Raw genomic sequence first — 288,358 nt, forward strand, 5'->3', positions numbered from 1 at the left:
ATTTGTAATAGTACAGCATCAGAGAAAGGTAAAGAAGGAAGTGACTTTTTCTCAATTCTTCGACATAAGAGACAGTCACTGGAGCATAAGAGTGAGGAGAGTGGTTTTGGGAAAAGGCGGCCACTTTGGCTTTTGGACATGTACTGGCCACTCAACACCACGTGCGAGGGATGTGTGGGACAGAAGCTACACCACAACGATCCATCCAAGGGGGATGAGGTACTGGTCAAAATGGAGAAGGGTGAAGCCTCCACGTCAGCAGCCAAGGTTGGTGCTTCAGACTCGGCTGCTGAAGACCAAGGTTGACAAAGCGAAGCCTGACACCACCATGGAGTGAACCCCCGCCCCCAGGCTCCTGCGAATTGTATTTGGAAATGTTGTCTCAGCATTGCTGATGAAATACATTATTTTCCTCCTTTTAATATGTGTAGTAAGTTTATATCCAACTCTAGCTATGAGGTAAGGAATTAAAATGCAAATAGTTAAATATTTATATACAAATATCAAGGCTATGAGCAAGAACAGCAGTGCTGAAGTTTGAAACCCTGGGGGAGCCCGTATTTGCTTAAGCAGCAGTGTGGTCAAACAAGGGTGAAGGTTACCAAACTCCACCATTAAGGGAGGTTCTTCTTCTGCTGCCCACCAGGCAAATCTTCTAAGATGGAGTTCAGTCGAAAAGAAAAAAATCTTTTATTTAATGGCAAATTTTTGCCTAAAATATCTGGGTAACAAAAGTGAGAGGAAAGAAAAAGTTGGAATATGACACCAAAAATAGCTATTTAAATATTTGTCATTACAACTACTACATAGTTCAAGAACTAAAAATAACACAAGAACAAAAAAGTTGTTCACAGTGCTATTATCAACAAGGTCTTAGGAAATAACAGCAAGTGCCTGCCTCAAAGCCTGTTCCCTAAGAAAAATCACTGTCACCCTCTGCCAGCTCAGTTCAAGGTTGCACCAGGAACCTCTTCTCCCACCCCAAAGTATCACAAACTAGGTGGCTTAGCTGGTCTCAGGTCTCTGTCTAGCATCAGGCATCTTACAGAGTCTATGCCTCCAGGCCTCTGCTCACAGGCCTGCATTGGTCACCACTGGCAGGCCTGCAGATGACCGTTGACATGCCCCCAACAGGGGGAGGGGAAAGAGCCAACTGACATTTTGCTTCCCAGCCCACGTTCAAGAGTTCTCTCCCAGAATCCTATGTGCAGCCAAGCCAGATGGAGTGTCCAGCTTCCCAACCAACAAGGGCCAGTGTCAGCCACATTTGCCTTTGCCTGTCTTCCAGCCGTCATGTTTAACAAGAGGGCAAAGTCTCCAGTCACGCAAGCACAGATCAAACCATGCCCCTATTTCCGGAGGATGTGTGTCCCCCTTCCTTCCCCAATACAGCCAGTCCCTGAGAACAGGAAAACACATGGTCCTCAAGGGGTATAGGTTATTAAGTCAAATAACAACTTATTCTGGGTCCCTTGGCTCAGCAGATACCAGCTATTTACAACGTGCTTCACTTCCTGTCTGTAGAGGATCATCCACTTCCGGCCTCATCAGCTCCTTGGGGTTGTCAGAATATTTGGATCCCACAGCTTACCTTCATGGTGGGGCCTGTCTTTTCCTACAAGCTCTTAATCTCATGTGCAAATGTGTGCCCTATAATGGTATAGGGAGTTTCCACTGTTACAAGCTAGTGAAAAACTCACATTAGGTTTCTGGGATCTTTTTAAATGAAAAACAACTGTTGGATAGCTAGCAGGGAGGTGCTAGAGAGAACAGGTAAAGAAGAATGTAAGAGAGCAGTAATTGCCCAAGATTCCCTCCTCAGGCCTTTATTTCATAAAACATATTGGGGGGGTCACTTCTTCATGCACTTGTCCTGCCTCAGCTCCTGCTGATCCCACTGAGGGTCAGGGGTGTGCTGCTGGGCTCCCTCCAGCTCAACCCAGCTCCAAAGCTACCCACTTCCTTCCATGTCCAGCACAGATTCCTGGCTACATGATTCCATGTGATAAGGCACAGGTTCCTCCACTCCTTCTGCAAAGAGTCATTACTAAATCACATTTAGTAAATCAGTGAGACTTCAATGCCCGAATGAGTAAAGAAATTCTGAACACCACCCTGGCTGGTGTGGCTCAGTGGATTGAGCGTCGGCCTGCAAACCAAGTGTCGCTGGTTCGATTCCCAGTCAGGGCACATGACTCAGTTGCATGTCAGGTCCCCAGTTGGGGGCGCGAGTGAGAGGCAACCACACAGTGATGTTTCTCTTCCTCTCTTTCTCCTTTCCCCTCTCTCTAAAAAAATAAACAAGTAAGTTATTAAGAAAAAAGAAATTCTGAACAGATTTAATAATCGAACTAAATGACCACAGATAAACACTGGTGGTTTAGTAACTTGATAGGAAGCATAGTGCCAACCATGCATAGGGCAATAGCACAGAGTCCCCAGTGGAGCACTGGCATGGGGAGCAGCCCAGCATGTTTTGTAGTGGGAGAAAGCAGGGAAATGCAGAATTCCTATTTCCCTGTCTGTTTTCTAGGAGGGCTTTTTCTGGAGAAGGCACCCACTTTGGCTAAGGGATATGTATAGGCCTGGCAGTGACACATGCAAGGAAAACATGGCACAGAAGCTACGTGACAAGGATTTGTCTGATGGGGATGAGATTCTCAATAAGGATAATGGGTAAATCAGTGGGGACAATTTAGAATTCTTATCTAAACTGGTTAGGAGGGTTCCAGGCAGAGTGAATGCGCCTTCAGTTTCTTAGTTTGCTGATGCTGTTCTCTCTGTGCCTGGCCAAGTTACCTCCCAAAGTTTCTTACTGAGAATGAAAAACAAGTGTTTTTCTCTGTGTTGATCAGTGAGTCAGCAAATACTTGCTGTGTTTATAGCACAGCCTTGGAGTGGGGATCAGTGAAGTGTTGGCAACCCAGGAGGTGAGGAGAGACAAATGGGATAGTCCTGGAGACTCGTTTTCTGTCCCCTTTCAGTAGCTCAGCAGGTACCAGGGAGCAATGGAAAAGTAGAACCCCCTTTCTAAGGAGACCATTTCATTCATCAAGCAGCTTCCATGTTGGTGTTCCCTGCCTCACCTTTCCAGTGAACGTGATGCATTCTAGGCAGGCTCCCTCTCGACGGAGCTCTAGCCTTGTGGCACACGGTCCAACTAAGTCTGGCCTAATCCCCTTCTCTGAAAGTTTTGGGACTGAGTAAACTCTGTTATTGTTCTGCTTGCAAGTTTCCCCCCAACAGCAAAACCCTACTTTATATTTGTACATTTGTCCTCTTTACATGATGGAGGGTCAAGGAATTTTGTACCCATGAAAATCTATGGGTTGATGGCCTGGCAAATATTATAGTAAAAGGGAAGACTTGGAGGCTGGGGTCAAAACCCCTACCATTACAAGGGCACTGTGCATTTAATGTACCAGCTCAGAGGGTCTCAAGTCTGTCTCATTGAACCCCTGTACCAGTGTATTCATTATCTGCTGCTGTGTAACAGATCACATGAAAATAGTGGCTTAAAACAATAAACATTCCTTATGACTTCTGTGAGTGAAGAATTTAGGCGTGGCATTGGCAGTTCTGGCTCTGGGTTTCTCATGAGGTTCTCAAGAGGGTGGCCAAGGCTGCAGTCATCTGAAGGCTTGGGTACGGCTGGAGGGTCCATTCCAAGGTGGCTCTCTTGCATGGCTATAAAGGCGGCGCCAATTGTCAGAGGGAGGCCTCAGTTCTTCCCTGTGTATGTGCATTTGTACATGTATGTGTATATATATATATATATGGATATGTATATATATATATTTGCTTGTATATGTATAGACTGAAAGGATACACAAAAACTGGTGATGTTAGGGTTTGGGTTAAGGAATTGGATGGCTGTTGGATGGGAATAGTAGTGATTTCTGTCCTCTTTACACTTTTCTTCTTTTGCTTTTGATTGTGGTAAAATACAGATACCATAAAATTTACCATATTAACCATTTTTTTTTTTGGTATAGTTTCGTGGTATTAAGTACATTCACATTATTGTGCAACCGTCATCAATATCAAGCTCCAGAATGCTTTTTATCTTGCAAAAATGAAACTCTACCCATTCCTGCTCCCCAGCCCCTGGCAACTATCACCTTATTTTCCAGTCCCGTGAATGTGACCACTCTGGTACCTTGTACAATTGGAATTGTACAGTATTGGCCTTTTTCTCTTTGACTTCTTTCACATGGCATGGTGTCCTCAAGGTTCATCCACATTGCAGCCTGTGGGGGCGCTGTATGTACCACATTTTGTTTGTCCAGTCCTCCCTCATGGAGGCCTTTGCTTCACCTTTTTGTTATTGTGGAGAATATTGCTATGAATATGGGGTGCAAATATCTCTTTGAGATCCTTTCATGTTTATATTGTCAAAATATATGAATGTGTTATTTGAAGAAATAACAAATTTAAAATCCAAAGGATAAAATGCAAGAAAAAAAATACAACTAAAGGAGTTCATTACCATCAAACCAAAGAACAATAATGCGTGACCCATGGACATGGACAATGGTGTGGGGATTGCGGGAGGGAGGAGTGTGTGCTGGGGGGAGATGGGCAAAGCGGAAGAAATTGGGACAACTGTAATACCATATTCAATAAAATATAATAAAAAGAGAAACTTAAAACATCCTCTTCTGTATTTGGTAACCATAAAAAATAATAGGCACCAAACTAAGCTTATCATCTTCCTTCCCCAACCCAGCTCTTCTGGGCTTTCTCTTCTCGAAATGGTATTGCATTCTCCTGATCGGTTAGTATCAGACAGAGCTGGGGCTAAGGTGAGGCAAGCAAGCTGCCTAGGGTGCAAAATTTAAGGAGGCACTAAATCTCAGTGTCGGCCTTGGTCTTGAAAGCCCATGTCTAATCCATCACCAGCTCCAGTCCCATCTCCCTCCATGGAATCTCTCTTAGCCGATCCTCTGTGCACAGTGGGTGTATGGCAGGTCAGGCTGATACAAGGAGCAAGGAAATAGCTCCTTTCTAGTCTCACTGTAGCTACTTTAGTAGAGGCCCAGTCATTTGACACCTGTTTGCTGTTATTTATGTTATAATTGTATTTATATAACTCTGAGATCTAGAGAATAAAGACCAAACATCTTGGCATTTCTTTTTAGTGTGATGTGGATCTAGCCTTTCTGCCTCACTGACACAACCATTCCCACCCCAACTCAATTTAGCTTATTACTCATTGCAAAGGCCATGCCCTTCCATGTCTTAGCGCCTTAGTTCATGTTCTTTCTTCATACCAGAATGAACCTTCTCTATCTGGAAAAGCCAGATCATGGCCCATTTCCTAAGTTCACCTACTCTGTTGATCCTATTGCATGCTGCGTTTTATTTAGTTAGTGTGTCCACATAGCTACTTCCCATCTCCCCCATATGGCTGTTGGCACAATGTCCAGTTGCCTTTGTGGCCTCCAAAAGTGCGTATTAAACCATGCACAAAACGGGGTATAGGCAGCTTTCCTTACTTTCTGTTCTTCCCACTGTACTACTGTCATCCACCTCTTCCTCGTCATCCTTGACTTTTGACTCTCACAGTGAAACAAAATATGCAACTGGACTTTTGACAAAAACTGAGCATTTGTTAGAAGACTTATTTCAGTGATGGCAGGAACTATAGTCTCTCTTATTCACAGCTTTATTCTCATTGTTTGGCATACAGTGGGTGCTCAATAAGTATCAAAAGAGTTCCTAGCAATTATAATTGTTTCATGCCAGTGTTGTGTGACATATTATTATAAGAAGTTTGTAGAAGGATTTATATCACTTTCAAGTTTTTTTTAAAATCTATTTAAAATATCTGCGTCAACACCATAGTCTAGTATGAAGAGTATTTGCCAGTTTTACTGCTCTTCAGTGGATTTTTATTAATAGCCCAAAACAGCCATATACCAAGTTGGGGTTGGACCATATGGTGCTGGGAGACAAAAGTAAAGTGAGCACTTGGTCTCAGCCTTCCCAGCATGTCCTCAGGAGATTTCATCTCTTACAACTTTTGCATTTTCTGGTAAGACAACAGAAGAGAGGGAGACGTTTTTACATTTAGTAACATTTATTTATGCATTCAGTATCAAGTACATAAGTGCAAATATCCAGAGTCCATAATTAAGTTCATTAGGAACTACAGAGAAATACAAATTGTAATAAAGTTAACATGCTGGTACTTTTTAGTGACCATACATGTAAATCAGCCCATCAGTCCCACACAACAAAAGTACAGTTTGTTTTCAATTTATTCATTTATTTAATTATTTTAAGTTATACAAAACTGATTACCATAAGTATACAGGCGACTCTTTATTTCTACACTATGTGTATTGGAAAAACACTAAAACATCAGTCTACAATTCTACATATTGTTATTAAAGATTAATCCAACCAGCAACCCAAGAACATAAAAGCGATTTCCACTACTGGCGTCAATGCGCTCTGCAGGAAAGGCCTGGCCACAGGGAACATTAGAAGCGACAAAGCGTTGCAGAGAGGAGAAGGAGACCACAGAAGGAGAGATAACTTGGGTTCTCACCATCATGCACTTTTTTTTAGCAACAGCAAGTTAAAAACCACATCTAAGAAAGTTTTCTCTATACTTTAGTGCTTGACACAAGTGACTCAATACCCTACGAGGACAGGAACAGCCTAAAAACAGCTGTTATTAAAGTTTGTCCCTAAGATTATGGTACTGGGGGAGGGAGGGGATAATCGATTTGCCATGACATGTAAGAACAGAACTGTTACCACTCCAGACATTCCTGTTCACGTCCAGTCCCGGTAGATCAGCTTACTCAGCGTGCCTTTTAGCGCCTGGGATTTTAGCCTGAATCCTAAAAAGACAGTATCAAAAGGTAATAAATCACAAGTATTATTAATGAAATTATTTATGGTATTACTATGTGTTTTTGCTAATTATATTAAGTGATCAAATTGCTTAATATTTCAAAAAATATAATTTTATGCATGAGTGTCCATAAACACATTTCTTCTTTTATTTTTGAATTGATTTGTTTAAATTTTATTTTTCAATTACAGCCGACATCAATATTGTATTAGTTTCGGGTGTACAGCATAGTGGTTAGACAATCATATACTTTACAAAGTATTCTCCCCACCCCAGGATTTCCAATCTCTACCCAGCACTGTATGTAGTTATTACAATATTACTGACTATATTCCCTGTGCTGTGCTTTACATCCCTGTGACTGTTCTGTAGCTACCAATCTGCACTTCTTAGTCTCTTCATCCTTTTCACCCAGCCTCCCAACCCCTCCCCCCTGTGACCACCATCAGTCTGTCCTATGTATCTATGATTATCAATTGCCAGAGGGGAGGGGTTTTGGGGGACTGCGTGAAAAAGCAGAAGGGACTAAGACATACCGACTGGTAGTAACAGAACAGTCACAGGGATGTTAAGTACAGCCTAGGGAACACAGTCATTAATATCATAACAACTATGTACAATACCAGGTAAGTAGCTGAAACAGTATCAGCAGGATCACTTTGTAAAGTATATGATTGTCTAACCACTTGCAGTACACCTGAAACTAATACAAAATAGTACAGAATGTAAACTGTAATTGAAAAATAAAACTAAAAAAAAATGTGACTTGGTTGCATAAAACAAAATAAAAAACAAAACAAAAAAAACCTCACTTATGATGATGCCTGAAACAAACCGGGGAAAGTTTTGTTTAATTGAGAATCTTAAAATTTATATTTATTTTCTGAAATAATATCACTGGGGAGAGCATGTGTATGACTCAAGTAAGTGAATCAATGATCATAAATCAACCTATCATTTTGTTATCCTTTTATTACCCCTACCTCATCCACTTACATGCCTGCTTAAAAGTCTCTCCTTTTTATAAATTGCAGTATACAACTTACTTTGCCACGACAGCATTTATGTGAGTCCTCACAAGTCCCAGATATTGGTCAATCTGTGCCTGGAACAAGGAAGAAATCATGAACACATCCGAAGTTCATGAGAAAAAATGTAACGTGAATGTTTGACATCACATAGAACTTACCTGGTGCTTCACATACACTACAGGTAGAGTAAACATTGAAACCACAGCTGGGATAAAAAACAAATGAGTATTAAGATTCTGAGAGTTACCAGTATCAATAAGCTTATAGGTATATGTTTATACAGTCATGTGATATTATTATAGCATTTATAATAGCCAGCATTCTAGATAAATGGTGACAGGGCAGTTCCAAGGGAAAACAAGGGGTGCTGAGCCCTTTACAGACATTAAGTCATTATCCCTCGAATGAAGGTACACTGTGCCCTCCCAAGGTGAAAATGGATTTCTGTCATAATGGCCATTGTAAATACATATATATTAGAATTAAAAAAAAAAAAAAAAAAGCCCTAACAGTTGTGGTTAAAGAAAAAACTCCAGCCTAAGGAATCCATTATGAATGTGTACTCTATATTATACTCCGCATGCAGGGAGATGTGGCATTTGTTCCCAGGACTATCAACACAAGCTAAGCACTCACAGCCTGGGAAGGCTATGCTCAGGGAGTGTGCGAGGGAGGACGTAACACTCTCGGCCGTCCTGTCCTTACCCATGAGAAGCAGGGTCAGGCCATTGAAGAGAGCGCCAACGTAAGTCAGGAGCCACATCAGCACTGCAAACTGAAAAATGAAATGACTGTCACAACTTCTCAAACCGTGACAGATAAGAATCTCATTTCATTGACTTCTTTTTAGATTAGAATTTGGGGCAAAATACATCATGATTTCAACAGGAAATATAAGAGTATTTAAACATTGTTGCAGAAATACTAAAAGAGGATCCTGTCTTTCCTTTTCTCAGAACCCTTTGAATCTCTTTGTTATAAGATCCAAGGCTTCAATGAAATAATAATCTAGGGCAGGGGTCAGCAACTACTGCCAATCTACCGCCCTTAGCCTGCTTTTGTGTGGATCCATGAGTGAAAAATGGATTTTATATATTTAAATGGTCTAATAAAATCAAAAGAGAATAACATTTTGTGATATGTGAAAATAATATGAAATTCAATTTCATGCATTCACAAAATTTTAATGGCACACAGCACAGCCATTCCTTTACATATTGTCTTTGGCTGCTTTCCTGCTACAATGGCAACAGAGATTGTGTGGCCCAGAAAGCTTAAACTATTTACTATATGGCTCTTTACAAGGAAGGGGTGCTGACCCCAGCTCTAGCCCAAAGTATTTACATTAGAACTACAAACAGAAATGTCACCTTAGGAGCCCTGCGGTAAGTAATCATCTTCCCCCTGGTATCTCTCGACAGTCATTACTTGGTAAGAGTCCAGGGAAGCATCTCAAGGGTCAAGGCCACATCACTCCCTTTTCTACCTGCCCTTCATCAAACAGTTACTGGGCAGTCCGTGGTACAAGATTCCTGCCCAGTGCATACAAAGTGCTCTGGGAGCACAGGGAAGTCACAACAGTCTGGCCAGGTCCTGCCCAATCATGACTGACAGTGATTTTACATATAAGCCACAGGGTGGTCAGGTGGTCAAACAGTTCATCCAAAGAAATGAGGTGAGCTCGATGACTGCACCAGGAATAACGCTCAGGTGCTAAGGGCCTCTGCCTCGGGGGCTCAGCCTCACAGCCCATACTGTGTAAGACCACTTGGCCACCTTACTATTAGGAGACTCTAGAGTTTCTTTCACTGGGAAAGCCCATGTGTTTCACATTCCTCTAGATTTTCCTCTAGAATCACATTCACTATATTTTTGTTTTTTAGTTAATCTTAAGAAACCAGCAGAGGAATTGAAAATGGCAAGGAGAAGTTGACTGGTATGTTATTAAAAGGACAGAACTAGAAGCTGTGTAACTTGGGTTGGATCCCGGCTCTGCCAGTGACTCACTGGGCAAACTCGGGCAAATGACAGCCTTTCTGATCCACAGTTCCAACAACCGTAAAGTGAGGAGCTTAGACTGGATGAGCTCCATGGTACTGTACACCTGGAAGTTTTGTGACTAGAATGTAATTACCACTTGTATTTTATTCTCCATTATGTGGGTTTTGTTTTATGATATTATACCTTTAGAAAAAAACAAAACTCAAGACTGTCAGAGAACAGCATAAGCAATCGTACTTTTAAGGAATCCACCAGGTCCTGGACAAGGAAGAGTCTCCTCAGTTCTTTAAGCGTGTTGTTCACGTAGAACTGCAGGCAGTCCGTGTACTTCTGAATCTGCTCCTGAGAAAGGGTGATCTCGAGCTCCAAGTAGGCCCTGTCAACAAACCGTCCCCACAGAGCGCTCCATCAGAGGGAGCCACAAACAGCTACGTTGTCCTTCCTTCACTTTGAGCGTGAGCCCCGCTCACCCTGGGGGTGAGAGCCAGCCCGTGGGCTGCAGGCCACCAACCCCAGTGCACTGCAGAACGTGAGAATCCTGGTGCCTGGTGGGTGCTGCGACTGCTTCTGTTTCCCAAAGACAGCATGGTAGTGTGAGCTGGTGATTCAGAGCAACTGTTCAAATGAGCTTATTTGCTGAATTTTCTAGATATCCCTGGCCCTCCAGGTAATTGTGAAAGTCCTCATTTCTTCTTGGTTTAGTAGGCATGAATTATGTTTCTAAATAGCTGAAATATCTGAAAATCCTAGCTGCCAATTATTACTTGTCATCTAAAACTCTTAAGATTTCATATTTAAATTCTGGAAAGTTCTCCCAAGATTTTATCTAGAGAGCTCTGAAAACTCAAGTGAGCTGGGACATATTAAAGTGCTCACTGGTTCTATTAAGAGAGGTATCTGTATTTCTTAATTTTGTTCATTAGATTCCACATATAAATGAAAGTATACACAAACAAAAATAGAAACAGACACATAAATACAGAAAACAGACTGACAGCAAAAAAACCAAAAAACTCATAGACACAGACAGCATTATGGTGATTAAAGAGGGAAAAGGGGGTAAGAGGAAGTAGAAGAGAATAAAGGGAAGATAAATGGTGACGGAAGGAGACTTGACTTCAGTTGGTGAACACACAATACAATATACAGATGATGTGTTGTAGAATTGTACACCTGAAACCTATATAATTTTGTTAACCAATCTCTCCCCAATAAAATCAATTAAAAATCATATAAAGATAAATTTTAAAAAAAGAAAGAAAAAGAAAGGTATTTTTTGTTACTGTATTTTTCATTTGTTCAAATTGATAAATTTAACTCTTGGGTACATAAACCAGGCTCCTCAGATATACGGAAATAGTCCCTCCTCCTGTTTGGCAATGTTCCTCACAGAGGTCCCTCCTCCTCCTCTCCCCTCTCCCTCTGCTCTGAGACAGTGCCATGTTGTCTGCCTAGAGGATATCCCTAGAGTTCTTATAGTACTTACCTAACTTTGGGAATTGGGATGGAAAGAGGATGGCTTGAGTTTTGGGGAGTTTACATTGAAATATTATGGGTTTTCTCCCATTTAGAAAAAAATAGAAAAATATTGATTTGTCTAGAGAGTATGTTTTGATTCAAAACGTACTCTGAGTCAGATATATATACATATATATATATATATATATATATGTATATATACTGATAAAAACAATTCAGCCAAAGGAAAGTTCTATGTTTTAAAGTGGTCTAAAGGAAGAAAAAGTAGTTGAGCAAACTGTAGTTAGACTCTTGGTCCTATACTGGGTATTGGAAGAAATAAACCAAATGGAAGGTAAGTTCTGCCTGTAACTTGACTGTCTTGGGGGCCAACGAATGGGAGAAGCCGACAGCAGAGGCCAGAGCAGGGCAGGACTCTAAATGTGGTCTCTGGTCACACGGCATTCCGCTACACTCTTCCCACCTTTGGGGTGGGAACTTGTGTAGCTAAGTTATAGCCCCAAAGACCCCTTAACTTTGCATTAGAAGGAGACCAAAATATATCTCAAGGGCAAGAGTGCTCAGACTCTAACTGGGTTTGACCCCGAAGCCAGGAACCAGATGCTGGGAAGGGATGTCAGATACATAGCCTTTCCCCTTTTGTCAGCAGGCCCCCAACACAGTCACCTTTGCCCCTTTTGAGAGCCTGGTACACTGAGGCCTTGATTCGACTGACTGGTGAGGGTGGGCCAGGGGGCACTGAGGCCTCCAAGTGAATTCTGGGGGCTGGCTGAGAAACCACTCTCATCTAGGAGGCAGAACTGTCCCTTGGCTACAGGAAGTGAGGACCCCTGCAGTGGGGCCAGCACTCTGGGACCAGCCCCAGGTGGGGGGTGACTCTGGCAGTCGGTGCTGAAAGTGCCTAAACTCACAATCTGGAATCAGGAGATAAATTGGGGTGCAGGTGGGTGGCATGCAGCTGGCAGTGCTAATTCCTCCCTCTGCTACATTTCCTATATTCTCTAAATATATTGCCTTAAAAAATGTGCTCCTCTTCAATATTCATTCCAGTCAGATTTCCCCAGTATACAAATGCAGACGAGGAAACATTGTAAGACTGTTCATGAACCTTGCACCACTCAGAAAATTGGCCGTTTGGTATTAAACTTCCAGAGAGAGCATAGAAATAAAAATTCAAACACCCTGGTCCTTGCTCTGTGCCATTTACTGGCCAAGTGGCCTTGGATGAGCCACTTTGCTTCTTAGACCCTCAGTTTTTCTACCTGTAAATAAGGATCATCATGTTCTGCCTTCTTCACAGGATTGGGAGGATTAACTGTTGAAACACTTTTTAAATTACAAAACATTGTCTACGTATCATGAGCTGTGATTACTGTTAGCAATAATTAAATATTAATATCACATGTAAACTTTTATTAAATGTAAATATTATGTATTTACTTGGTAGTAATTTAAATATAAAAATCAATAGAGCAATAAATGTTAGAATAGAGATAATTGAATTTGTTTTAGGAATTCACTAGAAATACCAGATATCAAAAGCCAGGGTGTTAAAGGAGACTCTTCAAGGCCTGTTAGGTCTCAGAGAAACATGACCCAAAGTGTAGGGGAGGGAAACAGAGGCAGAGGGAAAGCGCCCCCGTGCGAGGCTGGGCAGCGGCGAGACTGGCTGGGGCACTCACTTGAAAGGGTGGCCCTCGTCGGTTTTCTGCACAGCTTGCAAAACAGACTTGTAGATGCGGAAACTGATGGTGGCTGAGAGCGCGGCGAGGGCCAGGTAGGCTACGACGCTCACGACGCTGAACTGGGTCAGGGAGAAGAGCAGCAGCAGGCAGCTCCCAAACACTATCCCCGTCTGCTTGATGTCCCGCCAGTACAGCAGGTCAATAGCTGTGGGAAGGAGACACAGAGCACAGGCCGCTTAGCACCGGCAGGGCCTCTGGGGCCGAGGCTCACAGCAGCCTTCGGGGCGCTTCCTGTCATTTCATTTGGCTTTGGAAGTATCTTTTCCATCCCAGACGATAGTTCATAAATTCACAGATAAGAAAAAGCTGTTGAATCTCCAGCAACCATATCTCTACTAACGTATTTCCTTGGGCTATGCATGACCTTGAAACAAAACTGAAAAAACAGAAGACTCTGTGAAGAACCAGTTCTGTTCTTTTGGGTGGCATTGATTGTGTGTATCTTGATGCCCTGCTGACAATTTCATGTCTCCCTGGTGGCCTGTGGATGTGTACCTCAGTCATACAAATGTTTCTGCTGCTGCAAAGGAGCAGCCGCAGTGCACAGACAGGTTCCGGGAGGCAGCACCTTCGGGAGCGCAGCGGCGGCTGGCAGGTCCCAGCCGAGGCCAGAAGCACCTGAGCAAATACCTGGCCAGCCTCCAGACCCGAAGGGTTAGTGGCTGTCTCCACAAGCCCAGGAGCGGACATTTGGATCAAACCATTTTGTATATCATTTGTTCACTTAAATTTTGTGACTTAAGAATCTGGAATACAAACTTTAAAATCTACATCACATCTATCATTCAGTTATTTCCCTCTTTCAACTTGGAAAAAAAATAAATTTGAAAGAATAAAGCCATGGTGCTTCAAATGTGGTACAAAATGGAAGTATTTTGAATATTGCAGTCACCAGATTATTAAAAATGCACAGAAGCCTTGCTAAAGAATGCATGGAAATTTTTCTCCAATTAGGCAAGTAATAAATTTTTTGATTGAGATATAATTAACATATAACATTGTATAAGTTTAATGTGTACAACGTGTTGATTCGATGTATTTGTACACTGTAATGTGATTACCACCACAGTGTTGGCTAACACCTCTACTACGTCACATAATTATAGTTTTTCTTGTGGTGAAAACATTTAAGATCTAGTCTCTTAGCACCTTTGAAGCATATAGGACACTATTGTTGACTACAATTACTATCCCTGCATTACCTCTCCTGATCTGATCTTCTCACTGCAAGTTTGTGTCCTTTGACTAACCTCTCCCCACTTCCCTCGCCCCCAACCCTTGGTAACCACCACGTCACTCTCTGTTTCTATGTGAGTTTGGATTTTTCAGATTTGATATACAAGTGAGATGATACAGTATTTGTCTTTCTCTATCTTACTTATTTCACTTAGCATAATGCCCTCAAATTCCATCCATGTTGTTGCCATAACTGTTTTTTTTTTTAAATAGAACATTAATCAATTTTCAAAAAGAGAAAACAAGACACAAAATTTCCATCTCACAACCAAATGAAAGTGGTAGTTGCTCACACTGCCAGCTTTATGTGCAGGTACCTAGAGGCATCTGGTTTACAGAATTAGCTCAAAGCTAAATGAAATGCTCAAAGGAAAATGAAGGTGATCAGGTACAGGAGAGCAGGAAGCAGCTCCCATCGTACACAAGTGTGTAACTAGCTGACAAGGAAGGTCCTCTAACCCAGTGAAAGTCTGACGCTGTAGAGGGGACATAAGGAATGTTGCGGAGCAAAGAATTAACCCTAGACAGCAGACTTACCTCAGGCTGGTGAGTAAATCAGGTTTAAAGGTAGGAAGGCTCTGTTATAACAGACTGTGGATACCCCAGCAATCTGAAGCCAGAGAGAGAACTGACATTTGAGCTCATCTGTCATCCATCCGCTCCTGCTCCCCACCCACCTCCACGACCTGGTCCACCAATGACATCAACTTAGCACGGTTACTATAGTCAACCGTTCCCTCGGGCAAAAACTTGCTCCGTTTTTTTCTATAACACTTTCACAATGTAAGAAGTAGAGGAGAGAATCATAAATACATTCTGGAGTGAAACAAAGATTTATTTTTCTCTTTTGAGTGGGGTCAGTTCTACAAACAGGTTTTCAGGAGCAAAGGAAAAGCACTGCTTGCTGCTCTGAGTCAAAGTGGACCCAAGCACTTCAAACCTGTGTTGTTTAAGGGTCAGCTGTTATTTTCAATCCACATTTAGGCATCAGTGGAGGCAGAGGGCCCACTGTAGTTAATACTCAGATTCTCAATTGCTCCAGGGTTGGCATCCATAATCCCTGCATTATTCAAGAGTGAACTGTACATTAGAACTTGATTTGTCTAAAGGGAGTACTCCTAAGGCTAGGTACGCTGAACCGACCTCTGAAATGTCACGGGGCATGGGAGACCTTGCAAGAAGTTTTCAGGCAAAGAGGAGATAGAATGTGCTATTTTCAAGTGAGTCTCCACTTAACAAATTGCTTAGCACCCATTATAAATAGTAGGTGGAGGTGAGCAAAGGGTGGATAAATGGGGACGGAAAGAGACTTTGTGCGATGGGCGCACAATGCAGCGCGCAGATGATGTTTTGTTGAGTTGGACACTTGAAACCTGTATGGTTTTGTAAACCAAAGTCACCCCAATAAATTCAATAAAAAGTGCTATCCTTTAGAAAAGTTTTCTGAATCTCTGGCTCCTGTTTAAACAGCTCTAGAACAGCAGCACCAGGTCCAGGCTTTACTTGAAAAAAAACTGAGCCGAGAGCGTTAACTGTTAACTCAGTAGCATGCATTTTGGTATAGAATCATGAAACAACAGGTCGTTCAATCAACTTGCTAAGATTGCTGGAGGTTTCTAATTGGGAGGTTAACAAAGGATTTATCTTAGAACATCAATGGGGTGTTGATTCGGGGCACCTGATGACATAATTATCTATTTACATAGATCCTGAAATGTTCAAAACACATTCAGATAGTACCTCATTTAAACCTTACAATAAACGCCATTAAGACAGGTATACAGTAGTCTCCCCTTATCCACAGTTTTGCTTTATGTGGTCTACTCTGGTCCAAAAAAGTTAAAGGAAAAATTTCATAAATAAAAACTCATAAAGTTTAAAATGCATGCTGTTCTGAGTAGCATGATGAAATCTTGCTCTCTTGTGCTTCGTCCTTCCCAGGATGTGAATCATCCCTTTGTCCAGCTCATCCACGCTGCACACGCTCCCCACCTGTTAGCCACTTAGTAGTATCTGCATTATCAGACAGACTGTGGTGGTGTTAAAGTGCTTGTGTTCAGTAACCCTTATTTTACTTCATCATAGCCCCCAAGGCATTCACATAACTTTATAACAGTATATTATTATAATTGAGATATTTTATTATGTTACTGTTAATATCTTATTGTGCCTAATTTATAAATGTATGAATGTATAGGAAAAAACACACTACACATAGAGTTCAGTACTATTCAAGGTTTCAGGCATCCACGGGGGTCTTGGAACGTATCCCCCACAGATAAAGGGGGGCTACTATATAATAAATGAGGAAGTTACAAGTTAAAAAACTTGTCTACCAACTAGTTAACTCGAGAAGCCAGGTCAAAACTTGTTTGAGGTGTTTTCCAAAACAAAACACTTGCCTCTCTCACATTGTATGGCTGTATGTTAAATGTCTCCAAAAGTATGCAAAAATTATTCTGGGCAACCTGCTTATGTTTAAGTCTGCTCCCAGAACTAGATATTTAAAATTTTTCTTTAAGTGAAAATGACTTATTATCAGCAGTAAATAATCATTGATCATTTGTTTAGTAAGCACAGGAATGAAGAGATCATAAAATTTTGTTCCTGCTTTAAGAATCTAGCTAGGAAGATTGGATATTTATTTTTAAAAATGCTGTATCCGTGCCAGTATATCTTGTGTTGTCAGAGGTGGTAAAAGTTGATTTCAAGGAAGAGATAGTGCTCAGATTGATGTCAGTGGACGTGGGATGGTTTGTGAATGTGGCGAACAACTTCTTAAGGAGATGGGGTGGGTAAGGGAAAATATTATGAGGGATTAGTCGACAAGAATGCTGGTTAATCAGCTGTAGGAGAAAGGAGGAAGAGGGAATTAAGGGTGAAAGCAACCTTTCAGAGCTGGGTGACTGAGTGATTAATATCACCGACAAAAATAGAAACTTTGAGGGTGAACTGGTTTGGGGAAAAGCAGACACTTGGTTTAAACTTACAGTTTTGCCGTGATGACATCAGAAGAGGGCATTCTGATATAGCCTGGGGTAGAGACTGATTGGGGATGAGATGAGGCTGACAATCACACACAATACCTCTTAATCTTCTTAAAGCCTGGAGATTAAATGGTTTGTTCCCTAGGGCTTGTTACAGTAGCCGGGAGTTAAATGCCAGTAATATCATATTCCAGTGATATTCAGATAAATATGTATGGTAGGCCATTGGAAACGCAGGACTGAAATTTAGTAAAAAGAGCTGACTCTTTACATTTGGCTGGAAATGATCATCGAAGTCATGAGAGTGGAGAAAGCCTCCAAGAGAGCAGAGACTAAGGGATGAAATTGTGGTTGAGTAGGTGGTAGGAAGTTGAAGTAATAAAGATGGTAAACAGAATGGTAGTTTGAGGAGTGATAGCAACAAGTTAACCTCAAGGTTGAGCAAAAGCTGGAAGTGTTAGTGGAAAGGGAGGGCTGTGGCCACAGACATGTGTTGAGGCGGAAAGAGAGTAACAGAAAGTGGCTGGGAGTAGATTTACTCAAATCTTCCCTGGAAAATGAGTCCTGAGGTCTTCCTGAGCCCGAGGCGGATGGGGTAGGACTTGAAGAGACTAGGAAAAGTTGAGACCTGCGGTGTTCAATACAGCAGTGATGAGCCACAGGTGCATTCAGCCCTTGACCTGTGGCTAGTCCCCTTTGAGATGTGCTGCAAGTGGGAACTGCATGTCAGATTTCAGACTTAGTCCAGAAAAAGGACAGAAAGTATCTCATTAATGCTTTCTATATTGATTTTTTGTTGTTGTTGAAAGGATAATCCTAAGGATATGTTGGAGTAAATAAAATATATTATCAAGTTAATTTTACCTATTTCCTTTTTTAATGTCATTACTAGAAGATTTTAAATTACTTATGTGTCCTGTTATTTGGACAGCACTAATGTAGAATACAGCAACAATTCAAAAAGAAGTGGATAAAAGGACTGCCAGAAAGTAAAGAGGGTTTTGTTCGAGGCAAGCTCTAGTGGATCCAGTCAATAGGCCTTGAGGTTGGGTGTCGGGGCAGTAGATGGTCAGGCTCACCCAGGGCTGTGAACTGGCACAAGGAGCATGGTCAGAGGAGTCAAAGATCAGAGGACAGATTCAGATGAACACCCTGGGCTCAGGCTGGGAATTACAGGCAGTGAAGACCACTGAGCGGATGCGCTATGAGAGTGGCAATTGGCTGTCTGTGGTCAGAGTGCCGGGAAATGGCCGGAAGCTCTGATGATTCACTGGGAAGGGTAGGAAGTGTTGAAGTGTGATCAGAGAAGAGAACTTCTGTGTTCCCAAACTGCTGTGTAAATGCCAACTTTTCACATTTTAATTTTGCTTAGAGTGATGTAAGCTTGTGTAGGAAGCTTTATAGTACCCAATCCAGAAAAATGAATATTTGAATAATACATAAATAATTCTGTAACTGCAATAAATTATCCCAAGTAATCCTTGGATATGACAAAGTATAGACAACTTTTCCCTTCTTTCAATATGCTCCTAATGTAGACAGGTCAGATGAGAGGTTACACACCTGAGGACACATTCACTAAGCATGCTCACCAGCAGAGGTATATTACTGTATTGTTTTGCCCATTATAAAAATTACAAGTTACTTTGCCAAAAAACATTTGGCTTTGAAATGAGAGAGCAGTGTGTCCTATCAATCTGATAAATGGCCTGAGCTTGGTGATCTCATCTTAGTCCCCAAATCACAAGTAGGGGCACACACTGCAGCTCACCTGGGGCTGACTTACTACTAATTTAAGTCAAGGGTGAACTGGCAGGTTTGGCAGATTTGAAATACTGAAATCAGTGCTACCTACATTTACATAATCCGAACAAGTACACAAAAGAAAAACAGCAGTGATCCAAAGTTCTAATTAATAGCAAAATGGAAATAAAATTTTCTAGAAATAAGCCCTTTGATGCAGTCCACAATTTTTTGGTATGTAAAACTATTTTTTTGTAAGATTATATGTAAATTTTATGTTCTTATTTTTGCTTCTCTATATTCTATACATTTCTTTCTTTTTTAAGTATATCTTATTGATTATGCTATTACAGTTGTCCCATTTTTTTCCCCTTTTCCCCCTTTTCCCCCTCTGCCCAATAACCCCCTTCCCTCCAGCAACACCCCTACAGGGGCCCTGTAAACAGACTCTCCTGAGAGACATGCAGTTTCTTCACTGCCCCAACCCCCACTGATTTTCACAGCCAGAAGCTATGAGGCTTTATCTTCCTGGCACTGGAACCCTGGGCTGTGCAGTCTGGCCTGGGGCTGTGATAGCTCCCCAGGTGTCCGTCCAAGCTTTTATCCACCAAATGTGAATGTGGGACCACCCATTCTCCCTGCCACCACCTCTGCCTTGCCACTGTCACCTTGCCATTGCCACACCACATCCTCTCCATCCCGGCTCCCTGTCTCACCCATTCTATGATCTGGATGAATATTTCTTCTTTAAAACCTTGGTTGTTAGACATTTATACAGTTTGGTTTTCTGGTAGTTCTGGTTGTTTTTGTTTTGAGATTAGTTGTGTTCCTTCCTATGGTTGTGCAAGGAGGTGAAGCATGTTTACCTATACTTCCATCTTGGGCTGAAGTCGAATGTATATTAAATATATTCAAAATATGATCCAATAGTGTCTGCAGTACTCAGGAAGTTTATTAAAAATGTATGAAGTGAAAAGACTGTGGTGCAGATATTTATATTTTATTTATAAGGCAAAAATATATTTCAGGTAGAACTGCATCACTTGCTGTGAAAAGTTAATGCCATGTTTTAAAAGGCCCAGTGAAAAAAACCTATTCGTAGATAGTATCAGCATTCCAACAAAAGGATCATTGAAAAATGACATGCTGTAGACTTTTACTTTTTAGTAAGCTTTCAATAATTGACAATAATAATTGACTACCTTCTAAAAAGGAGCAGAAGGCTAGAAAACCTTAGTTCTTTTTATAACCCAGTGTCCAAAGCAGTATTTCTGATTTTCATGAGGCAAGCAAAATATCATCCCAAAAGGTTAACGAGAAGAAGCAGTAACTTTCCCCACTTCAACTCTCCCTCACTGTGCCATCAAACTGGAGAAACACAACAGAAATAAATATACAAAAATACTTTAAACATACACAGAGACCTTCCAAGATAATATCTTCTCTAGTCAACAAATTCATGAGCTTCCTTCGTCTTGAAGAGTCTCTTACATAAATTAAAACTTTAAATGGTAATTCAGGCACCCCTGAGCCCAGAGAGGCAACTGCTGTAAGGAACTTTTGCTAATAAAACACCTGTAGTGGTTCTATCTCCCAGGCCCTTCCTTTACATCTCCTAATGCAGTCAATATACTGTCAAGAGAAAAATGCCAACACTATTTCTAAATGTTTTAATAATTCTGTAGATGTTTTGAAAGGGGAGAGACATTAAGCCTGGTGCTCTGTGTAGACCATAAAAGGGCACAGCATTTAACCCACACAGATGATCATCTAGTCTACATGAGCTTTGGTGGAACAACGAAAAATGAAGGATTTGATTATCAAAGACACAGCCAGCAACCATCTCTAGTACTTTTCCTCCATTGAAGATAAAAGCAAACATATTCCTTTAATGCCTGCCCTTCAGATTGGACTGAATGCAAAAACTGCTTTTACGTTTCTGTGAATTTTATGGTTTCTGTTTGCTGGTTTTAAGCACTAGAACCACACTGTCTGCCTGCTGCAAAGGTAACACAATGATGCTCAGGCCCGTTGTCCTGGTGATGTGAGGTGATGGGGTGGACCTGGCCAGGAAATGAAACAGCAGGGCCTAGCATTTAAGACAGCATGGCCAGCTCCTCCTGCTAAAACTCCTGTTAAAACTCCTGGAAATGGGCTCCTTTAGAGGAGTCTTGCAGGGCAACTGGCATCAAAGTACAAAATCGCCATATGGAGAGAAAAACGGGCTTTGGGCACACAGTCGTTGAGGGAGGCACCAGAAAGATTTGCAAGGTATTGAACAATGAGTATCTCATGTGCTTTTTCTTTCTTTAAGCTTTCTGGTGGTATCAAAATGCAAACCGTTCATCTGGTCGGTGGTCACCAGTCATAATTAGCTGCAAAATCTTAAATCTTGGCCATGCCCTGAAAATCCATCATTGTACTGGAAAAGAGCCATGGAGGTAGATAGTTGTTGGTTCTTTATAAAAAATGAGAATATTTAAAATTTTGACCAAGACCCTAATGGCAAAAATACTTCTTAAACTAAAACGATGTAAGATAAGGATAAGGAATGGTTTCTCTCTGTACTTCTGTTCAACAAAATATTATGTCTGTCCTGGCCCCTATTACCACTAGATTTGATCTACAGTTTGATAAAATGTATCTGAACAAAAGACAGACAATGTGACCGCATATGAAACATGCCCATTGTGAAATGAATGAAAGTGCAATAAATTCTGTAAATCCTATCCTATTATAATTGTACTTCTCATTTGTTCAAAATGAATGCCAGTTTGGGGAAAGAACTTGTAAGCAATGCTTGAATTATTTTCTTTCCTCCTTTTGCAGTAAAGAAAATAAAAAGAATTTAAGGATTTGATTGTGTGAAATAGTAAGACAATTTTGCTCAGATTTAACTTAAATATATACCACATTTTTTGCATTATAAGATGCATCTGACTGACCATAAGATGCACTTAGGTTTAGAGGAGGAAAACAAGAAAAAAAATATTCTGAACCAAATGGTGTACTAAAATATTTAATAAAATATAACAGAATAATATTTCAACCATGTAAAGTGAACATTCAACAGAGGTATTAAGAACTATCATCACTGTCATTAACAAATGAGGAGAGACTTTAAGGTTCAAGTACTCTTCTAGTTTTCTGGGAACCCCAAGAACTCATCATCACTAGTGTCAGAATTTATGGGGGCCTTTAATAACAGGCATTGAGAGAGTTAAGAGGTATCACTAGTTGTAACAGTCACTGAGACTATCAACTACCCTAGTTACAGGTTCTGGCAGACTACCCCCAGTGCCTGTTAAGGCTAGTGATACCCCTTAGTCCCCTCAGTGCCTGTATTACTACTAGAATAGTGACCCCACCATAACCCCCTTTATATACTACAAACTTCAGCATTTGTGGCTGCTCACCCAGTTACTGCTGGCCTCCTCACACAGAAATCTGGTGTGCACTAGAAACACTATGGAGGTAGACGAGACAGCTGTAGTGTCTAACGGAACCAGTAGCCAGCCAAGAACATGTTACTTCAGCTCCACCCATCTGCCTCTCGTGATTGGCAGAGCTTAAGACACAGTGATTGGTTACTGGGGGTGGTTCTACTGACAGAGACCCTAGCCAGTGTCAAAGACAGTTGGCAATTGGCACTGTGCCTCATACCCGTTATTAGCCTCAGCTGATTCGACAGGTCAGTGGTGGTAGCTGGGAGTGTCAGGCAGCTCTCTGCACTCACCCAGGTCCCAGGTGATGGGCAGAGGTGGACGGCAACTGACCAGACACCCTGAGATTCAGCAGTAAAGTGGGACATTTAAGTGTCCCCAGGGTTTTTGTGTGGGCCCACCACTTCCTCTTCTAACAGCTGTCACCACCACTGACAGGTCAGGTAATACACATCATGGTCTGTGTCACTATATTTGCTCCATAAGATGCATACACATTTACCCCCACTTTTGGGGGGAAAAAAAGTACGTCTTATGGAGCGAAAAATATGGTAGCTCAAATATATCAATATTTGGAGGAAACAGAATTCTACACTTCTAAGTTCTAAAGTCCTAACAATGTTATCTTATTCAAAATATATGCTATAGATTTGGAATACAATTATAATTATCAAGGTTTTTAATGTAGTTATTATTAATGGTCCACCTTGGCAGAAAATGGCTTTTAAAGAATTATTAATGTAAAATTATTAGCTTTCAAATTGTTAGCTTCATTATAAGGCAATCACATTTCTTGACTGTTTGTGTATATTTTTGTAAGAATTGGAAAGGCGACAAAATGTAAATATTAATACATGACCAAATAAGCACACGACTTAGATGAGATCATGTTGAGAAGGATGGGAAATGTGGTGGTGATGAACATATAATTATTTCCAAAAAGAAAGGTGATGCTCTGAAAACTATCTAATCATGTTAGCTTTTATTTGCTAGATTGAGTGGATTTTATTTATTTTTATTTTTAAATTTTATTTATTTATTTTTAGAGAGAGCGGAAGGGAGGCAGAAAGAGGGAGAGAAACATCAATGTGTGAGAGACACATCGATCCATTGCCTCTCACATGCCTCCAACCAAGGACCCGGCCCACAACCCAGGCATGTGCCCCAACAGGAATCAAATCAGCAATCCTTCAGTTCGCAGGCCAGCACTCAATCCACTGAGCCACACCAGTCAGGGCTAGATTCAGTGGATTTTAGAACTTAGTCGTATTATAAGCTAATTTAAAATATATCAATTACTTTACGGATTCTGTTCTCAAATATGTTAACTATTCTAAAGATAAAAAATAACTGAATAAAGCATATCATTTTGAATAAGAAGAAACTGGGAGTGAGGGAGGCATGGAGGCAGGACAGGGGAGAGAGAACTTTAAAAATTGATGAAGAAGAAAGAGCTTGCTGATTATGATGAAAGATTTCATCCACAATCCCTATTAATACCAAGTAATCATAATGCTGTAGTCATAGAGTATCAGGAATATTGTTTTTTTAATTAAAAAACTATTAATTCATGAAAATCTGAGAAAAATTACAGATATTAAGACATGGATTTAGATCAGAAATTTTGTTACTCTTTCTTACGCATGGTGGATCTTCTTTTTAAAAAAAGATGCTGCAGTCTAAATGTAAAACATGTAATTAAAAAATGATTCCAACCTACTGATGTTTACCTAGTCTTTTTTAAAATTTTAGGTAGGAATAGCTTATATTGTAAAGAAACATGCACTTGTAGTTCAGCAATTCTTTCTGTGTCAATTTCTTCCATTTAATTATTTCAAATACATTTTGAGATACGTACAGTCTTGTTTTATGAAAGCTGTTTTGGTTGCCTACCTGGCCCTCTAGCTTCATCTGATATGGTAGAGAGAAACTGGATAATATTCAGCAAATACTAACATTGATTAACTGTAGGCGGTAGGGCTTTGGTGATTTGTGGCTTTCATTTGAACTTCTTTGTACAAATGGAAATTTTAATAAAGTGCATATTTTCTCCCAAAACTTTGAAACATTTCCTTATAAAGATTCTCTTGAAGATGAAAATACATTGTAAAAAAGAATATTTTACTTCTTTATTTTTTAATAGAGTAATAACTACCTACATTTGGTATATTATCTGTATAATGAGAGTTTTCTTTCATTAAAAATAATCCCCAGATCCCTTGCTAAGCCAGCTTTCCCATTGGATCCCATTAGAATCAGCAGAGAGGAAGTTTGCGAATGTAATTCTTGATGTCGTATTGTAGTATCTGTATAGTACTTTAATAATATTGTGTACAAATGAAATGCTAGTTTTGATGAAAGGTGATATTGGCCTGCTTTTGTTTGTAACATTGTCTTCACTAAAATAAGATATGAGTATGTAACAAGAGCTTAGGACAGTGACTGGCACATAATGATGGTGATTTTAGGATGACAAATTAATGATGACGGTGATGATGACCTCAATGGCCCATACTGGTGAAAATCACTGCCTTGCTGATAAATTCTGCTGCTTGTAAAGAGAGAACCTGTGTGAAAATGTCTCGGAAGAGGTAACTGAGAGTTCACTCACTGTAACCCAGCATTAGTATGAGAGGTGGTGAGTGTTGCGATGGGAAGAGTTCTAGATCTGAAGCTAAGAGTCACCTCTTCACTACTCATGGTTACTTATCAAAAAACCTTGGGCAAGTCACTTAACCTCTTTGAGCCTCTTGATGTCCAAAGGGAAATTGAAAAGCTCAAATAAGGAGGTGTTTGATGAGTGAAAACTATGTAAATGTGAAGGGTTCTTAAAGCTACATAATCACCATTACCTAGATAACTCATACTTCCAGAAAAGCCATTGAGGAAAAAGCCCTCTCCCACTGAGGCAGATGGTAGAGGAGCGAGAAGTGAGGGGCTCTGGGGTCAAGTTGCTGAGGCTTGACTCCAGCCTCTGGCATTGTTAGCTGTGTGCCTTGGTAGAAGCCGTAGTTGATCACCTGTAAAATGGGACAGTAATACAACTTACACATCATGTTTATATATCATACAATTTGTGAGGATTAAACGCAATGATGCTAGTAAAGCACTCAGTAAATGTGTCTAATAAACACTACTATTGTTGTGATCTTTAAGATTACTGTATTACAGGGCTGGGCAAAAGTAGGTTGAATTACAAGCCATCACTACCTAAAAGATAAATCATAAGTGAGGATATGAAATAATAACAACAACAAGAAGACAAATATTACACTAATTAATAAATAATATAAGAATAAACTGTTTCACATGCAACTGCAAACCTACTTTTGCCAACCCTGGTATACAGGTGCTTTATTAGTTTATTGTTTTATTGTCGCTTCATTTTCACGGAGTAGGATGAGCTTTGCTTTATTAACCAATATTGGGTATTAGTAGCATTTTTTCTATCAGAAGCAGAGTCTGTATAGTTTAGTATATTGTGGACTTTAATCTCTCTCTTTAAACATTCTTGTCTGTAGCTGGAATCTTATATATTAGTAAAATAAATATAGGGTTTCTTTTGCACATGTAGTACAGTTCTTAGGATACACTGTATTGGTTTCAGTAGAGTCTTATTGTGATATACAGTGGGCTGCAATTTCTCCATGCTAGGTGTAATAATATGGAGGAAATCTGAAGCTTACTTTCTTTATTCCCTTTTCCAATGAAAACTTTCTCCTTTGAATAGTTCTGGAGGATGTTATCAACAATGTTACCAGCAATGTTACATGGACTTCTTTTAATTGTCTTCTTAGCTGCTCCTAGATCATATACATTTCATCATTTGCATACTGGACCTTGCTCTGCTGGCCTATGGATTGGGCTAAGAATTATTCAACACATCCTGGCCGTTATGGCTCAGTTAGTTGGAGCACAGGCCTATAAAACCAAGAGGTCTTGGGTTTGATTCCCTCTTAGGGCACATACCTAGGTTGCAGGTTAGGTCCCTGGTTGGGCACATGGGAGGCAATGTGCTTCTCTCAAACTGATGTTTCTCTCCCTCTCTCCCTCCCTTCCCCTCTCTCTAAAATCAATAAGCATATCCTTGGGCAAGGGTTAAAAAAAAAAGAATTATTATTTTTTAAGTATTTTATTTCTGTTTAGAGAAAGAGGAAGGGAGGGAGAAACAGAGGGAGAGAAACATCGATGTGCAAGAGAAACATCAGTCGGTTGGTTGCCTCCTGTACAGACCCCGACATGGGACCAAACCTGCAACCCAGGTATGTGCCCTGACTGGGAATCAAACTGCGACCTTCCAGTTTGTGGAACAATGCTCCAACCAACTCAGCCACACTGATAAGGGTAAAAAAAGAATTATTAAACACCCATAGCTTCAATCCTGATTATGTACTAAACGCACTTGATGAGTTTTTAAAAAATACTGATGCTTCGCCCAATTGATTCAGAACCTCTAAGGGTACAGGCATACTTTGTGTGTGTTTTAAAGCTTTCTAGGTGATACTAATGTGTGGCCAGGGTTAACAGCAACTGTTTTTGATAAGGGAACTAAAATGAAGATACATTGAAAATCCTAAACAAAAATTGTATTGTAGATTTAATTTAGATTAAAAGTCAACTGGGGAGAAAAGGGAATATTTACTTCTTACCATTTCTCTTTTATGCTTATAAACCTACCCACCAACTTATTAGTCAATTTTCAAGATAATGGCTTTGTGCCATTTGACAAAAGAAAATCAATGGTGCTGAAGACTACCAAAGGTCACTGCATGTAAAAGGCCCTCAATGATTTTGCATTAATCTTCACAAGTAGCAGTATATTGGACATGAAAATTATTGTCTTCAACAGTTAAGTAATGACATTTTGTGGCATTTTGTGATTATAAATATCCATGCATTGGTAAGCCCCCCTCCTCCATGAGATCAACTAAGCCAAAACACATAGGATTATAATGAAATAATGTCTTATAGTTTATACAAATAAAACAAAATCTGCCACCTTTTGGCATTTACTTTTGGTAAGAATAGAAGAAACCCATAATCACAGTCTAAAAACCAACTTTGTTATGTCTTTATGTCCAACTAAACTTGATATTATATGAAGCTATAGTTGGTTGTTAAATGTGTATATCAAATGAACTGGATGAATCTAAACATGTAACTAGAATGAAATGTTATCAAGGATTTTGTATAAATTCTGCGTTCTGTACAAAACATGTGCTATTCCATATCATTGTCATCATTCTCTAAAATTATACTCTTGAAATGCCATACATTTCTTTATGTCTTGGCTTTTAAATTTATTAGGTCCATTTATGTACTTTTGACAGTTGTATTTCCAATAGACCTACACAATTTGTATTTGACTATTGCATTTTATGTCATTACCACCCAAATGACAAATAAGAGGCAGAGCAAATGTCTTAATCCTAAGGTTCATGTTTACTTTTTTTCCACTAAAAAAAATTAACCAAAGAAAAATCCCACAGGGCATTAAAGTTGAAAAGGTATTTTATTCTTTCTGTGATATAAAATTATTGGGGGAAATTGCCAGGTTTTTTTTTTTTTTTTTTTTTTTTTTTTAAGACAGCTTCTGCTCCAGAGTATTCTTGGTCCCCTGAGGGATGCTGCAACCCTGCAGGTTAAGTCAAATGCGCCTTCTTCAGAACCATATTTGTTAAACAATAAAAGATACTTCATCTTACAAACACTCAAGCTGTCTACACATAATTCATTCTTGCGGATTATCTCTGTGTCCTCCTAATCTCAAACTGGGAAAGGCGAAGGAGAGCATCTTAATGTAACAAAGGAGAGATGGATGTGTGAAGTATGAGGCTGAATAAAAATGGCTGAAAAGCAAACCAAGCGAGGCTGGAGGGTGGCCACACCCAGTGCTAATATGGACTGTTTCAAAATAAAACTGTTATACCAGAAGGCGAACAGCAGTGCTTTTATTTCCCTCGACTTGTCCCACAGTATCCATTATTAATGTAGTTACAAGTTACCCAATGACAGAAAGAAAGAAAAAAAAAAAAAAAACACCCGAAATATTTCCTAGTGAACCATTCTAATATTGGCTACGCCATCATATCTTCAGGATTTGGAGAGCTAGTCTGCATTTCCGTCTCCTTTGTGTGACCACAAATAACAACCTGGAAATGGGTGTGTCCCTCTTAAAAGGATGCACTAGAGCCCACTCAATTAATGGTTCTACCAGGAGACTGCAACCTTTCTGTAAAAATAAAATACAGTGGAACGCATGGAACAATAAGAAAGCAATTTAACTCCGGGGATGAAGAGGGATTAAGTATTGACTGATCAACAGATGCCAAAATCCCTCCTGGAGGAGGCAAATGATGCGTTATTAAAACACTAGCATTACAGGAAAACAAAAGGTGACGGTGAAATGTTAAAAAAAAAATAAAAAAGGAAAAAGAAAAAACATCAAACACCACCCATTTTGATTTTTGGCACAAGTTTACTCCCCCCAACAGAAAGCTCTTGGGGATAACGCATGCATAGGTCCCACAGGTGAAATGATGCACAATGGCCGAGTCCGGGTCCCGGGGCTCCCGTGAGCCGCAGGCATGCATTACTGAAATAAAAAGAATACCCTGACTTTTCCAGTTGCTCCACACACAGTCCATCTTGGTGGAATCGGCAGTGGCCTGCATCGTGCGGGCTTTAGGGGCTCGCCGCTGCTGTCCTCGGGGGCGCGGGGCGGGCGCTCGGGCTGCAGCGCTGGGCTCACGGCGGCCGCGCGGCTGCAGACTGACTGAGGCTGCACCAGCCGGCACGCGGCGAGGGGCGGGCGCGGCGCGGGCGCCGCAGTGTCCGCGGCAGCGAATCAGCGCGGCGCGGCCCCGGGGCTGCCTGTGCTGCTCGACTCCACCGCTTAGGCTCTTTGGCCCAAGAGTTGCTGCCCTGGAGACGTTTGAACAGCTTTTGAGAGGGCGCAATCGCGGACCGGACCGGGCCTGAGAGGTTTAGGAGACATGGAGCAGGGGAAAGGGCCCAGGGTAGGAATGAGTGCAGAGGACTCGGGCTATTCCTGGGCGTTCCTGACTGACTGGGGGCATATTCTAGACATTTCTTAGAAACCCAAGAAACCTGTTGGATAAGACATAGTCGATGGCAGTACAAATGCCAGGCTTTCAGCATAGTATCACCTAATTGTCGCCATGGCTCACTCACCTCTCTCTCTCCACCAATTCTTTACATTCTGGCCACGTGTCATTTTAAAGCGGCATCTTAAAACGATTGCCAGATTCTCTCTTCCCTCTTTTGGAATATGCCACTGTTATCCAAAACCTTTGTTTGCAAGCCATAGTCCCTGTAAAAAAAAAAAAAACCCTACTGCTCAATCCCTGAGGGCTTGTGTGTTTCTTGCTGCCCCTTTTCTCCAGCTCTATTTGTGAGTTGAATGAATATGTACATACCAGAATGCAGTGCCTGTTTGTGCATATCAAAGCCCTTGGATTCTGGCACACGGAGTTTTTGGTCACTGTAGTGACACTCCAGTTGTGGGGATGTCCAAACAGAACTCAAGGAAGCAAAGGCAGTCTGCCTCAATGACATCATTTTTGAGAGTGAGTGTTTCAGGTTGATAGAGGTGGGATCATGTGTATAATTCGGTTGATAAAGTTGGTTTCCAAGCCCAGTAATCAAGAGCTTCAGGGGGCCCCCAGTTACAATACAAATGTCAATGGGAGGAGCAGAACAGTGGGTGGTGACCTACTTCTGAAATCCTTTATCAGATTACACACACCTAGGCCTTGAGAGAAAGGACAGGGGATAGGTAGGTTTCTCATGAGGAAAGGTAAGAACTAGCACACAGAGAAAGGAAGGAATTTGGGCACTGTCTGGGAAAGAAAGCCATGGTGGAGGGACCCCTGAGGAGACAAGATACAGCATGAGGACAGAGGATGCCTTGGGGACCACAGGGACATGTAGAAGGAAGAGTTTCCACTTCATTTGTTGTAGCATGGCCTATTTATTACATAGGAGTTCTCTCTCCCTCTTGGAAAAGTGAAGCCTTCCGGGTTCCCAGAGGCAGTACTTCCCAGACCCGAATCTACATTTAGGTATCCTGTGCCAGTAATCTCAAGGTTATACTTGCCATCAGATTTACCTTTAATTTTAGGAAGCATATACAGTTTAAAATATGATCTTTAGGATAATGTATGTTCTTTTTACAATACAAGCTTCCAGAGAAACCAGTTAAACCTCTCTGAATTTTTAACACATCTGAAGTTTTCTTATGGAAGCTTAACAAGAATGACTTCAGGAGGACGATTTGGCACTTCTGGGCAGCTGAAGTCTTCTACAAGAAGAGTGGGGTGACAGAACCCCCACCAGGCTGATGGGAAGAAACAACAGTGACATTATTACAAAGCATTTTTCAAAGTGACCTGCTCTAGAGACATTAGTGACTTTTTAATATTTATATTCCCTACCCTTTGCCTCCAAATTTTTTTCATTGTCATGGTCATGTTTGGGAATTCAGTCAGCAAAATACTGAAAAGACTGGTACTTGATGAATTCTCACTCCACAATGTGGGGTTGGGCAGACTGCAGACAGGTGGGGATGAGACTCCGATGGAAAGGGAAGAGGCTGTCAGGTGGGTTGTGGCTGTACAGGCCACTTTCAGTGAGAAACCTTTGGAGCCTTGGCCACTAGGAGGCACTGCCATTTCAATGATAACCCCAGTCATCAGCCTTCAGGCCAGAAGGTCCCCCAGGTGTCTTTAGTGGTGAGTAGTCACTGTCCACCAGGTTACCACAGCCCAGTCCGTGTGTCTTGCTAATCTGACAGTCAGTACTGAGCAACAAGTGAAAGCGGCATGTCCCTAACAAGGAAGAAGAGGCAGGGACAAGCTCCTTCTCAAGTGGAGGGGAACTGTGTCGGACTTCTTGGGCCATGAATTTTCATTGGCCACAAAGTTGACTTTGGGATGTCAGTTTAGCTGAAAGATCATATTCTTTTCAGTGACACATATCTGGAGAGAAAATCCTGATGGCACCCCAGAAATCGACAGAGCAGTCTGATAGTTGAAGGCTGAGGAGGTAAGGTGTTTGATGCATGCCACAGAGATACACTAGTGAAATAAGAATTGGGGGTGGCTTTAGATTAATTCTTAGGTGGTCAGAGAAACATAAATCAAGTTATTGAAGGAAAATCAGACAGAAGAGTATGAAGATCTTGCCTGGGAATTAGGGTATGTGGGTACTTGCTTCACCTGTGCTACGAAAGCTAGTTATATGGACTTCAAGAAGTCAATTATCATTGCTGGACCTCTCCCTTATAATATACAAATGAGTTATAGCTTTTGATGTTTGTTTCTATGAAAGAAGAATTTATTTCCTATAGACATTGTAAATGGGTACTTTCTTTGCACAAGTGCCCGCACAGAACTAATGGAAACCTCTTGCCAAGACAGAAACGATAAAATGGGTAGAAAAGATATGCAAATTACCCTTAAGCAGTGAAAGAAAACAGAAAGCAAAATAAAGCTTGATAAAAGCAGGCAGGAAATGCCACTGTCTTTAAACCAGGAGAGAACAGACGGGCTTTGTACACAACCAGTTTAGAACTTGGTTTAGGTGCCTGCCAGGAAGGGAAGTGATTTCCTCAGTTTTCAGGATGAAATCATGCATTAGGCAGTCTGCTCTAAGGAAAAGCAAAATAGTCAAGTTTTGTAATCTTACCCCAGATTAAGATGAATGTTGAAGGCTTCATGCCCAGAGTGGCTGTATCATATCTGTCTGCTGTAGCATCAGGCTTTTCCTGATGAGAATCAGTGGCATCTAAATTGATATATTTACTCAATAAATATATACTGAGCACCTCTGTATGCTAGGTACTGTTCTATCCACAAAGCAAACTTCCCACATTTAAGAAGTTTATATGCTCATGTGTCTTATGGGGGGCATATAATAATAAAAGAGGTAAATATATATTTCGCTTGTGGTCAGTCATACTGAAGAAACCAAAACAGGTAAAAGGGAATAGAGAATGGGGTTGGGGTGGAAGTTTGTTATTTTATAAGGAGGATCAGCAAAGGCCTAATTCAAGGTAAAATTATAGCAGACACCAAATGGAAGAGGAGAAAGTTGTTATGATAGTGTATGGGAAAAGAGCATTCTCAGATGCACAGAGAATGTACAGAATGTAATAGCTGGTAATCTATATCAAGCATTCTCATAAAAAATGCCTTGATTTATTTTATTTTATTTTAGGTCTGACTGAGAAGTACAGCAATTAGCAGAAAAGACACAAAACCCAAACAATACTTCATTACGATCAAAGATAACTAAGAATTCTGCTTTATGCCATATGGAATAAGGGAATTTAAAGGAACCACCACTTTGGTACAGAACGCACTGTACCAAAATAATGCATGAACTGTTATTTGCCAGGTGCTCTCTCATATGGTATATATTTAGTTGTTACAAGATCCCTATGAGGCAGATAGTGTTTGCCTTTGTTTTCTTGATTTTTCACTCATGCATTTATTCAAACTACAAACATGTATAGAGCCCATACTAAGTGCTACAAAGGGAACTGCCCACCAGGAACTTAGGTCTGGTGGGGGGAGATATACACATGAATACGTAAGTGCAATCAACTGGGAGATGTATGAGAAGGAAAGAGTGGACAAAGCAAGAGTGGTTACAGGGAAGAAGAGGTTCAGAAAAGGCTTATGAGTAGGCAATTATTAAGCTGAGCTATGAACAAGAAACAGGATCACCAGGTTGAATGACGAGGCTTTTTTAGCAGATACAGAAATTTAATTACAGACACATGCAGGGGTCAGATCGTGACAGATCCGAGTAGAAATCCGGTCAATAAACGAGGGAGGCATTGCAGGGCTTCAAGGACAGGAGTAACACGAAATTGAATAATTTATACAAATTTGGCTGAGAGTTTTCCAGAATTGGTAAGAGACAGTTATTCTAGCCCTAAGCAAGACAAAAAGAAATCAGCACCCTGACCCCCATCAAAGATACAGGGAAAATCTTAAAAGCAAGCGAAAATAAGATAGATTACCTCAGAAAAACTGTTTGACCAACAGCAGTCTTTTCATTAACAGAAGCCAGAAGACAATTGAATAATGTTCCCAAAGTGAGGGAGAAGAACTGCCATCAAGGATTCTATGCCCAACAAGACTAATAAAAGCATTTTTCAACTATGTAAGAAATGAGAGAATTACTAATTGTAGAGTCTTCTTTTACTTTCTTTTGCTATTCTTTTATTAGCTCCTTATATGGAAGCTTAGATTATTTTTAGCCTCTCTTCTTTTCTAATAAATTTATTTAAAAGTCTAAAATGATCTCGAAGCATGGTTTTTGCTGCATCTGCCAGGTTTTGATATATTATGTTAATGTTATTGTTCAGTTCAAAATATTTTCCTATAGTCATAGTGATTTTTTCTTTGGTTTATTGATTATACAGAATTGTACATTTTGGGGATTTCTTCTAACTCTCCTTATTGTTTATTTTCAGTTCAATTCTTCTGTACAACTTTAGCCCATTGAAATTTGTTAAGACTCGCCTTAGACACTGGAATATGAGTTATTTTGACACATATGTCAAGTGGACTTGAATGTACATTATGAAGTTTTAAGGGGACATGTTCTGTGTCAATTGTCATATTAGTAATATTTTTTCATGTAATCTATCTCTCTACTAATTTTAATCCCAGCTAGGCTTTTTTCCATGACATTGACAACTTGGTTCAAAAATTCATATGGGACTTCCAGCCAAAATGGAGGCCTAGACTGACACATTCCATCTTCCTCCACAACTAAGAAGGAATACAACTACCACAAAACCAGGAATAACCAGAAGTGCCAGAAAATAAAGCTATATGGAAGTCCAACGTATGAAGTTATAAAGAAGTAGTGCTTGTCCAGATAGATAGGAGGGACGAAGCCAGGGCGAAGAGGTCAAGCTGTGCTGGTGGTGGCAGCAACAGCAGTGGCGGCGGTGGGACGGCGGTAAGCACAGACACCTGTATTTAAGGGGAGGCGAGATGTGCCTGGGGAGCACCCCTGGCTGCAGACCAAACCTGTCAGCTCGCGATTCCAACGCCAGGAAAGGCAGACCCCCACTGCCTTGGACTGTGAGGGCTGGAGGGGATGGGGATGGAGGAGGAGGCTCCCAGTCTCTCAGCGGAGAGTGAATGGCAGGAATCCATCTTGGACCCCCGCCCCTACACAAAATGCTACAATGTGGTGAGAAGGGTTGCCTGGTAGTGACGAGTGCACAGGGCTCCACCCCCTATAGCATAGGAGGTGTGACAGCCCCACCCAGGAAGCAAAGGTAAACATAAAACTGTCAGGATGGCACAGATCATGATAGCAATCCCAATCACACAGCTGACCAGACAGCAAATATCTAATCTAATGGCTCAGCAGATAGGAAATCTTTCTGAGGCACAGTTCAGAACTTGGTTATATGAATGCTTACAGACCTAACAGCAGATCTTAAACAAGCTGGGTTAGGAATGAAGGCTAGTCCTGCTGAAATGAACAAAAACACATACGAAACTAGTGATAAGGGAAAGAAAACCAGGGATCAAATCAACAAATCAGAACATAGAGAAGGAACAAACAGTCAACCAGTGCAGAAAGAGGAAATGAGAAGTGAGGAAAATGAGGAGAGGCTCAGAAACCTATGGGACAGCTATAAGCAGGCCAACATCTGAATCATAGGGTTGCCAGAAGGTGAAGAAGAATCAGAAATTGAAAAACTATGTGAAAAAATAATGAAGTAGAACTTCCCTAACTTGGGGAAGGAAATAGACTTACAGGTCCAGGAAGCACAGAGTTCCAAAAAAACTGGACCCAGGGAGAACCACACCAAGACACATTATAATCAAAATGTCAAAAACTAAGGATAAAGAGAGAATCTTAAAAGCAGCAAGAGAAAAGAGAATTACGTACAAAGGGGTCCCAATAAGACTATCAGCTGATTTCTCAAAAGAAACTCTGCAGGCAAGAAATATTCAAAGTAATGAAAAGCAAAAAACCTACAGCCACGATTACTCTATCCAGCAAAGCTGTCATTCAGAATAGAAGGGCAGAGAAAGTGCTTCCAGGACAAAGTAAAACTGAAGGAGTTCATTAGATCCAAACCACTGTTAGTATGAAATGTTAAAGGGACTTGTTTAGGAGAAAGAGGACCAAAACTATGAACATTAAAATGAAAACTATCACAACAACCAACAACAGAAGCTAGGGAATTGAAACAAAGGCAAACTAAGTAGGCAATGAGAGTGGGAAAAGAATTATAGGTATGGGGAACATTTTGGGGGGAGGTCAGTGGGGAAGGGAAAGGGGGGAAACAGAGGGAGATGGTACAGGAATTAAGAAGCATAGTAGGAGGGAGTGGAGTAGATAGGAAGCTATTGAGAAGAACTATATGCACAACCAATGAGCATGGACTAAGGGGAGAGGACAACTGGAGGGGGGGGTCAGGGTGGAGGGGAACAAAGGGAAAAGAAATTGGGACAACTGTAACAGCATAATCAATAAAGCATATTAAAAATATAAATAATTCATATGGAATGCAAGGGGTCCATAATAGACAAGACAATCTTGAAAAAAAAATAAGGTCATAGGTCACTCGCTTCCAGATTTCAAAGCAAGCTACAGGAATTAAGACACTGTGGTACTGGCATGCAGCTAGACATACAGATCAAAGGAATGGAATTCAAACTCCAGAAATAAGTCCTTACATATATAGTCAATTGATTATTGGCAAGGATGCCAAGATCATCCAACAGGGGGTAAACAGTATTTTCAACAATGGTGCTGGTACAAGATATATAAAAGAACAAAGTTGGACCCGTACTTAAACTGTATACAAAAATTAACTCAAAAGATCAAAGACTATATGTAAGAGACAAAACTCAAAATGTTTTAGAAGAAATCAGAGGCATAAATATTCATGACCTTGTATTAGAAACAGGTTTCTTAGATATGACACCAAAAGCATAAAGGACAGAACAACCCACAGAATGGAAGGGAGTATTTGCAAGTCAACATCTGACAAGGAACATGTATCTAGAATATAAAAAGGACTCTTTCAAATAAACAACTGAAAGACAATGGGCAATGGATCTGGATAGGTGTTTCCTAAAGAAGATACACAAATAACCAATCATCACACAAAAAGATGCAAATCATCATTAAATAAAGGCAAATCAAACTACACTGAGATGCTGCTTCACACCCACTACAATGTATATAATAAAAATATGTAAAATAACAAGTGTTGGTAAAGATGTAAAGAAACTGGAACCTTCATACCTTGCTGGTGGGAATGTAAGGTGGTGCAGTCACTTTGGAAAACATTTTGGTAGTTCCTCAAAAAGTCAACCATAGTCACAATATCACACAGCAATTCCACTCCTAGGCATATACCCAAGGGAACTGAAAAGAAAGGAAGAAAGGAAAAAGGGAGGAATGAAGGAAGGGAGGGAGAGGTGGAGGGAGGAAGGGAGGGAGTTTCTTTTGGAAGTGATAAAAATGTCTTGAAATTAGATAGCAGTGATGTTTGTATAACTTAGTGAATAAGCTAAAAACTACTGAACTGTACACTTTAAAAGGGTATATGTGGTGTGTGAATTATATCTTTTTTTTTTTTAAAAAAAAGAACATGGAATAAACATTAGAATCAGAGTCCTCCTCCAGATGGCTGCCCTGCTGCGTCTCAGCATGAGGCTTGGTGAACAGCGTGAGCTGGAGTCAAGCCTCACATGCCATCTTGGCCAGGCACTCTCACAAAGGGCACACCCTGGCAACTTTACATGGCAGTCGGGATTGCTTCTTAGCCCAGCCTCTAGGGCAACCCTGTGCTGTCTCAGCCTCTCCTGACAGCACAACTCCTTGGCTCAGGCCAACACTGCACTCCGGAACTCCTCAGCAACCTGAGTTTATTGCTGTCCCTTTCCTGGTCTTTCCGTCCCATCACATCTCTTAGAATTTCCCCTGCCGAACTTCCCAAGCATGTTACTTGGATTGGCTTCTGAAATCTGCACATTTCCATCAAGCCTGGGCATGATTGTATTTGTGGGTTGTTGTTTTTTTTCCTTACTAGGGATTTGGTTCTTCAGACTTGCTTTTCCACATTCTGGCCTTGTGACCACGGGTGGCTCTAATTTTATGGTTCTTATCTGCTACCCATCAGTCAGTGGCTAACTCACAAGAACTAGCATGATCACCACTTGTATTTTTCTCAAGCATGCATACATAAAAAGATTTCATGCTTATAGCAAAAAAGCATGGAGTTGGAAAGAAGGAAGGTTTGTTTATCAGCAATTAATATAGCCACTCCTGTTTTTTTCATTCATGTTTATATGATACTTCTTTTCCATCCTTTACTGTAAACCTATGTCATTGAATTTGAAGCAAGTTTCTTGTAAGCAGTGTGTAGCTGAGTCATGGGTTTTTATGTACTCAGCTAATCTGTCATTTCCTTGGTGTACTTGGATTGTCAATATTTAAGGTAATTATGTTAGCACTTAAATCTTCACATTGTCTCCCACTTGTTTCTCATCATTGGGTCCTCATTATTTGTTTCTTTCTTCTTGCTCCCTGTCAACTACTTACTTGATTTTTTAAGGATTCCATTTTGCTTTATTTATAGTGTTTTTTTAGTTTACCTCTATGTAATAATTTTCATAGTGGTTGCTCTTCGTATTTCAATATACATAGTGACTTATAACAGTCTACTAGTGCAACATTTTACCACTCTGAAGTGAAGGGAGGAAACCCCACTTACATTTACCTTCCCCACCTTTAAATATTGCCTTCAGCATTGTGTTCAGCATTTGTGTTTTGTTATAGCGATCAACTATGATTTATAAAAGTCATGAATAGTCTATTCTGTACCCATATTTCTGCTCTTCCTGTTGTTCTTCCTTCCTTCCTAATGCTCCAAGTTTCTTTCTTTTATCATTTCCTTTTTGTTTGAAGAACTTCCTCAAGCTAGCGTTTAAGGGGAAGTCTGCTAGTGACACATTCTTTTACTTTTCCTTCATCTGAAGATGTCTTTGTTTCCCCTTTATCCCTGAAGGAAAGCGTCACTGGATACAGAATTTAGTATTGGCAGTTATTTCTTTTTAGTGCTTTAAAATATTGTGCCACTTCCTCGTGGCCTCCATGGTTTTAGATAAGAAATTTGCTGTCATTTGAATTGCTGTTTCTGTATAGATAATATGTCATTTCTCTCTGGTTGCTTTCAAGACGTTGTCTTTATCTTTAGCTTTCAAAAGTTTAATTGTGGTACGTCTTGGTATATGTTTTCTGGAGGGCTTGCTCAGCTTTTTGAATGTCTCTAGGCTTTTCTTTTGCCAAGTATGGTTAGTTTTCAGCCATTATTTCTTTAAGTATTATCTCAACCCCATTTCCTCTCCTTGCCTTCTGGGACTCTGATAATACAAATCATGGATCTTTGGTTCTTTCCCAACACATCCCTGAGGCTCTGTTCATACTGTTTCTCATGTATTGCTTTTCTTTTATTCTTCCTCAAGTTCACTGATTCTATCCTCTCATCTACACTCTAGTACTGAGCTGTCCAGCAATTAAAAAATTTGTTATTGTAATTTTAGTTTTTTAATTTCCACTTGGTATTTTTATAATTTGTATTTATTTGTTAAGATTTTCTATTTTTTCATTTGTTTCAAGAGAATTTGAAATTGATTGTGTAAGCATTTTTATGATGGCAACTTTAAAATTCTTTTTGGATAATTCCAACATCTGATTCATCTTGGTGTTGTCAACAGTTGCTTGTCTTTTCTCATTCAAATTGTGATTTTTTTTTTTTTTTGGTATGATGGCTGATATTCTATTGTATCATAGATGTTTAGTCTATTATGTCAGGAAACTTTGTTTCCTAGTAAAATCATTTCTTTTCAGATACTTTGCTTGGGTTTAGTATGTGGGTCTTGGTCAAACTTTTTTAACTGTAGTTCCAAAGGCAGTTTAATTTTCAGAATGCTTGAAGTCTATTTTGATCTGTTTTGTTCATCTGGTACCACTGGGGCTGCCCCTGGTCCCTGCTTTTGCTGCCTAAGGGAGCAGAGATGGTTTCACTGGACTGGACTGCTGAATGCCTCTCAGTAGGGGAGCAAAACAGTGGGATCTCCTCCTAGTGCCGCCCAGCTGCCCTAATGTCTCTTGGCAAAGAATGTCTTAAACCTATGGGGGGCAATGAAGCTTCCAGACCTGGACAATTTGCTGTGACTGAGTCCAAGTCTTCCTGATTCTGCCTGGCTCCCTACCTCAGTATCTCTTGGCAGAAAAGGGAGATCTCAGCCTGGCAGGGAAGAAGAGCTTTTCCCCTAGATGTTCATTATCAGCAGGGTTCCTTCCTGATTGGCCCTATTTTGCCAGTTCCATCAGACTGGCCTGGAATTATCAGAGAGACTCCCATTGGATCTGGGGAGAATGGATCTACCTGGGCTTCCTACTGTGGCTAGGTGAGAGCCAAAAAACACCAGGTCTGAGCAACCTTCTGCTGAGTGGGGGTTGTAAGACACCCCGCCTCTGTATTGTTCCTCTAGTCCTGGGGTCTCAAACTGGTTCACCTTATCACCTTTCAGAGTTATCCTATGCTTGTCTCTTGGACTATTTCCAGACTTTACAGTTGAGCTTACTGGAAGTGAATGGGGAGAAACAGGTCTGTGCCATCTTGTCCAAAGCAGAAGTCCCATTAATTGCTTTTCAAAAAATAAAACTGATAATCACAGAAATTAGTTTTCCACAGCCTCCTATCCACTATCATCATCACCAGCAATGTTCTGATTTATTCTCTTTGTTTCTGCTGTGGAGCCTATAAAGCCATATAGTAACATAAAGCTATATGATAGTTCTATCTACCAATCTACCTACCTACCTACCTATCTAATCTCAGAGATAAACTTACAGTTCTTCCAGAATGCCTTGCACACAGGAGTGGCACTGGACCCACGTCTGAGGTAAAGACATGTAAAGGGACGTCTACTGGAGGACTTCTGGGGAAGAGATTTTTTTTCCCCTGATGAAAAGCAAAAACACTTTTCTCATGTTGGCTGTCCTCAGCTTTCTATGAGGATATGATACTTGGAATTCTTGTAGCCATTTTAAGATCATGAGAAGGCCATGGAACCTGTAACAAGTCTAGTGTCCTAACACTGTGGATCTTTGAGTCACATATGTCTCTGGTATTTCTACCTCTAAACTCATTAAATGACTAGTCAATGTCTTCATGGTTCACACTGATGCTAGTTCAATTTTCTATTAACACGCAGGGAAAAGCATTCCTACTGATAATCAGTAGCTGAGGTCCAGTAGCAGAGTTAGCACTGTTTTGCTTGGTCTCTTCTTCATTATACAGACTCCTTGTTCCAGTGAAGAGCAGCAACACATTCAGTCTCCATTTTTTTTGGCCTATTCCTCCCACCATGAATAAGTTAGACATTTTCAACCATTTTCTTCAAGGTTGTGATTTGACAGAAAGCTACAGTAAATAGAATAACTACATGAATGGGTTGCTATTGCAAAAATATGCCTTATGCATCCATTTAAAAGAAATATTCTCAATAAAGCATCATAAAAGGGAGATACTGATGATTTTACATTAGTGCCCTTTTAGTATAAAGCCACCCCCCCAAAAAAAGAGAAAGTTCCCTCTGCTGAACATGCACTAACAGGTAAGGACCTCAAACTGGATTAAAAATAATGATCTCATTAAATGTTTACAGTGCAGCAGTATATTTTTGCAAACAGCGGCAATTTTACAAACCACTTATAACATATTTAGAAGGAAATTTTTTTAAAATACTAATCTGAAAGCCCAGGAAGCTGCTTAATCAGCACTGATTTTTTTTTTTTTTTTTTTTTTTTTTTTTTCTCAGCAAGAGGCAATCTGAATTTACAGAACCAGAGTCTCACTACATAAGGTTTGGAATTTCAGAGGAGGGCTTTTGTGTTAGGAAAAATGTAAGCAAAGGACAAGAATAGTCCATTATTGTGGGGAATATGTGTGAGACCAAACCCACTGCCAAGGTCTATAGCACACAACCCCGAGAGCTTAAGAGAATAGAAACACTAAGATTGGATCAGTGTGCTTCCTAAAATATAAATACCTTGCCACTCTAAGTTAACCTAACAATCATTTTAACCTCTCTCTCTTATTTTTAATGTGTAGGATGGTATCTGTGTTACAACAGATCTGGAAGTTTCAGGGACCAGAAAGGTATTCTTTACTTTTTAACAATAGGTATAACAAGTCCCAAGCTGAAAATTCATGTGAGGTGAGTTTTAAAGATGCTTATAGAGTTTGTTTGTTGTCCAGTATCCTATAGAAATGCTTTTGAAGCTGGCTAACTGGAGATCCAGACAGATGAGTCTTCTCCTAGGTCTGCCGATCTCAACAATACAGTGAAGATCACTTCAGGATTCAGCTTCAGTCTTCTCTTTTTTTAAATGTATTTTATTTTATTTATTTATTTTTAGAGAGCGGGGAAGGGAGGGAGAAAGAGACGGAGAGAAACATCAATGTGTGGCTGCCTCCCGTGCACCTGCAACTGGGGACCCGGCCCACAACCCAGGCATGTGCCCCGACTGGGTATCAAACCGGCAACCCTTTGGTTTGCAGGCCGGCGCCCAACCCAGTGAGCCACACCAGTCAGGGCTCGGCTTCAGTCTTCTTACCACAGAATTACTCTTGTGCTATAAAATAAAGATAGAGCTGTGCTCTGATTATACTCTTATTTTTCCTTTAATTTAATCTAACATTCTAAATAATGATGGTTTTTAAAAATCTCAAAGGTTAGAAACATTGACTTGAAGGTAATTCAGCAAAACTGACACCTGATGTTATGCTTGAAGTGAAAAGAACTCTGGCATGTTATTTAAGTTTTTAAAGAGATGTTTGTCTTGCAAAGACACAAGTTAAGAGTCAACCTTGTGAGAAAAACTGTCGAAGTCTTCCCTCTTTGAGCATCCTTCTTTATACAGTTTTACCAGATCTGTGGGGGATTCTTACTTCCTATTGCTAACCTTCATTAATTAAAGACAAACCACCAGGAATTTGTGTAAAAGCCCTCCTTGTTCCTCCTCCTGCAACTATAAGATAACAAAGAATGAAGAGTGTAACTTGTACATAAATCAAAGAGCAGAGGAAAACATTCCACACTGAAATGAATAAGGGCAATACCAATAAATAGCACATGTTTATTAATACATACCAAGTGACAGACCCTGGGCTAACTGTTCCGCATGGAATCTCTCATTTAATCCTCACAACAAATTTATAACATAGGGCTGCTAATGCTCCTGTTTTACAGGAGTGGGGGTGGATCTGGGGCTCTACCCTTAAAGCTCCTTAATGGCAGATTCAAGTTCAGACCCAGGTTTTCCTGGCTTCAGGGAACCAGCTGTGATCCAGGGCACTTTACTGTCCACTCACTGTCTTCCCCAGAGAAGCCAGAGGCCAGACCAAAGGTCTAAAGCTTCTGAACCTTATAAGGCCAGTTCCAAGGTAGGGGAAAGCTCCCAACCTCCCCAGTGTGTCTGCCCTCTGAAGCTGGACTTGGCAGAATTCAATGAAAGAGGAGGATGTTGTGTGTTTAATGTCTTGTTTTGCTTACAAAAGGAGAAAGGAAAGCTCAGACAGTATATATCTGACATCTAGTTTCTTAAAAGGGACACCATACAACCTGATGCTGCAGTGATTAGGAAGTGATTGGCTGAAAGCACAAATACCGGGAGTCTCTGAAGTCAGCCTGTTTTCTCTCTGGGCTTTGGGATGTACATCTAGCTTGGTAAGATGCACAAGGGCCAAATTCTGGCCCTGCTATTTACTGGCCTCACTGCTTCAGACACTGACTTCCCAAGTCCAGGTTCATCAGCAGAGAAAAGAAAATAATGCTCACCACACATATGCAAATAGGCCAGCACTCCGGTGTTCAGGTGCTCAGTAACTAGAAGCTGGGGTCAGGGCAGAAGAGGGTGAAATTAAACAGTCCATCTCAACCTAAAAAGCCATTACATGGTAGCAAGTAAAATGCTATTAAGTTGTCTCAGTTTGAACAAAGTCACTGCAGGACCTTAAAGGATGTTCCTTTAAAATGTTGTTACAGTCCAAGAAGAATTATTATACCTCTATTATAGTATTTTGAGCTTCATCTAATCCACATAAAGGTCACACCATATGGCAAATTAATATAAAGGAAGGTATGTTTTCTCAAATACATTATATTTTATTAGATAATGATAGTTACTTAACAGACAGTTATTTGTTGAATAAGTGAAAACAAAGCATCTTTTCTTCCTTACCTTTTTTTGTTCAATCAGAAAGCTCAAAGCCAAATTTCAATCAAGGGAACTATACTAACATTTGTTATAGCACATTTACTTCACCCATTTTTGTTTTGGCTTTAATTTCCCTTTTTTTTAACTTTCATTTATAAATTAAAACTTTTTAGACACTTGTAGATTCATCTGTAATTATAAGAAATAATACAGAGATTCCTCATATGCTTTGTGCAGTTTTCTCCAATGGTAATATTTTACAGAACTGTAATACAATACCATAACCAGGGTGGGGACACTGATTCAATGCCTTCATCTTCTCAGGTTTCCCTAGCTTTACTTTACTTGTACTCTCTGTGTATGGATTAAGTTCTATACACTTTCACCACCTCTGTCAAGATCAAAACTAGTCCCAATACCACAAAAATCCCTCCTGTTGTCCTCTTATAACCATACCCACCTCCCTCTTATTCTGTTTTTAACAGCCTTATTTTCTACATTACTTGGAAGTCCAGAGGGGATAAGTAGAAATGAATAAATATCTTAAAAGCAAAGTTTTACTCATCACAGCTTTGTTGACCGTCATTAGCCCAGCCAGACAGCAAAGTAATGCCCCTGTGTTCCCAATACGGTGCCTTTCCTAGCAGTGGGAAAACATACTTGTACTGGGCAGTTTCCCACATTTTAATTTTATAGGCAGTTTTTAAGTGTTCAGTGTTCCAGGCACATGCTAGGTGCTGAAGAAACAAAGATGAATAGAGTTACAGATGTTCATCAAAAACTGGGAGGCAGAATGTAAGGAAGGAAGGAATTGCAATGCAGGTGATAATCAATTTCAAATCTTTGGTTTCTAGTACAGATTAAAGAGCACAGAGTTGGAAAGATGAAGAGATACTTTAATGACAGTTAAAATTTGCCAAGCCCTAAAAATACTTTGAACATGGGGATAATTACCAGAGGAACTATTTAACAAACGGCATTCAAAGAAAATGCAAACATAAATGATTGTGTGTGTGTGTGTATGTGTATTTAGTGTTCAAAACAGTGAAAGAATTTTATCTTACTGAAAGTTCTTTTCATACTGAAAGAAGTTCATAGCTAATACTGTAAAAAGGAAGTAACTGAACACGAATAATGTTGAACTGAAAGATGTAAACAGCAAGGATACACTTGAGAAAAAAGAGCAGAAGGGGTAAATAAAAAGTACTTCAGATAACGCAAATGCCAAAGACTGAAAAGACAAGTGATGTATAAGAAATTATAATAAGGCTAGAATATATGCACTAAATACATTCTTCACCTAAAATTGGGGAAAATTAATCAATTTATTCTTCCCTTCACTCAAAAACCTACCATGGGCCAGGCTTTCTTCTAGATGCTCGACATAAAAGGTGAGCAAGTCACACGTGAGGAGCCTGCTGCAGAGCAGAGTACACACACTATTATCATGTGGTGGGAGAGGCAGCACCCCGGGGAAGGGCAGGGAGTCAGGGTGCACATTAGGGGACTGGCTAACCAAGATATGGTGACAGAGGGTCAAGGAAGCCTTCCTGGAGGGAGTGGTGTCTGTGCATAGTCTTGAAGGACAGGTGAGGAAAGCCACACAAAGAGTGTGTGCATACGGGGTGAGGAAGAGAGAAAAGGGAAATGGGATCCCACCTGCCAAGTCCTTGAGTCCAGGGAGTTCAGAGGCAAAAGTCAGAGTGCTCAGCAGGGAACCAGAATGTGAATTTGGGAGTCAAAAGACTAATTAAGGTAAAAATTTCAATTATCTAATCATTTGAGACCTACAAGAGTTGGTAAGAGAATATTAAATAGGGTCAACGAGTTTAGCTCCCATTCAGACCTTAATCCTACTTAACTTTCAGTCTTCCAAGATGCCTCCCTGATAGCCCTGCCCCCCAATTCAATGCTGGGGTAGGTGCCACCACTGCATGCATGTATAACTCCTTGTCTTCCTGTCTACTCTCCAACTAGACTGTAAGCTTCATGAGGGCAGGCTCATCACTGTATCATGAGCACCTTGCACAGTGCCTGACATACCGCAGTTAGTCTATACCAATTAAGTAAATTTTATAAACAAAGGTTTATCGGGAATATGCACTTATTACCAATTGCGTTCAACTGGAACGTGGACTAACTTTAGCTAGTTTTTGTAGAGAACGTACAGATTAATGAGTCAATGTCTTCTGTGTACGCTGGGTACTCAGAAGGTTCCATGTATACAGCAAACACTATTCTTTATTTTCTATGGTATATAAATGATCTAGAGAATATCATCACCACCATTTGTAACTGCAGTGGCAACAATTAGGAAACAGGTTCAATTAATTACCACAAGTATTATGACCTGCATCAGTTTGATGCAGAAAAATCTTAATGAGTTTCTATGAGAAGCCCAAGTGAGAACCTAAAGCTTAAGCAGGTGCCCAACTAACTGATAACCGGGAAAAACTTTTAAGGGCAAAGGACACGTAGACAAACATGGGGTGTGTTGGGAGAATGCCACAAGGCGGCAGGGCACGCTGAAATACGGAGGGAAAGGGACGCAAAGAGTAGGGAAGTGCAGCTCTGCTGACTGAACCATCGCTTTAAAATCTCTTGGTGTATTCATCAAAAATGAAAATTTCTGGATCCATCCCTGATTAACCAAATCACAATAGTCAGGAATGAGGCCCTAGAATTTTCATTTTAACAGGTTTCTTGGGTCATTTTTAAGCTCTGAAAAAGTGAACCCTGAGTTCTTAAATCCATGAAATGAGATTAAGAGCCACAGTATAGAAAAGTGAGGAGGTTCAGGGATGCTTATTCTCTGAGGTAAGATGAGCGGTCCAAAGAGGATTTTTTGGAAGGTATTGAGTTCATGTGATGGGCAGAGATTCATCATATTCATCACACCCTACTCAGGAAGGCAGATCTATCACAAACCTACACTACGCCCCACTCCGCAGCTCTTGTTCCCACTTCCCTGGCTGAGGGGGCCTGGCTGCCGCCTCAGGCTGGTCTTCAGCTCTTGTTCTTTCTCCCTCAGTGTGCCTTCTGATTCCTCTCCCCCAATCCCAGTCTTTGAGTCCCTCTGTAAAGAATATACAGGCAGGTGCCGATATTTAAGTTATGTGGATGTGATGTATTATTCGTGGTTGTTACATCTTTGAATTTAAAAAGCAACATCAATTTGCTTTTTCTCAGCTTCTAACAGGTAAGCATCTCCATTGAGGACATCTTTTTTCCAGGGATGATGGTACCTCATCACTCTGATCAATGAGGAAACAATGGTTATAACTTGGGGATAAAAGCAGTAAATAAAGACAAGGAAAAAAAACCTACTCTTAAAAGAAGGCATCAAGAGAAATTTACCATTTGAAGTGTACCTCAGGGGTTCAATTCCTGCATTGAGTGACTAGAGTATGATGTAAAAGGAAATGAAACAAAGGACTGATATTGATACTGAGGATTTTTTCATCACTAAAATGAAACTATCAAACAAAAGACTGGGCCCTGTGGTGGGAGATGATGGAGGTGGTCGTAACTGCTCCACCAAAGGAAGATAAGGACTTGGATTCCAGAGGTAGATGGACAAATAAAGCAGTGTTGGCTTTTTCTGGAATCAACTGAAAGCACTTGACCAGGCTCATGCATCCTCCCAGCTTCGAGAAGCAGCCCTAACTCAGGAATCATGCCCTCATTTAAGAGAAAGTGAGAAAGTAACTACCCAACTCATGTAAGGCCATCACATAGATTTGAGCTTTACAAGGAAATTTCCAAACAAACCACATGGCCCACTTCCGTCTTTTAATGTTAGAACAATCCCCTAAAATAGTATTTCTGACAAAAATAACATCCTTTTCCCACCCAAGTATCTTGGCATCGAAATGCTATTCTAAGCATTTTAGAAAGATAAATTAGTCAAAACTATTTATAACAATGACTTTCAGTGCTATTGGCCAGAGAGAGAACTTGACTTGAATTGCCAAGAAGGGAACAGGGTGTCACATAAGCCCTGGAAATAAGCCAAGGGGCTCTGAGAGGATTTGGAGGGTTACCTAAGTATAGGCAGCCATGGTGGGGGTGTGTGGGAATGAGATGAGGGGTCTTTTCTCCAAAGTTTTAGGCAAGGATTGTATGTTAATGCTAGAGTGCCCCAGCTCGATTATTTTAGCTATTCTAGCCAGGCCTTTCTACCAGCAAGGAAGAAAGCACTCAGAGTTACAGAATTTCTCATTTCTGTAAAAGGCTGGACCTGGTCTGCTTTTCCATCCCCTGGGAGGAAAAAAAAATGATTTAATCACTTAGGTAATGACAGATGACTCTCACCAGCTCAGGAGCCAATTGCTCAGATTGCACATTGCCACATTCCTGTTTTTCCACCTCGTGCCTCTTCTGTGAACACTGAAGGTTTGTCGCTTTTTCCCCTGTAGACAGATCCAGTCTGGGACACAACACATGGTGGGACCTCAAGGGCAGAAGGCCCCTAGCTGGGCTCCCAGGCACAGAGGCACAGCCTCCCTTCTCACTGGTGCCAGCTCCCCCTTGCCCCCCGTAAGCTTAGGATTGCAGGTATGGATGAGGCTCCAACAGACTGACAAGGTGCTTCTCAGGCATCAAAGTGAGACCCACAGGCCCCTGCTTTGGAGGCATCAAAAGAGATGGTTGAAATGCAGCCTCCGGGGCCTCCCCCCAGGCCCACTGAGTCCAAGTAGGAGGTTGGGAATCTGCAGTTAAACATGCTCTGGAGGTAATTCTTATGCATGACTATAGGTGCAAAGCCTGAGTTATGTAAAAGTTCTTGGGTTCAGCAGCGAATCCAGCAAGGAAGGAATAGCATCTGGACCTTGTTTTCTCAGATTTGGAAAGAGAGAGATTGAATTATGAAGGATAACAATATTTGGGAAGGGCTTGGGACAGGTAGGAACCTAGTAGAAAAAGGCCAATGTAATCCCTAACTTGCCTGGACCAAGTATCATGTTTTTGTGTAGCTGTTAGGGCGGCCTGGGTGTGAATCCCAGGGAGGATCCTGGATTTCCCTCTTCATCATCAGGAGTTGCGTAGGAGCTCCAAAATGAAACAACAGTGCTCTCTGCTCAGCAGCATTATCTATTAAGAAGAGCCACGATGATAACCATCTACCCTTTGACTTAGGTTTCCTCTTTGTCACCGTAGCATTGTTTGTAAAATAAGGCTAGGCATTGCGTCTCTACACTTTAATAACGCCAAGTCCAACCCTCTCAGCCGAGGCTGTCCAGTTTGTATTCCTTCTCTGTGCTTTCTCTCATTATGGGATGGACACGTTTAGAGTGCCAGTCATATGTACTGTCTAGGGTTGTTAAAGAGGGCTAAGCAGTGTAAAAAGCAGGGCACAAAATAGGTATTAATACTAGTAATCACTTGGTAATTTCACATTATTTTAAAAATTAACACTGAACTGACCAATGAACTGTTTGGATGAAGTCTGAGATTGATTTGTGGATTGAAATTATTCATGCACAGCCTGTCACCTATTATTGCCACAGACACTTCAAAGTTCAAGTTCTTTCTTATAATTTTCTGCAGCTTTCACACAGACTTGCTTAGCCTCTTAAAAGATGGCTGCGAGCCTTGCAATCCGCTCTCATTCCATTTTAGGTCTAAGAGGATGGAGGTTGTTTTGTTATTTATTTATTTTTAAAAATAGAACCTTAAAAAAAAAAAAGCTAGATCAGACCTATCAATAGATTCTAAGTAAGCCTTGGTATATTGAACAACCTTTCCAATGTAGCAACAATAAGATGTTCGCTGCGACTGCTGCCCTCATACCCCAAAGCACATCTGACAAAGTGTGTCTATTTCCATGGTACCTATCACCATGGCAGCAGAGCAGAACTCTTTCCGGAACAATCAAGTGAGCAATATAGCCCTTGGTTACTGTTGCCTAAAAGCTTTGCTTTTGAATAAATAAATGGGACACTCTGTTTATTTGTTTGTTTCTTTTTAAGAAGCCATAAAACCCTCCAGAATAGACAGTTATTGCTAAATACTGCTTGATTTTACTAAAAATAAGCCCTCTTTCCACTGATTCCAGTTAGAGAAACATTTTGTTTCTTTCTTATAGAGAAGCATTTCCAATTTTTATGACCATGCAAAATGTACAGAATGTTTTGTGCTTTGAACTACATTTTAAGATTCTCTTGCCTAAAGGTTAAATAACAAAAAAGAAAGTAGTGATGTTTACAATAAGCCCACCTTTATGTTAACTGGAACTAATGGGCGTATTTATTGAGTCCATGAAGAAGAGCAGTGCCAACTCCCAATTTCCCAGTGATCCCACATACAGGCTCTATAATATGCTTCACAGCATTGCCATATAAAGCTGATGGAAGTGTACATTTGTATCATCTTTCTAAAAAGTAATTTGGCAGTAGGAGCCTTAAAAATGTTCCTCCTTTAGGGTAACCTTAGGGAGAAAAATTATTATTCAAGGAAAATCACAATGATCAGTAGTAGAGTATAAAATAGGGCAACTAACCGTCTTAAAAGTTTCTTCTCATTTAAAATATGGTTTCACTTGAAAAATAAACCATGTCTGTGATATCATCAAAGATATTCAAGTTGCAGGCAAATAGAATTTCAAGTGCCTTGCAACTGGATGTCTTCCCAATAAGACAGTCTTACAGATTTAGAGACTTGTTTGTGGGTTATGTTACATAAATTAACACGTGTTTTCTGTTTTCAAAGGACATAAGCCTAGGATTGCATTACCTGAGTGATTGTCTGTACGCATAAGCCTCACTTAATCCTCTCTGCAGCGCTCCCTCCTGAGACTCAACGGTTTGGCTGAACTAAATGGCTGGGTTGGGGAAGAATAGGGTGGTCTGTGGGCTTCACTTTAAAACTGGTTTCTCTTTTCTATCCTAATGGCTTGGACAGAAAGGGCCCAGAGGTCTGAGAGGGGGAAAACCTAAACTATTTACCTCAGCCCAAACTAAGTATAATGGGCAAAAGGGTTTTGGACAGGTGAGATGTGCCTAGCACACCTTCTTACAAAGAAGCCCCCCTTTTTTTTTCTTTTTTTTTTTTCTTTTCCTAATATGGAACATTGAAAAATTAATCCCTGCCTTTTGTCATCTAGTAGTTATGGATTGATGTCTTTTAACCCTTTTCGCCAAATCTGTTGCCCCCAGAACACAACAAGGACACCAGCCTGTTAAACCAAGCATGCCGTTGACCGGAGACAGCCAACTGACCTGGAGTCTGCACGATCCTTCCCCATGTGGGAAGGCCACCCTCCCCTCCACACCCCTACTCTTATTAGGGTTTTCTGGACCCAAGGGTAGGTAGGACGACGACCATGTCCAGCTTGAAGCAGCTAGAGGAGCTTGAGACCTTCGCCCATTGTCCTTAACAAGATTACAAAGGGTCCTAATATTTGAGAGCGGGGGGATAGTTAATTTTTACGAACCAGGGGTATGGACTTGGGGGGGATTGCTGGGGGAGGGGGGTGCTGGGTGGAGGGGAGCAAGGGGGAGAAAATTGGAACGGTTGTAACAATATAATCAATAAAAAACATTAAAAAAAATGTTCCTCCTTTTATCTTAGTCCATTCGGGCTGCTATACTAAAATAATGCAGACTGGGTAGCTTATAAACAACAGCAATTTCTTACAGTTCTAGGGGCTGAAAGTCCCAGATCAAGGCGCCAGCACGGTCAGTCTGGCGAGAACCATCTTCCTGGTTCGCAGCCAGCGCCTGCTTGTGGTGTCGCACCTGCGTGGTGAAAGCAGCGAGGCAGCTCTGTGGGGTGTCTTTCACCACCAAGTCCGTGCCTTCAGCCTGGACCTTGCTCCTGAGTTCCAGACTCAGATCACTGACTGCTCACTACATATATATGTCTTCCTGGATGCCTCACAGACACTGATGAACTTAACCTTCCTGCGTCACCTTCTCTTCACGCTGTGTTCTCACAGTCAATCAAATCAGAGCTCAAGGATCACACCAGGTTCTTCGTTCTCTCCCACCGCCCCCTTTGTACCCACACTCACACCTTGATTTCCACTTCCTAATTCTCTGAAATTCTGCTTCTTTTTGTGTTTGTTTAGAATTTAGACCCACATCACCACTCTTTGGGTTTTTATTATGATCTTCTCAATATCCCTTTGATTGCTAATCTATCCTTTACATGGAGAAATCTTTCCAGAATGTAACTCTGATCATGGTAGTCCCCTTTAAGAAACTAGAAGTCTCCTTAGCATGACCTACCTGATCTGGCTCCTTCCCACCTGCCCCACTCCATCTCCCATGACTTCACTGCAGGCTTCCTACTTTCTCAGAAAACAGGATGATCCTGGTTCCCTGAACCCACATGTTATTCCCCACTTTTGGGACTTTTCAGGTACTCGTCTCTTCAACTGGAATCCCCTCATGTACTCCACCTCTCTGCAAGATACACGTTTTCCTTGACTTAGCTCAAGGGTCAATTCATCTTCTTGCCCTTCCTCTGAGGCATCACTATTTCCTGCACATATTCTCATGATATTTTAGTTATTCAATCAAAATTTACTAAGAATCCAATATAACGCATGCACTGTGCTGGTGATCGGGTATATGAACTACCTCTGCCCCCACAAAAGGACTCCCATCACCTTTACTGACCTTGCTTTATTTACTTCCCTGAACTGCTAGAGGGCAGGGACTGGATCATAATAACCTCTGTATCCCCAGAACATGGCAAAAGTAGGTATTTAATAAATGTGTGTTGAACCAATGAAGCATCAGAGTGATTAAACTTCGCTACAGTAACTCATATTTTCCAATGAGCAGCAATTGATACTTCATATGAGAGAAACACTATTTCCATGGAGCAAGGTGAACTGTGTTCAGAGAGCACATGGTTCAGCCATCCTTAAAGATGCACTGAGGATATAAGTGGGTAATTTCTGAATTCCCTCTTAATCCTTTAATAAAAGTGACTGATAGTAAGGAATATATTTAGTCCCATTGTAGTCCCCTTCCCAAAACTGTGAAGGCTAATCCATGTGGCACTAAGTTGCCTGACAGAAATCCTGTTTGCAGGGTTATTCAGCATGTGAAGGATACAGGCAAGAGAAAGGAATGGAGATTGGATTTATAGCTAAGAAAGTGACATTTTTGTTCTTGGTTAATATTTGAAAAGTCAAAGGACATAAACAATTTTATGATACTCACTTTGTGGTTAATATATGAATTTGTAAACCTAGTTTTTCTTACTAAGGCATTCTTTTGGTTTTATATTGAGGCTTATTCCAAATTCATCTCCTGTTCTGTTTCTAATTGGCATCAACCATTTTCTTTTTTCACTGAATAAAAACACTAATTACTTAAAAAAATGTACAAAGGTAATATGAATTTTCATGAATTAACACCATGACTTATTTTTTTAATCTAAAAATTTCCAAATCATCCAAGGACAGGGGAAATAATAAACTGCACGTTTGCAATATGGTTGAAATGAAAAACATAATTGGAAATTTGAAATATGGATTCAGTATAAATCTTCATCTGTCAATTTATTAAAGCATTAAGACTAGGATTTTTCTTTTCTTTTTTTTAAACATTCATTTAGAAAATTGAAAGAAGCTTGGCTGGAGCTGTCTCTGGCCAGTCCCCAAACACTTTCTGATATACTTTCCTAAGATCCATTCACTGTTGGATTGGATATCACAAATGATGGGTTTTACCACAACTTCTGAAGACTTTCTTTGTTCCTCAAATCAGGTGAGCCAAGCTACAAATCTGTTTATTCATTTCTATTTCCTGAAAGATTAGATACTCTATCTCAACAGCCGGTCTCTTGAAGGACTCCTTTCTCTGGCTTTAGAATTACTCTATTATTTCTTTAATCTCTTTGGTTTCATGTAGTTGACCTTATTAGTCAAAAAAGTGTTTTTGGCTTTTGTCTGCCACCAAAGAAAACTGATGACCCATCTAATTTGCTCTCCTTGCTTTTCTATTCTTGTCAAAGCTGAGTCCCTTCACTATGAATAGTACCCTAGTCTGTATTTTTTTTATTGATTTTGAGAGAGAGACAGACAGACAGACAGACAGAGAGAGAGAGAGAAGAGAGAAATTGGTTGTTCCACTTATTTATGCATTCACTGGTTGATTCTTCTATGTCCCCTGACTGCAAATCGACCCACAACTTTGGCACATCAGGACAATGCTCTAACCAAGCTAGGGCCATACCCTAGTGCTTCGATAGTCTCTGTGTTATTCTTATTAAGCATTGTGCTCTTTGAGTAGTTTCTGAAAAGTGTCCACATCTTGATTTGTTTTAAGAAGACACATCACAAAGCAAGTGGTCCATTTGGTTCTGAAATCCTACTTTAATTCTAAATCCCACCTTTCACCATAGGGTCTTCACTGCATTTGCCTTCTTCAGCCAGGTGTCTTGCTGGTCAGCTCTTATTCCACAGCTGGCAAGTTTTTTAAAACAGTATTTTTTTTTTTTTTTTTTTACTTCATACAATATTGAGCATAGTCAACTCTCAATAAAGGTAATGCTAGCATGACAATTAAATGCAGCAGATTATCTATCTATAAACAAGGTGAGCCACAGTTCAGGGCAGGTGGGGAAGGAAGGAGAGATCACGCCCAGTGGGTGTAAATGATTGACAGGCACTACAGGAATGAAAGGAAGAAAACATGGGAGCGCGGATTTACACAGCACTCTTCTCCTGAGTCGGAATCTCATCATAATAAATTTCATGTGACAGAGGATAATTAAATACCTCCCTTAAGAAATGTTAATTGCAACCTTCTGAAAATAATTCTGAAAATTTGCATAGTGCAAAGTACATCAATTACAAAACTGAAAAAAATGCCATATGGTATCATTGAACTTCAAAACTCGAGGTTGAGAAAATTTCTGTTAGATTCTTAAACCTTCTATAATATTCAAAATTGATCAATTTACAGATACAATATGGAAATTACTCATCATGCAAAACCAAGCAGCCTGGTAAAATTGTGAACTTACATCAGTTGCTTGTTCCCTCCCCCAACCCCAACCCTGGAGGCAGCACAACCTTGGAGACAGCATAGAAAGGACAAGGAGGCTGACAGACTTACAAACTCATGTATAAACCGGGAAACCCTTCATGGGAGAGAGTGGCTGCATTCCAGAGTGGACAGTAGGCAGCAGTTCAGAGAAGATGGGCACCCACACAAGAGAGACCGAAATGGAGGTTCCTGGTTTTCTTTTCCTCTAATTGCCCTGGGATAGATCACTGGAGGCCAAAAAAAAAAAAAAACCCAGCAATACCAGCTCTCAGAGTGGCACCAGAACATTCCTTCCTCTTCCAGTGTGGAGAGACGGGGAGGCTCCCAGAAAGGCCAGCTCACTTGGGGGTGCTATGTTTGAGTGATGGGATGGGAGTAGTTGGGAGTGAGGTGGTGGGACAGGAGGGAAAGTCAAACCCAGGTCAGGACAGCAGAGGCTTTCCACTGCGAGGAATATTCTCTTAGCAACTCCCTAGGCTTATCACGAGGGGCCCAAGCTAGAGTCTCAAAATATATAAAGCATCACTGGTCCAACTATGGGGTGAAACAGATTATCAAAAATTTAAATTGGAAAGTTAAAGAAACACTGTGCAGAAACTCATAGATCAAGCACACAAAAATCAGCAAAAGTATAATATAATAAGATTTAAATATCATAATTAATAAGCTCTAGCTAATAGAGAACTTTACATCCAACAGAGAATATATATTTTGCTTCCTTTAAGCATGCACGAAACATTCACAAAAATCAAGTACTTTATCAGGCATGATCAAAACCTTAATAAATCTCAGTGAATCAACATTATAAACACTCAAAACTAACCAAAATGTAATAAAATCAAAAATTATAGGGGACACTATAAAAACTTAGATTTGAATGACAGTGAAAATACATGTCAAGATTTGAGAGTTTTAAATATATTAGTTAGAAAATAAGAAAGTAAAAGCAAATGAGCTATATTTTCAACTCAAAATGGCAACAGAAAATTCGAAGAAACAAGAAAGAAGGAAATAGTATCAGTATGCAAATAAATTGATGGAATAGAGGAGAAAACAAAATGGAGAAGATAAAAACCAAAGGCTACTTTTTGAAAAGAGGAATAAGATGAACAGGATTGACTAAGAAAAGGTGAAAGAGATAGAAAATAAACGAAATACAACATGACAGAAGAAATAGTGACAACACAACAGAGATTACAAAATAATACTCTGGGCATTGATAACTTGAAAACTAGAATAATATGGCACTGGCCAGGTGGCTCAGTGAGTTGGAGCACCGTCCTGTCTGCCAAAAGGTTGCATTTTTAATCCCTAGTCAGGACACATGCCTAGGCTGTGGGTTTGATCCCCAGTACCGGCGTTTATGGAAGGCAACCAATTGATGTTTCTCTCTCACATCAATGTTTCTCTCTCTCTCCCTTCCTCTCTCTCTAAAGTCAATAAACATATCCCCACGTGAAGATTTTTTTAAAAAAGAAGAAAACTAGAATAATATGCATACATTTGGGGAAAATACAGTACAAATTATTACAAAAAAAGAATCAAAATCTTGCACAGAAAAAAATCTTCAAAGAAACTGAAATGGTAATCAAAGACTTCCTCCACATAAAACAAATAAAACACAAAAACCTACAGATCCTAGATGGTTTTACATTTCAGTTCTACCACATTTTCAAAGACTAGATGTCTACTGTATATAAGTTGTTCTAAAAACAGACAAAGGGGGAAAGATATCCATGTCACTTTATGTTACAAGTATAATCTTTATTTCAAAATGAGATGAGGGCAGTACATGAAAAAAAATTATTATAGGTCCTACTCATTTATGAGAGGCAGTAATTCAAAGTATGGAAGAACAGAGATTACAAAGCCAGCCTCTCTGGGTCCAAACTGCAGCTTCACCACTGGCTAGTTGTGTGATCTTGAAAATATTACTTAACTTTTTCATGCTTCAGTTTCCTCATCAGTAAAATGAAAATGACAAATATTAGTATATATGTGGTAAGTTTCTCTGAGGATAAATGAGTTAATATATGTAAAGTCCTTGTCTGGTATGGAGTAAATGTTTTGTTAGTAATTATTAATATTGGCATGAATATCAAAATCATAAATAAATGTTAACCAAGAGATATTAAATTGCTATATAAAATAGTAGTTAATCAAAAGGATGGCAGGTTGGTGGTGAGACAGGACCCAGAGGTGCTCTTGGTTATCATCGTGCACACCTTCTTCAAGAAGAAAAAACCCTCCAGTGTCTCTGTTGAACCTTCCAGTTTGATAGCCACCAATACACTCTCTCATCAGGAAGCTCTGGAACGTTTTTCATATTTTTTTATTCTTTATTTTCATATGGTGCTTAGTAGAGGGCTTGCAAAGAATAGGCACTTAATAATGTTTGAGTGATATAAAGAACCCTGGCTGGTTTGGCTCAGTGGATTGAGCGTCGGCCTGCGAGCTAAGTGTCGCTGGTTCGATCTTCCAGTCAGGGCACATCAGAGAAGGAAAACTCTGACTCCAAAAAACCTCTGCTGCCTTGCGGCATACCTCTTCAGGGGAAAGGCTAAGGGAGTAAACCCCGACAGAAAATCCGGAGCCGGAGTCCCTAAGGCGGTTTGACGTTGTAGTCAACACCGGCAACTCCTGCGGCGCACCTGAAGCCAAGCTGTATTGACTCCGTCTTTCCCTTGCACCCTTCAGCTGCGAAGAGAGGGGGGGTCTGCTGCATGGGCAACAGCAGACCCTCCATATCACCCTGCCCAGGCTCTGTAGCTTCAGCTTCACTGGAGAGGACACTCCAGTGTCATCGCAAGATGTCGATTCAACACGGGAGGAGACAGATACCGTGTCACTCCCGAGTTGGACTGCACAGCCATTCTCGGTGGTGCAGATAGACTCTTAAGAAGCTACACCATCGTCTCTCGAGACGGACGGCTGCCGATACGATACGATACGATATAAAGAATAAATGTATGTAACATGGAATTCCCTACTGATTAAATGACAGGCAAAGAAGAGGTTGAAAGAACATATATGTGGATTTGATTCACTATTTCTCATCCCAAATAGATATGTACATGTTGCTTCTGCCTTTGCCCTTGAGTAGGAGTTGACCAGAAGGAAAGAGACTGCCCCCAAAAAATCCTTCTCAGGCATTCACTTTGTCTTAAGAAACTTCACCAGTGCCACTAATCTCTGGGTGCATTCAGCTAGCTCTAGGATCACATATACAAAACCAACAAGGAAGCCAGGCTGTGGGCTCAAGAGGCAGAGATAGAAGGAGCACCTAGTATTTAATTGCCACTTCTAATGGACCTTGAGTTCCTTCAGGCCAAGTAAGATACTATGCTAGGTAGTGAACATATAAACAATAGTACACAAAACATGGTCCATGTCCCCCTAGAGCTTACACTCTACTGTAACATTAACAAATGAATACAGGTATAAATTTGTAGTAAAAAAAATAAATAAAATAAAACACACAATAAAAGCTACAAAGATTAGCAGGCTACCAGAAATTTAAAGCAGTTTTGAAATTTTTGCTTTTCTAGCCTTCATTTTATTCTGTTTTTTTTTCTGGAAATTTAGACGGATTTAGCAGGTAACTTTGTTAAAGCTTGTTTATTGATTTTAGAGAGAAAGGAGGGAAAGAGAGAGAGAAACATCGATTGGTTGCTTCTCATTATATACCCCAATCAGCATTTGAACCTCCAACCTCAGTATGTGCCCACACAGGGGATCAAACCTGCAACCTTTTGATGTATGGGACAATGCTCAAACCAACTGAACCACCCAGCCAGGGCTCAGCTAAGTTTAAAACTTCTCCACTTCTCTACTGTCAATAGCAATTTAATACTTGCATTTACGCCTGGCCGCAGATGAGAATATGTGCCTCTATGCTGAGGCAGCAGGTAGAATGACTTTGTTTTTAAATACTGCAGGATCACTGCTAAATGACACGGACACTTCCACCTAAGTGAATGACTTGGCCACAGCACAATCACCTTGTTGTCTTCAGATGGCTTTCTGCCCAAGTCACTCATCATTCCAAGGGCCAAGACACCACTTAAAAAGTCAGTATCATAACTTAATATTATATTCTCAGGTCTCATTGTAAAAGAAAAAAGGGTATTTAATTTTGTTTCAGTGTTTAAAAGAGTAAACCTCATGCTGAATTGATTGTCCTTGTAGAGAGACTAAATGGAAAATGCTATTCACTACAACTGCATGAGCTAATCCTGGGGCCCAGGCTGGCAGACTTGGTGACAAATCCATTTGCTGTCAGCAACAAATTTCTAAAGTTCTCCAAAGCTGTGGAGTCCACTGTGAGTCTCAGGGGTCTCAAGTACTGGCTGAAGGAGGTGGAAGCTACTATAACCTAGCTGTTGGAGAGCTAATGTTGACAAGAGTTGTTCTTCCAAGACAGATGAGTCGGTCACACGGATGATTCAGGTCAATAAGGATAAGCCATCAAGAAACAATTTTTTAGGATTTCCTATTATTGGTCCCTAGATCCTAAATCTAAGGAATGTTATAGTAAGAGCTTCCTAAGCACCCTCAATGGACAAAGAACAAGAAAACACAGGAAAACACATGATCAAAAACATTTTTAAACAGAACTGCCGATTCTAAAAGATTGTGATAGCTGTAATGCTGTGAAGTAACCACTGGATACTCCCATTCAGGTCAGGTTGGCTAACACTATTTAAGTCTCAGTTTTTGGTCTGCTTGCTCCTCAAGGGATGAACTCTCTCAGGAAGATAACATTTTGTTTTCCTATGAATAAATGCTTATTAGTGAAAGGCAATCAGATTCTCCTTTCTGCTCACAAACACCTCCTCCTCTTTCAAGACTAAGCTCAAATATCACCTCATCTTGGTACACATCATTAACCTCCCCAGATAATTAGTGGCCTCTCTTCTGTGTCCCTTGTTTGCATCTTTGTTACTGTACTCATTATTGTATGCTATGGTTATTTTTTGGATGTCTTTCTATATACAGTAATGATTTACTTGAGACTACCATCCTATCTTGTTTATCATTGAAACCGCAACCCTGAAAACAGGCTGTTATCAAGTACATGCTGAATGGATGTTTATGGAATTGAATTTAAATCTGGAGAGAAGAGATCAAACTGAGGTTGCCAGAAAGGGGGGGGGGCATGGGTGAAAATGTAAAGGGGAGTATAGTCAATAATACCATGATAAGTTCGCACAGTGTCATATAATTACTAGACCTAGTGTGGTGATCGCGCTGTAAGGTATATACAGATGTTGAATCATTATATTGTACACCTGAAACTAATATAATATTATGTACCAGCTATACTTACATTTTAAAAAATAAAGGAAAAAATCTGGAGAGTTTATAATAGCCCATTACATGCTTTGGGTTCTCAAATGTTTCATCAATGATACGTAGAAAACAAGTGGTCATACTTATAGATAACCAGAGGCAGACTAAGGTTGGTTGAGGCCCTGGGCACAGAAGAAACTATTGGGCCCTTTAAAAAAAGAGACAGGGAAAATAAAAATTGATGGTTTTTCGGGGCCCTTCAGAAGTCGGGGCCCAGGGCACACACACACCTGGTGTGCCCACCATTAAATCCGCCTTTGTAGATAACACAGAAGTTGGCAGGGATAGAAAATGCATTGAATGACAGAATCCTTCCAAATCTTGACAGTCTAGAAAAATGGGGTAAACCTAACAAGGTCAAGTTTAATGGAGGTAATATGCAAAGTCTAGTACTACTACCCAAAATGACAACCATAGTGATGTGAGATAGAGGAAATGTAGTTTACCACTAGTTTATATAAATACTTATGGGTAATAGATGATGTCAGCTCACCACAAATCAGTGTGATGCAGCTGACAACAGTGTGATGTGTCACAGGCTGAAATGGGAGACATTGGGTATACAGAGTGAGGGAATCCATGGTCTTTCTGTGAAATGCACCATCCAGCCCACGTACCACTCAGAAAGATGTTATGTGTGGGCATACCACTCAGAATAGGGGTTTGAGGAAACAGAGGGCACACAGAATGGAATACATGGTACATGGACTCAAAACCAATCTGTGTTGATTGACAGCAATGGCAATTTAGGGTATGAAAAAGCAGAGATTCAAGGTTAGCATGACGGTTATCTTTTTACTTTATGGCCCTACATGATACAATAGAATTAGTGGAGAAGTAGCATCAACATATAAAAATTTCAGAACTTACCAAGGATGAGAAGTCAGCTTGAAAGGCAGCGAATGCTCTATCACTGAGACTGTTTATAAGGCTTTTTGTATGGGTACCTTCCAACCCAGAAACTCTGATTCTAAACTCTTTGATCAGTCAGGTTATAAAAAAATGGTAGTTCCCTGATTTCCAGAGAAAGATAACATCAACTTAACACTTGATCATTTCTAATATTATGTCCCACTGGAAAGAAGGAGCAGTCATAACAGCCTGCCATTTTATCAATAGAACACAACAGCTAATTTTTTGCAAAGCATTAAGAATCAAGCTAAAACAATATTGTGACTGAGAAAACCCTCTTTCTGTAAGCACAAGATTTAGTTTGTTTCCCAGATAATCTTTTTTTCCCAGATAACCAATAGGATTACGTTTGAAACATTTTGAAACTTTCCATTGTGATTGGGAATCTGAATTTTAAATGTACAACTGGAGTTGCTGAGTAATATTTTGATCTGCTTTGGTATAGTCAACATTCTTTTGGAGTAGATTCAAATATGGAGCAAGAAGAAACTCATCTGAACCTGCTCCAGCCTGTTATCATCTATACCAACAAAATAGATACTGCATATAGATACTGAAGCGGACATGCTTTTGGTGGCTGAAACTGCCATGTTTTCTATCAAATTGTGGACAATAAAAATGTGACCCAAATGTTTATGAGCCAAACCAGAACACATTAGTAAAAAATGGAGTGACATCTTTTTCTTACAGGGAAAACAAAACAAAACTTTTTCCAATATCACCTACTATTAAGTAATCAATATATTTTCTGAACTTACATTTTTGTGAAAAAGAAGCAAAGGGTATAAATAAGTAATAAAGGCACATCTATAAGAATTTAGTGTGGGAAGTAGGGAAGGAGCAACTTTTAGATTATATCTCCTGGTCAAAGATTTGACTTCTAAGCAGTGGAAATAAAAATAAACAAAAAGGTAAAAGTTCTGAGTTCTGGGCCCAGTTCTTGACATTGGCTCTTCCATGTGACATTAGCAAGTCACCTTCTTCTCTCGTAAGAAAAGGAAAGTAAAATTTCAAGAAGGAGAAACAGAAATTTAGAGATATCAAGTAGACAGAAAATGCTGTCCCAGCGTCTGACCCGTGGTCTCACTAAGTCCAAAACTCATCTTATCCAACATGATTTGTCTTTCTCAACATCAAATAAAGTGACTTTGATTCTTCTTCCACCTTATCAGAGATCAAGAAGAAAAAGGAGAATTTGAGTTTTCTGAAAACAAATTATGTCTAGAGCAGAGATTAGCAAGTGTTTTCTGTAAAGGGCCAGATAGTAAATATTTTAGGCTTTGTGGGCCATATCATCTCAATTGCAGCTACTCACCTCTGCCATCGCAGCACAAAAGCCAAAGACAGTATGTGAGCAAATGAGTGTGGCTGTATCCCAATAAAATAGTATTTTAAAAAACAGGTGGTGGCATTATAGCATAAAAAAGAATACAAAATTAAGAATAAGTTTAATAAATGCTGTGACCAGCGTAGCTCAGTTGGTTGGAGCATAGTCCCATAACCAAAAGGCTGTGGGTTCAATTCCCTGTCAGGGCACATACCTGGGTTGCAGGTTCAGTCCCCAGCCCAGGCCCAAACCATCCTCAGTCCGGGCATAAATGGGAGGTAACCAATCGATGCTTCTCTCTCAAATGGATGTTTCTATCTCTCCCTTTCTCTCTCTCTAAAAGCAATAAAAAAAAATGCCCTTGGATGAGGATTTAAAAAAAGAGTAAATTTATAAAAAGAAGTGCAAGACTGGTACAATGATAAGTATAAAACATTGTTGAAAGAAATTAAATAATATTTAAATAAGTGGAAGATATACCGCATTTATGAATTGGAAGACATAATATTGTTAAGATGGTGATACTCCCCTAACTACAGATTTAACACAATCCCTATCAAAGGTATCCTTATCAAGGTGCAAGCAGTCCCTATAAATTTTGTTTTTCAAGAATTGACAACTTGATTCTAAAATTCATAAGGAAATGCAAGAGAGCCAGAATAACCAAAACAATATTGAAGAACAAATTTGGAGGACTTATACTTCCAGATATCACTTACTACAGAGCTACATTAATAAAAAAAAACAATGCAGTACTAACATAAGGCTAAATATATAGATCAACGAAATAAAATTGAGAGTCTTGAAAGAGGCAATAACAGTATGGTCAATTGTTTTTTGACCAGAATGACAGACAAGACACTTCAATGGAAAATGAAGAGTCTTTTAAACAAATGATTCCAGGACAACTAGATATTCACATACAAAAAAAAAGAAAAGAAACTAAACTCTTATCTTACACAAAATAAAAAATTCAAAATGGATCAAAACCTAAATGTAAAAGCAAAAACTATAAAACACAGGAGTGAATCTTTGTGATGTTGGATTAAACAATAGTTTCTTAAATACTTTCCAATGGCCTCACCTCCTAATACCATCATTTTGGGGGATTAGGATTTCAAGATATGAATTTAGGGACAGAAGACACAAATATTCAGACCATAGCACAGTCCCAGCATAAAAATCCCTGAATTCTAATCCCTTTAAGGAACACCTCAAAAGTAATCTCTCTGCCAGGTTCAAAGATCTACTGAAAAGATTATGCAACATTGCTCAGAAATCCTATCCAATATTTAGCAATGTTCCTTCTCAGCATACTATTCCTTCTGTATTGTGGGGATGGGATGCAAAAGCAGTGGGTACAATATGGCCTGCCATCAGGAGAAGGAGAAACAGAAATAGCTTTGAGAACTTGCTGGCACCTACGGAGTTAGCTCTCAGAGCTTCCAAGGCCCAGAGCCACCGGAATCCTGGAATCTACATACTAGTTCTTATTTCTATTGACAGGGTGCTCCTACCACAGAATGAAGGGATGGCTGGGTCTTTCTTTTTGAATTCAGCATTGTCCTATGCAGACAACACAGCTGTAAAGGAAATTGAAGGAGCAATCAAACGGCCAGCCACTGAGAGAGAGGACAGGAGAGAAGATAGGGAGGCGGCAGTGGCAGCATCGAGAGAGAGCGAGCCAGGGTTGGTCCTGGAGGTTGACTTGAAGCTGCTGTTGCTACCGATTTTCCTGGAAACTGTGATCAGGAGGAAAATCCGTCTCTCACAAAGGCTGTGCCACACACTGCAGAAATGTCATTTTAATGCCAAGAGAGCAGACTGGGCGAGGGAGAGGGAGAGGCAGGTAATCAGAGCTGGGTCATCAATACAAAAACTCACCAAAAAGCAGCACGTATAGCCTTTAGTTAGCCTAGCAAATACTTTCCTGGTTTTGAAAAGTGGGTCTCAATTGGATGGAAATTTTATATAGAGTAAGAGTAATAATATGATGGACTTAAATCTCTCCTTTAGGCCCAGATAAACCTTATTAAAAGCACTCCAGAGAGTAGAGAGTAAATAAGACATTCAACAGCTTCTCCCTATTCCCAAATTCAATTTTACTTTTGCGTCCATGCAGGCTGCCTCAGGCTCCCAGGCACAGGGCAGGGGAGCACTGTACACACTTAAGAGTGTACAGCACCCACCCACCCCCTCGAATTGCAGCTATCCTGTGATCAGCCGCTACTGAGGTGAGCATTCACATTTAATTGTACAGAGGCTAATGAGTCTCAAGTTATCCACTAACTCCACTTACATTGCATAAACAGGACAACGGGGATAAAATACATCCTTACCATTTGCTTCTCTCTCACTGGCGTACTATCACTACAGTGTCTGATCATGGTACTGGAGCTATTAAAGCAATGATTCTGTTTATGTGGCTTATTTCCCAGTAAGCCTGACAAAAGTTGTTATCACTTCAGGATGACTCAACCTTTCTCTTTAGGTTAAGAAAGGTATAGGAATCATTATTCTACTAATACTTTTCCCTTCTCCAGATCTTTTTAATATATGGGAACACAGGCATAGAAAGGTCAGAATGTTCATATAAATCAATAACATAGACAGGACTGGGGCAAGTATTGCTTTTATTGCTCCTATAACACTTTATTGCACTAACTTGTTTGTATATATGTCCCTATAGATGCCTTGTGGGCAAGGACTATGTCTTACTCATTTCCCTCAGCCATAACCCATCATTCACATGTAGTAGGTATTTGAGACTTAATTCGTAAATGAATGAATGAGCATATGAACATGTGTGTGAACATGTGTAAGCATGCACACACACACAAATCCACATTGATTGTTCATGATTCTGATTACCTAATTCAGAATCTCCTTTGTTTCTAATGATAGGAATATTAGTAGTCTCCATGGAGCTCAATGTTCAGCTCAGAAGCTCCTCTTGGAGAACAGGTTCTGACTTTAAATTACCTGGTGTTCCCCATGGAACCCAGCAAAGAACTAGACACATAAAGGTGCTGAATGAAAGAACTGCCAACCTAAGTCAAGTGCAAGGTCCACCCAGTTCCATGGCAATAGTAGAAACTGTCTGGCAGCTTTCACAGAACAGATTTGTTTTTCATCTGGATAATGTTTCTGGTTAATGTTGAAAGATAACCAACTGGCTAACAATAAGATGAGTCTGTCTTTAACAAGAGCCTCAAGGCACAGGGTTGGAAGGCACAGCTGTTGTCCCCATTAACAAACAGAACCCATTAGAGATATCCATTGCAATATTTTAGTTCTATCATCCATCTTTGACCATCCTATTTAAAATAGCTCTCCCCTTAGCCTGCTTTATTTCTCTAATTCACAGCACTTGCCATGAGGTGATACTGTAATATGTGTGTTTACTTATATGAGGGGGGACCCCTAAAACACCAGAATTATCTTCTGGAGGGCAGGCCCCTTCTAGTACAAGCTTCCCCCACCAGGTGAGTGTTCTAGGAACCCATCTGTATCAGTGTACCAGCTGGCACTGTTGTAAGAGGCTGAGTTTGGCTTCAAATAATTTTTTTAAGACTCTTTCAATGCGCTTGCTCATTTCATGATGGGTGATTTATGAGCACTCCTGCCCACACTATGCTGAGTGTTCAGCAGTTTTGGGCCAAAAATGGCATGACCTCCATGCCCCACCCTCCCTAGTCACCCAATCTTGCCCGGAGAGCCTTTTTTATTGTTTTTGTTTCCCTGACTGAAAAAAATCCTCAAAGGGAAATTTTTGCCTATGTAGAAGAGGTGAAACAAAAACAGCAGCACAACAGGCAACAAAATCGATGAGTTCCAATGTTGTTTGGAGCAGAGGCCAAAACGTTGCAATAGGGGTATTGCATCAAACGGTGCGTACTTTGAAGGTGACTGACATTTAAACATATAAGAATAAATATGCAATTAATAAGTAAATAAATTCCAGGTCTTTTTGGCCTTCCCTTATATACTGTTAGTCTCCCACTAAAAACCCCATGGGAGCAGGGCGTCTGCTTTGCTCGTCACTCCCCTCCCTGTGCCTAGAATGGAGCCTGGTCTGAAATAGGTTCTCAAAAACCATTTATTTATTGATGTTGCTAAATGTATAAATGTTCACTCACCAAGAGCGAAGCTGCCATTTGAGATAAATCAGAGAGGTATAAGAACGTGTTAACTGCTTAACACATATCACACATGCTGCACGTTCCACTAAACTGAAACAGAAGTCTTCAGGAAATAAACACGTAGAGCCAAGGTAACATATTCCTCTGCCAAAAGCCTCATCCAGTAATCAGTAGAAAGAAACAGGGCCAATCGGTATAACAGATCTGGAAAGAGATTTGCTGCATTCTACTAAGACTGAAAAAGGGGGGTGTGTGAGGGGGATGCTGCAAGTAAGCCAGATGGAGCAGAATGCCATGCAACTTACAGCAGATGGCACTAAAATATTAAACTAGCATTTCCTTATGCACCAAGCTGAGCTCAATGTTAACGCTGATTACAGGAGTCAGTCTATTTAAAAACATGCAGATAAAATGAATCTTGTATTGTTAAATCTTTAGGCTAAAAACAACTCCAAGCATTAGCATCTAATATGCTTTCACACAAGCGATATGTTAATATTATTCAGGCAAGGTTATGCCTCACAAAACCCCCCAGAATAGGAGGAAGAAAAGCCCACAGTTTCACGAATCTGCACACAAACAAGCTCAGTGTGGTAAAGCCATGAAATTCTGCTTCCCTGATCTCCATAGCAACTGCAGCAACACTCAGACGCTCTAAAAACCAGATTTGTTTTCTCTTTCCAAGTACCTTTTGCATGATATTTTTAGATAATGTTGAAACACAACTGACACTGAATAAGGTGTAAACACACTGCCTGTTCCAATTGCTTCAGTATCAGACAGGGTGGCCTGTCATTTTCTCACTTAACCCACACTGGTGATGCCACTGCCACAGGGCAGCACCTGGCTCTCTGAGGACGCCCCAGAACAACACTGTCAGCTGAAAGTCAGGCTTAATAATACTTATAGGCTGACAGAAACTACCCAGTTGGAGGAGAGGATACTTTCAAGATTTATAAACCCTGCAAAGTAAATAGCATATTATCCATCTGCTTTACAAACATTATTGAAGGCGTCTATCTAAAAAGAAGCCCCGTAGATTACTCACTCTGTCACTGAATCTGAGGTATCGACACTATCATGTCTCAGTCATCCCAAGAAGTCAGGGAAAGATTTCAAAATACAACCATGTTAAATAGGTGTACACTGAAGAATTCTTTGAATTCTTCTGTATGTTTGAAAACTTGGATAATAAAATGTTGAGAAAAAAGGAAACGTATCTAATCATCATGTAATATACAAACCAATGCAACTTTCCACTGTTCCATGTTCTTATTACAGTCAATATAGTAGAAAAACAGAAGTTGAGAGATATTTGCTCACTGGCTAATCAAAAGTAACCAACTGAAAAAAAAACTAAAGGATTCTTTGGAGAATTCAAATAGGAACTGAGTATTAGATGATGTTAAAGTATTTGTTTTATGAAATATACCAATGGTCCTGTGGTTATGTAAGAAAATGTTATTTTTAGAGAGGTACATTGAAGCATTTCAGGTAAAATATCTTGATGGCTGTGACAATTTAAAAATGATTCCCATAAAATTAAATAAAATGAATGTGAAAAATGATAATAATTAAATTTTACTGACGTATTTTTAAAAGGTCATTGCACTATTTTCTCTAATCTGGGTATGGAACTTTCCATAATAACCTATTTTAAATATCTTAAAAAATAGAACCATAAGCACTCATTTCTAATTCATAGATAAGAGTTAACTATTTGAAGGGCCAATCCTAACCTTGTCTTCGTAAAAGGGTCATTAAAATACACGCTATCTTTTGAATAACAAATCTTTGTCAGCACTTGTGAAATACTTTATATGGATTTTTGGAGTGAGCTGATGCATAATTATTGATTTTTTTTTTAATCCTCACCTGAGAGAGAGGGAGAAACATCAATGTGAAAGAGAAATATTAACTGGTTGCCTCCCATTAACACCCCAACTGGGGGATCAAATCCTCAACCCAGGTATGTGCCCTGACTGGGAATAGGACCCACAACCATTTTGGTGTACAGGACAAGGCTTCAACCAACTGAACCAGGGCAATTTTTGAAAGCATAAAAATGGTGGACATGGAAGATGAAGCAAAATGCTCAAAACAAGAAAGATGTTACAAGAAACAGCCATGGATGGAGACAAATTCTGCATCAATCCTGTTCCTGGCCTGGTGCCAGTCTGCCCGCCTATAGGGGACCCAGCAGACAAGAGACTGCTCTAAATTGGAACCACACCAAAGCTTACTTCCCACTTAGGATAACTGAGAGAAGTGCCTGTCCTCTGAAGCATTTCATGTAAGAAACAAATAAACCCTCAAGGATTTGTCTACCTACTCTAAAAGGTTTATTCCATGTTTATCATTGTGAGACTGTAGCTAGACCTTGCCTCCAAATATTTTAAATATTCCTGACTGTTCAGAAGGCAGCTTAAAAATAAATCACAGGGATAAACTTCTTTGTGGGTAGTTACATTTTGGGAAATGGGGAAGAGGAGTCTGAGTCATTCCAAGCTTGCCATGAATTTAGTCCCTTTTAAAGGAAACTAGTCCTAATAATGGTTCTTTCTGCTAAGGCTGCTACGACGCAGAGCATTCTTCTGCGTTGGGATAAACCTACACAGAGGATCAGAGCTGGGGGCTTAAGCTAAATGTAGATGAGAAGGAATAGTGTGTATGAGGTTGGCTGTGACAGGTGAGGAAGCAGTTCACTCAGATCCTCCCACCCCAAGGAACAGGAATGCTGAGTGCACAGGAGGGCAGGCTGCTGACAGAGCTCAGGGGCATGGCTGAGCTGCCAGGGTATGCTTGACAGGCCTGCCATACAGCCAGGGGGCCAATCCACTGAGGGGAGTCCATCCCTGCTGCCTCTCTTATCCTTGGTAACCACCATTCCTGACTAGTATAACCCAGATGTATAGCTATATCCAATACCGAAAACACGATCCAAACATAGAATGTGATAACTGCTGCCACTTACAATGTGCCAGGTCTTCCACCAACTTAAGCTCTTCAAAAAATATTATTCAATGTACCTACTCTATTTAAATCTCATTAAAATTCTAGAGTGTAGGAATTATTAGCCACATTTTACAGATGGGGTTTGGGAAGGTTTAGGCCAGCAAGTGGTAGACCAGGGTTGAAACCCAAATCTGTCTTATTTCAGAGCTCATGCCTTAATCATCGTGCAACACCTCCTGTCTCTGTACCAGGCTTAATAACAAGCCTTGCTGTTTAACTGGGTTCTGCTGTGTTCAAAATAATAAGCATTCACTGCAGAAGGTTTCTGGTTTTATAGGGGTTATAATGTTTCAATAGACTGGTCTTGTTCAAATTGCATAGGCTCAGCAGCAGAGAAAGGCTTGAACGCAGGACTGTAGTGATGTCACCTTCTGCTGTTACCTCAGATCTTTGGTTGGCTATGTCAGCTGAACCTCAGAAAGCACCTTTCTCTGCTGACTGCACTTGCCCTTTCCCGATCCCCCAACAAGTGCATGGCCAAGAGGCAGATGATCTTCTGAGTAACAGTTGGGGATCCACACACAATGTTTTCTTGTTACTTGGCCTATTACTCTTTACCCTTTCCTTGGACTCAATAACATTTAAATAAGCTCTTGGAAAGGAGCACACAAGTTATGAAACACACTGGCATACAATAAAATCCCATAATACTTCAGCAGCTTTACCTTTGCATCTGGAGTCACTATTGTTTATTCGTCAAATATTTACTAAGTTCCTACTGCTTACCAGGCACCCTTGTAGGCACTGGAACCACAGCAGCAAAATGGTGTGGTCTTACAGAGCTTGAAGTCTATGTGGTATAGACAAGCAATAAACAAATGCACACATAATGTATTGGGAAATGATAAGTGTTATGAAGTCCTCAAAAACAGAAGAGGTCTGTGATAAGGATGTGATGCTCATCAGATGTCCAGTGTGCCCCATGCGTCAGGGGAGAGTCATGTTACTAATTCTGGCCAATGGACCATAAGCAAAAGTGATGTGTATCATTTCCAGATGGAGGTTTTGAAGTACTGGTGTGCCCCGCCTCCCAGTTCTCTTCCACTGTCACGGTAACCTGGGAAGTCCTATGCTGATATTCAGTGGCCCGGGAGGGAGGAAGCTTGGACCCCTTTGTAACTGGATAAAGGAGAGCCTGCACCAAGTAGGATCAGATTTTGTGTGAGCTAGACATACACATTCATGGAGCTAAGCCATTGAGGTTTGGGGTCTGGTTACTGCAGATGGGCCTGACCAACAGGGTCAAGAAGGCAGAGCCTGAGGAAAGACAACAAATGGGACTGAAGACAACAGCAGCCTGAATACCACAGATAGGGTGAACTCAATGCCTGTGAACCCCAGAGAGGCATTTTAAATCACCTGAAGATACTAAAAAATATTGATCTGTGGACATTACACCCAAAGATTATGCTCTGGAATATTTAGGTTGAGACCTAACCATATATATTTTGGGGGAAAAAACATTACATTCAACAGAAGATGATAAACTGGGTCAGCTGGCTTTAGGAAAACCCCCCAGGGACAGCCTGTCCCACAATATGCTTGGGAAAGAGCTTGTTAGTGAGATGAAGTCATTGTCCTATAAATCACTGGAAAGCAGCCAAACTATGACATATGAAAAAAACCTGTAACGTCATTAACTGAAATTTTATGAAAGACTATGTTGCAGAAAGAATTCTTGCATTAAATGAGTAACTGGACTAGATTCTTCCAAATCCCCATCTCATTGTATAATTATTATTCACATAAATATTTAAATAGTAATAAAATGAGAGTAATTAATTAAATTAAATTATCTCAGTTAATCCTCACAAGAATTCTGTGATGCAGCTACTATTCTTTCCTTTAAACAGATAAAAAATAAAATTGAAATGCAGACAGGTTAACTTGCCCCAAATCACATACCTAGTAACAGGGGGTAGAGCTGGGATCCAAACCCAGCTGGCCCATGTTTTTTGGTCCCAGTGAAGACGAGGATATGCAATCAGAATAATGCAGAGTCTAGGGAAGGGGAACGGAGACCAGGGGCCATTGGAGGGGAAAGGGCCTCAGGCCTGGGCTCAGGGAGCAGCTTCTCTGGCTGAGGATCCCAGTCCTTAGAGAACAGAACAGTCCACAGGCTGCCAGAGGTGATGGATATTTCCGATGAAACAACATCCACTCTCCTCGCTCTAATTCTATGCTCACCAAGCAATCAATAATGAGCTGATCCACACACTGGGATCGAGTCTCCAGTGTACATTTATAAATTGGCATTCTGGTATACCAGATTCTGACATGTTTGTGTTCCAGAACCATTGCTGTTGGGAATGGAGTCGAACTACTACTCCCTAAAGCCATGGACCAGCCTTATCCTAGGTGGCTGCTGCCTTCCCCTTCAGAGCTTTCTGGAGATCTGCTGCATAGGAGGATCACACACGAATTCACTAATACATGAAAGAGAATTGGTTTATCAAATAAACCTGTATGGTTCACTCTAAGAAATGAAGAGCGCAAAGTACCCCAAGGATAGAGAATACAGGAATGTGTGTTTTGAAAGGGAAACAGGGAAAGCTCAGGAGCACTGGGCTCCAAAGTGGGGGCCTTGAGTAGCTGAGTGACAGCAGTGAGGCTGGGGATACATGAGTGGTGGGAGGCAGGGGACCCCAAGATGCTGTGCCTAGGTCCCAGTTTTTCCTCCAGTCCTCCCTGTGGTCTATCTCAGAGAAACTTCTGTGCTTCTGCTTGGGTGCACCTGACAGTCATCACCAGGGATACTTCTCACTTTGCACAACTCCAGAGGGCACCAGCTACTCACCTGGTGGTTATTAAAGATATGCTCAGTTTTTATGACAATATTTTGGAAAGTAGCAGAAAACACCTTGAGGACAGAATTGTATTTCTATAATTTGCTCAGAATTACCTTACCAGTGTCTCTAGCAGTAGGGCTTATTAGCATCAGCAAAGAAGAGTACAAAGGAGAAAGTTACAGAGAAAGCAAAGCAAGACAAAATCCTGCAACTATGGTGCACCATACATTCTAACTATAGGTCTTCTCTCTCAAACTCATGTTACATCATGGGTTAGCATATTAGTCAGGATGAAGCTGGCTAACCCCAAATTTTCAGTGGCTTTACATGGGAGAGATTCATTTTGAACTAACTTAAAAGATCAAGGGAGGCGTTCATTAGCAAGCAACTTTCTTCTCAGTAGTTATTCAGAGAACTAGTTCCTTCCCCTTTGTAACCCCATAGGCCTAGAGCCTTGAAAGAGGAAAAGGGAAAAGGCAAAATTGCATCTTTACCATCTTGCCCTAGATGTGACAGCACTTCCATTCACATTCCATTGATAAGAATTGGGCTCATAGCTTCACCTAGAAACAAGGAGGGCTGGGAAATGCAGCGCCGAACTGGGCAGCCACTTCTCAGCAATGATTCTATGCTATGGAAGAGGAAGTATCAATTTGGTGGAAAGTTACCTGTTATCAAATGGGCATTATATAAAACGTAAGGGCAAATATTATATACAGTGGGAGAGACAAATTGAATGAACTTGTGCCTCAATCTAGAGGTAAAACAGTCCAGATCTGAAGACAAATCTGAATGGAGTCTCTTTCACAAAGGACTTTGCCTTCAGCCTCTGGGGTTTGGCCCAGACATGTCTCCATCAACAAGGCCTCTCGGGTGTTTAGCCTCACTAATGGGAACTCCATGAGAACCGAATGCAGCCATGAAACCTGACCTTCAACCTTAAGTCAAAGCCAAGATTTTGGGCTTTGGAATTTGAGTACATCTTAGTGGAAAACATAAAATATACCCCCAACTTTTCAAGATTCTGTTTTCAGAAGAATAAAAACATGGCCTAAAAATATGGACCCCAACAAAGGAAGGGAAGGAAATAAAAGGGACAAACTGACAACGAGGCCATTTTACTTATATCAAAATTAGCTAGAATCACGTTGAGATTTTATTTATTTATAACATTTGAGAAAACTATGACTATGTAAAATTGATTCAACTATAAATTGGCAAACCTAAAATTTTCAAAAATGAAATTCTTCTCAGGAGATTAGACTAAATTTGCAGCTAACTGACCATGCTAACACTTGGATTAGCCGTGTATATTGTATACAATTATAAAATTATTTATATATTTAGGATATTAAATCTTAAATCTCCAAGTTCTAAAGCCACATAGAAAAACATTTAGCTTTGCTTGCAAACAAGTCAACTATCTGGAAATCAGTCTAGTTGGAAAGGGACACTAGATGAGAGTCAGGAGATCTTATTTCAAACACTGGTTCTTCTACCCCCACAGCATCACCTAGAACAACTAACTACCTCAACCTCTGACTTCAGTGTAAAATAAAGGTGCTGATCCAAATACTCCAGTTAATACAAAACTGTGGTTCAAAATTTCTGCAGAGCATATCTTATGTTTTGGTAAAGGCTTACAATTAATGGTCTAGCTTAAAATTAATTCTGGTAAAACTAAGTTACCCATTTAGGAATATTTTTTGAACCTCTGTTTTTGTGGTTATTTCAAGGAAAAGAGGAATGGTGATTTAAGTGACTGATCGCCACATAAGTGATCCAGCCATGTGGACATTGTAAAATCATTCAAGATATATTTTCTTGCATCATAGCCCAGATCTGTAAATTTTAAATTGTGGTGGTTTGAGGTGAGGTTACAAAGCAGAAAGGCTGGACATTTTCATCACAACCACTGGATGGCAACAGACATTAACAGTGAGCAGAAATAATCAATAAGAAAAGCCAGTCTTCTGCTTTACTTGATTTTCTCTCCCATTTTAGATGCAGAATCAAACAAATCTCCTAGAGATCTTAGAAGGAAGTAAACAATAATGAGTTTGGAAGTAAACAATTAGTGTTGGAACACATTTTCTGTTTTCATAAGTGCTTTGTGTGTGGATACATCCCCCAAGCTTTCAGCTCAGCCAAGAGTTGTAAGAAAATGTGGTACTTGCCAGAAAAGACGAGTTAAGACAGAATGCTTAATTTACCAGAATACACAGCTTTGCACTGAATAATTTATTAATGGCAGTGAAAATTTTGAGCTTGTGTAATAAGATTAAGCTTGCTACTCCCCATTTGTGACTGAAAGCATACAGCTCAACTCCACTCTTAGGCCTTCCTTTCCCATGAATTTTCCAAGCTATGGGCAGAGACCATCTGGAGGATCCTCCTGACCCAGGAGGTCCCAAGTTACTGGGAGCATGAGGGGTTAGTTATCTGTGTTCCCACCATGTCCTTTTGGGGTCTTTGTTCTGGAGCTTTGAGAGATGGGGAGATAGTAGGAACATCCCCCAGAGTGAGGTTTTGAGACCAAGGTTATGCTCACATTATCTCACCTCCACTTCTCCCAAGAGGAGGTGGAAGTCCAGAGTTCACAGTATAAATTTCATTCTAAACCCCACACATGGACCATTTTAGCTAACACCTAGGTGCAAACAGAAATCCAACTTTCCAGATTCTGGCACAGGCTCTGGGAGAAGTTGGGGAAACGATGACTCTGGGGGCTTTGACAGATCAGCCTTGAAACAGTTCCTAGAACAAGAATTCTCAAATTCTGATGTATGAGGATTCCTTTGGAGCTACTTCATGAAGCAGATTCTTGAACCCCTCCCTAGGAGATCCTGGGGTGAGCCTAGGAATCTGTATTTTAACAAATGACTTCTGATGTGAATATTTCACCAACCACCTTGGAGGAACACTGTCTATGAAAACCAAACAGTTCCACTGAGCCCCTAATCCACTCTCCTTTTCACCTGCCCCCAATTTTCACAAGAAGAGAGATAAGTCCTGGCAGAAGAGGACCATCTTCTCAGGCCTAGGTCTTTTAAAACCCAGAAGAACCATTACGGAGATGGTAGTGACTAAAGAAGCACTGAGTGATCGCAGATCAAGACCATGGTCAATTGTAGCAGTGAGCAGAAGTAACCAGACCTAGTAGTGTGCTTGTTCCCATTTCAGATCCTAATTTGAGTATTTGCCTTACAACTACCTTTTCTCTGACTTGAACCTCTGCTCTCTGACATGCTGCTGTCTCTCCTTTGCCTGTGAGTATAATTTTGATTCCTATTTGGGGCTGTATTTGCACTTTCTGAAGCTTTTGTGAGTTACTATGCCTAGTCAAACTTGTAGCTGACTATTTAAATAACCAACCTGCTTGTCCATAATCCCCGCCTACTTTACTACACATCCTATTTAACCTTCCCAGGTACCATATTTGACCCTCATTCCAGCTCCAGTCACAGCCATCCAAACATCTCTGCCACCTAAACACACTGATGATTCTTATACCCTCAGATGTTTGGCCATGGAAATATACTAGATATAGAGCTCAAACTGTGAAAGAATATTCCAGTGCCATTATAACCCAAATGGATGATTTTCCAACAGCAGACATGAAAAATGGGTCCAATGACTAATTAAAACAGCATCGAAATTTGGGGTATTTTTCCCATTGTAAATATTTTTGCATATATTTATAAGCATGATGGTGATAAAAACTGAAATATAATTTGAGAGATATTGGCATAAAGTCACCCCCACAACTGACCCAATTCAGCAGTAAGTCCTACTGAGTCAATCTGCAAAGAATATATTGAATCCATCCAGTCCTCTCCAGCTCCATTGCTACCACCCTCTCCCAGTCTCTAGCATCTCATGCCTGCACTGTGGCAATAGCTTCCTAGCAGCTATTCCTGCTTCCTCGTGTGTCCACCTCCAGTCTTCCCTCCCTACAGCCAATGTGATCTTTAGAAACACAGGGCAGGTCCTGTTACTTCCTACTTTACAAATCTTCTTGCAATGTCTGAGATAAAGATCAAACTCTGCACCCTGGCCTGGGCATGAAAAGGCACTGTCAACCTTCCAACCCCAGTTCTCACCACTCTCCCATTTGTCTACCATATTCTAGCTACACAGAACATTTTTTTCAGTTCCTAAAATGACCCAAGAACTTCTCTGCCTCTGAGCTTTGCATTTTCTATTGCTCAGAACTTTTTAAAATCATCCCTTGCCATAGTTGACTCCTCGGTTTCCTGCTTCTCTGACCTTCTTTTCGGTCACCCCCCTCCAGGTACTCTCTCACACATCACTGTCTATTTCCTTTTTAGTTTAACCTCTCTCCCACCCACAGTGCAAGCCCAGTGAGAGGCGGACCATACCTGCCACGGTCACCGCTATATTGCTAGTGTCAGGCACACAGTAGGCCATATTGGTTGAATCAAAAGAAGGGTGAATGAATGAATTGGTACGGTCTTGCTTTGGTAGTACTGGCCTAACAGTGGGTACATGTCATTCTGTATTACGGGAGTGTTTTATGGGGTTGCAAAGACAGAATCCAGAGGCTTAGAGACCATGTCTATGTGTATCCTATCTAGACTACAGAGAAAGTGAGGATCACCTTTAAAAGGGGTGGAGAGTCCCCTGGAGTCAGTGTTGGCCCTGAGAACTATGTGGATCTTATCCTCCAAGTCCCATGATTGCGTCAGTAAGTGAAGATGATTATTAAAGGGGCCGGACAGAAAATCATCATCACTATTGAAATAGGGTTATTATTCTTTAGAAGCATCAAAACGTTTAGCATTTGTGAATTCTAACTCTATAGGCAAGTTCAAGGTGGACTTGAATCCATCTTAGGAGCTAATCTATGCTCCACTCTGTGCTCAAGCAAAATTTATTAAGAAGGCAGGGTGTACTGTGTCCCAAAGTATTTGCTTCAAAATATTAGAGGGACTATAACCATTTTGGATTCATATACACACCCTAGAGGTTAACGTCAACATGCATGTCCCTAGAAATAATAAATTCTGGGACCACCAAGATTTGGAGCAACCCTACCCAAGGCTGAGAAGGAAACATCCCAAGTGTCCTGAAGCCACCATTTCAATAACATAGATCAATATGCAGTGTGGGAAATGCTAGTCTTGTGATTGTTTAGAGGACAAAAGAATGAGGTGAGCTGGCTACCGGCAGCCTCATTCCAGGATGTCTATACCAGAGGAGCACCTCCTGTCAAAGCAGCTTAATTGCTTTGAAGAATCTAAGGCGGAAGGCTCACTGTCCTCACCTGAGTATTTTTATACACAGCATACCTCCTCACAGAGGCCAGACCTGATCGGGCAGTCACCGGCCCTTCTTGCTGAGAGCTGGCACAAGGGCGGGAGCAGGGAGGGTGGACAGCGATAACAGAAGGGGCCCAAGTCCCCAAGCTGATTCTGACTCTGCATCATGAAAGACGGAAACTTGTCAAGAATCTTTAGCAGCCTGATTTATCAATTCAGTCCCATGGGAGCAAATAAATAGGGGATTAGACTATCGTGATGTTTTTAGAATTACAAGAAGAAAAGTACATGGGTCACGCTTATTTTGCTTCTCTCCCAAATATTTTAGGACAGAAGCAATATCTGGCATAATAATGAAAAGTTGTAATAAACATCATGAAGGTTAGGTCTGTTTGAGAAGACCTCCGTCTGGAAGCCTTTCCGCAGATCGCACCCCCAAGGAGGAGACAAGCCTTTCCCTGCCACAGGGGGCTGAGCGTGCCCAGGCTGCTGCAGCCGGTGTTGAGAGAGAGGTGCAGAGGCCTGTCCCAGGGCCCAGGAAGGGGTGGGAACGGCTGAGTGCCCTCTCAGCCTCTCTCATTAAACACTGCCGTATGCCTAGGGCAGGCTCACCACACTTACTTTTTACTGCAGGTCTGGGCTGTTTAGCTCGTCTGCTTATAACCAAAATTCTATTCACTGTGCTTATTAATGGTGCAGGTTTCTACTTGGGCCTCTTCTAATCCTGTCGTTCTGGGGCTGGGGCCGAGCAGGAACCTGCATTTCTAATCAGCACCCCTGGAGATTCTGAGGAATCTGGTCCCCAGGTCCCACTTTGAGAACCAGTGGCTTAAACCACTATTTCTCCAACTAGGGTCACTGGGTGCATTCTTGAGAATTCTACAAAGGGAATTTTTACATTTGGTACCTTTATTTTGATAATAATTTTTCAAATGTTAAGAACATTCCATATCATTTGGACAATAATTTTATAACCAAACATGTCAGACTTCCACTGAGGTGTTTACAATCAGGTTGTACTTTTAACTTCATCTCAGGCTGATGAGTCTTTAACTCAGATCCAGACTGAATTTGGATGTTCGCACCCAAGTGAGGCCTGAATGATATCTTTTCAGGACAGGAAGAGAAGAGAAGAAAAGGAGAAAATTTTGACAAAGAACATCAACATATTGAATTTAGGGGGCCTCTGGGATATCCAATCAGCACTAGGAAAATGGGGGTGGAGCTCAGAAGAGAAGACTTCTCCCAAACCAGCCACCTGGGAGGTGCTATACCCAGGATAGGGGCTGAAAAACCTATGTGGGTGAGAGCAAGTAAACGAGGGGCTGGAGGGAGGTAGCGAGAGACTGGAAAAGAGGTCTCACAATAAGGAGAAAACCAGAAAAAAAAAAAAAAAAAAGAATCCTCGGAGAGATCAGGGAGGAAAAAGTTCTGAGCAGAGAACAATGTCCATGTGAATGGCTACTGTCTCTGATTTTACCATTAAATGAAAGAAGTTACAAACAGTCTGTTCAACATGGTAACATTTGGGCAATAAAAAAATTGTATATGCCTGAATGTTTCAAAAATATCTGAAAGGAACAACAACAGCAAAACAAAAGTCTGGGGTTATCTCTGAGAGTTAGGACAGGAGGAGGGGGCAGTAGGGGAACCTTACCTTGTAATTTTGCACTATTTTGCACAATCGAAATGTATTATTATGAACATATTACTTTCTCACTAATGTTTTAAGAACTGGTCAGTGGTATGACATTAAATTATCGGAGAGGACAAGAAAGATGAATCTCAAAAGAGGCCATTTTGGAGGCAAGAAGGTTGTCGTTGGTGACCTGTGTCAGAACGGTGTCAGGTTGAAATGTGAGAGCTGACCGCCATGACCTTAATTGCAACATCTTGCGCTTTAATGTGCAAACAGAAATTGCTGGGAGATCTTCGTTAAAATGCAGATTCTGATCCAGTACGTCTGGGTGGAGTCTGAGATTTTTAACTGGCTCCCACATGATACCCACGTGACTGGTCCAAGCACCATACTTTGGAGTTGTAAGGTAGTCAGAATACTGGAAATGGAAGGGAGTGCGAAGACACCACTGTTACCCCAAAAGCATTCCCTAGAAGATGAATCCTGCAGCAAGGTCCAATAAGGAAGATACGCAGATACACGGGTTTGGTAAACACCACACACCCATCCTGATGGTAATACACCCGGTGTTAGCGTCTTATTGAGAAATTTTTGCTGGCTTTTCACTCACATGTTCCTAATAGTCAGGGCTAATCTTGTAGCAATGAAAACTTAACTCTGCCGTCAGTCTGATGTTCATATAGGCCACCTGGAAGGTGTGGGGGAACAGAATCACAGGGTATCAGGAGCTCGGGAAACTGGAACATGATGAATTGCATTTTGTCTCCAGTCCATCAGCAGCAGTAAGCCTGCTGCTCCTTGATGGTATACGATATGATACCATCAGATATTTGCCAGGCCTGCTTCTAAAGATTTCTGGACCTTTTTGAAACTTAGCCCAGCATCAACTGCATGGCTCGCCAGCCACAGGGATGAACAGACTTGTGAACACCTGAACCTGAATGCATCCATACTGCTAATGGCTTCATTGAACAAGAGCAGGAAACCACAGAAGGTAACTCGAGCTCACTGCTGAAAGGAGTCCTGCCTGACATGAGCATAATCCTTCTGTCCATGGACAATGATTAAGGACAGCCTGGAGGATGCTGGGCAGCACTGATCCTCACCTGCTGAGAAGGAGCAGGTGAGACCAGAAGGAACCTCAGAGCTCAAATAGCACGCTGGCGGCGCTGAGTCATCCGCCCAGGACCTCCAGTGCTTGGCTGCCCCAAATGGCCTTTTAAACTCTCTTCACAGGTAACACACTGAGCAGTAAGTTTCAGTGGGAGTCTGGGTTTCAAATGACACCTCAGTGCAGAAGAGAGCAGTGGTTACTCACCCTGGCATGACTTAATCATTTGAAAAGACTGCCACTCTGTCCTCTCTAACATCTAAACTTGGCAGCAGAGGGTTCAAGGCATATGGGCAACTTGCATGGGATTAGAATAATACCAGATTTGTCCATAAAAGGTGCTCCGAAGCCTTATATTCACAGCTGAGGTTTTCCATCGCTTTAGTTCTTCATTGGGCGTCTGGTCACTCCGTCAGTCCCAGCTGTCATGCCTGTTTCTCAAATTTACTAGGGAGGGAAATGCCTCTGTACAATTCCATTTTCTCCTTATTAGCCTCGAGATTTATTTATTTTTGAGGATAAGTATATTTGAACAGCACTGTGCATGTGGTGGCTATTTTAGGGACACTAGTTAGGGGGTAAAATGAAAACGCATGCCTATTACAGTACAGTGACATGAACTCAAGCTGGACTGCCTCAGGACAGCAGGCGACAGCAGTCTGTTCATGCTAGTGCTGTTTTGCAAGGCTCCCTGTAGGCTCCAGGGTCCTTTCCCATCACAGAATGGTGGTAAAAGAATCCAAATTGTTTTTTATTATTACTATCATTATTTAAAATTTATTTTTTAATCCTCATCCAAGGACACTTTTTTTCATTGCTTTTTAGAGAAAAAGAGGAAGGGAGAGAGCGAAACATCAATGTGAGAGAGAAACATCGATTGGATGCTTCCCATATGTGCCTGGACTAGGGATTGAACCTGCAACCTAGGCATGAGCTCTGACCAGGGATCAAACCCTTTTGGTTACGGAATGATGCTCCAACCAAATGAGCCACACCAGCCAAGGCCCAAATTGGTTTTAACAGCCACCTAACAAATACACATCCCCTCTGTTAAATTTGTCATCAAATATCCTCCCTATCCATACTAAATATACTTTAGCCTCACAGGGAAAAGTTACTTGGGAAATCAGGAGTCAATTATGGGCCCCCACACAATGCCATGTGACTAAGCCACCAGCAACCATGCAATAGGGTGATTTTTCTTAATCAATTAATTAATTAATTTAGAGAGAGAAGGGGAGGAGAAAGAGAGAAAAAGAGGAAGCACAAACTGAACTAACAGGAAAACAGGGTCAGATTCAAAGATGGAGAGCAGAATGACAGCTAGTGGGTTGAGTGAGGTTAGGGGGTGGAGGGATAGAGCAAAAAGGAAAAAGGACTCATGGACCTGGACAACAGTGTGGTGGTTGCTGGGGGGAGGGGGAGTATAAGGAGGCTAAATGGTAATGTAACAAACTACAATAAAGATTGAGAAAGAGAGAGAGAGAAAGAAACATTGGTTGATTTTTGTATGTGCCCTGACTGGATATGGAACCCGCAACCTTGGCACATCGGGATGATACTCTAACCAACTGAGCTACCCGGCCAGGGCCTACAGTGATTGTTTTGTTGCATTCCTCTAGGTTTGTTTTATTATATTTTTCTAGGTTTCACCATTCCAATGTCTTAATTTTAAAGAATTTAGAAGCCTGTTTCCGATCTATAACAAGAAAGATTTTGCCCTCTATTTTTACATGAGCTAATCATGAAGCACTTTCATTGCTACTGACATACTGAGGTTAGTGTATACACAGGAAGGAAGGCGCGACCTCGAAATCATTTATCCCCAAAGGGCAAAATATGTCTAAAGAAACAAAAAGCAGGGGAGATGCATAGAAGGGGATCTTGAAAAAAGTTATGCTTTAGGGTTTGTTTTTAAGTTCTACCTGGGTGTTCTCCACTCGAGCTGGGGAGAGGTTCTCCACCTTCACTCAGTGTACCCTGTTAACTAGACTGTCTAGGGCCTAATTTATTGACCTGACTCTTTGATTCCTTTCCTAAATTCTCTAATACAATCAGATGTGATAGATTATTTGGGGAGGAGAATGCACTCTACATGCAATGTCTGGAAGATAAAAGAATAACTTCTAATTTTCCTGCATTTGAAGGTTTCCAGATTTCTCAGGGGAAAATATAATGGCCAAATTAAAATCATTCTAATTTATAAGTGACTTTAAAAATCATTTAGTGACCTTAGATCTTGCTTAGGGACAACAGAGACTCTGGATCCAACTTTGGTCCCTGTCTTTGCTGACTATTGGGAACACAAATATGTTATCAAGGTCTAAATACCTTGTTCCTTGGGTAAGAAAAAGGATGGTGCTAGAGACCCACTGGGCCCATTTAAGAAACAAGTTTGGCCAGCAAAATGGATGTGCTCATGGGAGGTTCCAGTCACTGCTCATCATTGAGGGTGTGGGAAACTCGAAACAAACCTGAGATAAAACAACAACAACAACAACAAAAACTATCCTTTCCCAAGAGGGGAAACTCAGCCCTGGAGTGAGAGAGCGAGCAGGCACACTGGCTCTGTTCAAGAGACCACGGAGGATTCTCCCCACTGACGATGCTTGGGTTCTGCCAGCCCAGCGCCACTGCTCAGCGCGTGGTTCTACCACAGGAATCTCAATTCTCTCCACTCCACCCTAACCCCCTTGGACTTGTTCTCTGCTCAACTGTTTGACCCTGTAGGACATGACAACAGGGCTGAGCCTGAAGCAGCCCCGTGCTGAATAGCCCCGAACACGCAGAGAAAGCAGATAAGCTGCTTCAATTAGGAAAGCAGTCACGTTACCTTTTTGTTTATTGAGGAACAGCAGAGGGGGCGCCGTGTCAGGAACTTGTGGTCCAGGGCTCTTTGTGGCAATGGGACTTTCCTGGGAACTCGCTGCTTCTGCAGGTTTCTGCTGCACTGGGGACTCCTCAGGCTCTGGGTTTCTGTCTCCAGAGGGCGGCTCCCGGCCAGTTTGGGGGACAGACGAGGAGAACTTAAGGAAGGGGCCTGGCTCATCCAGGCCCGGCCGGCTGGGCGCGCGCTCCTCGACCCGGGCACCCGGCTCCTCTCGGATAGCGTCCAGGGCGCCCGACTTCATCCGGGGCGAGTCCTGCTCCCGCTTGGGGCTCTCCTCCGAGGCCGAGGACGCATCACACGACTCAATGATGAGCTCGCTGTCCAGCTCGGCCTCGCGCTCCTCCCTCAGGATGCTGTATTGGATAGATGGTGAGGCCGGCGAAGGTGGCGGGCCGCCCACATGGCCGAAGGTCACGTAGCCAGAGGTCAGTGCATCCTCAGCGGCCAGTGGGTCCTCAGACACCAGCTCGATTTCCGAGTCCCCGGACTCTGCACTGCTGGCTTCGTGGTCCACGGGGCTGGGGATGGTGGGCAGCCCAGACCGGGCCTTGGCCTCAGGCCTGTCAGCCACCTGGCCTGCGGGCCGTGGGCTCTCTGCTGTTTCATATGATAACCCCTTCGCTTCTTTAATGGCGGTGATCAGCTCGTCCTCCGAGATGCTGCCTTTCCCATGGGGTTCTGCAGCAGATGGTTCTGTCGTCCCGCAGAGCGAAGGAGAGCGGGAGAGGCGCACACACGGACAGATGGATAAAGAAGAAATAAAACAAAGTCCCATTAGGGAAGATGTTTTCTTGTTGCTTGAGAAACACATACATACGATTAGCACAAAAACAGTCTGTTTCCAGAGCTATGCTGGAAAGACAGGCTACCTGAACTACAAGACTAATTACTGTTATGTCCCAATTAATGTGTTTTACATACCTATGTCACTATAGCCATTTGAAAAATGACCCAGCAATTTCTTAGCAACAGTGGCACCTCGGTTGGTTGGTTTGTTTGAATGTGGCCCAGACTCTAGAAGTCGTTGTTTTTAATTTCTGATTTATTCTTCCAGGGAAGTGTTCCAATATCACAGATTTCATCAGACAATCTGATGGATATAACTTTCGTATTTGGCCCGGCAATATCAACAAACCTGAAAATCACCCACTATTACTTATCCATTGCTGCTTGTGTTCCCTCCTTTAATAAGACAAAGAAAGTTGATTTCTGAGCTTTACATTTCCCATTAGAAATGATAATTTTACTCTTTCTTTAGCAAAAAGTATAACTTTTTAGGTGGAGCCATATAAAAGAGTTTTGCCCATTTCACCAAGCCGGCTGTGCAGATCACCACAGTGCACAATCCCACCCGGCTTCTAATAGTGGAGCCCACCACTCCCCTTTGCCCTCTCTTCAATTCCTCTTGAGAAGAACAAAACCTAAGAGTCACCCCCAGTCCCCTTCATGAATGCCTGCCTTCTGCCTGATGATCCAAAACCCTCACTGGCAATCTTGCTGATATTTCTGTCCCTTAGAAGAGACTACCTGGGATCACCATGACAATAGTTTTCAGGAACTTGGTGTTCCCTTGCCATACAGCAGTGCCTTACTTCAGAATATCCTAGATAGTGGTCTCTGGCCTTCCGTGAGCCAGTACTTGGGAATGATGGCTAAGGGGTAATGCATATTTTTTTTGGCAGGGAGTAGGGGGCAGTAACGAAAGTACTCAAATTTATTATGGTGATAGATACCTAATTCTGTGAATATACTAAAAACCATTAAAATGTAAGTGGATGAATTGTATGTGGATTATATCTCAATAAAGCTACCTGACCTGTATTAGATTGTAGTATGAGTGAGAACTTTATTTATGTTAAGCAACTGAGACCCGAGGACTTATCTGAATCTGAATGAATGGAACCCCCTCAATCCAGATTCTATCCCACTTGCCTAAATTCACTGATAACTCCCAGATCACTTTGAGTTCCTACCCAGTAAGAGGATATGGTAATCACTGAGGGGAGGAGTTATGACAAGCCATAGGGATAGAAAAGAGAGGGCAACTCAAGAGACACTGAAGAGAGAAAAACCATAGTTTAGGATCTAACTAATGTGGTGGGTGAGAAAAAATGGGGTATCAGAGGTCACTCAGAAATGGTGAACCTGGGTGAGTAAAATGAACAGGAATTCCACACCCAGAAACATGGATATCAGAAGAGTGAGCTGTATTGATGGCACAGGGGAAGAAAATTCTTATCTTGGATATCTTCCCTTCCTGTGGCTCATATTCTTTCAGTTTCTCATGTTGGAAGCTTCTGTCTGACCATCTAAACGGCTAGGCCTGACCACACTCCTACTTTTACAACACTCCACAAAGCAGGCAGGCAGGCAGGCAGGCAGGGCCTTGGGCTCAGAGGCCTACAGGTGGCCCTGCTGGGCAGCCCACTCTGTGTGTTAGCTAGCCTGGTGAAGCAGGTTGGTGCCCACTCATCCTGCACAACCAGGAGCCCCTGGGTGATCTGTATTCGTTTGTGTTATGAGTTGATTAATGTCTGTCTCTTCCCCCTCCCCCAGTCTCCCTGCCCCAAGATGGAAAGCACCATGAGGGCAAAGGGCAGCCAAAGGCTTTTTGTTCACAATCATATCCCCAGCATTCAGTGCAGCGCCTGGCACACAGAAAGTACTGATAAATAGAACTCATTGAGAACTAGCTCAAATCTTCAGAACCAATCCTTAATTAGGTAAAAGGCTCAAAACTGCCCTCAGAAATTGTGACTTGTAGAAGTCAGTCTGGATGGGGCCCACACATCTGCATTTTGTAATCACTTTACTCCAAGGGTAATTCTAAGAGTCACCTCCAGTTAGGGTTGGCAGATTTAGTAAATAAGAATACAGGACAGCCAGGTAAGTTTGAATATCAGTTAAACAATGAATGTTTTATAAGTGTATCCCATAAAATTTGAGCATTTTATCTGGCAACCCTACCTACCTCCAGTTGAAAACCACTGTTAAAGCATTTGGAAAAGAAGCCACAATGATCTTGCTTTATTTACTCAAGAGTAAGGATGCTCTCAGACAGCTGTGGGGTGTGGGAGGAAGAGGCCTGATGGGTTTCATCTTGGGCAAGTGAATGTATTACCTTAAAAAAGAATCCATCCTTATTATGAGTCAAAAGGAACCCAATAGATATTGTAGACAATGCCCTCCATTCGTAATGGGAACTAAAAGTTTGACAAAGTACTTGGAGGGATCTGGGAAAAATTTAGAACAAAACAGAAGCTTTCCTACTCTTGTTTAGAACCTATGGGCATCTAGCTAAGATAGTGGTTATTATGTGTCAAGATTGACACTGCAAAGCTGGAAACAATCAATGAAAACAATAAAATAGAATCTAGAACCTGAGGAGGTTAGAACCACCCTACAGGGAAAGATGTGTTTGCTGTTATTAGTAAGGATGATGTAATTAAGAAGGATAAAAGGAAAAGTGAACACGGGGGCCAGTTTACCAAGTTGCAGTTGCAGTTGCCAGTGTCCAACTGTGAATGGCACTGCCATTCAGGTCTCCCCTGTGCTCCTCACTCATTCTCCACTCATCTTTCAGAGGGATCATCTGAAAACACAAATCTGATCCTGCCGCTCCTTCCTTCCTTCTCCCCACTCCAGCTACATTGACCTTCCAGCTGCAACCTGAACACACAGGACACTCCCAGCTCCAGGCCTCTTCATGGGCTGTCCTTCCTCGGCTCTCTACTTGGCTTTCTCCCCACCCCATTCAGGTCTCTGCTCAAAGCCATCAGCAGAGGAAAGCCTTTCTTCATCACCTCCCCATCATTCTCTTACGCTCTATCTCATTTTGTTTTTCTTCATAACCATTAGAACTACCTGGTATTATATTACATATTTATTTATTTGTGTGTTAAGTCTTCCCAACTAGAATGCAAGCTCCGTGTAGGCAGCGATCTTGTGATTCCCCACTGTAACCCCAGTGGTGATGGCGCAGCGGGTGGAGTGGAATGGTCAGTGTGTATTTACTGAATGAATGACGGCACTTCCCAGCTTAAACCCTCCAATGATTTCCCATTGCATTTGGAACAAAATCCAAATTCCTTATCCTAGCATATGAAACCCTGAATAATCTGGGCCCTCCCTACCCCTCCAACTCGGTTCTATTCCATATTTCTCCCTTGCTCCTGTGTACCATCTTCCAATTCCCAAATAATTCAGCGCTGGGGCCTGTGCATTTGCTATCCTCTGTACCTGGGCTCCTCTCTTTGAATTGTGGGGTCCTTCTCATTAAGATCTGAGATGACATGTCACATCCTCAAGAGAGGCCACCCCTGATCCCCTCACATCCAACTCTCTGTCCCTCTTTATAGCACTCACACTTTATGAAATGACACTACTTATTTGTGTGTTTCTTTTTCTTGTCTCCTCTCACTAGCAGGTCAACTCCATGAGGGTAGGGACTTTATAAATCTTGTACTGCAATGTCTCTGGTGCCTCACACATGTCTGACATAGAGAAATCACTTGATAAGTTTTTGAATAAAAGAATGAATTTTGAAAATGAGTAGGAGAATCACAGACTTCATCAATGCAAGAAAATAACAACAGTATTTTTCAAAGAGTTAAAAGTAAAACTGATTTACAGTATTCCCTCAGTTATCATGAGCATTACATTCTAGACCCCTCCGCGACACGTGAAAACCCATGAAGTAGGAACCTAACATTTATTTTAGTATTTATATATATTTTTAGGCTTTATAAACCCTTCCCACACACTTTTAAACCATTCCCAGTCCCTTAATAACCTTTCCCACTCCCTTATTAACCTTTTCCACACTTTTATAAACACTACTTATGTTCTTAAACATATTCTACACTCTTAAACCTACGTAACTTTAACAACATATGTATACAGTACCACAAAATCCCGTGATATAGCGAGAAATCTGCGATAAATAAATATAATATTTTTTTAAATCCCGCAATACAGTGAGGACGTGATAAGTGAACCGTGATATAGAGAGGGGCTAGTGTACTTTTTATTGCTTTTTTCTTTTTAAGGGAAACTGGGTGGTTTAATAATGACCTCTCAATCATTAGCCTTTCTGAGGCTCACACCTCAAAGGACATCCATGACTGCCGTAACTTGTTCTAGGTGCTTATGTCAGAAAAAACATGGTGCCGATGAGTCAATGGTCTAGTGCATCAGGACAATTATCATTCATCTAAAATGCTTCACCTGTACTCTTGACTGATCTTTGCTGAGAAGAAATTTTCAATATTTGAGATGTAAGAATCTTTGCCTCTATACCTCACAGTATATTATTTAATAAGATAAAAATAGTTAAGTATGTTAGAGGAAGTTACAAAATGAAATAACCTATTAGAACTGAAGAAACTATATTAGACTCCTTGCTTAGGCTTCAGGGTCTGTGGCTAAAACTGTTCTAAACTAGAATTTCTCCTGATTCATAATTTACATCATTAGAAGTATGCCCCAGTATTGATGATTTCCTTATTTACTAAACAATGATAAACAGAACTCTTTTTGTTTAGAATATTTTCCTTTCCCTCAGTTCGTATGTAGGATTTTATGTAATTCTTGGTGCTTGTCTTATCTGTTGGCACTGGAAATGGTAATGACCCAAGACCCACCAGCTGTAATAAATCCCAAATCTTTCAGTGTCTGTGGGCAGACTGTCACATGATACCAGGGACACACAAGTTGGGAGAAGGTGTTATGTTAAACTTTGTAATAAAAAGAGGAAGGAGAAAGGCCTCAGTGACTAGCTAATTCCTTCTGTCTCTTCTGATAACTTTATTCTTACCTTTTTTTTTACAGCTCAGGTATGAGAATATGGAGGATGGGTGGAGCGAGCAGCTGAACATGGGAAAGCACTGTGTAACCGGACAAGGGACTTACTCTTTCTTGAATAACCTTGCTTAGAATGTTTATTTGGTGCAACTGCAGAGAAAACCATTGCCCTAACCCCATGCCGTCAAGTGGAAAACTCAAGATCATAAAACTCTAAGGTTATATGAGCCAGGTCTGCCTTGGTTTTCTCTTGAAGTTGCTCTAGAACCCCAGTGAGTCATGGCTATTTAAAAAATGGAAATTCTCTAATACTAATCAGTGAATCCTGTATCAAGTCTTTCTCATCAACACATGCCATGCCAGTGGGCTTATAGAGGCTGATGTATTTCACTCTTCCTAAAGGCTGGCTAAAGTTATTCTGGACCGACTACTGCACAACCCTGGAGCTCTGTAAAACACAGCTGATCATGCAGCAGACATTTCCACAGTGTCATGGAATAACAGAAGGGTTGTACGATGCATTGCCAGAAAGAGTACAAGGAGGCTCTGAGACTCAGTTACGTCCCTGTCTCACGTCGTAGACTGGGGCAAGTCACATCTAATTCACTTGAGGCCTCAGCTTCCTTATTTGTCATTACAACCAAATCTCGATTCACGTTTTATGAGTTCACTGTACCCTCACACGTTCTGTCCTTGTACCTTCTCAGATCAGAAGGCCTTCACCTGTGTTATTTCTTCCTGCTTCTTTAAGAGTCCCTTCAGGTCTCAGTTCACCTGGGGAGCTGTTGGACTTTGATGATCCTCAGCACTGTAGGCTTCCCTCTCTCAGAAAACAAATCACACCAGTGTTTGACTATTTTCTTGGTCAATTGCCCACTACAGGGCAGGGACTGATTTGTGTTTGTTTTGTAAAAATCTGTCATTACCAGTATTTAGTAGATTGACCAAAATAACATATGTGGGATGTGTTCATTGAGTAAGTGAATAAACTTGAAAATCAGGGACTTGGAGCAGTCAATCTTTGAGACCCCTGGAGCTTTACAGTTGAATGAGTCTGAGGTAAGGTTGGGGAAGGGGAGGAACTGATACTAAATCTTTAGGGAAACAGGACAGGAGGTACTTCCGTTAAGTCCACTCTGTTCTAACACAGACTTGCTGCAGCATCAGGATTTAGAGCAATCATCCCTAATCCTGCAGTTTGAGATCTGTTTTAAGAATTCAATAAAAGCTCATTCACCCAAAGATGCTGAAAATCACTTTCTATGAATCAGAAAGGTTTGTAAACCACTTGTGGGTAGGATCAGAATGTCAGCCACTGCAGGCTGGGGAAGATTCGAGGCCCTCAAACCATCCTCTTCATCCTGATGCCCCATTTGCACACAGGATGGAGATACGTACATACAGGATGAAGATGAACACGGGATGGGAGATGGGAGATGCACACAGGATGAAGATGCACACAGAATGGAGATGCACGTGAGATGGAGATGCACATGGGATGGGAGGTGCACATGGGAAGGAGATGCACACAGGACGGAGATGTACACAGGATGGAGATGTACACAGGATGGAGGTGCACATGGGATGGGAGATTAACATGGAATGGAGATGTGCACAAGATGGGAGACGCATACAGGACAAAAATGCACACAGGACAAAGGTGGGGTGGGGAAGCTCCTTCCACCACTTGCCTTTCGCCAGGTAGAGAAGTTCCCCTTTGTATTTGAGAGGATATATCCCATGTGGTTTAACATCCTGCCTTGAGACATAGTAGTAGAATATTCAAGTTGAATAAAATCACAATCTAGTGAATTTTAGATTTTTAAAAATTCAATCCAAATAAATCATTTAGTTTAAAAAATAAAATTGTATGCAGATCTTCAGCACACTAAAAGGTAAAAATGGCAGTGCTGAGGTTAAAGGGCAGGAGCGGGAGAAGTACTGTTAGGTTACCTCTCACTGCACATGCCCCTCCAAAAGTCCCTGAGGCCCACTTCCCCCTTCATTGTACTGACTTGGAGCTGGGGCCAAGAATATAAATGCCCTGACCAAGGTGACCCAGCTGATCTCAGCACAACAGCCCAGGTGCTCCGAGGAGATCTGGAGGAAAGCCACCCTAGCAGCAGATGGTACCTTCCTCTCTTCTCTGAACAGCAGACCCATATGAGGATCTTAATGTTTCCAGGGTGTCATTCCCTCCCCTCAACAGAAGAAAAAAACCTACCTATACAAAGCAAATCTGACAGGACTTTAGGGACTATCCCAAATCTCAACCTTTGTACAATGGGCACAAGACTGGAAAAGCTGCATATTAATTAACTTAGTTGAGATGGTACTAGAAAGCAAATCCTGATTCCTAATATTCATATTTCCATGTGCCGGCTTTTCCCAAGGCAGGGAAGGCCAGTTTCCTTACCTGTTCCAGAAGATGGAGGAGTGATGGATCCTGGGCTGTCATCTTCAGGCTCTGAGACGGTGACAGTTGGGACCATGTCAGGACTCAGTTTCAGACAGATATCTTGCTTCTCAGGAGTCTGCCCTCGCATAGCAGCTTCGTCAGGTGGCTCAGTCTCAGTCAGCGTGATTTTGACAGGGGCAGTGACCAGATCGGCCTGATGGTGCTCCTCAGAGAGGTCATCTATATAAGAAGCAAATGTTGATTCTTCAAATAAATGGTCCTTGAGGATTTTTCCCTCCACAGGAGCTGGTTTCTCTGGGTCACGGACCTTTTCGGGTTTTGCTGACATTTCAGTGTCCTTACTCTTGAAGTCCAAGTCTTTCTCTTCCAAATTGGGGTGATGTGGCTCCTGAGAGTTCACCTCCTCTGGCCTGGTTATGTCAATGTACTTGTAGGCTTCTGCTTTCATCTGGTCCAGGGGGTCTGCTAAGATCTTGTTCACTTCGGTGGACTCTGCAGGAGTCATCTCTATTCCAGAATCAGAACTAAATAAACCACGAGGCTCCATCCCAGGCATGTCTGCTAAGGAGGGTCCGGGGCTACTCAGTTCCTCAGGGCTCTCTGATGTGGTGACGTGGCCATTTTCCTTCTGAAGAATTCCAGTGAAATATGTAGAATCCTCCCGAGGTGGGTAACAGATGTCAGAAATCAGAGATGTGTAAAATGCTCCTTCCCCATCTTTTGATGCTGTTGAAAAGGGATGATCCATGGCAGGGGAGACATCTGCCACCCCTAGAAAACAATACAGGGGCAAGCAGTGAGTGGGTGCTGGGCTTCAGTCCGCTCTCCTGCCTAACTCACCACCCACCCATGCCCTATGGAAACACAGCATCCTTCCTCCTCCAGACCACGGAGTTCCCTCTCTGCACTGGGATGTTCATTTCCCTTCTCTCCCTGATAGCCCACAGCTCTGAGGTGTCCCTGGCAGCAGATGCCAGAGGCTCACACAACTGTCATGGCCAGAGAAATTAGGGACAGATCCCAGAGGACTAGAAAGTTGATTTTCAACATCTACTCCCTCAATACACAATGACTTGGCCTTAACTTAGTATTATTCAACAGAAGCCCTCTTTACATCTAAAATATCCATGACTCTTTAAGCAGAGGTGGAAATGCAGGCGAATTCAGGTCTGTAAGAGCAGCCATAGGATAGTGGACTGGGGAGAGGGGCTGCTGTTAGAGCTGGAAGAGGCCTCAAGAGACCCTCTCGTCCTGCCTTTCCGCCCAGGGACTCCTGCTCCACCTGGATGGACCCCATCCCTTCCCTGTTTAAAGGTCCTCAGGGAAAGGGACTCCCCGAGTTTTCCAATGCACTCATCCCAAAGTGATATCACTTTAATGGTGCTCTTCCCTATTTCTTCAGTTTTTGCCTCATTTTGTTTCCCTGTCATTCATTCATCTACTGCCCATTCTTTGTCTTCCAGTGAAATCTACAATGACCCACTGGGAATTTCTTAGTTCTCTTGGTGGTGCCGAGGACAAAACAGGTTTCCAAGCTTGAGTCTATAGAATGTTTTCACCTGGCCTTCATTCTACTCCCAAACCAGCCAAATGTTCATTAATAGGCAGAAGAGGAAAACCCTCTATTATCTTTCTCAGCTGTAAAATGTCGTTAGAAAGAAAGAAAACTAATGCTTATTGAGGCATTACTATATGCTAAACAATGGAATTTTATCTAATTCTTACAACTATTTTATAAATTAAGCCCCACACGCTCAACATACAAACTCATCTCACACATACACATACACACAATCACACAGCCCTGGTGCACCCCTGGCGACAGACACACCCAAAGCCCTTAAGACACACCCAAAGAACATTCCAGACTAGGGCATCAACTCATAAAAGTAATAAAAAGCAGTAGCAGTAATAGAGTATAGCTAATATTTGAGCGCTTGCTGCATGTCAGACATAGTTCTAAGCTCTTTAGTAATATTGACTCATTTAATCACCAAAGCAATCTTAGGAGATCGCTGCTATTATTAGCTTTGTTTTTCAGATGAGGCAACAGAGGAACAGAGAGGCTAAGTAACTCATCCATGACCTCACAGGCAAAAAGCAGCAGAGCCAGGATTCAAACCCCAGCAATCGAGGTGTCAGGAAACCTCCTCACATGCCCTTTGCACCTTCTTATAATCAGTTGGTAAAGTTCTTTAAAAGTAATGTTGAATGTAGTATTGTCACAAATATACTTAACTTTTGTATTTTCTTAGCGCTTTTCTTGGTTGCACAAGTCATTGTTTCTCTAAGGGGATGAAAAAAGCACAAAGCCTCTTCTCTGCTCTAGCACTTGCCTGCTTCCACACCTTTTCCCTGGCTGTTTTCTTCCCTTGAAGTTCTCTCCCCTCCTCCCCGAATACATGCACACCTAGCCCTCCCCCCACTCCCCACAGCCAGATCTTTATTCAAAGGTCACCTTCATAAGGCAGACAACATTGACCACTCTCTAAAATTGCAACCTGCCCTGCCTTGCCCACTCCCTGGCCACCCTGTTCTCCCCTACCCCTCTCTACTTTCTCTTTTTTCCCCTATCACTTGTCTCCCGTAATATACCATATGATTAACTTACTTATTATTACTTAGGTGTTGACTGTCTTCCCTTGCTAGGCATGCTCCATGAAAGCGGGAATCTGACTATTCTGTAGCTCAACACCTAGAACAGGGCCTGGCACATAGTAGGTACTCAATAAATACTTACAAAATTAAAGAATTAATTCTAATTTTAGAATTAAGTGCATGTAACAGGATTGTGTGAGAAGACAGGCTGGCAGACTCCCCTAAATTGCTAATGATACTTCACTCAGCAAGTAGCCTAATTCTGTGACCAGTTCAAATGCATACATTTCAGCAAAGCTTCTAATTGTACTTCCTTTGCATGTGGTTGCCCCTATTTTCAATTTGGACAAAAAAAAAAAACAACCTAAATAGCAAAAGAAATATTAATATTTTCAATTTAGACAAAAAAACCCTAAATAGCAAAATAAATATTAATATGAGCCTTATTGACTACCATATATGAACCACCAAAGAAAAAGCTAATGAATTTAAATTCATGTGTGCACGCACACCTTTATCCTAAAGAATATTAAAACCTTTCACTACATGAGCTCAGCCTACATGTAGACCTCACTGGAGGCAGGGAAATCAATCCTGCAATTCGCTACCACCACGATCTGGAACCACTACTATGTGTTAATAAGTGATTGTTTACCAGAAGGTAAGGAGGGGTTTGTCCATGGATGTAAATTGTCTGGAGGTGTGGGGGTGAGAAGGGGAGGTTCTCCTGGGAAATACTCAGTAGGTAGTATCCAGGTCTGAGTCACAGTAATTATCATTCTACTCTCACTCAATGCTTCTACTGCAAAGGCCACCACAGGGCACCTGGCCCTTATCACCTATATCTGGCATAGCTCCCCAGCCACGGTCTCCTGATGCCAGTTATCACACTAAACACAACTTGGCAACTGGCCCCAGGGTTCTGCCCTGCTTTGTGGGATAATCCTTAAACTCTGCAGCCTGGCATTTGAGACAATGTGAACGCCATCTGGCTTCACAGCTTTCTCTCCACTGCTCTTAACAATCTCACCCTCATTCCACCAGCTTTTTGAGCCCCATTTTTCATTCTATAATTCAAAATCTGAGCTCTGATTAATATACACTCCCCGTCCCTTCTATAACACTTTATCCTTCTAATCTCCACACCCAAGTCTCTGACTTTCAACCTCAAATCATTAAAGCAGGAAGCTTTGAATGCCCCTTCTCCATGATGAATTTGTTGACTATACCTGTCAGGACCTGATCCCTCCCTATGTTCCCCCTCTTCTTTCCTACAGCATGTAATTATACTACTCATGTGGCATGTATGACATACAATTTCTCTATGTTCAAGTTATCTCCTGGTAACCTGTCAGCTCCTGGAGTTTGATGTTCATTGCTTGCATACTTTATTGTACAGTAGGCACCCAACACAAAAATGAATGAATCAATCAATCAATCAATGGATCAATCAATGGACTTATTCTATGCAGCTACTGAGAACAAGCTAGAACTAATTGATACGAATTAGAAAGAGAATGTGTTCAATCTATCAAGTGAAAGACTAGTCTAGAATTCAAAATATCCAACAACAGATACAGCTGCATCTCAGAAACCTGAGTGTTCTGATCCCAGTGGGCAATCAGATACAGGGCCCAGAATCTATCTAGGCAAAAACCAGCATTTGGTGAAAAGTCCCTCCCAACTTTCTATGATTTTTTAATTGACCGTAGTCAAACACAACCTCCTTTTCTCTTTTCTTATTTATAAAACATAATCAATATAATTTTCCCTGAGGTGGTCCTAAAGCATATAGGGGCTTCCCAGATATATAGTAATTATTAAGGAAATAGAATCTAAAGTATATCTACATTAAAAGAGAGACTATAAACAGAATCAACAATTGGGAGGAATGTTCACTTTTGAAATTCTTATCCTAGCACCTGTGTCTTGTGTAGAGAGAGTCCAGCATGAAACTGAAAGGACCTCTTTGCCACATTCTTCAAATACCACCAACTAGAGGAAGAGAAACAAAGTCACTTGTGTAAAGCACACATTTAAATGGAACCATGTCAGAACACTCATGAAAGCAAAAAATAATCTAAATACTTCGAATGTGACCATGTCCCACTTTCTTAAATTGAGCTAAGTACCCAGAAAGGTTCTCAAGGTTCTAACTTATTTAATTTGAAAATGTACATACATTACAGGTGCCTATCAGTTAGAACTCCTTCAAGACAGTCAATTATGCGAGAGCAGCGACCTGTGGGATTGTTGGAACTGGGAAGCAAGCTGAGCCTCAGGCTCAGGAAAGCCAATTAATTCTTGTCAGCTCTTCCTGCAGAGCGGGCAGATGTGGGACCTGAGGAAGACAGCATGAGCCAGTAACCCCAGCTAGGAACCAATATTGTTACACTGTTAAATACAAATCCACCAAGTAAAAGCACGTTCCTTCTCCAGACTAGAAATTATTGCTTTCTTTATATAACCAAGGATTCCTTGGAACATCTGACTTCTTTCTCTCTCGCTGTTTCCTTGGCCACCTAGAAGTCTGATTCCTGTAGAAGACGATACACGACGGGTGGGCCCACAGATGCCCTCTCAGGAGGTAGCTGGACAGGTGGGCACCACAATTTCAGTTACCTGGATGCATTTACAATGGGATTGACTTCAAATGTTCATTTTACAAGTAACTTTTCAGGAAAGTTCTTATAATAAAAACTGAAGAATCCATTGGTCAGTTTCTAGTCAAAAGCTAAGTGGAAGAACAATAAAAATAAGCTCAAACTATTGCTATTAAGTCACATGTGCTGGTAAAAACCAGCCTTTGTAGCCCCCAATGTCCTAGATCCAAAATGCTAATCATGAGCTAGACAAATTCAGTAACCTCAGAAAGGGTGGGTGTTTTATTTTATTTAATTCTCTGGCAATACTAAGGAATGAGATGACAAAGAAGACTTGCTGAAGGTGGTTTTGCTGAAGATGGTTTTACTTCCCTTTAGGAAAGTTTCAATCCCAAAATTCTAGTTCTTAATTCTGACTCATCCTCACAGAATCAAATTTGTTCTATTGGTGGCTGACAGCTTGGGTCTGTATTCAGGCTCTACTACTGTCAATTGTGAGACTCTGGGCAACTTAGCTTCTCTGAGTCTCAGTTTATTCATTTTTAAAATAGGGGCAATAATAGTTCCCTTCTTTAATGGGCTGCTATGAGGATTAAATGAGATGATACACTTAGCTCTGTGCCTGGCATGTAGTACACACTCAGTAAGTGAGAGCTATGGATTTTATTTTTACCTCTAATTTGAAAGGAGGACACTCACTATTTGCCACATATTACCACCTGTCCATTGGTTTGGTACTTTATCTTGAATGATATGCAATCAGGCCGTTTTGGGCCAGAAGGAATTGAATAGAGCTAATCCACACTCAGGTTGCCGTCTGGGGTCTGCCTTAGATGCTAAAGTCCCAGAGCACAAGGCCAGTGCTGTCTGCAGAGCTCCACTGAGCAGGTGATTCTTTGTTAAGTACTTTCTAGTGATGCAATCAACAGATCTTGTCACAATCGTGGTGATGACTGACTCGAGTACAAAAAGTTTAATTTACCAGGAAAATAGACAATAAAGAAACAAGAGTGTTCAGTACCCATGGATGCAGCTCATTCTGATCCCTCAGGGAAAAGATAAGAGTCTGTGGTTTAAGATGACACCTCTATAACTCCATAAGACTGATTATACCAACAGGTTTTCTGAGCACAGAGGTAGATATGCTCCATTAGAGAATCATCTGGATTAAAAACAAAAACAAAACAAAGCAAAAACACCAATTATTTTTTGAATAGAGCCAATACTAACAGGCACAGAGGACACTGGTCCCATTAAATTAAGTAATATTTTCAAACAGAGGGGCATAATTTTTTATTTATTTTATATTTTTAAAAAATTTTATTTATCTACTTTTAGAGAGAGGGGAAGGGAGGGAGAAAGAAAGGGAGAGAAACATCAATGTGTGTTTCTCAAATGGGGACCTGGCCCTCAACCCAGGTATGTGCCCTGAGTGGGAATCGAACCAGTGACCCTTTGGTTCGCAGGCCAGTGCTCAATCCACTGAGCCACACCAGCCAGGGGAAGGGCATAATTTTTTAAAAAATCGAATGACAGTGGGAATGGAGAGGGAGATACACATTCAAAAACAAGAATTAAAGACCAGAAAACCATGCACCAAAGTGAATCTGCATTCACATTTCCCAGAACTGTTTGCCCTTCAGCTGCCCATGTGATGGATGGCAGTAGCCTGCCCAGAGGTTAGGCTGTGCAGCTCTTTCCCCGAAACTCCCACTCATCTTTGCGAGTGCTAAGAAATCAGCAGCCCCACAGTGCTGAGGCTGTGACACATTTGACAACAGAGCCATCTAGGATGAATGGATATGCCAGGGAGGCTCCGGGAGCCTCTATGTCACCTAGAAAACATTCTCCTTCTGTAATTCAGTGGCCTGTGAATTAACATGACAAATGGGTACTGAGAAACCCAGGTACACTCATTCTTTAAAATTTTATCTATCTAATTAGCTAATAGGGTAAAAGAGAGAAAAAATGAGCCCGCATTCTCTAGCAAAAGACTCTAAGCCAAAGCTGATGACATGCTTGAGGGTTTAAGAACATGAGTAACTACTCTTTCTTTTTCCAGCTTGCCTTATTTAAAGCTTGCCTGCCAGAATAATAGATGTAGCTGATGGGATTGCAAAATTGATGTTTAATAAAAAATGATTCAGCAAGTTTTGGGGTTTTCTTTCCCCTCTGAAGAGCCAGGGCTGGCAGTGCAGAGTTTTCACGCTAACAGAAAAGTCTGTTAGCAGAAAAAACCTGGCCTGGCAGACAAAGCACTGTCTGTTTCTCCAATAGTCCTGAGTAGTGCCTTGGGAAGAATGAAGCTGCAGAGCGTTGAGATGGAACGGGACAGAAGTTCTGATGAGCCTGGGTGTGAGATATTTTTTGCCTGCTGTCCAAGGGTGGAAATTTGATTCTATGGCCTTCTCTGGGAGACAATCTTTTGGGGAAGGGAGGGAATAGGCAAATATTTATTTAAAATTTACTTAGATCTTAAGAAAAGGGATATAAAACTCTACAGCGAGTCTCATTGCTTTTTTAGAATAACACCTTTTATTGATTTATAATTCACAAACCATAAAATTCACTCAAAGTGTGCAATTCAGCAGTTTTTGTACATTCAGAGTTATGCAACCATCTCCACTCTCTGAGCTGCCCACCTCTTTTAGATGCTTTCTACTCTCAGTGTTTATCATGCAGACAAAGCTCTAAGTCACCACTGCCACACAAATAATTACTTTTGTAATAAAGGAGCTACCCCAATCTATTTACATTTGTTGACGGAATTTTGTTCTCTGATTTCCCAAGAAAAAAATAATTGTTCTTGGTTACTCTTCCTCAGTGCTAGGTACGTGAACAGAAGCAAAAACGGGCCCTATAAATTTCTGTTGGTACTTTAACGGTTCATTTGCTCCCTCCTCCTATATGGAATCATCTAGCTAAGTCCCACAATTCCTTTGACATGAACATGTCCCCTCTCTTGCCAGCTAGACCCTTATCATTTTCTACTTAAATAACTGTGATAGTTTCCTGTGTTCTCCAGGTTCCAGCCTTGCCTCTCCTGTGTGCCACCCAGCACGTGACTGACCCTCATTTCCCTAAAGCATCACCTTCACCGTGTCACTTCTCTACTCCAGAGCCTTTGGTGGACATCTCTGCCCATGCATTGTCTTGGAATTCAGGATCCTCATCAGTGAGGTCCCTGTCTACCTTTAAATTTTTATTTCTGAACCTGCTCAAGAAACACACGGTTCAAGCCCATAAGCATGAGATTTTCAACTGCGATGCTTTTACTCAAGCCATTCCCCTCAACTGAAAGGCTCTTTCACTTTTCCCAAACCCACATAACGTTTCTGGTGATGTCTCTCTCACCTTCTCTGGGGAGTCTCCTCCTACAGCCCATGCCTCATTGCTGTCTCCCTCATCTTCCCTCCAAGGACTGCGACCATTCATCTGGGGTTCATGGGGTTTTCTGCCTTTGTCACCAGTTATCTGTTTTCTGTACACTGATTGACAGCCATGTCTTCACTTCTTCATATCCCTGAGTCTCTAGCACTGTGCTTTGTACATAGTACGTGCTTAGTGACTACTGACTGGAGGACTACCTCCATGTTCCATTTGATTGATTCATACTTAAGAGCTCTTGGAGTAAGTACTTTACCATTAATCCTGTGTTAATCCACTCAAAAAGGTTTACTGAACATTTACCATGTGAAAGTCACCAAAACAAAGGACATTTCCATACAAATGTAGGCTTAGTAACCAAGCGTGTCATGAACATTCACCATGAAGCGCCCATTTGTAACTGGAAGTTCAAGTTCCCCTGTCTACTTGTGGCAGTGATACTGATAGGTGGCAAGGTCTCTTGGAGGATCCTAATTGGAGCAGGGAGGTCCCATATGGAGCCCTCAGATGTCATATATCCTGATTCATCTTTCTAATCAGGCACAGCATTTTCAGAAGAAAATGAAGAAGGATTAGAAGGGTTCTTTGAAGTTGTCCAATTCAATCCCTTTCCTGTCCTAGGATCTCATCCACAAGACTGAGAACTGACCATCTCCCAACCTTGGTGTGAATATTTCCATTGGTGGAAATGTTGTTACATAAACCTAATTACTAATAAGTGTTGCAGTTAAGAGCCTACGCTGTGGAATCAAATATATGACTTTGAACACTGACTTCACCATTTACTAGCTGTGTGACCATGGGCAGATTTCCTAATACCTGTGTGCTTCAGTTTCATCTGCTAATAATAATCATCGCCTCATAGGATTATTGTGAAGACTAAATGAGATGGTAAAAATCAAAGCACTAAGAATCACATATTAAGGACTCATGATTATTTTTAAAAGCAAACTTAAATATACCTCACTGTTGTTTCCAGCCTTTAGTCCCATGTGTGTCTTCTAAGTCTGTTACTGGAAAGAGACACCTCAAATAATTAAAAAACAATGCCACCCAAAAAGGGCTAATCTCCCTAATATATAAAGAGTTCCTAGAAATCAAGAATAGAAAGATCTTCAATTCATTTTTTAAGAAAATGAATGAAGAATAAACACTTTGCATAGAAAAAGTAATATAAATGAGCCCAAAACATAAAAATGCATATTGAAACAAGCTTAAAATAACATTTCTCCTTTACCAGATTGTGCAAAATTAAGAAAAAGTTTGGCAATACACTCTTTGATGAGGCTAGGGAGAAACAGGCACTCGTGTACTGAGAGGGGTCTGGTAGAAGTGGAATATGATATAACCCCTAAGGTGGGCAATTTCACAGTGTCTATCCAAATTACAAATGCATTTACTCTTTGAAACAGCAATATTACTTAGAGAAATTATTCTATAGATATACATGCACACTTACAAAATGAATGTGAACAAAGTTATTCATTGCAGTATAGTTTGAAATAACAAAAATTAAAATCAACTCAAATGTCCATTATCAGGGCTTAGTTAAAGAAACTAAGTACTTCTACACATAGAATACTGTATAGTTCTACAGCAGAACGAAGGCCATCTCCACATAATACTGATAAGGAAAGATTTCTTGATAAGTACTATTCAGTGGAAAAATAAGATGCAGAACATGTGTTATAGATAGAGATACAGATATACAGAAGTAGATATGTAGAATCCTAGAGCTCTTATGTAAGAAAAGGAAGGAAATAAGAATATTTATTTGCATTTGTTTGTATGTGAATAAAGAAACACTGGTAAAATACCCAACAAACTAATTATTAACCATGAGGGTGGGACAGGATAAAGAGTAACAAAATTAGAAAACAGACTTTTCGTAGTGTACTTATTTTTTTAAATATTTTTTCTTTTCAACTAAATGCATGTATTACTATTTAAATTTTTAATTTCATTTAAAAACAAAGAAAAAGAAAACAATGTCAGATGATAGTAATAGTGTTGCGCAAACTATGGTGGGAACACCCAATCCAGGCTCTTTTCCACATGACAAGTATTCTGAGATTTGAAGACAGACATGTCTTCTCCATGCCGCGTGGCTCAGGCTAGAACCTCCCTCGTTCTCGTTTTCACATGTTTTTCTTCCCCCTTACATTTTGAGCTCCTAGGAGACATGGGCTGCACCTTGTATCTCACTAGTTCCCTCAGCTAAGCACACTTGTTGGCACATAGGTTTTGTTAGGTAAATACTTAGGAAAAGAATCAATGAATATGTTTCCACACTCATCATACTGGGCAGTTTGTCCTGGTCCAAAATTTGACCTAGACCTGATTACTAGCTGATGAGGAAAGTGAGGGACAGTGAGACTCTTTCCCCTCCAAATTTTTATTCCTTTGACTTAAACTTCCTGTATTTATTCACAAAATTTTATACTTGCTGCCACATACTATTATCTCATGTTGCATTTGTGGCCAACTAAACAGGTGGGAACGTAAGTTGTTTTTTTTCTAAATAACTGTCTAATTCCAAATGCACTTTTTAGCCACAGCATTGGGTATATATTTTATAAATTTGAAAGACATTACAGTCAGATACAAAGAATTTTCATGGTAATTGCCTAAGACCTGCACCTATCAGAACATATTGAAGAAGACCCTAGAAAGGGGATTTGTCTCAGTCTGGAATAATCCACAAGCTGAAGCTGAAGCTAGAGCTAGGATTTCTCATTAGAATGTGTTTTATAAAGGAAAACCTATGGCCACACAGCATAGGGCCACCCCTGTGGAGCTGCCACCAGCCCACACTGTGTCTTGACAAAAAAGAAGAAGAAGAAGAAAGATGTCCTTCCTCTGCGGGACAAACCTGTGCCAGAGGTGTGCATCATCTGCTGAAAGACTTGGGTTTTGTCCCAGTGCTGAGACTTGATCATCGGTCATGGGGATCTAAAACAATGCCATGTAAAGTGATATTCTCTGATAGGCACGTAAGGAAGGACACATGAGGATGACTGAGGGATAATTCTGTCAGAAAGGTAACACGGCATGTCACGTGGCATGGGGTGGTATGAAGTATGCTATGGCATGCTGTGGTGCCGTGTGCTGTGCTGTGGTGAGCTGCGGAGAGCTAAGGCATGACGTGACAGGGCAAGCAGCACAGTGCGGAGCACATGGCGTGGCGTGCTGTGTGGTGGGCTTCACGTGTGGCATTCTGTGATGGAGAAACCAAAGGCATCAAGGAACCTGGAGTTCCATCCCATCAAGTCACTGACCCTTTAGTCATTAAGCTCTCAGGAAACCCGTTTCCCCACTTACAAAAGGAAGATAACACGACTAACATTTAAGTTATGTGCTTACCATGTGCAAAATGAGATAGTTCAATGAATTATTTCATGTCAAGCTTAAATACTCTGAGACACTTTTTAACCACACCCACCCTATTGATAAAGGAACTAAAGCTCAGAGAGGTTAAGGAACTTGCTCTGAGGAACACAATCATCAACAACAGAACCAAAACCTGGGTTTGGGGCAATCTGACTCCAAAGCAGACGCTATTAGCACTATTCTCAGAATTTCTGTGAGGATTCAAGGAGACTGACTGGTTTGTGGTTGGCCTCTCAAGCAAAGCTAGATGGATTTGAGTTTGGAATCATGGCACCACTAATGATGCAGTAAAGTAGAAAGAAACCACCTCTGCACCCAGTGGATTGCATAGTTACTCAATGTTCATTTCTTATATAAATTAACTGGTTGTGGGAAGAAAGTGTGTGTTCTAGGACTTACGTTTTACTAAGCATACATCAAAGAGGGTTTCGAAAATTCATGGGCTGGACACTTTTTTGAGGTACATGGCAAAGAGAATGCTTTTATTTTTCAATGCAATTGTCATTAGCTGCCACTTGCCTTCATACAGTAGGCCTTCTCCTTCAAGTTTTCAAAATCTAATTCCTATGTTTTGCTAGTCACGGGGTATTTGAAATTTAATTTAGGGTTTTGACCATTCCTAATTTCAAACACAATCTCGTGTGGGAAACCAGGTTGTAAGAATAGAAACAAGTGAAAGACATTTTAGAACAAATAAGCAAAAAACTAGAATTCAGGACACATCACTTGGTAGATTCAAAGGCAAACCCTTTGACTTGACATACACATACACACACATGCGGTCAAGATCAAAATACTGTATGCGTAGAAAATTTATTGTGCTTGGAATAAAGAAAGTGGACCTCAGAGGTAGCCATACTGATCAAGGAAAGTGACAAGGAAGATTAATGTCCTTTATTAACAACAGCATGCATTTTGCTCCTCTGAGTTATCTGATCTACAGGCCGAGGTAAACTGTGTGCTTAAAACAGGAATATAACTCAGCTGTTGATGTGCCAGAGTTTGGAAGTATTGATCCAAGCGGCTCTGAATGCTTAGTCAGGAAACTACATCAAGATTTCTTCCCACTCTCCTTTTATCCCCAGGAAGAAAAAGGCCAATAAGCAATAAGCAATAAATTCAAAACATGCATAATTTCTCACATCAGTGAAAAATTTCAATCAACTGCACATTCTAAGGGGGTAATGAAAATATTGCATTTTCCTAGTGTAACCTACCTAAATGATGATAAATGCATTGTGTTTTTACAAAAATACATTGTGTTTTAGGAATTTGGAGAGGGTTGCTACCATGAGGAATGTGAGACGTTCACTGGGGCTTTGGAAACATGATTTTAGAGGGCAGCAGCAGGGAGTTATTTCAGGGACAGAAATAACAGTAAAGGCTCAGGAATGAGTAGAAAAGAATCCTGAAAACACTCAATAGGAGAGCTTGAGAAGCAGTGGGTTCTCAGGCCAGAAGGGGTGGCTGGGACTCTGGAGCCCGGGCGAAGGTTTTATGAGGGTGGTGGGAAACAAGTGCCCCGGGATTGTTTTAGAGCATAGCGATGACTTGAACCATCAGTTCAATAATGCTTCCATGATGGCAGCATACAGGTTTCATAGTCACATCAAATGAATGTGTGATCTTCTTAAATCATAAAAATAATAATACACGATCACTATTAAAACACTTTAAAATATATAAATTAAAATTCCTATGCCTGCCCTTACTCTTATTTCTGAGATATATCAACATACTATCTGGGGTGCTGTAGACATTTTTATTATTCTCTATTTAAATAGGACAATTACATATATTTATTCATACTTTAGCAGATAAATATATATTTATATATGGTATATATGTTATACCAGACATATACATACACATATATTGCATACCAGGGCATATATTCTGTAGATAGGTCTACATATACATCTATATATACTCTGTATATATATGTACATACTGTATATATTTATATATATTTATATATATACAAAGGCTATACTTTCATTTAGGTATATAGAGATCTAACTTACATTATTATAAGTCAGTATTCCATAAAATAAATATTCTAAAATCCATTTAATTATCCCCTTCTGTTGGACATTTATGTTGTCATCCAGTCTTTTGTTACTATAAACAACATAAACTACACTGCAATGAACATCTGTGATTATATGACTTTTTGATGAGACCACTGAGGTTCAGAAATGTAAATTTTAAATGTCTTTTTACTTACTACACAACCATTTGAAAATGGCCTAGTAAAATGTTCTTTTTTGTGTCCAACCTATATGTCAAACTGGAAACATCAGTGGAAAATATAGCAAGGGAAGGGCAAGATTCAGCAATACAGAAGCTAATAAAGAGAGTGGTTCCTGCAGATGCTATGAAAAAATAGTGAACATCCACAGGACTACCATTAGGCTAGCTCTAGACTCTGGAAAGAAGAGCTCTCAAAGAGACTCGAGGTGGGTTCAAAAGGCAGTCGTTTCAGTACAGCAGCGCCTGGTTATGGAAGCTGCACACAGCTGAAGGGATTTGAGCCCAGTCTTGAAGCATGAGGAGGGTTCACGTAGGCTAAACAATAGGTGATGCATTTCCAAAGTCAGAAAGGTTGCGCTCTGATATTCAGTTAAATAAATTCAGATAGTTATCTGAATTTCTATATATTCCATCAAAACTTTGGACACCATCTTACCCTTTTTGAGTAGTCTGAAGTGGATCTGACATGTTTGAGGGCAAAAATAGACTCCCTACACAAGTTAACATGTGAACAGGCAAAATGGTCAAAGTAAAAGTGTAAACAAAGAAGAGCTTGCAGTTGATACTGCATTTCTTTGTTCTATGAGATTTCATAAAATGAGAGAAGCCAAATCCAAACGTGTCCTGGAAAAGGAACCAGCAACAAAGTACTATGTCAATGATTCAATATGAGCATTAAGTTTTCATGGTTTTTTTAAATTTCTAAAAATAATCTGCAGACATTATCCCTTGTATTTGGTGTTGGGAGCCCTCAACTATGAGGCCTAAGAATTATACTTTGTTTTAGTTAAAACTAAAGTCATAGACTGAGTCACAAACAAAAGTCAATTTGACTTAAGTGTTTTTTAAAATGTGGTTAACAATTAGCTGGAATTAAATCTGTCTCTCAACACAGAGGGGTTTTGAAATAAATGTTTTTTTAAAAGAACAGTTGGCAAGAAATCAGAGAATCAGCTCTTCCCTTTCCGAAGTGTGTAGAAACAGACCTTCTGTTCTGTCTTTGTTTTTATTATTTTTGCTCCAAACTCACGTATGTTATTCAATATATGTATATTTTTTTATTGCCTGGAAGTTGGTAAGGTAGATTCTCTTGTGTTCTGAGAAGAAACCAAGGGTGAAAGCAAAGCTGTCCAGTTGCCTTTTAGCTGCTGGTCATTGTTTGTCAGGTGACTCCAGAGGCTTGATTTTCTAAAGCAGTGGTTCTCAACCTTCCTAACGCCACGACCCTTTAATACAGTTCCTCGTGTTGTGGTGACTTGCAACCATAAAATTATTTTCGTTGCTACTTCATAACTATAATTTTGCTACTGTTATGAATCATAATGTAAATATCTGATATGCAGGATGTATTTTCATTGTTACAAATTGAACAAAATTAAAGCATAGTGATTAATCACAAAAACAATATGTAATTATATATGTGTTTTCCGATGGTCTTAGGCAACCCCTGTGAAAGAGTCATTTGACCCCCAAAGGGGTCGCGACCCACAGGTTGAGAACCGTTGTTCTAAAAGGAACCCCTTTAAGGAAATTTTTTAATACTTGAAGTTTCTTCTTTGAAAGGCAAGATTAATAATTTCAGTATTATTTCTTAATGTATCTTTATAGTCTATACATGAATATTTTCTTCCTGACTAAAAGACATGGAAGGAAACTTAAAATTTGTTGAATACTTGCTATATGCTTGCTAGTCACCATCCTGGGTTTCAATCAATGGCTTAAAATCCTAATCATGCCAATCAATAAACACGTGGAAATTCTAAAGTTGGATTTTGCTAATACCATGAGAATTATGAAGACAAACCAAACCTAATAATGATACAACAAACATGGTATTTTTCTGTATTTATTTAACTTCACTGATCTAATACCTACTATGTGCTTGGCATTTATTCTAGTTTCTGGGGACATAACAGTGAATGAAACAGATATACTTGGGTGGGCAAAAGTAGCTTTATAGTTTTGAGAACGCAAAACAGTTTATTCTTGTATTAATATTAATTATTGTATTACTTGCCATATGAACAACTGGAAGGCAGAAGCAAACATAAAACAAACAAACAGCTAAAAGCTATGGCAAAGACTGCTAATTGTCCTCACACCCCGTGTCTATCCAGTCCTTCTTCCCTTTAGCAGTAGACTCTGCAACAACCCCCGCTCCCACCAAGAAATTTTAGCAGATGGACACCTAGCTAAAGACTACATACACCGTCCAACCTCCCCCTTGGTATAGACACATGACAGGGATGTGACTGGAAGAGAGATGTGCTGTTTCTGGAGCATGACCTTAAAGAACAAGCTGGCTGCCCTTCCCATGAGCTAGTCCATGAACATGGTCTCTTTGAGCCAGCTTTAACTATGAAGATGACAGCAACACTGGAGGGGGTTGACAGGAAACAAAACAGAAGGAATCAGGAGCCCTGGATGACCTCCTGGGACCGACCCTTACCGACTACTCATCTGCCTCTGCACTGGTTAATAAGAAAGACAGAAACTGGCTTGTCTGACCACTCTGTTTCTGTATCTCTTTGCTATAGCACCTTAGGCTCTACTATAACTAATACAGCAGACAAAATAACAGTTATAATAAGTGCTCTGAAGGAAACAAACAAGCGGATAAAAGAAAAACTAAAAGATCACCCAGTGGGGAGGGTTTTGTTACTTTAGATAATACACTCGGGCCACTCTTAAAAAGGTGACATTTCAGTCCAGAAGCAGAAATATGCAATGTTCTTATTTCCTTAGGATGCCTTCCTTCAGTTTTTCCTTTTCCCTGTTTTTTGACTGATTTGTTCTTCATTTTTGTCCATGGGCCAGGGTGCAAATACAATACATCTGTACAGAAGCCCAGGATAGGCTCATTACTGGATTACTGACCTCTCTGAATGTGTGACGGTTGTCACCTTTATGTGAGAAGATAGCCACATGGATCCGTTAACCAGCTAGTGACAAACCTTAGTGAATAGTTATCTATCTTGTATTATAGACACACTGAACAGGGAGGCACTTGAGGGCAAGTATGGTCCTGTTGACTCTGAATCCCTAGCACAGTACTTAGCACTTAATAAGAATGCAACAAATTTCTTGAATGACAAAATTTACCATGTAGGACTCACCAAATGTTTGAAAAATTCCCTTTCCTTTGGTAACACAAACATATGACCTCACAGCAGAGGTATTTTATAAGGCAACTCTTTCAAAGGCATGGTGTGGTCCAATGACTAAAGTCAGGATTTAGATCATTGTCCTGCCCTCACTTGGACTGGACAATTAGAGGTAACAGAATGTGGCTGCATCATGGCTCTTGATGTGGTCTGCTGTTGTCATCTTTGCCCACATACCGCAGACCCCTGGATTGTTTAGAGGGCTAAACATTTTCTGTACTCTCGCTCCCCCACCCCAGTTTCCATGCTACCAGTGACTCCGGGATGGGGGGAGAAGAACCTTAGCCATAAAATGATTATATCAGGGCATTCAGCTTTATCACTAACATATTAATATGGCTCTGTTCTACTCTTTCATTTAATTTCATGTCTCATTGTTTAAAAAAAATTATACCAGCTAATAAAAAGGATGGCAACTGCTAAGCACATTTAACTTTTCTATGTGCTAAGCACTGTGTTAATAGCTGTACATGAATTAATTCATTTAAGCTCTATAACAACCCTAAGAGGCAGAGGCAGACACCATTATTATCCCCTATTTACAGATGAGGAAACTGAGGATTAGAGAAAGTAAGTGACTTGGACACGGTATCATATTTCTAGGGTGACCAATCATTTTGGTTTGCCCAGGACAACGTGGTTTTGCAGGACACAGGGCATTCAGCAGTAAAACTGGGAGTGTCTTGGACAAACCAAGACAAATTGGTCACCCTATAAGTAGCTGAAGAAGAATCTGATTGGATTCTAAAACATTTATTCTTAACCATGATGTTATACTGCTTGATTTTTTTAAAGTATTTATTACTGTTATCAACTGAATGTTTGTATCCTCCCCAAAATTCACACACTGAAACCTACCCTACCAATGTGATGGTATTAGGAAGTAAAGCTTTGGGGAGGTAATTAGGATTAGATGAGGTCATTAGGCCAGAGCCCTCATGGATGGGGTTAGTGCCCTTCTAAGAGTCAACAGAGAGTGTGCTGCTCTCTACTTCCTGCCATGTGAGGGCACAGAGAGAAGCCTGCAACCTAGAAGAGGGGCTTCACTGGAACCTGACCATGCCAGCACCCTGACTTCTGACTGCCAGCCTCCAGAACAGTGAGATATAAATTTCTGTTATTTATAAGCCATTCATTTTATGATATTTCATTATAGCAGCCTGACTGATGAAGACAGCTACTATAAAGAATGAACATTCTCTCTAGGGTATGTAGCAAATGTTAAATAAAAATAGTGATAGCCAGAAAGTCTGTTACATGAAGTCATGCCATCCTGCCCCAAGATCTCCTCAATTAGAGTGTTTTTCAAAATACTATTAACAGTCCTGACCAGGTGGCCCAGTTGGTTGGAGCAACACCCCATATACCAAAGGGTTGCAGGTTCAATTCCCAGCCAGGGCATATACCTAGGCTGTGGGTTCGAGCCCTGGGCAGGAAGTGTATGGGAGGCAACCAATTGATGTTTCTCTCTCACATTGATGTTTCCTCCTCTCTCTCCCCCTTCCTCTCTCTCTAAAATCAATAAACATATCCTTGGGTGAGGATGAAAAAAACAGTTTCAACATATGCACTTTGAGAAAGACAGTATTTGATTTAGTGCCTCAATAAAGTCAGTATCAATAAATAGCAAGCATTTCTGAGGCTGCATATTATTAACATGAAAATGAAAAGATTCACTAGTAAACCTCGTTATAAATGAAATACATTTTTCATGGACACTTTCCCCATCAATGAGTTGTTTTGCCTCTAGAATTCCAGAATAATTAACAAGAACTGTGTTGGAAACCTTCAAGGAGCAAGCCCTGCTCCTTGCAGAACTGGTCCCACTGTGCAAAAAGCTGATAAAGTAGAATAGCCACTGAGATTTGTTCTGCATTAATATTAACCTTAGATGAGTGGATAAAACAACTATGGGTCATTTACATGATGAAATACTACTCGGCTATAAAAAAGTTTTACCCTTTGAGATAGCATAGGTGAACCTGGAGAACATTATGCTAAGTGAAATAAGCCCGTCAGAGAGAGACAAATACTGTATGATTTCACTCACGTGTGGAATATAATGAACATACTGAACTAACAAGGAAAATAGAGACAGACTCACAGATGGAGAGCAGAGGACAGCTAAGGGGGGAGGGGGGGGGAGGGGGAGGGGAGGAGTAGAGGGATTGAGAAAAAAGGACTCATGGACATGGACAACAGTGTGGTAAATGCAGGTGTCAGGGGGGATAAGGGGACTAAATGACAATAGAAGAAATACAATAAGAAATGGAAAAAAAGATCAAACTTAAACAGAAGATAAAAAAGGGTTATTTCTCCTTGCTTTAATCACACAATGGTCTACATGATCCCTGACAACATTAAAGGTCTAGGCACCTCTTGACTCGTTGAGGGGGCAGAAAATCCACTTTGATTCATTATGTGGTCACTGGGAGCCCATCTGCCATACAGGGTCAGTAAGCACTTCTCATGATACCAAGCTAAGACAGAGTCTGCTGCCCTCCAGGAGTTTACAATACATTGGGAACAGAAGATACAGGAAGGACAAAGTGCCGTGGAATGCAGAAGAGGGAGCAGTCCTTTCTGACTGTGGGACATAGAGGAGCATCGCAGAGGAGCTGGTGTTTGGGTGGACAGATAGGATGGCAACAGGAGGGAACAGGGGTCCCACCCTCCTCAGGCTGAGACACAGAAGGAGCAAAGCCATGAGCAAGCCCAAGTCTTAAGAAAAAGACTATGTGGTGTAGTTGAATCTATATGGGGAACACAATAGAACAAATAAACAAACAAAAGCCCAAGACAAAGTAGCACTTGGGATTTCAATGATTAATGCATGATTTTCTTCTTGTTAGGTTGGGCATTAAGGCCAGTTCAGTATTCTTAGAACTCTACTCATTTCAATGGTTCTTTACCAGAATTTATCATTGTAAATCATAATGTCACAGTCAAGCTTTATGTATGTATGTGTATATGTATCTTTATTTTCATAAACCAGAAATTCATGGAATTACAGTGATTAAATCAGCTATAGGTATTCGGAAATGAAAACACTGCGATGTTCAAACTAGGTTTATTTCCCAGAAGGCTTGCCAGCCTTGACTATTTTACTTAAGAATTTTGTAACGGCATGAACTTTTCTTATAGCCAAGTCACCCATCATCAATAGGATATGTATTTTAAATTATTTCTCTAATAACTCTGATGAATTTGTGATGACCCATTTACATTCTCATTCCCCAACTGAGATTCTGGGTAGAATGTCTCGGTAGAAGCAGGGAGCCTCCTATAGCTATGAAACCCATCAAAACCACAAGCCTCTACAGGGGTCTCCAGCAGGCTTCTCACCAAACAGGGTGACTGAAAACTGGGAAGTGTTGCTGGTAAATCCATCAATCTGAACTATGTGCAGGAAGGGCAGGAATTGCTTTTTAAGGTGCCAAGTTGGCTCTTCAGCTTTTACAAAATTAAAACCCAAGTGCATCTGTGAGCACCATGGAGGTATGTGAATCATAAGCATCCATCAAATGCCATGCCTAAATTAGGTCCTATCACCAAATAGTATTTATTAAACACCCACATACTGCATACACACGGTAGTATATGAGGCACATTAAACAACAGAATGCTGTGTCTTCAGCCGTGAAAATGCTTCATAATAAAATGCCAAACTGCTGCTGGAGGTCATAAAGATTATTTACTTCAATATTCTCACCATAAATTTCAAATAAACAATGGAATTGGGTAACTTCTCCCATATGGTGAAATCTTCCCTGAAGTGCTTCAGGTTCAATTATCCTTATCATAAATGAAAGGAAGGCTCATTTGCAATTCCAATTATGCTGCTTGTGGATATGACAAGACATTCTCAGAAGAATTACTCATGTATAAATTCATGTCATTTGACACTGTGTTTTTTAAAATTATGGGACAATAAGAAACAGTGAGGAGGAATGTCTACATTTAAATTGTCTAAGTATCATTTTGTTTTAGACTTGAGTATACTATTCATTATTTATTGCTATTGTCTTTTGTAATTACTTTTCATCAGAGAAGGAAAACTCTGACTCCAAAAAACCTCCGCTGCCTTGCGGCATACCTCTTCAGGGGAAAGGCTAAGGGAGTAAACCCCGACAGAAAATCCGGAGCCGGAGTCCCTAAGGCGGTTTGACGTTGTAGTCAACACCGGCAACTCCTGCGGCGCACCTGAAGCCAAGCTGTATTGACTCCGTCTTTCCCTTGGACCCTTCAGCTGCGAAGAGAGGGGGGGGCTCTGCTGCATGGGCAACAGCAGACCCTCCATATCACCCTGCCCAGGCTCTGTAGCTTCAGCTTCACTGGAGAGGACACTCCAGCGTCATCGCAAGATGTCGATTCAACACGGGAGGAGACAGATAACCGTGTCACTCCCGAGTCGGACTGCACAGCCATTCTCGGCGGTGCAGATAGACTCTTAAGAAGCTACACCATCGTCTCTCGAGATGGACGGCTGCCGAATTACTTTTCATCATATACAGGCTAAAATAATTCATAAAAGCTGAACAAATAGAATATTTGAAGATAATGGCAACAAAATTACTTTTTATATCTAGAGGCAAAGGACATAGACCATTGCCAGAAAAATAGAATTTTTAGTCAATCAACTGATGTTTTGTCCAGAGAACATTAAAAAAGTTTTTATATAATGTAATTGACTTTTAAAAACTAAACTGTATGAATCAACCTGTTGTTTCTACATCTTATAAAGCACATACTGAGATAGTTTTAAATCTGAACGAGTTATGTTATTCCTCATCAATTTTTCGACTTCGCAGTCACTTTCACTTACAAATATGCTCATTATTGTGCCAGCTTCGTTGTTCCTTTTATCAATCAGCACATTTAAATGCCTTCAGTGTGCTCAGCACTCTATTAGGTAACACGAGTGTTACCCAAGAGGCAAAAGCAGGTCAAAATAACAGTTTACACCTTTCCAAATTAAGTTCCAAGACAGCCTAATTCTTCCCTACCCTTCTCCAAAATTAAAAGGGAAGAAAAAGGACACTAAGAGGAAATCTTCGCCATTGACCTGATTCCTTAGCTAACATGATGCGAAAACATAAAACTATGACTGTGCATCTTTTTGGCTACTCCTTTTCTGCTCTCGGGAGCTCCTAGACTGGGAAAAACACTCATTCCCCAAGATGAACAAGGCTGAGACACAGCCCTTGTTCATTGTTATTTAACATCTCAGGTTTTCAAAAAACTTGAGCAACCCAACAGTAATATCCTTAGTAGTCAACGAAGGGCTGATTATGCCATTCTAGAGATAGGAAGTTTAGGACTCAGAAAAAATTAAAAGATGTATTATTTATGAAACCCTGTGGCTGTGTCTCTTGTGTCCTCATGAACGAACTCCAGATAAATGGCCCAGCCTGATAATGGAGCTCTTTGGTGCATCAGTCATTGCATTTTCTCGGATGAGGTTCAAGTTATGTCCAACACACACTGCATTCTGCCCCTAATGAATAACGTTATGGTAAGATTTTAGAGCAATGAGTTTCAGGTGGTTTGTTATAAATTAATGCAGTAGTAAATTTGTTAATTAAGGATATGATTCCTTACCTTAAAGTAGTTCATAAATTATGCTTTAATTGCATTATCCTTTCCTTAAGTGTTTTATTTTACGTGGCTTCTCATATAAGAGCCCCAAAGACAGTAAAGCATAAATCTATGAGACATGTGGGTATTATATCTCATTAGCTACAAACTAGTATCAGGCTTCGTTAGTTATAATAGAAAAATAGTCTCTTTCTTGTTATAGTAAAAATAATATATCAAATCTAATAAAGAAAAAAACTAAAGACAGTACTTTATCATGTAATTTACTGTTGTGGTTCCAAGAGTAAATAAGGAAGTATCATATATCTCTTATATATCTTTTGATGCCTAAAGCTGATTTTTGGTAAATAAACCAGCACATAAAAAAAGAGAACTCATTTTAAACCAATAACAATATTAATTTACAGATGATAAGTATTCCCCCTTAGGATTAAGCCTTTAAATATCTCAGGAAAGCTACGTTTTCCATAACTGAGTACCAGAAATAGTATTTCCATCAACTGAAGGCTCTCATGAAGTCACCAGCTCATACCTCTATGTCTGAGAGTTAACAGGAACAAGGACAGGAAGTTCAAAGCAGGTGAGAGCACTCTCACATCTCTCCTGGGCTGATTTATCTCGGCTTTTCATCTACCATCTTTTTTCTTCCTTCTTCCCTGCTTTTGACCATCTCATTAATTACCTTACCCAAGAGAAGATGAAAGAAAAGCACAAGAGATGGGAAAAGAAGCGAATATTCAGCCCATCCTCTGGCTCTCTCAGAAAGGAACATCATAAACGGATGATGGAATGCAATGACTGAAACGAGGATTTTAGATTATCTGAAGGTTTTATCCATCTATGCCTCCCTTTGTTTTGTGTTAATAAAAGAGATTTTCTATTATTTTTCCTTTACTGAAAGATTGGGATAAACCTGTATACATAAACTAGACTGTCAGATTTACAAACCTTGGCCTGGTATGCACACTATGGTAAACGAATATCCATAGTGAACTGCTAGTTCACTCCTTAAATGAAAGGAGAGCTTTAAATGCCTTATGTAGCAAAATTAAAACATAATACTACTGCTGAGTAGTATTTTAATTGAATTATTATATTCTTCAATTCCTGAAGTTCTGTTTTTTAAGATATTTTCATTTTGTTCATGCATCATTTTCCTGATTTTCCTTAGTTGTCTGTTTTCTCTCGAAGTTCATTGAACTTATTTAAGATGGTCGTTTTTATTTTTGTCTCATAATTATTAGGTCTTCATTTCTTTAAGGTTGTTTCTGTGCTGGCTTAGGGGAGGGGCTCTCATGGGTGAAATAATTTTTTAACCATTTTAATGTAGCTGGTTTTGGCTTTGCACTTTCCTGGGATATTATGACTTTTTAACTGGTTTCTGGAGTTCTCTTAAAGCGTTTTTAGACAGTATATTGTTAAGTTCGTGTCTCTGTGGAAGAACAAAGTGTGGGGCTTCCTATTTTTCTAAAGGATTGGGCTGGCCTGGCAGAGGGTCCCTGGTTTATTCTTTGGGTGTTCTAGAGGGAACAGGCTATGAGGCAGAAGCCTGTCATTCTTCCAAAGTTGTGTAGTTTTTGTATTTTATGCTGTTTTAGTTTGTAACTAGCCCTATAGAAATAAGGTGATTAAAACAGGGGGAAGTGATAGCAGGGCCCAGGTGTTAGAGTTTAGCCTTAATTGATAGGCTTAAGTAATTGAAGCTGTGACTGGATAGACTTTCTTTATCACCAAACCTTTGCTTCTGGAATTTTGCCTAGAGGGTGGCGGCAGGCAGCAGGACCCCAAATTGCTTTTCGGTAGCATAACTACTATTGAATCAAGATTAAAGCATTTCCATCTCCCTAAAAATTATCCTGTGTCTTGCTGTATCATCCTTTCCTCTAGCCCCATAGCCCAAGGCAAGCAGTGATCTACTTTCTGTCTCTATAATTTTGCATTTTCTAGAACTTCATGTAGACTTTTATGCTTTGCTTCTTTCACTTAGCGTAATGCTTTTTGAGATTCATTTGTGTTGTTTTGTGTATCAGTATTTTGATCTTTTTTATTGCTGTGGATGTCTGTGACATGATATTCTAGCGTCCGCATCGTTTAGAGCTGCGACTCAGAACATGGCGCGTTCCTAGAAGCCGCTTTCGGCATCAGTGGGCGGCGGCGCGTGGACTTGCAAGCGTGGGGCGCGGGACCAACCGACGCCACTTCGTGTTGGACAGTGGAAGCTGGAGAGCCGGGCTATTCGGACTGAGCCAATTGGTTTCCATGGATCTCAATAGTGCCAGCACTGTTGTTCTTCAAGTCTTAACTCAGGCCACCAGTCAGGATACTGCTGTGTTAAAGCCAGCTGAGGAGCAGTTGAAACAGTGGGAAACACAGCCAGGTTTTTATTCAGTGTTGCTGCCTGTAAATGCTGCCCTCAAGACTGTAAAGGAGGAAAGAGGAAGGACATCTCTAAAATCAGAGAAGGAAAACTCTGACCCCAAAAAACCTCCGCTGCCTTGCGGCATACCTCTTCAGGGGAAAGGCTAAGGGAGTAAACCCCGACAGAAAATCCGGAGCCGGAGTCCCTAAGGCGGTTTGACATTGTAGTCAACACCGGCAACTCCTGCGGCGCACCTGAAGCCAAGCTGTATTGACTTTGTCTTTCCCTTGGACCCTTCAGCTGCGAAGAGAGGGGGGGTCTGCTGCATGGGCAACAGCAGACCCTCCATATCACCCTGCCCAGGCTCTGTAGCTTCAGTTTCACTTGAGAGGACACTCCAGCGTCATCGCAAGATGTCGACTCAACACGGGAGGAGACAGATACCGGTTATAAGCTCATCCGATTGGCGAAGGAAACGAGCACCAGGGGTCTCCTCTGACGGTGGGAGAGGTCATCGCACCTCACTGGACAGCTACCGTCTCGCCATGGCTCGCCTGCCCCACTGGGTGCGTGGGGATCAGAGAGGCGCCTCTCGAAAAGTGGGCCACAAAACACACGCACCAGTTAATTCCAAGCAAACAACAAGAAAGAAGCCTCCGGCTCTTCGCCTCGCTAGCTGGAACATCAGGACCATGTGCCCCGGACTTACTGCAGACCTTCCGTGGATCAAGGGTGCCAGGAAAACCGCTATCATCGATAGGGAACTGGCACGACTAAACATCGACATTGCGGCTCTACAGGAGACCCGGTTGGCCGACAACGGAACTATCAGAGAAACCAACTACACCTTCTACTGGCAAGGGAAGTCTCCGGACCAACCAAGACAGCACGGTGTTGGGTTCGCTGTGAAGAACACGCTTGTTAACTCCATAGAGCCACCCACAGGAGGCACAGAGAGATTACTTACCCTCCGATTGTCAACAACTTTCGGCCCAGTCAGCATTCTTAGCGCGTATGCCCCAACCCTCTGCGCCACCACCGAAGAGAAAGAACAGTTCTACCATGCACTGGACAAAGCGTTATCCAAGATCCCCAGAAGTAACGCTCTCTATCTCCTTGGAGACTTCAACGCAAGAGTAGGAGCCGACCACATGGCCTGGCCCACCTGCCTCGGAAACTTTGGGAGAGGAAAGATCAATGAGAATGGTCAGCGACTGCTTGAGCTTTTGTGTCACCATGGCCTGTGCGTGACAAACACATTCTTCAAGTGCAAAGAGATCCACCAGGTGTCATGGAGGCACCCCCGCTCCCGCCACTGGCACCAGCTTGACCTCGTCATCACCAGAAGAACGGATATTGGCAGCACCCTCCTCACCCGCAGCTACCACAGTGCAGACTGCGACACGGACCATGCCCTCGTGGTAAGCAAGGTGCGCATAATGCCGAAGAGGTTGCACCACTCCAAGATGAAGGGTCGCCCACGCATCAACACCAGTTGTGCCAGCAACCCAGTTAAGACCCAGCAATTCATCAACAAGATGGAAGATGCACTCGGCGAGGGAGTGGCGGCAGATGACATTATCGAATCCAATTGGCCACGTCTCCGCGATGCCATATACAACTCCGCCATTATTGCTTACGGGAAGAAAGAGCGGAAGAACGCTGACTGGTACGAGGCTCACTGGGAAGAAATGGAACCCGTGATCGAGGCTAAGAGGAAGGCCCTACTGGCTTACAAGGTCACGCCCACTCCCAGTACACTTCAAGCTCTACGGGCTGCCAGGAACAAAGTCCAGAAGACCGCCCGCCACTGTGCCAACACCTATTGGCTAAACCTATGCAGAAGCATTCAGGAAGCCGCCGATATAGGCAACGCACGAGGAATGTATGAGGGTATCAAGAAGGCAACAGGCCCAATCCCCTCCAAGATCGCCCCCCTTAAGTCCAAGACAGGTGAGGTCATCACTGACCAGGAACAGCAAATGCGGCGGTGGACCGAGCACTACCTCGAGCTGTACACAACGAAGAACACCGTAACAGACACTGCTCTTAACGCCATCCCAGACCTACCAGTCATGGAGGAGCTAGACACCCCACCTACTGCGGCAGAGCTCGGCAAAGCCATCGACCGCCTCGCTTGCGGGAAAGCACCAGGAAGCGACGGAATCCCTCCAGAAATCCTAAAGAGCGGGAAACCAGTCCTGCTACAGCCGCTCCACCATCTACTCTGTCGCTGCTGGAAGGAGGGTTACATCCCCCAGGATATGAGAGACGCCAACATTATCACCATGTACAAGAACAAAGGAGACCGCAGCGACTGCAACAACTACCGGGGCATCTCTCTCCTCAGCGTCGTCGGCAAAGTATTCGCCCGGGTCGCTCTTGCCCGCCTGCAGACCCTTGCTTCCCGCGTCTACCCAGAGTCCCAGTGTGGCTTCAGAGCTGGCCGCTCAACAGTGGACATGATCTTCTCCCTACGCCAGCTGCAGGAGAAGTGTCACGAGCAGCATAAACCACTCTACCTTGCCTTTATTGACCTCACGAAGGCGTTTGATCTGGTCAGTCGAAGCGGACTCTTCAGCTTGCTACGGAAGATTGGCTGTCCACCACATCTGCTTGCTGTGGTCATGTCCTTTCACGACAACATGCACAGCACGGTGTCCTACAACGGCGCAACCTCTGAGGCCTTCCCAGTCAGCAGCGGAGTAAAGCAGGGCTGCGTCCTCGCGCCTACGCTGTTCGGAATCTTCTTCTCCATGCTCCTCCAATATGCCTTTAAGGACTGCAGCGAGGGTGTCTTCATTCACACCAGATCCGATGGCAAGCTCTACAACCTGGCCCGTCTACGAGCCAAGACCAAAGTCAAAGAGGTGCTCATCCGTGAGATGCTCTTCGCTGACGACGCAGCTTTGACATCACACTCCGAAGAGGGACTCCAGCAACTAGTCACTTGCCTTTCCCACGCATGCAAGGAGTTCGGACTAGCCATCAGCCTGACGAAGACGAATGTTATGGCTCAAGGCACGGGGACTCCCCCATGCATCACCATCGACGGATACACCCTGGAGGTTGTCAACGACTTCACTTACCTCGGGTCCACCATCTCGAGCTCTCTGTCAGTCGACTTGGAGGTCAACCGGAGAATCGCCAGGGCAGCCACAGTTATGGCCAGACTGAACCGGCGAGCGTGGAACAATTCCAGCCTCACTGAGAAAACCAGACTGCGCATCTACCAAGCCTGCGTACTCAGCACTCTCCTCTATGGCAGCGAGACGTGGACCACCTACGCAAGGCATGAAAGGAAACTCAACAGCTTCCACATGAGGTGCCTGCGACGCGTCCTGCATGTCGCCTGGCAGGATAAGGTCCCCAACACCGAGGTGCTGAAGCGAGCCAATATGAGCAGTTTGCATGCAGTTCTTAGCGAGAGACGCCTCAGGTGGCTCGGCCATGTCAAAAGAATGGATGCAGGCCGTATCCCCAAAGACCTCCTCTACGGCGAGCTAGCAGAAGGCAAGAGGATGACAGGGCGCCCAAAACTGCGGTTCAAAGACATCTGCAAAAAGGACATGACACAATGCTCCATCAATCTCAACACATGGGAAGTTCAAGCAGACGACCGCCTAGCCTGGAGGCTCGCGGTCAGGCAAGGTACGTCACGCGCGGAGGCTGCGCGCAATGAGGAGGCGGTCCAGAAAAGATCGAGGCGGAAGCAGCGTCAGCAGCAGCAACAACGGCCATCTGCCTTCACCTGTAACAAGTGCGGCAGGGATTGTCACTCCCGAGTCGGACTGCACAGCCATTCTCGGCGGTGCAGATAGACTCTCAAGAAGCTACGCCATCGTCTCTCGAGACGGACGGCTGCCGACGACGACTACTGCTGAGTTAATGACAGCACAGCTGTTAATTGTTCTATGGAAAATAATGTGACTTTCTTACTAAACTGACTTTTTAAATTGTTGAATTCTTCTCCCAAAGCATTTTTCATTCCATTTGGTATAATGTGGAATCAACTCTGAATAAAAAGAGTATGAGTGTGATTTTAACCTATAAACCACTACACAGATTATTATAATTTGGCTCTGGAGGGATGCTGGTTTCTTTCCACCTCTGCAATTTCAGTTGTGTTGCCTGCTGTTTAAGCTGTGTCAACATGGGCAATATTGAGAGCTGAAGTAATTAGGCAAATAACTTAAGCCCAAAATATGACTGAGGAAGAAGCTACTTGGCAGTTTCTCTCTACATTGTTCAAATTCAGTTCTTCATAGTCCAATGCTTAATTTTCCCCCACAAAGGCCTCAAATAAAAACATGTGAAGTTAATAAAATTCAATCAAGTAAGTTTCATTGGGAATCTAATATTCTAAATGTTTCCCTTCTGAATAAACCACAATTCACATGGATAAATCGGGTCACACAATCGCGTCATGCCCAGAGCTGAACTTCGGGGAGTGGTAGTATGCTACAGTCAGCCCACAGCCAACTCACAGAACACCCATAAATAGCCCCACAAGGGGACCGAAGAAGCCTTAGTCCCGCCTCTAAAAGAAAATCTTCCTGATAATTATTTTTTCTCATTAACTGAAGAGGTAAAGATGGCCAAGTAATTATTTCTCTATTGCTTTACCGAATTAACATTTCAGGGGGAAATTGTTGCAATAATAAGCAGAAATCACCTTCAAAGCTATGGCAGCAATAGCTGTCTGTCTACCTATTCCACTTTTATAGAGGCGCTGCTGGGATGTAATTGCCCAGCAGGGAATACATTTCCCAGCTCCCTGGCTAGGTGAGACCATGTGACCAGTTCTTGCCAACAGGATGTGAGCAGAAGTGGTGTGTGTCACCTTTAGTCTGAAGCAGTTAAGAAGGGAGTATCTCAGCCGCCTCTCCTGCCCACTGGCTGAATGTCTCTGTCCCAGGTAACATCAAAAACCTTTTTTTAAGGTGGTAGAACCAAAACATAAAAGGAGCCTGGTCCCTGAACTACTTTTTGAGAGCCATCTACACGCTGCTTAGGAACATACATCTTAGACTATGTGAGTACAAAATAAACGCCTATTGTGTTCAAGCAATTACACATTTTTGGCTTCATTTAAATAGCAGCTAACTGTACTCGAAGTTAGACAAAACCTACCGCAACATTTTGAATCTAATGCATCTCTCTAGGATGCCTTTTTCACTAGATGACAATGATACCCAACACTCATGAGCTGCTTACTGTATGTCACACACTGTTCTAAGTCCTCTACAGGTATCAACTCACTCAATTTTCATAACAGCTCCACGAGGTAGGTGCTATTCATTATTCCATTTTACAGATGAGAAAACTGAGGCACAGTGAGGTTAAGAGCATTTAGTAACAGAAATTGAACTAAAATACCAAATAATGCATCCTAAGACCAAAAATAAGACACTTTTTACTCTATATCTTATATGACAAATATCAAGGTCCTCTACTTCAATGCATATTTTTACATTCTGAAAATAGACAATAAAAATTGGGCCCAGTAGCCTGGGTTATTAAAAAGACCATTCATTTATGGAACAGCAAGTTGTCTCTAATAACTAAAATAAAGAAGAAAAGCCATGTGAAGTCTGCCAGGAATAAAGTTTTAAATTGGGGGTAGCAGGGATCAATCAATATAAATAATATCCAATAACATAAATTAAATAAAATTTGATTCAAAAAGATGCAATATTATAATTACGCTTAGCTCTTTTCTATCACTTTCCTTTCTTTCTGCAGTTAAAAGCCTATTGTGTCTTACAGAATACTTTGTGCAATATTTGTGAGAAAAATACCAGTTGCCAAGGCATTGTTCCTCTCTCTCCTAAAACAGGAACTTCCTTCACCTTGGAAGTGTTGGGAGGGGAAGGCCCTTCAGCCTTTCTCTCTGCCTCCTCTGCCCCCTCCCCCACGAAGAGGCTGAGCCTTCCTCTGCTGGGCGGGGCTCAGGAGCTGCTATCTGCCTTCTAGGCCTGTCTCTCACCCTCTCTTGACACTTGGAACTGAACATCCACTGCTCTCCTTCATCCAGCAGGAGATTGCTGGGGACCGCTGCAAACTTCATTTCAGGAGTAAGAAGGCCATTTCTCCACCTCAGGTCCACGCTGTGCCCTCCACCCCAGGATTACCAAAAATAAAGCAACCATGCAGGCTCGAATCCGAGGGGATTGGTTCAGAACTCAGAAGGGCTGGAGTGAAATTAACCAGCACTTCAAACTCCCACAGATGCCGTCAATTATTTACTGAGTTATAGCTCCCAAACTAAAAATAATCCACCTGCCGTCGCTTCAGGCAGTGGTGATGGAGAGGAGCAGATATGGGGCAGGTTAAAGGAAGAGAAATCAACAGGATGTTATACCCTTTGGGGGTAAAAGCAGAGCGGGAGGGAGGAGTCGTGGGTGATCCCCGAGTTAGAGGCATGGCTGAAACGGGGGACGGTAATATAACGTTCCCGTATACAAAGGACAGAAAGGGGGTTGGGAAGACAAAAAATAAATTCTATCAGGGAGTCCATCCACCGAGTGTAAGCTGCCTGGAAAACACATATGTGAGTGGAGCTGCGCACTGGGCTGGAGCAATGAATATGAGAAATCTCCGCTTAACGTCAGTAGGTGGAGCCACGGTTGAGAACGGGGTCATGGGGCAGGCTGCAGAGAGAGTACAGGTGGAATCCTGAGGGACCAAACCTACATTTCTAGTGTGGACCGAGGAGCTGGAACTGGCACAGGTGACAAGGATTCCCAGCATTTTTACTCTGTACGATAGAGCATGACAAATGGTTCCTACCGTATAAGGAAAATCATACTCTCCTACTCACATTATGTTACTTTATCGGGCAGTTTCAAGGTGTTCTGGCATATTACCAGGCTGCTTGTGATTCTGAGAATTTGTCTGACATCTTTTAGAGAACCTGGCCCAGCTCTGTGCATACACATTTATTGTCCATATTTTGCTAAGGTCTTTAATTATTGCTTATTACTTCATTGCTTTTCTTCTTCCTACCTCCATCCTGCGGTCTCAGAGAACATTAAGGTAAATTGTTAAATGATTTAGCAATAGCAAGGATTACATCACTAGTCAATAGCAGGACAGGAATTTAAATCCAGAATCATCAAATTTCCTTTCTATACTTAAGTTCTATCTGGAGTAGAAAGAAAAATTCATAGATAATCCTGCACTAATTGGTATTTCCTGCACATTCTGACTGTGGTCTTTCATTCCCACTCTTGTGCAAGGCGCCTCTTAAGTAGTGGGGAGAAAAGAGAAAAGACATGATCCTTGTCCTCAAGGAGCTTCGCAGCTGGTGGAAGGCTAGACTGGTTGACAGAAGACACTGATTTGTGCTGTGAAAGAGGTCTTTGCAGGTGCCACCAACAGGGAAGAAGGGGTGCCCAATTCTATCCTGAGGTCTGGAGACAAGATAATGCTTGCACTGAAACCCAGCTTTCTTAGCATGTAAGTATAACCATTAAAATCAAAGAAATCCAAATAAATTAAAGAGAATCTATGGCCAATACTAACAAAGCTTAATATCATCTTGGATTTATATCCCACTGCCATGAAAGGAGAGGTAGCTCAGGGGAAGAAAAACCCTAACAGAAGCAGGTGTTACCAAATGGTGCCAGTCCTCCAGGAAGTAATCAAAACTGGTGGTTATCAAACTCTAGAGGAAATATGGAACATAACTATTTCAACTGGATGAAGAAGCTACAGAAAGTAGAAAGCCAAGATCTTGTGCAGGTTTCAGATCTCATACACCTCACCAGTTTTTCTTTTCTCTCTCAACCTTGTCCACCTCCCCCCCTCTCAACTATTTAAGGGCAACTCCATTTCTGTTTCTTTTCACTGCTTCTCACAAATCAAGGACTGAAGAGACTGTAAATTACCACAAAGTAAACTCATTTGAGTAGCCCAATTATAACATAGAGGGCGAGGTAAATACAGGAAGGTGCTGCAAAACCATTAGTTCCACAAATACTTATTCAATTCACTTGCAAGTTGTAACAGAAACAGATGTGCTGTTAGAGGTGAAGGCATTCATCTTGGAAGTAGAGCGTAAGCCGCTCAGATTTTGAGTCCACCTTCCCTTTTCCCTATAGCACCATTATCAGATGCTACTCCAGAGCACAGCACCTGCTTGGAAGGCATGTTTATTAGTGTATAATATGTACTAATCACATCATAATAATGAACAGATGACGCAAAGCCCCTTTGGCTCCCAGCATCTCATTTAGTGCCCCAACAACCCTATGGAACTGGTGTCTTTATACCCACTATGCAGATAAGGAAACAAAAGTGTCTGAATCATGGTCACATGGACAGGATAGGGGGGGTGGGTAGAGGAACCAGGATCTGAACCCAGGTCTCACTGATTCCAGAGCACAGGCTCTCCATGACTCAGCCACTTCCCTTCTACTGTCCAGAGCAGGTCAGAACAAAGATTAGAGGAGCCCTCTTGGATCATTTCTTTTTTTAGTAATTTCATTGTAGACTTTAATATTTTTATAAAATCAAAGATCTCCAAACTTTCAGTCATCAACTATTTATGTTCCTGTTTCGTTCCAATGTTTACTATATATGATGATGTTTTACTTCGTTGTAATCAGGACATAATTTTGAGTCTCTGTTTTTTCTACTCAATGTTGTTTCCAAATCTGACCCCATCTTCCGACATGGTTCACACCACCAGCCATTTTAATGGCCATATACTATTCCATTCTGGCCATTATCTTGTTTCCTCCCACATAACCATGAAGAGTTTTCATGTACTCTTTCCCCCCATTTCTATTATTATTAATTGCCATCTAAGTATTTATAAATTATAAGAATTTCTAAAGTGCCTATCATTTAAAATTTACTTTTCATATATATTGAGTTCCATGAATACATAACTTGATTAAAACTGCAAATATCTTGCATGAGTAAGTTAGACCATTATGCTGTACATCTGAAACTAAAACAGAATAACACTGAATATAAACTGTAATTGAAAATAAAAAATATTTAAAAACAATTACTTATAAAAAATAAAAAATAGCCTTGAAACATCCCTGGAAGGAAAGCTAGACATTTCATGAAGATATGTTGAAAGGGTCATTAGACTTTCAGTACAGAAAGGTGCATCATGTAGGCATGTTATTGGATGCTAACTACCCAATAACACTATCCAACACAATCTATGTGTGGGAAGGAGAAAGTATATTTGCATTTGAACCTCCTGGCTTTGAACTCTTTTCCAAGAATTAAAGTTGAAAACATTTAATAACTGACAATTTCGAGAGTGCAGTTTTCCCCTGGTTTCATAGAGGTAGAACTATCTAAAAGCAGCAATAAAACTTCATCGCACAGTTGCACAAATGGGAAGAGTCAGCCTTTCATCCCAAGTCTCTTACCTAAATAAAGAGCCAATGAAAAGGCAAAAGGTAACTAAATGGATAAGATAGAATAATGTGTGATCATAGTTTTCTAAGAGGCTATAATATTTTGTTTTAAAGGTTTAAGTCCTGGTTTACACTTGCCCTATTACAAGGAAAGGCGTGCACTTCCCCACCTATTTAAAGCAGCTGCTATGATGTTGCTGAATCACAGCAGTCATGTGTTGGTGCAAGTTTTCGATTTCCTATCTCAGCCATGAGCCTCCCTTTTTCTTGAGGAGAACGTGTGATCATTACCCACAAAGGTGGGGTGGAGATGGCTGGAGCCAAGTCTCTCCTGCGGGCTATGTTGAGGTGATGGTTTGGTGATGACTGCAATAGCCCTGATGACCGTGACGCTCTGTGCTGTGCTAAGCACTTGGCACACTTTGCATATGTCATCTCATTTACATCCCACCACAAGGGAAGCTCTGCTAATCTGGCTGTACAAATGTAGAAAGCAAGACAGACAGAGGCTGAGAAAGTTGGCCAAGGACACAGAGAATGAGCTAAGTTTCTAAGCCATACCAATTTCTTGATCCCTATGGTATGTTACCTCCCTATGTGTCTATGTATATGTGTTCTCAGTCAGTCAATCACAAGTATCTCCAAATTTCCCTGTGTGGTCAATAAGAAAAATACACTCACTAAAGTTCTGGGTGAGGTGGGAGGAGAAAAGGAACCAGGCAAGGAAGTTACCCTGGTGGGGCCACACCCCACAGGAGAAGCAGTTAAGAGCGGGGCCCAGATTACACTCCCCAACAGTCTGGAAGGACTAGGAATAACATCACCTGACTTTTGAAGGGGTGGAGGTGAGATGACTGGGAATGTGGAAGAAGGAGAGGGGAGCACAGTAGGTGAGGTGGTCAAAGCTGGGTGATGTGGCACCACCTCCTGAGACTCAACCATTTGGCTGAACTAAGTGGCTGGGTTGGTGAAGCATGGGGTAGTCTGTGGGCTTCACTTTAAAACTGGTTTCTCTTTTCTATCCTAATGGCTTGGACAGAAAGGGCCCAGAGGTCTGAGAGGGGGTGAAAACCTAAAATATTCCCCTCAGCCCAAACTAAGTATAGTGGGCAAAAGGGTTTTGGACAGGTGTGACATACCTTGTACACCTTCCTCCAAAGAAGCCTTTTTTTCCCCTAATGTGGGACATTGAAAAATTAATCCCTGCCTTTTGTCATCTAGTGGTTATAGATTGAATGGTGTCTTTTAACCCTGTTGCCAAATCTGTTGCCCCCAGAATACAACAAGGATGCCAGCCTGTTAAACCAAGCATGCCGTGGTCCGGGGACAGCCAACTGACCTGGAGTCTGCAAGATCCTTCCCCATGAGGGAAGGTCACCCTCCCCTCTACACCCCCACTCTTATTAGGGATTTCTAGACCCAAGGGTAGGTAGAACGATGACCATATCCAGCTTGAAGCAGCCAGAGAAGCACGAGACCTTCACCCTTTGTCCTTTATAAGATTATAAAGGGGCTTAAGTCTGACGGGGGGAATTGTTATTTTTTATTGTTATAAAAAATTAATTAATTAAAAAAAATAATATAGGAAAGGGTGAAGCCAAGGAACTTATATGCACGATCCATGGACATGAACTAAGGGGTGGGTGGGATTGCTGGGGGAAGGGGGATACTGGGCAGAGGGGAACAAAGGGGAAAAATTGGAACTATTGTAACAACATAATCAATAAAATATACTTAAAAATAATAATAAAGCTGGATGATGTAGGATGGGATTCCCCCCATACAGCCTTCTGCATTTCAGCAGACTATACTCACTAAATGCTCTGTATTTGGATTTCCTGTTGGATCAGTGAAGAAATAGAATCTCATAACCTTATCTTTTCCAATCTGGTGGTCAAAAAAGTAGTATTTCATGGTTTGAATTTGCATTTTCCTGATTCCCGGAAAGGATATGAATCTTTAAAATGTCTGTTGGTTATTTGCACATATTCTATTAGGTCATTAGACTTTCTTCTATTACTTTGTTTGCATTTTTTTATACTAGGTAGGGCAAAAGTAGGTTTACAGTCATGAGTACATGAAATAGCATTCATTCTTGTACTATTATTTACTAGTCATTGTATTACTTTCCATACAAACAACTGTAAACCTACTTTTGCCCCACCCCGTATATTATGATTATTAATCTTGTATTTATATGTTTCAAAAATCTCCATTATCACTGTTTTCAACTTGATGGTAGCTTTGGCTGTATTGAAGTTTTAATTTATATGTGGTCAAATCTGTGGATCTTTGCCATCACGTCTTTGGGGTTTTGTGAATGGTGGAGAAGACATTACTCTACCAGTACTGGAGTATGCTTTGGTATAGCCTTTTGGAAAGGCAAGTTAGTGGTGTTTCTTTTTCATACTGAAAATTCACTGTTGTGAAGCATGTTAGTCCCTCTTCATGTGAATATTTTTGTAGAAAGAAACAGTATATCATATGCAAATATGTATAGCTGGGATAGTTAAGTGACTTAGCAGCTGAGGAGTCATTAATGACACTCTTGGTTCTGTAACTACTAGGACATATATTGTAGGGAAAATAGGATTGAAAATAATTGGGAACTGGTAAACTTTTGGGATTTAAGAGTTCTACCTTTTAATTAATACACTTTAATAACAGAGAGACTTCCTGAACCTAGTGACAGACTGAAATATATTTCTGATTGTCACTTATTTTCCCATTTTGACCTGCTTTCATATATCAGGCAACACTGCAGAACTTGATCCAGAGTTTACCTGGAATGGGTGAATCCTGCAGTAATTCTTCAAACAGAGATGTGTCTGTGTCTTAAAACTGTAAATATGTTGGCTCATGTTCCAAAAGCCTGAGTTTTTACCAACTCTCATGCAGCCTTGGACACCTTTTCCATTTACAAAATAATGTTTCCCAATCATTATGTTAATCTAATTAATAACACACATCAATGCTCAAGCTGTTTCATCTTCAGTCTTCCTTCAACAATGATTTTATTTTTCTTCTTTTAAAAAGTCTCATTTTGTATTATGTGAACTAATTTTAGTGCTTAATAATATAAGTACATTGCTAAAACCCATATGAGAAATTATAATGAAAGTAAAATAAATAAGATCTAAGTGCCAAGATAAATTTTGTCATCTGGTGCTTTGTCTCTACCTAAGTACATTTGTTTTTCTCCCATCTGTTTGGAAACTTACTTAAGTAAATTAACATTTCTCCCATAATTAATCTGGCTGTCATATCAAATGGAAAATATCTTTATTAGAAGAAACTTTGCATACTTTATTGTTTAGTCCCCATAATACATTCTATGCTATAACTATTATTATCAGCATTATACAGGTAAAGAAACTGAGTCTGGAAAAGGTAAAGTAACTTGCTTGAAGTCATACAGTTCTCAAGTGGTATAACTGGAATTTTAACTAGTCTTGCCTAGCTTCACACCCGTTGCTTTTTCCAATATATGACACTTCCACCGTTCCACTCATCATGAAGGTCTGGGTGGTGGTGTTTGACTTGACCTTCAGGATTGGAGCTTTAAATGGTCTTTATTAGGAAAGAGTATATGTGAGGGAGGTCTTAAGGGCTGAAACTCCAGCAGGCATGGACAGCACTGGGCCACCACGGAGGCAGTCCTTTCCTCTTTCTTCCAATTGTCTTCCCTGTGCTTTCTCTTATTGGCCATAAAGGTTCGGTACATTTCCCCTCCAATCAGCAAACAGAAGGATATAAAAAGAAGTTCGCTGCCTCGCCATCCAGAAAGGAGAAGATCCCATCAGTAGCCCAAAGAAGTCAATGGCCCAACAGGGACCACAGGCAGCACAGAGTAGAAGGCACCAGCACTTCGCTAGATATTACTGAATGTACTTGTCTGATATGGCCCACTTCAAACAGAAGTCCACCAAAGAAAAAAGGGTTTGCAGTCAGATAGGTTCAAATTTCAGTGACATTATTTATGAGATTTTGTGTGCAACTTTCCGAGGCTTTATTGTTCTCTAAAATGGAGTGAAGAGAAACATCTCACAGCACTCAGTAAATGGCAGTTAGAAATGTAGTCCTGAGCTTCTCTGTCTTTCTTCTATGCAAAGAAATAAATGATACTGAATATAGAGTACCTACAACAATGCATGGCTCAGATGAGCATCCAATAAGTAACAGTTATTATTACTATAATTAGAGAAGATTACAGCTGGCCTTGTCAAGGTCTCTTTCAGCTTCTGGATTTTAGGGAAGGGCAGAGAGAATTATAAGGAAGGGTAAAAGAGGATAAAGTAAAGAAGAGGCAAAAACCTGTGGAAAACTCCCCTTTAATTTCTGTTCCAAGAGTCTGATGAATACGTACACTAAAACTTTATCAATGGCATGAACTTCTGGCCAATTACTTCGCCTTTGCTGTTTGAGCCAACACAGCCATTGTGAGAGGAAAACAGCGACTTGCCTGGGACTGTGTTTGGCTGTAAGACTCCTCATATCTTCATGTCAGGACATAGTAACTGAGCTAAAGCAAAACGAGTGACTCCAAAAATACACCTTTGAAGTACCAAAAATAGTCCCGATGACTATAAAGTTCAGCCATCAGAACTTATTTGGGGGAAGTGATCAAGGGACAGAGAGGTACTTAAGAAACTCCGACTGTAATAGATATATTATTGAAGACAAAAGAACATTAAGTTCAAATGGTCCTCAGCTTATAAAGGAGCTGCATTTCCTCAAGTCATTTGAGTGAGTATTTGGAACCTGAAAAAAAGTAATTCATAAATGGTGGTTTGCCTGGGACCAGGGAACACTATCTAACCCACCCTGTAGCTGAGGAGTCCTTTGAAGGGCGCACAGAGGTCATGTAACAGCGTTGAAAGCTCTAGCGGGGGTTAGGCACACCAAGCTTTGCACCCTTGACCTGCCTCTTTTTTAGATAAATAGAGCCTGGGCAAGTAACTACACCTCTATAATCCTGTCTACACTCTTGTCCCCAGTTTTATTGATGTATAATTGGTATAGAAAAACTGTACATAATTAATGTATATAATTAGGTGAATTGGGACATATGTATATAGTTGTGTTACCATCACCACAATCCAGGTAATAAACATATCCATCATCTCCACAAGTTTGTGTGTTTGTCTTTCTCCTTCTCTTTCTTTCTTCCTTCTTTCCTTCCTCCCTTCCTTCCTTTCTTTTTCTTTATTTCCTTCCTTCCTTTTTTTAAAAATTCTTTTGAGGTAAGAACACTTGACATGAGATCTCTCCTAACAAATTTTTAAGTCCATATACCTTTAATTATAGGCACTATGTTATACAGATCTCCGGAACTAACTCATCTTGTTTAACCATAACTTTATACCCATTGAAAAGCTACTCCACATAGCCTCTCCTCCCATCCCTGGAAACCATCATTCTATTGTCTACTTCTATACCTCTGGCTATTTTAGATGCCTCATTTAAGAGGAATCATACAGTCTTTGTCCTTCTGTGACTTATTTCATTTAGCAGAATGTCTTCTAGGTCAATCCATGTTGTCCCAAATGCTAGGACTCTTTTGTCAAACAGGCATGAAAATAATACCAGTCTCATGGGTCCCTGTGAGCAGGAACTGAGACCATTGTGGAAGCACTCAGTGAACGTCACTGACCGCTAGTGTTGGTGACAGATGTGCAGTCCTGATCTTCTCTCTCTTCCTTCTATGCAGCATTTACCTGCCAGTGACATCAGAAGTAAAGAAAAAACCATGAATGTGATAGATGTGGACTCTCCTAAAAGGTGTGGCTGGGGTTCCATGTAGACTGACTGATAAATATAATCCTTATATGTGCACATTGTTAAAAGTACAAACAGGACAAAAGACATAATATGGAAAGAAAAATGCTTCCTCTTCTTCTGATACCCCACCATTGCATAGTCTAGGTGTCCCGCAGGGAATTCTTATATGACTATATTAGTTTAAGTGGATCTCTATGTTTTTTTCTATCCCTACACCTATGTCAAAATCTTTAACTCTATTTACACAAAGGGATTATGCTATTTATGTGACCTTTCTCCTGTTTTCTGTTTTCACTAAATACTTCTCAGAGCTCTTTCCACATGTGCAAATATAGATCTGCCTTGCTCTCTGTAATGACTCAGAGGTATTCCATTATATGAATGTACTTGAATTATTTTAACCTGACTTCTATCAGTGGACATTTTTTCCCCTCAGCATTTTATAATAACAATGCTGCAATAAACATCCTTGTACACATAAATTCACATAGTTTTGCAAATTTACCAGAGAGTAAATTTGTAGCAATGGGGATGCTACATGAAAGAGTATGTACTTTCTTATTTCTGTTGACAAATACTGCCAAATATTTCCTTAAAAGATTATGCACTGATTTGCACTCTACCCACTGTGTGAAAGTTCCTGCTTCCATTCACCTTGGCCAATACTGAGTGCTAATGAAAGCTGAAAATGTTGCCATCAGATACACAATATGTAACATCTCATTTTATTTGACTTCTCTTTCATTATGAATGATATATCATAATATTTGTCTTCCATGTTTGTTTGCCATTTGTATTTATTTTTCTATGAAATTCTTGTTCATATTCTTCATCGAGTTCTCTATTTTTAAAGGGTCATTTTATTTTTTTGTCAGTTAAGTAAATTGGCCATTTATCGTTACTTGTATTTTCTTATAGTAATTTGAATGGTTCATTTTTAAATGCCAAATATTTATTATATGAATTTTAGTTGACTTCTGGAGTCTTCATTCATTTCCATTGATATATTTCTTTTGCAGCTCTAAACAGTTTTGGTTATTATCTTGACAGATTATTCTTCTCCTCTCCCTGTAATCTTCTGGCTTCTTACAGGTTTATTTTTCCAAAGGAACTTGACTGCCATTTTGTCAAATTCCAATAAGGATATCTTGATTTCTAGTTGGTATTTATTTAGAGATTAATTTAGGGAGAATGACAACTTTTAGAATTTTCCTATTCAAGAATAAGGTACATATTTACATAAGTCTTCTTGTATGTCCTTAGGTAGATTTTTAATGTTGATTTTACATCAGCCTTTTGCATATTATGTAACAGTGTTAATTTTCCTATATATTTATCATTTGGTTATCATAAATAAGATATTCTCTTCTTTCATATTCTCTACTATTTATGTCTTTAACTTAATTATATAATGAACCAGCTTATATTCTGTTAACATTCTGAGCAGATTTTTTTAGTTTGATTCTCTCAGGTTTTCTTCATATACAGTATTCTTTTTGTTTTCTTTTTTCTTTCTTTGGTCTAACTGAATTTGCCAAAACAGGAAAATGCTAAATAATAAAGATGGATAGCATATGTCCATGATTTTAATGAGGAAACATTTAATGGTGCAAATGTTTTTTCTTTTTTTTTAACTAATATTAAGAAAATATTCATCCATTACTATTTTGCTAAAAGTTACTTGTTCCTTTTTTTTCACTATTGAACTTTATCAAGTGCCTATTTGGCACCTATTAAAATGATTACATGCTTTTTATCCTTGAAGAAACTTTGACAAAGGTAAACAAAATGAATCATAAGAAAATAGTTTGAAAACTTGCATGCAAATAAGTTTGAAAGCCTTTTTGAGATGAATGTCTAAGAACATACTCCTGAAAATCTTGCATGTTGGAAAATATTTTGTTATCCTTAACAACAATTGGCTAGGTGTCACATGCTTGGGACTAACTAAAATATGCAGGAATCCTGCAACTTAGAAATTCTAATGTTTACCTTAGAAAAATGTTCACATTTGTGCACACAGAGACACCCCAGGTTGTCTACAGTGTATGGTTTTTATCAGTAAATATAATATAAATGTATAAAAATGAATATTGGAATAATACACATCCTGAGCTTATATAATGACTCTAATATGTATCTGGGATATTTTAACTGCTGTGTTAATTGTGTAACTTTTTAAATGGTAATAATGTAGTTATTCATCATATATCACACTTAGGGAAAAGTAACAGGAATATGATAAAACATAAATAGTAGTTCTTTCTGAGTGGTAGCAAGATTTGTATTTTCCTTTTTAGTTTGTTTATATTTAAGTTTTAAACTAATAAGTGAATTTTTTGAGTCACTTTTTTTCTTCAGAACATTGTACACTGTGATTCATTGTCTTTTATCTTTGATTGTTGCCTTGTAAGAATTCTGAGGTGAACCTGATTTTTCCTACTTGTAGGTGATTTGTTTTTATACATCAAGAAGATGACTGAAGAACTGGTTCTCTACTGAGTGGAAAAGGTAAAGGGATTGATAAGTACAAACTGGCAGTTACAAAATCATCATGGCGATGTCAAGTACAGCATAGAGAATACAGCCAATAATATTGTAGTAACTGCGTATGGTGCCATGTTGGTACTAGAGCAGCGGTTCTCAACCTTCCTAAGGCCGCGACCCTTTAATACAGTTCCTCGTGTTGTGGTGACCCCCAACCATAAAATTATTTTCGTTGCTACTTCATAACTGCAATTTTGCTACTGTTATGAATCGTAATGTAAATATCTGATATGCAGGATGTATTTCATTGTTACAAATTGAACATAATTAAAGCATAGTGATTAATCACAAAAACAATATGTAATTATATATGTGTTTTACGATGGTCTTAGGCGACCCCCTGTGAAAGGGTTGTTCGACCCCTAAAGGGGTCATGACCCACAGGTTGAGAACTGCTGTACTAGACTTAGCAGAGGCTATCAGTTTGTAAGTTATATAAATGTCCAATCACTGTGCTGTACACCTGATTTAATATAATATGAAGTCAACTGTAATTGAAAATTTCTTAAAATTTAAAAATAAAAAGAATTGATTCTCTAGCTTCCAAGTTTAACCAGAGAATTCATTGAGGCTCTATATCAATTTTTCATGAAACATTTGTATGTTCTGATCTAGCAAATCAGTGATTTCAGACCTTTTTTAGTAGTTTCTTTTAGTACTTTTTCTGTCCCATTTGGTCTATTTTCTAACTCAGGTACACCTTTTCGTTTCCTTTTTTGCTTTTATTAGCATTTTTTTTCCTATTACCATCTTTGAGTTCCACAGCTATTCTAATGTTTAAGGTCCTTCTGTCTCATTTACGCCCACTGGCTACTTCAAAACCTTTCTCCCATGCTGTTATTTCAGGGTTTATCCTCCCCTCCCCTTTCTCCTAGTTCTAATTTATTTATCACTGGGGTAACTATATTATTTTGGCCTTCATTTTATTTCACTGACTCTGGCATTTCCCTTTTTATCTTATTCTATAGCTATATCATCTTGCCTTTGCTTCCCTTTTCATTGAATCCATGCTTTTTTAAGTTCTTTGTAACAAAAAGCAACATTTAGATCATATGTTTCCACTTCATTGCTAGCATGCTTCCAGACAAATCCTTTTTCTCTCCTTGGCATTCTATCCTCCCCTCTCTCATTGTCCTTTTTGTTCTTTTACTCTTGCCCAGTTTCCATTTGCTTCCTTTTCACGTTGCTTATATTCAACCTGAACAGCTCTGTCAAAACTGTATAATTGCTTCTTGGCTCTCCTCCAGATCATCTGGCCCTTTCATCTTCTTTATTTTCAGTCTGAGAGTTGGGAAGTTCAGATTCTTCTATCTAGAGGCGAGTTCAGCTGGGACTATAGCCAGCTCTGGCTTGCTCCTTATAAATAAAGATCCTGAATCTGGGTCCACATCTCTTAAGTCATCCTATGTTATGGGATATTATCCTCGTTTTCCCAGTTTCCCAAAAAGGTGGAGCCGAGAAAGCCTCATTTAGGTAGACCCAGTATCTACTTTCTGTGTCTCTTCTACCCAGCAGTGGATCTCACTTCCTCCCCAAACACAGAGGCCAAAACAAAAAACCAAACCAAAACAAAAAAAAAGCATTTTGGCCAAATTAACATCCTGCTGTGGTTTAACACCCAAACCCTCCATGTACCTCTTTCTCCCAGCTCTGCTTCCCCCATTTACTTTCCCCTTCATCTTCCAGTCGGCCAAATCACTAATTAGGGATAGAAATAATTTGCTCAGGGTAACTATAGTCTCTCCTTATTCTCTCTCAGCTTTCTTTCCAGGTGGCCAGTTTCATAAAGGTTAGTCCTGAGGCTTTTTCTTCCTTTGGTAGACATTGAGGGCTTGGGAAGGACTTTTCAAATTATTTCCAGGGGTGCCTGTACAACTACGCCTTCCTTCTATCTAAATGGAGGGTCCTGGAGAGACATCTTAGGCCTTTGTCCACTCATATTCTGCTCCCTCAGCTGCCTCAAGGGAGCCAGAAGTACAAAATGGAATTAGGAGCCATTAAGGATCTTGGAAACCTGTGGTTTCTTTCTTTACCTGGCTGTTCCATTGCATGAACTGTACTTGATTTGACAGCTCCCAGCATACTTTGCTGGTTTTTAAATGTATTTAATCTTTGGCATGCCATCGGCTTTTGGAAGAGGGAGAGTTTATGATTTGCTTCACTCCATCATCTTATCCTAGAAGTAGAGCTCAGGTTATATATCTCAGGGACTCTACTCCCAAAAGTAACTCTAAGTAAGCTTCACTATTCAATAGTAAAAGCATTTTTTAAAATATGTCAATTTAGCCTGAGGGGTAAAAAGGTTTGGGGTAACAGGTCTATTGAAATACATGCATGTATGTTTGTGCATGTGTAAGTACATATGAAAGCCGAATAAAGAACTGTGCCTGTATAATTGGATAAGCTTTAGATATTTATTAAAAATGACAAGATAACAACTGCTTTATTATCCCCAGGGAATTGGAACCAGGACCAGCAGTACTCTCACGGCTCAGTTCTGAAAAGGAGGTCAGGACCCTCCGTTTCACGCTTTCTTTGCTTCTACTCTCGTTCTAGTTTCACCTGAAATGTAGAGATGTAGTCAATATATATTTAACACAACCACATTTAATGGTGACTATTATAACCTCAAAAGTCTCAAAACACAAGATTTAAAAGCAGACTCCTTCAAAAAGTACTGGCAGGAAGCAAGAAATGATCAATAATATCTTTTAGACCTTCCGGGAATTCTATCAGTGAAGAGAACTTTTAAGAGTTCCTTTTGTGGCCCCTGGATTGAACACAAAAGCTCCTTTTTCTTCTGTCATGTTGGGTTGAAATTACCTATATTACTTCATGTGCCAATAGCAAGGTAATCAGACAATGAAAACCTATTTGAAATCATGTGACAATCTTAGCTTAATATTTTTTAAAAGGCCCTAAAAATACTGTTGCAAGCAATTGATCCACCCTGGCCTCAAGGGCAAACCATGACAACCCTGGAGAGAAATTGTTAAAACTGGCCAAATCTGAAGAACACACATCATAGTAATTCTACTGAGAAACAAAAACTCAGCATTAACATCGCTGTCTTTTAAAATTAACACAGAGTGCACGTTTTTAACCATTATGTCATATTTCACTTTATGTGAGACAAAATTAAATTTTTTTTCTACAGAAACTTGATTTTCCAGTTTTATTTATCCTGCCAAGTGACAGAAGCAGAGGTCTATGCTGGGCACAGCCAGAGGATTCAGGATATAAAAACTATCATCTCCACCTGTACTTTCAGCTGCCCTTAGAATCAAAGGTGGGGCTAAACTATAAACGCAACCTCTTTTTTTTCTTAAGTTCTGAAGAACCAGGCTCCATTCCAAGCCTGTTCAGCCAAGGCAGAGTAGATGACTATGTCAATTGCCTGGATAACTTAGGCAAATCAAAACAGGAGTGACAACAACAAAAAATTACCTCATTCATAACCTCTGGGATTTCATGAGAGACTAATTACTTTATGTAAGTGTGTGGCTGTGTTTTTAATCATATATATTTCATTCCCTGTCTCTAGGGCCTTTTAGCAGAGAATTCAGAAAAATACCATTACCTTCTCAGGAACACACACCCAGGCATACATTTCCCTAGACATCCTTAGGGGTCATTATACTAACTTGCATTTGCTATTGTACTACTGTCAAAAATCATCTTCATCTAGACCTGCACTTAGCCTTGGCCCAAATGTCCATATTATTTACAAAATCCTGATTGAGATTTTCAAACATTCTGTGGCAGCTCTACCCAATCCTACATACATTGCCCCTACATGATAGCATGTACTTTACTCCAGTGTTGCATAAGCCCCATGCATACCTCTAGCAGTAGAAATTGTCTGGATGCCTCCCAGCATCCATTACCCTCCTCTCCCACTGAGTAACAGCCCCAAATCTTGAGTTCGGCTGAGCTTAACTCCAGTCTCAGGGATGTTCATTGGCTTAAACTATTCAGGATGATATTCCCTTTACCACAATTATTGATAACCCAAAGATAAACGAGTAGATATATGGCATTATCTTGGTGAAAGTGAGTAATTCAGGTATAGGCATGTGACCTAAAATTGTTGCACTCAAAATGGAACTCAATTTGTTTGCCCAGTGGTCGAGACCCAAGAAGCTCTCTGCATACTCCCGAGACCCCTGTACTAGGGGAATTAACAAAAATGCATGTAGCTTAGGAGCTGCCAACAATATCTTGTTGACTTAAGAGAGGAAGACAGATGAAAATAATTATGGACAAAAAGCATCACAGCCCTGAAGGTATTGCAAACCTCTGGATTAAATCACCCCAGAAGCCTGTGTACCTCTAGAGTTTCCAGTTTCAGCAGCCAATAGATTCCCTATTGTTTTTGACCAGTCTGGATTGAGTTTTTGTGATTTGCAACACAAAGGCACTTGACTGACACATCTTCCTCCTGCTTCTCAACTGTATTAGGACAAAGCTTTGGTTGTTGTAACAAAGGTCCAAAATAACGACTTAGTCAGGGGACAATATGATAGTTCCATGGTGTTAGAGCCCAGGTTTTTCTTTCTTGTTGCCCTGCCACACCTTGGATATGTCGTCATCTGTACGGTTGAAAGTGGCTCATCACCAAGTCTGTGTTCCTCACTGAAGGATGAGGAAGGCGGAAAACAAAGGAAGGAAATGGCATACCATTTTCTTTTAAAGGTACAATTCAGAAGTAGCACATACTATTTACGGTCATATTCTATTGACCAGAGGTGGTTGTATGGCCACAGTTAGCTATAATGGAGGCTGAGGGATGTAGTCTTTATTTGGGCAGCCATATGTCCAGCTGAAAGTCTTCCACTACGGGAGTTCTCCACCCTGACTTTTACCACAGATTGTCCCATTTGGGTGTAATAATCTATCATCTATGATCTATCAAATCATTTCCATTTGTTCTTTTAAACCTCTTTAATATTCACTTCAATTTAGTAGAGTCTTAATCCCATCTGCTGTGTTCTACATGAAAATAATTCCATATTGTGTGTATGCTTGTGTGCATACCAACTAAAGTTTGCACTGGCTAATTTCAATAATCTGTGATTAATTTTAATCTTTGATAGGACAAACTGGAATTAGCCAAATTATTTGCACTTGATGACATTAAAGCTTTCAAAACATAATACTATTACAAGTGTAGGCACTTACTCTCTAAGCCTAGTTAATAAGAGAATATTTTGTTTTTTAAACCAATTCAAAATGATGAGATTAATATTAAATGTTATGGACAATGGCACCCTTAGCCAGAATTCTGAATTTCTTCTAACACATAAAATCCATTAGCTTGTATTATTAGAATTCATCTATATTTTTTAGAATAACTTCCCAGTGCCTACGAAACTGCATTCACTTGTAGAGTTTTAAAACAAACATCTCATTAAGCTGTTTGATAAAAGATAAAGGACCAAACCTTGACACTGATATATGGTACATATGCATCACATAGGTACCTTAAACGACAGATTTAGATGTATATGCATGTATTGTTGTTGACAGTCACAGAAGATGCGTTTGTTTTCATCCCAATGCCCAGGTAGAAGCTCTACTCAGGAATATAATATGTGCTTAGGATGAGGAAAAGACCACAGTGGGGATTTACAATAAATATGACCATTAAAATAATCTACATCAATCCAAAAATCATGTATTAATCTCCAACTATGTCCCAGGTACTGTGTGAGGTACTAGGGAAGACAAAGAAGAATGAGACAAGGTTCCTGCCCTTATAATGTATCCAGTATGACATTATACACGCACTGTGGTTCAACTCCCCCACTGCTTGCAGGAAACTAACGCTACTTCTAGGCAAGACACACAAGAGTGTTTAATAATATACAGGTCCTTATTTACTTGGCACTTCCCTGTAACAATCTATACCCTCTATCCTTACATCAGTCATTGTAGTTACAAGAACATTCTGTGCTGTTGCTCACTTCCATACCTTTCCATAAACTCCTACCTCAGCCAGGTCTCCCTGTTTGCCACCCATTCTTCAAGATTCAACTCAGGCTTTACCTTCATTGTGAAGGAAGTTTTCCCTAACCTCTGTAAACAGTATCTAATTCTCTCCAAAGAAATCATTCTCTCTGTTGGCATTCATTGCATTATTTCTAATAACTTACTGACCTCTTTCATTCACTAGCCTGTGGGCTCCTAGGGGAGAGTTATTGTATCCTGTCCGTCTTCATATTTCCTGCACCTACAGTAGTGCCTTGCACAAAAGCAGGGTGCAATAAAGATTCATTGAGTTAATGAGTAAAGGATCAGGTATGTTAAACTTGTAAATGAACTCAGTGCAAATCATGAACAATTCCTTCAAATTCTAAAGTAGTCATTAAAATTCTCTGAACATTGCCCCCACCATTGTTTGGAATAACACAAGCTTCTGGCTTCCACAGAGTATTCTTTTGGAAGATTTATTATTTATTGTGCATCATATGGTTTGAACTTCTTATTCTATCTAACACAGTAGTGTTAAACACTAAATAAATCTTCATCACCACCACTCTGCACCATTTTCTGAGCAAGTTCTACAAGCACAGAATATGAGACAGTGATATACTGTGGGGAAAATCCCTTCATCTAATCACTGCCTTGGGTTTCCTAATTCACATGGGCCAATTGTACTGTGCCATTTAAATATTAACATGGGAGAGAGTCAAAGGGGGAACAGTAGCCTCTGTTTTGGGTAAGGCAGTGCAACATCCGGCAGTATTCTCTCCTGTGAAGCTATAGAGAGATCTTTCTCTTGAGCTGTTCAAAAGTCCATTGTGCAACCAGTAACCAGAACCTACTATTTAGTGAGAAGAATAACCCAGGGACACTTCTCCGTGGAGTCAGAGAGGCAGCTACCAACATGGCACAACATTAAAAGTATACCAGAAGGTCTGAATGCTGCCAGCTCTATGCCCATTTTGAGTCTTTCCTTGGTTGAAGGTATTAGGTCTATTTCCTTATATGGAAGTAGAGGCACTGGAGTAGTATTAAAATGAAAGTCCACATTTTCATTACTTTTGCCTAGTGCCATCTCTGTGAGCACCATTGAGAAGTAGTATTTTACAGCAATTAGGATCATAAGATTTGGAGCCATGTGTTTCTTAGCACAAATCAAGCTCTTTCACTGATAGCTACATCAACCATCTTATATTCAATAACCTATGAAGTAGAAATAAGAATACCTCTAAAGCTATGAGGATTATATGAGGTAAAGGTGAGTGCGTAGCATCGTATATGGCTTATAGTAAATGAAAAAATATTTGCTGATGTTGTTATGACTACAAATAATAATGACTCAGCTTTGAGAGGTGCATTAACTCATCATGGTCACAAAGTCTACAGTGAAGAGACAATGTTTTCAATATGATGCCAGAAAAAAACCCTACAGGATGTATGTTCTCATTATAAGGGTAGGATGTTGTCTATTACTATCCATGATAAAACAGAGATTAACAGTAAATCTCTGGAGTAAAAGGTATAATACCCACTTTCCCAGCTAAGAGGCCACTTCATAATCAAGCACAAGAGAAAGTGATGCTATCATAGATGTAGTAACACAAGGTGTATGAGGCTGCTGCCGACATAAAACTGCATACTGTTTTACAGCTAATGCTCTGTTTTAATAAGTAGAAAAGGTTCACTCTAAAATAACAATAAAAGTTTAGTAAATACATAAATCAATAACACAGTTGTTTATTGTCATTATCAAGTATAACTGTACATATTGTATTATACTTTTATATGATTGGCAATGCAGTAGGTTTGTTTACACCAGCATCACCACAAACACAGTCGTGTTGTGTTACGATGTATGAGGGCTGGCTATGACGCCACTAGGTAATAGGAATTTTTCAGCTCCATTATAATCTATGAGACCTCCATCATGTATGTGGTGCATCTTAACCTCACTGGTTATGCAACACATGACTATATATACACAGTTGACCCCTGAACAATGCACAGGTTAGGGATTTCAACTTACAGTTGAAAACCCACATGTAACTTAAGTCGATCCTATATATATATGGATTCCCAACTGCCAGTTGACCCTTGAACAATGTGAGTTTGAACTTGGAGGCTCAACTGAATTGAGATGGTCAATTGAAAAAAGTCCATGTATAAGTAGACCATGCAGGTCAAACCCATGTTATTCAAAGGGCAACTGTATGTTATATAGGTTGGTAGCAATAAATATGAATATAGATTTACAATAAGTGTGGCATTAAGAGTTTCTATCAGTCCCTTTCCAGCAGAGAAACCTGGCAAACACCACCCTATGTGATCAAGGTTAACATTACCAACAGTAAGCCACGTCACCATGTATTCCTGATTGAAATGCTGAGAATGACACTGTATTCTAGATGTCTGGCCTCAAAATCCATAACCCCAGTGCAATCATGACATTGGACAAACCCCAGGTGAGAGGCATTCTATAAAATATCTGACCAGTTCTCCTCAAAACTGCGAAGGTCAAAAGAAAAAAAAAAAACAAAAAAAACAGGGAGAGTCTGAGAAACAGCCCCAGCCAAGAGGAGCCTAAGGAGACGTGACAACCAAATGTAATGTGCTGTCCTGGATGGGATCCTGGGACAGAAAAAGGGCAATAGAGGAAAACTAAGCAAATAAAAATAAAGTACAGACTTTAGTTAAAGAATAGTGTATCAATATTGATTTATTAATTGTAACAAATGGATATATGAATGTTAAGATGTTAACAACGGAGGAAACTGGATGTAGAGCTTAAAGGAAATCTCTATACTATCTTCACCACTTTTCTGTAAACCCAAAACTATTCTAATATTCAACTAAATAATTATTTAAAGTAAACAAATAGACAAACAAATAAAATCCTAAATGTGAAAAGGGAGTTTTCTATCACATACAGACAGTAAAGCATGTACTACTGGGGCCTCAGATTTCTGAATCTCCAAGTGAAGGGGCCTAAACCACACACCTGTTTACTGTCTTGTTTGCTATTTACTCCCGTTCTCTCTCAGGTCACAGGTAGAGCAGCCCAGGATAGGAAAGAGCTGTTTAGAATGGAAATCAAAGTGTAATGTATCCAGCAGAAAGAGCCAGGGGACAGATAAAGTGGGTCACATTAATACTCTTACCTCTTGCTGTCTGAGGTAGTAAATGATGCCAATTTCTTAAGTAAGAAAATACTCGGGTACCTCAACCCCCCCAGAGTTATATGGGGGACCAGATCCTGCAGAGAAGGTTGCTTTTTAGCTTGCCTAATTCAGGCCAGGGTGGATTTGGGTGTCCTGAATTATCTGGATAGTTGCCCTGATTCTTTGCTTTGACTGTGGAGACCTGGCCTTTAAGGGAAATAGGCCATTCATTGCCCGAGATACTCATTTCCTTCCTGGAGGATGAAAACTCACTGAAAGGTCTGGAAACTCCTCACATCTGGATTGAATTATGAGCTTGTAAGGGGATTTACCCAAATAAACTCCTTGAGAGTAGAGGCAAGTCATACATAGCAGGCGTCTTGTACAGAATCAAGTCTCTCTTTCTCTTTTCAACAGTCACTCAGGGGAGCCAGCCAGAATCACAGCTCCAGGGGACTCTGATTACAGGTGTCCTCTCTCCAGCTGTTTTTAGTCAAATGAGAAAAGGAGGCATCCTGTTCTTGTGATTTCATTTAGATAGACAGCTATTTTCTGTCTGGCCGGTATGTTTACCTCAGAATAAATGACGTGTTATTTTTATCAGTTTCATGGAGGGGAAGGTGGATTGTTGTATAGGTTTTTTTGTTTGTTTTTTTTTTTTTTTTTTTTAAAGCAGTGAAAGTTGAGAGAATTAAAAGTCACCTGTAAATTCCTAACTCCATTTCTCCTCTTTGTAAAGTGAACTTTTATGCAGGGCTCTTTCTAGTCTATTGTTACTTTGAAACAGGCAAAAAGATGGCACCTGGCCTGCCTCTGCCTTCGCAAAGTTGTGACATCACCCTGGATAAAGAAAAAAGATCTGTTAATACAATTAAAATTAGCTGCCATGTAAGCAAATGAGATTTGGGGTTAGGTTATGGTCAGATACTGGGAGCGTCACAAAATCTGTGAAGCTTCCCCAGTGGTGAAATTCTTGAACAATCCAGAAGCCTTCTTCTTTGCTTGGCTGCCTCGTTATTGTAAATGGTATCTAAAGAAAATCTCTCTTCATGCATAATGGCATGCCTTCAACAAGCTCTTCCACAGAGACACCTATCTTGACCACCCTTCTAAAACAGCACCCCCAAGCCTAACTTCTATCTCCTGAGTCTTGTCATTTTTCTTTTTGATACTTATACATTCTGACATGTGTATGTGTGTTTGTTTGTTTGTCTGTTGCACTACCCCACCCTCACTAGAATGTAATAGCAGGGACTTTTCTTTCTTCACTGCTCTACCCCCCAATCCCAAAATTGTTTCTGGCACACAGAATCCAGGGTCACAGGCATAAGCAAGGCAGGGCAAGTGAGGGAGCACCTAAGAACCTAGCTATGTCTGACCAGGTCTCTGCCTCCAAACATTCTGATGGGGATTGTCCACCTGCTTCCCACAAGGCCCTGATTTATATCGAAGGACAAAATATTAGGAACAGCTTAAAACTAAAACCACTGATGCTCAAATTAATCATACCCATAAATGAATCTTTCCTTGGAAAGCTTACATAGTGTCTATAAACCTTGATTTTTGCACAAAAGTTTGATCTAACTGCAAAATAGGATATTTATTTTTTGTTTTTTTGCCACTCAACGTGGCTAAGGGCGTTTTATTTTCCGAGAGGGACCAGACGAGTATGGAACCACTCTAGCATTCATCCAAGGAGTAAGGAAGAATGGGTCCCACAAAGCGGACGGGAAAGGGCTCAGGAAGGAAGAATGCCATTTTTGCTGGAAGCCTAGGAGCCCCACTGTACATTGTTAATCCATTCTTACTCGCAATAAATAAAAGTGTGCTTTCATCTCCAAAAGCACCTTGGAATTTTCCAACATTTTACACCAGGGAGTAAGTTTCAGCAAATACTTTCTCACATTACTATCACTGAGCCAAAGCAGAAGGCCATAATTATTCAAATTAATGGCTTAGTGGGATATAAGGGTAAACAGAAGTGCAATTAATGAATCTGTTCATTGTTCTTCCTTGTTGTAAGCACCAGTATTCGGTATTTAGCTTTAACGTATCCATTGGATAGGAAATAACAGAGTTCCACATGCTGTCCAAGAATTTGGAAAGAGGTTTTCGACCTTGCCACCACCCCCACGCCCCACCACCAAGCAGCTGAGCAAAGCTGAAAAGTTACTAAGTGCAGGGAGCACAACAGAGCCCCCAAATGCCTCTAGTAGGGTGTAAGGGTGTTTCAGGCTGATTTTCATGCCTTTTTTTTTAATATATGAAAAGAAGTTGGTCTCTGTTAAAAGATTTTGAAGGAAAACCTTCTGAAATAGGCACTTTTCAATTTCCTCTCAAAGATTTACAAAAAAACCCACTTCCAGCTGCTTTCAATCATTCTTTAACAAATACAGAGTGGGGCAAAAGTAGGTTTACAGTTGTGAGTACACAGGGTTTACTCTTGTGTTATCTGAGGGCAGGTTTGTTTCTCAACCAGATATGATGTCTCCCTCTGGGCAAGGAGGGTTTGCCAGCAGCCGCTCAGAAAATGGGAAGCTTCCTAAACTCAGAGTGCCTGGGCTGTGGCGCAAGCCCACTGTGAGTGCAGCCTCCAGCAGGCAGCTCTGCGTGGCCCCACGGGACTTGGGGGCAGGGAACTGATGCAGACAAAGTGCAAGCTGTGCTGTGGGGAATAAAGTTCTGTCTCTGACCCGCGGGCTCCCCATCTCTGCCAGCACCCATAAACCTGACAGGCTAACCTGTCAGCGTGTAAGCAGGAAAACGCTCCAGCCCTTCCCAATTCTTGACATTCAATTACTCACATCAAGGTGATATGGTCTTTGGGGGAGGTAAAAAAAAAAAATTCTAAAATAATGTATCTGTGCAGTAACAGAATTATGCTTCAGGTGTTTACGGGTGCACTGCCTCAGATAGGAAGGACAGTCAGGAAAGGTTTCTGGGAGGTAATAAAACTGGGGACAGAATATTCCAGGTGAAGAAGAGGGCACACATATGCAGACATGGTGGCAAACAATAAGGTGTATGCAGAGAATGAAATGATCCACTGATGCAGGACTGACCCAGACTACAGCTGGAACTGTAGGTAGAAGCCGAGTTATATCGCCGAATCTCCTCACATGAGCCAAAATTCTAATTGTAGCCCCATGTACTCCTAAGAGAGGCACACAAAGAAATCTACTGTGGCACTGGAAGAAATATATTGGAATACACACACACACACGTACACATATATGTGTATATGTATGTATAAAAGTTTTATCGAAAAAATAACCTTATTAACATCTGACATATGGATTGACAATGACTCCCTCACTTGATCTGCACCCGGGGATTCCAAAGGGAAAAGTGACGCTCCTCAATCGCTAGCATGTAGTAACATTCCTAAAACTATGACTTGGTCAAAACTATGTGCAAATTATACCACCTAGTTTTATTAAGCTAATCCTCACAACATGGACAAGTGACTTGAAAAGATTCCTACCAATAAACCCCAGACTGACGAAAGCAGTAATAATGCAAATGCAAACAAACGACCCCCAAATAGGCTGTCACTTCTGGTCTGATCTCTTCATCAGCCACATTACATGTTAAAATCAATGACAACTTAATCAGACCTGAACACAAGAATTTGTTTTCTTGTTCATTGAAATATGGATCTATATTGACTAGTGTTAAAGATGAATTGCATGAGTGTTGAATCTGCAGATACTAGCTAATGGCAGTATCATCACAATTGGCAACATTTAAAAATGCAGCATCCTAAACATGGAGTCATTCTTACAATTTTTCCAGTGCTGCTTAATGTTGTATGTGCCTCAACCCAGAAAATATTGTTGGAAGGTGCATTAAAAATATGTTGCATATTTGAAGGGAGCTGTATCAGTGCAAATTACACAATGTGGGAGGTTGGCTCCACAGTTGGATGGATGTACTAGGATTTCAACATGTCTCAGCTTACAGATTTTACACTCTGAGGATGAGAGTTCCAGAAGAATTAATATGGTGTGTTTAGGGCCCCCCACTACAGGGTGCAAGTCTCCCTCCAGCCCACAGGAGCCTTCCCTGCTGCTCAGAGGCATCGCTCCTCTGCTCACCTCTTCTCCCTCTCATATTAAACTTATCCCCCAATTTAAAAAAACCCCTCCTGAATCCTACATACCCCTGCATGTATGAAATTATCTATCTCCTTCTCTTCACACTAAGATTCTTAGCTGGTAGGTAATCTGTACTGTCTCCACCTCTCAACTGGCATTCTCTTAGCTCACCACAAGCTTCTGTTCCATCAGCCAATGCCTGCTGAGCCAGGCACTTCTGCAGAAGGTATCTGTGGACACCTGTCTCCTCTGTGCCCTCACCGGAGCACTAACGTGCTCCATGGTGGGCTCTCCTTCCTTGTCCAGTTCTCCTACCTCCTGCCCTCCTTGAGTCTCATACCAATTTCACACTCCTCCCTTCCCAGACCAGCTCTGTGGTCAGCCTGTTCAATACCCTTCCTCCTCTCTTAGAGTCCTCCTTCCTTTCTCATATCCGTAATTCTGGTTCCCATGCCTGAAAGGAGCCCTTGGGCCTTTTTGTATCTGCATCTTTCCCCACCCAGTTAATCAGCATTCTATTTCCTGTGTTGTTTACCAACTCCAACCTTCACGCTCCGGGTGCCACTGCTGCTAGCAGTACCTCTTGTCCCTGCCACGGTGTAGGCACCCGTGCCTGCCACGTGTTCTTAGAAATACGAAGTCCCTCTGTGTGGCCTCCATGAGTAATCCCCCCACCACTTATTTTACTCGACATCCTTTAATAGACACAAAGGATATTTCTAGACTGTCATGCTACCCTCTTAATAAGTGTGCTACAGTGCCCGTAACCACTTCCTTACTAACAGGCAATTTCTGCTCTACTAAAACATCTATTGACACATTTATCCTCCCTTTGATTTTTTTCTTTAAGAAAATATATAAAGAGCATAAGCATTTCTGCCTCTTGGAATACGGGGCAGCAGGACCCGCAGTGTGCTGGGCTGGAGCACGCCTCTTGGACTACAACTTTGTCAGCAGCGCATTCATTATCCTCCATCTTTGCTGGTTGAATAGACACAAATCAGTGCCTAATTCTTGTCCTTGACTGTGTTAAACAGTTTTCAAAAAGGGATTTACTTTCTTGTCATTTCAAAGAAATGATTTACCTATCTAAGCTTAATGTTTCTTAGGTGTTGAACAGGGTTAATAACAATATCCTCTCTGCAGTGTTGTTTAAGAATCAAACGAACTAATATTCTTAAAACACTGTACCCAATATCTGGGATGTAGCAAACATTCAATCAATGATAACTACTGTGTTTATTTATCCATTATCAATTTGCTCCTTTTAGACTTTTTCAAAGCACAGTATTAAGAACTGTGACAACAAAAAGCTTTAGCAACTAACTGGCGGGAAAAAAGCCACCGCACTGCATTTTACTTTTTAATTTTTTATTTATGAACTGAGAAGTCTAGATCTCCAATTTCAAGGTGTCATTAATGTTGTCATAATGTATGAGTCTTGATTTTGTTAATAAGACCTGTTCAATACAACGTGACAACATTCTCCCAAATTCCTATGTGCTAAAACCTGAGCGTAAACCACACCCCCTTTCCCCACTTCCTTCCCACCTTCCAGCTTTGATGGGGGAGTGCTTTGGAGAACCATCTACATCCTCACTCTCTGCCTCCCTGTGCTGCCATGTGATTCAACTCTGATCTCCACCCTCAGCAGTCAAACAAGTACAAGACTTGGAGTATGAAGATTGTCACTCATTTACTGTGTAATGTGGGGCGATCACTTAACCCTTCTCAGCCTTAGAGGGCCCAGCAGTAAAATGGAAACAGTAATAATAATACAGCCTATGCTTATGTCAAATAGGTGTAGTGAGGATCAGGTACTAGAAGTATGCCTATTTCTCAATGCCTGATCTGACCCCAAGTGAGAAGTTAGCATCAGGAAGCTCCTTAAAAATATTAAAATGGTCTCCTGTTTCAGAAAGCAGATGGCACATAAGGAGTTTCCTGCAGCTGGTAGTTTGTACCTAGTCCAGACAGCTGGCCTGAATCTTAATCCTTAGCTGAGTTTCTGAAACTTTGTGGCCCAAGCCTCCTGCCTTGGACTGCTTGCCCTGCTCTTGTTTAGTCTGTTCACTTGATTCCTGATCTCTGATCTCAAATTTTCTAGATGTGACTCTTTGCTCCCCCACCTTAATGTAGGTTCTCTTAACCTCAGCACTATTGACATTTGGGGGCAGACAATTCTTTGTGGTGGGGGCCATCCTGTGCATTACAGGATGCTTACCAGCATCCCTGGCCTCTACCCACTAGAGGCCAATAGCATCCTGGAGTCATGTCAACCAAAATGTTTACAGGCATAGCCAAATGCCCCCTAAGAAGAAAAATTCTCCTCCCACACTCTGTTGAGAATGTTAGCTAACCCTCCTCAACTTGACCTCTAGGCTACCTGATCTATAGCCATGGCTTATCAGCTCTAATGTTTTTAGGCAAACACTGTTCATCTCCCAGTTAAGAATGGGTTATCTGATTTCTCAAAGTTTTATCAGCTTGAGAGGGGAGCTGCCTGCTTTGCAACCATCAGTGTAAGAAGAATACAGCTGTGTCACATCTGGGCCTCTGGCCTCCAGTAGCACAGCCGCTGTGAGTCTCGCCAATGTAGCGTTCTTCAAACTGTTGAGTCCACACAACTGCACAAAAGGCCATGGAGCAAAGTTACCATGGGCTCATAGAGCTACAAACAATTTTAGAGTTTACCTGCCTCCATGCCCCATCTTGCCCTTAGTTTTAGAGGTGATAAAACACAGGTCGCTATGGCTGGTGTAGTTCAGTTGGTTGGGCGTTGCTCTGCAAACCAAAAGGTCATGGGTCAGATTTCTGGCCAGGGTACATGCCTAGGTCATGGGTTCAGTCCCAGTCAGGGCATGCGCAGTAAGTAACAAATTGATGTTTCTCACATCGATGTTTCTCTCTTTCTCTCTCCCTTACTCTCACTCTAAAATCAATAAACATACCTTGCTCTAGAAAAAAGAAAAAAGCAGAGGTCTGAGAGGCTAAATGGCATACACAACGTCACAAAGCTATTTAGCAACTGAATTCCAACCAGAAGCCTGTAACCTCATCACACGCCACTCATTCCAGGCATGGTGGAATTAAGCACCCAACAGTTTCTGACACCCATTCCCAGTATCCCAGTTCATACATTTCATTATTTAGCCCCAGCTTTTCTATCTGCACCTCCCGTTTTGCACTATTAAACATGTCATGATATGCTTATGTTTCCCCACCAGTCAGACAGAAAAGAGAGGTTGATGGAAAAACATTAAACCACAATATCAGGAAATCAGAAAAGAACCAACAAGACAAGAAAAACGAGGAAAGGACGGAGGGAGAGACCACACATTTACTACCAAAAACTAAACATTTTTAACAAATTATCTCAGCTCTCAACATGATCCTATACATACATTTGAATATTGGCTCCACCAATAAACAACTAGATAAGTTACTTAAACTTGTTGTGCCTCAGATTCCTGATCTATAAAGTAGGTATAATAGAACTGACCTCTTTATGTAGCTGTGGGAATTAAATGCTACAGTGTATATAGTGTTCAGCATGGCGGCTGGAACACAGAAGCACTTCCTAACAGTTAGTGACCACTGTTCTGCATTCTAGCAGACTGTGTCCATCTTCAGACCACCGTGTTTCCAGTCCCAGTCTGGTCAAATGACCATAATTCTGAACAGCTTATTGGAAGCCCCTGAGTTCCTTCCAGATTTTGCGTTTGCTAATAGCTCCTGGGAACAAGTGACAAGGAAGGCAAAGGTCACTGGGATAATGTTCTTGCTTCATAGTGGCCTATATTTGCTCAATCAATAAATGCTTCTAAGCCAGAAATTCAAAATTCAGAGATGAATAAAATATAGGGTTCCCCCACAAGCAGCACATAGTTTTTCATCTAGCAAATGTTTACTGAGCTCCTACCCTGTGCTAGAATCTATACTAGGCTCTGAGAATCCAGGGAGGAAGGACAGCCCCAGACTTCATGGCTAATACAGTCTAGTGACAATAATCAAATAAGCAAAAGCACAATATCAGCTACTGATGAGTACAAAGGAGAAAATGAAAGAGACTTGACTGACAGGGAGTGATGGAGGGGGCGTGGTATTTCGAGTGGGTGGTCGGGGAGGGCCCTTCTGAGGAACTAGCACTCCAGCTGGTCTCTGGATGACAAGAAGCATCCAGCCAAGTGAAGGTCTGGGGCACTGAATGAGTCTACAGCTAACAAGAACATGCCACATGTGTGGTTCTTATTGCAGTTTTCTTCTCCACATCACTTGGGTTCATTTTCTCCCTGGACTTGCCCTCCTGTTGGCTGCCATAGCAACCTGGAGAGACCATTTTATTTTGCCCACCCAGGCACTCATCAGCCCACACTCAGTGCATACCCAATCCTAGCAACTAGTCATGGAAACATTATTTAGAAAACAATAAACTCTATAGCTCTCTGCATCAGCTCCAAGGACTATTCAGCTGTAACTGAAAATAAATCAGGCAGCCTTGTCCCAAGAGAAATTCTCAATCATTGCCTGGCCTTCACAAACAAAAAGCTCAAACCAGTTTCTACCTTGCTTTCAACAAAAGCTTCAGGTCAGCCAACCCAAGTGACCCATAATAGCCCCATCTGAAACCACACAATGTTTTTCTCTGCCCCTTCTGCAGTCGAACTTTGCTGGGCTTTCACTCTGGGTATATTTGCATTTGAGACAAGTCTTTTGATTTCAAATATTTCTTACAGAAACATTTCCAGAAGTTGCAGCCTATGTCGTCGGCCGGCAGCCGTCCGTCTCGAGAGACGATGGTGTAGCTTCTTAAGAGTCTATCTGCACCGCCGAGAATGGCTGTGCAGTCCGACTTGGGAGTAACATGGTATCTGTCTCCTCCGTGTTGAATCGACATCTTGTGATGACGCTGAAGCTACAGAGCCTGGGCAGGGTAATATGGAGGGTCTGCTGTTGCCCATGCAGCAGACCCCCCCTCTCTTCGCAGCTGAAGGGTCCAAGGGAAAGACGGAGTCGATACAGCTTGGGTTCAGGTGCGCCGCAGGAGTTGCCGGTGTTGACTACAACGTCAAACCGCCTTAGGGACTCCGGCTCCGGATTTTCTGTCGGGGTTTACTCCCTTAGCCTTTCCCCTGAAGAGGTATGCCGCAAGGCAGCGGAGGTTTTTTGGAGTCAGAGTTTTCCTTCTCTGATGTACCCTGACTGGAAGATCGAACCAGCGACACTTAGCTCGCAGGCCGACGCTCAATCCACTGAGCTAAACCAGCCAGGGCATCCTATGTATGGTTTGTTTATACTCACCATGGTATCTAATTTAAGTTCTCCCATACAAGCAACAAACAGGGTCTTTTCATGTTAAATGAACCATGTAGGACCAAAATAAGTTGCCACCCTATTTATCTCTCAGGAAATTAGTTCAGGGGAAGCTTGTTTATTTTGGTTCACCTCACACTGGAACATAGCTTGGAAAATGCAATCTTAGATCTTTAACAATGATTCAAAATCATCTCTTTTAACATGGACATTCTTGCTGTGTATCTTTTTAACTACTTCCTGATGACCTTGTGTTTATATTCTAATAGGAGAGCTAAAGAATTAAACAAATATGATCAAGTCTACCCTGTGACCTAATCATTTTCTCAGTACTGAAGTTGAAGTATTGGTTTAAGTATATCATTAGAATGGAGAGAGAGAGAGAGAGAGAGAGAGAGAGAGAGAGAGAGAGAGAGAGAGAGAGAGAGAGAGAGGCTGTCATACCTGAACAGAAGCCAGGGATTGTGTTCCAACTAGTCTGACTCTCCCTGGAGGGCTGTGCTCATTTCTGAGCTGGACAAAGCCCACCTTAAAAGGACTGTGGAGGACACTGGATAGGAGCACAGAGTGGAGATGACAGAGGCCTGAAAGAAGGAATTGGTGAGGATGAGTAGGTATTATGTGGCCTGGAGGGGAAGTTGCAGAACACCTATTTGCATACCAGCAGCACAGGAACTAGAACTACCTAAAAACCAGATGCCAGTATTCCCTCACTTATCGTGGGTATTATGTTCCAGACCCCCCGCAAAGTAGAAACCTTACATTTATTCTATACTCTTTTAAACCTACGTAACTTTAACAACATACATATACAGTACCGCAAAATCCCGCTATACAGCGAAAAATCCACGATAAATTATTAAATATAATACTTTTAAATATCCCGCGATACAGTGAGGCCATGATAAGTGAACCGCGATATAGCGAGGGACTGCTGTGCAATTACCTCCCAGATTTTGTCTCAGGCAATGGCTTGCCTCAGATGCAGCTACAGAAGGGTCCCCATCATAAAACATCTGGCCAGCTGCTCTACCACAGGAGTCAATGCACTGCTGACTGCAACTGACAGTGTGATTTTTCACCCCCACAGCCCAAAGCAGATAGTTACAAAAATCTAATAGTGGGGGAGAGGGAAGTATCATGATTTTAGTATGAAATTCTTGACTCTGAAGAGACATACACTCACAGATAAACTTTCTAAAGTACTGGAAATCTGTAAGAAATAAGGAAGCACGGTGGCTTATAAATGATACAAGGCAAAATTCTACACCTAATGGAGTAAAGCTGACAACCTTGTCTCTGGTTGTCCCTCTTCTGCCAAATGTTTTATTATTTAATCTCCCAGGGGTTTGCCATCTCTCTGGTTGATCTCATTGATTGATACTGAAGCAACTGGATAAGGATGAACTTCAGGATATTTAGCCCCTTTTAGGTCCCCAGATGATCTTATTTCTCATGCTTTCTACCCAAGAGGCTGGCAACTACCCAGCAACCACCATTTGTTCACTAATAAGCATTTTAGAGTGCCTTCTATAACACACTACTGTGTTGGGAGGGATTCAAAGATCAATCAGTTGTGCTCTCTTAGGGAACCTGTGATCTGGCAGAAGGAGAATAAATTATTTACAACTCATTATAAGTTTGGATCCTTGAACACCATTACTCTTCTCCCCCCTACCCCATCCCCTGGTAACCACCACTTACTCTGTTTTTCAAAGGTTTAACTTTTTTAAGATTCCACTTATAAGTGATATCATATAGTACTTGTCTTTTTCTCTGTCTGACTTATCTCAACATAAAGGCAGTGTTTAGTCTTACGTGTGACTTTCTTAAAACAACAGAGTAAATTCTGAAATGGATTTAACTGGAACACTGTCATCTGAACTGATTAGCCACAGAACCAGCCACTGTGCGGCCCTCCCACGAGCCAAGTCATCTGCCCCAGCAGCACAGCTGCCCCAGTGCCCTCCTGAAGGCATTATGGAGACTCGGGATCAATGTGGCTAATGCTGACTGGAAAGCAACCCCAGCTACATCGGAAATGAGTCTAAATTTTAAAGTGGCCAGACATCTTCAGTGCCAACATTAAAGATGTTTTCTGCTGACTTTTCAAGTGCATGATGGAAGAAAATGATCAAACAGCAAGCCACAAGACCAACCCAGCTCTCTCACCCACAGAGTCTGCAACACTAGCATCTGCTCATAAAGTCAAGAAAGCTTAGAGAGTTCTCTGGCCCAGGCAGCAATAAGGAAAATAGCTAAGAACTGTGGAGTCCAGGGAATAGGTGACTATAGTCCAGCAACAGAAGGTAGCAGGGGCAGCATTGTGGGAAAGAACCCTGACAGGGTGACAGGTGCCTAAGGACAAATCCCAGCTCTGCTTCAAGAGGTCATGCCTCTGAACACACAATTTACCCCTTTCCAGTGTCCTTTTCTTTGTCTTTAAATAGAGGATTGCGCCAGATCATCTCTGAGCTCCTTCCTGATTAAGAGCCAGATCACTGGTTTTGAATAACATCTCTGTTCCTAACTAGTTGTGTGACCTTGGCAAGTGCTTCACCTCTCTGTGCCTCAATTTTCTATAAAATGAGGATAATAACAGGCCTAATTTGCAGGGTGGTTGCAATGAATAAATGAGTTAACATATATAAGGCCCTTAGAACAGTGCCTGTCATGTAGTAATGGTTAAATGATCACTATTTATTATTATTGTTGCCATTATTAATCAAAGTGGGAGACACAGATGCAACACTTAAAACTCTCAGCTCTGTGTCCTGGACCAGTTCACAAAAAGATGCAAGTATATTTAAATCAATTTCCAAATGAGTAGTGGTTTAAAGATAAAAGTTAAAGGTATGGGTTATAAATCAAAAGAAAAAAAAAGAGAAATTATTACTTTGCTAGCTTCTTGACATTAGAAAAAGCCAACTCTTCCCCCACACTTGAAAGGAGGGCCACACTGCCTCAACCCAGCCAACACTGGGCTCACCCTCTGGGGCACAGAGATGACCCCTGGAGTAGAGGTGTCTTGAGGTAACATTTTCCTGGCATCACACTGACAATCTCTGTACATTCTGCTAAATCTGACTTCTAAAGAGTCACAGTTCAGAGCAACACGGGAAAAATTAGGGTTATAGGACTGGAAAAGGTTCATTACTGAATATATTCCTCTATAAATATAAGTAATTATATTCATATTTTATAAAGATAAAATAATTATATTTGCTTTTCAATTTATCTATAATCGATAAGTAACTTATCATTATCTATAATATAGATAATTTATCGTATTTCTTCTCATTTATCTATGAATTCCCAGAGCCCATAAGTGGTCATTGAATCTACTTCCTCACTTTTTCCCCTTCACTCCTCTGAGAACACAGGGAGTCAAGAAAAGAACTATGCAGAGCAAATCAAAACTGCACTCTAAAAAGACTGTACCTCAGGAAATGTCTTTGTAATTGAGGTACACAGAGCATGTCTGGAAGAGAACATGATAAAGGGCCTCAGGAGAAAAATATTCAATAAGACATCTGGGTAACTGCCAAACTGAAGCTTGAACAAATGTTTTCTAAGAAGCAGAGCCTACAGACCTAGCACAACAGCTCATAACTCAGAGATTTATCTGAAAATGAAAGATTTATATCCACATGGTTTCATATGAGAGATATAAAGTCTAAGAGGAATAAAAAGAATGAAAAATAAAATAATAAATATTTACCGTCTCATGAAGAGTGACAAATATCCAAAGTAGTAATGTAAAAATTTAATTATAGCAAATCATTAAATAATAGTGACTTACACATTAGTTTCAGAGACTATGCATGCCCTGGTAAGTAACATGGTAAATTTCACTTACTCAGAGCACAGACAATAAGAAAGGTCACACAGACATGCTTGCTCCCCAAAGAGAACACTACCTCTGATATATTGCTATATTCTTTTAAACAATATTTCAGAATTTTCCTTTGATTTAAAAATCATTTAAGAAGAACCAAGAAGACAAACACTACCAAATTTCAAAACTTATAAAGCTATAATAATCAAAAGAATATAGTATTAGCTTAAAGAACAGACAGATAGATCAACAGAATAAAATAAAGTCCAGAAATACACCCCACACATATATAAACAACTTATTTTCAGTAAAAACAATTTAGAGGAGAAAGAAGAGTCTTTCAACAAAAACTGCCAGAAAAATTGATACGCACATGCAAGAAAAAGTGGGGGACTTCTACCCATATTTCAATCCCTACACAAAAACTAACTCAAAATGGATCATAGACCTATATGTAAAACTTGAAATTATAAAACTCCCAGAAGAAAACCTTTGTCACCTTGGGTTAGGCAAAGATTTCTAGACACAATACCAAAATCCAGAAAAGACAACAATCTATACAAGAGCAAATCGATAAACTGAATTTGATTTAAAATGTTTTCTGCTCTTCAAAAAGACTGTTAAAAGAATGAAAAGGCAAACTACAGACTGAGATAATATTTTCAAATCATATCTGATAACACACTTGTGTGCAGAATATATAAATTGCACTCAGAACTTAATAATAAGAAAAATAGTCTAATAAACATAGGCAAAAGATTTGAACAGATACTTCACCAAAAAAGATATGTGGGTGGCAAATAAGCACAAAAAAGATGTTCAACATCATGAGTCATTAGGAAAATTCAAGTTAAAAGCACAATGAAATATCACTACTCACCTACTGAAGTGGACAAAATTAAAGAGATTGATACCAAGTGTTGGTGAGGACATGGAGGAACTGGAATGCTCATATACCAGTGGTGAGTGTGTAAAATAGTACCATCACTTTTTTTAAAAAGGCAAACTCATCTGGTGCTGCTGGATATACATTTTAGTTTAACCTTTCTGGAAGAAACCTGACAAGTTGCATCAAATGCTTTAAGAACATTCACATCTTTTGACCCAGAATTTCCACTTTCAGGAAGTCATCCAAAGGAAATAATGAAAAAAGTGCACAAAGACTCAAATATGAGGGAGGCTGTTCAAAATCAAGAAGTACTTTAGTATGGAAAAAAATTAGGAAAACCTAGTTTCAATTATACAGAACTTGACGCTTGTAGAACACATCTATAACATGGAATACTAAGCAGACTTGAAAACTGTATTGACAAAGAATAGTTAATAATATCAGAAGATGTTGAAAATAATAATAAAGTGAAAAATAAGTCAGCATACAGTATGCAGATGATGACCCCAGATGTTTTTGGCATGTGAGTGTGTATACAAAGAAATATTAATCTACTGAAATATTTATCTACTGAAGTGCTCCACAACCATAAGATTTAATTCTATGTGAAAATTGAGAAGGTGCCAAAAAAATCAGATGTAATACTTTGACCATTATCGACATACACATGATTGATGTATTAAGAGCACTGAAATATAGCGGTGCTCCTGGCCTAGAAAGTCTCCTATGAATCTGTCTGTGTTTATCTCAAATATTGCCACACCCCTCAATAACGGTCCAGTTTGGTTCATATCGTCCTCTCCGCTGACTCTGTAGTGTAGTACATATTACTAAATTTTAATAAGGAAACAGCACCAGACAAAAATAAAGAGAAGCTTTCTCCAAACTATTTTACTAGCGAAATCTTCCAGATTTCTCAGTGAAATTCCTCATTAAAAATAAAAAAGAAAGACTTCAAAATAATTGATAAACTATCACATGAATTCATTTGAATGGATAAATCTTTAGGTGGGTTTTTATGTTTTAATTTTTGCTTTCTACCACTTTTTCATGTTTCTAACAAATGTGTGCAGATGAAACTTGATTTAAACCACAAACCTAAGTTCTATATATTTATTACTATAAAAATACTTTCTGATTACAGGAACCCTGTTCTTCCTTTGAGAATATTTTAAAACACACATCAGCTTGTCTTTAGCTTTAGCTCATAAAATACATTGTGATTTCCTTTTATTATAATGAAAATTATTGCTATTTCAAGGTAATGCCTGCTTATTGTAACCTGTCAAACAACTCAAAGAAACAAAAAGCAGAAATCTTCCTCCTTCCACCTAAATCTCCCCCTCCGGAGGGACCAAGGGTAAACTGTCCGGCACTTGCTTTGCACACCCTAACCCACTTATTTCACTTTGGTTTCACAGGCTTAAAAAAGCAAAAGTTCATACTATTTGCAAAATGATTTGTGGTTTGGCAAAATACCAGTCTACATATTTATAATAAAATCAATGGAAATTTACCAGAAGTGATTCAAAATCTTTACTAACTCTAATTCTGAACTAGGAAATTTTTCCTGCATAAATTAAGGCTAAAAACTCAATAAATTCAGTTTGACCCACAGGGAAAACGCAGCTTTTTTCCTAATACATATAATTAATTTTAGATAATGAATTTCCATCATGAAATTCTCATTCATATAAAGAATAATTGAGAATCTGTTTTCGATGTTAAACATTAAGGAAAAAAAATTTAATTGGTTCTTTTTTGCCTTGTAATCTTAACCTTTCCTACATTCTAAAATTACCAGATTTAGTGGTATTGTATAATTAAACTTTCTACCTTTCTTTTTTCTTTCTCCCAAACTTTACATAATAGGTATCCAAAATCAGTTCTGAATTCCCCCACTTTCACCCTTTGGAACCCAATACTTGCTTTGACTTCATCCAATGCAGTTCTGCTCCTCCTCATTCAACTTAATTCCAGGAAGGGCCTATCCTGGCACTAGGATGAGACTTGGACTCAGCAGATTTTTACTGACAGCAAAATTGAGTGTTGGTGAGCTCACCTAAATACTGCCTCCACTGTCTCATTATTAAAATAACTGCACTTACAGGCTTTAGAAAAGTTGTTGTGAGGCTTATATAAACGGAAAACCACCCTCCCACGCCCCACCTTCAATTGCATAGTGCTTAAGAGCACAGACTTTCAGGTCAGCCTGACTAGCTCTATCTTTTTCCAGCAGTGGTATTTAGGCTCATCTTATCCTCTCTGCGCCTCAATTTCTTCACCTGCAAATTGGAAATAATAAAAGTACCTGCTACCTATGGCTGATGTAAAGATTAAATGTGATAGTATTTGGATCCAGCAATCCCATTTTGGGGTACATATGCAAAGCAAATATCTCAGAGATATCTGCATGCCCAGGTTCATTGCAGCATTATTTACAGTAGCCAAGATATGGAAACAACCACAGTGCCCATCAGCAGATGAATAAATACAGAAAACGTGATGTGTATAAAGATGAAATATTATTCAGCCTTAAAACAGAAACCCTGCCATTTGTAACCACATGCACGAACCTGGAGGACATTATGCTAAGTGAAATAAACTAGTCACAGAAAGACAAAAACTACATAATCTCACTTATATGTGGAATCTAAAAAAATGTCAAATTCATAGAAAACCAAGTGTAGAAGAGTGGTTACCAGGAGCTAGGGGTTACAGAAAATGGGGAAATATTGGTCAACGGGCACAAAGTAATAAAAACAAACAAAAAGTGATAACATTTGAAAAGCATTTAGTACACAGTATGAGATCAATAAACATTGGCTACCTTAAATTTTATATCACTTCAGTCTTTCATTCTCATAATTAATCCAAATCTAAAATATTTTCCATCTCCAGGCTTCAAAACATTAACCAGTATCCCTCTGTTATCCCTCTTACATGGATTTGTTCTCTGTGACACCTTATTAATATTTCCACTGATTAAATAAATTTTTCAATGAGAAAGCAGTCAATCCTTTAGCCTCTAGAGACCAATCTTTTTCTTTAGAAGAATTTGATGGGACTTCTATTAAGTATTTAGCACAAGTACTTTTTTCATGCCATTAATAAAGGTACTTTGCACAAGTGAAGACCAGAGAATCACTGAACCAAATAGTCAATATCATCAGGGCCACATTTAAGTACCTAGCATTCTTTAGATGATGTCTTTGCTCCACCTCTTCCTATTATGAGAGTTTAAGCAAGTTACTTACCATTTGGGGCCTGTTTCCTCATTGATCTAAATAGTCTAGGTAATAATACATACTTCATAAATCAGATGTAAAAATTAAATGGTGAAAAATGATAAATGTCCATTCTAAGGAAAATTTGATAAGTTGAGGATATTAACTGTATAGCAATCATTAAAAATAATAGCTAAAAAGGCAACAGAAGGAATAAAATGGATAGTAACACACTTCTAATTAACTCAAAAGAGGATAAAAACAAAATAACAGAATAACAAAACCAGATGAGACCAATACAAAGACTTTTTTAATTGGTAGATTTAAGCTCAACTATATCAGTAACAATATAAATATAAGTATCTAAACACTACAATTAAAATGAAGAGATTGTAAGACTGGATAAAACAGCAAGATGATATGTTGTCTACAAGAGGCATGCTTTATAAAGATTCAGATAGACTGAAAGCTGGAGTGGACAAAGATGTACATGCAAGCAATAAGCATAAGAAAGCAAGTAGATAAGGTACACTCCAAAACAAAAAGTTATTAGCGAAATTTTATAACAATGCAAGAGTCAATTTATCAGAAAGACATACCATTCATAAATATATATGCATCTAATAATGGTACTTCAGTTATATAAAGTAAAAACTGAGAAAACTTAGGGGATAAACAGAAAAATCCACAATCATAACTGGAGACTTAAAAATCCCTTTCAGGAATGATTAAAATAAGTACACAAAGAAAAATAAGGATCTAGAACAACCTTCCTGAACTAGAATTTTAAGCACTTAAAAAATAATGAGAAATAATTTGATTTGAGAAATGTACAAGAAATTTAAGCACTTAAAAGAGGATTTGGAAAAATTTCTTAAATTTTTCCGAAGGTGGTGCAGAACAAGCACCATTCTAGATCCATAAAATGGATGCATTAGGCATTATTGCCTAATTATCTGCACAACCGCAGTTACAGAGAGTTAACAGAAAAGATATGAAAAACATTATTAAATTGACCAAATTGGCAGTAATAGAACATTTACACATAAAATGAATTTGGGTGGTACTTACATGGTTTTATACACTTTTGAAAATTCATCAACCTGTAAGTGTGCATTTTATCATGTGTAAATTATATCTTGATACATTTCAGTGAAAAAGAAAACCACAAAAAGATTCCACTACACATCCACTAGGATGTCTAAAGTTAAAGAGTGACAATAAATAGTGCTGGTGAGGATGTTGAACAACAAAAACTTTCATACATTGATAGGAGTGCAAAATGATACAACTGCTTTAGATAACCTTTAGGAGTTTTTAATAAAACTAAGTACAGGCCTACCCTATGCCTTCCCATTATACTCCTAGGACATAATCAAGAGAAATATTTCCACAGGTCACAAAATGTTATGTTCAAAAATTTTATAGCTTTATTCATAATAGCAAAAAAATAAGGGTAGAACCCAAATGTCCATCAACAAGTGAATGGATAAACAAATTGTGATATATTCATATTGTAAAATATTGCATAGTCAGACAAAAAATAAACTCTCAATTCACGCATGACATGAATGAATCTCAAAGGAAAAAAAGCCAGATACAAATTCATTCCCTTCGCATATACTCAAAGACAGGCAAAACTATTCTGTGGTAATAGAAACTAGAATAATGGTTGCCTCCAGGTAAGGGGGATTAACTAGGGAAGTGGTACAAATATGAATGAAGCCTCCTTGGATGATGGAAATGTTCCTTCTTGGTCTGGGTGATGGTTACATTTGTTTACTTCTCTGTATGTAAATTACATCAGTATTTTTAAAAGATTAAATGGCATAATTAAGTTAAATCGCAGATCAGCCTGACATGTGAATGATGTTTAGTAAATTACAGATATTATTGTTATTTTATCTTAAATACCTGTTAATAACATCTGCTAAGCATGTGTGACTGACTGTTCACTTTGAAAGATAAGCTAAAACAGAAAAAGGAAGGTACTTGTGATTTGAGAAGGGAATCTGCCAGTACAATTTCACAGAAGACACTGGAAGAAATGCAAAATTTGTAGAGCTTGTGTCTCATCAGTGGTTAAACTTCATAAAATATTCATAAATTACACAGCCATTGGAGTTTTGTCACTAGTGTCATTTGCTTTCCAAGTCCTCCATTTAGAAAGCAAATAATTATAGCATAATGCTTTTTTTTTTTTTTTACAAACATTTTAAAGGCACTAGGAAAAAAAAGAGATTTATTTTAAGAAAATAAATGGGTTAAGATTTAGGTCGAAATCCCAAAATGATTTGTGTTTGTCCTTAATTTGTTCCATGAAAAAGGCTGCTTTGAGAATCTCAGCATCCTCTTGGGAGCCCCTTGCTCCCTGCCTCTCTGCAAAACCACAGGTTGGATTAGTGAGAGAGATCTGCAGGGGCAAAAGAACCGGAAATGCTTGTGGGTGTTCTCACAGGCACAATTACACAGGTCTTTCTTACCAACACAAATTCAGGGATGGAGGGGGGATAAAAGCCAGATTGTAATAGTGGCCTTGCCACTCATCTAAGAAGAAAATGAAGAGTTTGTGATTTGTATGCAGAAAAAATGTTCTAAAATGGAAAAATACAAAATAAAATGGGCAACATGTAGTGAAGAAGCACGTGGTGCCTTCTAAACAGAGTACTTGGAAATTTTAGGGCTTAGACTTTTTTGCTTCTAGATGTCTTCTTTTCTCCCCTGTACTCCACCAAAGAAAACTAGCCATTTGTTCATTTATTCTTTCATTCGATAAATACGTTTTGAACTTTCTTATATGCATGGACACACAATAGAATCAAACGAAGCCTTCAAGGGAATGTATTTCCAAATATGAGAAATGAACCACGTATTCACAAGTGAGTTGTCATCCCCAGGTGTCTGAATAGAGTTGCTGATATATCCTTGGTTTCCTCATCATATCAATCAAAAACATTGGAATTAAGTGAAGGTCAAAACCTCTGTTCTCGGAGAAAGAACAACACTGTGAATGTGGAATAAGAGAGAGATTTTAACAGAATGGGGAGAGGTAGGAGTAGGGGCACCTCTTGAGTTTGCAACCAGAGCAATCGATTTCTTTCACTAAGCCCCAGGAAAAGGCGAGGGGCATTTCAGCTAATGTAAAGGGGACAGGAGGTTCCAAACAATTTCACTTAATATTTATGGATGCTAAATAATGAGATTATAAATATGCAATTGTGCAATCAATCTGTGTTCAATTGGAACTAGCTAATGTTTTTCTATATCATAAAGAGCTAATGAAGTAAAATCTATAACCAAAGTAAAAATGTAATCACCTGACAGATTACCTTGACATTGCAGATTCCCTGAATCAATTAAAAATTAAAAATTCAAAGGGTTCATACTATGCATATCTTGTTCAATGGTTATAAAAGCACTAGCTTTGCAATTTCTAATGGTTTCTCTACATCTGTATAATCAATACTGTGGGTGACCATTACCTTAAAAGCAAGATCAGCAAAATATGATTTTAATATTAATACGTTATATTTGCAACGCAGTGCAATCTTTGAAAGTGTTTTACATTCATTCTCTCTTCCTGTATCTGCATTTCACTTAACAGCATCATTATGCATCCACATGTAGAAGCCAGAAACTGCAGTAATTCTTCAACCTTTTCCATCTCCAAGTTCTACCCGCTGAACTTGACAAAAATCTCTCCACCCCAACCACGCTTGCTCTCCACCGCCATACTTTGGCCTCACCGTGCCTTATGCCACTGCTGTGGAAGCCTCTTACCTCCCCTCCTGCTCCTCACTGTGCTCCTTCTCCAACCTCCCACATTGCCAGAGAGCTTTCTTAACACAAATTTGAGAGAGCTTCTATCTCTCTGAAAAAATAAAGCAGAAAGCTAAAATGACTCTATTGTCAACAGAGAATGAGATCTAAAGTTCTTAGTATGCCGTCCCACAGGTCTAAGCTTTTCACAGTACAATTCCTCGCCACCAGTCCATTCTCCCTCCGGTTCCCCCGGAGAACAGAGACATGCACAGAACCACCTGTCATCATCCCATCATTGCAACTCTACTCATTTGTACTCACTGTACCCTCTCCTGAGAAGATGCTCCCCCACAAATTTTCTAGCATATGACATCTTTCAAGGCCCAGAAAAGGAAGTTATTTCAGGTGGTTGCCACGGATAATTCTATAGAGGACATGCTAGAGGAGAAAAAACTTTCCAGAATCATACATACCTACACTACAGATTAGGAACAGCAGTAGTTGGAACTATAAACATAGCGTTGATGAAGGCTCTACATTTAAAAATATGAACTTGGAACAATTGCAAAAACCTAAGAACTCTGTAATAACTCCCTTGATGTCTCTAAGACAACAGCCAGTGGTGGGTCATTATGTGCCATGGACCAGACTGGATATAAGAGAAGATCAGTAATGTTGCAGAGTGAGGATGATGGAAGGAAAGAAGCAGGACCAGACCATGACAGCTTCCCTAACCCTTCCAGGCTACAGGCTCACCGGTGCTTCTGTGAGGAAGGAGAAACAGAATGATCTAAGGGATAAATCCTGGACAACTTCGCTTCTCTTTCTTCTCATTTTCCAGCCTTGGCAGAACCCACTCATTAACCCCAGCATTCTTCTCATCTTGGCACCCATCTCCATGAGTTGGTGCGTGCACATAAACATATACACACATGCACAGGCATACACACGCACACACGTACACACCCATCTGCTGCCTTGTTCCTGAGGTTCTCAGTACTCACCCCAGAGCACCTACCCAGACACCTTTCTGCCCAGCGTCTCATACATTTCCAACTAGGAATGCATAATAGAGAAAGAAGAGCAAGTGTCTATACCAAGGGCCTGTGGTTGTAGCCTGGACATGTGTTGCAGGAAGTTTACTGAAAGTCTCACATTTAAAACTTCATGTGAATTTACTCCTTAATGCATCCCATTTATTTTTTTAATAAATAGTTTGAAACGGCTTACTATTGGAGAAAACTGACTTTTTCTAGTATGAGTGCCCTTGGTCCTTGGCCAGGTGTCACCATACCTGTATGAGATCCACAGTCTGTCCAGTTCTGAAAGCCACATGTATTCCCACAGAAGCAGTCGCTTTGAGGAGACCGCTTTTGCTTATGAACCAGGGATAATCTAGAGTCTTAAAGACAAATTCAGATAAAGAGCTGTGTACCCCTTTGCCACCATTTTGGACCTAGAGTCTGGGAGAAAAGGATTCCTTTTTGAAAAATCAAGAAGGGAGAAATATGGTTTTAAGCAGTGCTATTCTCTCTGCATAATCTTCCTCACACCTTATCCTACTAATTTCTCATCCTTTAAAACTCAGTTCCAGAATGACTTCCAGCAAAAAGCTCTTTCTAACCTTCCCTTCTGTTAATATTTTTGACATAGCATCATATACATACTTCTACCATATTTCTACACAATAAAATATATTTGTTGCTTTATTTATCTCCTTCATTAGACTATAAGTTTCTTGAGGAAAGAGATTTTTAGAAATGTTCTATCAACAGTATTTAGCATAATACCTGGCATGTAAGTGTATAAAAGTGAATAATTAGTTCCCATCTCTTTATCACTGTCTACCATGAGCACAGTACATTATAAAATATTTTTGTCAACCAACAGTATTTTAAAGAACATGATTCATCAGTGTTTCCATTTTATTAATCAACGGCATCTTCTGAGTGTACCACAAAAATAATATGTGGAAAATATTTTTAAGTATTAAAATTACTTGTTAACTTAGATTAATAGTGCTTTGGTTTGCTCATCTGGGTTCAGACAAGTTTTAGCTAAAGGTGTAAAGCCCCAGTATTAAAAATGTTTGTGCCATCTCATTCACAGGACGTAGTGCATAGCAATTCTATGCTTTTGTTGTTAGAATTCCAAAACAAAAGGAATATAAAGAATATTTGAAGTAATCTAGTTCAGCCTCCCATATAAAAAATAAGCCTCCTTGTAAACGCCCCTGATAAGTGATCACACAGTCTCTGCTTAACCTCCCCCCACCCCCACACCCAGAGAAGAACGCTTGTGTTCATGCTGCATCCTTTTTGGAGCAGCTCTAACTTCCGAACCCCCAGACGTTTCTTGCCACAGGAAGAGACAGCAACATACAGAAGCAGGGCCGAGAAGAGACAGAGGAAGCTGGCACAGGCTACCCAGCCCGGCAGTGAGGAAGTGGGTCCGGGGCCTGAACTGATTTACAGATCTCATATAAAGACTATCAGCCAGGCCATCTTTGCTATGGCACCTGAAATAATTTTTCACAAAGCTCAGACCTGCTGTTAAGACCCCTTTCATTGGAGCCTCTTTCATCTTAAGTAACTGCTCAGATTTCAAGGGCTAGAAATGAACTGAAAAGACTGTAATGTCTTGCTTTCCACAAACTAATGACGGATTAATTTGCCATACCATTTCTATGATTAATAGAAAATGAAGCTCTAACTTGTAACGATCACATTTCAAGGCGGCATCCCCTTTTGGAGGGCAGAGCTGCCAGGTGAGCGGCCAGGTGCTGAGGAGGAGGAGCTGTTAATGGCAATTGTGTCAAACTAATCTCAGAGCAAACTACTGCATTTTATTATGTAAATTCTCAGGATAATTGAATGCCTTACCAAGGACATTCACCCAATTAATTTTTTTTAAATGTTAACAGAATTCACTTATCAGTAGTTTTAATCATAACTGTCAAGAATTATTTTTATTTTTCAAGTTAGCACTTGGAAGTTTGTTTTTTAAGTTCAAAGTGACTTGACATATGAAAATTTTTGCTGCTTATTTTTATAATATATAAATTATAAATATAAGTAGGAACAAGAATTTCTATTGTAATTTATTTAATATTGGTCACATGAGTTATACATTAAAGACACAAGCCCTTCTAAAATCTCTGAATAGTCATTGATTCACAGACTATTCTGTGAATAGTCTTATAAAATGTGTTATAATCCCAATATGGTATTAAGATCTTTTTATATAATCAATAAAAAAAGTAAAACCATCAAATGATGAAATTCTGACCCATATATTTGACCCTCTGCTAGGGATTATAGGGAACGTTATGCCTACCTCAGGGGACCTTTGGTCTTTGCAGGGAGAAAGGAACATTAATGCACTTGATACAATGTGAACAAGGACATATAAGAAAATCATCGTTGATGAAAGGATAGGAAGGACGCCAAACTCTTAGCTGACTATTTTAATAGGCCTCTAAGAAGAATGTGGTTTCAATAAACATTCTTGAAAATGAACCTGTGTTATCTGTTAGGACTTGAACCGCAACATCTGGTTTCTCATCCTGATCCACCTAGACTTCTTTCCATGCCTAGTTGATGGCCATAGCTGGAAACAAATAAACAGAACTATGCAAATGAGCTGTTACCACTACTCAGATTAACCAAATAATAGTGTGGTCCTCTACCTATTCAATAGGCCATGGGATCCTAAAGCTAATCTAAGATGTGTAAGTTTACCACAGTGCCTGTCTGCCTGGCACTTGGTGCTGAATAAATGTTAACTTCTTCACTTTTATCTATTTCCTCTCTTTGCCTAACTATCCCCAGTCACCAATCAAGGTGTAGAGTACATCTTTATACATGAGCATGATAAAAAAAAAATTAACTCTCTGATATTGCTATCCAAACCACTGCACTTGTGAACCCCAGTGCTAGTTGTGCAGAGGGAAAAAGTTTATAAATAACCCCTATATCTGAGGGAAAACCCTGACCTAAAGTCTTCTCCATTTATATCAAGTTAATATGAGTCCTCTGGAAAACCCCACGATGGAGGAAGGAACATTTCAGCCCACTGGCCTGACTCGGCCCACTGCTTGACTTCATGCAGCCTGGGCGGGAGAAAGCTCTGGGAAGCTCTTCACAGAACACCCAGAAAACGGCTCCTACCCCTGAGCCCCAGGGGATAGAAGCAATTGTAAAGATGTGAGTTACAATTTCAGAGGGAAATAAAGCCAAGAACCCTGTCTCGCTCACTCTAGACTCTAGAATTTAGGAAAGCTTTGTTATCTACTTCTCTTTTCTTTTTTACAAATCCATTCATTCATATACTATTTGTTTTGCTTCCTAAAAGGGCCTCCCTCCATCTGTGAACTTTTCCTTAGTCCCCCCCCCCCCCCCTTTTCATGTCTTTCTTCATTTCCTCCTTTTTACCTCATTGCACCCATTCCTGGAGTAAAGGCTTCTCCCTTGCCCATCCCCATCACCCCCTCTCTTCTCCACCTTCACCTCTCTTCTTCATGTCTTTTCCCCTGTCTTTCTAGCTAAGTTTCCTCCTAAAACTTCCTTCTCTTTCTGGAAGATAAAGTTGAATTTCATGTCCTGATTTTGTTGTCTCATAAGACAGTTTTTTTTTTTTCCTTATGGTATAGTTCAATGGCAGAAAGGCAGTGTGGTACCACAGAGAAAGCACGAGACTTGAGAGTCTAGGCTTTTGTGATCCACCTATGTATCAACTTCCTTTTATGAACTGAAAATTAAATCTCACAAGATTCATAAAATGTTCTTATACAATAGAGCATATCAATTCAATTCGATATTCAAAAGATATCTTCACACAAATGATTGCAGTGGAAACACAATCATTAAATGTTAAGTAATACAGTTAACAGTTGACCTTAGTGTCCCCTATCCAGAAGAATGGCAGAGCTTTTATGTTATTGACAAATTGATAAAAGTTCCTTTTAGGAACCAATGTTCCTGGGAGGAGTTATGGTGATTAAATAAGTACCAAGGACAGAGCAGATTACTACACTTAAAAAAAAAAAAAAAGGAAACAAAAATGGCCCTGAGGGTCCATCACAAATAGTCCCCTACTCCTAGCACACCTGTACCTTCAAGGCAGGATTTTCTGGGCCTCAGGTCTCTAGAAAGTAAATTACCTCTTCTTTTAAAAGTATTTTTTTAATTCCTCAACATTATGCATATAAATGAAACCAAATCTTGCATCCAAGACTTCTGATATGCAAACATCCAAATTATTAAAAGGAACTGCTGGGGCTTTAAAGGATTGCCCGACTTGGGGGAAATAATACTTGGTGTTCGTTCTTTCTCACACTTATGGTAAAATAAAACAGAAATACTTCTCTAATGCCATGCATCCAATTAAAAAAGTTAACTCACACAAGTTCAATTCTGATCATGTAAACATGCTGGGTTGCAATTTACCCTTGTATTATCAGTCACAAAAGATTACTAAACAAATTAATAGTATGCTAAGTAGTGACAATTCCAAATTTCCTATCTATAAATGTGCTTAGAGGCTGCAGTCTGGCTGAAATAGGAACCAATTTACTTACTTTGAAGCTGTATTTGTACAGGAAACCCCCTGCCTTTACTTTGATGATGTGTTCAAACATAAATAAAAGTAGTACAGATTTTTTAAAAGTACAGTATGAATACTTTACATAAAGTTGAGAAAACATTAATTGTCCACATTGGAGGATACTGTGTGTATGTAAATACACACATATACTAAGTGCTTAATAAATATTTGTTGAATAAATAAATAGATAATTCAGTGAGATTTTATTGAACCATGAAATTATAACCCTTGTGGAAACTGGGATCTATATGAAAGTATCTGGAATTATTGCTTTCTAAGAGTTAGAAAGCTATTTAATTCTTCCATCCATAAAAAGCCTCTGAAAAATCCCAGAATTTGTATGCAAAATGGTGTTTGTAACTGCATTTTCCGAGGCAGAGATTCCAAAGCTTTCATCAGTTTCTCCAATAGGGGGTCTGTGATCCTGCAAAGAAAAGAAATTACTAGTCTAATAAATCCTCTCTATTATACCCCTTATACCATACAAATGACCAGCCAAACTATGCTTGCATGCCTCCTGTACAAGAAACTCACCACCACATGAGGCAGTCCAGACTTTTCATATTTTTGCAGCTTAGCTTCTGATTGACCATAGCTCTATCCTCCAGAGTCACACAGAACACACCTGGTCCCTACGCTGCTTGAAAGCCCTCCTTGTCATGACCCATCCTATTTTCTCTTGTGCAGGCTGTAAGTCCTCAGTTCCTCCAACCAGAGGCAAGATTTCTGCTACTATCTGCACCCTGGAGCTGTCAGTGCACTCAGGACTCTGCCCAACCCCAACGTGGTCCACCTTCCCAGAACCAAGCACAACCCTCACATCCTCATTCTGGGCATCTTGAGTGAACGAGACTGGCAGTTCATCACCTGAGGGTAGCTGATTCACCCTGCTGACTTAGGGTTAACTTATAGTTAACAAAAACTCCTATAATCTTTTATTTATATGTTTTGCAGTTTCATCATGACCCTCCAATTATGTTCATGCAGTTCATTTGAGGACCCTACTGCAAGATCTCACAATCATCCCTGTCAGATGTCCACTGTTTAATGTAACTGTTTCCACGGAGTTGCCTATGGATTCTCACAGCTTCTCTCTCTCACTTTAGTTAAGGTAGGTTTTCAAATAGGTTAATGCCTTATAACCAGGCAACTTTTGTAACATAGTCTTTTTGTTTATCTTAAAATGTCCAGAGTTTTTTGCTGCACTTAGCTAGAGGAAGGGATAAGGAAAAGTATGTCTACCCCCTCTTTCCAGAAGCATTAGTCTACTTATGAAAGACTTAACCTTACAGAGCTATAAGACTAGTCTGCAGATACCTACAAGCCCAGAGAACCAGTTAATCTAGCCTTGGGGAGTGGCGCGGGAGGTGGGTGCAGGGTCTGGCTTTCGCTGCCAGGCCCTCTCTGAGAGAGAGGCAGCCTCTCCCAGACTGACTTCCATGCATCCCTGGGACAGCTTCCTATGGTTACTGCCCTTCCACAGAGCAGGAGAATCAGAACAGACCCCATCTGCTCCCCACTCCCTCCAGCTGGCCCCATGGGCACACCTCAGCTCTGTTTCAGCCACAGATCACCCTAGAACATGAGGAATGGATCCAGACACCACCCCGACTGTACTCCTCACAGCCAAAAACGTCTTCCAATGTGGACCGCCAGAAGTGAATGCTCCCCACTCCCGTTCTTCCTTGCTTTCCTGCCACTCCCTGCTGATGTTTGCTGAGGTCCAGATAACCAAGCAAGCATTTTCTATTAAAACATGTAAAGCTCATGTAACATGACCTTTTCTCAGTCTTTGTTCTCCTAGACCTCCTTTGCATCTGACAGTGTAGACTGGGCTTCTTATTAAGAGTACCTTACAAATATACAGTTATTTGCAATTTGCACGTACCTCCTCGTGTGACTTCATTTTATTTTCACAACAGCTCTGTGAGATAGCCAAGACAACAGTGCCACGCCTATTTTATATACAAAGAAACTGAGACATAAAGCACTTTGCCCACATTGACATGATATTAGGTGCCAAAGCAAAGACAAGATATATCTGCTTTCTCTGCCATGCTATCTTGGCTTCCACGATACTCTTAATATATTAATGAGCAGTTACCATTTGATTGCTAGCCACTCTACAAGATCTATTCTTACAGAATCTGAGGCTCAGAGAGGTGAAATAACTTGTCTAAGCCCATTCAGTTAGTAAGAGACAGGAGCTCCTGCTCTGTGCTTGGTCCTCTGTTCTTCCCATACTACACACTCTCCCTTTCAAGGACCTAATTCATTCTATTACTGTTCTTCTAACTTTCTAAATCTATATCAAAATAATCCTGTTCTCATCTCTAAAATCTATTCCTTTATCTACAGTGTCATTTCATCATTTCTACCCTCATATGACTAAAAATAAATTTGTTTTTCTCACCTACCCAGGTCCCCCTCCCAGCATACCAACATCTGCCCAGCCACAGCACACAGAACTTTAGAGCTGATTCATTCCTCTCCTCTCCCCCATATCCTGTCAGTCATCAACTTCTACTGAATGTTCCTACGAAGTCACTCATATTTCTTCCCCTTTCTTTCCATGGTTGTTTATTCAGCTGTCTTTCCGCAAAATATGCAGGTTTCAGGATCATCCCCATTGAGTTCATCTTCTATGCCAGTTTCACTAATCTTCCTTAGCACAGCTTTGTAATATTACTTCCTCCAGACAGAAACCTTCAAATGTCCCATAATCCATAAACAAGGAGTCTAGGGCCTCATATGTAGCTTTCGAGACTCCCAGAATCTGCCTCCCCCTACCCATTTGGGCAGGTTAAACAAGCCTAGTCATTGCTCATCTCCCTGGCATCACCCATATTTCTCCCCACACCCAACCTGCCTTTCTGCTTTTCTGTTTATTCTTACTTTATCCACCCTTCTGATGTTAAGTCACAATTCACCTTTTTCAAGAGACCGGGTATTCCAGAACCCCAAAGTCATAAAATCCCTGCAGCACTTATAGCTTGTACCATCTATCCAAACACCAGGCTGTTCTCTGACTTGAGTAGTTAATCTTTGTTTTGTGTGAGCTGGTCACATCTCCCAACCAGACATTAAGCTCAGAATAAATGTGGAAAAGAGGACATAGATCATGCTCCTCTGCTCCCCACAACTCTGAGCAAAAACACCAAGCATGAAGAGGAGAGTCAATAAATTACTGCTTCTTAAAGTCTTAACATTTATTTGGCATGTTTCCCGGGGTTGAGGTCTGTGGATCACCTCATGGGATCTTGAAGCACGTAGTCTACAAAACACATTTTGAGAATTCCTGATTTTTCAGAATCAGTTGAAGAAATTCATGCCAAAGGTAGACGTGACATTGGCTTTTATTCTTATGCATGTTAATTAGATCAGCAATAACTTTAATACACATAATTTTCTGTTATCCAAGAGTTTTTTTTTAAAGATTTGTTATGCATAAAACAAAATTCTAGGTATTTTGAAAGACACGAAATACTCAACAAATTCCTCATGTTCCAGAAGCAAAAAATTTGGTCTGTAACTGGTTTTTTAATAATCTCATGCAGTAGATGAATATGAAAATCCATTTGTGGACTGGACATAGAAATTAGAACGCAGAACTGTTCTAGTTAAAATATAATTCATTAGGCAACCCAGCAAATATGGTTTAACAATGAATAATCTGACATAAATATAGATAGTGAGGCAGAGGACTAAAGAGATTCATATGATGCCTTTTGCTTTACAGAATTGTTTAATGAATTTCCAACATTTTAGACTACATTGAATATGTATGTAATTAAATACAGTAGAAAAATGAAAATGATAGTTCAGGAAAAAAGAATAAATAAAAGAGATGCTTGCAGGTATGTTTCACCTTTAAGTTAATAACCCACAACTGGATAAAACTGGTAGTTCTTAAGAAGCAAGTATGTTACATTATGGAGTTTTTCTCAACAATGGAGAACTAGAGAGAATTTAAGAAGGTCACGATTCTGTAGCGTACATTTCAGGCAGGCAATTTAAGGTTAACTATGGTTTTTGCGATGTATACTATTTCTGGTTTCATTAGTATGCTGATCATTTCTGAGAAATGTGCCCATGTTAACAACCACTATATAAAGTTAGGTTAATGTTTTCTTTTAGGAAGGTATAGAGATCTTGGTGTAATTAACACCTTTCTTTATAAGTTTCCCCCGATAAACAGCAACTGTGCTTTTAGTTAAATATCAGTAACTGAGAAACAATCTATCGCTTTTCTAGGCAGTCCTAATTATTAGAACTTTCTCCTTTTTTACACAGAAATTTGCTTCTCTGGTTTACCTATGAGCCCCAATTCTTCCCTGTGAAATTACCCAAGGCAAATCTTCTTTCTTTGCTTTATAAGAGTTTTTCTAGTATTTGAACTTAACTTTCAGATATCCTTTAATTCTTCTGTTCTGGCTAAAAATTCTTAATTTCTTCAATCATTTCTCAAGAGGCATTTTCTGTATAAGCCTCACCAATCTAGTCACCTGCCCTCACCATTTTATAGCTCATTAAAGTCTCACAAAGTATGGCTCACACCATTTAGTATAAGACTAACTTTGGCCTGCCTAGAACAGAATCTAGAGAAACTACGTCATATAATGTGCACCCAAGACTTTCTATTAATACTACTTAAAATTACATAAGCTATTTTAGTAATTTCACCATACCATGAGCTCATATTTAATTACAACCCTCAAAATTCCCATCCCCCACACAGTGAACTATTTTAGGTAGCATCTCCTACATTCTATGCATATTAAATAGAATTTGCAGAAGCTATAGTCAGGACACTATAATTTTACAGGCAACTGTTCTTCCCTCCCCTCTAAAAATCCTTAGCTTTTAAGGCCACTCTGTCCTTTCCTAAAGATATTAGCACCTGGTTCACTGTCACTCTCCAATCTCTGCCATTGTTGCCTGTGATTTCAGTAATCATACAGGTGATGATTTCTCTCCTGGCCTTGCCATTCTTCTGGACTCCACTCCTCCAATGACCTTGTCCTCCACCCCATCTCAGGCTCCAACTCCCCCAATAACTGTATCCCCTTCTTAACCTCTGTCTCAAACCTCCACTCTTTCACTGCCCTCTATATTTTACAGTGCCTTTTCCAAAGATCCCTTAGTCAATAATTTATTTTAACTGTAAAATAAAAGCACAAGTAACTAATCTAGAAATCTTTGAGTAATATCCAGGCACAGTTATTTTTATGAAAACAGTAGAATCAGAGAGACAGACAGAGATTTTATTTTCTCCAGCTATGTGTCTAAGTAAGTTGTTCTTGCATCTATTTATCTTGTGCTGACCTCAGAAAACTAACTCACACTCTTGTGCCCCTGTGGTTACGTTATTATAATGCCCTTCTAGTCTAGCTTCCAACAATGACTTGAGATGAGGAAAATGAAAACTGACATAAAAGGAAGTGTTTAAACTACATACTAGTGTGAAACAGAAAGATGCAAATGTTCTAGGAAACCATAACCTGGGTTTAGCACAGATTCTTACACAAAGAAAAGGTTTACTAAACTAAATTGAACCAAAATGGTTTTTTACTTTACAGATAATAAAACTTCCCATAATCTGTGTTATCCAAGATGGACTATATATTGAGCAAGACAATTGATGACTCCTCTCCAAACCCTCAGAATAAGAAGTACTTGGACAGCCTAGAAAAAAGAAGGGGGCAGGAAGGCTTATGGTGTATTTGAGGAGCAATGAACAGGATGAGTTTCCTTGAATAGTAAATTCATGAAGAGGAAATTATGCTGAAAGCCTTGATAAAGTATATCAGTGTATTTTTAGGGTATGTATGTATTTCTAAACTTTAATCTAATTTCAATTTCTTATATGAAAAGACATATACTGTACTTACTATCAGAGATGTTATTGATTATATCCAGAAGTTATGCCAGAGAATTAAAGTGCATTAGAAACTCTTTTATTCTTCTTATATGCTCTGTGATATACTGTAAAAGTAAATGTAGTGTTGCTTCTCATTTCAATAGAACTGTTGCTTTCTTAAAAGATGAAAAATTCAGAAGACTGAAATTACACCTTCTGAAATGGATTACTAGGAATGTCTCCAAAAAAAACTGGGCACACATCTGTCAAATGCATCCACAAATAAAGACAGTCAATCAGCCTTCACATAGATTTTAGATGATTACTGGTAATATGTATCACACTTTATTATATTAAGCAAAATAAACATATATAATCATTCTGAAAGTTATTTAAATCATTATAGACTAAGAACAGTTTTTCCAACAGAGTATCACAATCAGCCTTTGAAAAATATAAATTTATGAGCACCGTGGTCCAAATAAGGTTAACTGGGAAAAATCTCTTTTTTTTTATCAATAAGCTATAAATATAAGTCAAATTATCTGTAAGTCAATATGAATGAATGGTCTGATTTCTCCAGACCATTCACCACTCTGCTCTTCATTTTGCCTTCCAAGCATGAAACAGTCAATAAGTTAATTTCCCAAGCGACCAATGAGTTAACTTCTTACCACTGCATTTTGTTCAAATGTTCTATTTTAAATTCTTCCTTTAAACAAAGGGCCATTCTTCTCTCCTTGTGTTATTGTATGCTCCTTTTGAATAGTTTCCAGGAATAACCGATCATGAAAATAACAAAACAGTTGCTTTCAACATCATTCGTATAAAGTTATTAGATGATGGCACTGATTCCTGATTAACAGCTCTAACGGGTTGTAGCCTACACATGGTGTATTAAAAGTTCCCTTGGCAATAGACATCATTTCACATGCCAATTACAAATTTTAGACATGGCAAATTAAAGTGTTACTTTTCATTAAGAATGTTGTACCACAAAAGGGACAGAAGCAATAAGAATACCTGAAAGTATAGTACTGATGAAGTTTCATAGTGCAGCTTTAATGACATTTAAACATATATTCATCCTAGGACACTACTGAGAAATATTTTTGGAAATGTTTCTTTAGGAACTTTAATTACCATTATTGTATAAAAATAAATAACAGAATTTCTATCCAGGTGGCATGATTGGTGGTGTTTTTCAGAAAAAAATACTTTTTTAAACATCAATATCTGTCTTACATGGTATAATTCCATCTGAAAAAGAAACAAAATCTGTTTACAGTGCATCACCACAAAGTTTGAGTTACTTCTTAGTTTGAGTCCCAAAGACCAGCGTTCTTCTAAAAAAGGTAAAGGAGCGTGTTTAATAAGCTTCCTCTGGATTTTGTATGTGATAAGGTTGAAGGTACACTGGCTGACTTTGCTTATAGTAAGAGAACTGCCAGAATAACAGGAAAGAAAGCTGGCCCAGATTCTATTTGGATTTTTTTCAAGATCTAGTTATTTACTTAGATATCATTTCTGGCATCTGGGTCTCTTATAACAGCTTATCCAGTTTACCAAATAAGAAACACACAGGTTTAAAACATTAAACAATAAACAGCTATATAAGAAATTCCTTCAAAAATAATAAACTAAAAAATTCTATATAAATATTGCTATAAAACAAAATTTTATTTCTATAAAATATATGCTCCTTTCCCCCTCCTTTCATTTTCCTTCCACCCAGACTTAATATCATGTTTGATATTATTAGTGAATTTGTTGCCTAGGATGGAAGCCCCTGTGATATTAACCAAGTAAAATATTTCTATAACAATGATGATGATGTTAAAAATTGCAAATGCCTACTTTGTGACAGCTGGAGTTGTTCTAAGCATTTTATATATAGCAACTCATTTTAGAAGACAGTATGTTACTGAGAATGGGGCACTTAGCTTCCTTTACTTAAGTCACCAGACTTTGAGGACACCAACAGAACTATAAAAAAATACACAATCTACTTTGATGATGGTGGATAAAGGTTCTGAACCATGAGATACCCTCAGCAAAGAATGGTAATGGTAAGCCAACAAAGGGTACTTTCATTTATCTATTCTTTTGCCATCTTATTTGGCAATTATACAGAGTTTTGTTTCCTCTTTATTTAGATGAAGTTAAAAGGCTAGACGGCCATTCTTAGTGTTAAATCTCCCTCTGCCCTCCCCCCAGTCCACATATAATAATTAATATATGATTAATGGGTTTTTGATTGAAGTCTTTCTTTTCTTTTTTGTGCTTGCATATGGCCCCCACTTTTTCTCTTCCTTTCAGAATGTTGATATCTTATTCAATGCACTCCCCAAACCTCCTTTTCTCAGATCAAATCTTGTGCTCGAGCACAGTTAAAGCTGCCTAAAGCCCCTTCACATGACCTGTAAGAAAGGCGGTGGCCTAAGAAAGGGGTTCCCCTGTATCAGCTGCCAAGAGCACAAATGCCAGTCCCGCTTGCCCTTCCCCTCCTCTGGGAGCACCCACCACCCCAGGCCTTGGAAAGCTACATTTCCAAAACTACACACTCCCATTCCACAACAAAGCTCTCTCGGGGAACAACACAACACAGCACCTACCCCACTCCCTGGAAACACAGCTAACCAGGCCAGCAGCTCCTCTTCAAAACAAGCTTCCCTCCTCCTTTGGGCCAGGATGCCCCAGTGCCCCCGGTCCCCTCTGGGCACCAGCGCGCTCTGGTTCGGCAGCGGGGGGGAGTCAGGAAAAGGGAGACCGAACCCAGCGCAATTTTCAAAAGCCCGGGCGGGTCCAGACTACTGGTAAACTGTGCCTCGTCCACTCACCACCACGCAAGTCCTTTAACAACACAGTCAGGCCGGTCACTCTAAGGAGTTCCAAGTTTCAATGCTCCCTGCAAGATAGGAGCATTCTAGCAGCTGGGAACGAAAGGTTTGGGGGGAGGGGGGGCTGCCACAACTCCCAACCCTCTTGCAACGCTGCCCCTCCCGAATTAAACGTAGACACCTTGGGATTTCTGTTTTCTGCACGGGTTGAGGGAGAGATGGAGGATGCGAGGGGGAACCGGGAGGGAGTAGGGTGTGGCGATTCGTGGAGAGAATGGGTAAGGGACAGTTAAAGCCGTATCTCTGCCCCGGACAGAGCCGCGTTTAGGGGCGGCGGGCCTGCCAGTGGCTTTGTTTTCAGCGTCCCCATCGCTGGAGCTTTGCGCAACACGCCCCCCTCGCCTCCGCCAAAATCACTGAAACTGGCCAAGAGGCCCCTACAGCCCCCAGCCCCTTGGCAGAAGAAAGAAACTTGTACACGGGCGCTCCAGCGCCCGGATCCTGCGGTTTGCCTGTGAGGACCATTTTAGAAGCCGAAATAATGGTGATCATTAAGTAAGAGAATCAACAGTATTTTGTTTTCTTCCGAGTCTTTGAAAAATACAATTCAAGTCTTCTACCGGTCCGCTACTATTTACTGTCGCCCCTGTCGAAGCGCGGGGGGCGGGGGAGTGAGATTGGTGCTCAAGGTAGAAAGCGCGAGGAAGGTGCAGAGGGAGCTGCGGAGAAGGACCAGCTGCGGGACCGACTGGGGACCCCGGGTCCCCGACGCCATTTGCCGTGCAGCGGCGCCCGCCCGTCTTACCTGTGGATGCAGTTTCCATGGCAACGGGCAGCGACCGGGCGGGGCTCGAGCCCGGTTCCCGTGGCGCCGCTTCCCCGACCCCGGCGCCCAACCCCCGGCCGGACTCCCCCGCCTGCGGCGCCGGCTTGGCCCCTTTCGGCGTCAGCGCTTCGACCTCCCCCTCCCCCCGGTCCCCGAACCACTGGGACCCGGGGCCGGCCAGCGGCAGCAGCTCTTCTCGGGGATCCGGCGGCGCGGCCATGGCTGGCGGTCCCCCGGGCGCGGCTACCGCGGCTTGGCGGGGCCGAGGTGCGGTGGCTGGACGGACGGGCTGGCGGGCGCTCGCTGCTGCCGCCCCGCCGGGACTCCGGGCTTGGCGAGGCTGCGGTGTGAGCGCCGCCGCCGCAGCTGCAACTCCGGCCGAGCCGCTGCCTGCCGCTCTCCCCACTTCAGCTCCTCCTCCTCCCCCTCCTCTTCCTCCCGGCCCCGCCGCCTCCAGCGCGCCTCCTCCAGCGCGCCTCCTCCTGCTCCACTCGCCGCCGCGCCGCTGCCTCGCTGCTCCCTGCCTGTGATTACGCAGGTGAAAATGGCCTGCTCCGGCCGAGCCCTCCTCGGCGCACGGCAGCCCGGGGCCTGCGAACGTTAGGCCTCGCTCCCGGGAGGTGCCAGATAGACCCGAATCTTAATCTCCCTTGGGGAGGAATCAAAGGAGAGGAAGCGCAGGTAGAAACGACCCCCAGCTGGAGCGTGACTGATTGGGCAAGCCGCCCTCCCACCTCGCGAAGTTCAAGCCTGGACTGGTGTCCTGGGAACCCGGGCACAGAAAGGAAGCTTAAGACCTGAAGACCAACAGTGCCGAGAGGGACCACACTGTCAGCTGCGGAGGGCGTGTAGGTCTAGGCGGGGAAGGGTGGAGACGGGTGTTGGTGGCAGATGGAGAGCGGGGAATGCGCAACCCCGAGGCTGAACGCTGCGACCTTAAATTGTTTACAGAACGGGGCTGAAAGTAGAGGAGTGCAGGACGAAGCTATCAGGAAAGCCGTGGGGGGCGGGCGGGGGGAATGTATCAGCCCTCATCCCTTCCAGCACTAAGGGAAAATAGGATGCCGCAGGTAGGACAAAAAGCAGCTACGTTTCCTTTCAGAAACACTGAGCCAAAGCCATACAAATTAGAAGCTGTCTGTGCTTACATATATTTGTGCTATTTTATTTAAGAAGTTGAGCATTCCGGGAGACTTGATGCTTCTCCTCCTCCTTCTTTTCCTTTACAGCTCTCTCTGATAAGGCAGAAGATAGTTAACTGACAGAGAAACCGAAACTCAAAGAGAAGTGACTTGTCTTATAATGTATTATTCCCATATTTAGATCCATCTTTCCAAACAGGACTTCTGCTCTTTTGCTTCCTAAGTTGTCTATAAAATAATGTGGTTGGGAAAAAATAAGGTTCAGTCCAACACAGAGGGTGGATGAGTAGGCTTATCTGCTGCGCCTTCTCTAGAAGAGGTGGAACATGAGCTGACGTTCTGTGAGACTTTGAGGGACTGCTAAGCAACCATAGACATATTGAGGATTTCATACCTATAGATTTTTATATTCAACTTCAGCAACCATTCAGATGTTCCTCAAAAAGCTGAAATTTAAAAGCCTAATTTTTATCCAACCTTTGTTTTGCTAGTACATTAATGTTCAAAAGATGTTGTGTCGATAAATTAGAGAATATGCGTTCATTCAATAGACAATAAATATGGCCTACTAGTGACAGATGTCCCTGAGGAACTAATGATCACCAAAATTTTACATTATTGATATCTTCAAAAATTATGATGGACATGTTTATTACCTCGCTTGTGGTGATAGCTTCACAAGTATATACATACGTCAAAACTCATCAAGTTATTCACTACAAGTATGTGAAATTTAATATATATCAATTTTACCTCAATAATGCTATAAAAAATTATCCCCTCCAACAACCACCAAAAATTCTTGGTTATCATGAATCATCGGGATTTTTTAAATCTTTCTATAGGAAAATGAGCCTGTTTAAGAAATCTTTAAGATGAAAAACTGTTCACCTGCCATCTTTCCATAGAGCTTAGAAATATCAAATGGAAAGTTTTCATAGTTTCATTATTAATCACAAGCAAAGAACACAGAAAACTAATGATACAGCATTTAAGTGGTTATTGATGGGTACTGAAACTTTGAGACTTGTTATGATAAAGTAATTCCAAAATAATATGGGGTATACTGTTTTATTTCTCTAAGAAACATTAATAAAAGTCATTTAAAAACTGGAATAACTATGCAAGAAGTCTCTTAGTTGGTAAGGAGTTTTGGGTTATGCTTAAATTGATAAGGAGCTTTGGGATATGATTCTAAGTATTTTCCATATTTCATCAGCTACTAATCAATACTCTAATTGAGAATGTGTGAAAGAAATAGCCAATTAAATATATGCAGATTTTACTAGTTAAAGGAAACTGACAATTTCCATTTTGATAGAAAATTTCCATTTCCAATGTAATTAAAATTCCATTTTGATAAATTATTCCATTTCACTCTGCTGAAAAAGGTGTGCACACTGTTTCAGTTTTAGCAAATTGCACAGCTCTCTTTACTGAGCAGGTTCCAATGAGTATCCATCTAGGGGAAGAAATTTTCAGGCTTATGCTATGGTTTGAAATTACCAGTGATTATCAATGTTATTTATTTTACATTTGTACTCCTGTGAACTGACAAAGCTTGACTAATTTGAAAATTGATGGGCGTAACACACAGTCAACATGGAATTCCAGGGCTTGCATAGTTGCTCTAAGTCAGCAATTGTCCACCTTTCTCATCTCATGGACACATAAACTAAAATTCTGTGGCACACCACAAAATGTATCCTATTTCTTGCCAATCTGATAAAAAAAAAAAAAAGGTATAATTTTGATTCAGTCACACTGGATGACTGTTGTTGTGTTGGCTATTGTCATTTTTTTATTTGACAGTGAATGAAGTCAATGCCCCTGACTAAATAGTCAGGTATTGCATGTTTTAAAAATTCTTGCAGCATGCAATGGCACACTGGTTGCAAATCGCTGCTCTAAGTTATGAATTGCTCTAAAATGTTTTTGAAACAAAGAAAATAGAGTTGACACTTGGGAAGGATTCTTATTAGCAAGAAGAGTTGAGACAAAAGAACAGTCAGGTTTTCTCTTTAGCTATTGTTTTTTGGAAAAGAAGTTTTGTTCATTGTTTGAAAAGAAGGAATCTGGTGTGGAATATTTAACACTCACTTCTAAACTTAGATAAAACCTTATATCATGGGGGATGGGGGGGTAGGGACATGTAGGAAGAGCACCACAAGTAACAAATTTTAACCAAGATGAAATCCTTTCCAGCTTCAATATTAAAGTTACCAAATAGCTCTGTGCCTCAGTTTCCTCACCTGTAACCTGGATATTATAATACATTTGGCATTGGGTTTGGGAGAGCATTAAATGGGTTAACATATGTAAAGAATATGATTAAGGTATAATAGCAAATGACAAATTATTTCCAGAAAATGGTTTATAATAGTAAAAGCTCTACCTGGGTATTTATATTTGTAAAGACAAGAGTCAACAGTAAACACTTCAGGCATTTAAAAGCAAATCCGATGAGGAATGATCCCTTATACAGCACTCCCTCTCTATATCGCGGTTCACTTATCGCGGCCTCACTGTATTGCGGGATTTTTTTAAATATTATATTTAATTATTTATCGCATATTTTTTGCTATATCATAGGATTTTGCGGTACTGTATACGTATGTTGTTAAAGCTATGTAAATTTAAGAGTGTAGAATATGTTTAAGAACATAAGTAGTGTTTATAAAAGTGTAGAAAAGGTTAATAAGGGAGTGGGAAAGGTTAATAAGGGACTGGGAACGGTTTATAAGTGTGTGGGAAGGGTTTATAAAGCATTAGAATATATATAGATACTAAAATAAATGTAAGGTTCCTACTTCACGGATTTTTCACCTATCACAGGGGAAGGGGGGTTCTAGAACGAAATACCTGCGGCAAGTGAGGGAATACTGTAGTTCCTGTGTTCTGAAAGTCAAATATAACATGAAGATAAATATATTTCAGAAGTTCTAAGTAAAATAACTGATGAGACTCACTCTGGAGCCTCAAATTCCTCTGAAATCATTGTGTTGGGGGTTGGTTTGGGGCCTAATTTGTCTCTGGCATGCAGCTCATTCTGCAATATGCTGTTCACTCCTCAACAATGTGTGGATGCTCTTGAATCTGATATGAAAAAGAGTTCTCCATTTCCTACTGCAGTGAAAGAATGCTTAGATTGAAACTAATTTATGGAAGCAATAGGCTGGTGCATGAGACAGTGGTGTTACTCCAGGGGACCACTACAGCACTCACAAATGCCACACAACACATTTGGAACATACAGGCTACTCCTGTGCATGGGGAGTGGCTGCTGTTACTTAATCTGCTATCTGAGAAGATAAAACATAGATGCGTCTAATGTCCACCAATAGGGGTGGGAAAAAGAGTTGATCACTTTTAATTGAATCCATTCTTGCTTCCTTCATTTTTGTACATTTGAGTAAAACTGCAAAGACTTTTGTAAGAGCATGAATTAGGAGATCTGTAACTTGAATTCTCTGTGCTTTGGATTCACAATTAAAACCCCTTTTAAGATATTCTGAGCTTGAGAAGCAAACCAGTATATACATGATAGATGTTGATTGCCTTTGACTAGTTCTTTGCAGTTTACAGATCTTATTTAATACACATACACACACACATTTAATTCCCAAATTTTGGTGAAAGATATGGTACCTTGCAGTAATTTTAATTTTTTATGTAGCTGAAGACCAATGAATTAGGAGCTTTCTCATGTGCTTCTTGGTAATTTGTATTTTTTAATAGCAGATTTAATGAGATATAATTTGCATACAATACAGTTTAAAGTGTATAATTCAGTGATTTTAAGTATATTCACATGGTTGTGCAACCATAATCACAATTTCAAAACATTTTCAACAGTCCAAATAGAAACCTCACATTCATTAGCAGTCTCTCTCCACCCCCACAACCCCAAATCCAGTTCTAGGCAATCACTAATCTACAAAATAAATATGCCTGTTCAGGATACTTCATGTGAATAGAATCATACATTATGTGTCCTTTTGTGTCTGGCTTCTTTCCCTTAGCATAATGTGTTCAAGATTCACTCATGTTATCGCATTTCTCGGCACTCCATTCCTTTTTACTTGTGAGTAATACTCCATTGTATGAATACCATAATTTGTGTATCCATTCATAAGTTGACAGGCATTTAGGTTGTCTCCGCTTGTTGGCTATTATAAATAATGCTGCTGTAAGTTTGTGTCCATGTTTTCTTTTATCTTGGGTTTATACTTAGGATTAGAATTGCTGGCTCATATGGAGACTCTGTGTTTAATTGTTTGAGGAATTGTCTGACTGTTTTTGAATTAACTGCCTTATGTAAAAAACCCACCAGCAGAGTTTGATGATTTTGATTTCTCACATCCATGCCAACACTTGTTATTATATGTTTTTTTTTTTAATTATAGCCATCTTAATGGGTGTGAAGTAGTATCACATTGTGGTTTTGATTTTCATTTCCCTCTCAGCTAATGATGCTCAGCATCTTTTCATGTGCTTATTGGCCATTTGTATGTCTTTGGAGAAAAGTCTATTCAGACCCTATATGCATTTTTAAATTGGGCTATTTGTCTTTTTTATTGAATTGTAAAAGTTCTTTATATATTCTGGATACAATTTCTTTAGCAGATTCATGATTTGCAAAATTTCCCCCCATTCTGTGGATTGTTTTCACTTTCTTGATTATGTCCTTTGAAACACAAAAAGGTCGAATTCCTCTATTTTGTCTTGTTACTTGTGGTTTTGGTGTTACACCTAAAAAATTATGCCTAACCGGAGGTCAAAAGATTTAGAGCTGTGTTTTCTTCTTACTTTTATAGTTTTGTCCTGACTGATGTGACTCAGTTGGTTGGGTATTATCCCACAAAAGTGAAAGATTGTCAGTTTGATTCCCAGTTAGGGCAAATGCCTGGGTTGTAGGTTCAGTCTCCAGTCGGAGTGTGTACAAGAGACAACTGATTAAAGTTTCTCTGTCTAAAAAAATTTAAAAAGAGTTTTATAGTTTTAAGTCTTATAGTTAGGTCTCTGGTCAATTTTGAGTTAACTTTTATAACTCCTGTGGGTAGTTTGTCTTTATTATTTTGTGAATTGTCTTCTGTTTCCAGTCAGATGTTTTTTCTCAAATATTTTAAAACATATTTTGTATTGTATTTTTGTCATTTGTGTTTCACATTTTATTGTTCAGGGATGATGAGGAAACCAGAATTCTAAAAAATATTCAAAGACTTCTTTAAAATCACATGGCTAATGCAGCTATTACTAAAGTCTAAGTCTTCTGATTTTAAACCTCATGCTCTCCAACTTAAAAGTCCTCATACAATACAGTTATGTTTTTAGTTTGTATGCAGTATGTCATTAACAAGAGCCTGGCTCAACAGAGTTCAGGGTAAACTACAGAGATAGTCAAGATTCATGCTCACAGACTACACCCAAAGTATCCACAATTTAAAGCAAAATCACCAGCATCAGACCAAGGAAGGACAGGAAATGTACTCATACTCTGTGAGGAAGTCAGAACCCTGGACAGCTCAGCAGGAGCATTAGCAAAAATCAGTTTTCTTCTAATTTAGGACTGCAATCACTTACACCCCAGGTTAGGGGTTGACTCATATCTTAGGGGATTAGTTCCAGTTTAAATGTCTCTGGTCTTATTCATGTGACCCCAACGTCTCTGGGGAAAAGTGTCATATCATCTTCCAAGGGTATGTAGTCTTTGTGAAGTGGCATGGCCTAATCTTCAGGCCTAACAAGTATGTTAGGAAATCCCAAATCCATGGGTCTCTGGAAGAGTGGGTATTAGGCTGGTCTGAGGAGAAATTGTTATCTTTCTCTTCTTTATTGGGGTTCTTTATCCATAAATCTGCCTTTCTATCAAATTTAGAAACTAGGCAGGAATGCCACCGTAAACGGGGACCTGAAACAGTACTTGGCAGAAGCTTAAGTCTACATGAGAGTGCCAAGGAGAGTTGAGGGGAATACTTACATGAACCAGATCATATTTATAATTCCATGTACACCATAATGCAGATAAGACCATAAGACTCTGGCTTGTTTGCACGTATGAACTGTCCTGAATCATTGGCCATCTATCCCACTGCAGCCCTATTTGGTGTAAGACCATGATCAATCAGGATTAGACAGCCATGACTGGGAAGTAACCAAAGGAAACATTCCAAACACAAGTCCTTAGCATACACATAATCCAGGATACCAGAGCATAGTCAATAAAGAGAAAGAAACACTTTGGATGTGTTTCATTTCACTTGAAAAATAAGCAAAAAAAAAAATCAAAGTTTGTCTCTTTGAAATGGGCATAGCATACTAGAACATCAAAGGGTTAACTCTTTGTTGTAATAGCAAGAGGCCAACTCTCTTGCCCTGAGCAATGTAGCTCCCTTGGTTGGGCATCATCCTGCAAAGTGAAAAGTTGCTGGTTCAATTTCCTGTCAGGACATGTGCCCGGGTTGTGGGATGGTCCCCAGTTGGGTCTCATACGAAAGGCAACTGATTGATGTTTCTCTCTCTCTTTTTCCCTCCCTTCCTCTCTCTCTATAAAAATAAATAAAATCCTTAAAAAAGAAAGGAGACCAACTATCTTATGTAGAGAAACAATTGCTCTGCACAACATCTAGATAATCCTCTGGAATAATGTTACTCTTCAACAGAATTATGACTCCCTGAGCAGCTTAACTCTGGAAACATTAGAAAGATCTTCCTGTCAAATGTTCCTACTCTAGCCTGTCAGTGGCATTGGAAGTACAACATTTTGACTTTATAAATTTGTCAGGTGAGTACTGTTGTAAATGGCAGCAACCCCAAATACATAACTCAGCATTCACAGAATGCTCATGTCTCATAGTGAAATATCAGACAGCTTTACCAAGCTGAGCTTAGACTCTGATAAGGGGAGAAGACTACAGCCAGCACTCCACACTGTCCTGGGAGGAAGACCCACAGGAGTGCAATCACGGGCCCTTGACATTCAGAAGAAGATGCTTATCCCCCCAGGGCTGAATACATTTCAGCAAACTATGAGCAAGCTCAACCATCCTTGCAGATTGTAATACCACAACAGAAGTTATCTCTAAGGTTGTGAAAATGTTTATTTTCTTCTTTAAACTTTTACATCTTAATTCTCTAAGGAAAAAAAAAAAGAAGCTATATGAAAAGTCTCTAAGGTAATCAGCCAGTATCTTTTATCTTTTTTTTTTTTTTCTTTTTGCATCTTTTAGACACTGGTAACTTTTGCTTGTAAATGATACATGTAAGTTTATCTTAAGCATCAAGGATCAATTCATGAAAGGAGCACTACAGGCTGCCAGGAAGCCAGAGGAAGATATGGATTATGTGTTTGACTGCATCAGGAAAAGACTATGTATACCTTTTCATGAACAATGTAGCTCTATGCCTAACTTCAAATTCTGCTACCTGGAAGAAAAAAAAAAGCTGTGCTGTGCAGGTCACCTGGGCCCCTGCCAGGAACACAGTTGTGAAAGAGCATTATGGAGACAGATACCAGTTGACTAAGAGTTATTTCTGGTCCTGTAAAAATAAACTTATTCCTATATGTTGTGTTTAAAAGGCTATTATTGAGTTCCTGGATGTCTTTTTCTCACCGATTTATATGCACACTTTATAGGTGTGACTAGCATATAGTAGCTAAATAAATGAATGAAGTATGAGGAGTCTCACCAAAAGACACTTTGAGGATCCTTTAGACTAAACAAAGTCTCCTCCTGCAAGTGATATTGCTCTCCCATACCTGTTTGGGATACATCAACCCAGGGTCTCCACCAGATACCTCCAGACCCTGTGATATCCTGGGTCCTGGCTTTGACCCATATTTTCCTTCCAGAGATAGGGTGACTTAGACTTCAATCCCTGCTTGTCCTGGTTTCTCCCTCAGATGCGGCTTTACTCCCAGTGACTTGGCCTTCTGTAGTTTCACTTCAGCTTCTGTTCCCCTTGCAACTCTCCATCCACTTCCCAGATAAAATCGAGTCACTAGCTCTCCATTCCTTGGTTTCCTGCTCTCTACAGCTGTCACCCATGAGATAGAGGCTTTTGTGCAGCTGTGGCACTTGCAGTCTCTGAAGCTAACCTCTCAGGTTCTGTCAGTCCTTCCCTACTCTGCCCATTAACCCCCAATATGCATAGAAAGATGCCACTTGGGAATTCCAAGGCCACGTGGAAGGTCATAACATTTCTAAATTGCAGAGCACAGGTGACTTGATGTCTGAAATATTTCAGCACAGAGGCCTTGAAGTTTGGATTTCCTCATAAGTTACCTCTTCAGGGGGGTTAAAGATTAAAATCTCTAGTGGTAATAAATGCAGACTCCTGCTCAGTTACTATGGGAAATCCGCCGCTTAACTGGGGTGGGTTTTGAAGAATGCTTAGTGGTAGTGGTGGGGTGTGGAAGCTTCAGTGTCAATAGCAGAGCCATCAGTTAGTCTTGGCCTAGGTTGCTCATTTCATTCAGCTCACTAGTTTGGACTGGGATAAAGCTACTCTAAATATTGAGTTAAAGGAAGTTCTGAATACTCAGTTCATTTGGGCCACCTAAGTGGAAATACCTGGATTCTCTTCAGATTACTGTGCCTATTGACTGGAGCTGACTCAATGCCCTTTAAATACTAGCTCAGGTATCTGCATAATTATTCTCAAACTTGGTGGCTTCCTTGAGGACCATCTTAAACTGATGTACTTAGGCTAACCTGACTCCAGCTTTCTCTTCCTCTTTGCATTTGGGCAGGGAAGCCACTGTGCCATTTATAGCCCCCGACTTGAGAGATGGAGTAGGAGAAAAATCAACTCGTGTGTAATGTGGCCCCTACCAAAGGGTAAATCTCATCACAGAGCAACTCCGGCACCTGTATCTGTCATCCTACAGTTTCCCCAATGAGTTCAACCAACCTAAGAAGTTGCAGGAACTAGAAACTCGGGCTGATAACTAGGGACCACATCTATTTCTGCCTAATATTGCTCCCAATGTTAACGTATTAAAAATATTCCATAAACCCCATGCTCATTGCATTCTAGGTGGCATCCCCAGGAGCCCATGGCATCCCTCATTGCCCCACTGGACTTAAAGCCATTGGTGGCCAATATTGAGAGTTAACTACTCAGGATAACTATTCAGTATCACTAAAAGACTATAACCCTGAGTGTATTATATATCCCACTTTTTCCTAATAGGTTTCAGAATTGGCGGTCTTCCTCAGAGCTGGTATTTTGATCCCCTAGCAAGGACTATGGTTTTCCTGGACTCTGTCCAAAAACCAACAGCCAAGCAAAGCATTCCTGAGATATGCTGAAAGTATCAAACCTACACTTGTAGTACTACTGAAGCTACCACCCTGATTCCAGGAGCCCACTTCTGATGGGGTGTATTCATCCCTCCCAGAATATAATGATGCTGGTACTCTGAGACTTCCTTCTGGTCATCTGTGACAGTGACCTATCTGAGGTACATTATCTTTTGGTACATGTTGAATGGGGGTACAGTCATATTCTGGATGACTGTCACACAATTCCAGTGACCTGGCCCATTCACTCATACAATCCTGAATTGTTCCTAGCAATACAGGCCCTTTACTGAGCTGAATCAATCCAAATACGACACTATAAAAGTCAATTCTCTGGAATTATCTCCCCTCAAGACATTCAGTATTATGCATGATTGGGGCAGGCCACCAAGCTCCAATAGTCTCTAGTATTTTGGGGGTTTGTAGAATTTTGTGATATGTGTGTGTGTATATATATATATATATCAGGTAGTCAAGTAAGTCAGGGAGAATTGTTTATAGCTAAGAACCCAGAAAGACTGGTGGAGGTGGGAACATTTAATACTATAAGTTAGCTGGTTGGATATTTACAGCAAGGTGTAGTGCTGGGAAAGCTAAGACAGAGGTGGTTAGGAGACACTGGGGATAGCTATGGCAGGAAGAGGGTATTGACAGAACCCAGCAGAAGAATTCAAGGAACAAGCTAATCTAGTAAAGACCATGTTAACAGACACATAAAGACAATGTACAAGAAAAGTACATAGATAAATGCATAACGCCGGGTTTGTAAGATATCATACATTAGATTTATACCTGTGGTTGGAGTAGAGGTGGGGCTGGAAAAAAACTGGAGATTAATTAAAACAAGGGCCTTATATGGACAAATGATGATAATGTGCTGTGACCTAAGAAATACAATCAACTTTCTGAGTCTGAAGTATAAATAAAAGACACAAAGAAAAGGAGGGAAGGAGGAAAGAATTCTCTACACAAAGAACTGGTCAGCTCTCTAGTGAATTAGGACTATCATCTCTGCTTATATCCACTGGTCCTCAATTTGCAACCTTAGAACTAAATGCAAACATAAGTGGGATGGTAAAATGAGGAAGTTATGTTGTCTGAGAAAGCCAGTGCCTCTTTACAATTCCATTCTGGTTGCCTTTTAAGAAAGCTATTTTAATTACACATCAACAAATCATGGGCAAAGATTATTTAACTTTTTTAGACAGACCCATTAGAAATAGCATTCTTTTGGTCTAATTAAAACTTTACTTCAGAACAACTCCTAACTTTGAATTATATTCTCATATATTCACTGCTAGACATTAATAATGAAGGCCTCTGCTGATGACATTAGAAACGCCACACAATGATCTCTTCCACTGTCAAAGTAAACCCTAAGTTGTACTGCATTCATTTTTTTTTCTTGTGATATATCAACTTCAAATGTGTGGCATAGAATTTTCACAGGTAATTAATAAAATCATTAATTGGAAAGTATTCATTTGCTTAAGGATCAAATGTCAACAAGAATATAAAAACTGAATTAGCATTTGAAATCTCCAGAATTTTGGCTCTCTGGAATTAAACTTAAAGGCATTGCAAAGCCAAGTCATAATTGGAATGTCTCCAATGTTCTCTACCAAGAAGCATAGGAGGTTTAGGGAAATAAGTTTAACAATCAATTTTAAAAGGTTTTAATTAATAAATTATTATGCAATTCAAGATTTTCTTATTTAGGTCTGCGAAGTCACCTCTAGTTTATTTAAATAATTCTTCTTTAAATCAAGCAATGACCAGTAACTTTGTTATAATCAGTGGTAATATCCCTTCCCAGTTGTTTTCAGACTCAAGATACCGTTACCCATAAATAAATTAAATTTATATGTTTGTTTTTTTCCTAGTGTATGAACGGAGAGATGAATGAAGTTTTATTTCACTTACAATGTTTATTTAGTTTGCTTGACTTTTAGTGATTTCATTTCCATTGTTTCTTGTACAGACACATAAAACCGTATTATAAACTTTAAAGTGACAAAAGGAGATTAACAAGACTGATCACTGTTTTTGTATATTTCCTATGGCTTTTAACTGTAATCATCTTTTGCTTCAAATACCATCTGGAATATGTTAACAACATTCTTTCTTTAAGAATTACTCAGGACCATAAAGGAACTAGTATAAATAAATAATCCACGGACATGTACAACGAGGTGGGGATTGACTATGGGGAAGGGCTGGGCTGGGTAGGGGAAAGCAATGGTGGAAAAAGTGGGACAACTGTAATAGAAAAACAATAAATCAATCAATTTTTTTTTAAAAGAATTACTCAGGACAAAGTTTGGCAAGTCACCAGTGGTTATTAGTCTACAGCTATACAGGAATTGTGACTGAATTGCTGGCTGGCTAAATCCTTAAGCTTAACTTAGAAATAACATTCTTTTAAATTTATTTTTATTGTTTTTCTATTACAGTTGTCCCACTTTTTCCCCCATTGCTCCCCTCCACACCCAGCCCACCCCTTCTCCTTGTCAATCCTCACCCCATTGTCCATGTCCATGGGTTAAGAAATAACATTCTTAAAATTAGTTGTTTATGTAACATAAAGAAAACTGTGTGTTAGCTCTCTCCCAGTCTTGTACTGATTAGTAAAGTCACAACCGATTTCTGATATTATACTATGATAATCACTATACTTTTATCCCAAAGAGCTGCATCCCCCCCAAAAGTGAAGCTTGATGCAGGTAATTTACCTATGTGATTTCCGATCCAACTTCTTGATCTAAAAGGTTAGATCTCTAAACTATTATTATCTGGTCTGCATATGCTAAGATCAAAATTTGCTCAGACAGGCCATATTGTTCAACAAGATTTTCAGAGAATGTTAAAAAGTATAAATATGAATCATATTTCTTTGGTATTTGTTTTAAACCTACAAACAAACCACAAGCATTTTAATTAATTTTTAATTAATTTTTAATTAATTGATAAAATCTGAAAGTCCTATGAAATAAAAAAATGTAGAGGAAATATGTCCTTTTTCTATATGTTTATGTATGTTTATAACAATAATAATAGAATCGTGACAAATATGTTGAATTGCTGGTAGTTGTTAGATTAATGAAAACATTTTTAAAATATGCACTGCTACATTTTTCTTGCGAAAGCAGTTTAAAACTAGTGTATTGAATGAGGTGGCCATCTGGTGACGAAAATGAGCACTACAGACACTATTTTGTATGAACTGACCGCCATAAATATTCTGCGAAACCAACTAAACCACAAAAAATATAGTAGCGCTGTCAAATAGAAACATAATATTTCACATACGTACTTTAAGATTTTCTAATCACGGCTTTTAAAAAGGGATCTTAATGCATTTTATTTAACCCAATATATCAAAAATATTTTAAAATTTATCAATACAAAAAGTTTATTTTTTCATATTAAGTCTTTAAAATACGCGTGTATTTGACAGCACATCTCAATTCGGACTAGCCTCATTTCAAGTGTTCAAGAGCCACACGTAGCTGTGGCTAGTGGCTACCGCATTGGACAGCGGAGACCTAGAGAATGAAATGAGAGCTGCCGTTACTTTGATTTGCCTTTTATTATGCTAACTTCATTTCTGGTCCCCTCTGCCCGCTCTTCTGAAAGTTCCTCCCTTTCTCTCTTCAAATTTTACTGTACTTCGTGTGTGTGTGTGTGTGTGTGTGTGTGTGTGTGTGTGTGTGTGTAATTTGTCTCCGTAAGATTTTAGAATACTTAAAGGCCTTCAAAAGCCTGTCTGAGAACAAGAAGACCATGGCGGGAGGAGGGGGGGGCATCTCAGCCGAAGGGCACTAGGGGTGTTCGGCAGCCTGTGCCTCCCTTCGGTCCAGCTGGCTCGGCGCTCAGCGGCTTCGGGCGGCGGTCGCGGGCCGACAGCAAAAGCAGGCCCCGGCGCCGGGAGATCAGGGACTGGCACAATCGTCTGGCCTCCTTGTAACATCACAGCGCCATGCTTGGGGGATCCAGGCCCCGAGAGTCAAAGATGTTCCACGGGAGGGAAATCGGATTGCAGAAGGAAACGCCTAGGTTCCTGCCACGATGCCCACAAGTCGTCGCTTCAGCCCCGTCCCCTGCTCCGGCGAAAGCAGGTGAAAAGTTGCACGCCAGAACGAGAAATCCTGCAGTAGCGAAGCGCCCACCATTTCCAAGGGACGCCAGCGGGGTCTTCCGGGTGGACCCCTGCCTCTGCTGACTGGTTGGAGGTTGCCTCCACGTGATCCAGAATCTGTTGGCTGCGGCTTTCCCCGCCCCTTTTATCCCCCTTCGCATCCCAGGGCCACCCTAGTCTGAGAGCGGGTTTCCGAGGCAACGCTAGAGTAAAGTGTACACATCAGGCGCAGGGCGAGAGAGGGTGTCGCGCCTGCTGCTGCAGACTAGGATTAAGAGGTCGGAGTGGGCTCTGCACTCTGCTCTGTCTCGATTGCCCCGGGATCTGTCCTTTCTCTGGGATGTGGTGAGTGTCTGTAACCGGGGGGCCTTGGGCGTACCTTACGTGTAGCCTGGCCCTCAGAGTTTTTGCTCCCCTGGGTCCTGTCCGCCCTGAGCCGCACCAGGAGGAAGACAGCAGAGAAGCAAAGTTTATGTGAAAGGGCCAGGGAATGGTGCAGTGAAGATAATAATAACGAGAGACTGATGTGGCTTTATCTAAGGCCGTCAGTGACCAGAGCAAAGCTGAGGAGAAGGAAAGGGAAGAGGGCCCGCAGCCACTCGTGCAGCCATTACTGCACTGGTTAAGGTATTGGGCAGAGGGAACCAAGTGCTCCCCCGCCAACGTATACTGCCTACCTCCAGCCACAAGGGCCTTTGGGCCATCAGTGATAATGGATGGATTCTGATCACTGTATACCCAAGGGAGGAAACAATTGATCATACAGGGCTTTTAGTTTGTAGAAACGAACTTTGATTTTCTCAGAATGACAGCCTACCCAGCTTTTGGGAGACTGAAACGTGGTCCTTTACACTCTAATTATTATGCTCTGATTGGCCATGTACAGCAACTATTTAATTTATACCATAAAGGACCCTGTGGTATGATAATTAACTCAAACAATTCAACAAACTTTTATCAAACACCACGTGTGTGCCAGATACTGTGATAAGTTCTTGGTCCTTGCCTTCAGAGAGCAAGTAACCTTGTAGCGAGGCAAGACCTGCAAGCATCGCAATACAACGGGACATATATAGGGCATATATGCAGGCCTTAACTGGAGTCACAAGAAAGAAAATGATTATAGTACACTCAGAAAGTCTTCACATAGAAAACCCTTGGTTTAAATCTTTAAGGATGTATAGAGTATGCCATAAAATCAAGGGAAAAAGATATTTTAGGTTAGGGAAACAGTATATGCCAAAATATCCCAGCTTGTTCATGGAAATATAGTTTTGGCCAAAGCCTCAGTGCTGTGGGGAGTTTGTGATAGATGAGCCTGAGAGGTAGCAGGAGTCAGAACACAGAGACCATGAATACCTTCCAAGGGGACTAGTGTGAGCAGATTTACCTTTCAGGAGGCTGACTGTCACAGTAGCGCCGAGGATGGACTAGCAGGAAGTGGACTCTAGGGATGGTGAAATGATGAGGGCCTGAACCAGGGAAGAGGCAATTGAAATGGAGAGGAGGGAAAAACTTGATAGACATTTAAGAGACACATGCAGAAGGATTTAATGAACATGGGAGAAAAGGTAAAAGAGTGGTTGAGAATAAGTTCCAAGTTTCTGACTTGGATGATTGGAAGGATAGTGTCATTTACCGAGAGAAGGCATACATTAGGAGAAGCAGGCTGTTTGGAAAATGTAACAAGTTTCGTTTTTGAGGTGCCTGTGGCACATTCAGATGGAGCTTTCCATGTGGGTAGTTGGATTTGTTGCACAGAGAAGAGGAAGATACAGATAAGTAATTTTCACCAATAAGGAAACAATTGATCAGAAAAGTAGGTTTAAAATAACACGTAGAGAGAAGCCAAGGAGAAAAAAAGTTAAACCAAAGATGGAAATTTAAAGAAGAGTCATCAGCATTTTCAAATGCCATGTTAAAGTCAGGTTAAGTTGAGAGCTAAAATATGCCCAGTGTCTTTGGCAATTAGATAATTGTTTACCTTGGTAAAAGAAAGTATAGTAGCCTGAGGTGTCCCCAATCAGATTGCATTGAGCTGAGAACTGAATGGAGATAGTGAAGTATTGCTAATGACCAGAAGTTTTTCTGTGAAGGTATCTAAAACCAGCTGTTCATAGAATATAGGCGGGGGGGGGGGGGTTGTTTGTTTGTTTGTTTGTTTTTTTAAGTTAGAAACCACCTAACATTCATATATGGAAAGAAAAGAGACCCTAGAGAAAAAGATAAGAACAAGTGAGAAGGAGGAAAGGTTGACAGAACAATGTTCTGAAAAAGACGTAAGAGGTTTTCTCGTCACTCACACTCTCATTTCCTCTAGTTCTTTGCCCAGATACTAACTTACCAGAGAAGTCTTCTCTTTTCTTCCCACTCCATCATTCTCTGACCAGTAGATATTAGGCCCTCAGTGACCTCAAGTAGTGAATGAGTGAATGAATGAGCAGAGAATCCAGTGTATTAGGATAGTTTTCCTCGTGATGCTAGCTGTGTTCCCTACCTTCCCTGACTCAGCATGGTAGAATGAGGCCCCCAGTTCACAAGCCTGAGTACAAATACAGACTGTGTGCAATACTCTGATGTAGATCTCAAAATCCTTTGATTCGGTCCCTCTGGATGGCCACAGCCCCCTTCTTCCCAATCACTGCTGTTCTGCATTTGGAGAATTTCTTGAGAATAGTCTTGTAAAACTTCTTTCTCTGGTACATTGAATTGTGGGCTGGTTTGTGCCGATGGGCTTTTCTCTCAATATAATTCCATTTGCTTTATTTTCATTCAAAAGACCTTTCTCAACATTTTTGGCAATCAATGCTCTTTTCCTAGCACTACTGCACATTCTTATTTTCATATCTCCTGATTATTCCCGTGGGATTTGGAAAGAGACATTAGCTACATGAACTCTAGCTACTATTCCTTTTTTTATTTTGCCTTAAAATTTTAATTTATGTATATTCCTCTAGTGTCTACCATTGTCCTCTTTGTTTATTCCATTCCAGCCCTCTTGTCTCCTCCCTGTTTCTTGAATGTACCTAGCACACACCTTAGGTCCTCTGCACTTGCTGGGATGTTCTTCCTCCATGTATCTTCATGGCTCACTTTTTATATTACACTGCATAAATGAATAAAAGTGAGCATATACATGCTTTTTAAATAAACACTTAAGTAAAATTTCATTTAAGTATAACATATATCTTAGGAATCTACTTTTATTTGCTCCAAGTGAACATGTACCCCTTTAACCAGCACCCAGGTCAAGAAATCTATCTTCATCAGCACCCTACAGCCCCTCTTTGCCTCCTCCTAGTTACTGACCCCTGAAAGGTAACTACTGTCCTGACTCCTGATACCAGAGATTAGTTGTTTTCAAATTTTATATGAATGGAGTCACACAGTGTATAATCATTGTGTGGCTTCCTCTTTGCTCAACATTGTGTTTGTAAGAATCATCTATGTTGGCAGAAACAATAATTTCTTTCTCATCCCACTTGTAGGTATAAACCCAGTAGAAATGTATACCCGTATGACAAAAATGTTCAGAGAAACACTATTTAGCTCCAAACTGAAACAGTCCAAATGTCTACCAACAGTAGAATGACTAAATGGTTATATAGTCATGCTATACAATACTAGGTATGCGTTTTTAAAAGTGTGGGGTTTTTTTTTTCTATTTTTGCCTAGATCTAGCCCCATCCAACTTATCATGCCTGTTATAACTACATCAGTTTTCACCTGCATCTAGGATAACTCGTGTTAACAACTTAGCATGCATCTTCCCATATTTTCTTCTTTGCAAAATTATACACACATGCATGTACATATATAGATACATGTATATATACATACACACATGAATCCGTGAGGGAGTTATTATTGTAAAAAATGGGATAACAGTATACACTGTTTACATATCTTGCTTTGTTATGTCACAATATTAAAACCAAGATTCCTTTATTTTTAAAATAGTATGTATGAAATAATATAATGAAAATATTAAAAATTATGAAGAACTGGGTTGTTTTATTGAATCTATTTAGGTATTAATTAGTTCACATCATCTAATATGAAGAGATTGACTAAATCACTTTAATAAACATTACCATGCCAGGTATGTCGCTAAGCACTGAGAATTTTTTCCTTGCTCTCTAAGTATACTTAGGGAACTAAAAGATAAGAATTGGGGAAAGGGTGGGGTGTAGATGAGAGATGACTATTTCCTCAAGTGGTTGAAAATTATACTTGTTTTATTTGAACCCAGAGGGTAAAATGGTAACAAACGGAAAGGAGATAGGTAGAGACAATTAAATTCAGAATAAAAAATAACTTTCTAACAGAAAACTTTAGAGATGGAATGGACTGTTGTGGGACTCAAAAAGATACTTGGTAATATACTGTGCAAAGATTTCAAGCCACAGGTAGGTAGTTGCACCTAAGTATGTGTAATGATATAACTCTTGTATTTATTTTAATTTTTTATTTTCCTTAATAGATAATATTACTGTGATCCTTCTTTTTAATGGAAGATGATTGAATGTGAAAACCTAAACCAAGAAGAAATAATTAAAGAGCTGGTGAGTTGAAGTCAAATTTATTTTCAACAACATTTGCAAAAATATTAAATGGAATATTTTTACATTCCTTTCTGTAGCTTACCTAGAGATTTGTTCTACTGCATGACCTTTGGAATCAGAGAAAAACTATATACATATATATATGGCACAACATTCCTTCTTGTGAGAGTAAAAAAATGGCATCAGTGCAATTGACAGTTTGTAATTTCTAATGGCAAAAATAAATTTTTATTATTTTAAATAGGTAATGACCCAGTTTCCTTTTTGAAAACAGTGTTTATGCAATGGTTTGTCTTATGAGATGACTGAACAAGAGGGATCAAATACTTCAAAACTGGAGATGTTTTTCTCAGGGTATCCACATATAGTTGGATTATCATTATTTCCTAATTTAACAAGTCTCACAATCGTTGCTCAAGATATAAAAGAAATTTCAGGATTAGAGACTTGTTTACAACTCAGAGAACTTTGGATTGCTGAGTGCTGTCTAGAGGTAAGTCTCAACATATAACTTTACATGAAATATTTTATACTGAGTTCTTTGGCTTTGGAAAAATAATTCATTAAAATATATGCTTGAGGGGAGGGAGAGAAGGGGGTTAAGTAGGGGAAGGGTTTAGTAAAGGAACTAGTATAAATAACCCATGGACATGTACAATGAGGGGGGAATTGACTGTGGGAGAAGGGGTGGGATGGGGGGAGCAATTGGGGAAAAAGAGGGACAACTGTAATAGAAAAACAATAAATAAGTAAATATAAGCATAAAAAATTATAAAAAATATATATGCTTGAGACACAAATCAAAACAGACAAATGAGGGAAAAAAAGGAGACCGTACAAGATGAATTTCAATAAAACTCTTTATCCAGTAAAACAAAACAAGCAGAGATAAATGGGCAAAAGATAGAAATAGATTTATACATGGGAAAAAAATAAAAATAAAGAAGTAAAACATAGACATATCTACTGTTTAGTAATCAAATCAGGCCAAATGACACCTAGTATTGCTTAGCAATGAAATCAGTTCACTTAGATAACATCCATATTGAAAAGCAATATTACAAAATGTATGAAAAGCCAAAAAAAAGTACACACCATTTGACTCAGAAATCCCTATTTTAAGATTTTGTCCTAGAGAAGTAATTCAGCCGCAGAAAACAAATATATGCGTGAAATGATTTATTGCAGTATTATTTATAATAGCTAAAATTTTGAAAAATAAATATGCCACATATCGGGTTATTTTAAAGAAAATTATTATAAACTTCAAGAAATATTTTATAATTATTAAATATTATAATTTGGAAAATTATGAAGACATTTTAGATAGTCTTAAGTTAAAAAACAGAAAACTGTATAGGTATTATGATTATAGTAATATAAAAATAGGTATAAAGTTGAGTTTAATTTAAAGAGAATATGAAATTGAAAATAGTTGTGTTTAGGTGAAGAAATTATATGTTTTGCTTTTAAAAAGTTATTTAATTTTGCTGGATATTGATTTTGCAAAAAATATGTGACTTTTAAAGGAAAATATACTTGATATCTACTTTATTGAAAAGATGTATGGAAACACATAAGCTAACCCTACTCAGACTGCTCTTTTCTTTTTAACAGAAAATTGGAGGTCTTCGAGAATGTAGAAATTTAGAAAAACTGTATTTATATTATAATCAAATTTCCAAAATAGAAAATTTAGAGAAATTATTGAGACTTGAGGTTCTTTGGCTGAACCACAATACAATTAAAAATATTGAGGTAAGATAATTTCGCTGTATATGTAAAGTTAATTACTACTATGGATTTTAAACCAGAATATCCAAGATCATATTATGCCTAAGAGCGAAAATATTTACGATTAGTTTAATTATTGTTGTTAAGAAGAGCAGAGAGAACTTCATTTACATTATTTTCTTTATTCTTCCCACCAAGCCTGAGAGGTAAAGTATTATTTTCTCTTTGGAGATTGAAAAAAACAAAACGGGAGGGGTTTAGAGAAGTTTTATATATAACTTGCCTAAGATTATAAACACACTGTCTGTGATGTACTTCTTCCTATTCCTCTTCCTCATTTTCTCTCCATTTCCCTCCCTGCTTCCTCCTCCAATCACTCTCTTCAGGTTCCAGGGAAACAAAAATGGCTTTGTCAAGGCACCCACTTATTTCTGTGCTCAGTGCTCAGAACACCTGGGGGACTAACCAGATTGATCAAATGGTTTATAAATATAAATTTTAATGAGTTTTCCTAAATTATATACCGTCTAAATTTTTAGGGCTTGCAAACTTTGAAGAATTTAACTGACCTCAACCTTGCTGGAAATCTAATAAGCAGCATTGGTATGTACTGTTTCATTTGGAATGTGAGCTAATGCTACAATAATATTTTATCAGTATAAAAAGTACATTTCTTTCTTTTAGACTTTCTTGTCTGATATCTTTGGGAAGCATTTCTAAATCTATGAATATAGGGTATGAAAACATTACCCATTAATCAATGGTTACTAATTATACATTGTTACTATTAGTCTTATTTACATACAAGAAGTGATGCTCATATACAACTCAGAAATATGACAGGATATGAACAGGAGGTAAAGCAAGACATTTAATTTTTCTTTCATCTTTTTTAAATTAAAGGTCGATGTCTTGATCCCAATGAAAAACTGGAAAAATTAAACCTTTCTGGTAATCAAATATGCTTTTTCAAGGTATGTTTAAGTGGAATACATTTTTATTTACCAATCTGGATCATGAAAGATCTTATTCCCCCCCCCCAAAAAAAGGACTAAATAGCCCCCTTTTAAGAAATAATGTAATCATTTTGGACTTCCCAACACTCCCAGAAATTTTAGTTAGCTGACTAAATTGGCCCTAATGATATGACACTCTTAAAACCAAACCAATAACTATTTACTTGGCTTTCAGGGTACTATGTTCTCTTAGTTTTGCTCTGATCTTTATAGCTACAGCTCTTCTGGTTATTCATCCTTTTGTAACATCTTAAAAATGGACAGCCTCAGGTCAGTCCTAGGATATTTTCTTATTTCTGTCTGTATTCATTTTGTAAATATCTCAGCATGTCTGATGACTTTTAATACATTTTATGCACTTATTCCTCCTAAATTGGTATCTCTACTTTCCCTAACAACTCTCCAAACTATAGACATCTCCTATACTAACTCACACTGATTTCCCCTCCATAGAACCTTGTTCTCCTACAGCCTTCTCCCCATCTCTAAGTGGCATCTCCTTTCTTCTAGTAACTTAACCCAAAATCCTTAGTCTTTTTTGACTCTCCTTATTCGTTCATACTCCACATTCAATCCATCAGCAAATTCTGTTGTCTCTACTTTGAGGAGATGTTCAAAGTCTGACCATTTTCTTATCACCTACCTGCATCACTACTGGCCTGGTTAAGATACCATCATCTCTAACCTAGATTATTGCAAAAAAAAAAACCTCCTCACAGATCTACTCCGTGTACTCCATATCTTTACCTATCTCTCTGGTTAGTCTGTTGTTCACACAGCATCCAATTCCTTTCAAAATATGTCACACCAAATCACTCTTCTCTCATCTCTTTCAGAGGAAAAGCTACTAATCAGTGGTTACAATCACCCACAAGGCTCTAAATAATCTAGTCCCCCAACTGTCTGTCTGACCACAGCTTCTACCACTCTCCCCTGTGCTTACACCTTTCCAGCCACTCTGGTCTCCTCACTATTCCTTGCACACACTCATATTAGAGCTTTTGCACTTGTTGGAATAGTCTTCATGGCTCATTTCCTCATTTCTTTTAGGACTTGGTTCAAACATTATGTTCTTAGTGATGGCTTTCCTGCCCATTTTAGGTAAAGTAGCGACAACCCCTATTACCCTCTCCACCCTAAAGCACTCCCATCTCTTTTTCCCTGTTTTATTGTTACACTTGGCACTTATCCATATCCCTTACTAGGATACAAGCTTCCTGAATACAGAAACTTGGCCTGTATTGTAATAAATCTTAAACATTTGTCATGCACTCGAATGAAAGAGAAAAAACAAATAAAAAGACTTTATGTTTATAGCATATAATATGGGTGAAAACATGACATTCATAATTTTGACAGTCTCAGATTGAAGGTGCATATTCTAATGCTTCCTCTAGACAATACTTAAGATAGATAAGTAAATTTACTATAGAAATAATTTTGAATTGATCAGTATTAAAATAGTCATTCTTTCACTCAGAGAAGAATGTAAAATACCAAAAAAACTATGGAACGAGGCAGAATGTTATAAGCAACTTAAAAAGAAACTTAAACAACATTGTATTTCCTTGGTCAAAATCAAGAGGAAATATTTGACATGTTTATACCTTGAAGGGTTGACAGAATTTCAAGGCAGTGACAGGTAGGCCTTCTAAGATGGGGAGAATAACATGCACAAAGGCATGGAGGTCAGAAATCCAAGGATATATTTGAGTAATGCCAGCAGGAGAATCAGAGGGATCTGTGAAAGAGAAATTCAGAAAGCTGTGGGAGGTCATAAGACATGAGTAGCAGTTACCTAAGGAAAGAGCATTTTGCACAAAGTATGAAGGACCTAAGTGGTGGAAAACAAATGCAAGAAACTAGAAATCCTGTGTAGCTGGAACAGAGCGAGGCAAAGAATCATGAGTTGAGGCTAAAGAAGGTAAGGGCAGAATGCTGGGAGGATATGGCACTGCCCTGCCAGGAAGCCAGACAGAAGTTTATTCTACCCTGACTGGCCATGGCAGCCTTATGTAGTGAAGAGCACAGGCTGCATACACAGAAAGATTTGTCCGTTTCAGCCCTGCTGCAAACCAGACACAGCATGATACAGCGCTAACACGAAGTTTAAGTGAGAATGATGTAAAGGTCTTAGAATAGCAATGACTAGCACACAGTACACACTCAACAGATATGATATCTTATCATTAGTACTATCACTTTAATTATGTTAACCTATTCTATTTCAATCTGGGGATAAAAACAGAGTTATTGTGAAAATTCATTGTATGGCCTGGTATTAAAGAGGCTTCCTACAATAATGATGGATATTTATTATAAAAGCATTGACCATGAGTCATAGAAACTTTTACTACATATTACCATATTAGGAATATTCCTGAGACACTATTCTCTTGAATTTTTATCTCTAACCTTTCCATCTACTCTAAAAAGATACTATCCTAGTAATGATGGAATAACTTCTATGCCACTTTTCATCCACATCAGGTACTGCAACCGTACTTTTCAGTGACGAAAATGACTCCAATGTCATCTGACTCTTGCGTGTAGGTGGGGGGTTCCTCGGTAAGACTTCAAAGTTCACCATCTCCTAGCCCAGACTGACGGTCAAGTGCTACATAACCACCCAGGAATCAAAGAGTGCCTACTTCTCAGAACAGTCTGAGGTTTGCCTTCTTTGTTCCTTTAGAATTTGACCAAATAATTCCCTGCACAGCTCTGACCAGAAATTTCCCTTTCAGAACAACACTGCTTAGTTCTGCTACAGTCATGGGCCCAGCCCACAGCCTCAGGTCCTGCCAGTGAGCCATGTTCTCACTTGTCAGGGGGAATTCAGACTCACATTGGCTACCTGGCCTTGTCTTACTTTTTACTCTAGCAGCCTCCCCATTCCATTTGTACTTTATCTTCAGACCTAATGTCTCCTGGTTCTTACTTTAGATTTCCCTTAACTCAGATTCTGACTCTCGTAACTAGTATTTCATCCTTTCAAGTACAGCCCCACCACAGCACCGCCCTACCCCGGGAACCACTATAGAAATGCTGTTGTTGAGAAAAACGAGGACATCTTGGAGGCTGGAAGAAAGTAACAATCATTCCATTCAATTCACATATTTATTTAGTGCCTACTGTGTTCTAAATGCTGAGTGCTGGGAATGCAATGTTAAACAGGACACGAACTCTGGTCTCAAAGACTTTATCTCAGGAATTGCCAGACTTTTTCTATATAAGGTCAGACAGAAAATATTTTAGGCTTTGTGGGCCACATGTGGTCTCTTATGTACTATTCTTTATTTTTTTCCCCAACACTTTAAAAATGTAACCACCATTCTTAGCTTGTATACAGAGAGAGGGCCAAAGCCCATATAGATCCTTCACTTATAAACTTGTGGATGCACAAGCAGTTGGTGGTAGGATGTAATAAATTCTATAACAAAGAAAAGCCCAGTGGCTAAGAATTCATAAGAGGAGCATCTACCCCAAGCTTGGGAGATGAAACAAGGTTCCCAGAGAAGATGATTTTTAGGCAGTGTCTTGACAGATTAAGAGGTTAAATAGGGGTGAAGTCCAGTTTACTCAAAGGCAGCAGCATGAGGAGGATCTAAAGATAAGATAGGGTCCGGGACATTTTGAAACTTCAAGTTGTTCAGTATGTGGCTAAAACATAAAATCTCAGTGTTTAAATGGGAAGAAATAAGACTGAAGGGTGAAGCAAGGGCCAGATATCCAAGACAACTGAGACGGCAGGATAAAAGGCGTTGAGGAGAAACAGTCTGGAAGTGCATTATCAACCCCTCCACCTCCATAGGCTGAGAGAAACGAGGCCTTCTGGAGAGAGCTAGGTTTCAGTTGTCCTTAATAGATAGAAAAAGGCATTCACTGAAACAAACAAAACTATTTTTAAAACAACTAAAAATCACAAATTTAATGGTGATTATGATAGAGACTTTGATGAGAAGAACGGCTATGGAAGCCAAGGAAAACGGTGAGCAGTGTTCCTAGGTGGTAAGCGTGGGGAACGGTGGGAAGGAGTAGGAGGTACACTGGGGTTGTTAGGAGCTGTGCAGAGGAGGAAACGTTGTCTTAACGAATAAATGGGCTCAGGTGACTGGCTCCAAGGTTCCAGGCGGAATACATGATTTAATAAATATTCTTCAGCCTTTTTTTTAAAGTACAATTTGTGCACATAGTTATATAGAGTCTGCTATTTAATTATTAATGATCAATTTGTCATATATTTAGTATGTTTTTTATTAAAGAATGTTTTATCCACCTAAATCACTTTAACATATTTAAGCAGATAATTAGAAAGCATTACATTACATTATGGTGATCTCGAGTGTTCGAAAGCCCCCTTTAGAAATGGACAGTTGGTATTAATTAAACATTCTTATTGCTGCTGTTTCAGGACCTTACTAACTTGAACAGGCTTCATCACTTAAAGGATTTATGTCTGAATGATCCTCAATATAAAACCAACCCAGTGTGTCTGCTGTGTAATTATTCCACACATGTACTGTATCACTTGCCTTGCCTTCAAAGACTTGACACGTTTGATGTGTCAGCAAAGCCGATCAAGGAACTGGCAGATGTAAGTGCATCCCTAATCACGTATCTGTGACTTAAGTTTAATTAACTGCTTCTTTCTGGCTGTGTCCACATAGGATAGATGGTATTATCTTGTCAGTTCTTGTCACCAAAAGTTCTACTTCTGCCCCAGTGAGCTGGCTATTTCACACAAAATTATACCAATAATAACGTTAGTACCAGTATTTGAATTTTGATGGCAGTACTGAAAGGTGTAATTTATATAAAACTAAAAGAATGAAATCTGAAAAAGTGTCATCGGTGTTAAGAGTAATTAAACTAGTGCATATATACAAACATTAATAAAGTCCAAATAAAGCAGAAATGAAACAAGTAACGGGCTCTCATTCAAAATTTTATGTATCAAAATTAGAAAGTGTCCATGGTGGATGGGAGTATGCCAGGATTAGGTCCATTTTAATCTAATTAAAGATGACTTGAGGTTCCCTGGAAGTATAAGTGGAACCACCCACACTGCCAGAATCTTGAAGATCTCTGAAATCTTGAAGAGAGCCGGGACTGCCACTGGTGGTGAACCTCCCAGGAAGGGGGCTACTTGGACCTGCCGCCAAAGGATCTGTAATTTCAGAATGGAGTACATAGGGAGTCACCATGTTAATTAATAGTCTTTCCACATATTTCTGCTTCTCCCTGTCCTGTGTTTCCATTCACAGTAAATAGTTTTTGAGTATGAAGAATGTTCCAACCATGTGGATGCCTTCATACATGGACCTCCCATTCTTCCCTGTGGCTCATCCATCATCTCAGCATAGATCAAGAATGTCTTTATTCTTTTAACTTAACTTATTTCTATCCTCCTGCTAGTCTGAGAATTTATTTTCAAATCTCATTTTCTCTTTTTTCCAAAACCAATATTATCATCCCTCCCACCCCAATCTAAAAAGTAAACTGTCTTGCAGTATTAGGCAAAGGACTAGAGTTCTTGTCTACTAGCAGATGTTTGGAGTCATTGGAAGGTCAAGGAGGATTGCTTTCTCTAACAATTATGTTAAGCCTAAAATAACTGCAAAACTTTGCAGTAACAACCATATTTTTGAAATTTCCATTGTCATCTCCGTAGTTTTACATCAGGCTGTTTCCGCAAAGATGAGCAGGTAAATATGTTTCTTGAAATTACTTGGCTGGTTCATTTGTCTAACAAATATGTAACACCTATTACATTCCAGGGACAATTCAAGGCACTAGAGATACAGAGTGACCCAAACAGGCAAAATCCCTGCTTTCTTGGAGCTCACATTCTATTGAGAGAAGACAGAAAATAAGCAGCTAACTTAGGAAACAACTAGCATGTCAGATGGTGATAAATGCCATGGAGAAAATAAACAAGGGCAGAGGAAACAGGATTGTTGGTAGGGGCAGCAGACAGGGTGTTAGCTATTTTATATAGCATTCTTGGGAAAGGATTTGCTAAGGTGACATTAGAGCAGAGACTTGAAGGAAGTAAGGAAGCACACTCTTCAGAGATCAGCAAGTGTAAAGACCTTGATGCAGGAGCATGCCTCATACCTGAAGAACAACAAAGAGGCTAGTGTAGCTGGAGCTAAATAAGTGAGGGGAAGAGAAGTAAGAGATGAAGACAGGAGTGCTGGGGGCAGATCACAAGAGACTGTAGAATGTTGTAAGGACTTTGGCTTTTATTCTGAGTGAGATGGGGGCTTCTGGAAAATTTTAAGCAGTGGGATGACGAGATGACATGTTTTAAAGGGATCTTTTTGGATAATGAATTAAGAAAAGAGGATTAAAGAGAAAAAGGTGGAATCAGAGAGACCAGTTAAATGCCAGTAACTTGGATGAGAGATGTTGATAGTTCGATACAGAGTGCTAGTAGAGGTAGTAGTGAAAGGGAGTCAGATTTTGGTTGTAGAAGGTGGGGCTCACCTGGATTTGCTAATAGATTGGATATGAGATGCAGAGGAAAGAAGTACCACATAATTCCAAGTTATTGGCCCAAGCAACTGAAGAGGGGAGGGAATTGCTATTTGATGAGATGAGGAAGCGTATGGGAGGCATAGGTTTAGAAGAATTACAGTTTAATTTTAAGCATATACATTTTGAATAATCTTTTGAACATCCAAGTGGAGATAACCAATAAAAGCTGGATATATGAGGCTGCTCTTTTATAGAATTGGCTGGGTTGGATTATATTGATAATTTCATATGTAATTTGCTCAATCTAAAACAAGTTCATTCAAAGCATCTTTTTATAGACTTAAAAAAAAAAATGAAATCCTATTTTAATCATGCTTTAAAAAATGAATTTAACATTATATTTGCTTTTAATTCTTTTTGATCTCTTTACTTTCCCCTAAATTAATCAAGTAGGAAAAATGCAGTTATATGTTTGCTTTAGTAGTTCTGTCTCATTAGCTACATGATACTATTTTGGAAATTGAATTCTATTTGTAGTCTCTTTATGTTGTCATCTGTGAAATATGTGTAAATATGACTCACATTTAAAATATTATCCACAAAGAAACTTTTTGGAATTTTATATTTTGTTTATTGTTTAAATATAGAACTCTGTATAGCCATTATCATTTAAACATCATCATTATTAGTAATTGAGCATGAAAAACTTTCAAATTGTTACTTAAAACTTATTGCACTCATAATGTACTAATAATTACTGATATTTTTATTTCAGCTAGTCTTTTGTTTTTTTTTTGTCACTTTTAGACCACAGTAATGAAAAAAAAAATGTATTACAATATGCGTATAAAAACTGTTCAGAGGCATCTTAAGGAAGACCTTGAAAAACTGAATGATCGAAAATGTAAATTACAGAAGTTGCCAGAAGAGCGAATAAAATTATTCAACTTTGTGAAAAAAAATGTAAGATTTAATACTGTAAAATTTCAGTGGCCATATCTTAAGAAAGCTGATGGATAAGATAACATTTTCAATTTACGTATGTTCACATATACATATATTGTTTTTTTATTAATATTGAATTTCAAGTCAAGCCCGTTCACAAAATGTTTTGATTCCAGGTGCTTAACTAAGCTTCATTCTGTGCTTAGAAATCTGCAATTCAAAAAATATATTAAAAATTTTACAGTACTAATTCATTAAATAGAATTCACAGTTATAGAGACCTGTTAAACTTTCAGCTTTATTTTTGCTAGATACAAATAGGTTGTGTTCAAAACTCACTTTCTTGTCTAAAGGGCTGAAATATCCCTTTACTATTAAGTTATACAAGGTAAGAAATTTATGTCAAGCTATACTTTAATTTTAATTATTTTATTGTTTTACAGTTGTCCCATTTTCCCCCATTGCTCCCCCCACCAGCCCACCCCTTCTTCCACAGTCATTCCCCACCCCGTTGTCCATGTCCATGGGTTATTTATACTAGTCCCTTTACTAAACCCTTCCCCTACTTACCCCCCTGCTTTCCCTCCCCCTCTCCCCTGATAACTGTTATCCATTCCTTGTTCAATTTTGTCCATTTGTTTTATGTTGTTCATTAGTCTCCTGTATCAGGTGATACCATATGGTATTTTTCTTTTATTGCCTGGCTTATTTTGCTAAGCATAATTCTCTCCATGTTGTCGCAAATGGCAGGAGTGCCTTCTTCTATCTGCTGCATAGTATTCCATTGTGTAAATGTACCACAGTTTTTTGATCCACTCATCTACAGATGGGCGTTTAGGCTGTTTCTAGCACTTGGCTATTGTAAATAGCACTGCTATGAACATAGGGGTACATAAGTTCTTTTGAATTGGGGCTTCCAATATGGGGGTATAATCCTAGCAGTGGAATCACTGGTTCAAAAGGCAGTTCCATTTTTAGTTTTTTGAGAAAACTCCATACTGTTCTCCATAGTGGCTGCACTAGTCTGCATTCCCACCAACAGTGCAGTAGGGTTCCCGTTTCTCCACATCCTCGCCAGCACTTGTTGTTTGTTGATTTGTTGATGATGGCCATTCTGTCTGGTGTAAAGTGGTATCTCATTGTGGTTTTTATTTGCATCTCTCTGATGGTTAGTGATGTTGAGCATTCTTTCATATGCCTGTGGACCCTCTGTATGTCCTCCTTAGAGAAATGTTTGTTCAGTTCCTTTGCCCATTTTTTAATTGGGCTGTCTGTCTTCATGGTGTTGAGATGTGTAAGTTCTTTATATATTTTGGAGATCAATCCCTTGTCTGAGGTTTCATTGGCAAATATGTATTCCCATATGGTTGGTTCCCTTTTCATCTTGCTGATGTTTTCTTTTGCTGAGCAGAAACTCTTTAGTTTGATGTAGTTCCATTTGTTTATGCTTTCCTTTATTTCCCTTGCCTTAGGAGATGTATCAGTGAAAATATTGCTGTGTGGGATATCTGAAATTTTCCTGCCTATGTTTTCCTATAGGACTTTTATGGTGTCATGGCTTACATTTAAGTCTTTGATCCATCTTGAGTTTATTCTGGTGTGTGGTGTAAGTTGGTGGTCTAGTTTCATTTTTTTGCACGGCCGTGTCCAGTTCTCCCAGCACCATTTGTTGAAGAGGCTCTTCTCACTCCATTTTATGTTCCTTCTCCCTTTGTCAACTATTAGTTGAACTTATAGACATGGGTTTATTTCTGGGCTCTCTATTCTGTTCCATTGATCTATATGTCTGTTCTTATGCCAGTACCAGGCTATTTTGATTACAGTGGCTTTGTAGTATAGTTTGATGTCAGATATTGTGATTCCTCCTACTGTTCTTCTGTCTCAAGATTGCTGTGGCTATTCGGGGTCTTTTTTGGTTCCATACAAATTTTTGAAGTATTTGTTCTAGGTCTGTGAAATATGTCACTGGTATTTTAATAGGGATTGCATTGAATCTGTAAATTACTTTCAGTTGTATGGACATTTTAATGATGTTGACTCTTCCCATCCATGAATACAGTATATGCTTCCATTTATTTGTATCTTCTTTAATTTTTCTTCTATGTTATGTAGTTTTCTGAGGGCAGGTCTTTTATCTCTTTGGTTAAGTTTATTCCTAGGTACTTTATTTTTCTTGTTGCTATAGTAAATGCTATAGTAAATAGTTTCTATCTCTGATATTTTATTGTTGGTGAACAGAAATGCCTTTGATTTCTGGATATTGACTTGGTACCCTGCTATTTTGCCAAATTCACTGATTATGTTGAGTAGTTTTTTCGTGGATTCTATAGGGTTTTCTATGTACACTATCATGTCATCTGCAAATAATGACAGTTTTACTTCCTCTTTTCCAGTTTGGATGCCTTTTATTTCTTTTTTTTTTTTTTTTTTTTTTTTTTTTTGTCTGATTGCTGTGGCTAGAACTTCCAACACTATGTTGAATAGAAGTGGAGAAAGTGGATATCTTTGTCTTGTTCCTGTTCACAGGGGGAATGCTTTCAGTTTTTGTCTATTGAAGTATGATGTTGGCTTCAGGTTTCCTGTATATAGCTTTTATTATGTTGAGGTATGCTCCCTCTATTCCCATTTTTCTGAGTGTTTTCATCATAAATGGGTGTTGTACTTTATCAAATGCTTTTTCTGCATCTATTGATATGATCATGTGGTTTTTGTCTTTCTTTTTTTTTTCTCACTGTGTGGTTGCCTCTCACTCGTGCCCCTAACTGGGGACCTGACGTGCAACCTAGTAATGTGCCCTGACTGGGAATCGAACCAGCGACACTTGGCTCGCAGGCCGATGCTCAATCCACTGAGCCACGCAGCCAGGGCGATTTTTGTCTTTCATTTTGTTTATATGGTGTATTACATTTATTGATTGGCGAATATTAAACCATCCTTGCATCCCTGGGATGAATCCCACTTGATCATGGTGTATGATCTTTTTAATGTGTTGCTGGATCCGGTTCGCCAATATTTTGTTGAGGATTTTAGCATCTATGTTCATCAGCAATATTGGCCTGTAGTTTTTTTTTCTTTGTTGTGTCTTGAGCTGGTTTTGGAATTAGGATAATACTGGCTTCCTAGAAAGAGTTTGGGAGTCTTCCCTCTTGGATTTTATGGAATAGGTTGAGAAGGGTAGGTGTTAGTTGTAAAATTCACCTCTGAAGCCATCTGGTCTGTGGCTTTTGTGTGCCGGGAGTTTTTTTCATTAGTTTCAGTTTCACTCTTTGTTATCAGTCTGTTCAGGCTTTCTACTTCTTCTAGATTCAGTTTTGGAAGATTACATGTTTCTAGAAATTTGTCCATTTCATCTAGGTTGTCAAGTTTTTTGCCATACAGTTGTTTGTAGTAATTTCTTACAATCCTTTGTATTTCTGTGATATCGGTCACGATTTCTCCTCTTTCTGATTTTGTTTATTTGGGTCCTCTCTCTTTTTTTCTTGATGAGCCTGGCTAAAGGCTTGTCGATTTTGTTTATCTTTTCGAACAACCAGCTCCTACTTTTGTTGATCTTTTGAATTGTTTGTTTAGTCTCTATGTCATTTAATTCTGCTCTGGTCTTGATGATTTCCTTCCTTCTACTCACTTTGGGCTTTGTTTGTTGTTGTTGTAGCTATAGGGTTAGATTTTTTATTTGAGACTCTGCTATCCTTTTTAGGTAGGCTGTATTGCTATAAACTTTCCTCTCAGGACTGCTTTTGCTGTGTCCCATAGGTTTTGGGCTGTTGTGTGTTCATTATCATTAGTTTCCAGAAACTTCTTGATTTCTTCCTTGATGTCATTGTTAACCCATTCATTATTTAATGGTATGTTATTTATTCTCCATGAGTTTGAATGTCTTTGAATTTTTTCCTTGAGGTTGATTTCTAGTTTCAAGGCATTGTGATCTGAGAAGATGCTTAATATAATTTTAATTTTCTTGAAAAGTTGAGGCTTGTTTTGTGTCCTACAATGTGGTCTATCTTTGAAAATATTCCATGTACACTTGAAAAGAATGTATATTTTGCTTATTTGGGATGAAAAGTTCTGTATATATCAATTAAGTCTATTTGATCTAGAGTGTTGTTCAATGCCTCAATATCCTTGGTGTTTCTTTGCTTCAAAGATCTTTCCATTATTGACAATGGGGTGTTAAATTCCCCTACTATGGGTGTGTTGCTGTTGATATCCTTCTTGTAGTCTTCTATTTTCCTTATATATTTGGGTGCTCCTATGTTGGGTGCATATGTTTACATCTTCTTGATAGTTTGTTCCCTTAAGTAATATATTATGAAATGCCCTTCTTTGTCTCTTTTTATGGCCTTAGCTGTGAAATCTGTTTTGTCTGATATAAGTATTGCTACCCCAGCTTTTCTTTCATGTCCATATGCTTGGAATACTTTTTTCCATCCCTTCAGTTTCAGTCTGTGTAAATCTTTTGTTTTGAGGTGTGTCTCTTGTAAACAGCGTATATGTGGGTCATGTTTTCGTATCCATTCCACTACCCTATGTCTTTTGATCAGGGCATTTAATTCATTTACATTTAAGGTTATTATTGACAGGTATTTATTCATTTCACTTTGTACTTGTGCTCCTCTCCCTCTCTCTTTTTCTTCTTTTTCTTAAAGCATTCGCTTCAGCATCTCTTGCAATGCTGGTTTGGTGGAGATGTATTCTTTTAGTCTTCCTTTGTCTGGGAAACACCTTATTTCACCTTCTGTTTTGAATGAGAGCTTTGCTGAGTAGAGTAGTCTTGGTTCTAGGCCTTTGTTTTTCATTGCTTGAAATATTTTTTGCCATTTCCTTCTGGCTTGTAGTGTTTCTGTTGAGAAGTCCGTTGACAATCTTATTGGAGCTCCCTTTTATGTTATTTGCTATTTTTCTCTTGCTGCCTTTAGGATTCTCTTTTTGTCTTTGAATGTTGCCATTTTAATTATGATGTGCCTTGGAGTGGGCCTTTTTGGATTCATCTTCATTGGAACCCTCTGTGCTTCCTGGACTTGCATGACTTTCTCTCATCAAGTTAGGAAAATTTTCTGTCATTACTTTTTCTATCCCATGCTTCTCTTCTTCTCCTTCTTGTATCCCTATGACACAGATATTGTTTCATTTCATGTTGTTCTGCAGTTCTCTTAAACCCTCTTCATTCTTTTTAAATCTTTTTTTCATTTTGTTGTATTATTGTCTGGAAATGTTTTTCTACGTTGTCCTCTAACTCACTGATCTGATCCTCTGCTTTGTTTAGCCTGCTTTTGATTATTCCTACTGTGTTCTTCAGTTCAGAAATTGTATTTTTCATTTTTTTCTGGTTCTTATTGATAGTTTCTATGTTCTTTTTTTATGCTGGTGTAGTTCTCCGTAATTTCCTTGTAGCTTCCCTGGAGTTCTTTGTAGTTTCCCTGGAGTTTGTTGTAGTTTTCTCTGAGTTTGTCAGGATCATTGAGCTTCCTTATCACCGTTTTTTTGAATTCCATGTCTGATAGTTTGTTTACCTTTGTTTCATCTAGCACTCTTTCTTGGGATTCCTCTTTTCCTTTCATTGGGAGGTTGTTTCTGTGTCTCCCCATGTTAGATGTTTCTTCTTGTTTGTTTTTGTTTCTTAGATTTGTCTGCTTTGATTTCCCACCTTCGTGAGATGAAATTCTGTATAAGAGACCCAGGGAATTCAATGGTGCAGTCTCTTTGATCTCCTGAGCTTCATGCTCTTGGGACACCCTTTATGCCATTTGTTTAAGCTGTCTGATTATATTTCAGTTACTCTTTGGTGGAAACTTCCCTCTGGCTAGTTGATTGAGAGTCACTCTCCCCACCACGTCTTGAGTTCTTTTGTGGAGATGCTGTTAAAACATAAACACACAAACCAGGCAAGAAACCCACACCCTCCAAAATATCTCCCACCCATAATCACACTATCAGCAGCAAATGAGCCAGTATTAATATAGACGTAAAGAGGTTAATACTATTATACTATAGGAAAAATGGATAAGAGTTGTTTTAACTGAAAGATGATTTCTGAGAGGAAAGATGGTAGAATAATAATAGTAGCAAGTAGGGTCAGGGCTATGTGAGACAGTAAATAATATTTACATTGTATGTTGAGAAAGGGAGGGAAGAATGCAGAATGAAGTGAGAAAGTAGAAGTGTATAGTATTAGGTTTATATTGCATTTATATGTTATATATTTAGTGCAAGAGGGAGGATAAACAAAACAAACAGATAAAAAAAAAAAAGAAGAAGAAGAATAGGAAGGAGAGAAGGTAAGAAACAGATTAAGAAAGAGTTTTTTCCCAGTTCAACCTTTGGGCGTTATCTTCTTTTTCTGTATCTGCCCCTGGTCAAAATTCCATGAGCTTCAAATCTTTTCTGGCTGTCTGTGAGGAGATCTAGCTGGGTTCTGAGGCTCTGAGGCTGCTATTCTTTCACTCATGGGCCTGCTGCAGCTCTCTGCTGTGAGCCGCACGGCGTTGAGTCTACCACACGGGTCCTGTGGCACCCTCCAGTCTTCCCCAGGCTTGTCTAGCAATGCTACTCTGCTGGTGAGCCAGTATGCATGCCCATAGTCTCTATCCAGCCTTGGTTTCTATCTCCACTCCTCCTCCAAAAAAGTCTCTGTGTTGCCTCCAAGCTGCAGCACCAGCCTGCATCCCTACCTGGCAGAGCCTTGTTGCGCACCTCTGTGTACAGAGTTGCCTGCCTGGGGTCCCTACCATGTCTCGGGTTCCGCCACAGCTTTCCTGTATGGGCCCTTCTCCACAGCTCAGTCCTGCATTTTTGTTTGGTGGAGCTTTTGTGCGAGCGCCCCTGGGTGCAGGGTTGCCAGCCCAGGGGGTCCCCACCAAGACTCAGTTCACACAGTTTCTCACAGTCTGGGCTGTTCTCTGTCTTCCCATGCCTCTAGCTGTTTCAACCAAACCTCACTGACTCCCTCTGGGACTTTGCCTGTCAGGGCGCCTATGGCAGGGGGAAAATTCCAAGCAGATCCTGGCTAATGAGCCAGTCAGCAGCTGCCCCCTTCGGGTGCAGTGCGGCAGAGGCACAGGGTTGGGAAGCCCAGCGATTCTGCTTGAAGACTGCAGGCCGAGTTCTCTACCCTCTTTCACGCTGCCCCCACACTCCTGTCCCTGTTCGCCCTATCTGAAATCTGCACTCACTCACTCCTTCCCATGTTTGTACTCCAAGTTCTTCCACGATGGAAGCAAGCAGACAACACTGCTACCTGCTCCACTGCCATCCTCAAGCTATACTTTTGTAGCTATATTATGTGTGCTTTTTTATTTAGAATAAATTAATTTTCTTTACTAAAAGTAGAACCTGAAAAGTTAAAAATTATTTACCTCAAAATAGAAATTTTTATATAAAAGAACTATATATTTTTTAAGTATGAGAAAAAATGGTATTACAAAATTAGATAAACTACTCAGGGGTAGGGAAATTGGATCCTTAATTTACATTTTACCAAAGTAAATACCAATTGGGGAAAAAAAGTTTTAAATGTAAATATGAAAACAACTGAAGAATATATAGATTAATATATTTAATTGCTCAACCTGCCAAATAAAAGAAATACTGGAAATCACAAAGGAACAGAATGTAGATTTGATTTAAAGAAAAGAAAAGATAAAATGCTTTTGTACTAAAAGCATCATTAATGAAAATAAACAACAAATGACAATCTGAAAAAACTGTTTTCAACAAACATGATATCCCTAGTATAAATGTACTGATAAGTAAAACAAGAGAAAAGTAAATGGCAAAATAGAAAAATTTATCAAAGTACATAAATATCATTTTACAAAAGACGACATTAAAAATTATTAATGAACACTTGAAAGAAGCTCAACATGATTATTAATCTCTGAATGTGAGTTAAGATAATCAGCAATCATTTTCACCTGTAAAACTGTCAAAGCATAAAGATAGATGTGACACGATTACACCACTGATGGGGTGAATTGGGTCATATATATTAACAGCTTAAAAGTGCTCATAGCCTTTGACCCAGTAAATCTACTTCTGACACCCTATTCTAAATAAGGATATTTGTCACTGCACTATTAATACCCCCAAAACCAGAAACTACCTAAATGTCTAACAAGCAAGAAAGAATTACTTATTCTTAAGATAGAATAGTATGTAGCCATTAAAAATCAAGTTATAAAAATATATTTAATACTCTTCCTAAAATGAAGAGGTTTAAATTCATATTATAATCAGAAAGATTCTTAAAACATTAACAAAATTTAAATTATTTATTTGAATAGATGTCACAGGAGAACCAGTATATGGAAATCATTTTATATCTGCCATTTTCATGTACAAATGTATGTAAAACCTGCAATATGAAAAATAATATCCACATAAACCATAAACATCTTCATAAATATGCTTAAAATTTTTTAACAGCTGAATATAGATATTATAGAGAGGCAGTAAGAGAATTAGTAAATTTCTATTTATAGACACCTCTCTGTGTACAGTATAATTTATCCTGAAATCCTACAAGACTGAGATTAGGGTAAAGCAAATGATGCACTCAACCTGGGCCCTAAATTTAAGGAAGGGCCCCAAACCTCAATAATCAACATACATCATATTTAATGCCATATTTTTAAAAATGCAAACAATGCAAAAAAGTTCATTATGAACAAAAAGCCACCCAAATATCAAAATTTTAAATAAATATATTGTTACATTGAGCCATATAGGAGAAACTGAGGTAAAAGGAAAAGTGTACACCCTATATATATATAAGCTTTAGTGTGTTTTTATGATTTTTTTCCCAGAATGCAAAAGTAGTTGAAAAATATTGAAAATTTTAAAAGTAAGTGTGATACAAGTCACATTATGTGAAGTTTAAATATTTATACCAAGACCAGCATTTATTATAAATTTACTTTGGCTTTAATAAGAAGCAAACTCACTAGTAATATAGAAAAAAACTATTTCTTTGCTTTTCTCATTTTCATTTGCGAGAACTGCCACATTTGAAATATTTAGATTGTCTTTCACTTAGTCAAAAGAAATGGCTGACTGAATTTGCACTGAATTACAATAATCACGTGCTGGCTATGTTCTCTGTGAAGTTGGGCCTATTTATTATCTAGAGTTCTACTTTGTTAATTTAACTATATATTTAATAGAGTTAACTAAAATCTTTTTGCTCTGGTACATTGATTTCAACAGTTGGAACGGGAACTGGCTGAACTCAAAGGACCTAGCAAAGGGCAAAATGAGAGCTCCAATAACAATCAAGTAACCGAGCTTGAAACATCAAAGAACTCTGAAACTGTCACAGAAGAACCAAGCTTCCAGCAGAAGATACTGACCAAACTAAATGCCTTGAATAAAAGGATAGCATTTTGGAACAAAAAACTAGATGAGTATGTTTAATGAATTATCTAGTTGTTTAACTTTGAAACATGAGAAAGTAGAATGTTCTGGGCCATCAGTTGAGCTCAGTTTCCCCCTATGGGGGTGGAAAGTATTATAGTATTAAGCAAAACATGAACTGTGTTTCATAGTAGAGATAGGCATCATTGGTTCAAAGCTGACAATAGCTTTTTTACAGAGACAATGCTTTATTAGGAATAGGAAACTTCTCTGAGTGGCTTCCTGTCACATCACTACTCTATAGTGTTTGAAAACCAAAAACATTAGTTGTTTTTTTTTTAACATTAATTTCTACCAGTGCAGAAACTGATGGCATAGACAATACTGGGCAGAGCACATGTACAGTTGTCTGGAATAATGAAGAAACAAACTCAGGTTGCATAATCAATTAGAAATGTAAAGCAAGAAGACTTAGTAAGTACTGGTATTTTCATGTTTTAATTTACTAAGGCATCAAGTGAATAAGTTAGTTTGATTTATAATAATATTGACAAAATAGGGGCTTCTGGCCAAGCTGGAGACCTAGACAGACACATTACGTCTCCCTCCCCAACTAAGAAGGAATACACTGTCTCAAAACTAGAGACTAGAAGTTCCAGAAAATCAAGCTGTATGGAAGTCCAGCAAACAAAGATATAAAGAAGAAATACTCATCCAGACAGGTAGGCGGGGCGGAGCCGGGGCAGAGAGGACGCGGTGTGGTGGCGGCAGCAGCAGTGCCGGCAGCGCGAAAGCTGGTGGAAAGTGCAGCCACACATTTTAAAAAGTCAGGAGGGACACCTGGGGAGCACTCCCACCACCAGACCAGACCACGCAGCTCACGGTCCCAGCGCCAGGGAAAATAAAGCCTCATTGCTTTCGACTGTGCAAACCAGTGGGTTTTGGGGCAGAGGAAGAAACTGCCAGTCTCTCAGCAGAGACCACTTGTTTAAAGGGCCCCCACAGCCCTAGAACATCCGCAGACCCACCCACTCTGGGAAAGAGAGCTAGGGGGAAAGCTAGAGAGGCATCAGTCCCATACAAAGTGGGAGAAGTGCCTGGAAAAGGGGCAAGTGCTGAGCAAGCGGCACTGTTTCCTTTCAGACTCCTCACCAACAAACATCGCCACAACATGGTGAAACAGGTCACCCTTAACTGATGAATATCTAAGGCTCCACCCCTTACAACATAACAAGAGCTCTACCTAAGACACAGAGGCAAACAAACACAGGAGCCTGTCAAGATGAGGAAACAGAGAAGTATGGCCCAAAAAAGGAAACGGACCAAGGTTCCAGTGGGAAAACTAAGCAACGAGAGGAGATAGCCAACCTAACAGATGCAGAGTTCAAAACACTGGTGATAAAGATGCTCACAGGCTTGACAGATATGCTTAAGTACAGCAAATGTATAAGGCAAGAAGTGAAGGTTTATGCTAAATTAAATGAAAGAAAATCCACACAAAAATCAATGGTGAAGGGAAGGAAACTGAGGTTCAAATCAATTATTTGGAACATAAGGAAGAAAAAAACAGTCAACCAGTACAGAATGAGGAAACAAGAATTGAAAAAAAATGAGGAGAAGCTTAGGAACCTCTGGAACAACTTTAAACGTGCCAAAATCCAAACCATAGGGGTGCCAGAAAGGGAAGAGGAAGAGCGAGAAATTGAAAACTTATGTGAGAAAACAATGAAGGAAAACTCTCCAAATTTGGCGAAGGAAATAGACATAAAAGTCCAGGAAGCACAGAGTCCCAAACAAGCTAGACCCAAAAAAGACCACACCAAAACACAGCATAATTAAAATGCCAAAGGTTAAAGATAAAGAGAGAATCTTAAAAGCTGCAAGAGAAAAGCAGAGAGTTTCCTACAAAGGGATTCCTATAAGACTATTAGCTGATTTCTCAAAAGGAATTTTGTAGGCAAGAAGGGACTGGAAAGAAGTTCTCAAAGTGATGAAAAGCAAGGACTTACAACCAAGATTACTCTATCCAGCAAAGCTATCATTTAAAATGGAAGGGCAAATAGTGCTTCTCAGACAAGGTAAAGCTAAAGGAGTTCATCATCACCAAGCCATTATTATATGAAATGTCAAAGGGACTTACTTAAGAAAAAGAAGATCAAAACTATGAACACTAAAATGACAACGAACTCACAACTATCAACAACTGAATCTAAAATATAAAAACAAAATCCAACTAAGCAAACCAGAATAGGAACAGAATCATAGGTATGGGGATCATTCGGAGGTTTATCAGCTGGGAGGGGGAAGGGAGAGAAATGGGGAAATGGTGCAGGGATTAAGAAGCATAATTGTTCGGCACAAAATAGACAGGTGAAGTTAAGAATAATATAGGAAAGGGTGAAGCCAAAGAACTTATATGCACGACCCATGGACATGAACTAAGGGGGGTGGGATTGCTGGAGGGAAGGGGGGTACTGGGCAGAGGGAAGCAAATGAAAGAAAAAATTGGGACTACTGTAACAACACAATCAATTAAATATACTTAATAATATTGACAAAATAATAACTAACATTTATTGAGTTATTACTCTATGCCAAACTCTTTGCTAAGAGCTTTGTAAGAATGGAGTCGCTCAGAGAACCATGAAGACGCAGCGAGCACTAAAAGTTTATTGAGGGAATTAGCAAGCAGGCTGGGAACCCTGCCGTGAGAGAATGGCTCCGACTCCGGACTCCTAGGGAAGGAGGAAGTTGTTTTATAGGGGGGAAAAAAAAAGAAACTATTGAATTTAGTTGTTTATCTTGTAGCTGTAAGCATGACGGGGCCAATCAAAGCCAAACCGGGCTTGGTTTGAAGCACCTTGCTATCACAGGAAACTCCCAGTCAGCTGCAAGCATGCGGGGAGAGCGGGGAGGGCATGGGAACCGAGGCTGTTGAACTTCACATGCATTTTGCATATAATCCTCAAAAAAACCTATTCAGGTGTAGGTACTATTAATATTGCCATTTTACTGGGAATCTGCAGCATAAAAATGTTGTGACTTGCCTAAGATCTGAGAACAAGTGGTGGAGCCAGGAGAGTCTTCTAACCTCACTTATTCTGCGGTTAATATTGAGGTGATTTTAATTGCCACAAATAGAATGTCTTTTACATGGTTTAACTATTAAGAGCACAGTATCTTATCCATTGACAAAAGCCTTGTATTTTAACATCAGCTTTTAAAAAAATCAATCATGAATTTTAATGGTGTAATTTATAGGTCATTTTAATAGCTTCGTGTTTTTTTCTTAAATAGAATTGAAGCAATTTATCACATTGAAGTAAAGCAGAAGAAGAAAAGTCATGAGTTTTTGATCCCATTTTTGTTAATGGAGTTGGAGACTGTAGGAAATGTCCACTTTGAAGAAGGCACTCAATCTGATGACTGGTAAATCTGGTTGAAATTTAGTTATAAGTTTAATGATAATTTTAAGTACTTAGGATCATCAACCCAAATATCAACTTATAAAAATCTTAAAGTGCCCCATTTTCAAAACACTTATATACAGTATTCATTCACTGAGACATGGAAGTTACCTACTTTACCATCTATACATCTTTCTGTTTACATCATTGCGATGAGCTAACATTGAAAACATCCTAATGATATTTCATTGCTCTTTAACCAATTTCCCTTAGCCCAAGAGCAGAATAAGAAGTTTGTGGTCAAGTATTAATTTTATGTATGTTTATACTGTTTATTTCTGAACAGAGTTAGCCCTGGATTCAGAATATTGGTGGAAAGTTTGAAAAGAGAAAGAATGGCAAAGCAGGATTGGCAACAGCAGGTTGTAAACACCAGAGAAGTCTGCCTAGTAAATTTCTTGGCTGTTTCATAATCAAAGTCTAACCAAGTTGTCTAGAGTTGGCTAGAGTCGTAGTGCACATAGACTCTCCAAGTTAAAATAAGGCATACACTTAAAAACCAAGAATCCAGGTGAATAGTGCATTTAGACAAAAATAGAGTTGCCAGGAACAGAAGCAGGAAGCTGGCATCCATACTTCAGAAACAAGGCCTCCTGGTAGACACAAGGAGGTGGTTGTTGCCTCAACTAGAGAGTAAAACCAGAAAAAAAAAGGCGGGGGGGGGTCTAAAAAAAGGAAGCCTTTGCAGAAAAAAAATCACTAATTATTGCTCTCATATTTCTGCAATGACTTTCTCAAAATTCAGAAGCTCATATATAAGCCAAAGATTGCCCTAGAACCCTAGAAGCATACTGCAAATTTGGGTGTGTGAAGAGAGACCAGGAAACGTGTAAAGCTATAGAATGGACTTGATATATCATCCTGAAGGATGATTTTACTCATACTGATCCTTTAATAAAATAAACTGATCCTTTAATAAAGTAAAATGCAAAATTTGCGTTAACTTTTTAGAAAAAAAAAAGTGTGATTATTATGGGTTACTTTAAACCAAGCCCCCTGATTTCTATTAGATGTGGTTCTCAAGGGTCTTGGGGGTACTTTGGTGGGAAAGTGTGGGAAGCTCTGCCTAAGAAAGAAAGAGACCTTTTAAAATCCTTCATTTGTATCAGTACCTCCATTTGTCCAGCAGTTACCACTGTTTGCTTAACCACCATACTTGATTCTTATGTACAAACATATAAAAAGTGTTCATCCCAGGTCCCATGCAAACAAGTAGAGGCCTTGATTTTTGAAGTTCAAAACCTGACTGGTGTCTCTCTGCAAGATGCATGTATAATTTTTCATTCTTTCATTTATACTCACTCAATCTAAACATAATTTTTAAAAATTATTTCAGTTTCTTTTTAATCATAAAGCTCTTTACAAAACAAGTAAATTACTGGGAAAAATATGTAAAAGCAATATGACTAAAAAGCCAATGACTAAAACGCCATTTAGGTAACTATGTCAGCATGATAGTAAATTAGATAGCTTTGATGGATTTAAATAAGCATTAACAATTGTTCATTTGTCTTTAATAAGAATAACCTTGATCCATTTTAAGGAGAAAATCAAATATATGTTGGCAGAATTTCAAGGACTGTTTTTTACTTTTAGCATACTACAAGCTTGGCCACCTATCTCTGATCTTTTAAGTATGTTAAGAAATAATGACAAAAGTGCTTTAAATTGCGCTGATTTGCTTGTATTAATATTTTTAAAGCTGATGATTTTGCATTTAAATGGAAGTACTGGAGTATAGCTAGAACTCACATATAGGTTTCCCTCCTATTCTAAAGCAAAGCGTTTCTATGAAACCTTTCATAAGCCGCAATGGTGGGTGTAAAGTGAAGAAGCAATTAACATTAATTTATATAAGAAATTTTTTTATCGTTCCCAAACCCCAAAAATAACCTACTAAATCATACCAACTAATACATAAAATCTAAAATAACACTGGCCTGTAGTAAATGCAGAATTATGTGATAAGTACACAGCCTATATAAAGTATAGAAGTAATGTAATACAGTGTGGTTTCACTCAGCAGTGCCTATAACGGCTTGCTGCAAAACAAATGCTGTATGCTATTTTTGTACCTCATCTTGTGTTGTAACAGCAAAAATACTCTCCATATTTCTTTTGGTTAGCAAAAACAGGTACAAAGGTAGGTCATTTGTAAAAATGAAATGGCGTATAGTGAACTTTCAAAAAAGGGAGTACTGTATACCTGTATAAAGATTTTTCTATCAAAATAGCCTTTATTTATTTCTTTAGCAAAAGAGAATTTCAGATTTCTGATGGTATGTCATTCAATTTTCTTAGCTTCATTTCTTTTATGAAATAAAAGGGCTATATTTTTTAGTTTTCAAAAGTCTTATTTACAGAGAGTTGCTTGTTGAGTAGATTGCTGATAGTATAACATTATCATTATTGAGTCATATTCTTTACCTATGTATTGCGTTGGCCAAAAAGTTTGTTTAGGTTTTTTTCCCCATAGGATGGCTCTAGTAGTGCTTAGTTGTCTCTAACTTCATTTGAAACAATTTTGTTAGATTGTATTGTGACATCTGTCATATCAGCATGGATTTTTAAAAACTTACCAAATTGGTGAATTTTTGTACAGCCATTTAAATACTGAAGATGGAAGAAGATACAGAACATTTTCGGCATATTATGCTTTATTATTTCAAGAAAGGTAAAAATGCAACTAAAATGCAACTGAAATGCAAAAATGTATATATATATATATATATATATATATATATATATATATTTGTGCAGTGTATGGAGAAGGTGCTATGACTGATCAAAAGTGGTTTGCAAAGTTTCTTGCTACTATTAACATTTTGGCCAAATAATTCTTTCCTGTGGGTCTGTCTTATACATTGGAAGATATTTAGCATCCCTGGCCTCTACCCACTAGAAGCCAGTAGCAAGAAATATGGCCAATAGAGTCAAAATATCCCAATCAATAAAGCTATTGATGAAAATGAAAAATGTGTCTTTTATTTTATGGAAAAAAACGAAACAAACTTTTTGGCCAACCCAATATTACCAGTTGAGTTACCCACTGACATAAGACAACATTTATCAAGAGGCAACTCTAGAGCATCAAAGATGCTGTCCTTGCACTTGAAAAGCTTTCAATCTGGTAGACACAAAGCATTTACAATCTAAAGACATAACTTTAAAGCACCACAAAATAATATATAAGTGACTGTAAGTGCCTTGGGGACAGATAAAATATTTGATTTTCCTTATAAATCATAACATCTAGATAGGGCTGGATCCATAGCTCAATAGATTACTACGTCAAGTTTCTGTATCACTTTGTGGATTGTCACTTAACAATTTTAATTTTGTGTATATAATGACTTTCAGTAATTAATCTAACTATATATGAAGATTTCATGCTGTACTGTTTCAGCAGCATAAACTTTTTGTTTTGCACTGATAGTGGTTTAACTCGCCTTATCAGTTAACAGTATTTATTAAACCCTTGTTTAGAATTTTAAAGTGCATGTTATTAATGGATTTTATTATACTCCAACCATTGAAAAACAAGTGCATTCTACATTTGCTAAATGAGTGCATCATCTGTATATTAATGACTATTTGGAGGCATCTCTTTGTGTAACTGAATATCTTAGTCAGTAATATATATCACCCTTGTGGATGTTCACACATCCAGGTTCCACTGATGAGTGAGGGTACCCAGCAAAATGGGGGTACTTCACTCTCTTAACCTCTAGAGTACTGATGCTGTTAACCATTACTTCCTTATAACTTTGCCTCTCTTGTTTTTCTTGTTCCTTTTCTTTGTCTCTTTCTTTCCTTCTTTTTTTCTTTCTTTCTTCCTGCACTCACCCTTGCCAGTTTCTTCTATTTCCTGCACTTTCAAAAATTACTTACAGTTACAGTCTCTCTCCTTTTCTTCAGTCCTGAATTTCTACCTGTGAGATATTTCTAGCTGGATGGCCAACTGGCAAGGCAAAATGAATACATTCAAAAGGGAGCTCATCTGTGAAGTAATAAACTATAGAGAAGGGTTAGAGTCAGAAAATCTAGGTTCAAACTCTATCCATGTAATCTTGAAACAGTTATTTAACCCATTGGAATCTCATCTGTAAAAATGAAAAAATAAAGATTCACCACGAAAGATTACTGCTAGGAAAAGACAAGGTGATATGAAAACACTTATTTTTAATTTTTACAGTTTTCTTTTCCTCGTCCTGCCCCAAACCATTCCTTCCTTCTGACTCTGCCATTCCTGACTGTGGCACTGCCACCCTGCCAGTCACTGAGGCTCAGCCAACTTTGAAGCTGTTCTCGTTTACATTCTCTCCCTCAGTCTCTACATCCAATTAGGCCAAGACCCACAGATTTTTCTTCAGAATGTCACTTGCATTCATTCTGTCCTCCACTGTGACCAAAATCCCCTGCACACAGGCCCTCATAACCTCCCTCTTAAACTATTGTTGCAACATCTAGCACAGTGTCTGCATATAGCAGGCTCTCAGTATTTGCTAATCAATCAGTAAAGAACTCTAAATGCCTTTCAAATTGGTCCTTGTTGGCATGCTTTCTACACAGAGAGGACTCTTAAAAACAAAACAAATCAACCTGGCTGCTGTGGCTCAGTGGATTGAGCATCGGCCTGCGCACCAAGTGTCGCTGGTTCGATTCCCAGTCGGCACATGACTAGGTTGCATGCCAGGTTCCCAGCTGGGGACGCGTGAGAGGCAACCGCACAGTGATGTTTCTCTCCCTCTCTTTCTCCTTTCCCCTCTCTCTAAAGACAGACAAATAAAATAAAATAAAGTAACCTTATTAAAAAGTTTTTTTAAACAAAGAAACAAAAGCCTCTCATAGCAACCTGTTACCTTCAAAATTATATTCAAACTCTTCATCCCAACATTCAATGTCCTTCACTCCATGATCTCCAAACTCTCCTTCCTCCTTTTCAAGCCCCTTCAGAGTCAGCCACGCTGTGTGTGCCTCACTGCTCTTCAAACACACCTGGTACATCATCATATACGTGGTTTTGGTTGTTCTGCTTCCTTCACCCAGAATGCCCTGCATCCTTTGCCCTCATCTTATCATTGCCTGTCAAAGCTTACTTTATTTCAAGGCTGACATCAAGAGTTATTCTCCTATGAGGAATTCTCTTGTTATCTCTGTCAGATGTAGTCATTATTATTTCTCTTTGAATCTTCATAGCACTGAGTTCTATGTCTCCTCTCTTACACTCTATTATAATGTTGCTTGTACTTGTCCCATTACTTTTCCGCCCCATTGGTTTATAAACTCAGTGAAGAAGGAGACTGCATCATATTAATCTTTGAATATTTTCTACATTATTCACTGAGCTTCTACTATGGCCCAGATTCTATGCCAGGTGCTAGAAATAAGTGTCAAATAAGATGTAGTGATTGCTCTCACGAAGCCTGCAGTCCAGTGTGGTATGCTATGGTAACAAACAATAGTAAGTCCTGGGATAATGGTAGATGTGGACAATGGAGGTATGGAGAGAGTAGGTGAGGCCAGCCATGTGAAGATCAAAGCAGAATGGGGATGAAGAGAAATTTATCTGGAAGTAGGGACACTTGAGGAGACGCTTTGATCTGAATTTTGAAGGACAGATAGAAGTTAACTACACAAAAAATGAGGGGAAGGACTTTCCAGACATAGGAAACAGCATGTGAAAGGGTTTGGAAATATTGTAATACACTTGGAGAACTACAAGTAATTGCACATGATGGGGGACTGATTGTTAAGGGTCTGTAAGGCAAGGCTAGTAGTTTGAATTTTGCCCTTAAATCTATGCGACTTCTTGAAGTGTAGCAGATTTAAATATTATTTTATATAAAGTCCTAGAGACTCCTTATTTCAGGTTCAGACTAATATTTATGTACCTCAAGCCAGAAATGGCACACTCCCTGGTGCATGTGACATGTCTTCAGGAGTGCTATGAAAGCTGTCATCCTCTATGAAGTATTGATAATATTGAAAGTTGTAGTACTTCTCTATCAGCATAGGTCTGGTTCTCCCTCCTCCGGCAGTATTCCAGCAATCTGAATGACGTTTTCCTCATTCCCAGCATGGCCATGTGATTGAATGAACTGCTTTTTTTCTATGACCCTCGTTAGCACAGAGCCCATGTCCTCTCAGCACTAGTTTCCTGTCTCCAGGGCTCTAGAATTCCCTGTAAGGATTGGCTCAGGGGCTGGATTCTGAGACAAGAGAAGTTCTAGGAAAGGATCGCACTTTATGGATTTTCCTGTACCATTCCTGGTTCTTGCATTCTTGGGGGACCAGACTAGACACTAGGTATTTCTTGTCTGTTCATCATTTCTATCCTTGATTACTCTCAAGGATAATTCTTGATTACCCTTTTGTTACTCGTCGTCGGCAGCCGTCCGTCTCGAGAGACGATGGTGTAGCTTCTTAAGAGTCTATCTGCACCGCCGAGAATGGCTGTGCAGTCCGACTCGGGAGTGACATGGTATCTGTCTCCTCCCGTGTTGAATCGACATCTTGCGATGACGCTGAAGCTACAGAGCCTGGGCAGGGTAATATGGAGGGTCTGCTGTTGCCCATGCAGCAGACCCCCCCTCTCTTCGCAGCTGGAGGGTCCAAGGGAAAGACGGAGTCGATACAGCTTGGGTTCAGGTGCGCTGCAGGAGTTGCCTTTTGTTACTGTATAACAAATATCTACATAAAAAGACTACAGCACTAGTTTCCATCAAAATGGAAGGACAATAATAATAATCAGAGTGCAAGTAATAATGTTAGCTTCATTCAGACTGATTTAAGTCCAGAAATCTACCCTCTGTAGAGGAGACTGTAGGTTCCCACTCCACATGATGATGTGGGTGGGTGTTTGCCAGACCTCTGACTACTTAGGGGCATCGTGACGGATTAGAACACTGTACTTTTGTCTCCTCTACCAGACTGTGAGCACCTCTGGGATTAGTTGGTTTGGGCAGCTCACTTCTCAACTGTAAGGGAGGAGTAATTGGGAAGCTCCTAGCAGTCCGTGCTAGTGAAAAAGGCAATGCTCTAAATTAGAGCTCAGATGTCAGTCTCAGGGAGAGACCACCATCAGGAAACTCTGTGATCTTAGTTCAGACCCATGCTCAGGCCCTGGCTGATTATGCCAGTGAGGACGGACAGCTCACAAAAGGTAAATATATACCATATAGGATCGCTTAATTTCAAATTATCCTTTTTTAAACCTCATCTTAATCTAAACTCTGCTACTTGAAGACAGGGCCAGAATTATTGTGAACATGGCCAGATGAGGGCAGCAGAGAGCAGCTTCAGTACATTTTCTTGAGATCTTCACCTGGCCAATCTATCTCCTTCAATTCTTAGCTCAAGTATCTTCTCTGAAAAGTCTTACCCAAGACCTTTCTTAAGTAGCCCCCACTCCATTCCTTACCCAAATCCTTTGTTTCTTCAAAGCGTTTATCAGTTTAGAAACTATCTTATTTATGTGTTATTTATTTTTTTGTCCAACTCCCTTGTAATATAGGCTCCATGAGACCAGGGACCTTGCCTCTTTCACTTCTGTATCCTTACTTATGAAGTTATTGCAGTAGTCCCACCGAGAGATGGAGGTGATCTGGAGTAGGATAATCACAGTGGTGATGATAAAGTAGGGTCATACTCAGAATGCATTTTAGATGTAGAGCCAAACAGACGTGCTGAGGAATTAGATACTGGTGAGGAAGAGAGGAGGCATGGTTTATACCTGGTGTTTTAACCTAAGCTACTAGTCACATCGTGGTGCCATAGATAGAAAACACTCAGGAAGAAAAGGTTTAGGGGCAGACATTAGTCGAACTGAGCTTGAGAGGCCTATTACATATGTGAGTGAACATATCAAGCAGATAGCTGGATATATCCATTCTAGGTATATCCAGATATGTTGAGTAGAGATAAAGTCTAGAAATAAAGTATTGGAATGCATATATATATATATATATATATATATATATATATATATATATATATACATATATAGCTTTTTATTATATAATGCCTAAGGACCAGATGAATTTACCTAGGCATAGTGTTCATGTAAATAAAAGGAGAACCAAAGACTTATGCCTGGGGCAGTCCAACATTCAAGAGTCTGTCAGCCCTGACTGCTGTGACTCAGTTGGTTGGGCATCATTCCACAGAGTAAAAGGTCACTGGTTCAATTCCCATTCAGGTTCAGTCCTTGTTGGTGCACATACGAGAGCCAACCGACCTATGTTTCTTTCCCATACCATGTTTCTCTCCCTCTCTTCCACCCTCCCTGCCCCTCTCTCTAAAAATAAATGAATTCTAAAAAAGAAAAAAAAAAAGTCTGTCAGAGAGAAAAGAAATAGCAAAGAAAACCATGAAGGAGCAGCCAAGAAGAAGAAAATAAAAAACTTATAGTAGTTTCATTGAAGCCAAAGAGAAAGATTTCAGAAACACAGGATTCCTCAACCAATATATCTTTTGGTCAGAATAAATATATAATAATAAAAAGAACTATTATTTTTGTGTTTCAAAGTTTAGCATCTCTTGTATTGATTGAGTAAGTGTGCCCAGTTTGAACCAGCATAGAGCTACTATATGACAATGTTACTTGGGGGGGGCAAAATATGGGCTATAACTATTATCATAGGTAACTTTGTGTTCTTCAACATTTGAAGGAAAATCTTATTTTTCTTTGTATATATTCTGTATCCCTATATAGGTTTAATTCCTGCTATGAATTAATTCTTTCACGTTTTTGCACATGGGACTTCAGAACATACGGTATTACAGGAGTGAAAGTAAAACGTGTCATCAAAGTTAACAACCGTATTCTGAGGCAAAAATTTGAAGACAAATTCCAAAAGTTTTTGGACAGTGAAGATATGCATGATTCAGAGTAAGAAGTTAAATTCCACGAGAAACATTTTTTAGTCTGATTTTGTAAAAATGTCTTTTTGTTTTAAAAGTTTGCAATATTGAAAACATACCTTCTTAGTAAATATTTCCTTTTCATGCACCTCCCTTGACCAGGATGACCTCCTAGATTATCCACATTTGGGCTCGTTTTGAGACTGAAGGGGAGTGCAGGTTTATGACCCTGAAATGGCCAATGTAATTGGGATATATCCTGGATAGGACTTACAGTCTTCTCATATATGGCTAAGCTTTTTAAAAATCAGTTCTCAAAATTTTTTTTATCTCTGTTCTTAAGGAGCTCTCAGAAGATGCTGGAATGCCTTTTTTATGTTTTTGATCCTGAAGTTACAGTGAAGAAAAAGCATCTGCTACAAATACTTGAAAAAGGATTCAAAGACAATGAAACAAGCAAGGTAGCATAAAATTCACTCAGAATAATGCGGTCTTCCTCATGAATAAAGTTGTGTCACTGGTTAAGCATGGCTTGGCTCCTAATCCTTCTATCCATATGTATGTGTGGTAAACTTCTATTCCACAAAAAGCTTAGTTCTGTCATAGAAAGTACAGCATCCTCACAGTACAGAAAATCTGTCTTTCCTAAAACATTATGTTCATAGTGTGCATTGCACTGTGCTCATGATGAGAAGCCTTCAGCAGCTTCCCATTACTTCCAATAATGAAATCCAAACTCCTCTGGCTGGCGTTTAAGGTCTAGCTCCCTATTACCAGATGCACCAAATGTCGGAAATGAAGTATGTACTTTACTCGTGTTTCTCCTGAACACACCTCAGTGCCTCCCTTTGATGAAATGGAAATGCTTTTTCCTACCTTTTTCCCCCTGTGGAAAACCGTCTTCCATATTCAACTCGAGGACTTCCTCCTCTGTGAAGCCTTTCCTGAATTCTCAAACAGTAGAAGCCCTCTTACTTATTTTACAGGTTTATCAAAAAGTCAATGAAAATGGAGAACAGTAAACAAATGACTTAAATAAAGAACGCTTTATTATAATTTGAAACATATAAACTTACGTTGTCTTTTTTTTTTTTTTTTTTTTTTTTTTTAAGTTGTCTTTTTATATAAGGCAAAAACCTTTGAGTATGAGGTTGGAACCCTGGGGTAGTCTTCCTTGCATCAGCCACAACCATATTGCACATTAGTTTCAGTTTCTTTAAAATTGAACATGAACTTAAAGATTCTTGCTAAGCAACTTGAATGCAAGAATCCATCTATAGGTTGTATGACCCTCCCTGCCACCACCAAAATTGTGCATTTCTTTCACCTACACGTGCTTTGACAGAAGTGTTTAATGATTAACCTCTATGGAACTTTACCAAAGCTTTCCACGTAGTGTTCATAGAAACAACTCTCAACCTTATATTTCATTGCTTTATATAATGTGCATAATTTCAATAACAAATACAACCAGTCTAAATAAGTTTAGGAACAAAATTAACTGACTTCTGATAGCATACGCATGACTGGGTGGAATTAGAAGTACATCAGTATTTTTTAAAGTACCCTCTTATATTTGACTATCACCATACTACTGTGGGTGATAGAGAAAATGGAAAATATTGGTTATTGGGGTGAATTGGTTAACTAGAAGTTGAATAAGTGGCAGTCAATATGGAAGATTTATTGTAGCACATTTGTTATATTGAAACATAATAATTTCTGTGCATTTCTCCAGTAGTCCTTGAGGGCAGGGACTTTGTTTTTAGATTCTTAGTTGAAGTCTGCTGAATGAAAGATTGATGGCTGGGCAGATGGATGAATGGCAATGACACTTATTGCGATACCTTCAGATGTTTTCTTCCTCTTAAAAATACTTCCCTCTATAAAGTTTTTGATGATTGGAATTATGTCTAATTTCACAAAATGTAACCATACTCCCATTACCTCTACAAAATCCTTCTTAACCACTTCAGTTAAAAAAAAATAAAAAGGTATCTTATTTGACACATCGTATGATGCCTTGTATTTTTAATTATTGGATACAGTTTCCATCTTCCCCTCTTATTTGAGGGTCAAGATCATGTTATAGCATCACATGCCATACAAATAGCCAGCATCTAAAGGCTACTTTCAGTGATGTTCCCTAAAAATCTCAGAAGCTTATGTATTTACCGGGATATGGACATATGAGCCACATTTCAGTATTTATTTTTTTTTTAAAAAAAACCTCTTTGGACAACAGGTTTTAATAAAAAAGATAGGCAATTTAGCATTTATAGAAAAGATATATTTCTAGATAACTTGTCTACTAATATTAAACTAATAATAATTTCAAGACTGAGATAGTCACAGGGAAAAGTAGAACTGAGTTCAAATTATGACTGCCAAATTCTACTTCTGCCCTTGGATAGAGATAGATCGTCGGCAGCCGTCCGTCTCGAGAGACAATGGTGTAGCTTCTTAAGAGTCTATCTGCACCGCCGAGAATGGCTGTGCAGTCCGACTCGGGAGTGACACGGTATCTGTCTCCTCCCGTGTTGAATTGACATCTTGCGATGACGCTGGAGTGTCCTCTCCAGTGAAGCTGAAGCTACAGAGCCTGGGCAGGGTGATATGGAGGGTCTGCTGTTGCCCATGCAGCAGACCCCCCCTCTCTTCGCAGCTGAAGGATCCAAGGGAAAGACGGAGTCAATACAGCTTGGCTTCAGGTGCGCCGCAGGAGTTGCCGGTGTTGACTACAACGTCAAACCGCCTTAGGGACTCCGGCTCCGGATTTTCTGTCGGGGTTTACTCCCTTAGCCTTTCCTCTGAAGAGGTATGCCGCAAGGCAGCGGAGGTTTTTTGGAATCAGAGTTTTCCTTCTCTGATGTGCCCTGACTGGAAGATCGAACCAGCGACACTTAGCTCGCAGGCCGACGCTCAATCCACTGAGCCAAACCAGCCAGGGTTATAGAGATAGATCACATAATCTCTTAGTTCTAGTTTTTTTATTGCTGTACTAGAAGTTTTTGTTTGCTTTTTTGAGCTGCTTTCATAACAAGTATTATAAATATTTCTGATAAAACACGGGCAAACTAAGATTTCTCTGCATTAGTGTGAGATGTATCTGGAAAACAATGTAGATTATGAGACCAGATATATTATTAGAAAAACATATGTGTAAGAACCTTCACTAATGTAATATCTCATTTCCACAGGATTTCCTTTTTGGAATATGCACCATTGGCGATAGTGGGGTATCATTGAATATGTGTAAAACTGTAGCTCCTGCACCACACAGCATTGTCAGTCTTGACTCTGGCTGCTTTTACAAAAATGAAGATTGTTCTATATCACTTTTCATAAGCCTATTTAAAATAAATTATATAAATAGCTTTATAGAATGAAGTTACACCTGTAGGTTATCTACTTCTTTTCACTGAGTCTGGTCTGCATTTTCTTTGCCCAGACACATAAGCATAAAATAATAAACCAACTGTATTGAAGTATTGTCAATTTTGTAAAAATACTGACTCTGGTTTTTCATTACAGCTGCCTCCCAGAAAAGAAGCTGTTATTCTTGTTAACAGCCTAAGTATGTGTGAGTGTCCCAGAATTGAATTTCTACAACAGAAGTACAAGGATGAGAAGAAAAACTCATTTGAAGAGGAGCTCTTTAGACATGGTAATACGATTATACACTATTTCTGAACTTTAAGTCCTAAGTCTTCAAATTTATTATTTTCATAATATTTTTGATACTTGGTTTTATCATCCTGGGAGATATTCTGAAACCCATTTTATTTAGTATTTACCAGTGTAACAAGTCATGACTTTCTGATCTAGTACTTAGGTTGTTAACAAATATTATTGAGTGATTACTATGTGTCAGCATTAGTAGGATGAGAATCATTTGTTACTCATATTTAATCCAACTTATATGGTATACACACTTTTCATAGTTTGTTCATTGTGTTCTAAAATATATAAACTTCATATATACATCCATATATATATACATGTACATATAAATGTATATATATTATACACACATACCCCACGCAACCAGAGGTGGATTAAGGTCGGTTGAGGCCCCAGGCGCAGAAGAAAATATTGGGCCCCTTAGAAAAAAGAGAGAGAGAGACAGGGAAAATAAAAATACATGGTTTTGTGGGGCCCTTCAGAAGTTGGGGCCCAGGGCATATGCCCAGTGTGCCCGCCGTTAAATCCGCCTCTGCACACAACCTAAATTCATAGGAAAGAGAAAAGAGAACTTAGCTCATTTATGCAATAATCATAATATAGAGCACTCGGGAAAGCAGGCCCTATGTGTCTTAATTTTTAAATACTTTTCACAGTCTGCTTTTGGTGACATTGGAAAATTACTAAAATGAATTATTGTTAAACATGATTTGTTTTTTCAACTTAGGCATCCTCCTCATTACAAAGGTTTTCCTCGGCCAGAGTGTGCAGGCTCGTGAACAGGAATCCATCAGTCAAGCCAACTATCCAATGGTTAATTCAGTGTTTGTTCCTCAAAAATATTTACTAAGTATGTCTGACATAAAGAGAAATGTGCTTTTATCTTTCTGAATACAAAATGTTTGTATTTCATATATGTGCTTACAATTTAAGCCCCCTTAAAGTAGTTTGTAAACTTTTCTCCAAAAATGTCCCTAGCTACCAATGAGCTTCCATTTTTCTGTCCCCTACTTCAATGTGATTTATGTGTGCATGTAGCTATTATATTTTGTAAAATTTTATATTTTATACACATATAATCTTATATATGTATTATATATGATATACATGTTCATTTCAAAAATAAAAGCCTGCCCATCTTTAAACAACAAAGGTTTTAGAGTAATACATCTGTCAAAACTATGTAGCCACATCTTGAATAGAAAAGTGAAAAAGCATGAAAAGAGAAATAATATGAATAAAAGTAAACCTTATTAGTCTATGCAGTGAAAGGAAGACTAGTAAGTATTTATAGAAATAAACTGTCTAGGGAGTGTGTAAAGATATTAAGAAAAAATTACACTAACATAATAGTTGGAACTTATTGAATTTGTTGTTTATTAATCTATGTAAAAATTTAAAAAGTATATTATGTTTCATTTTAAAGAGTATTTGTTTTGTCTGTTTTTGTTTTTGATTTTACTCTAGATTCTACACTGGGACAAAGAAACTGTGATTGCAGCTTTCGGCAGTGCAAGTGGTTTGTCTTTGATCATGACCTTGTTTTGCCAGAATACATCGTTGAATTTGAGTATATTACAGTGGTATGAATGTATTTTTAAAACTAAAATTCCTTAAATGAGAACAGAACATTAATTTGAAGTTTAATGTTGTCAATTCTATTTTACATACCAGTATATTCTTAAATTTAAAAGCAAATCATTGTGACACCTAAATATTTTAATTATGCAAATATATTACATGAGTAATATATGGCTGTAGCCTCACTGGAAAAGATTCAAACTAAATTGAAGAATACAGAATAAATATGTAAATCTGTTTTCAGTTTAACCCTACTGCCACTTCTGTTCATGAAGGCATCCACTGTTAACCACTTTATAGGTGTGCTTTTGAATTTTTTTATCCCTTTACATATATAAAAACATATAGCATTCTACACTGTAGAATCAAGTTCTCAGTATTCTGTCATGATTTTTGCCTTTAACAATATGTTTTGGATATATTTTCACTTCAGTACATGTAGGTGTATACTTCATTCTTTTGATAGTTGCATACTATTCAGTAATACTCTGATTTATCTGACTTCTCTGTTGGTAAAACATATAGGTTGTTTTTAATTTTACTACTATTTAAAACAACATTTCAGTGAACAACATTGTAGATGCATCTTTACAAGTATGGAAGTTTCTCTGCAGCATAGATTTGTAGAAGAATTTGTACAGTCAAATGATATATGCATTTTTTTCATGACTAATTTTTATTCTGGAATGTAAAGCTCTTTTTAATTAAAGTATAGTTGATATACAATATTATATTATTTTCAAGTATATAACAGTGAGATTTCACATTTATACAACTTACAAAATCACCATACAAAGTTATTGTGAATTATTGACTGTATTCCCTATGCTGTAGGTCACATCCCCATGACTCGTTTATGTCATAACTGTAAGTTTGTACCTCTTAATACCCTATTCCCTTCATCTTTTTTGCCCAATTGTTTCAATTTTGATAGGTTTTGCCAGCACTCTTCACAAAGGTTTTACCATTTTACAAATTTCCAACAATGTATGACAGTGTTTCTTTCTTTGCATCTGATGGGCAAAAAAAGATATTTTATTCTTCCATATGTTATGTATTATTTATAGGTTTATGTATCATCTTTTATATCCTTTGACCATTTTTTATTGGATTCTATTGTTTTGTATACTGTTCGGAAAAATTCTTATGGGCATTCTGGTTATTAATTCTTTATCATGTCTATATGTTGCAGATATTTTCTGTCGCTTTTAATTTTATTTGCAGCAAAGAAACTTACTTGCATTTTAATTTGTAATTTACATGTTAATTCTTAAGAAGTCATATTTTTCTTTTTTTTCCAGTATGGATTCTGAATTTTATGTCTCATTTCAGAAAGCTTATATAAATATTCTACTTTATTTTTTTCCAAATCTTATATAGGTTTTCTGAAACTTTTAGCTTTATAGTTCCATCTAGAAATTGTTTTATATGGTGTGAGGTTGATAGGGTGATCAAATAAATTTTTTCTTCAAAATGAATAGCCACTTGACAAGTATTATCTTTTTTGTTCTACTTTAAAATACCATCTTTACTCTTATACAAGGGATCTATTTATAGATCCTTCTATTCTGTTCCATTGATCTCTGTGTCTGATCTTGGACCCCTACCACATTGTTTTAGTTATTATAACCTTGAAGATACATTTTAATAAGTGATAGGGAAAATTCTCTTCTTCTGCTCCAACTCTTTAAAAAAAAATCTCTGCTATTCTTCCCCCTCCTTCCTCCTTCTCCTCATCCTCGAAAGTCCTTTAACATTTGTTGCAGCACTGATTTGGTGTTAACAAACTCCTTTAACTTTTTCTTGTCTGAGAAGCTCTTTATTTCTCCTTCAAGTTTAACTGACAGCTTTGCTAGGTAAAGTATCCTGGGTTGTATAGGTCCTTGCTTTTCATCACCTTGAATATTTCATGCCAATCACTTCTGGCCTGAAATGTTTCTGTGGAGAAAGCTGATGACAGTCTAATCGGAGCTCTCTTTTAGGTAACTACCGGCTTTTCTATTTTGACTTTTAGGATTCCCTCCTTGTCTTTAAGCTTTGCTATTTTAATTATGATGTGTCTTGGTGTGGGCTTCTTTTAGTTCATCTTCTTTGGGACTCTCAGCACTTCCTGGACTTGTGTGTCTTTTTCCTTCACTAGACTAAGGAAGTTCTCAGTCCTTATTTCTTCAAATAGGTTCTCAATTCCTTGTTCACTCTCTTCTCCTCTGGTATTCCCATGATGCAGATGTTATTATGCTTCATGCTGGCCCAAAGGTTTCTTAAGCTTTCCTCATTTTTTAAAATTCTTTTTTCTTTTTGCTGCTCTGCTTGGGTGTTTTTTTCTACTTCGCCTTCCAAATCGTTAATTTGAGTCTGCTTCATCTAGCCTACTGTTTATTCCTTCCAATGTATTATTTATTTCAGATATTGCGTTCTTTGTTTCTGACTTGTCCTTTATTATTGTTTCTATGTCTTTTTTTATGCTGGTGAGTATCCTTATAATCATTACTCCATATCTGATAAATTGCTTGCCTTCATTTTATTTAATTCTTCTTCTGGAGAATTCTCTTCTTCTTCATTTGGGGCCTGTTTCTTTGCTTTCCCATTTTGGCTGCTTCTTTGTATTTGTTTCTATGTATTAGGTATATATGCAAAGACTCTGGTGCATAACTATGTCAGACACTGCCTTGACTGGCCCTGTGCAATCTATTTGGAGCTGTTAGTGATACAAAGCATGTGGCTGCCTCTGCTGGGCCTAGGTGTGTGCAGAAAAAAACAAGCAGCACACCAAAGCTGGCTTTTACCAGCACTGGGCTTGGGGGAGGGTCAGCTACAGTCTCAGAGCCCCTAAAGATTTGCCTCTGCCTGCAGGCTTTCTGTGGGGCTAATTGGTGAATGTCTTCCAGCTGTACTCCTCAGTAGCAGGGCTTAAGTTCCACAGGGTGGAGTAGAGTAATTCCTGTGGGCAGGGCTATTGCTTCTACTCAGGCTGATGCCACTTGGAGAGGAGTGCTCTTTCTGAGAAATATGGCTCCTGCAGTATGGGGAATGACTCAGCCCAAAGATCCTGGTGGCTGTTCCTTCAGTTTTCTCCCCATAGCCACCAACCCCAGCCTTTCCTCATGTGGCTCTGGTCTGCTCTGCTCTCCCTCTACCTGAGCACAGGGTAAGTAGCTGCAAATGAGATTTTGTGCATTGGCCCTTTGAGAGGTTCTCTGTATCTCTAGTCGTCTCTTACTGTGGACAGAAACCCAACTGCTTTTCATAGTCGGATATTATTTGGGTTCCTTTCCTGGTTCTAGTGGACTAGGCTGTGAAGCCCAGCTTGGGGTTTAGACTTATTAGGAGGAACCCCCCAGCCACTGAAATATCCCTATAGAACTTCAGCTGCCACCCTGGGAACCCAGCCAGTCCTGTCGAACTTCCGTATTCCCTACCAATCCCATTGTGGTGAACTGGTTTCTTCCATCTGTCTTGGTTATAAGGCTTCTCTCCAGCTAATGTTCAGTTGGTTATTCAGGATGCTTTTTCTCTAATTTAGCTGTAATTTCTGTTTGACCCTGGAGGAGGTCAGTGTAGCTTCTACTTACTCTTCCGCCATCTTAAAATCTCAGCTATTCTTAAGCATTTTCTTTTCTGAATAAATTTAGAATGAGCTTAAGTTCTATTTTAAAATCATATTAGGATTTGATTGAGAGTATATTGAATTTAAAACTTAACTTAGGGAAAAATGAATACTTTACAATATTGGGCCTCTCATCCAGGAACATGATAAGTTATTCCATTTACTCAAGTCCTCTTTTACAATTTTCTTTATATAGGTCTTAATTAGTTAAGTGTAGTTCTGGGCATTTATATTTTAAATTGTTATTATGAATGGGATTGTATTAGCCATGTATGCTTTCAACAAAAGACACAGAAACACAGACAAGTGTTAAATAGAAAAACTCAAATAATAAGAAGTTGAGAGGTGGGATGTTCCTGACTGTTGTGATTGTTCAGTAATGTCAGCAAAGACATTAGCCCTGTGGTTCTTCTGCTTGCCAGTTCATGAGCTCTTTTGATCTGAAGATTCAGTTCTTTCTTTACTTCAGGGAAGTTTTCTTTTCTTAATTACTTGATTACTTCTTCTCTTTTCTCTGTCACACCCCCTGGAACCTTTATTAATTAAATATTGGGCATTCTGAATTGATCATCCATATCTTGTCATTTTTTTCATATCTTACAACTCTGTTTTTAAAATTCTGTGTTCTAAAAGATTTCCTCAGTATTAGCTTCCACATTGCTAATATGATCTGCTACCATATCCATTTGTTTTTTCAAAAACACTTATCGAATATTTTATTTCGTTTATTGTTCTTATTTTGACTTTGAAGTATTTACCCTATTTTATTCTATACTAGATTACTTATTCTATTATAGATGCTTTATTCTCCTAGATTTTAAAAAATTCTCTTATGGACCATTTTGGTTCTTTCCTAGAGCTATTTCTATTTGTTCATGTTATTCTTGCTTATCCACATGTAATTCATACCATAATTACCTTATCACCTGATCACTTAATTACCTGGAGCATCCTCCTGCTATTTCACTTGTTCACTCTGAACACCAAGTTTCTCTGGATCTGCTCTTCAAAGTGGTTATCTACTGCATGTGTTTTGGCTAGAATTTGCATTTCTGTTCCTATTCTCTGTCAGTTCAGTCTCTTCTGATTTATATCTCTCAACTTCTAGCCTTTGTTGATGCCCTCTTCACTGTTATAAAATATTTTAAGTTATTTTTGCCAGTTTTAAGGAATATTTAATGGGAGGGGATGAATACACCTATTCTTACCCCACAGTTTTACTCTCATGATTTCCTAATGTGATTGTAATCATCATAGACATTACTATATAACTGAAAAAATTATCTTTTCTACATAGCCTATTACTTTTTTCAAAATGATAAATAGAGCAAACAAATTTTCAATATTTTTAATAACTTTTTTTAGGTCAAGTTTCACTCTTTATTTTCTTCAATCAACAATGTTATTCTAGAAGAAAGCAAAAAGAAATCAGAAGGATCAGTATTGTCCCAGGAATTGAAATTTGATGATGAAGTTCTAAAGATGGACCCCAGTATCAAGCCGAGACCAAAACTTACTAGTTTGGATGATAAAACAATATGTTCCCTTGCTAAGACTAGCATATTCAGTCACATTGTGGTAAGTATTATGATGAATAAAATTTGGGAACAAGAACCTTGAATATGGAATCAGGATCTATCATTTGAAATCTAAAGATATTAAACCACCTATCTGATGAAACCAGGCATCATGCTGTCAAATTTAAAAGTACCCAGCTCTTTTAAGTGGACTAGATCTGTGCTGTCTGGTAGTAATATAATATGAACCATTATATGTAACAACCCAATTAAAAAATGGGCAAAGGACCTGAACAAACACTTCTCCGAAGAGGACATACAGAAGGTCCATAGGCACATGAAAAAATGCTCAATATCACTGGCCATCAGAGAGATGCAAGTAAAAACCACAATGAGATACCACTTTACACCAGTCAGAATGGCCATCAGCAACAAATTAACAAACAACAAATGCTGGCGAGGATGTGGAGAAACGGGAACCCTACTGCACTGTTGGTGGGAATGCAGGCTGGTGCAGCCACTATGGAGAACAGTATGCAATTACCTCAAAAAACTAAAAATGGAACTGCCTTTTGAACCAGCAATTCCACTGCTAGGATTATACCCAAAAAATCCTAAAACCCTAATTCAAAAAAACCTATGCACCCCTATGTTCATAGCAGCCCTGTTTACAATAGCTAAGTGCTGGAAACAACCTAAGTGCCCGTCTGTAGGTGAGTGGATCAAAAAACTGTGGTACATTTACACAATGGAATACTATGTAGCAGAAAGAGAGAAGGAACTCCTACCATTTGCAACAACATGGATGGAACTAGAAAGAATTATGCTTAGTGAAATAAGCCAGGCAAAGAAAGCAAAATACCATATGATATCACCTAATACAGGAAACTAAAGAGCAACACAAACAAATGAACTAAATAGGCAAAGTCTAGAATAGTAGTCAGTAGGGGGTAGGGGGGAGGGAGAGAAGGGGGATAAGTAAGGGAAGGGTCTAGTCAAGGAACGTGTATGAATGACCCATGGACATGGACAGCAGGGAGGGATATGATTGTGGGAGAAGGGATGGGCTGGGTGGGGGGAGCAATGGGGGAAAAATGGGACAGCTGTAATTGAAAAACCAAAAAAAATAAAAATAAAAAATAAAAAATAAATAAAATTTTATATTAGCCACCTTAAAAAGTTTTTAAACATTAAGAGGCAGGATTAACTTTAATAATATATTTTAGTTAATCCAACATAAACAAAATATTATCATTTCAACATGCAGTCGATATTAAGATTCATTAATCAGATACTTTCATAATAAGACTTTGAATTCTGGAGTGTGTTTTACATTTACAGCACCTCCCAATTCAGACTAGGCACATTTCAAGTGCTCAATAGCTACATGTGAGTAGTGGATGCCATACAGGACAGTGTAGATCAGAGGTAGCCAGCTAGTGTGCAAGGGATTTTATTCCTGAATAGCAAATAAACTCTCCTTAAATAATTAAGATGAAGACAGATGAATTTCAAATCAGTTTCCAAGATTAATTAACACAGAGTATGGGAGATTACCCTTACAAAATTAGTCAACAGAATTTGAGTTAACTTGTCGAAACAAATTACTTTACATTCTCCTGCCTCTTCCTTTGACATTCTGTCCTATGACTTCAGCACGCTCACAGCCTTTCTTCCTTAGTCCAGTGCCCTCATACGATTTCCTACAGTCAAGCTATATCCTTGCCATCCTCTCTCTCTTGTGAGGTATACTAGCTAATACCCAAAAATCTTTAGGGCCTACATTGTTCACTGGCTAGCCTGATAAATAGATCTGCCCTAATAAATATTTCAACAATATACTTAACTACTTTCCTAAAAGACTTTTATGGCAATTATTGATGAGCATAGACCAAGCAGAAAATCAAATTAGTCAAGAACCAGATCCAATGATGCTATTATAAACTATACCTTCTAAAATTACATCAGATATTTTTCTTATTGGGTCTGTCTTAATGTTATTTAAATAACTATAGTGTAGAATATAATCTCTCTTTTTTTAATTTATATTTTATTTTATCTCAGAGTCTGAATCTACATGGGAACAGCTTGAGTAAATTGAGAGACATCTCCAAGTTAACAGGACTTCGAAAACTTAATATCAGCTTTAATGAATTTACTTGTTTAGATGATATATACCACTTGGTAAGAACAGTTCTTTTGAAACTACTTAAGTAAAATAGAATTGTTAATTTAATGGATGAATTATTTTTGTAATTATGAACTCATATATACCGTATTCAAGATTATACTGCCCAGATAAAGAACAAAACTTACATACACTATACGGTTACTTTCTCTAAAATAGGTCTTAGATTGAAATTCCATTTGCAAGCCACATATACACCTGGGATCAAATCCGATTTCTAGCTACTTTAAAATGTTTGTTAAAACTATTCCGGACTTGTTTTTAAAATATCCTTTGTAAGGTATCATTTCCATTTTATTCTGCTCTTACTATTTCACATCTAATATTGTCAGTTCTTCCCACCTGTTCATTATCCATGTTATTTCTTTTACTCTCTGCCTTGTCCTTTCTTCCTGAAGGTCACATGTACAGATCTTGTTTAACTAGTGTTTGCCTTCTCATAGATCGTAGGACAGACATAGTAATGCTCATATACACATCAGTTTGGATCTCGTCTGACTTTTGCTTTCCTTATTATATATCATATAATAAAAATAATTGCATATGTGTGTCCAGAACTCTAATCCAGCAATCCCAGTTTCCGTGGGTCCCAGGCCATTGACGTACCTTTCCAGAACATAGCATCGTTCTCAGCTCTTATTCCATATCAAAGCCTCCTTGCAACCATATCAAAGCCCTTGCGCTGCTGCTTGCACCACTGTTGTGGGAGCTGTTACTTTGTTTACTGGTGTTAGGTTTCAGTATTAAACCCCCTTCCTTGTTTCTTTTGGAAAGCCAAAGTTCTTTTTGTTTATTTAGTTTTTAAAATTGATTTATTGGGGTGACATTGATTCACAAAACCATACAGGTTTCAACTGTACGACTTAACAAAACATCATCTGCACGCTGCATCCTGTGCCCATCACCCAAAACACAGTCTCTTTCCGTCCCCATTATTCCTCCCTTTGCCCACCTCCGCCTATCCCGCCACACCAGCCACACCAGCCACACCAGCCAGGGCTATACTATAGCTTTTAAATATTTTCTAATTTTATAATAAGTTTCTCTTCTAGCCCCATCCATCTTCCCCATAGTTTATCTATAGAAATATTGGACCTTCCAACCCAAAGAATTTTCCACAGTCTGGACCCTACTAATTTGCTCACTTATGATGGAAACCTACATGCCCTCCACCCTCCATATTTTTTGAAAATTAGCAACTGGATCCAGGGATTGGCAACTCAGGGAAGACTATAGCAGGCACATAATCTCTGGTGGTCTCACTTTTCTGATACCAGCAGCCATTAATGTCTATATCCATTAATTCATTGTGGATTACAAAATGGCAATTTTCTTACTCTATCATTTCTTTTTCATTATATTAGTTGGAATAGTTTTACACAGAGACATTTCCCCTTACCTATTGTTTGGCAATCCAGTGGTACCATTCACATAGAAAATGCATAATAGATTCTTATTTGCATTTACCAATTTTGAAGATAATGAACTGATTCCTTATAATTTCTTAGAGTGAGCTATTCTTTTTTGTTTGTTTGTTTTAATATCATTAGGAATGCAGGGACTTAAACATATTTGATGAGATTCTATCAATTGCTGTTACTCTCACAATTGAAGTTCATATTGTCTCATACTTAGCAAGTAGGAGCCTCTTAAAGTAGTTGCTCTTGCCATGATTCTAGTGGTTTTTGGTAGCTTCTTTGCCACCTGATATGAAAGATGTTCCACACACATTCTATGCATTTTCTTTTGCAACATCGGATCAACCATTTCTTCAGGGAGCCCTGGTTTCTTTTAGAGAGAAGTGGTATTTCAAAACCATAGTCTGGGTTGGTCATTGTTTCTTGGTCTTTCCATTGGACACAACTTGTTGCAGAAAATGGTGTGTTTATGTGTGGCACTATATATATATAACTAAAACTAACCTCATAAATGTACATTGATACTTCCAATTTAGATTCAAGGCTGCAAATCTTTTAGTTTAACTCTTCCCGTTACTTACATATATGTCTTCTTTCCTCTACATCAAGAATCCTGATTCTCAAGGATATAATGTGATAGAAGGTTTAATAATTACTCATTTGTTTTATCCCCTATTACATACACAGCAGTCTCAGAATGAAAGCACTAATACTCTCATCAGTATGATTACTAGAAAGATACTTAAATTTTTTTGATACTTTAAAATTTTTTCTGTGTGTCCTTTCCATTCTTCTTATTTTAAAAATTAAGTAAAATCATCACATTATGTCTACTTTGTCAGAACACATAGTCTTACGCTCTGAAACTCTCCCTTTTGGTTCACTGGCAACTGTACATTTCATTCTTATTGCTAGACCTTATATTGGTATCTCTCTGTCTAGACACCAACCATTCTGATTGTCTGAAAAATATTCTATTATGCTTTCCTCAAGAAGGGCTTATAAAAACAATATCCTTTCAATTATTGCATATTGACAATAGTTTATCTATGTCCTTTATACTTAAAAAGGAGGTTTTTTTTAAATATAAAGTCCTTGGCTTACAATTTCTTGGGCATCTTAAATGTTATTTCATTTTCTTCTGGCATAAAGTGTTGCTATAGAAGAGTCTGAAGAAAATATATAACTGATTTCACTTTAAAGAATGTTTAAAGTTATGTGCTTAATACATTTTACTGACAAATGTCCTTTGGTTCAATAAATTATGATCATAGTAAATGATAGTTTTTCAATGTTTACTCATGAGAATAAAAAGTCAGTGACACTATTTGGTTTCCAAAATTTTTTTTGGATTTTAATGACCTCTACATTCAACTCCTGAAACCTGAACAACTATAATAATGCTATTCCAACAATATGAACTATGCATTCATTATATAGCAATGACTAATTCTATGCTGAATTCAAACAATTATTTAAATTAAACTGTAAATAAGTCAATTCGTTTTTAATCAATAATAATATTATTTTTATCTTAAAAATATGTTGCAAAATATCTTCTTAAGGCTATCTTTATCTCTGCCTTGTTCCATGTCTAAGTTAGTGTATACCTTACAAAAAATTTTATTTGCAACAAATACAAGTAACAAAGCCTTAAAGACATCTTACAAATAAGTAAGATGAAGCCCTGAATAGATAAATAGCCAAAGACAAGAAACACAATAAACAATAACAAAAAAAAAAAAAAATTGAAAATAGGTAGTATAAGCAAATGGAAAGATGCCTAACTTCTCTGGTAATAAACAATGTAAATTAACATGAAACAGATGGATTGCTGGGTATTTAAACAAATGAGCATTCTCATACTCTACTGTTGATAGAAAAAAAAATGGTACAAACTTCCTGGAAAACTACTTGGCAGTATTTATCAAGCGTATTAACAATACAGATATCCTTAAAATCAGTATTCCCATTTCTAAAAACCCTTTCTGAAAAAAATATCAACATCTCTGTTAAAGTATCATGATCATGGTCATTAGTTGCAATGTTACCAACAATTAAAAGCCACATAAATGTCCATAGAAAAATGGACAATCATAATAATTTAAATATTAGAATATTATGCAATCATTTTTAAAAATTGAAGAGCATTTAATGATATGTGAATATGCCAGAAGGATACAAAAAGTCTATGTAATATAATATGTTTTAACAAGAAAAATATATGAGCATATAATAAAAAACAATGTTTTCACTCATTCTTCCTGAGCAATAAAATTACAATTTTTATATTTTCTTTGTATCTATTTACTGTATTTCCCATAATTCCAACAATGTTTCATATTAATGATTTTTTAAATTATTATTTAAAACCATGCACTTTTGAATAAGAAAATCATAGAATATATTTAGTTTCTACTTCTGAAGATGAATTTTTTTAAGCAGGCTGTGAGGTCAACAGTATAAATCAAAAGCCTAATATTAAGAAGTGTACTTCCTTATTTGTTGGGGACAAATTATCTTCCCAGTTTCTCTTTGCCTTCTCTTCTCCGAAAACAAACAGTGTCATTCTATAAGGGTGAAATGAGAATTAAGAAGGAATTACTAAAATAAAATATCTTTAGCTCTTTAGGAGAATGTATATGTTGATACCATGATTGCAGTATAACTGCTGTTTAGGTTTCCTGTGAGGATTACCAAAAAGCACATAGAATACTTAGAGAATCACAGAGAAAAGAACTATGTAAATACAAATCACAATCCTTTCAGCATCACTTCTGTTTGTCTGTATTGCAGTGTAACCTTGAATATTTGGATGCAAGCCATAACCATGTGATAACTCTTGAGGGATTTAGAGGTCTGATGAAACTGAAGCACTTAGACTTGAGCTGGAACCAACTGAAAAAATCTGGTGATGAGATAAATATGTTATGCAAACACACCACAAGCCTTCTCAGTCTTGATATTCGACATAATCCATGGCAGAAGGTACGCAACAAACATGTTCTTAAAGAAGCAAACGATTATTTTTATTTTAAAACCTTTTTCCCACTACTATTCCATGATAGCCAGAAATAGGCAAACTATCTTTGTTGTATTAGAATTGAATTTAATATAGTGGCAAAATGAATCAACTGTTATTATAAGAAAAGTCTCTAATTTCATATCAGACTTTTGTATTCTCTAATTATTTGAGAGTATTATGGCTTTAAGAGTATTAGATGTCATTGCCATTTGCAAAACTTTAGAGAGTTTATGTAGCTCAGTGTACTAAACTCTGTTGTAATGAGGCAAAGGAACCAAAAATAATAGAATACAGTGAAAGAAGCATACTCTTAAGTGGGGAACAAATTTGTCTTCTCCCCTGATATGTTCTACTATTAAAGGAAATTTGAACATTTTTTCTCATCATGCTAAGAAATTTCAGTATTCAATTATTACATTTAAGGATATCTCCAAGTATTTAAAACAATCCCCAAGTTTATAATTTCAAGTATCTTTCCTTCCTTGTTTTTCAAAAATGTATATAAAACTACATTCAACATTTTAAAAAGGGACTAAAGCATGATTGGTTCTATTCAATTGGCCATACTACTGTTTATATTGTTGTATTGCTTACATTTTGCTCCGTAAAATTGAAGGTTATTTTTCTTTTTGCCAAAGCAGACTTCCTGAATGATCACAGTACAGCTATCGCCCTGTTGCCAAATTAAATGTCAAGGGCTGAAGATCTGTATTGAATCATACCCAGAGCTGCCTAGCTGACTGCTGACCCAGATAAAAAGGAAGAACTGTACTTGTTCTGTGAACACTTTCACCACAGTCACTTTTCAACTGCTTGTGGGATCTTTCCCCTTCATAAGAGGAGAGCAATCCACCTCCAAACAGAACAGATTAATTCATAAAAATCATTTAATTCCAACTATTACATAAAATAATAAGTTAAGCCTTTGTTTTTAGATATACAATAAAATAAGAGATGCATAATTTGGGATGAAGAAGCATTCCTTTCCATGCCATAACATATACAATATTTTGTAAAAATTAACTTTTTGTTATTTTTCCCAAGCCAGCCACATTAAGACTGAGTGTTATTGGCAGATTAAAGACCCTTACTCATTTAGATGGAGTCCTAATTTCCAAAGAGGAAGCAACAGCAGCTATGAAATTTATTAGTGGAACAAAGATTACTCAGGTTAGATTTTATTATTTAATATTTCTTGTGCTGTTTAGAATATACGAATAATAGTTTCTATACTCTTGTTAAGGTTTTGTATCTTCTCAGAATGCTAATAAAAAATAAATTAATATATAACAATCATACCACTTGAATAGTTTTGTTTTTAAATGTATCCTATTTAACTTTCTATAAATAGGTTTAGCTTAGAGGCCATGAGAAGTCATTTAGTGAATTATCTACTTATTATTGATATTACATGTGTGTCATTGATAAAAAACAAAACCTATTAACTTGGGGAGGAGAAAGGCCTGTATTACTCAGATTAATAATGTATACTTTGGCCAAAGTAGCTTCAACATCCTAAATATCTCTAGTCTAGTTTTCTAGCTATTTACTTTTTGTGGGGTATTTAAATCTTAGTTCCTTAAACAATGTAATGTTTAATTTTGGGTCTATTCAAAATGAAGGAAAGAAAATTTTTGTTGATTAAAAATACAATTAACTCCTTAAGAAGACTTGGAGATTTACCCTACCAGAAATCAAAACTTACTAAAATCACTTCAGACAGTGTAGAATTGGCACAAGGTTAGACAAGTAGACTAAAAGAACAGAACATAAATACCCAATATTGACCCATCACGCATACATGGAAACTTGATAAATAACAGAAGTGCCTTTACAAATCAGGTAAGCTAGTCAATAAAAGGCACTGGGACAAATACATTGAAACTTCACTGTAAAAGAAAAAAACAAAAATTTTTAGAAGAAAATATCAGATTATCATTATGTCCTTGAATTAGGGAAGGATTTATGACACAAGGAACAAAGAACATAAACTATAAGAGATTGGATTTGTCATGTTAAAATTAATACATCTGTGCCTGAAAGGGCACACCATGAAGAAACTGAAAAGACAAGCTTATACTGGGGAAAATACTTGCAACACACCTAACAAACAACATATATTCTTTATCTATTCAGAATATATCATGAAAAAGACAACCCATCAAACAGAAAAATGGGCAAAAATTTAAACAGACACTTTAGTGGTGAGGAAATCAGAACAGCCAAATAACTTAAGAAAAGATGCTCCACCACATTCAAGAAAATCAACGTTACAACTGCAACGATCTACCAATGTAGAGCCACCAAGTGGCAAAAATTTGAAAGCCTGACAATATCAAGTTTTAACAAAGATCTGAAATAACAGTTGCAATTGGTATAGACATTTTGGAAAAACAATTTGGCATTATCTAGTAAAGCTGAATATATACATACCTTACAATCCAGCAAGTTGTATAAACTCTAAAGAAGCTTTTACTGTGTGCACCAGGAGTCAGGCACAATAATATTCATGACAGGAATGTTTATAATAGCAAAAACACTGAAATCAGCCCCAGTGTTCATTAACAGGAGAGTTGATAGGAAATGCTATATAGCAATGACATATGAATGATCTATAGCTATGTGCAGCAGTATAGATGAATCTCACAAATATAATGTTAATGTTAAGCAAAAAGGCAAGTCATAGAAGACTTCATACATATTCAGTTTACATAAAGTTCAAATATGTGCTGACTAAATGATATATTGTTTACAGAGACAAACACAGGTCAATAAAGCAAGCAAATGGGTACATAGAAAATCTGAGATCATATAATCACTTCTTAGGGGATCAACTGATTCACATGAGTGATGGCTTCCAAGGAGAAAGGAAAAGGATTAGGATGGGTAGTTAAGAATATTCTAGCTCTCAGACTGGTTTGATGGATGGATTATATGAGTATTTATATTACAGTGTTCCTTTTACAGTTTTATCTGCTAAAACAAAAATAAGAGTGAAATACATAATTTAAGGTTTATCTAGACATTGAAAACATTTTAAGACAGAGATAATGTCATATTTTAAAATTATTCATTGGGCCACCTACTCAGGAAACAGTACTTTTAACTATATATAAATGAATTTCTATATGCCCTTTCCTTTTTTCATCATGTTTTTTATTTTATTTTATTAGTTATCTCTCTTAAGGCACTCTAGCACTAAAGAGGAGAAACCACGGATACTTAGTATATGGTCTTCTGCCAAAATTCTGACACAGATTTCAAAGTTAGGACCATATTCACATCTGAATGGAAACTGGTACTTGAAGGTAAAGGCTAATTCTATTAACCCAATAAAAAACCATAATGTCAATTAATTTTTAGTCAGCTTTGGTCTGTGTATCATAAAGAGGACACAGAGAGGTAAAGGAGAGAAAATTGGAAAAGCCAAATTAAAATTAAATAGGGAGGTCAAGTTGTATATAGTTAAGTTATGGGGGCTAGGCCTTGATGGTAGTCACCATAGAAATGGAGATTTAGCATAAAGGTAGACTACAAAACCAAAGAGTAAGTTCTGATAATATGTCAAAATAAGCAAGCAAACTTGAAAGCTTAGAGTCAAAGGTCAAACCAAAAGTTTGGGTGGCAAGGTAAAAGGAATCCATCAAGAATCATGGCAAGGGAATAGGGGAAGAAGTCAGAATTCAGCCAAGGATAAAGGAAAAGGTTCTGGAGCACCAGACGCTATTATTATATCTCTTGCCAAAGATAGAAACTGGATTGAGAAAAGATGAACCTTGAAAATGGAAAATATTGGTGGCATTATTTTTATTATGGGATATATACAGATATTTAGCTGTGATGCTGGTCCAGTGACAGCCTTGACTGCACACAGAGACTTCCGGAATTAGAATGGCCTTTTAAATTTGTCCCAAGTTGGACTGAGATGGCCAGGCCTTTATATGCCTCCATCATTGGATGTGGGCCAACCTGGGATGCAGCATGACCTTGGGCAAGGCAGCTCTGCAGCTGAGGCTGTCCCTGAAGGGACTGACAGCTGAAAGCTTTCTGCCAATGGCATTCCCAGCAGCTGGGATGAATCCTTCACTGCAGTGGAAATCTGACTGGCACGGTACCATAAAAGTCCCTTCTGTATTTACAGTCTTATCAAATTTTACTTTTTTGTAACCTAAGGGCTTCCCAAAATCTTTGTTGTGAAGGAATTCATTTGAATTATTTCACAACTCTTTTTATCTTATAACATTGAATTTATTGATGAGATTCAGAAGTAACATATAACGTCAATTATTCTACAGATAACTGCCTTAAATTTAGATGGGCAACATCTCTTTGAAATCACAAATTTAGAAAAATTGGAAAATTTGAAATGGGCGTCATTCAACAACAATAATCTCACTAAAATGGAAGGCTTGGAATCCTGCGTTAATTTAGAAGAGCTCGCATTAGATGGAAACTGCATCTCAAAGATAGAAGGTAAGCTATTTGAGAAACCGGAAGTCTTAGAATATGAACGTCTAATAGAGAAGAGCAAAAAATGAATAACACTGAGGGTGCAGTTTCTGAAGATGAAACTCTCTAGAAAAGTTCCAAAAAAGGTTTGGAGCAGAGTATTCTTAACACCTATTAGTAGGCTAAGCGGCTACCTGTTGAGTAAGATGAGCCCAGCTAGCTGACTTTCACCTCCTCTGTCTCCCCTCTCCTCTTCTCTGTGCCAGCATTTACCATCTATTCCCAGACCTAGCACGTTACAAACTAGGCAGTAATAATATTTGTACAGTTGAAAAAAGAATGAATGCATGAATGAGGTGCTAGCATGTATAATGTTTACTATATTTTAATGGCTGTTAACAATATGTTTCTAAAACTTTCTTGAGCATGAGAATCACTTAGGATACTTATTGAATATACACATTTACAGGCGTCTCTGTAGAGATTACAGGTGAGGAAACCCGAGGGTAGCTCAGGCACTTGTATTGACAGCCATCACTAGTCTTCCGTTTCCATACAATTCATTATTTTGTTTTGTATGTACAACTGAGAACCTTTTTATTGCCTTCCTTAAGCCACTGAAGGGAAGAATCCTCCAACCTATATCTGCTTTCCTTGTACCCATTTTTCAGAGAAGATAGCTACCCCACTAAACTTCAACAGATATTGCTCTTCTTTTTCCCAGACATAGATAGGTCTTATATCCATTTAAGAATTTCTGCTTAGATAGTGTTATCCTAGCATGCCCTAGGTCAATTTTCTTTCAGCACTACATAGTCCTATGATAGAAGTTGGTGTGAGAGGGGAGTGGATAAAATTTATTGAGGACCACTTATTTGCCAAATGTTATAATCCATTTAATCCCATAATCCCTTAGAAGTAGATTTCAGTGTGTCCATTTTATGGATGAGGAAAATGAGGCTTGAAGGTTACATCATTTTACATACTTACCTGTGGTCCCAAATCTAGTAGTGATACATTTGAAACCCTCCAAAGTTCTTATCTTTTAACTGCACCTTCCTACCCAGTTATAAAATGCCCATACTAGATAATGTACATAGGAGCTAGACTGTGGTGACATGTGGCATTTTTTAAAGTTCTGTCTTAGAACTTCACAAAGGTATATTTAGCCTAATTGATTCTTTTTAATAGAAGTGATGCCACAATGAGGAATACTTTTCAGAGTATTGTACTCTATTTACTTACCCTTGTTTTAAAATGGGGGCTGGCGATTATTTTTAGTTTCATGTAAAGCTTTGTGTTACTGTGATAGTGAAAATCTTAATTCTATCACCTGAAGGTTATTTGAAAGCAAAATTTAGTATTTCCTACATAATACCTTCCCTTAACACCTTTGAAGAATGAATCTACTTAGAAATCCAAAATTGAAATTTAATATATTAGCTGGGACTTTATATATACTATATCCTTAAATAAAAGGAAAAACAATGATGGTTAATATATATTACAGAATCTGTAAAGCTACCTGAATTTAGGAAAAGAGAAACGGTAAATTGACCGCAGTTATTTTTTTAATTAACCTTTCAGTGCTGTCTAAATCTTTTCTTGAATTTGTTTATTTTTCTAGGCATTTCCAGGCTAACTAAATTAACCCGCCTCAGCATAAATAATAATCTTCTCACTGGTTTGGAAAAGCATACTTTTGATAACATGCTTCATATTCACTCCCTTTCTCTTGAGAACAACAGAATCACTTCACTGAGTGGTTTACAAAAAACTGCTACTCTAGTTGAATTATACATAAGCAATAACTATGTTGCTCTCAATCAGGAGATCTACAATTTAAAGGTGACTATCTGGGGTAATATTTTTGTTTTTAAAATATTTATTGTTTTTCATACAATGAAAGTAATGAATGTTCACTGTACAGGACTTGGAAAATATAAAAAAGTATAAAGAAGAAAGTAAAAATTAAGAATAACAAGGTTTGTTAAAATGTATTTGCATTCAATTTATATAGACGTACAAACACATGTATGTGTAACCATATTGTCCCCAGGTTGCTAACCTCCACGGGTCAGTTTTGTAGAACTCAAATAAAATTACCCGAGCCTCATTCCTCCTAACTAGTGCCTTCCTCGGTATTTCTAATGATTCCCCAAGCTGGATGGGGAGTAAGATTCTTTAACATTTCCTGTACTCAGAGCAATTCTTGATAATCTCTCATGTATTTACTGGTTCTTTCTGGTGGCTCCATCTTTCTGGTCAACTTTGCCCAGCTTGCTCTCTTTAATTCTCCCAGAGAAATCTCTAATTCAAGGTATTGTATAATAGGCTTTACTGACAGTTTAAATAAAATGGAAGTTCACTAAAGTGCAGAAAAAGAATTTACTTCAAATGTAATGTATGACTTAATCCTTTCTAAAGTTCAATGGCCATTTTCTACAGGAACTCTCACCGGGAACCCTTTTCTTTTTCTTATACCATATTTCTAGGACTTTATCTCCTAACAAAATGTACGTCCACTTCCCATCTTTCCTTAGGTTAAGCTTTCTCCCCATCCTACTCCACTAATAAACCACTTATAAAGCTGCAGAGGCAACCTAGTCAACAATAGCAGCAACAAAACGAAGCATTTCACATTATGATGCAGAACAGTTTTATTTCTTCTTATCTTAACCTCTTCCAGCCCTATCTACTCAAGACCCTTCGTTCACAACAAGGGTACATCAAAATGTCTTGTCTGAAAACAGAGCACATTTTCCCTTAAGATGAATTCTGCTACACTCAGGAGGTAGGAACACTTCAGTTTTATTCCTCATCAGAGGCAGTGTCTTTCATTCTGGTTATATCTGTATACACATATACATACTATTTAATAGGCCCTTATTGCATAAACAAAGTATATTGTGTTAAACTTAGCTAAGTTCCCTCCAAGTCTTTACCACTGACAGATGACACATTTAGCACTAGCATCTTAAAAAAGGATTGTGATCATGTAACACAGACCACTGAAACATTATACAAAATTAGACCTTGTCTAAAACGTTAACACTTGCACTAAAAGGTGCACTTAAAATTCAAGGATGCTCAAACTCTTAAGGGGAAAAATTTTCTATATATATAATATATATTACTTTATATATATATATACCTATACAGTACTTTAAATGTATGTATTTTTATTACCCAGAATTTATGCAACTTGGTCATTCTAGACATGTATGGAAACATTATTATATGGAATCAAGAGAACTACAGGTTATTTGTAATATTTCATCTTCCAGAACTGAAAGCTTTGGATGGAATCTCAATTGTAAGTTGTTTTATGACTCAGCATTTGGTCCATATGGAATATTTGTGTATTCACGTATCTACAGACCATAATCATTTTTAACATTGCTTTATTACTAGTATGATACCCAAACTTTCTATGCTTATTAATATCTAGGTCTCCAAAGCACATTTGAGACCTGGATTAAAAAAATTTTTTTAATCTGCCCTGGCCAGTGTGGCTCAATTGTTTGGGCATTGTCCCTCAAACCAAAAGGTCACAGGTTCAATTCCTGGTCAGGACACATACCTGGGTTGCAGGTTCAGTCGCCAGTTGGGGCACATACAGAAGGCAGCCAATCAGTTTCTCTCTTACATTGATGTTTCTCTTCTTCTCCTTCTCCCTCCTTTTCCCTCTCTCTAAAATCAAAATTAAAAATAAAATGTAAATAAAAATTTTTTATCTGACCCATTGTTAATCATTTAAATTGAGGTTTCAAGGGAGAGGAGATGATGCCTACATTTGTACCCACTGATTCAATGCCTAAAAATAAAGAGCGCACTTATGGGGCAGGATAGGAAAAAACTGCTCTGGAACTCTATCATCCTCTTGAGCCCAAAAATAGCTTCCTATTTCCCAGAAAAATGCAGTTGTTGTATTTAAGAAAAATATATTTGAATCACCAATTGATATGTCAACATTACAAGTAAACTGTAAAGAAAAATAACATAGACTATAGGACTAAATATGAAATCAATATTTGGAAACTTGGGTTCTATAACAACTAAATCCATACAGGGCTCCTGACTTCCATGTAACAGAGCAAGTACATGACAAATATGTGAAGAATAAAAAGATTCCCTATGTAACACTACCTAGCTCCTATTTAACAATAAAATTTATCAGATCTTCTAGAAAATTGAGAGATAGTTCATGGTTATTTGGGACTCTGAGGTGCTCTGAGAAGATTACTAATAACTCTAGCCACCCCCCCTTTTTTGGCACTCTCTTCAAAATGGAGAATCAAAAATATTCTTCCCCAACACAAACAAATTCTCTGGAATCTTGTATACTGGCTTTTATTTCGATGCTAGCTTTCACTGAATGGTGTTTATGAAACTAGTATTGCATTAGCTCTAATGATGTTGGGGAGGATCTTATGCTTCCTCTTTCTCCATGCCCTCATTGAAAGACCACATGAGAAAGTGCTTTTAGAAATAAGTGAGGAAAAAACTTTTTCCCCTAAGGAGAAGTATGCTCTGCTCTCTGACAATGAATGTCATTTAACTATTTTCCTTTCACTTTGACTACCTAAAAGCTCAGGGCCAAATTTATGGTTCAATAACAGAAAACCCTGTAGGATTTATGATCTATCTGTCTCTATCTCCAGTTTTAATTTGTTCTAATAACTTAGATAATTCTTCATCCTGATCTTCACTATTTATCATTGTCATTTTATTGATGAATTATATGTACTTCCTACAAGCTGCCACAAACTCTTTGTGGAATGAGGTAGAGTATAAAAATATGAATTAATAATGGAACATGAACACTAGACTGAATAATTTACACATTAATTGAGACATAATGGAAGAATATTAAACATTGAGTAGGGGGATAACATATTCAAAACTATGTATTAGAAAATTTAACAGCAGTGTTTACAGTAATAGATGAAAGACCATTAGGAGGCTATTGGAATAGGCTACATGTGAGGTAATGAGAACCTTAACCAAGGGGAATTGATTTTAAAATGGAGAGCTGAAAGGCATGAGAAAAACTGAGGAGAATTAATAGAACTTAGCAACCAATTTTATTTGAAGGATAGGGAAAGGGAAGAGGCGTAAAATAGGTCTACAAGGTTTGAGTCTACACCAGAAGAGATATAACAGAAATATGAATATAAGAAAAGTAGTTTTCAGAAATGAGATTAGTGTCCAACACACTAAGTTTTATATGATTGTCGATCATCTGACAGGAGATGCTAAAGAGGCAGTTGAAAATACTGAACTAAATTTAAATATGGAAATTAAATTTATATTTGTTTAGATTTGGAAGTAATTTGAAAGAAGTTGATAGTTACAACCAAAAGCATATGTAAGATTGTCTAAGGTAAGAGAGTAGAAAAAGTAAAAAAAAAAAAAAGTAAAGTGAGGCTTTAAAACTTCCATCTAGGAAATTTAAAGAGGAAAAGAAGCCACAAAAATAGGTGCAGAAGGAGATAGAAGAGCAAAATAATGCTAGAGTTTTTAAGATATAACTGGACATGGACTTTAGAAATGACATAGACCAAATCTTTTTTTTTTTCCAGATTTAATGTGTTTTATTGATTAAAATATTACATTTGTGCCACTTTCCCTTCCCTCTGCTCCCCTCCACCCGGTGGCCCCCTCCCTCCAGTTGTCCCCCCCTTTTAGATTATGTCCATTAGTTGTGCTTACAGTTCCTCCCAACCTCTCTCCGTCTATTCCATTCCCTCCTACCATGATCCCCAATTCCTATATCATCTCCCTCCCTCTCCCCACTCCCCCTCCCTGTTGGCCTCCCCCCACTATGTTTCCCTTACCCACAGTTCCTTTCCCACTCTCGTTGCCTGTTTCGTTTGCCTTTGTTTCATCTCCCTAGCTTCTGTTTTTTAAACCAGTCCCTTTAACTTCTCATATAACAGTGGTTTGGATCTAATGAACTCTTTCAGTTTTATTTTGTCCTGGAAACACTTTCTCTGTCCTTCTATTCTGAATGACAATTTCGCTGGATAGAGTATTCGTGGTTGTAGGTTTTGGATTTTCATTACTTTGAATATTTCTTGCCAGTCCCTTCTTGTCTGTAGGGTTTCCCTTGAGAAGTCAGCTGATAGTCTAATTGGGACCCCTTTGTACATAATTCTTTTCTTCTCTCTTGCTGCTTTTAAGATTCTCTCTTTATCTTTAATTTTTGACATTTTGATTATAATGTGTCTTGGAGTGGTTCTCCCTGGGTCCAGTCTCTTGGGAACTCTCCTTGCTTCCTGGACCTGCAAGTCTATTCCCTTCCCCAAGTCTGGGAAGTTCTCCTTTATTATATTTTCACTCAATTTTTCAAGTTCTAGTTCATCTTCCTCATTCTCTGGCAAACCAATGATTCTTATGTTGGGCCTTTTATAGCTGTCCCAGAGGTTTCTGATCCTCTCATTGTTGCTTGCCATTTCCTCTCGCTGCATTGGTTGACTGCTTGTTCCTTCTCCATATTCCAGTTTGTTGAAATGGACTCTGGATTCCTCACCATCTGTCTCGTATGTGGTTTTGTTCCTTTCGTTATGAAAGTTTTTCGCTTCTTTCATATCTTTTTCCTGCTCTTTTGTGAATTCTGTAAGCCACCTGATAACAATGGCCCAGAACTGAGCCTCTGACAGGTTTCTTATCTGTTCATCTGTCAGGTTCTCTATCTGCTGTCTGGTGAGTTGTGCCACCGGGATCTCTATATTTGTCTGCCACATTTTGACAGATGCGTTTTGTTTTCCTGGGCCGGCTGTCGGGGGCAGGGGGCAGTGCCTGCGTACGCGTCACAAATCAGCGACCGCCGGCGCCTGCCTGTCCGCGACCTATTTCGCAGCCCTGTGGTGCTTTCTGTGGGGGTGGGGGTCCAAGATGGATTCACACAGTTATTCAGCTAGGAGACCGGGATCCGTCCTCCCGCCCCCCTGGGCCTCACTGTTCAAGGCGATGCTGCGGCTGCTCCCCAGCGCCGGAGTCGGGCACGCCAGGGGCTTGATCGGAGTCGCCTGCCTGTCCGCGACCTATTTCGCAGCCCTGTGGTGCTTTCTGTGGGGGCGGGGGTCCAAGATGGATTCACACAGTTATTCAGCTAGGAGACCGGGATCCGTCCTCCCGCCCCCCCTGGGCCTCACTGTTCAAGGCGATGCTGCGGCTGCTCCCCAGCACCGGAGTCGGGCACGCCAGGGGCTTGATTGGAGTCGCGCACGCCAGGGGCTTGATTGCCTCCAGGATTTTTCGCCGCCCCGCCCAGCCGCTCCGCAAACAGCTTTGCCTTCTTTAACTCTTACCTGCCCAAATGGCACCGCTGGTTTATAACTTCATATGTTGGGCTTCCGTGTAGCTTTATTTTCTGGAATTTCTAGTTATCCTTTGTTTTGAAGTAGTTGTATTCCACTATAGTTGTAGAGGGAGACCTAGCGTGTCCGTCTAAGCCTCCATCTTGGCCGGAAGTCCTAGACCAAATCTTTTATTTGATAGATGAGCACAAAGAACTCCAGAGAACTTATATGAGTTATTCCAAATGTCATAACTCTTTAATGGTAAAGCCTGGGCAGTTGAGCCTTTCTGTCCAGGGCTCTCTGGACATATCACCACATTGCTTTCTCTGGAGGGGGAGTGGCAACCAAGGGAGGACATAGACTCTTTCTACATAGTACTTCTATTTTTAAAATATTATTTTCACAAGAAAAGTACTGAAAAAGATTGCTGATCTCTGATTTAGAAAAACACTAAGCAAAAGTTATTTTTATGATTATGAGAGATACACAAGTAATACTATTCCTAAGGCTGAGTTAATGTTTTTTAAACTTATTTTAAGATTGTATCATTCAGGGTTCAACCAGAAATTCATAACTAGTAGGATATGTATGCGTATATGTATATTAAGAGATTTGTTACAAGAAATACCTAACAATTGTGGAGACTGCCTAAGCAAGTCTGAAATCTAATGGGCAGGCCATCAGGAAAAGAAGATTATGGGCAGCTCATAGTCATGGACCAAAGCTGCCATCTATAGATGGATTTCTTCTGTCTTTCAGGAAAGTCTCAGCTGTGCTTTAAAGTCCTTTTAGTTGCTTGAATCAGGCCTGCCCAATTTATTCAAGATGATCTCCTTATTGAAAGTCGACAAATTAGGAACTTTAATTGGACTTGCAAAATACCTTCATAGCAACACCTACATTAATCTTTGATAGAACAACTAGAGATTGCAGCTTCACTTACTTTGTAGCTCTCTTGTTTGGTGCATACATACACCTTTTGGATTGTGTGTCTTCTTAGTAGATTGACCCTTTCATTAGTATGTAATGTTTCTCTCTGTCCCTGATAATTTCTTTTGCATTGAGGTCTATTTTATCAGATATTATTATAGCCATTCCTGTTTTCTTTTGATTAACGTGTGTGTGGTATATCTTTTGCCATCCTTCTTTCAACCTGCATATATCATTATATTTGAAATTAGTTTCTCGTTGGCATTATACAATTGGGTCATCTTCTTTTCTCCATTGCCAATTTTTATCTTTAAAATGATGAGCATAGACCATTTCTATTTCAAGTAATTAATCATATGAGTGCTGTAGTCTGTCATTTTATTTTTTGTGTTTTCTCCTTGTTTCTTCTATTTCTCTTTCTTCTTTTTTCTTTTTCAGAAAGGTAAAACTTCTTGTGAACTACTTGAACATTTTATAAAATTGCGTTTTGTTTTTTAGTATATCTCTTCATATATATTTTTTACTGGTTGCTCTAGGCATTATATTTCACATGACAGGGGAGCCCAAAAATGGAATTTATCTATAAAAAATTGTGTATTTACTCTTACATGTCTAAACTTCAGTCACTTTCAAATTACTCTTTATTTAATGCAACACACCTATCAAGACTTTTTTCCACTGCTCATAACAGTTTTTGAACTTGTCTATTTTGGTGCCTATTAGTGCTGCTGCCATTGTTTTTTGTTTCACCTCTTCCATGTTGGCAAAATATTTCCCTTTGAGGACTTTTGTCACTCAGGGAAACACAAATAAGTCACTCTGGGTGAGATCAGGTGAATAAGGAGGGTGAGGCATGGGGGTGATGCCATTTTTGATCAAAAACTACTGAACACTCAGCATGGTATGGGCAGGTGTGCTCTTAAATCACCCATCATGAAATGAGCAAATACATTGAAAGAGTCTTCAAAAAAATTCACTGAAGTCAAATGCAGTCTCTCACAATGCCAGCTGGTACACTGCTACAGATGAGTTCCTAGAATACTCACCTAGTGAGGGAAACCTGTACTACAAGGGGCCCACCTCCAGAAGAGAATTACAAGGTTTTTGGGGTCCCCCCCATATATAACTTATTACAGTCTACTAATGTTGACATTTTTACCAATTTGAGTGAAGTATTAGGAACTTTACTTGCTTTTAAATTTATTTCTCCTCTCTTATTGCCTTAAATATTTCCTCTCTATATATTGAAAGTCAGATCAGACAATATTATGCTTTTTTATTTCAATTGACTACATATAATTCAGAAAACTCAAGAGTAAAAGGAAAATCTATTTTATTTATATCTTCCCAAGACGCTTTCTTCTTTCCTGGTATTCTAAGAGTCCTTCTTTTTTCTTTTTCTTGTATCAAGAACTTTCTTTAGCTACTCTTTTAGGTTAGGTCTGCTGTAGACAAATTTGCTTAGTTTCCTTAATAGAACAATGTCTTCATTTCTCCTTCATTACTGAATGATATTTTCTGTAGACATAGATAGGATTCTGGGCTGACGATTCTTTTCAACCAGATGAATGTGACACAACATTCTCTGAATGAGAACCACAATAGTCTCTGGTTTCCATGGTTTCTGATGAGAAAGCTGTTATAGTTCAAACTGTTTCCTTGTATAGGTAAGATTTTGTTTCTCTCTTGCTGCTTCCAAGACTTTTTTCTTCAGTTTTCAGAAATTTGATTATGATTATATGTCCTGACATGGACTTGGGGTGAAGGGGTTCCTCTTTTGGGGTTTGCTCAGCCTCTTGAAGCTGTAGATTTAGGCTTTTTCTAAATTTGGAGATATTTCAGCCATTATTTCTTCCAATACTTTTTCAACCCCACTCTATTTCTCCTCTCATTCCAGGAATCTTCTGTTATGGTCCTACATGTTCAGAATGTGGTCTCTCATGGAAAGGTGAAGCTCATTTGTTTTAAAGTCTGTTTTCTTTCTCTCTTTTTTGTTCAGGTTGAGTAATTTCTATTGTTTTATATTTAAGTTCACTGATTCTTTCCTCTGTTCTGTCTATTCAGTGGTTAAGCCAGTCCATTGTGTTTATTTGGTTAAAGTATTTTTCAATTCTATAATTTCCATTTGGTATTTCTTTATATCTTATATTTTGTGCTGATACTTTTTTTTCTGGGAGTTTCTATTTATTTATTTGTTTTAAACATGTTCATAATTGCTCATTGAAACATTCCTGGGTGGCTGCTTTGAAATCCTTGTCAGATAAATGCAACATCTGTGTCATTTCAGTGTTGATATTTTTTGTCTTTTCACATTAAAGTTGAGATTTTCCTGTTTCTTGGTATGTTAGATTTTTTCTATCATATTGTAGACAATTCGGGTATTATTTTAGAAACTGTGGCTCTTATTTAAATCTTCTATTTTAGCAAGCCTTCCCTTGAACACTGCCAGTGAGGAGATGAGGCACCACTTTGTGGCTGTCAGGTGGTAAAGAGAAGTTCAAGTTCCCCGACTTGGCCTCTGTGAATAATGTGGAGGTGTGTGCTTCAACTGCTAGGCTAGGGTAGGAGTTCACACTCCTCATAGGCTTCCACTGACTCATCCCAACTGAGAAAGGCAGAAGTGTCTTGTTAGTGCTCCACAGTCACATTATTATTACTAAGTGGAAGTGGAACAGATTCCTCATGTGGCCCCTAGTGTGTCTGGGTGCATTACTGTTGGGAGAGAATGACGGTCCAGGCTTCTTGTTCAGTAGGGGTATGATGGAGGGGGTTGCTGGGCAAGGGTGGAAGTCCATGCTCCCATTCTTTTTGGTGCCATGATTCATTTCATAGTGCTTGGTGGAGTAAGCCCATTATTGTAGACAAAAATTCTGCTTAATTGGCTTCCCATTTCCCACTCTTTTGATCACAGAGAGAAGGCTTTTTGTAGATATTTTTCCTCTTATTTCTTTTTTTGGATTTCTGGCTTCTCCAGCACCTAGTTCAGTATATATGAGACAGAAAGAAAAGCCAGATCTAAAGGAAAAAGTTGCTTCTGTATGCTTCCTTTACTCTTACACTACTATCACACTCACAACACTTCTGACACCAATCAAGCAATTCTCCAAAACCAGTTGGGTATCCAAGAATTCAACTGGATTCTAACACTATCTACTTGGAGATAGCATCAGATCCCATGGGCTAAGGGCTGGGTCCCACAATACTGCCCCATCTTCCACTTCAGATGCCTGTCACAAGTTGTACCTGTGCTTCTGACTAACTGACTATAAATAGGAGGTTCCTCGGCTTAGGTTGAATTAATTTGCTAAAGCCATTCATAGAACTCAGGAAAACATCTACTTACTAGATTACTGGCTTATTTAAAAGGATGTAACTCAGGAACAGCCTGATAGACAAGACACATAGAGCAAAGTATAGGAAGGGGATGAAGTTTCCATGCTGTCTCTGAGCACACCATTCTCCTGGCAACTTCTCATGTTTGCCAACCCAGAGGTTCTCAGAACCCCCTCCTTTGGGTTTTTATGGAGGCTCCACTGTGTGGACATGCTTGATTAAATCACTGGCCATTGTTGACCAATTCAACCTGTATCCTCCTCCCCTCCCTAGAAGTCAAGAGATAGGACTAAAAATTCCAACCCTCTAATCATGGTTGGTTCCCCTGGCAACCAGCTCTCACCCTTGGGGGCTTTCCAAAAGTCACCTCATTAACATAAACTCAGGTATAATTGAAAAGAGCTTGTTATGAACAGCAAGACACTCCTTTTACCTTTATGGCTCTGGAGCTATTTCAGGAACTTATGACAAAAGACCAATTATTATAACAAAAGATGCCCTTATGGCTTTTATATAAGAAATTACAAGGGTTTTAGGAGGTATGTGCTGTGAACAGTGGATGAAGACCAAATATGAATTTCTTATTATAAATCACAGTATGACAGTCCACCCCAAAGGATCTGTCTTTGAACATAGATCATTTACAGCAAAATGATCATAAAATTCAAAAGATACTAGCATTATTGCTACAATTCCATTCTGTCATTATCCAGTCCATAATCATATAAAAATGTCTCCCAGGGTGAGGGCAATCAGATTTGCAGGCTTCCACTGGAGACCTTGTCAGTTTCTCTTAGCAAAAGTGATCTTGGAAAACATAGCTTCTCCCTTCCATACATTTGATGTAATTGAACTAAGAGACAATATCATCTCTTGCTCAGAGCCCCTTTGAGTATTAATGTAATACTAGATTTTTCTCATTATATAAGCTATTTATTAATTTCTTTACCTATAACTACTATTTATCCTCTCTATTCATACCCAAACTTTTCCACCTTTGGAAGGGACAATAAGTTTGGATACTGTGCTGATCTAGAGCAGAGTACCTCCCCATCAGTCCACTCCTGCTCATACAGGGCAAGGTTATATAGGGCTATTTTTGCCACCAGAAAATATAGCTATATTCACTGTTAACCTCAATTTTGCCAGATGAGATAAAGAGAAAACCCACCCTCATCAGGCCCTTAGGAATTCTGACATAAGGTTCAAAAACGTAATTATAATTTCATTGCTTAGAAATAATCCTTTCAGCACTTGTTGCACCTGTGGTCTTGTGATCACTGCATCAGGTAAGAAATAAAAGTTGAGGTGATGAGGGGAAGAGGGAAAAAAGTGATTATACCAACATTATCCTCTCTTAGCTAGAATTGCATAGTCATGCCAGCCAGCATCCTTCCCCAACCCCACTTCCACAGATCCACCAGAAAAATCTATCGAGTGAGAACTTACCTTTAGCCCCACTCCTATTCACATTGAGTGTGAGTACTCATGAAGGTGGATAAGCCAACCCTTCATGCTTTTATTTCCCCCTGTTTTAGACAACAAGTGTTTTAATTGCCCATTCTAATTCTTTATCAAACTATGTCTCTTAGAGGGATATCTTTTGCCCATCGCTGGATGTTATTATGGGCTGACAAGTGTATTCCTTGGTTTGCTGGAATAACAGTCAGCCATCCAAATTGCTATAATTCCTTCTGTTCCAGTTATTTTATAACACTTTGAATATTTGCTCTTACCACTAGGTAAGGAAAACCCAGTACACAGTCAGTATTTATTCCTGTCAAATCCCATTTGTACACACTGAGGACTTGCCAGCTATGTTCAGGGCCTTCTCCCCAGGGGAATCTGCCACTTGACCATCTGTAGTCTCTGTTTTGCTGGCAGACAGAACAGTATTATTGGTATTTTGTGTCTCGGAGGGTACAAGAGGAATATGTCTAGATTCAACCCATTTATACATTGCTGTAGACCCTCAATGTCCACCTATTCCATAGACCACTGTGGTCAGCTTAACTAAACATGGGAGGATATCTGCTTGTCAATTCCAATCACCTTCCAAACCTGGCAGGGAATTCTGATGGGCATCAACATGGTCTACTTTAATGTACCCCTCAAATTTCCATAGGGCCATGCCCCATATGGGCATCCCTTTAATAAGCCAGGTTTCCATTGCCCTCCTGCCTGAATGACCATATGGCCAGCCCAGGAACATTGGATGAAGACAAAATATATGTTTCTTATTATAAATAACAATAACATACCAGGGAACTCACCATAATGTCATTTTTCAGGTCCCAAGATCCGTATAGGGATGGTCTGTTTCCTTCTCTGTACCTTTCAGTCTCCTTGTATTTATTATATATATAATGTGCAGAGGGTTTAGTTGTACTTAGTAGGAGGAATATAAAGAAATGAGTCCACCCTATTTTGACCTGGATCCAACGGATTAATGTCATTTAGTCATCTGTAAGAGAAGACATCACTTTCTAAATGTCCTCATATATAGGATCCAACAGAGACTGAGTGTGCAAAAGATTTGTTTGGTGGCAGACTAACTTCTGACATGATCGCAGAACGACAAGGACATTCAAACTTTACCCAAATGCAAGAACTAAACTGGACTTCATCATCAATCAGGTACAATCATTTTATTACATTTTTTTGATATTATAATTAAATACATAATTATTATCATTTTTCTAAGGTTTGTAATTTATACATCTTATCCAAAAATAGCTGATAATTCAGAAAATTACTAACCCTACTTCAAAATCTCATGCTAACTTTACCACCCTTGAAATACTCTAATAATTTTTATCATCCCACACTATGGTTCAAAATGTCATTGATCTCTTTCTAAGACCTTGTATTTCTCTTTTGTAACCAAGCTTTTAAAAAGTAGAGTATACTAGGTTTGCTCCTCACATTGAATCAGTCTTATTAATGTAATCTGGCTTCATTCTTCTGATGGATGCTATTCTCGTGAAAGTCATCACTGTCCTCCAGGTTAATAAATCATTTTAAAGCCTCTATTTTTCTTACTCTGCACTCATCACAGGTAGGCATTTTTAGCCATAGTTTTAACTTAAGATAATGACCCCCAAATTTAGCCCAAACCTAGGCTTCTCACTTGAATAATCAATTGCTTTCTCAATTGATTATAAAACAACATCCACCTATTGTTGCCCAAATCAAAAATCTAAGAGTTATTTCTCCCTCTCCTTTGTCCTCCATTTTTAATTAATCACCATATTCTCTATAGTCTATGTTTTAAGTATGTCTCATGATTCCTCACTTCTTACCATAGTCACTGCCATTGACCTAGGTTGGGAAATGAACTATTTTAGAAAGCTTCTTAATCTTTTTGTTGTCATATATAACCTTCCCTGCAGGTCCATCTATTACCCACTGCCTTCTAAGATGCAAGTTTTATCAGAATACTTCCCTTGTCAACATTGTTCAGTGGTTTTCCATTGTCTACATAATAAAATTTAAAATCCCCTTTACTACCCTGATTGGTGTGGCTCAGTGGATTGGGTATCATCCCAAAGACCAAGGGATGCCAGATTGATTCCTGGTCAGGGCACATGCCTGGATTGCGGGCCAGGTCCCCGATTGGGGATGTGCAGGAAGCAACCTTTCAATGTTTGCTCACACGTCAATAAATAAAATACTTAAAGTTCCTTTGTACAGCAAAGAAAACCCTTTAATTACCTATTTTTATCTCTCATAATCCTTACCTCTGTTGCCCCATAACTGTTTATACTCTAGAAATTCTAAAATATTCTAGTTCTTCAATCTCAATTATAAGACGTTATTTCATGTTTCTGCTTTTGCTTATGCCTGTTCCACTGACTAGAACACTGTTCTAATTTACCTAACAAATGCCTATAAATTCTCCAAGCCTCATTTTAAAATCTTTCTCCCCTGCAAAGTAATCCTGGACTCCCCCAAATAGGTTTTTCTTTCCCTAAAATGCCATTAGACCTAACTCTATTATAGCAATTTTGCTTTTGTCATTTTCATTTTTTCTGGATCCTACTCCTTTTCTAACATATTGTCTGTACTTAGGAAATACTAATGAAAATATATTGAATGAGTGAATGACTTATTAATGCATACAAGTATGTCATAATTGTAATTTCAGGATTTAGAATTTGTTTATGCCCTTCTCTATTATGGCTCAAAAGAAGGTGGAACAGTTGTAAAGCTATAGACTAGGAATCAAGCATTCTGTTTAATTACCAAAACATCCTTAAGAGTGGAATGCAATAAAAGATTTCAGGAGCTCCTGCAGAAACCCCTGTTTTCGAAGATTTTACTTGCTTTCTCCTTTTTGTTCCCATTCCTAATCACTTCCTGCCACTTCAGAAATATATATTTCAAATATATACTCTGCAGTTTACAACGTGAAAACTTATGATTTACCATATCAACTTAACTATGATTTCATGAATATGTGAACTTACAAAGAAATAGAAGATATTTATTTTTTAAAGTTTTTTCATGATAGTATTATGTTAATGTGGTACTTTACATTTTTTGAAGTAAATTCTGTCATTTTCTTACATATGTGCTCCTCCAAAAAATGTATTTATCTGATCATTTGACCCATACATTTTACATGAAGGCAATTGTTTTTCACATTTGTCAGATGAGGTTGTTTTTTTTTAAAAAAAAAATGCTTTTGGTCTTGTACATGAGGGATTCACTTATATAACTTTCCTATTAAGATTAAAACTGTATTCCTTTGTCTAAATTCAGAACTGTGGATTTGATTCCAGTTGACCAATTTAAAAATGTATGTAATGTGAATCTACAGAACAATAATCTTACCTCATTCAGTGGGTTGATCTATTTGCCTAATGTAAAGGTGAGTCACAAATTTTCTTTCAAAGTTTTCAATGCAAGCCATATTCTTCTTTACTTTGGATTAAAATGTATTTCCATGTTATTAAAGAAAAAATATTCCTAAATTTGTTTCACCAAACAAGAGAAAGTATAACTTTCCAAAGTTATTTTGGTGGACCTCAGTTTTATGTGATTGTCTTAAGCAGGAAATGAGACTCAGCATAGGAGACAAGGTAAAAGGCTGCCCCTATAGTGAGTGGGTATGGTATGAAGCTGGAGGATACTGCAGTTCTCAAAGCAGCCTCATTGCCTCCTGTCCTATAGCTTGACTGAACTATCTCCTACAGTCTTTTAAACATAGGGAAAAAGCACTCTCTCCAACTAGAGTAATTTCATCTAAATCAGACTTGGAGAAGTCATGCAGGTTGAAAGTTAAGCAGCTTTCTAGAGTCTCCATTGTTTTGTTTAAAATGTTGTCATTCCCCAGCATGTCAGATAATTTAAAAAAAAAAAAAAATTCAAAGCCAAATCCAGACAATTTGCAATATAAAAATTTGTCATTTTAGTACTGATATTATTAAATTATGCTGTACAGTCCAACCATTTTAATAGACTCTAAGATGTTCAAAACCTCAAATCAAAGATACAGATAAACAGAAAGACAGATAGATAGATAGATAGATAGATAGATAGATAGATAGATAGATACATAGCAACATTTATTTTTTTAAAGCCTGATTAATAAAGTATTCTTTTCGGTAGGTCTTATGCCTCAACTACAATCATATTGAATCCATCATACCCAGACTAAAGCCTCAGAATCACCTGACCAACAGACAGCTACTCTACCAGAAGGTGCCTTCAAGTGGCTATGGGCAGCAAGGAACTTCAAAAATAAACAAGTACTGTTCTTTTTATTTTTTACAATTATAAATAATTTTGGTTGGAAATTTCAAAAGCAGTAAGTCACATTAATAATGTCAATAACATACATTTAGCTTATTTTAATACATATTTAATAGTTACATGCCAAAGATGATCATCACAAATTAAAAGATACTCAAAATACTCCTTTGTCATTGCTTTTTCCCTGCTTCCACCATTTCACATCCATATTATAAAGAACATAAAAGTTTGAAAACATATAATTGTGAGAAACACTCAAAATAAAAACACAAAGACACAGGACTTCAGCAGTAGACAAGGTTTTGTTTATTCACAGGTCTGCAGATCTGGGTGCACAGCAAAGGTATGCACACCCAAATAAACCAAGGAAGCAGGTTTTATACTAATGCAAGTAGCCCCCACCCACTTCCTCTTCCTCCTCTGTTTTTGCGTGCGTGGATACTCCGGAGTTATGATCTAACGCAATTAACTAAATTAACTGATGATAGTAATTTCCTAAATTTTTTGCTAGCTGTCTAGCTATATTTTCTCACTTCCTGGTGTTTGGTACTGAATATCTTTTTCCTTTGATCTCAGAAGCATTTGCGTTGAGCTTGGGAAATATCACTTCCTGACTTGTAGGTACGCTAATACTGTTGACTCTGACTCAGAGACTCCCTAATTCAAGATTTAATTACATTTGTTCTTTGCTGCTAATTATTTCCTACTCTGGTTTGAGAGTCACCAGTTTCTTTGTATGTTACATGTTTAATGATATTCTATTCTTAAAATTTAGACACAATCCACATACCATAACATTCACCCTCTATTTAGAATTCAGTGATTATTTTTGTATATCTTAAAGTTGTGTGACCATTACAACCATCTAATTTCATAACATTTTCATCACCCCATGAAAGAACCCCTAAATTAGGAGCATGGATTTAGGTTTCTTTTAACATTTTTGTTTTTGTTTCTAAATTATTTATTTGGTTGCTTAATGCCCCAGCATCAATGGAAAAGATACATTATGAAGAAGATAAGAACATACCTCCCACCTTCCTACACATTTTAGGTAGAACACAAATAAATAAATAAATAAATATCCAAGTCAGAATACTTCTAATACATTTTTCCCAATAAAGAGTATTCCTTGCATTTTTATCACTTTTCTTAAAATATAATGTACATATAATAAAACCCACAAGTTTAATTAATTTTGACAAATGTATTCAGTCATGTAACCATTCCCACAATCAAGGTATGAACTATTCCCATTTCAAAAACTTTCCTTATATCTCTTTGCAATCCCCTCCTCCCAGACCCTAGTCCCTGACAACAACCACTGATCTATCTGCTTTATATCACTATAAATTTTGCCTTTTTTTTAGAATTTCATATGATTAAAATCACATAGTTATTAGTCTTTTGTGTCTGACTTCTTTCACTTAGCATAATTCTTTTTAGAGTTATCTTTTGTTGCAAATGTAATTCACTTTATTGCTGAGTAGCATTCCATTATATAGATTACATGACAAGTTGTTTATTCATTTATGGTTGGTGAACATTTGGGTTGTCTCCAGTTTGAGGCTGTTTTGATTAAAGCTGCTATGAATATTTAATTTATACACATTTTTATTGGGGACTATTCATATTTGTTTTTAACAGCTTTATTAAAGTACAGTTTATATACTATATTCACTCATTTAAATGTATAATTTTTATGGAGTGGTGCAACTATTACCACAATGCAGTTTTAGAACATTTTCATCACATTCTAAAAAGATCCTTCAGGTTCATTTGCAGTCAATTCCTTTTTCCACCTGTAGCTCCAGGAAACCATTAATTCACTTTCTATGCAGTTGTGTTTTCTAGACATTTAATATAAATGGAATCATATACTATATGTTCTTTTGCATCTGACTTCTTATATTTAGCATAATGTTTTGGGGATTCATCCATGTTATAGCGTGTCATTAGTAGTTCACTTTTTTTAAAATTGCTGAATCCATTGGGTATTTCCTTGTATAGATATGCAACACTATGTTTATCCATTCACTAGTTGATGGACATTTGGATTGTCCCCACTTTGGGGATAGTATGAGTAATGCCACTATAAACATTTGTGTAGAAATATTTGGGTGCACTTATGTTTTAATTTCTCCTAGAAATGAAGTTGATGGGTTGTAGAGTAATTTAATGTCTAACTTTTTTTTTTTAAGATTGTATTTTTAGCGAGAAAGAAAGGGAAGGAGAAAGAGGGAGAGAAACATTGATATGAGAGAGAAGCATCAATCAGTTGCCTCTTGTACATGCCCCAACCAGGGACCAAACCCATAGCCCAGGCATGAGTCCCGACTGGGAATCAAACCCATGACCTTTCAGTTTGTGGGACAATGCCCAACCAACTGAGCCAAAACAGTCAGGGGGGCTTAATATTTAACTCTTTAAGAAACTGCTGAACTATTTTCCAAAGTGGTTGCACCGTTTTACATTGACAACAATATTTTTAAGTGTTCTAATTTCTCCCAAACATTTGTTATTGTCTCTTTTTTATTACAGCCACCCTAGTGGTTTTGAAGTGCTAACTCACTATAGTTTTAATTTGCATTTCCCTGAGGACTAATGCTCTTGAGCAGCTTTTCATATGCTTATTCTCCATTATTATATCTTTTTTGGTGAACTGTTTAAATCTTTTGCTTATTTTTTATTCAAAAATTTTTTTTCTTTTGATTCTAGAGAGAGGGGAAGGGAGGGAGAAAGAAAGGGAGAGAAACATTGATATGAGAGAGAAACATCTACTGGTTGCCTCCTGCATGTGCCCTGACCCGTAATTGAACCCACAACCTTCCGGTTTTGCTGAATGATGCCCAACCAACTGAGTCACACTGGCCAGGGCAAATCTTTTGCTTATTTTTTAATTAGTTTGTTTGACTTTTTATTATTGAGTTCTTTAAACATTTTGGATATAAGCCCTCAATTAAATATTGTAAATGATTTACAAGTACTTTCTCTCAATGTGTGGCTTTTTATTTTCTTAAATTGTGTCTTTTAAAGAAATTTTAATATTATAAAGTCCAATTTATCAACTTTTCCTCTAACAGATTGTGATTTGGGTGTTGTACCTAAGAACTCTTTGCCTAATCTAAGGTCGCAAAGATTTTTCTCATGTTTTCTTCAAAGTTTTATGTTTTTCTCTTACATTTAGGACTATGAAACACTTTGAGTTAATTTTTATGTATGTTGTGAGGTCTAAATTCATTTTTTTGCATGTGGTTATTTATTTGTCCCAGCACCATTTAAAATACTATCCTTTCCATCATTGAATTGTGTTGGTATCTTTGTTGAAAAGCAGTTGAGGATAAATCTAACAGTTTATTTTTGGACTCTATTACATTGATCTATGTATCTATCCTTTTACCAGTACCAGGCTGATTTAATTACTGCAGCTTTATAATAAATTTTGAAATCAGGGATTGTAAGCCCTTCAATTTCACCTTTTTACGGATTATTCTGGATATTCTGGGTTTTTTGAATTTCCTCACTCGTCGTCGGCAGCCGTCCGTCTCGAGAGACGATGGTGTAGCTTCTCAAGAGTCTATCTGCACTGCCGAGAATGGCTGTGCAGTCCGACTCGGGAGTGACACGGTATCTGTCTCCTCCCGTGTTGAATCGACATCTTGCGATGACGCTGGAGTGTCCTCTCCAGTGAAGCTGAAGCTACAGAGCCTGGGCAGGGTGATATGGAGGGTCTGCTGTTGCCCATGCAGCAGACCCCCCCTCTCTTCGCAGCTGAAGGGTCCAAGGGAAAGACGGAGTCGATACAGCTTGGCTTCAGATGCGCCGCAGGAGTTGCCGGTGTTGACTACAACGTCAAACCGCCTTAGGGACTCCGGCTCCGGATTTTCTGTCGGGGTTTACTCCCTTAGCCTTTCCCCTGAAGAGGTATGCCGCAAGGCAGCAGAGGTTTTTTGGAGTCAGAGTTTTCCTTCTCTGATAGAGTTTTCCTCACTACTGATAAGATAAAATGGTTATTTTCTTGGGGTGTGGGGGAGACCTGCTGGGCTTTTGGTAAAGATCGCATTGAATCTATTGATCAGTTTGGGGAGAACTGCCATCTCAGTAATGCTGAATCTTCTAATGGAAAGGCATGGCATGTTTCTTTACTTATGTAGATCTTTAATTTATCTCAGCAAGGTTTTGTAGTTCTCTGTGTATACATTTTGCAGTTCTCCTGTTAAATTTTTCTGAAGTATTTCATTCTTTTTTTATACTACTGTAAATAGAACTCTTAATTTCATTCTTAGTTTATTGCTGATATATAGAAATTAAACTGATTTTGTATATTAATTTTTTTACCCTGTGATTTTGCTGAACTCATTTTGGTAAATTCCTTAGAATTTTCTAAATATAAGATCATGTCATCTTAGAATAAAGGCGGTTTCATTTATTCCTTTCCAATCTGGGCACAACTTTTTTCTCTTTCTTGACTGTTTTTTGGCTAATTGCGCTCACTCTTGCTTTTCATTTTAAGTAACTGTTTCTGAACTTTACCATATAAAGTATTTTTAAAGACTAAAAAATGATTATTATATAAAATATTAAGACAACTTATTACAGTTTTATTCTGATACATTAGTAAATTCATCTTTTTATCTTTTTTTTTAACTTCAGTTATGGTAAGTAAACACCAGACTGTCTCTGTATGATATAGCTGGTATGAAATTAAGTTTATGGGATGAAATTTACATATGTGTTTCAGAGATATAATGAGCAATGAAAACTTGCCTCCAATAATGCACAGCTTAGAAGTTCTTCATCTGGGCTACAATGGAATTTGTAATTTAATTCAGCTACAACTAAACAGACTAAGAAATTTAAAATATCTCTTTTTACAGGGTGAGTAGTAATACTGCTGTTGCATAAATCTTTGTTATTAAAAACTGACTTGATTATCATCCTTTTTGATAAGCAAATATAAGCATCAACATTTACTTAAAACAGATTCCCTGACAAAAGTATTTTAGTAATCACAAGTGGGTTTTTCTTGGGTTATTTACATAAATAATGTAAATGTAATATTCTAGGACCATTGAATATTACCCTGGAAAATGCAATATTCTACAGCCTTAGAAAATGCATTGTCCTAGGACTATATGCAGTATTACATCGTAATTTACTTTTTATCATATTGTATTTTAAAAACAATAGAAAGTAACCAGTGAGTAATTCACAAGTACCAATAATTTTAGTACTTAATAACTGAACAGACAGATTGGGTCAATTCAGTACATTATGTATGTCACATCTTGATCTTTCAAACATAAAGAGGAAATTTTATAAAATGTTATTTGATAATGCTTCCTTCTTATAAATTACATTCCTATTTCTCTTTGGAAATATGTTCCTTTCAATACTTTTTCAAAAATAAATTTATGAATAAATCTTTAAATGAAGATAGATAACCTTTTATTTGGGATGTTTGGAGTCACTTGATATATCACAACTTATCTTTTTTCAGGTAATGAAATTAGTCAAGTTGAAGGGCTTGACAACTTACTAGTACTTCAGGAATTGGTAGTAGACCATAACCGCATCAGAGCATTTAATGACAGTGCCTTTGCCAAACCTAGCTCCCTGTTGGCACTTCACCTGGAAGAAAACAGACTACGAGAGCTGAACAACTTACAACCTTTGGTGAAACTAGAGAAACTGTTCCTAGGATATAATAAAATCCAGGTAATGTTATTTTGTTTTTGCTATGAGATGTACAAGACTTACTTAACTCTTCTGAACATAAAGCTTCCAAACACACCAATGAAAATTTTGCTAGTGTGTTACTTATCATTTATATTCCATGTAAATACTGTGGTGCAGAAGCATGTAGATAATCTGTGATGCAAAGATGTCCACTCTGCATCTAGACTTATAAACCTGACCAACTGACACGCATTCACTTGCTAAAAAAGGTTAGTTCTAAATGTTCTAAGGCCCTTCTCAGCAGTCCTCTCTTAGAGATCTCTTTTGTTCCTAATTACTCTTGGTCCAAGCTATTTCTGCATCTCAATCCCAGACTTCCTCTGGTCCTTTAAACTTAACATATGGACTTGTTCTACCTGATATTTGAATCAATTCATGGTAATGGTTTAAAATCCATTTCTCCCCTACTCAAGGCTTCCTTAGGATCCTGCCTTAGTTTTACCTGCTCAAAATTCAATGTATTTCCATTAGGCCATTGCCCCAGCTGATTCTGCCCAGACTTGCTCCTGAGATAGTATACAAATGAGAGGGTTGAATGTATATATAACCTGATGATCCGTTAGCCCTCCTTTTACCAATTTTACTACTTTGCCCATATCTCTTAAGACAACCTTGAAGATAAACTGAACTACAGACTTCCCCCAAGGGCAGGGACTGAGTCTGTCCTGCCCACATTTGTATATATAGCATAGTGCCTGGTACATAATAGGTGTACAATCAATATTTGTCAGTGGCTTTACTTCCTTGAGTTCAAAACCTCTTCTGGGCTGATATAAAAGCCTGTTCAAAGCTAGAAAGAAATCATGAGCAGTGCACATCTTCTACAACATAGGAACTAAGAAATATACATGCAGAGGGAAAAAAACCCAGCATGCAATTTATTTATCAAGGTTAAACAAAATTAGTCTGAGATAAGCATGCAAAACCCAATGATTCTTCCAAAGCTTTATCCACATTCCTAAATTAGGAAAATTGCTTTCCTATGGGAAATCTTTCCAGTGACAGCAACTGAGGTAACACAATGGACTGTCAAGTCAGGCTTACACAAATCAGACATCTTATCCAGTATCACACTTTAGTAAAAATTTCAAGGATATACAGGGTCTGGGACATTCCCATGGCTTCTTGGGTTTCTTCTTTCCACATCTCACACATAGTGTCTGGCTTTGAATAAAATAAGAGCTCTCCAAGTGAGATGATCCCATGCAACAGGGAGTGTTCCGCTTATGAAATATCTCCATTTTATATTTGAGTTTATGTGATATTTTACAGGGAGCCATGTTTGATAATTCTAGGCCTATTTATTATAAGCACTCCTGAACCAGAGAAATCCTGCTAAGAGCATCTCATAAATAAGGAACTTCCTTCTAGTAAATAACATTTTTTTTTTGGCAGGACATCTAGTTACCAACATACTTACAAGTTTAGACCAAGTAACCTGCTTTTCCCTAAGATTGTCCCTGCCCCACTTCCCTCCCCACGCCTCTTATCCCCTAAAGGAAGTGAATGAATAGCAGATCAACTGATACAGAAACTTGCTCTCCAGTAATTTAAACAGGGTAATGCCTAGTTGAACTTATTTATTATCAAATTTTAATATAGCTAAAGGACAATCCCCAGGATAAATCATGGGGGATCGCGGTCTTGGTGTTACTAGTATCAATCCATTTAACCATCAAAGATATTCAAAAAATGAAAATAAAGAGAAAAGGGGGAATGTCTCAGTAATCACCTGAGACTAAAAATGACTTCAGGAAATAGTCAATTGCTATTTCTTGCCTTAAATTAAAGGCTCCACATAAGTGCTTATCCTGACAATGTACTAAAAATGTAACAACATTGGTGTACCGGTTAATGCTTAACAGATGACTTTCCAGGGACAAAAAGTCCTGATCAATAGCATTTACCTATACCCACAGTATAACTTCTATCAAAGCCAAATTCGAGATAAAACACCATCTCACAAAATTTCTGAAAATTTACCAATATTACATGGATCTGTCTTTAATCAACAATACAGAATATTGCCACGCAAGCTCACTTCACAGGATCCAGTCATGAGCTAGCTTCAATCCAATACTTACATATAATTAGCCTCAAATATATATTTGAAGATGTTGGATCTAACCAAATAATAACTTACTAACTTTTGAATAGGATATGGCAGAACTGGAAAAACTTGATGGTATCTCTTCTCTCAGAGAGCTTACAATTTATGGCAATCCGGTGAGTATGTTACATTTCTAATTTAGTAGTTAATTTATTTATATATACTTTATTTTTATATAAAATGAAAAGGATTTAATTTGTTTTTATTTAATTTTATTTGTTTTATTTATTCATAGATAGTATCCAAGACAATTTATTGACTAGTGTCTTCTTCCAACTAATTTCAATATCAAGTGCCATCATCATATATGAGGGTCAGTTTTAAGGTTCTACATTATATTCATTGGCCTATTTGTCAATCCCTGTATAACAATATTACACTGTGTTAATAACTAAAGTTTTATACTGTCTTGATATCTGATAGAATAAGCACCTCTCCTCTTCCACCTTCTGTTTTTCTTTTTTTGCTGTCTTGGCTTCTCAAGTTCTCTAAGATTCTTGATATTTTAATTAGAATTGCATTGAATTTATAAATTATTCTTGGGAGAAATTTGCCACCTTTCCTGTTGGAGACTTTGAAGGGATGTAATAAGTAAATGCCCTTGTTCGCCTAACAACTGAACAAATTGAGGAAAATGACAGTGGCAGATGGAGAGCTGAAAATACTTTGCTTAGCTTAGTGAGAAAGCCAAGTGGACCTGCTAACAGATTTCAGAAGTAGGCAATCATGATCACCCAGTAGCAGAAAATACTTGAGTGAGGACTTTCCACATTGAAAGAGAGCATCTCCTGGGGGAGCAGAAAGCATTCTCCCAGCAATAATCTTTCCCAAAAGGAATGACAGGAGCTAAAAATGCCCAGTTTAATCTTTCCGGATTTATTAAGTTACTCTTCTTACCCAGTGGAGGAGTAAAGAGGTTGAGAGAGTACAGTAGTGACACATCAGAGAGCCATCTCCACCAAAAAATAAATACAGTAAGTAGTCTTTCCTAATATTTATAGCATTAAGCCTTCCCATTCATAAACACAAATATTCCTACATTTTTATGTCTTTGGATAAAGATATATAATTTTCTCCCAAAGTTTTAATCTTTAGTTAAATTTATTCTGCTGTATTTTTTCTTTTTGTGATTTTTTAATTTTATTTTTTTAAGTATATTTTATTGATTATGTTGTTACAGTAGTTCCATTTTTTCCCCTTTGCTCCCCTCTGCCCAGTACCCCCCCTCCGTCCAGCAATGCCACCCCCCACCTTAGTTCATAGTTTTGATCTTTTTTTTCTTAAGTTAGTCCCTTTGACATTTCATATAATAATGGCTTGGTAATGATGAATTCCTTTAGCTTTATCTTCTCTGGGAAGCACTTCATCTGCTGTTCCATTCCAAATGATAGCTTTGCTGGATAGAGTAATCCTGGGTGCAGGTTGCCTTTCATCACATTGAATACTGCTTGCCAGTCCCTTCCTGCCTGAGAAGTGTCCTCTGAGAAATCAGCTGATAGTCCTATAGGCAATCCCCTGTAGGCAACTCTCTGCCTCTCTCTCGCTGCCCCTAGGACTCTCTCTTTATCTTTCACCTTTGGCATCTCAATCATAATGCGTCCTGGTGTGGTCCCCTCTGGGTCCAGCTCATCTGGGACCCTCCGTGCTTCCCAGACCTGTATGCAAAATTTGGGAAGTTTCCCTCATTTTTTTTCAATTCTTGCTTCCTCATTCTGCACTGGTTGACTGTTTTTTTCTTCCTGAAGCTCCAAATTATTGATTTGAACCCTGGTTTCCTTCCCTTCACCATTGGTCTTGTGTGAATTTTCTTTCCTTTCACTTTAGCACAGCCTTCACTTTCCTTATGCATTTGCCATACTTAAGCATATCTGTCAAGCCTGTGAGAATCTTTATCACCAGTGTTTTGAATTCTGCATCTGTTAGGTTGTCTAACTCCTCATTTGTTAGGTTGGCTATCTCCTTGTCACATAGTTCTCTCACTGGAACCTTGATCCGTTCCCCCTTTTGGGCCATACTTCTCTGTCTCCTCATTCTGACAGGCTCCTGTGTTTGTTTGCCTCTGAGTCCCAGGTAGAACTGTCACTCCTGTTACATTGTAAGGGGCGGAGCCTTAGGAATTCATCAGTACAGGGTGACCTATTTCACCACGTTGTGTTGCTGTATATGGGGGAGGGGTCCGAGAGGGAACAATGCCACTTGACCCTTTTCCAGGCACCTCTCCCACTTCCGCACTGGACTGGCGCCCCTCTAGCTGCTGCCCTGGCCATCATTCCCAGAGTGGGTGAGTCTGTGGACGTTCTAGGACCGTGGGGGTCCTTTAAACAAGCGGGCTCTGCTGAGAGACTGGCAGTTACTGCCTCTGCCCCAATCCCCACTGGTTTGCACAGTCAGAAGCAATGAGGCTTTATTTCCCCTGGCGCTGGGACTGTGGGCTGTGCAGTCTGGTCTGGTGCTGCGAGCACTCCCCAGGTGTCCCTCCCAACTTTTTAAAATGTGTGACTGCACTTTTCGCCGGCCTGCCATTGCCACTGCCACCATTGCTGCCACCACCACACCGTGTCCTCTCCGCCCTGGCTCCACCCCTTCTACCTGTTTGGATGAGTATTTCTTCTTTATATCTTTGTTTACTGGACTTCCGTGCAGTTTGATTTTCTAGAACTTCTGGTGGTTTCTAGTTTTGAGGTAGTTGTATTCCTTCTTAATTGTGGAGGGAGATGCAGTGTGTGTGTCTACACCTCCATCTTAGCCGTAAGTCTTATTATTTTTATTTTTAATTGTATTTTTTCCCATTACTGTTTAGTCCCCTTATACGGACCTCCCTCCCCCCATAATCACCACATTGTTGCCCATGTCTGCTGTTTTAATAACTGTTTTAAACAATATCTTTTCAAAGTTTTCTAATTGTTTGTTGCTAGAGTATAACATTCTGATTTTTATATATTACTCTTTATCCAGGAACCTTGATGAACTTTCTATTTTTAGTTTTAATGGGTTGTAAATTTTGTCACATTTTCTCTGTAGACTATCATATTATCTGTAAAGTGTTTCTTTCCAATGTGCTGACTAGCATCTGTAGTACGGTGTTGAATAAAAGCAATCATAGTAAGTTACTGATTTCAAAAAGAATGCTTCTAAGGTGTTCGCAGCCGCCGTCGCTCTCTAACGCCAGCGCCTCCTTCAGCTCACAGAGCTCCAGCCGAAGGAAAAGAGGGGTAACTAAAGAGATCTCTCTACCATGGCTCGTACAAAGCAGACTGCCCGCAAATCCACCGGTGGTAAAGCACCGAGGAAGCAACTGGCTACCAAAGCCGCTCGCAAGAGTGCGCCCTCTACTGAAGGGGTGAAGAAACCTCATCGTTACAGGCCTGGTACTGTGGCACTCCGTGAAATTAGACGTTATCAGAAGTCCACTGAACTTCTGATTCGCAAACTTCCCTTCCAGCGTCTGGTGCGAGAAATTGCTCAGGACTTCAAAACAGATCTGCGCTTCCAGAGTGCAGCTATTGGTGCTTTGCAGGAGGCAAGTGAAGCCTATCTGGTTGGCCTTTTTGAAGACACCAACCTGTGTGCTATCCATGCCAAACGTGTAACAATTATGCCAAAAGACATCCAGCTAGCACGCCGCATACGTGGAGAACGTGCTTAAGAGTCCACTATGATGGGAAACATTTCATTCTTTAAAAAAAAAAAAAAAATTCTCTTCTTCCTGTTATTGGTAGTTCTGAACGTTAGATATTTTTTTTTCCATGGGGTGAAAAGGTACCTAAGTATATGATTGCAAGTGGAAAATAGGGGAGAGAAATCAGGTATTGGCAGTTTTTCCATTTTCATTTGTGTGTGAATTTTTTTAATATAAATGCGGGGACATAAAGCATTAATGCAAGTAAAGATGTTTCAGTGAACAAGTTTCAGCAGTTCAACTTTATAACAATATAAATAAACCTGTTAAATTTTTCTGGACAATGCCAGCATTTGGATTTTTTTTAAAACAAGTAAATTTCTTATTGATGGCAACTAAATGGTGTTTGTAGCATTTTTATCATACAGTAGATTCCATCCATTCGCTATACTTTTCTAACTGAGTTGTCCTACATGCAAGTACATGTTTTTAATGTTGTCTGTCTTCTGTGCTGTTCCTGTAAGTTTGCTATTAAAATAAACTATAAAAAAAAAAAAAAGAATGCTTCTAAGTTGTCACTATTAAACATGGCATTTTCTCTAGGTTATGGGTAAATAATTTTCAACATTTTAAGGCAATTCCTTTCTAATTCCAGTTTACTACCTATTTTTATCATGAATGGACATTGGATTTTGACTATTGGTAATGCAGTTTCTCTCTTTAATTTGCTAATATGTAAATCACATTAATAGTTGGGGAGTTTTTTCTCTTTTTCTAGTTATGAATTAGCTTACATAGGAGAGGACCCCTGTTCCTTGAAAGGATAATTAGACATTAGCTTTAAAGCAAATTGGGCTTAATATTTTATGAAATTAGATTTAAAGTACTTACTCAAATTCTTCAATGGCTATAAATCGAGTCATGGTTTCTATTTCTTCAAAAGTCAATATTGAGAAGTTTTATTTTTCTATAAAATTGTCCTTTCCATCTAAATTTAAATGTATTGTTATCATAGTACTCCGTGAATTTTTAAAGTCTCCATTATGTCTGTTTTGTCACCTTTTTTATACCCAAGTTTGTTCATTTTTGTTTTTTCTCTTTTATTCATGACAAGTCTTGATAAAGGTTTGTCTGTTGTATTAATCTTTTCAAAGAACTTTATTTTGGTTTTAACAAGTATATTACTTCTTTGTTTTTATTTCATTAATTTCCACCCTTTATTATTTCCTTCTTTTAATTTCTTGGAATTTGCTTTTTAAAAAATGTTTGAGTAGATGGCTAGCTCTTTCCCAAAAGGAAAACTTTTGATATTGTGAGAAATGCTCACGATAAAAACACCAGGACACAGGACTTCAGCAGTAGACAAGGTTTTGTTTATTCACAGGTCTGCAGAGCTGGGTGCACAGCAAAGCTATGCACACCCAAATAGACCAAGGAAGCAGGTTTTATAGTAATGGAAGTAGCTCCTCCCCACCCCACCCCGCCCCCGCTTCCCCTTTCTTCTCTGTTTCTCCATGCGTGGATACTCCAGAGTTACAATCTAATGAAATTAACTAAATTGACTGAGGGTAGTAATTTCCTAAATTGTTTGCTGAGCTGTTTAGCTACACTTTTTCATTTCCCGGTGTATGGTGCTGAATATCTTTCCCCTTTGATCTCAGAGGTATTTGTACTGAGCTGCGCAAATATCACTTCCTGACTTGTAGGTATGCTAATCCTGTTGACTGACTCAGAGACTCCCTAACTCAAGATTTAATTACATTTGTTCTTTACTGCTAATTATTTCCTACTCTGGTTTGAGAGTCACCAGTTTCTTTGTACCTTACAATACAACTTGTAATTGAATAAATTTTAGGTTACAAAATACTGCATTACCAACATCCTCAAAGTTTTGATATTTGGTGGTTTTCTTGTTCTTTATTTCTTAAAATCTAGTTTCCAAAAGATATCTTCTTTAACCCATGAATTACTGAGTTGTGTGTGTTAATTTCAAACCTATGAGATGTTTTTAGTTATTTCCTGGCAATTTATTCCTAATGTTTAAATCAGGGAAAAGTTTGTTACCATCTTTAGTATTTATTTAAAATTGCTTTAGGGTATAAAATGTGGTCAAATTTTTCTCTTTACTCAATAATATGTCTTAGAGATCTCTCTCCATTAATGTATATATAATCTACCTCATTTTAAAAAATAAGTTGTTTATTCATTCTCTTTTGAGGATGTTTTACTATCACAAGAATTTACTAGAACGCCTGGCTTTCGGGACTTCCATATAGTTGTACTCACGGCTAAGAGTTATGCTAGTGACACAGCGAGCGTACATAGCCAGGTGAAAAGTGAAAAAGACACAGGCAGAGTCTGCAGGAATCCATGTGCAGACTTCCTTATGTTCTCTCTCCCATGAGGGGTCATACAATGCACACTCTTCAACCAGAAACAAAAAAGTAGCAACATGTGTGTTATATTTTTGCCTAGGGATTTCCAATAGACTTAGCATTCAAGAATTTTGTTGGGGAGTGGTCCCATAGGTACCCTATGCCTATCATGTACCAAAATTCCAGGCTCCCAGAAGGGAAGCAGGTTGAGCATAAATCATATCGTTGTATAAATAGTCTAGGCACCGTGACCTATCCTTGTCAGTTAGGAATGGTAGGAACAGTTCCAAAATCTAAGTACCAAACATTAGTCAAGAGCTATCCTTACAAGCAGACCCTTCTAAAAATAACAGCCTCAGCCTCCGGCCTACTATGTTAACTCTTCCTACACACCTTCTTATGCACATGTAAAAATATTTTTAGGAGTAATTTGGTCAATACATGTGTATTGAATTAAATTAGACAGTGTCTATTGGAAAGTATATTTCAAATTAGTAATTACTTACAAGTGAACTTTTATAATATAACCCTATTCCTAAATTGGGATTGCCTGGAGTTAATGTACAATATTATATATTCTATAAAAAGAGCCTAAACCTCCAAATGGTAGCCTTGGTTAGAAAAAAAAAATTCTTATCTTTATTTATCATAACAGGTAATGATAAATCTTTCAAAAAGGGAGCTCACATTTGTATCATCTGCCTTTTTGCTGCCTATGCTAAATGTCCTTCTCTATACAGGTTAATCTTTTAAATAAAAGGTTTTCTTACAGAATAAATTATTTTTAACTTTATTCAGATTTGTAGGAAAATGCTACATCACCACCTGCTTATATTTCGACTACCTAACTTACAGATGTTAGATGGAATTCCTGTGAATTCAGATGATAGGGAAAAAGCTGAATTTCACTTCTCTGAACTACAAGCAAAGAAAAACTTGGTAATAATTATTTTATTTATACTTTTTATTTTAAAATATATAAATTATTAGTAAATGAACATTCTGTCTTGTGCTATGATGTTTTTGTAGATTATTTAGTATCCTTTTAGTGATTACTATCAAAGGCTTGATCTGGTAAATAGAGCAGTACACATACACATACCAGGGAAGCTCTGTTTTCTAATAACAATTTGAAATAAAGCAAATTATTTAAAATATGCCTTTTGCTCAATATGTTCAATAATGTTAGAAAGGAAGAAACTAACTACAAGATATCACTTTTATAGACAGAAATTAACAAAACTCTTTCCATTTAGGAGATAGGAAGGGAGGGAAGAATTCTGAGTCTCTGTACTGTGTAGTTCATCTAATAAGAGAGATGTGTACCTCTTCTTTGTACACTGGCAGAATAATTAGGCTTTTACTCATGAATCCTAGAAAAGGTATCTGACCATGGTAGGAAAGAGATTAGAGAGAGAAGCCACCAAAGCATATCATTAGGAATCTATCATTGACTATCCTTCAAAGACTAAATTTAACACAGAATAGCTATGGTTTTTTAACAAAGAAGCAACATTATTAGAGCCGTGCCTTTGCAAAGATTTGGGAAGAAGCTATAGACAGGGAAACCAGTTAAGAGGCTTTTAGAATAATCCAAGAAAGAGATTATGAAGACCTGGACTAGGGTTGGAGGGAGAGGGAAGGAGGCAGTGAGACTATAAGTGAACCTCTAATGTAAGTGGAAGCCAGAGAGCACGGGCCTTAGCAAACAAAGATTACTTTTAAACGTTATAATGAGGAAAGAAATAAGGGCTTTCACTTAGATTACCTGACACTCTCCACTCCCTCTATAAAACAAATTGAATCCCACAGCACACTGAATGTGCTGTACGAGTGGACTTTTCTCTAGTCCACTTCAACCTTCGGCAATAAATTCATATATTTTTCAGGGGTTGGTTGTGTTTTTTCAAAAATTAATGTTAGTTCTCTATTTTAAATAAACGGATACACTATAAATGCAAATTTTAAAGTATTAATTTCTTTCTGTGAAAACCAAATGAGATACTATGGAAAGTCTGGATAAAGATCACACACACATACACACAAAATTCTAATTAGGTTGGGAGGAAAAAAACAGTAAAATATAGGAGAAAATTATAAAAATTCAGAAAATATGTGGAAAAATTATTTTTAAAAATCCAAACAGATTGTTGTGTTCAAATTTTCTTCACATGTCTTTAAATTTTTGCTACTTTAAAGAAACCAAAACTAAAAATTGTAGGCAAAATCATAAGTATGGATTTATCCAAAAACAATCAGATAAAATATCAATTAGGGACTCTTGCTTACAGAAAAGCCCTTAACGCTTCATCAAAATATTGTTGAGTGTACTTATTTTTATATTTTAATTTTTAAGAGAAATACAAATTATACATATAATTCTTAATTATACCCTGACTTTTTAAATTAACCAAGAGGCTTCTATTATAAGTCAAAGTAGCCAGAGGGGCTTGTGAGACTTAAAGTTATAGATTAGGTCAAGAAAATTGGTTCATTTGTGGGTTATATCTACAAAATTTTTTCTAAAAACTATGCTTTGTGAAAAAAAATCTTAGATACAAATCTGTATGATATATCTAAGAAAGAGTACTACTAACCTGTATGATATATCTAAGAAAGAGTACTATCTAACGTCATCTACTGAAATTATTGTCACAGGTTCCAATCTTTCAAAAGAGAACAGATAATCAAATAAAATTTAGGCCAGGGACTTAAGCTTCCATTCTCTTTCTCTGTTTTATATTTCTGAAGTGAGTCACTTCTTGCTTTCAGAAATGGAAAACTTGTTTCCTATTCCTGCTCTAACAAATTACCTCAAATTTAGTGGCTTAAACAACATAAATTTATTCTCTTACAGTTCAGGAGGTCAGAAGTCCAAAATTCAATCTTACCAAGATAAAATCAAAGGTATTGGCTGGGTTGTGTTCATTCTAGAAGCTCTAGTTTGTCTTTTCAAACTCCTAGAGGCTTTCTGCATTCCTTGGCTCATGGCCCTCTTCCCATAATGGCATCACTTTGACCTCTGCTTCCATCATTAAATTACATCTTGTCTCACTCCGACCCTCCTGCCTCCCTTTTAAAAGGACCCTTGTTGATTTTATTGAGGCCACATAGATAAACCAGGATAATCTCCCCATCTCAAAATCCTTAATTATGCTTGCAAAGTCCCTTTTGCCATGTAAGGTCACGTATTCACAGATTTTGGAGATTAGGATGTGGACATTTTGGGGGAGGGTGCATTTTTCTGTCTACCACGCCATATATGTGAGAGCTCCAGTGAAACACCTGTAAAAATTGTCACATTGAAATTGATAAATTCTATTTTAAGGTAATGTTGACAAAATTTTTTAAATTACATATAAATTTATTTAATTACATATAAATAAATCACTTATAGCACTTTAAAGATCATAATTTCTATGTATTGATTTAGTATAGCAGAAGAAGTACATAAACTCAAGTTTTAGTCAATGATGAGTATTTCACTAGAAGTGTTGCTTGTTGCCTATTCTTTTCTATTTCTCATATGGTGAACTCATTTTCCCATTTCTAGGCTATGACGTTGTCTTAAGTGATTCTAGATACCTATTCTTGCCATTTAAATCAGTGCCATATACATATAAGAATTCTTATATATGTAAACTTATTCTATATGTAAGTATTTTATTTAAAATTTTGTTTATCTACAATGGTTAGTAAAATAAAGAGGTTATTTGAAGTCTTTATTTTAGGGAAATATATTTCAAGATGCAGTAATTTTTACTTTTATGGCTAGAACAAAATTGAGCCATTATTTCATTTATCTGTTTAGGAGACACAAGAATACCTTTGAAGTTTATCCATTCAGTCTAATGTATTTTTCTTTGTTTGAGTTGCTGCTGTTCTTTCTTTTTTAACAGCAGATAAAGAAGGAATAAATGAAATCTAAAGTTGTCCTTTAAACCAGAACATTTTTGGTGCTTTGATTTCAGAAGAAATATTGACAACATTCTAGATTAGTGATGGGAGGGGAGGCCCACAAAGGAATTAGGGAATTTGTGACTTGCCAGTTTTATTAAAGGACTGATGCCTCAGTGTTCATTACAAAGCTGCATTCTTGGTAATACTTACTGAAATATGAAGGAAATTGGTAATTTCATACAAATGGCAAAGCCTATGTCTCTAAATAAATTGAATCATATATTCAGGATTTATATATTTTTAAGTATAAACAAAATATCTTAATAAAGACAGAGCAGGCACAAATTTCTAAGGGAACCAAACAACTCTGTCCTCCACTTACTGATTCCTAAAATTCTTTTAAAAGTCTCTTAATCCTCAATTAATTTAAGAGGTAAACACTATTTAGAGAGTTAGCATATTCATTAAAAGTAATTGTTATCAGATGCTTTTTCCTAGTCCTCATTTTAAAGAATAAACATTACCAAGGAGAAAAGTCTTAATTCTTAATTTCTTAATTCTACACTTTCTTCATGAGGACCACTTGGAAAGGGGGTGGTGCCATTACACTGGATTCTAGTGCTGAGTACAGTGCAGCCTCAGAAGAGAACACAGTGCTCTGTGGGAGGTTAAAGACCAAGAGACTGTTTCACAGTTTTTGCCTCATACTGACTTTAGGCAGGTATGTAAGTCATGACCTAAACATTTTTGTTATCAAGTGGAGCTTGTGATAAGAACTAAACCTATTGATTTGAGTTTTGGAGGTAAATGTTCTTAACTAT

The 288,358-nt window shown here is 39.0% G+C and overlaps 3 protein-coding genes and 1 long non-coding RNA gene across 5 annotated transcripts in view; 3 read left to right on the forward strand and 1 right to left on the reverse strand.

Annotated features, from left to right (window-relative positions):
- Positions 1 to 6,063: 6,063 nt before the first annotated feature.
- Positions 6,064 to 180,249, reverse strand: RTN1 (reticulon 1). 2 transcript variants are annotated; one of them, XM_090270945.1, is made up of 9 exons: positions 179,973 to 180,249; positions 91,526 to 92,299; positions 83,251 to 84,000; positions 13,062 to 13,269; positions 10,138 to 10,276; positions 8,605 to 8,674; positions 8,058 to 8,104; positions 7,915 to 7,973; positions 6,064 to 6,854 (listed from the first exon to the last, which is right to left on the reverse strand). In XM_090270945.1, exons 1-9 carry the CDS (start codon positions 180,211 to 180,213, stop codon positions 6,812 to 6,814), a joined length of 2,331 nt encoding a protein of 776 aa, XP_090127071.1. In that variant the 5' UTR covers positions 180,214 to 180,249; the 3' UTR covers positions 6,064 to 6,811. The 2 variants fall into 2 exon arrangements, with proteins under 2 accessions (XP_090127071.1, XP_090127072.1); XM_090270946.1 differs by lacking the exons at positions 83,251 to 84,000; positions 91,526 to 92,299; positions 179,973 to 180,249 and adding an exon at positions 29,147 to 29,328.
- A 251-nt stretch (positions 180,250 to 180,500) lies between these two features.
- Positions 180,501 to 188,689, forward strand: LOC150016855 (uncharacterized). The gene is made up of 3 exons (XR_016510073.1): positions 180,501 to 180,841; positions 187,712 to 187,919; positions 188,365 to 188,689. It is a non-coding gene; the product is annotated as an uncharacterized LOC150016855 (long non-coding RNA).
- A 10,406-nt stretch (positions 188,690 to 199,095) lies between these two features.
- LRRC9 (leucine rich repeat containing 9) overlaps positions 199,096 to 288,358 on the forward strand; it is a 91,721-nt gene continuing 2,458 nt past the window's right edge. Inside the window, exons 1-29 of the mRNA XM_090272065.1 lie at positions 199,096 to 199,143; positions 199,418 to 199,636; positions 200,761 to 200,901; positions 201,417 to 201,480; positions 201,781 to 201,851; positions 206,305 to 206,487; positions 209,181 to 209,336; positions 218,520 to 218,716; positions 221,964 to 222,095; positions 230,850 to 231,026; positions 231,342 to 231,459; positions 234,533 to 234,665; positions 235,410 to 235,532; positions 236,150 to 236,265; positions 241,236 to 241,448; positions 243,452 to 243,571; positions 247,790 to 247,981; positions 249,063 to 249,188; positions 251,192 to 251,326; positions 252,314 to 252,491; positions 254,095 to 254,315; positions 255,661 to 255,783; positions 266,544 to 266,674; positions 268,802 to 268,910; positions 269,651 to 269,790; positions 274,536 to 274,672; positions 275,295 to 275,512; positions 277,691 to 277,759; positions 284,436 to 284,576. Coding sequence (XP_090128191.1) covers positions 199,096 to 199,143; positions 199,418 to 199,636; positions 200,761 to 200,901; positions 201,417 to 201,480; positions 201,781 to 201,851; positions 206,305 to 206,487; positions 209,181 to 209,336; positions 218,520 to 218,716; positions 221,964 to 222,095; positions 230,850 to 231,026; positions 231,342 to 231,459; positions 234,533 to 234,665; positions 235,410 to 235,532; positions 236,150 to 236,265; positions 241,236 to 241,448; positions 243,452 to 243,571; positions 247,790 to 247,981; positions 249,063 to 249,188; positions 251,192 to 251,326; positions 252,314 to 252,491; positions 254,095 to 254,315; positions 255,661 to 255,783; positions 266,544 to 266,674; positions 268,802 to 268,910; positions 269,651 to 269,790; positions 274,536 to 274,672; positions 275,295 to 275,512; positions 277,691 to 277,759; positions 284,436 to 284,576 — 4,131 coding nt within the window. The remainder of the gene's footprint in view (positions 199,144 to 199,417; positions 199,637 to 200,760; positions 200,902 to 201,416; positions 201,481 to 201,780; positions 201,852 to 206,304; positions 206,488 to 209,180; positions 209,337 to 218,519; positions 218,717 to 221,963; positions 222,096 to 230,849; positions 231,027 to 231,341; positions 231,460 to 234,532; positions 234,666 to 235,409; positions 235,533 to 236,149; positions 236,266 to 241,235; positions 241,449 to 243,451; positions 243,572 to 247,789; positions 247,982 to 249,062; positions 249,189 to 251,191; positions 251,327 to 252,313; positions 252,492 to 254,094; positions 254,316 to 255,660; positions 255,784 to 266,543; positions 266,675 to 268,801; positions 268,911 to 269,650; positions 269,791 to 274,535; positions 274,673 to 275,294; positions 275,513 to 277,690; positions 277,760 to 284,435; positions 284,577 to 288,358) is intronic.
- On the forward strand, positions 280,814 to 281,794 carry LOC150016857 (histone H3.3A-like). Its single transcript, XM_090272064.1, has one exon. The coding sequence runs from the start codon at positions 280,879 to 280,881 to the stop codon at positions 281,287 to 281,289; it is 411 nt and encodes a 136-aa protein (XP_090128190.1). The 5' UTR covers positions 280,814 to 280,878; the 3' UTR covers positions 281,290 to 281,794.

This window comes from Furipterus horrens, unplaced genomic scaffold (assembly GCF_987537825.1).
Source record: "Furipterus horrens unplaced genomic scaffold, mFurHor1.1.pri manual_scaffold_3, whole genome shotgun sequence".
Taxonomy (NCBI): domain Eukaryota; kingdom Metazoa; phylum Chordata; class Mammalia; order Chiroptera; family Furipteridae; genus Furipterus; species Furipterus horrens.

What these genes read in the sequence shown, in the direction of transcription:
- RTN1 (XM_090270945.1), bottom strand. Translation starts at nt 180,213, where the DNA reads ATGGCCGCGCCGCCGGATCCCCGAGAAGAGCTGCTGCCGCTGGCCGGC. An exon ending in GTTCCTCAATAAACAAAAAG is followed by an intron (nt 13,270 to 83,250) that starts GTAACGTGACTG and finishes TCCTTCCCACAG; the next exon opens with CTATTGACCTGCTGTACTGG. An exon ending in CCTGACCCTGCTTCTCATGG is followed by an intron (nt 8,105 to 8,604) that starts GTAAGGACAGGA and finishes TTTTTATCCCAG; the next exon opens with CTGTGGTTTCAATGTTTACT.
- LOC150016857 (XM_090272064.1), top strand. Translation starts at nt 280,879, where the DNA reads ATGGCTCGTACAAAGCAGACTGCCCGCAAATCCACCGGTGGTAAAGCA.